We start from the raw sequence: 243,793 nt of genomic DNA, 5'->3' as shown, positions 1-243,793 counted from the left end.
GCTTAAAATTTAGATGGTTCTGGTGCAAAGGTGCTTTGGTCTCCATGCTTCGCTCAGCCTCTTCCCTCTGTGCTGCTTCACCATGTGCCCCAGTCTCCCTCACGTCAGGGACTGGTTGAGTCTCCAGGCTGTCCACACCCTCCATTTCTAACCCAAAGGAGGAAACTACCACACCCCCTGTCAATCTGGACCAACTTGTAAAAATGTTCTATTTTCTCTCTTGGCTTTTTTCTTCCAACTGAGATAGGTTGAAGTTCTTAAAACTAAAATTAACTAAGACATACTTGCAAAAAAGCCAAAATGGTCTGAATTTCAGTTTGCTTCATATTATTACTGCTGAAGCTGCTGCTGTTCTCTCTAGATAACATTTATGACTGCTCTTAAATGCCAGGAATTGTTCCTGATGCAACCATTCATTTAGTCCTCATAACAACTCCCAAGGATTTTACTTTTTAAATCTTTCATTCATTCATTTTGTTGGAAGTATGCCTTCCTTGTCAGGAATCCCAGTCAGCAGCCTGGGAGGAGGATCTGGCCCCCTCCTTCCCAACCCTCCAGCATAGAGTCCCCTCTTTGCTGCAATTCCACATTTGTGTCCCCCTGCTCGTAAGATCTGAGGAGAAGGCCCTTTAGGGGCCAGCAGAGAACAGCCACTCTAACGCCACACTTTTCTCTCTCAGGAGCACGTGCCCATTTGCTTTGTTTCTTTCCCCTTTCCAACGTTTCCATAATTAAAAGGCTGAACTGGTGTCCTTTTCCTACTCATCTGTTCTGCTTCCCATCTCTTGTAAACTGATTCCCAAACACAAAACACATGCTGATCAGGTAGCACAGTAGATGGCTCGCGATTCTTCTCCTCTGTCCCCTCCATGGAGTGGCCACGCTGCACTCACAACACACATTCTTCACAAATAAAACACCTGCCCACCCCCACATGTCACAAATGGAACACATTCTTCTCCTCTTCAAACCAGGCTCCTATGGGGGGTCAGTCACCTGGCCATCCTCTTGTGGAGTCTGAGCTGAGCTTGGATGACATAATCAACAGGAGGATGGCAGAGATGGGAAAGAGGATGAGTGTGTTTCAGGAAGAATGCATTAGTGTAACGTGGGGCAAGATGAAAATTTCAGACATTGTATCATGACAATTTTATTAACTTCATTACCTTGAGGTCAACACACTGAAATGCACTGATCGCAACTGTCCAGTTTTAACAGTATTCACCCACATGAGCCCCACCTTTCCCTCATCCCACTACCCCTCACCAGTTTGTCTCTACCACCCTCAGAAGAACCACAGCATTGATTTTTTTCCACTGTAGAATAATTTTGCCTGTTCTTCGTCTTCATGGATTTCATCCACGGAGAACTTCATCTCCCTGGATTTACTCAGAGCGCACTCTTTAGTGTCTGGCTTCTTTTGGTTAGTGTATCACTACCTCCTTTCTTCTTATTGCCCAGTAGTGTCTTCCCATTAAGCATTTAATTTCAAATTATTGTAAAATACAAACAGTATGCAATTATATTTGTCTTGCAAAATTTGGGAACATTATACATGAGAAGTCTAATATTTTCGGGGCGCCGGGGTGGCTCAGTCAGTTAAGCATCTGACTTTGGCTCAGGTCATGATCTCCAGCTGGAGGGTTCGAGCCCTGCTTCCAGCTCTGTGCTGACAGCTCAGAGCCTGGGGCCTGCTTTGCATTCTGTGTCTCCCTCCCTCTCTGCCCCTCCCCTGCTCACACTCTTTCTTTCTCTCAAAAAGTAAAAAAATTTAAAAACAAGGGCTAAGATTTTTTGGCCACTGTGCCACCCCTTTCTACCTCCAGCTGGAGATAATTCGTTGGAATCTGTTGTGGTTTTTAAACAGGTGTAACATTATATGTATTTATCTGCAACTTGCCTTTTTTACTCAATATGTCTTGTAGATACAACCATGTTCATGCACGGAGATCTACCTTATTTTTAAAAGAGCTTCCGGGGTGCCTGGGTGGCTCAGGCAGTTAAGTATTCAACTTCGTCTCAGGTCATGATCTTGTGGTCTGTGGGTTTGAGCCCCACATGGGGCTCTGTGCTGAGGGCTCAGAGCCTGGAGCCTGCTTCGAATACTGTGTCTCCCTCTCTCTCTGCCCCTTCCCTGCTTGCATTCTGTCTCTCTCTCTCTCTCTCAAAAATAAACATTAAAAAATTAAAAAAAAGAGCTGCATAGTATTTCATAATACACTTATTCCACACTTTATTTATTCATTCCTGAGATGCTTTCCAATTCTTTCCATTTTAACAAATGCTTCAGTAAATATATTTGTCATGTTTCTTTGTGCACACGTTTCTGTAGGATATATGTGGAGAAGTGAAGTCAGAATGTACATTTAAATTTCAATAGATTTACCAAAGTATCTATACCAATTTACATGCTCCCACCAATGCTTAGAGTGTTATACAACTTTGAAAGCTTTGCAATCTATGGATGAAAAAAACTTACCTCATTTTAATTTGTATTTTATTAATTCTAGAAACGTTGAACATTTCTTCATATGATTACTGGCTACTTGTACCTTCTTTTCACTGGAGAGGGTCTGGCTTAAGTTTGTACTGGATTAATTTCTTATTTCATAGGTTATTCATTATTATTATTAATACATGAATTTTAATACATATTATTGTCAAAACCTTTTGTTCTATTTTCTTTTTTTAAGATTTTAAGTAATCTCTATCCCCAACATGGGGCTTGAACTTACAACCCTGAGATCAAAAGTCACCTGCCACACCGACTGAGCCAGCCAGGCGCCCCACCTTTGTTCTATTTTTGCAGTTAAGTTTTTTTGGTTTTTTTTGTAGCATAGAGATTTTAAATTACATCAACCTTTGAGTTATGGCTTTTGCTTTTTTCAGCAGGTCCTATTTAAGAAAGTCTTCCCTATGGGGCGCCTGGGTGGTTCAGTCAGTTAAGCATCCGACTCCAGATTTCAGCTTGGGTCATGGTCTTGCGGTGGGTGGAATTGAGCTCTGTGTTGTCAACAGGGAGCCCGCTTGGGATTCTCTCTCTCCCTCTCTCTGTCCCTCCCCTGCTTGTGCTCTCTCAAAATAAATAAATAAACGTAAAAACATGAAAAATCAAGAGAAAGGCTTCCTTACTCCAAGGTCATAAGCACAAGGTTTTATTTCCTTCTGATATTTTTATAGTTGGCAGGTTGATTTTGATGTGCTTATTGGACATTTTGATAAGGCAATTCCAATCCCTTCCAATCGTTTAGCAAGTAAACTTATTCCTATAATTTTAGGCATCTTAAATTTTCAACTATTTTTTCACTCTATTTTCAGTTCAGGGGAGAGAAATAAAAAATATGAAATTACCCCATTTTACTATATTTTGTTCCTTTAAAAAAATTTTTTTTTTTAAGTTTATTTATTTTTGAGACAGAGAGATTCAGAGCATGAACGGGGGAGGGGCAGAGAGAGAGGGAGACACAGAACTGGAAGCAGGCTCCAGGCTCTGAGCCATCAGCCCAGAGCCCGACGTGGGGCTCGAACTCACAGACCCCGAGATCGTGACCTGAGCTGAAGTCAGATGCTTAACCGACTGAGCCACCCAGGCACCCCTATTTTTTTCCTTTCTTAATCCACCTCAAATTCTGGTCAGTACAAAGTTTATTCACTCAGCAAATATCTTTCGGTGCCTGCTTGAGAGAGGCACCAGGACACAGTGCACAGACAGATGGATGCCCCCCGACAGCACTGGGCTCAGTGTGGTGGGAAGGCAGACATAAATAACTAGGCGTGATGACAGCAAAGAAGGACACGTCTCACGTGGGGCAATGTGATAGACCCCCGTGCCGCTGAGGTCAAACTGTGCTGGGGAATTGAAATAAAAGTGGCTTGGAGCTTTCATCCCATGCCCTGTAGTAAATCCAGTGACCTTCCCAAGACTCCTGTGAATTCCTTGGGGCTTTTGTGGCCTCCGGCCCAGGCATCTGCGTCCCTGGCCTCTTACCCTGGCAACATTACAGTCCTCATCTCTCTGCTCTGTCCTGGCCCATCGCCCTTGGTTTACTCCCCTTGATTGCCTCTGAAGTCACTCACCCAGGGCATGTGTTTGTGAATCTTCAGTGAAGCTGGGGGAGGCATGGCTGCACATGTAGCAGCCAGACAAGTGGATATCTGACACTCCTCTAGCCTCCTTGCCACCTGATGCCTGGCACGTTCTCACTGGTCACCTTTCTCTGTGGGTCCAGGCCTTTACGTCTGGACTCTTCCATTTGCCCGGAGACTCCCCACACAAGTCCCCAGCTGCCTGCTTTCCAAGCCCCTTCAGAAGCGTCATCTACCCCTGTTTCTTATGCAGATCAGTTTCACAGGATGAAAAGTCTTATCCTTTCATAGCACAGAAAAACTGGCAGGGGATTCAGAGTCTCAGTCTACTTTTCCCTCTGTGAGTATAAGGACCAGTATAAAGATGGATTTTCCCATTAAGGATCATGCTACCTTCTCTGTTACCAGCCAGAAGCAGCTACAGCCAGTTTGGGGTGTAAATAACCCCGCAACAGTGGAAGCTAATGCCAGTGGGTGGTCTCCGAGGAAGTGGAGTTGAAGTTGAGATCTGATGGGGGGGGGGGGGGCAGTAGTTACCCAGGGGAGGGATGGGGGTGGGAGGGGCAGGCTTGGAGGAGAAGTGTTCCAGGCAGTGAGCAGAGAATGCAAAGCATATTCGAGAAATGAAGAGAAGACAGCAGCAATGAAGAGAGGGGGGTTAAAACGGAGTTAGGTTGACTTTATCCTAAGGGCAGAATGAGGGTGGGGCAATGGCAAAACATTAAAGCGTGTTAAGCAAGGAGCAGGTTTTAATTTTACATTAAAAAAAAAAAACTGCTCTGCTACCATGAGATATTACTTCATACCCATGGGGATGATTATACTTCTTTTTTGAAGGAAAATAAGTGTTGGAAGGAAATAGAGAAATTGGAACTCTTGCACGCAGCTGGTAGGAATGTAAAATGGTGCAGCCACTCCAGAAAACAGTCTGGTGGTTCTTCAACACGTTTAACAGAAATACCATGTGACCGAGCAATACAACCCCCAGGGATATATCCAGAAGAATTAAAAATTAGTATTCCAACAAGCACTTGTACACAAACACTCAAAACAGCACTATATGCAATTGTCAGAAGATGGAAACTACCTAAATGTCCATCAAACGATGAATGATAAACACAATGCAGGATATCCATATAATGGAACAGTACTCAGCCACACAAAGGGATCAATTACTCATTCCTGCTACAATACAGAAGAACCTCAAAAGCATTGTGCCAAGTGAAAGAAGCCACACACACAAGGTCATCTATTGTAGTCATATGAAATAGCCACATTAGGTAAATTCACAGAAATCCATAGAAAGTAGATTGGTGGTTGCTAAGGGAAAGGGGAAATGGGGAATAAGGTTTCTCCTCGGCTGGCCAAAATACTTCAGAACTAAAGGGAGGTGATGGATGGTTGCATAACATTCTGAACGCACAAAACGTCACCGAACTGTCTACTACAAAATGACTCATTTTACAGTAGGTGACATTTCCCTCAAAGTGAGGAGTAGGTGGTCTTCTGCCTAGAGGATGAATTGGGTGGGGCAGAAGGGAGATGGGACAAAAGCCCGGCAGCTGTCGCAGTAGCCCAGGGGAGAAAGGACAGGGAAGGGATGGTGGGTAACTGATGCTGGAATGGCCTGCGAAGCCCCCACGCAACTGGACAGGGGATCAAGATTTCAGGGAAAAGAGTGGGAGCGTGGAGGGTCGGTGCAGCCTGTGGGGAGGCGGGTGCCTTTGTAGCTTCTGGATGAAGTCACAGCAACAAATGAGTGCATGGTGTGGGGCGGGGTTGCAGCAGGGGCACAGCAGGAGAGGCCGCTGAGGGCTTGAGTGAACACTGCAGCTTTGTACAGTGGCCCAGAAAGACAGGGGGAATGTCTAAGAGTCATTGGAGGGGAGAGCCAGGGGAAGGTTTGCATTTGTAGGTGAGGGGGTAATGGAGTATGCTTCAGGCTCAGAGCGAAGGAGCACTCACTAGGGCAGTAGAGCTGAGGATATGCAGATGTGGTGCAGCTTGATTTCCCGCTGGCTCTGGGAAGGAGCTGGAACATTCCTTCCTCTGAGAACAGAGAGGGTGACGTCTGAGAGCCATTTTGACATGAAAGGTGTAAAAGTCGTGGGATTTCTACCCAAAATGCCAGGGCAGAATGCAGGCAGCTGCAGAGAGGCTGTGGCATGGGGGGAGAAGACTTTCTGGAACAGTTTTGAGGAGAATGTACTAGAGAACAAACTGGGTCTGGACAAAGGATTGCCAAGGAGCCCTGAAAGTCAGGGACATACTTTTGTACGAGAGCCAAGCTTCTTGTTACATAATTTTTTTTTTCCCCAAAAGCACTAGGCTGAAGTAGGAACTAAGGCAGTAATCCTGGTGGGTATATTGTTACATAAAACACTTTAATCAAGTAGCACCCCAAAATAGAATGGGAATAGTGTGAAGGAAACACGAGAAGTCTTACAAGAAGTAGGATTTGGAAAACTTCCATATTTACATGGCTCCTTCTTCAAAATAAATGCCATTTAAACCTATATTGGATATTGGATAACTATGCATTTATTTTTGAGGGAGCCATCATTGATCTGGATAACTATATATTTAAGTTACACAATAGTAATTTTTTTTCCATGTAGATGTATGTATATGTCACACGAATTAAAAGAGATAGTATTTTAAAGGCATATATATATATACATATATATATATACACACATATATATATACACACACGTATACAGAAACTGTTTCAGAAAATTGAGGATTTTTATATCAGAGCTAACATTAAAAAGCTGTTAAACATGTAACATTGTGCTAATTCTTAGTACAATGTACCAAAAAGCTGTTGCACAAAAAAAAGAGTTCACGGTTATAGAGAACAGATCGGTGGTTGTTTGAGGAAGGTGGCGGGGTGGGCAAAATGAAGGTGGTCAAAAGGTACAAATTTCCAGTCACGAGAATGTAATGTACAGTGTAACGACTATCGTTAACAATACTGTACTGTACATTTGAATGTAACTAGGAGAGCAGATCATTTAAGTTCTCATCATGAGAAAAAAACTTGCAACTGCGATGGTGATGAATATTCATGGGACTTACTGACGTGATCATTTTGCAACATATACAAATACTGAGTCATTACCTTATATACGTGAAATATAACGTTATGCCAATTATACCTCAATTTAAAAAAAGTACTAATTGATTAAGGAAGTATTTTGGAGAAATAAATTTGCTTCATCTACTACTTTAAGTCGTGTAATATTACCCGTTGTAACTAATCACAGTTGACCCTTGAACACCAGTTTGAACTGCATGGGTCGGTCCACTTATACAGATTTTTTAAAAATACAGTACTATAAATGTGTTTTCTCTTAAGGTTTTGAATATTTTTTCTCTAGCCTACTTTATTGTAATAACAGTAATACATACACAAAATGTGTTCATCAACAGCTTACATTATTGGTAAGACTTCTTGGCCAACAATAGGCTATTAGAAGTTTTGGGGGGAGTCAAAAGACTGTGGGGAGTCTGGGCCCTTTACCCCTGTGATTTTCAAGGGTCAGCTGTAATTATGACTGCAGCTGACACTCTAGACGTTCAATCTTTTCAACAAACATCGAAGGCCCTCCCTGCAAAGTACAGGGTATGGTACCATGAACACTACAAAGACAATAAGAAACAGTCCTTGCCTCAGGAAGGTAGGATCTAGTTAAGGCTATAAAAAAGCTCATATAGGGGCACCAGGGTGGCTCAGTCGGCTAAGCATCTGACTTCAGTTCAGGTCATGATCTCGAGGTTCGTGGGTTTGAGGCCCAGGTCGGGTTCTGTGCTAATGGCTGAGCCTGGAGCCTGCTTCGGATTCTGTGTCTCCCTCTCTCTCTGCCCCTCCCCCGCTCACACTCACTGTCTCTCTCTCAAAAATAAACATTAAAATTTTTTTTAAAAAACTCACACTCCTAGAAACAGAAAAGTGGCTGCCAGGGGCTACCAGGGAGGGAGAAAGGGAGACGTTAGTAAAAGGGGATAAACTTTCACTCTAAGATGAACAGGTCTGAGGATCCAAGGTTGACAGTACTATATTGTACAACTGAAATCTAAGAGAACTTAAATGTTCTTACCAAAGATAAGTCAGTGAAGTGTTAATGGGGGATATCTTTTCACAATGAATACATGTATCAAATCACCATGATGTAAGTTTTAAATATCTTACAATGTATATGGCACTTAAACCTCAATAAACCACACACACACATCCAAAGCATGAATAAAAAGATATAGAAGAAACTGATTTTTGTGTAGCCCTCCAAAGCTCCAACCCATCTAACAAAATCTGATCTGCTAATATCTAACTTGTTAGGGTGAATATAAATCAAAATTTTCTCCTTAGGAGGGTAGTAATGAATTTTAAAAAGACGAGGGAACACTGTAATAAGGGATGGAGAGGCCCTAATTAGCAGTACAGGACAATGAAGGAGGTTAGAGGGAAGCCTAAAAAATGTCAGATGTGTATCTATCTATCTATACAGTTATATACACCTTAGCTATTAGACTATCTATCTTATAATAGCCATAGAAACAGATCTTTCAACATAGTGTTCCTTACTGAAAAATCAGAAAAAAATTTGAATACAGCATTGTATTTCAGCCAGGAAAATCACTGCTTCTGTGTTCAGAAATAGACCAAAGACAACACAGATGAGAATGCGCTGACGCATTTTGATTTGATTATTCTACCAGAAATAGGTTTTTTGTTTGTTTTTTCCTGAAAGTGTAATCATTACAGCAGTCCATCCCCACAGGGAAATGAGCTCAAGTGATCTTCCACAATTTCTCTCCATGTACCAGTCACGCTGACGTGCAAAATAAACCTGAGTCAATTTGAAAACATTTTTCACATAAAAATATTAATAAGGCTTAGTTGAACATTCAAATTAAATCAAGAAGCAGAGGAAAAACAAACAAATAACAACAATGCTTTCTGAAGTATCTATGGGGTGCCTGGGTGGCTCAGTCCCTGGTTAAGCGTCTGCCTTTATCTCAGGTCACGATATCACAGTTTGTGAGTTCAGGCCCTGAATCAGGCTCTGTGCTGACAGCTCGGAGCCTGGGGCCTGCTTCGGATTCTGTGTCTCCTTCTCTCTCTATCCCTCCTGGGCTCACGCTCTGTCTCCTTCTCTCTCAAAAATGAATAAACACTAAAAAAAAAAATCAAAATATCTAAAATAAATATATTAGAAATGCAGATGAATGTACTCAGAGCTACGTGGGTCTGAACCAGTGCTGTTTAGGCCCCAAATAGCAAACTCCCTTTCCTAGAGGTATCAAGTGACCTGGGACACCCTTAGCTGTTGAAACTTGTCAACACTGATGTAAGTATTGGTTATAAGCATTAAGAGGTCTTAGTGAATGGAAAGGCATTGCTAGGACCCCCCCCCCACCCCCACCGCCCCCCCCCGCCTAGGATTTCAGGGAAGACTCGTGTTTAACAAGCAATGGTATCTGAGGGGCAAGAAGAACCAACATTGGTCACCAGGATAAAAAAGTTCCTAAGCACTTAATTTTCCTTTGAAACAAGAACACGAACAACAAATGTTCAAACAACACTACATGCAATGTCTAGGGAACAAAAGGGAGCTTAGAAGGGCAAAACCTCACAAACCTGTGTGCCACGTTCTACAGGGGGTGTAAAATAGTTCTGTGCTCTTATTCAGCTAGAAGGACTCAATCCCTGCCCCCCTCTCCACCTGTCCCCGTCCCCCCAAGTTCAGGACAGGGGAGATACTTAGCACAAAAGACACAAGGTGCATTTATGTTCTTACCTTTGAGTATGCTCTAACATGTTATTAAGCTCTTTGTTTTGTAATTCTTTCCCTGAAAATACCCAGGTTTTCTCCCATCTAGTAGGAATCCCACAAAGCTAGTGCCACCACACAAAGGTTCTCAACTTCGGCAAACAAAATGGAGAGGCTTAATTTTCTGGGAAGACAGGGAAGTCCCCATTCTCTCCAGCAGTTAGAGAATTATTTACTATTAATGGCATGAATGTAGATACTCAGGAAGAGGGACCTATGTTCCACACATTTTTTAATATTTGTTATGTTTTTTTTCAATTTTTTAAATTTTTGAGTGAGGGAGATGCAGAGCACGAGCAGGGGAGGGGCAGAGAGAGAGGGAGACACAGAATCAGAAGCAGGCTCCAGGCTGTGAGCTGTAAGCACAGAGCCCAATGAGGGGCTCGAACCCATGAGCTGTGAGATCATGACCTGAACCGAAGTTGGATGCTTAAGTGACTTGAGCCACCCAGGCGCCCCTTAACATTTGTTCTTAATGTTATCCCCTTATATTCTTCAATTTTTTTTGCATCTTCAAGATGTCAAGAACCCCCTGACGTTGACAGTAGCACTGAGAGGAGGCCCACTCAGTTTTGTAACTGATCTGCTGGGTTACAAAGTGAACGGAATCTCCACAAGGCACAAGCAGCAGCACGTGAACGCATCACTATAAACACTAAGACTGTCCGTTCATACAGTTTATTTCACTAGACTGCAAATTTATACACAGTACGAAGGGGTTTCCTGATAGCACGCATACAGTTTACTTTCTGTACTGCTGAAGAACCAATTGTTTTTGTTTTTTTTTTTTACATTATATCGTGATACCCTATCGTTAAAACGTTATTCAGTGAATTTTTTCCAACTACATATAAACGGAGATTTACCACACACACGGTGCAAGAATGTCTTTATAACATATTTGAATCACAAGATGTGAATCTAAAATACATCACTGTAATTAGAACACTACTTTAAAAATACAATGCCCCACGTTATATTAGCCAGATCGGATTAATCTCTGTATACGTCACAAAGCAGTTCAGTGGATAGCTTCTTGGATAACTGGCAGCAGCTTTGAACTAGGATATCAAAAGAAATCTTTAAGAATCAATTTTGAAGTTTAAAAACATCTTCCTTTATGTACTCAATATTTTCAGAATCAAAATGGGACACTTAAAAATTTATAGTCTCTAACACAAGAAGAAATCCATCCCTCCCTTAGCCGAAAGGCTGGGGTTGTAATACTAGGTTTTGTAAGACATCTGAGAAAAGCATCGTACGGGGAGTGGAAATGAGTGAAAAAGAGACATAACATTTCTTGAAAAGCATTTTGGATTCCTCTGTCTTCCCTGCCTCTGTCAAACATAAAGAATACTGCATTACAAAAAAAGATAGGTTTCCATAAGATGACGTTCTAAAGAAAATGTATGTAAACAAGTCAGAGAGAAGGATTTCTTCATTTTCCCATTTTGTAGAGTGGGGCAGTGGGAGGATATCAGTTAAATAATAGAACTCCTTAGTCAACCACTTCACACACAAAACAGCTAGGGATAATTGCTGACAATTTCTCATGTGTTTCCTTTTCTTTCCCCCAAAGTTTGAGAATGTTTGAAAGTTCAATAAATAGTAGAAAAATAATCCTTTACTTAGAAATTTTGAGATGCATCATTTAGAGCTTAACAGGAGTTCCATACAGCAACTGTGGTATCTAGGTACCGCCAGAAACAAAGCGAGATCTTCCGAAAGCACACATTTCTGTCTGGATGTGCCACGTTCCCAGTCTCCGGCTGGGCACACTTGTCTCTCTTCCAGTTAAGGAGAGCCGAATGTTTCTGGCTCCTTGGGACATTCCTCTGGCTCAGCTTAACGAAGGTTCCCAATGTTTCGTTTATGGGTCTCGCCTCTGTGTTTGGAGGTTTGCCTTCTGCTCCATCCCATTGGTATTATGGCAGGTTTGTTAATCAGGCTTACTTCCCCTCCATTTCAGAACCAGCTTCGCACTTTCACAAACGTGATTTTGTTGTTGTTCCTCATTCCGAAACACATTTGACAGGCAGCAAGTGAGTTAAACCGCTCTGGACAAAGCACGAACACAAGGGGTCTCTTGCTGTGGATTATCTGATGCTGGCTCTTCTTCCCTCCAGAACATTCTGTACCTCCCAGCTCCCATCTTCTCGTGGAGGTCAGGAGAGTGTTAGCACTCTGCATCGACGGTGTGTACTGTCACGGCCGCCTGCAAGTGGTGGCTGTGGTGCGGCGTGGGGTGGTGGGAGCGGTAGTGGTGGAATTTGTGACTTAGCAGGGCGGCCGTCTGGGGCGGGGCGTCCAGATCCAAGTCCTCGTCGTGGTTCCCCACATCCACCCCAGCTGACAAGGGGTCATTGTTGCACGGGGGGTTTTCACTATCTTCCTGTGGGCTCATGGTGCTGTAACCTAGAAAATGAACAGAACAAGCAGCTGAGAGCTTCCAGACACAGGGAGAAGTGACTGAAGATTTCTAGGGCACGGGGAGATGTTCCTATCTTTGTGTTACATGGGTGCAAACGTCTGCAGGCTGCCAGCGGACGTCAAAGTGGCTTATTTTTGAAGAGATCTTTTGTTAGCTGTTTCTCCTCTGTGCCACCGCCCCCCCCCCAACAATTACACAATAAAAAATTTTAGACACCTGAGAAAGTACAGATAAGAAAAAATATATATATATAGGAAGCTTTTTCCCAAATCCCCAAATCAACACAACAAAAACTAAAATCATCGCTCTTCCCACCTGATCCACAGATAACTACCATTGACATTTGGGACTATCCTCCTACACTTTTCCCTGAGATAAGATTAACTTTATTTGGATGAATGAATGAATGAATGAATGAATGAATGAAAGAAAAAAGAGAGAGAGAAAGAAAGAAGGGAGAAAGGGAGAAAAAGTAGGGAGAAAGAAAAATAAAAAAGGCAGCTTCAAAAAAAAAAAAAAAGAAAGAAAATAAAAAGAAAAGAAAAGAGAAGAGAAAAGGAAAACAAAGTCCTAATAGGATTCAAATCAAGTTGGGGGCTGGTGGAGAAAGCTGGGCTTCAACAGGCCTGCATGTGATCTCACAGCAAGGACAAAAACAAATGTCTCCATTGTGCGTATATCTGTTCTATGGCACACACCGGTGTCCTGGAATTCCTACACACAAATTATACAAGTGAGGGAAATGATGATCAGAGAGGTTAATGAACTTGCCCAAAGTTCCAGTACCTGATGAGATACGAACTCCACATATACCCATAGCAACTAGCAAAGGAATCAACTATTCTCTGTGTAAGCTGGCTCACTGTATTTAAAGATTAATTTCTTTTGGTATTCTAAGTAATACACGTTTCAAAAGAAAATGCCCTTGCTGATCAAAGGATTCCATTCCAAGAACTCTGGCATGTTTTTAAATATTGCAAAAATCCCCTTTAAAATTTTTGAGAAGTGACAGCTCATTAATATTTCCACTGCATCTACGGTTAGCATCAATCAGAGCTCACCCATGGGTAGTGCTAGTCACATTTGTGGTGCAAAATTGATGTGCTTGCATACAGCCAAGCAGGAATGGGATATGGTTGAAAATGTATGCTGGGTGCAAAAATGAGAAAGGCAATTCTCTGTCCTCAATGAACCATTTTGCAAATGACAGATTTAAGTCAGTCTAACTCCAGAAATATTTATTGTGCACCTACTATGTACAAGATACTGTGTTAGGCATTGCAGGAGACACCAAGGTGAAAATCTGCTCCCTGCACAAGGAGCTTAAAAGCTAGAGTTTGAGAAATAAAATGAATACAAGCATAGATCCGTTCAATTATTCATTCATTGAAGACCATTATGCAGCCAGAGAGGGAGGCTACAAAACATGAATAAGAGATGTCTCTTTTCCTTAAGGATTTCACAACCGAACAGGAGACATATTTGTGAAGCTGGGTTTATTCTAATGCAGATAATGATAAGTGCTATAGTTGAGGTATAACTGGTATCGAGAACATGGAATAACTAATTCTGGCTGGAAGAATGAGAAAGCTCCACAGAAAAACTCTTATTTCAGTTGGGCTTAAAAGGATATGTAGGAGTTTGGTAAGTGGATAGGAGCAAGGGAACAGGAGCACAGCCTAGAGGTGTGGAAAGCCAAGGCCACTGCTGTACCATGTGGCTAGGACGGGTGCAGGTAGGCAGTTGGAGAACGTGGCAGGAGACAGGTGGAAAGGTGAGTTACAGTCAGATTATAAAGGCCAAAGCAGAGAAAATGGAGGAACAGTACATTTTGAACAGACTGAAAAAAAAAATAGCATGACAGTTTCTGTGTTTCAGAGAGAGTTCTCGTGGCAGTTTGGAAGATGAATAAAAAGGAAATAGAGGGGACAGTTGGGAGGTTATTGCAACAGCCCAGATGACAGACTAAGAATTAAAACTAGGGGTATGGGATTAGGCAGATTTAAAAGTATCTCAGAGGTGGAAACAATAGAAGTTGGCAAGCAGTTAAAAGTTAGGGGGGTTTGGGAGTGATGACTTTGAGTCAGGATGAAAAGACTCGGAGATCCCAAGTGTCAGGGATGAAGGGGGCAGAAGAGGGTGAAGTTCATGTACATAGGCGTCTATCATCACTGAGTGTCTCCTTGGTGCCAGGTGGAGGGTTCAATCAAAAAAGGGGTAAGAGGGAAGCTCCAGCTCCCAAGAAGCCCACAGTCAAGAAGGGGAAACAAAGGTATTCAAACAGAGGCACATGGAGAGGGATACCAAAGCTGATTAACTTGGCTTAGGACACCTTACGAGGACACTTAAAGTGGCCCTCATGGGAGAGAAGGGCTTCATTAGGTAAAGAGTGGGGTGGAAAGGTACTGCAGGCTGGGAGATGAGCAAATGCCAAGACACAACAGCCCGAGAGCCTCTAGGGGCTTTGGGGATGGTAACAAGCTCGGTATGGGGGAGAAAGCAGCAGGAGAGGAGACTGAACATGCGGGCTCAGACCAGATCAGGAAGGCTGGCTGAGCTAGGAGCTGGGATTTAGCAACAGGCCAGAGGTAGGGGAGGGTGCAAGGACATAACATGTGCTTGAAGATGATCACTTGTGGCAGTGAAGCGGCTGGAAAGAAGGTGGGACTGAGGCTCAGAGGACAGGAGGCTGTGGTGCTGGCCCAAGGAGATGATGAGGACCTCAAGTGGGCCAGCGGCTGTGTTACGTAGGGCAAGCGGCCGGCTTCAAGACACTGTTCGAGCTCAGAGTAGGTTTCCTTTGGTGGCCCAACTGACTTCCCTGGGGGGAAGATCCAGGTTGACATCCTTGGATAAGGTTGAGGTTTCTAGGTTCAGGGCTGGGGAAACAGTGATGCCTTTCCTCAAGAATCAGGAGCCAGAATGGGATTCTCAGCTTCAGCAGGGCTCGGTCTGGAACGTGAGACTGGATGGTAGACGCTGGAGCCCCAGTTACAGAGTGCTGCGTGTGCTTAAGCTGCCATGTGCTTCACACGTAGGGGACTCAAGTAGAAGACACACTTTTAGCAAAATCTCAGCATCTATGTTGATGATTGTTGGCCAACCTTTAGTGCTAGGCTGTCTTTATCTTGCCTCCAAGTACCTCCTGAAGGGTTTCCCATCTCCACTCATTTACAAGCACCCACAGAAACTGTTAACTCATTTTCACATTCCTGGTGTAAAATTCATGACAGGCCTTCTGCCGGGCTCACCCTCCCACCTTCCATCATCCGGCTATTGTCCTTCATGCTTCAGTTTTTAAAGGTCTTCTCTGGGAAGCAACCCAAACCCCCAGCACCCCATCCTGCCAGCCCACGTGGGGTCTGTTGCCCCTTCTGTGAATTTAAATGGCATTCTGTGCACATCTCTAGCTTAGATTTTTACTATGCAATAAAACTTAGGGCCGTCGTGGCCATTAGTGAATTTCCATTTATTTTTGTACTGCTAATATTCAACGCAATGCTTCACACAGAGCAGGCACTTCATTTTTCAAAATCACATTACTATGCTCCCAAAGCAAAGGTATTAAGAGTTTTTTGGGTATCTGTGGTTTTATCTGGTGTGACATTCTCATCTAACAATGAAGACGTTCCAGGATTCACTGGGCCCTGCCCAGGGGTTCCGACTTAACACGCCAGGGGTGCTCTGGACCTGGCTGGTCATAGGCTCAAGGGTGGTTTTAATGATGGAGCTGTTCCCACAGCACCACAGGGGCACCCCCATTTTTCCTGCTCTTGCTTTCTGATGAGAACCCAAGCACAGGGTCTTCCAAAGTGAACCCCTTGCTCTGGGACATTCTGTTTAATTTTCTCAGTGTGGCAGTATTGCTCAGCCCCTCTGTAACTTACTCAAGCTTCCTCTTATCTCAATAATTAATGAAGATCTGGAGGGAGGGATAGCAAGCTGTGGAGAAGCGGGAGAAAGCCAAACACATGCTCTCACTTAACAAATTGAGTGTTTACTTAGCACCAGACAATTCTGTTGAGTGCTGGGAACAGTGATGAATAAGACAGACTCAGTATGACTCAAGGCAGAGGAAGCACTATTGAAAACACAAAGGATATCAGCCAATACTTTCAAAGGAAAAGTTTCTTACTATCCAAAGGTGTATGTAGTATAGTCTCTGAAAAGGCGACCCCAAGCAAAAAGTAGGCTCAGGAAGGAGACCAGGCGACCATTGAGAACAGGAGTCAAGATCAGGCTTTTTGGTATTGTGCTTACATATTTAGCTGATGGTTCCTGAAGAAACCTCTCTGGATGGGTGGGGAGGTTAGGTCACTCTGGGGACTCACTCTCCACCTTGTGGTCACAGAGAGTAACTGTGGGAGAATATCCACGCGCCTCCAAAAAAACAATGGCCCTAAGTTGCACTCTACAGTTTTTGACCAGGTTTTCAAGGTTCACCATTCACCTTTTAAGCTTTTTGGAATTTGCTTCACTAGGAGGAGTTCTCCCTTTTACAAAGAAAAAAATGTTGCTTAAATACATTTATATCCAGTTTCTAATGAGCTGGTAACTAACACGCAGATTCAAAAGGGACAAATACACATTGGTGGTTTTTAACCTAAAGATAAGCCAGTTGATGAATGGATAGAACATGAGATTTTCAGAAGAAAAAAATGGGCAGACATATAGAATTAAAGCATAAATAGGTAGTAATTGTTTTTAATTGCTACTTGCGAGTGTAACAGTAAATCGTCAAGGGCTGAAAAACAGTCATTCTAAGTGGTCTTAGAATATTGACGAAAATAATTCTACCTTTCAAAAACTATTCTTATTTTAGTATTTTTAAGGTACAAAAATTAAAATAAGATTCCTTTGAAATACAAAACTCTCTTGGCCACATGAAATACCACTGACCCCCGAGCAACTTTGAACTACATGGGTCTACTCGCAGGCTAGTTTTCCATAAATACAGGACAGGGCTGTAAATGTATTTTCTCTTATGATTTTAACATTTTCTTTTCTCTAGCTTCCTTTATGAAAACATTATATAATACATGTAACATACAAAATGTAGACTAATCCACTGTTCATGTTCTTGGTAAGGCTTCCAGTCAACAGATTATTAGTAGTAAAGTTTTTCTTTTGGCGGGGGTGAGAAGTTATATGTGGATTTAAAATACCTTTTTTTAATGTTTTATTTTTGAGAGTGAGAGAGAGTGGGAGAGGGGCAGTGAGAGAGGGAGACACAGAATCTGAAGCAGGCTCTAGGCTCTGAGCTGTCAGCACAGAGCCCCGTGCAGGGCTCAAACCCACGAACCGTGAGATCATGACCTGGGCCAAAGTCAGCCGCTTAACCAACTGAGCCAACCAGTCACCCCTAGATGTGGATTTTTGATTGCGCAAGGGTGGGGGTTGGTGTCCCTAATGCCCATGATGTTCAAAGGTCAACTGTATTTCTAAATAAAAATACAGCTTGAAGTCTACAAGTTTGGCCTGGTGACATTCAATTTTAATTCTAGGTATATCACAATTCTGAATCACATCCTGAAAATCTAGTCTGTTCAGTACTTATATATTTATGTGTTTTATTCCTTTGAGTTTCCTTTTGTGGATCAGACCCAAGGTAAAAATGCTCACCGGCTTGCAAAGAACCATGGTGCTACAATTTTACCCCGTCAAGGGCCAGCGCCAACAGCACCAAGGCCACCTTCCCCCCAGGGGACTTCCATGATTCTCATGCAGATAAAAGTGAACTAGCTCCCTATCTTCTTTGTTCTGGTCCTTTAAGGAAGCTGTCCTATTCAGTCTTTTATCAGTCTTATGAGTACATGCATTCATTTACAGTTTTCTGCTAGATTGTACATTCCTTGAGGGCAGAGTGGGTATGGAGGTGGGCAAGTCACCCTGACCTCCCACCTGCCATATGCTATTTCATTTGGTGCTCACAACTTCACCAGGGAGACATTTCTAATCTCATTTTAATTATTAGGAAACTAAGATCCAAAGTAGCTTCACTAAGATCTCATTACCTGTGGAGGGGGAGAGGTGGGTTCCAAGTGAGCTGTGCTTGGCCCTATAATATAAGCTCTTCCATAATCACTCGGCCTCACAGAAATGAGGCCGCCCCTTCACAAGGTCCCCCCACTGTGCCTAGCAAACAGAGCTGAGAAAGAAGGGTACTGACAAAACAACGAGATTAGATTTCCTTGTTTTCATGCGAACCTACCCATGGCCTATTCTTGGCATCACAGGGACATTAACCTGATGCCACCACTTTTAGTGACCCACCATTCAGGTTCAGGGATATGACAACACGCAGTTAAATGCTATTGATTTTTGTGGTACATTTGGAATTATGTGGAATGTCAATGTCTTCCATTTCTTTTGGTGTTGCATTCTATCTGCACGAGGAACTATTTTTCATTCCTCAGGGATAACAGGGATCCAATTATTGTGAAAAATGAAAGAAAGCAAGCCCTTAGCTAGATTCCTTAGCTTTCAGATACTGACACTGCATTACTGCTTTCATCTAAGCTGTTGCTTCATACACCATTTTACTAAGACAATGGGAGAGCTAATGGAACATTGGAAACGTCACTCAGAATTCCAATTTCGTATTGAAGCAATTTCTATCCGGGGAGAAGGAAAGAGAGAGAAAGGATTCAGTATTTCTGCTGAATAAGAAATTATTTCTGTTGAACTTTAGTAGCCTCAAACCTGTTTTATTATTCAAAGGAGAAGAGGCACAGAACTGCCTGGCAGAATGAATTTATGCAGGTTCAAAGGTTTTTAGGGGAAAAAAACCCCAGAAAGTCAAAGAAACTGAAAAATTTAAGTTGTGCTTTGACTCTGCATAGAAACCTGAAGTTTCTACTTAGTTGGTGGGAACAATGTCATTCAAATCTCAAATTAGGAACCTCCAATTTACAAATCAGAGTTTTGGCTTCTGTTTTCCAAAGGGAGTTTGAATACCTGGCTGTCATGTAAAAGGCAACACTGGTTGCCTTGACAAATATCCACTCCTGCATGTTTTAGCACAGGGCTGGGAGCTCACTGTTTGTAGACTTCCTTTTTTTTTTTTTTTTTTCCCCTAGGGTAGATGTGGAGAAAGAGTCAAAAAGGTATAAATGCATTATTTATGCATTAAAAAAAGATCTGATTCTGGGAAGAAAATAAAGTTTTCTAGAAAATTAAACAAGCACATGAAAAACAAAAAGATCTTACAATTACAAAAAGTTCTTACAAGGCCCCACACTCCTGTCATGTTGTTGCCGAACACTGGCAGTGATGGCTACAGGGCGGGACATGTCTGCTATTCCCTGTGACGACAAGCCATCCGGATGTTGGCAAGGTAAGAAGCTAGGTGGTGGCCAAGTCTTTGGTACAGCATGTGGACTTGATAATTCACAGCCCGCTCAGCCTTAGTGCCAACCCTTTCTGAGCATCTTAGAGGCATCTTCTATAACCTCCATGACTATATACACCAGTCCGCTTGCCTCTAAATCTCCTTTGCCCCAACTTTTCTTTCACCAGCCTTTAAGCCCAGTGCAAATGTTGTCTCTTTGGTGAAGGCTTCTCTGAACCTTCCAGGCAAGGCTGGAGGTCAGGATGGGGAATGCCAGAAGGAAGCATGAACTCTTGTCATGTCCAAAGTGTATACGTGGCTGAGAGAGCCCTTGAGGATGCTGGTGTTGGCCAGCTAACAACAGTGGGTAGCAGAACTGATGTGGATGCCAATTACCAAGGATCACATGGAATGGTAAGCAGGTTCCATTCAGACAACGTGAACCTTTATGCATGGAGAACACTTAGATGTAATCTGTGTGCCCAAGGGTCATCTCACTTATTCCTGCAAGTGCCGAGACAAAAATCAAAACTACCCTTGGGCTCCTAGAAATGTGCCATGTTGGAATATGTCCTTTGGAAAACTATGCCAAAGTAATGAATTTGAGCACAGAACAGGAGGGAGAAGAGGGGATGTGAGCACTGGCCCACAGGGAGCCCACCAGACTCTTCAGAAGGAGCTAGACCTTACCATGATCGCTTTCTGTTCCTGATCGACCCCAGTAGCGACGCCTCCTCTCTGGACTGTGTGCATGTCGTTCGATGACTGCAGCTATAAACCGAGTATTGCTGACTGTGGGGAGAAGACAGGTAATCACTCTTGTGCCAGTATCCTTATTGTATAGAGTACATTTGCTCTGGGCAGGTTCATTCACACACTTGGGGGAGCTATTCTTTGGAGAAATAGAAGAAGTAAATTATTATTATTATAATTTTTTTTAATTTTGAGGATTAAGGGCAGTGAGAAGTTCCTCATCACAGGTCTCCAACATGCATTAAGAAGACATGTTCTACACAGTTGTAGGCCAAGGAATGTATCTCACGCTAATTGAATTCTTTTTTGATAAAGAAATGCTCTTCCCCCCTGCAACTGAATAATATACATTTAATCCCTGGAGGGATTAAAACAATGTATATCACCTGATGATTCTCTTTCTGAAATACTATGCTGGAAAGCAATGAGGAGGAGAAAGGAAAGGTAGGGTGAGGTGTTAGGACAAAGCACTTAACGAGAAAAGGAACATCAAGACTCCTTTTAAGATTTTCTGAAACAAAGCAAACACCTACACTTATTTATTCCTAATGAAAATGGGGGAGGAAAAACCCTCGCCACATTAAGATTCTTAAATCGTAATATACGCCAAAAGGGTAGAAGACAGAACACTTATTCTGGTTTAGCCTCCTGCTGACACGTTCCGCAACGAGGCAGCTTGAATACTCACTGATGCCTCTGTCCTCATGGCTGTCATCGTCCCTTTCATCTCTGTCATTCTCCAGGTTGGACATCCGCACTGACATTTCTACCCATCATTAAAGAGAAAGAAACATGACTATTTAATCAAACAAAATCACCCACTTTAATACCCTGTGGAGGCCTCATTTTGACGGCTGGGTGACAGCATTCCATCAAGAACAAGTCCAAACTTGGAAAAGAATAAACTGATGTCCCATGTCCCATCCATTTTTTTTTAAAGGAGGAGGTAGCAGGAATCAAAACAGGGAGGACCAGAAATGAATAATCAAGAGAGGCACCTGAAATTAACTTCTGAAGAAAGGAGAGCAAATAAGTTGATAGAGGCTAATGGATCTTTAATCCTCTACCAATGTACCTCAAACAGAAGGAAGGGGTCTAAAGCCATGGCTGAGTGTGCCCAGAAAATGGTGTTACAAAACCCTATAAAAGGCCAGGTATAAGGTAACACTGGATGACTGTCACATACTTACCAAGGGGAAATCTCGGTATCCAAATCTTACCACAGGGAAGGAGCTTTGTGATTAGTCCTGTTACTAAATCAGGCAGCATTATCCCAAGATGCCCCCCACACCCACCCCACTGCCCCATCAGGATTGCGGCCACAGTGAACTATTCCAGCATCAATTTGTCCTTACTGCTGCAAGGATGAGCAAAGTGGCCCTGACCAAGTCCAGAACAATGAGTGAACCTTATCTCCATAAAGGTCAGGTTAATAAATCCCTGGGGCCTTTTACAAAACATGGGGAATCCCATTAAATGGTTTCGTCCTTGCAAACGAGCACAGATATCCCATTTAACTTTTGGTATGGAAGCCATGATTGCAGATTAATCATTTTGTATCTGGCTCCAATGAGTTCTCCTCTTCAAGAGCTGTGATTATTGCTTTGCACATGTTCCTTCACACCACGGGATAACAGCTGCAATAGAACAGACTCATGGTCTTGCCAACAGGGACCCAGGCTATCTTTGCCTCACCTGTCTGGAACAGCAAAGACAGCACATCTGAGTTGAGGGAAGAACGAAATTTCCCACTAAGCATCCCAGCTCCCCTGCCTGGCTTATTCAAGAGGCATGCTGTAGGAGGCTAATGTGTGTAAGACGAGAGAGTATTGGGGGATTTTCTGGGGAATCAAAATGAAGCTCACAGGGTTGAGATACTAAAGAATGAGCCACGGGCTAAAGGTGGCAAGTAGGCTTTGGGGACTTCCGAATCACACTCCATGAAAGCGGAAAAGGTAGTGCTGTTCTTAGAATTACTTAGGGGCTTACACGACTGTCCACTGTCTTTTCAGCTCTGGAAGGACGCAAGGGAGGCTGCTGCCTCCCAGAGGAGCTTTGGATTCATTTTGGGCTCACCTTGGGCAGCAAGAGGAGACATGTGCTGGTGACTCCGGCGATGAATCTGATGGCGGTAGGCATACACTGCAAGGACGAGGACCATGATGCATCCCATGATGCCTCCGGCCACGGGGCCCACGGGGGCACTTTTAATCATGTTCAACGTGACTACCTCGTCACCTTTATTAAAGCAAACAAATAGATGTCCTTTGTCAAGATCTCCCAAGTGTGGTAGGAAGTGGGGATGGGGGTAATAAGATGGAGGGACTAGAGTGGGGTGGGGTGTGTTGAAGAGAAGAGCAGGTGCTTTAAGTTTTGAAAACCTCAAAGAAGATCCACCAGAACGTGGGAGGAGTGGCTTCTTTTAATCCCTGGTTCTCAAATTAAATGTCGGCTGCTCGGCAGAGCAGGAGCACATTTGGCAAGGACTACTAAAACAAGTGAGTAGATGAGAATCACTTAAATATGTGCTGCCCAGTGCTAAGAGCCTAGCTCCCCGGGGTGTGGGCTACTCTTGGAAGAGAAGTCATGTAGCACAAAGGTGAGGGCAGCGTGGGCCTCTTGGCACAAATTTATTGTACCTGGTGTCCTTTATGGCAACGAGCCAGTTGCAGGACTCCTAAACAGGATCACACTACAAAGCTTATAGGTTCCCTTTAAAACACTATTAGCACAGTCACGTAGGAAACTGCAGGTGGGTATATAAAGTGATGTTTTAGAACAAGGTCACTTCAACTACATCCTAAACTGGTTCAGTAATAATATGTGAGCTCAGGATCCTTCCTCACATAGGAGGAGTTTTTCTTCTATAGACGGGCTAATGTGGGGAGGTGTTTAAAAAAATAAATAAGTAAGGGTTTAAATATCTCACCTCCCAGGGAAGCTTTGGGACCTTGTACTAGCTCCAGAAAGACACCGAGAAAATCTCAGAGGAGGTATGCAGGTAGTAAGCATATTTGAGGTCTTGGGGCCTGATCCCAGACACGTTCTTCCCTCCAGTGTCCCTGTCCCTGACCCTAAGCTACCCATTAGATAGCTCTGGCTTCTGCTGACTCCAGGACCTGAAGTACTGAATTGTAGCCACAGAACTTCTGCCTTGCAAATATCATGAGGCAACGTTGCAGCAGGAGAGACCAATGTGCAGTGGTCACTCCACCCATCGCTGGCCCTGTTCTCCCGACAGCTGGGACTCAAATTCAAACAAACTCCATGGTTCAGCCACGCAGAAACCAGGCCTGACATTTCTCAGAACTAGCTTTATGGGAATGAATTCCAGGCTTGTAAACTTTGGCAGGATACATGGCTGCTTACTCTGCATAGAATATCTAAGCCAGCTTTGAAGGTAATTATCTGCCTTGGATTTGTAACTAAAAAACTACTGGCAAAGGAAGGAAACGGGAAACTAGGGTAGAGGATCATTTTAAGATTTTTGTCCTTGCGTAGAGGCAAAAAAAATTCGTATTCAAGAATCCAAATATTCTGGGTTCCGAACAAACATACCTATTGCTCCCAGGTCATCCACATAAGGACTTTTGGCTCCCACGATCCCCCCGAAGCATTCTTTCTGGGGTGCACAGTAGGATTTGTCCAGGTGAGTCTTTCCATCGCTGTCTACCATGCACCATTCACAATCCAGCACACCGAAGCAGTCCCTGCCAGAGAGATGATGCTGAGTGCTCCGGGAAGCTGTGCTGGGCAGGGGACAGCATATGGACTTGGGCATCAGACAGCTCTCAGGAGCTCCATTACTTACTGGTGCCGTAAGTCCTTGAGCTCTAGTTTCCTTTCCTTATACAAAGAAGAATAGCAACCATCTGCCAAGGCATAGCTGTTTTATGTCTCTCAACAACATGGAAATGAGAGAAATAAAACAGTTCTGTGGATCACACCATAAAATCCACACATCACAGATTAGAAGAGGATTATTCCAAATCATCTCAAAAGACTAAGTGGCCCCAAGGTTCATTAGATTTTGGCCTGACATCCCACATGTGTAGGGTAATTTAAAAAAAAAGGGGGGGGGGGAAGGAAGGAAACCTGGTCAAATCAATTTGGGAAACATGAGGCAAGTTAAACAGCTTTCTTTCCTGCCAATTTCTCAGAACTTTTAATATGTTAAGTGCATTAAGACTCTCTAAGAGGATGTGTGCAGTGTTCCTCAAATTTAGTTTTGGGGCACCTGGGTGGCTCAGTTGGTTGAGCATCCAACTTCGGCTCAGGTCACGATTTTGCAGTTCGTGAGTTTGAGCCCTGCGTTGGGCTCTGTGCTGACAGCTCAGAGCCTGGAGCCTGCTTCAGATTCTCTGTCTCCTTCTCTCTCTCTGCCCCTTCCCTGCTCATACTCTGTCTGTCTCTCAAAAATGAATAAACGTTAAAAAAAATTTAGTTTTGAGTTAGTGCCTAATATCCCAAATTAATCTATCTGATGCCCTCTCATTCCTTTGCTAAAATATGCACTAAAAGCAGAACTGGCTGCCTGTTCTACCCGCTGACCGTACAACCAAATGGCAATCGGCAGCTGTAATACACAGATCACCCCCACTCCCACCCCTACAGCTTACCACAGCCACTGCTCCCATGATGGCTAAGCCCAAACATCCTAGAGAGGAGGGAGACGCAGCAGGGGACATGTAGTTGTTGGTTTTTTGGTTCTCAAAGCTACCATGAAACCTATCTGCTTTCTAAAAAAGCAGAACTGATCAGCTATAACGTGTCACCCATAGAACTGGGTTCTGTTTCAGGAACCCAAGAGCTCCTGCCCCTTGCCCTTGGCTTCTGTGTGCCATGTCCCCTCTCATTCCTTTTATCTAAAGAGTAACTTTCCCATCCACAGAGGAGGTGACTAATATATGGTACCAATGCCAAGCAGCTATAAAGAGTGAAAACTGGACAACATTACAACCAGTGGATAAAAGGCATACAGAAACCAATTTTGGGTCTGAAAAATTGGTACATATTTAGAAAACATCAAGAATGAGAGTAATAAATAACAGCTGGCAAAGCTCAATGAGGCTCCAGGTTGCCGTTCCTTACTAGACTCTACTCCTGCAGTGATCGTGTTGATACCAAGGCAAGCAATGGGCAATGCTTACCCACTTTCCATCCTCTGACTGCACCTGCTGTTGACACACTGGTGAAGGGCATCTTGTAGGCCAGGGTCAATAGCTGTGTATGTTACTGGTTCCTGGTGGACCTCGCAGCTTGGGTTTCTATGCAGGAACAAGTCTGGAGGTTAGGACCAATACCACTCATGTTCTAAACTCATCATGCCTCTGGTCCCCGACTGCCTCAGACAGACCTGGGTTTGAATTCTTGCCACCTATATGTAACTATATGTAACCTTGGGTCAGTCACTTAACCACTCTGGGCTTCAATTTGTTTGTCTTTATGTACAATAGAAACAATATATGTATAAAAAGAAAATCATAAATATTCAACAAAACGGAAATGTATACAAGAGAAGTGAATGTTACCTCCCCTGACTCACCACTCTAAATCTTACTTTTCAGAGGTAACCACTATTAACAGTTTAATGAAGGTCCCTTTTGACATTTTCTCTATGACTAAACGAACATTTACTAGTATATCAGTATACACAGGATTCTTTCATTTAAGTTCTAGAGAAGGGACTTACCCCAGTTTATTTAGCTGTCGTCTTAAAACTTGTCGCTGATATAAATAATGCCATATTATGTGTAAGCACATGTGTGTATAAAAGGTACCTATAGATTTATCACAAGGTTAATTTGAAAACCAAGTGACTCAATGGGCATAAAGTATCTGACACATGGCAGACACTTCGCGAATGCTTATTAACAGTCCCCTACTTTATGTGTACAGAGCACATATACTTTGAACATTTTCACAGCGTTTAAATTTAAACCTGAAAGAGGACTTCATTGGAAGGCTTGAAATCTGGCTCAGTGAACAGTTACATCATCAGAATGAATCACTTCTTATACCACAACCCAAAACAAATCTATAAATGAGGCTCCCAGGGTGCATGTATCTGTGTATGCCACATACATTTATGTAATATGTATATTTTACCGGTTCTCTGCATTGGTGAGGTTGCCAGTGCACTCATTGACCTCTAGAGGGCACTCACAGGGACATTCACATTCATTTTGTTCCATTCTGAAAGGCAGTAAGAAAATTACTATGCAGAGGGTCAATAACAAACTATATGCTGTACATGGACCAGAAGAAGTAAAATTAAAAAAAAAAATTCTGAGCTAGTTAAAAGGGAGAGTTAAAAGGAAGTTATGACCAAAGGTTTACACTATGATTGGCTTCCATCCATTACTTTTGGACAAGGATGCTGCGAACCACACAGCTGTCGATGCCTCTGCTACCCGGCCTTTCCTTTTCTGCATGACACGCCCCTGTGCTTTCTACTTTGCAGATACCACTTCAAAATGACTAGCACCAGTGAGGATATTTAACAATGTAGTAAACAGAGAATAGGACCCATGGCATTTTTACCTGTGACAGTTGAGACAGAGACGATCGACCATGCTACAAGCGCAGAAGGCAAGAGAGTCGCAGGTTTCGTTGACAATGCCAACAAACGCGTTGGTTCCTGGGATCCTCGCCAGTCTGTACTTAGAACAGTGACTGCCGTGCACAAGGTTCGTCAAATCTCCCTGGAGACGATGCAGGGGTCAGAAGTGACAGACAACAATGCAAAGAGTCAGCCCTATCGTGGTGAAAACAACCCTTCAACCACCTGCTGGAAACAGTGTACAATAAAACCTAATTTTTAAAAAAATTTATTTATTGTTTAATTTACATCTAAGTTAGCATATGGTGCAACAATGATTTCAGGAATATATTCCTTAATGCCCCTTACCCATTTAGCCCATCCCCCCTCCCACAACCCCTCCAGCAACCCTCTATTTGTTCTCTGTATTTAAGAGTCTCTTGTGTTTTGTCCCCCTCCCTGTTTTTATATTATTTTTGCTTCCCTTCCCTTATTAAAACTTTATCTGGCTACAAAATATATAGTTACTGTTGACAACTGGAAAAATAATTTTTTCCTTTTTTTTTTTTTTTTTAGTTTATTTATTTTGAGAGAGAGAGAGAGAGAGCAAGAGTGAGAGCCCAAGCAGTGGAGGGGCAGAGAGAGAGGGTGAGAGAGAATCCCGAGTAGGCTCCCCCGCATCAGCACAGAGCTTGACGCAGGGCTCCATCTCACGAACCATGGGATCATGACTGGAGCCGAAATCAAGAGTTGGGCACTTAACCTACTGAGCCACCCTGGCACCCCTAAACAGAATATTTAAATAACTAAAGCAAGCATCCTTTTCTTCATTCTTTACCAAGAAGATGTGATAGCCAGCTTCTTGAAATGCCAGATTTGTCTACCACATATAAAACCAAAGATTCAAAAGCAGCATTGTAAAGCATGCTCATTCTTTTTTGCATGTGTGTCCAATGTAGTAGGCCAACTATGAAATCCCTTGCTTGTTACTGTGCCAGTCGTCCCCCTCCATGTGCATGGTGAGGATAACCTACCTCTGAGACTTGTGGCACTGAATGGATTCTTAGGGGTCTGGATGGATTTTCCAGAGCCTGGAAGATGCCTGACTCTGCTCTATAAGCAATAATATAGGCTTATCATCCCGTTATAGCTCTAATACCCAGAAATGCTCCAGGTTCCATTTTGGAATAACTTGAGCTGTTAAGAAATTATCCTAATTCATATTCCACTAAAATTTGCGTTTCTGAAAAATTTCTCCCAGAGTATGCTGGCTTTGTCTGCCGAAGACTCAGGAAATCATCGTACAAGTGGTAGAAGACACAGAGTACATCAGATTTTCATAGAACAACCTTACCCAGAAGCTTCCTTTGGATTATACTCAAATGTGTCATTATCTGCTTTAAAGAGAGTATTCCTCAGAAGGGTGTGAAGTCTAAAGAGAGTAATAATGACTTCTTTTGCTTTGAATATACTGTCCTATTAATGTATTCAATTTTAAACTCTTCTATTACCCAATTTTTTTTGAGGGTAGGATTTTCTTTTTTTAAAACATATTTCAGAGTGAGAGGCAGAGAGAGAGAGAGAGAGAGAGAGAGAGAGAGAGAGAGAGAGAGAGAGAGAGAGAGAACGAACATGTGAGTGTAGGAGGGGCAGAGAGAGAGAATCCCAAGCAGGCTCCATGTTGTCAGTGAGGAGGCTGATGCAGGGCTCGAACTTGTGAACCATGAGATTGTGATCTGAGCCAAAATCAAGAGTCAGACAGATGCTTAACCACTGAGCAGCCCCAGGTGCCCCGAGTAGGATTTTCAACCAACCAATACATCTTGAAAATTTTTAACTATACATTTAATGATATACATAACTATTCTAAGTAAAAAGCTTACTTCTTGTGAATAACTTTTTCAACATTGGTTCTGTCATTACCCATTTGAGGTTTCCCAGCTAAGATTATTTACAATTTAATAAGAATATTAAGATCTTTGTTTTTTCTTAAGATCTTTAATCTTACCTAGGTAAGTTTGCAGTTAAATCAAATACTTAAGAGTATTCTAAGCTACAAAAAAAGAAATTATTTTTGAATGATCTACATGAAAGCTCCCATGTAACTGGGTGGATGACCAAGAAATGACCTAATTTGGCGTTAGGAATTTAAGGAGGCTGCATGATCTCTAGAAGACAGGAAGAGGGGAACACAGGGCACCACGCATATTTACATAAGACTGTGGGAAAGGACTTCAGCAGACATTTCAAAGGGTTTCGACTGGGTGAGTCTTTAAACAAACAAAACCAAAACAAAATACCAAGTGTGAGACCTTAAAACATTCACTGCTCCACTCTGGGCTTTATAGCCCACAATGGTCAGGCTGGTGAGCTGGACTAAAGTCCTGTCCTCTCATTCTATAATTCTCAGGCAATGAAAGAGCCAGGAACACTGGCTGACACTATAGTTAATAGTCAGATATTAACTATTATTTCATTTCATAGTCCACAGTGGGATGAGATGTGAGAACGTAAGCATCCACTTACCACAAGGCTAGTGTTGAATTTATAAAACCTTTGGACTGTTCGGTCACTGAAGCTGTTGCACAGGTTTTTCTTTACAAAGTTGGGGTGGTTCAGGATATCGTTTGCTACCAAGGGCTCCTAACAAGGCCAAGTGGACAGAAAACATAGGCCACATAATTAATGAGGCATAGGCTGTGGGTGCAGTGTGCTATTGGCTTTGCAACAAGTACCTTGTGGGTAATATGCTGTTGTTCCACAGGTGCATGTCCTTTGGGGTCAATGAGGGTTGGATGTGCCACCAGATAACCCCGGTCCTCCATTATGAAGCACCTGTGTCAAAACACGGGACATCCTTCAGTAATATGAGTGGTTTTTCTATACTGTCAGCATTTATCTTGCTAGCCTTGAAACAAATTGCATTTATCTCAGTGAATAGTCCCTGAGACAAATTCACTGAATCTCAGTAAACAGTCCCTGAGAAAATTCACTGAAGGCAGGCTGGCAAACAGGTAGATAGATCTGTTCTTCTTCTTCTTTTTTATTTATTAATTTGAGAGCGAGCGAGCGGGACAGGGGCAGAGAAAGACAGAGAGGGAGAATCTCAAGAGGCTCAGCACCATCAGCAGCGCAGAGCCTGATGTGGGGCTCGAACCCACGAACTGTGAGATCATGACCTGAACCGAAGTTGGGTACTTAACCAACTGAGCCACCCAGGCGCCCCAACAGATACATTATTCTTGAGGTGGTAGGTTATCTGGTACACAGTTTATGGTAAGAAAGTTACACCTGACTCTGAGGCCACCTACATAGTTCAGACGGAATGTGTCCACTTAGCCAAAGATGGAGTCAAAAATTTTTTGCAAGGATATGTAAGGGGCAAGTTTATTCTTTCTTCAGAGGAGGGAGACTCTGAAGGAAGTGGCTTGGCTATTTAGAGGCACAACATTTAAGCAAACCATACAATTTCTTCTTTTCATGTTAAATATACATAAAATACAACCTGCAGGGACATACAAAAAATATATTTGATGGAAACACTAAATAAGCAAAGCTGGAATTGCTCTAATCAAGGCTATGTGCTGCTCTATTTTACTCTGCATTTGTTGTAACAGTTTGCTATTACAACATTCCTCATTCCTCATTAAGGGCCAATGTGAAATTTAGCAGTGATGTGAAGCATGGACCATGAGAGTGAAATAAGAAAGCTATTTTTAAAAGTGGCCTGCATTAAATCAAGGGAATACCCTTGCTTTGATGAGACATGTTCTTTTGAAATTAGGAGGTGAAGGCTTTCTTTAGTTCCACGAGCCTCTTTCCGGGGAAATGTAAAAGGGAAAAGTCTAAGTGTCTGAAATCCCCACAAAGACTTTGGCTTAATAACTAAGTTAACATCAAAAGTACCCTCTGGTCTTTCTAGCACCCAAGATATGGCAAACCTTTAATTACGGACTCTGAGAGAAACAAGAGCTTTCAGGGAATTCTGTGCCACAGTCTTTCTCCTTGTTATGAGATGAATCTGTTTGTCTAAATCCTAAATGGCATGCATCTTAGAAAGCAAAAAGAACAAAAACCTTCTTAATAGAACACCCAGGCGACGGACTCCATTTCTGGTCTTGACCATGACAATGTGGTTGCCATTCAACTAGAGATATCTGACAGCACTGTCTTTGTATTTTGCGGCTAAACAGGAAATGGTGTTCCCGAAGAGCTTACCTTATTTTGTTGCCACCATCTTGGTTACAGACTGGCAGTAAATCCATCAGAACCTTGTAGAAGTATCTAAGTGTGAAGTCAATCCCCATCACAGCCACGGTGTGCCCGGAAGACAGCTGGGTACTTCACGTGAAGAAGATCAGTGAGAACAAGAGGCACACATCTTATTTAAAGGAAAGCTATGTTCCATCACAAGGACGTTGTATGATATTAGAAACATATGCCCACTGTCCTGCCACATTTTTCATCCCTATAAAAATGATCAACTAAATGGCTGATTTAGCATAATGGAGATTTGATAGCAGAAAACTTAAGGATAAAGGTATAACTTTCTAATAAGATGAGCCCCAAACCCAGGCAGCTGTGGAATATGGCTAGCCCTGGCTTTAGATGTTCAGACAGTGACTGGACTATTCTTTGGCAAGAATATGGGGCTGGCAGGAAGAGGCATCAGGTGGGAGGTTGGAAGCATGACTACCATAGTTCCTCCCAACAAGGAACCTGAGTGATCCCTTTAATTATTTCCCTCATTTCATAGATAAGGAAAGTGAGATCTCATGAAGTTAACTGACTAGTGTAAGGTCAGACAAAACTACGCCTCATTTTCTTTCTAGAACACTAAGTTTGGCTCTATTCCAAACATAGCTCGGATTCTAGAACAAAACTCACTTGGTTCACAGGCCCGCTCCTTCTCCAGTCTAAAATGCTACTCTCAGAAAGAGGAGCACCCAAGAGGATAAAGTTGTGTACTGTATGGTGCTTGCTAACTCTTTAGCTCTGGAATCAAGCAGATCTGGAGTCAAATCCTGGCCCTCTTGGTTCCCATCTCTGTGGTTCCTGGGAGGCTACTTAACCTTTCCAAGACCCAGTTTTCTTATGTGAAAATGGGGATAGTCTTACCTACTTTGCAAAGGCTTAAATGAGACAGTGTTTACAATGCTTAGCAAGCTGCCCAACCTATCCAAAATACCCAATAAAAAGAAGTTACTCAAAAGAAAATCCATCAGGGCTTAAAGCTCAGGCCTGGACAGAGAGTGAACTTGCTATTCTTCCAGACAAATGCTAGCTATAGAAGAAGCATGGACTTCTCACTTGAAGCCTAGGTTCTTTCTAATCTGTGATCATGGGCAGTTGGAGGGGTTTGGGTTACTTGGCCAATGAGCTCCGGGACCTTTGTGGCTGGGAATTGGGTTTACCCAACTTGGGACATTATAGGTTCCCATCATTACCATCATCCACCCCATCCACCCAAACACTGATGTGTTTATAAAAGAAAAATGGTGTTGTTATTGACAAAAATCTTAGAAATTTTAAATGGAAAGCTCAGAAGAAAATTCCCAAAGTAAGATCACCTTTTGGAAAATCAAAACCTGGGAGTGAAATCAGCTTTGCTATGTAGGCAACTGTCCCCGTTCTGGTTACTGTCAACATTGATACTAACTTATATAACCTCCAACTCTCCCCTGAAAAAACCACTAGCAAAAGGGACAGTGAAATTTGTCAGAGCTTTGCTGTCAACACTGTGTTTGGCATGAGATGGAGGAGGGCCATGCTGTGCAATTATTTGAGAGGCTACTGCCTCAGTAAGAGCCTGGAGTATTGTTACCGAAGTAACTTAAATTCTACCACGGGAGAATCCAAGACTCAGTTGCCTTACACAGGATTTATGTTTTGTAGCAAATCATGTTTTGAAGTATCAGTCAAAAGAAGTTTAAGCCTCTCTTACTTTTCCAGGAGAGAGTGAGGGATCCAAACCATAGGTACCATATGATAATATTTACTGAGTGGTCAGAACTGATAGGCACTCTGGTGGGTGTTTCAATACATCATTTCAATTATTTCTCACAAAAAATTTATGAGGCATTTCCAGAGAACTGAAGCTTGGAAACAAAGTATTTGGCCAAAGTCACACAGTGAATAACTAGTGGAAGCAAGAATGGAAGCTCAGTGTCCTCAACTTCAGAGCACACGCTCCTAACCGGTGTGTTAATACTGCCTCCTTAGAGATGCAGTACATTCAAGAGTTTCCAAGCAATTTCACATGACGTACTCCATTTCCTGTGACAACATCGGAAAGGAATTACAGCTCCCATTCTATAAATGAAAAATTAAGCTTAGAATGGCTGAAAGACTTAAAAAGATTGACCACCTTTTACTTATGACACAGAGACCAGTATGCGATTCTGGTTCGTTCTACAATACTATAGCTGACTCAGTGAAAAATACAACTCAGGTTTTTCGGGACAAGTTGATTTTGTTCCTAAACTTCCCCTATATGATTACCATCGGCTCCGATATGATCAACATGCTGAAGGACAAGCAAGCATGTTGCCCATGTAAGTCTGGTATTCATATTTTTACCTGCATTTCAAAACTGTACAGTTACCATAGCAACACATAAAGAATGCCATAGAAAAATCAAACCAAGCCTACATTTCAAGGTTCAAAGGACCATGCTGTTTGCAGCACTTCCAGGAGATTTTCACTGCCAAAGACTCACCTGACCAGTCCTTTAATCCCTGACTATACTTCATCATCTCTGCTAGCATTACCATTCTCCAAAGAATGCACGCGTAGATTCTCAGGCCGCTAATAATGCTCATGGAAGAATCCCCAGTGCAGTTACTGTGAGTAACCGATGAGTGAACGCTGAGTTAGAAAAACCCCTCCCCAAATTATCAGCCAAACCAGTTCTAAAAACCAAGGCTGAAGGAGATTGCTTCCTGGCTAGTTGAATACTAGCTTAAATTCTCTTTTCTGACCTATTAAAATGCCAGAAGTTTAAAGCTGGAATAGGACATTAAAAGTAACTGTCATTTATTTGGGACTGCCCATGGTCAAGTGCAGTGCTAGACAGTTCACAGTCATCATAACTGTAATTTCTCATTATCTCAGTTCAACCCTGGCATCATTCATTACCTGTTTCATAAATGAGGCTTTGAGAACTCATGGAACGTAGTAATATTACAAGTATTTAACATTTATTGAGGCCTTACCATGTGCCAGGCACCATTCTAAGGGCTTTACATATATTATTTCACGTAATCCCTAATCATCTGAGATAGGCCTTAATATCCTTTTTATTTTTGTTATTTTTAAATCTTTTTTTTTAAATTTATTTATTTTGAAAGAGAGAGATACAGTGTGAGTGGGAAAGGGGGCAGAGAGAGGGAGGGCAGAGAATCCCAAGCAGGCTCCACACTGTCAGTGCAGAGCCTGAGGCGGGGCTTGAACTCACGATCGTGAGATTGTGACCTGAGCAGAAACCAAGAGTCAGACACATAACCAACTGAGGCGCCCAGGCACCCCAACCTTAATAACCTTTTTAAAAATATATTTATCGAGGGGCGCCTGGGTGGCGCAGTCGGTTAAGCGTCCGACTTCAGCCAGGTCACGATCTTGCGGTCCGTGAGTTCGAGCCCCGCGTCAGGCTCTGGGCTGATGGCTCAGAGCCTGGAGCCTGCTTCCGATTCTGTGTCTCCCTCTCTCTCTGCCCCTCCCCCGTTCATGCTCTCTCTCTCTCTCTGTCCCAAAAATAAATAAACGTTGAAAAAAAAAAATTAAAAAAAAAATTTATGGAGAGTAAGCAAGAGACTATGCGTGTGCATGAACAGGGGACCGGCAGAGAGACAGGGAGAGAGAGAATCTCAAGCAGGTTCCAAAACGGGACTTGATTTACAACCACCAGATCATGGCCTGAGCCGAAATTAAGAGTCTGATGCTTAACCAACTGCGACACCCAGGCTACCCCATCCTTCTTTCAGAGATGAGGGAACCAAGGCAAAAAGGAACTCATTTATAGTCATAGAAGTAGTAAATGGCAAATACACGTTACCAGAGTGGAATCACATCTTAAGAGGAGGTTAGGTTCTCAAGTTGGCCCATGAGACCAAAATCACCAGTAATCGCCTGAACAAAGTACATCCATTAAAGCTACAGTTGCTTTAGTTGAGAACCAGAAGTGGTAGTTGCCCTGTGTTCTCAACTAGGCGGAGTGAAAAATACACAGCTTTAAGTCATAAAAGCATGCTCAGTTGGGGCGCCTGGGTGGCGCAGTCGGTTAAGCGTCCGACATCAGCCAGGTCACGATCTCGCGGTCCGTGAGTTCGAGCCCCGCGTCAGGCTCTGGGCTGATGGCTCGGAGCCTGGAGCCTGTTTCCGATTCTGTGTCTCCCTCTCTCTCTGCCCCTCCCCCGTTCATGCTCTGTCTCTCTCTGTCCCAAAAAAAATAAATAAAAAATGTTGAAAAGCATGCTCAGCTAAGGAAGATGTTCAAATGATCAAGTCCACGGGACTGCATATTGATCAAAGCAAGAGCAGATACTCATTCCTGGAATACACTCTCAGTGAATGACTGGTGGGCAGGACCCAGGATTTCAATGGCCACTTTTCACTCTTGTTAAAGTCGAAGAACTAACCTTGGATAGGTTAAGCACATTGTGAAAAGTAGCCAATTAAGGGAATTGAAGGTTTTTCTAACTTGAAATCCCATATTTCCATCATGCTTCATTTGGGCTGACATCATAAATATGTATACATTAGCTAAATGAAGCTTCTTTAACCCATTCAAATTTCAACAAAAACATGTACACAAATGTAAAAGAGCACTAAAATCTGCACCTCTCTGTGGCCAACCCCTCCCACCGACACACACGAGAATACTGTATAGAAGAGATAATGGCATAACGAGCAGCAGGTGGCGGAGTCCGATGGAACAGATACCAAGAAAGACACACAGAGGCAGTCATTCTCTTCCTGCCACCCCTACCCCCAACATCTGAAGCCCAGTGCTGGCCCACTGTCATTGTCATCAAAGACCAAGGTGATTGCTGTCTCCTCAAGCCACCTTGTTTACTTTTTCCCAACTGATTAGAATATATGGGAGATGTCAAGTCTCGTTATTCAGACAATAGTAAGGTATGCCTGACAGATGGTCTGTTAAGGAAAACATTGAAAAGTTCTGTTCTAAATAGGTGTTTACTTGTTCGTATGTGACAGAGCCAAAAAGATACCATGCCCTGCAAAACAATCACTGTTTGGCTGGCGGCAGGACCCTGCTTTCCATGGAGACACAGGTCATGATATTGAAATTCCAACACAGTACTGCTTCCCAATTCTTGCTCCCAATGAACTTGCGTTAGAAGAATTCTCCTGAATGTCAATCATTTGATACATAATGAGCACCAGCGAAAAGCATAAAGTTAAGCCAGAAAAATCCGTCTCCCATAAATTTTAAGGCATCATTATAGGTACCAGTCAAAATATGGGCTTTCTTGGTTGCTAGGGAAAAACATCTATTTGTATAATGAAGGGATTAAAACAACGTATGTGACCTGCCTTTCTACCCAATGTTTCACTGACATTTGTCGCTTAAATACTGAAACCTCAAAAGTCTGAAATACAAAGCACCCGGAATGTATTTACAGTCATGCTGACATTTAATAGCATTGTTGGAAAGTCAGTTTTCAAAATGCTTTTTCATTTTTCAAGAGACAGTATAAGGACAAAGTAACAATAACAAAAATAACAAACTCCTATATAATTCTAAGAAGTTAGACCAAAATAAAAGAGGTAATAAAATTGGGGTCTTGATACTTTTTTTTCCCTTCACTACACATGCTCCTTTGCTTGGGAAAGTGCTCTCTGGTAATAACGGTCAGGCTCTTGTTGGGATTTCTTCAATTGGTTAAGATTGGTATTTCTACAAACTGCCCTACGGATTCTATCTTTTTCTTCTTCTAAAAGATCTTCTTCATAATAGGACTAAGAGCTTTTCATTGACTCAATCACATGATGATCTTGTGAGGTAGGTATTATCCCCATTTTACAGATAACAGGAAGAAGCTCAGGAAATCCATGACACAGCTAGAGAAGATATTCAAACCCCAGACTGCTCACATCAAAGATCATGCTTTTGCCACTAATCCTTGGTTGTCTACTCTACTTCCAAATTTTCAAAATATTCTTGAGGTGTTTAAAAAAATGACTAAAATATTAATTAAAATATTACCTGGATGAATGTATCGTGTGACTGATGGTTACTACATAACCAGCTCCTCCAACATCCAAGTAAGGGCCAGTCAGAGAAATCAAGCCTGGATTAGCCACCGCATGGAGATACCTAACAGACAAGACAAAGTCGTGTTATTTTTAGGGTATGAAAAAACTCTCTAAATTTCAAAGAAAAGTGAACTTATAAAAAAAAGTTTCTGAATTTATATATGTTCATTTTTTCATAGGTCATATATGAGCTATAATTTGATGCCATGATCATGTGCAGTGACATTAAATATCCCCACTATGGGCATATTACATACAAGGTAAGACTGAAACAAAATACCCAAAGGAATAGAAATGGTCAAGTATAAAACATCTCAGTCTCAAAATTTCAATAAGAGATGAAAACACTGTAGACAGAGGAAACCCACAAATCTGTTAATACTGCATTAAAAAAAAAAGATTCAAAAACATGTTTTCACTGCCATAACAGTATCTTCTTTAATGTGACTGCCTGAAGTTGCTTTATTGTATGTACTTATCATGTCTCTCCAGGATTTGGGGGGAACCTTTGATAATGGAAGCTCCTAAAACTCACCATTGTCTCCTAGTGGGATCAAATGCTTTGTCCATGAGGGAACCAGGATAAATTCTGAGGACGCCATTGGGTGTTGCTATGTAACGGCGGACAATGTACGTGTTCAGGCTACTCATTTCCATTTGTGTCATCCATTCATCTGTGACGTGGCTGGTGGCCATTACTTCATTCCTGACAGAGAACTGAGAAACAAAGGAAGACATGGCAGGGATCCTTTAAGACTCACATGAAAAGAGAGTGGGCTGCTGGCAGGGCTTCCTAAAGCTCTCTTGCAGAGAAGCCAAGCCCAATTACTTCTTAAAAATCTTTCCACAGCAGATGGATACAGCCAAACTTGGTGAAAACAAAAGCTCCCTGAAACATAGTCAGTGGATGTGTGATTTACTCAATTGTTCATCCTAGTGAGGCTTTCTGCATTTAAGAAGAAAGATCCTATAGTGAAGCATCAAACACACACACACACACACACACATGCATGCACACGCACATCCCAGCTAAATCTCTCCTCTTTAAACTTCGTCATGTTTATCTCAACAGACCATAGGGGCACTTTACTTCTTTCCCCTGGGAAAAATGGGGCTGGGAAAGTTCCACTGATCTCTAAGTCACACCCCCCTACCTAGAAAACTCCTAGTGCATCTAAGGCCTGAAAGAGATTCTTCATCTGGCCCACAGGGCTTCTTAATCCCTCGGTAGGGTCATCGCCGACCAGCCTCCCGGGGGCCACACGCTGTCTTTCTGGCTCTCCAGCTGAGAGGCACAGATCCAGAGCTGGGCTTCCTGCTTCAAAGGTTCACTGACAGTGCCCCCTCCCAGGCCTGTGGAGGGGGTACGGCAGAAGTGGGGCCCCAGGCCAGCACTCACTTTGAGCCCTGGGTTAGCAATGAGGCGGGTGTTGTCACTGAGATAGGCCGTGTAGTGTTCCACCATTCGCTTTGTCTCTGGCTGGCTGAGGTGTTCGTATGGGGAGGAAAAGCTGCCAGCAGACAGCATGACAGTTGGACTTTCTGAAAGAGAAGCAAACAAAGCCAGGCCTGAGAACACGGAGACTTCATCTCAGGCCCAAACAAAAGCATCGCTAAGGCTCTGCCAATCTGTTAGCTATGGTGGCCTCAAGTCTTCCACAGGGAGAGCAAAGAACTCAACACTAGGAGCTTAGAAGGAAAAAGCCCTCATTCTCTCCCCTCAGGGAGTTTATAGTCATGAGTGAACCATAAGAGATACACGTACAAATAGATGCAAGTGCCTAAAATGCAAATGCTCAAAATCTTTTAAGTCTACACATAGTATCTCACACTTACTAGGATTAAGGAACAGCATAGCACATGGAGCCAGACTAGGTTGAGTCTCAGCTCGACCATTTCCTGGCCACGTGATGGTGGGTAAGTTGTAATGTATGTGATGCTTTTGTCATCTGCAAAGTAGGCAATTATAGCACCAATACATCAGTGAATTTATGTAAAGCAAATGAGTTGATAAATGTAAAGCTTGTAGAATGGTGCCAGAGCATGTCACAAATGCCTTGTGAGTGTTAACTACGACTGTCCATATTGGTACCAATATTTCAAAGGAAGGAAAAATGGAATTGTGGAGTCAATGCAAAAAATCAAATAAAAAAATTCTTCGCACAGACAGGGATAGCCAAACTTGGCATAAACAAAAGTTTATAGACTGGTTACTGTAGGTATGACTTAATTGTTGGTCCTAAGAGGAAAACCCAGTTTGATCTATTTAAGCCCCAAATCCTCACAGTGAATTACATTATGAAACAAAAACCGACGTTTCTGTGAAATTTCTTACTTCAATTTTACATTTTTAGACTCTTTAGGAAAGCACCAGTCATGTGTCCAATCTCAAATCTGTAGGTCATTTTCCATTCTTTTTGTTAGTTCTCACTCATGGTATCTTGTTTCCTTGTGGCCTGGCTACCTCTGACTGTGCAGGACATGGCATTTAAAAATAAATTTCTGGAAAGAGTTGAATCCTAACAGGATGAGGGAGTCCTTCCTACAGAGAGGACTGTTGTTTGATTCTGCCAGGTGCCACACCCCAAGATGAGGCAGGGTGGGTAGATGGAGACAGTTCTCAATAAGATGACAGGATACCAGTCTAAGAGCTGCACTATGGGGCTTTGATATTCAACATTCAACTAGTCCATGACTAGTTAATGTGTCAGTTTCCTTAGACCACTCAGATGGTAGGAATCAAGTCAAGGGCTTCTTTAGTTTCAATTCACACTTGCCCTAAAGATGGAGGGTAACAGAGGAGGGGCAGAGAGAGAGAGAGGGAGACACAGAATCTGAAGCAGGCTCCAGGCTCTGAGCTGTCAGCACAGAGCCTGATGCAGGGTTTGAACTCACAAACTGTGAGATCATGACCTGCACCGAAGTCAGATGCTTAACTAAGACACCCAGGCACCCCCCCTAAAGCACAGCTTAATTTCACAGTTGTTTCTCCTGGATTGGTAAATAGGTGCATTGCAAATGTGGCTTTAACAGTGGCCTCCTTCTCTGGGTTCTTCTTTTCTCCTAGACTTGGATCCAATTCCTAACTACCATGTTAGTTCTTTGATACTTTTCAGGAAGATTTTTTTTTTCCCCTCAAGTTGCTATCCATTTTCGGTTATCCTCAGTAGGACAGGTCAGAATTATGTAGTCTGCTAATATCAAAAGATACTGCTTCCAGTAATGCTAATTCTCATGATACCACCATGGCATAGCCTGGGAGATTAGTGTTATATTCCTATCGAGGAGAAGAAAACAAAAGCTTAAAAAGGTAAGTCTGCCTAGCAGTGTGCTGTGGATTCATGTGCATATGCTCATGAGGTCTTCCGGGCACAGATGCACCAGAGAGGGAGGACTGTCCTTGAACTTAAAGAACTTAGGAGCCGGTTGGAGAGACCAGAAATTTCTTTAAAAAAGAAAAACAACAAAATAAGAATTATACAATAATATTAAAAAAACACCAAAATGCTTCAGGGACAAAAGAGTAGGGCCAAAGGAGAGACACTGAAAGTGGGCCTTTCTTGTAGTGACAGAGACTGGGCATTTGCGCAAAGGCTGATGCACTTTGAGGGAGAAATGCAGATTGAGAGAGAAAACTTAAAAAAGTCCTCTTTGTGTACCGAGAAAGACAATGTCCCTCCTTCAGCCCTCTTGATGGGGGTTCTGACATATATTTAACACTTTGCCTCAAAATCCCTATCATCGATAGGGATTTGCCAGTTGTCTAAGGAGCCTTAGTCACCTTTCTGAATCCAAACAATTTCCAACAGTGAAGAAGAGAGTGCTTGTTTCGCAGTACTAGGAGTCCTGCACGAATGTCCAGTATATGCCTGGCACATGGTGGCATGCAATAAAAGGTGGCACCATGGCACAGAAGGAGCGGGAGTCACATTTCAGCCTTGCTACTTTCTGAGGGAGCTTGGGAAAATTTTGAATTCTGATAAATCCACATGTCCTCATCTATAGGAGCTAATCGCTTCCTTTGAATTATCTGCCTATTTCCTACGCTCTTTTGGAGACAGGGGCCCGCGATAGATACAGGTATGCTATGTAGATATATGGGCATGCTACCCTCGAATCCCATTTACTATTTCTCCACGTCTTACCCTGTAGCCCTATATCTCCTTGTCTCCATATCTTTGGGCTGGCCCCTAATGGGCCAGACTGGTGAATATCTGACGGACTGCCTTTGGGCTACGAAAACCTCTCTGCCTAGCATTAGCAGAAAGCTGAAAGATACAAAGGAATATGAAAGTCCAGCTCCCTCTCCTCAGTCTGGGCAAACTCTGCAGTGTAATTTACACTCCAAAGCCCCGCTACGGGATTAGGCTGAGGCAGGGACTTCACCGAAAATCCAACTCTTGTTTGCTTTCTCCTCCTTCGCTATCCTGTTTCCCTCACTTCTTCCCTAGTTTCTTCTTAGAGCCCATCCTTAATAAATCACCAACACACAAATCCTCATCTGCCGGAGAACCGGACCCAAGGCAAGGCCTCATACGGTTTTCACATTTGTATCCCCAAACTAGCACTGCTGCCTTTCAACCTCCAGGTGTTTTTTCGTTTTTGTTGTCTTAGTTTTTTTCCCTCTAAATTCAAGCAGGTATTTACCGTGAGCTGCTGAGTAAGCCCACAAAGGAAACTGCAAAGTGCAAAGGGCTCACCTAGAGTCGCCAGCTGTTTGAAGTGAAGGCAGGCGCTAGGCTGGCCCAGGAGGTCCAGCCGGTGGTAGAGCAGCTTGCTGCTGGGGACGGTGTTGAGGTTTTTCAGTTGTTTGACGGGTATTTCCGGTTGTATCACCACAATACAGAGAATAAAGGAAGTGTCTTGTACCTGGAAAAATCAGTAAAGAATTTCTAATCCAGAAAACACAGGTTCCTAGGGGTAGTGACTTCACCTACATTATTTTCTGCTATCTCGGTCTCTATCCCACACAGAAAAATATTTGATGAGTGAATGAAAGCTGCGAGGATAGGGTGAGAGAACATATCTCTGGCAAATGACTACATGTTCTATTTTCCTTTCTGATGGAGGGAAAAGAACGTATGTAACAGAAAATCATGCAGCTAATGAAGGGATTACAGAATAGTCCCTTTGGAACAGCAACCCTATGGCCTTTTTGCTTATTTAAGCTGACAAATACAAGTTGGAGCATGGCACGAAAATACAGCACTTACTTCTGTTTGGATTTGAAATGTATTTCAAAATATATAGTTGGTTTTGCAATGAGTATTCCAAGAATTGACTACTTCAAAAGCCAATCCTGAATTTATGTACGCAGCCCATATAGAATCTGGTTTATTCATTGTATTCCCGACTAATGCTTTCTCCTTTCCTGGTTGGAGATGCACAGGATCTCAGACTCGTGAAAAGTACAAATCCCATGGCTGCCTCACAAAGCCTGCCTGACTTATCATTTCAGACCAGAATAGGCAAATGTACCGTAGCTCAGCCTAATTTATCAAGCTCCTATGTACAAAGATACTTCCAAACCCATTTGGCTCTTAGAAACGGACACATAGGTAAAGTTCTTGGGAAAAACCGTCTACCAACGAATCAAAACCAAGGCAAGCTACTTAATTCTAGTTTCTTAAAGTTAAAAATACAAGACAGCCAAACTTCTGTAAGTCCGTTAAAGAAGGAGACAGGCCGAATCTATGTGAAAGATGGTTTGTCAACAAATGGAAAGGGTGATAACCAGAACTAAGTTAAAACCACAGGACAGTGAGAAGTAATGCAGCCCAAAGGATTAATTTCATGATCAAGGAGAAATTTAAGTAGGCAGGTTAAAGTATAATTTAGGGTTTATGAAGATGACTGCAGAATCTCTTTAAACATGGGAGAAATTTGCATCTTCCTGGAACTGCTGTCAAGGATATTCAGTTAGATTAGCAAATTTAATTCTCTTCCTCCACCCACAAATTAGAAAACAACAGTGTTCTCAAGTGGCATTTACTATTTCCCCTCTTCCCAACGCACGCAGTCACCTTTGTGTGCTGTGTTACATGTTCCAAGGAACCAAAAGACAGAACACTTTGCCAGAAGGACCAGAATTGTAGGATCGGGTCTGTTCTATAAGAGAACAATTGGAAGTTACCCTAAGCATCTACACCTGGGTGGCTCAGTTTGTTAAGTGCCCAACTTTGGCTCAGGTCATGATCTCACGGCTCATGAGTTTGAGCCCCATGTCGGGCTCTGTGCTGACAGCTCAGAGCCTGGAGCTTGCTTCAGATTCTGTGTCTCCCTCTCTCTCTCTCTCTGCCCCTCTCCCACTCACTCTCTCTTTCAAAAATAAATAAAAATGTTTAAAAAAAATTTAAAAAGTTACCCTAAGCATCTAAAAGAAACACTTCAATAGTTCTTAGTTGGAAAGGAAAACTGATTCCAGTACAGGTCTTCTTATTGTGTTCTTAGCTGAAATAGTCTTTGCATTAAGGAACCATAATGTATCTAGAAGGGCTCTCCAGCACCGGGGAGTGTTTTTTTTCACTGATTGCCCACAGGACTCACGTTTTAAAGTGAGCCATTCCTGTGTCACACAGGAACACTGTAATATCTTCTGAAGTCAGTACTTTCTTCTGTCTCAGCATGCAGTCTCCTCAAATGCTCAAAGATGGACTTGAGCTGCACAGTGACAGAGTAGTAATCTCTTAATACTGCTAACATAATCTCTCACATTCTATTTAAATTAAGTCAGTGAAACATAATCCATAAGTATCTGCTGTATCTATGGATGCTAAGCAGTTCAAATAATTATTCTCAATATAAGCTGAATCTATTTGAATTACATTTAGTAGAAGAATCCATTTTATTCCTGAAGACGGGGGGAGTATATGTCCCCCTCCCCAAAGATAACTTAAAATTATATGCTCTTTTGGCCGGGTAACCTGGCAAGCCTCTTTAACTTCAATCTCATTATTTATTATCTCTTTTTCACTTCATAGCGATGTTCTTGACAGTTTTAGAATTCTGAGAAAGCTAACACTTCTACCTGAAGTGATTACACGATTGTATCCATTTGGCTACAAAGAATGGCCAGAATTTCTTGATATCACTGAAGTAAAACTATCTTAAGATGATACTTCTTCCCAAAATGTTAACATTGGGTTTATTTACTGTGCAAAAAGGGTCTTAAAAATGCCTGTATCTCCTCCTTTCTCTCTTTCTAAAAAAAAATTCATTTTCTTAAAGATTTTGTTTGTAAGTAATACCCACACATGGGTCTTGAACTCATAATCCCAAGAGCAAGAGTCACACGCTCCACCGACTGAGACGGTCAGGTGCCCATCCTCCTTTCTCTTAACGCCAACAAAATAAGGTAGAGATTTTCTCAGGATGCAATGGAGCTGCTTTCAATTAGGATATATTAGTGGTACATAATCTCCGATTTCAAATATAAAAGTATTTTTCAGTGGAGTATTCTGGTGTATGGCTTACTCTTTCTTTTAAAAAATTTTTTTTTGATGTTTATTTATTTTTGAGAGAGACAGACACAGCATGAGCAGGGGAGGGACAGAGAGAGAGACACACACACAGAATCTGAAGCAAGCTCCAGGCTCTGAGCTGTCAGCACAGAGCCCAGCACGGGACTGGCACTCATGAACTGCGAGTTCATGACCTGAGCCAAAGTTGGATGCTTAACTGACTGAGCTATCCAGGTGCCCCATAACTTACCCTTTCTGATGTGAAAATTAAGCCATTCGTTCTCATTTACAAATGATGTAACAATAAGGGCATGTGACGCAATCATTCTCAAAAAAAATCCTGAAAATGAGCTAAGAGAATTTCAAAATACTTTTGACTATCCTGAACTCTGTATTATCAAACAGTAAAATACCAGAAGAGGGGCCTGGGTGGCTTAGTCAGTTAAGCATCTGACTTCGGCTCAGGTCATGATCTCACAGTTCAAGGGTTCGAGCCCCACATCGGGCTCTGTGCTGACAGCTCAGAGCTGGGAGCCTGCTTCATATTCTGTCTCCCTCTCTCTCTGTCCCCATCCCTGCTCACGCTCTGTCTCTCTCTCTCAAAAATAAACACTAAAACAAAAAACAAAAAACAAAAAAACCAAAAAACCAGTAGAATCAGGCTTGCAAACTGCGAGTTTCTCAAAAGATTTCATTTATTATTTTGTTTGCTTTTACTTCCGGCATAGAAATCAATGTTGCCACAATGATCCTTTAAGAACGGAACAAGAAGGTCAGAGGACAGTCCTGTCTAAAGGCATGTTGGCTACTTCCAATTCCTGTCATTCCTATACCAGACAGAGACACTGGGTCAAGCTGTCTGTCTGCATCCACCACTGGGCTGGATGCTCTATGAGGGCAGAGAGAGGAGCATTCCTCTATTTCCTTCTTAGCTCACAGTTAGATATTCAGTAAGTCATTCTTAAAAGAGATGAATATGTAGATCCATTTAGAGTCAATGGGTTAAACACCAGATATGGCCATGTAAGGGAATTAAAGGTGGTTAAAAAAAAGAAAGTCCACTCTACTTTTGGCCAACTGCAATGACAAGAACCCCATAATAGCATTGATTCTCTGCTGGGAAGAGGGAGTAAAGGGCAGTGACAAGAGTACTGTGGGCACTGTGTGCTTGAACCCCTGACTGAGGGCCTGCTATCTGAATGAAGCTAGTCAAAGGAAGCTGAAGTGGGGGCCACAGGCGATCACTTCACTGTCCATCTGCTGGTGGTGAACATGAATAATCCAGATTCTAATCCGAAAGTTTCTTTGCCTTGGAAAATGTCAGTAGAGGGCATTTATGCTTTCATATCTTTTCTTTTCTAAGTTTATTTACTTATTTTGAGGAGAGAGAGCATGCACAGGATGGGCAGAGGGAGAGAATCCCAAGCAGGATCCACAATGCCAGTGCGAGCCCCATATGGGGCTCGAACCCACAAACCCATGACATCATGACCTAAGCTGAAATCAAGAGTCAGATGTTTAACCGACTGAGTTGCCTATATGCCCCTCATATCTCTTTTTCAACTCCTAACTTCCACAACCTGAGTTTAAAATGATTAAACACACACACACACACCCCCCACAAAACAACCTCACTGGATATAATCTAAATGTATATTGATGGACTTATTTAAAGAAATTTGGTCCATCAATTCAACAGTACACTACACAGCCAATAAACGTGCATGCACATGCCCAGATATAGATGCCTGTATGTGAACATTTTCTGGAAGCTGATCAAAGTGGTGACTTCTGGGGGAATGGTAGGTCAAGGGCAGGAGAGAGGGAAGGGCAAAGTTTACTTTTTACTTTATATCCTTTTGTACGGTTTGACTCATTCAACATGAAAAATGATGGCTTTTACAAACAAAAAAGAGGACACCTGTGGAATCTCCTCTTTTTCCAACCCCTTTAAAATTGGTGAGTAACATTATGGGATCTAAGTTCCCTGGAGTTGCTGCATCAGTAGCAATGTAACCCCCAGTTCCCCTGCCAAGACGTCCTGTTAACTCACCATCTTCCAGGCGTAGCTGACATTGTAGGCCTCCTTTCCGGTGGCTCGCAGCTTGTTTATGTGCCAGGACAGGGATGAGTTCACAGGGACGGTGATTATCTGGCTGCCCAGAGGGAGGCTGTGTTGGCAACAGAATGAAATACTTCAGGCAAAAGATAAAATTAAGCTCTTAATTAAAGGCAGAGAAGAAGCTGTGAGTCAATGACCACCTCCTGATTTTGAAAAGCAATGAAGCTCATCACTTTGGAAAGAGATAATGTGAAATTTTCAATTTTGTAAAAGCATGATGTCAGCTCAGCACTAAAAATATTCCTTATGCTCTACCCCTGCCATCCCCCCCTCCCATTCTAATTCTTTCCAGAGACAAACTTGTCTCGAATCACTCAGTCATTAATTTACAGCCAATGAGCACAAAGACCCGTTTCTCTATAGGTTACCATCTGCCAAAATAATGTATCACGGTTGGAAAAAATCCAATCTGTTCTTTATTTCAAAAGAAAATGTTGTATATGATTGTGCTGTCAATGGAATGGATGCTGCTTTGCCAAGCTATTTTTTGGCATGCTCTAAAGCTGGTCCTCAACTTAACCTTCTATTTTACCGTTTTTTTTTTTTTTTTTCATTTTAGTACAATTGGGAGTTTTTTTTTTTAAATGAGATAACATATCTGATTTTATAAATTAATGGCAATGTGAACAAAGAATCTGATTTACAAGACATTTTCCCTAATAGTTTTAAGAGACTATCTGTTGTTCTACAAAGTTTTACCTACTATTCTTATGAAAAATTCATGGAGGATACTTTTAATAACATTAATTTTTATACTTGTTTTATATCCTATAACACACACTCGTATTGGACCTCAAAAGGTCCTATTTTTTTCAGGGAAAAAAACAAAAAACAAAAAAACAACTACTATAACTTTCACCTTTTCCTTACCTTAGGATATTCTGCCGAACCAGCTCAAATTTGGGGATATTTTCGTAATGAATGATGTCAGTATGAAGTGGAGGTTCTGAGAGTAAATATGGCCTGGTGAGAGACGGGTGCATAAGTGTATACCCTGAAATAAAAAAACAAAGACATGAGCTATGGGAAACATGCTGGAAGAAGTGCTGATTCTAATATAAGTGCCTATCACACATCTGAAATGTGGGATACCCCGGGATGACTGCCAATACTCAACATCTCAGTGTGTAACTGGCCAGTCCAATAGAAACGGAACTTGTTTTACGTGTTCTTGCGTAAAACTTGAAGTGTAGAAAGATGCCTTAAGTTATGGAACAAGAGTCTAATCGAGAATATCTTGGAGGTACTAGTCACTGGGTTTTTGTTTTTATAAAGATGTTCTATCAGGGCGCCTGGGTGGCTCAGTGGGTTGAGCGTCCGACTTCGGCCCAGGTCACGATCTCGCGGTCGGTGAGTTTGAGCCCCGCGTCGGGCTCTGGGCTGATGGCTCGGAGCCTGGAGCCTGCTTCTGATTCTGTGTCTCCCTCTCTCTCTGCCCCTCCCCCATTCATGCTCTGTCTCTCTCTGTTTCACAAATAAATAAACGTTTAAAAAAAAAAAAAAAAAAAAAAGATGTTCTATCACCTAAACCTTAACACCAGTGAATTTAAAGATAAGGATATAGAAAAAATCCAAAGGATCACATTCTATGTGTTACTCAGTCCTGGAGTCTAATTTCCTGATGTTTTAAATAACTGTTACCTACCCCTCAGTGCAATATAGAAACAAATGTGTGTCATTTTCAGGTTCATTCTGCCATGTTTATGGTGTTCCAGAAAGAATTTGTTCCACTGCAAATGAGCAGTTCTAGTCACACTAGTTTTCTGTAAATACTATGATTTTCCTACTTTGTTAGTGTCAGAATATCTACAGATTATTTTCTTCAGGTTACAAAAAACAAATCATTCTTCCCTCTGATTAATTTTTAGCAGATTACCTTTGTCATCTATGAGAAAAGTATAGGAAGCCAAAGAATCTTGGTAATACGTCACGTCTTCGAGGATGTAAGCCAAGTTCACATCCACACCTACAATTCCCAGAAGTAGGTTTCCAAAATAACAGGGTTTACTCACAGTCATTATCAAACCTATGGTTTAAAAACAAAACAAATCCAAGGGATAGCAGAGAATGTACCAAACAAAGACTGGAGTTGTGTGCTAGTGAATCCCAAAGGCTAATATCTGCCCTCTAGCATCTTCTCATCTTGAAGTGACCTGTGTGATCCAGTACCCAACCACTGCCTCCACAGATGGCATAAGTGAGCAAGACTTCAGGGGAAAGAGTCTTCTGTGGGGTTCAGACACCCCAAGTTAATTTCAGAGGCAATTTGTACATTTCCCATTATTTCCTCACCTGACCAGCCATTCCAGATCAGTGCAAATTATCAGCAGCACTTACTACATCATTCTATTTCCTCAAGTGGGGAAGATTCAACTGAATGTGAAAGACCACTAGCCAAGGAACTGAAAAATGTGGGTTCTAGCCTAGCTGTGCCCCTTCTGCATTTTCCATATGACATCGGACATAACTTCTCTGGGTCCCGCTTTCCACATCTGCTTAACTGACACAGTGGTAACTGCTTTACTGATTTTTAGGGACTGTTAGACGAAAAGAGGTTACAAAGGAATGCTTATAAGGTACTTTATTTCATTAATATAACCTATCAAAAGACAAGAAAATGAGGTGAAAAGCCTTAGAAAGATACAGAATCTAGTAAGATCTGACCACTGAGAACTCTGAGCAGCTAAAGAAGACAGTGGGTTTCCAAAGTAATGTATTTCTAGTCGTTTGGGTTAGGAGCTCCTCTACTGTTATGTAAAGGGCTAGACAGTCAGTATTTTAGGCTTTGTGGGCCATAAGTTCTCTGTTGCATATTCTGTATTTATTTTTTTAAAAAAGTTTTGAGGGCACCTGGGTGGCTCAATTAAGTATCTGACTCTTGATTTCAGCTCAGGTGATGATCTAACAGTTTGTGAGTTTGAGCCCCATGTCGGGCTCCAAAACAGCATTGGGATTCTCTTTCTCTCTGCCCTTCCCCCACTCTCTCACTCAAAATAACAAACTTAAAAAAAGCTTTAGGGGTGCTTGGGTGTCTCAGTAAGCTGAGTGTCTGGCTCTGGCTCAGGTCATGATCTCGCGGTTTGTGAGTTCAAGCCCCACATCAGCCTTGGAGCCTGGAGCCTACTTCAGATTCCATGTCTCTCTCTCTCTCTCTCTCTCTCTCTCTCTCTCTCTCTGCTCCTCCCCCACTCATGCTCTTTAATTATAAAAGCCATTCGCAGCTCCAGGCCATATAAAAGCAACAGGATAATCAGGAAAGGGAAAAGCAAAGGCAAAGACAACATACACGTGTTGGGGGTCAGCGCGTGGCCCTGAGCATCGGAACAGCCAGGAGAGCTCCTCCCAGCTCTCCTACTGAGCTGGGTTAAGTGGTGCCACCTCTGTTCATGTGTTGGAGACAAAATGATCTCTAGCACCCCTAGCAGTTCTACAATCCTATGGTTCCAAGTAAAACTCAAAACAAAAAGATGCATAGTTTCTCTCCATCTTACTCTTGTATTTTCCTGCACTTAATGGCAAGTTCATGCCTTAGCAGAACATCAAAAAACTATTCTTCTATAAACACCCAGGAAAGGGAATTGGATACTTCAAGTCTTCTACAAAGAATAGACTCCCACATATAGAAACCCGTGTGAGGCCCCTCAAAGTATTAGTGACTTACTTGTGGTCGCAAAGGCCAATTAAATGCATCACGTGGTAGGAGGAAGGGCACACAACACTGAAAAATGTGAGAAGTTGTGCCCAGACGTAAGATAAATAAGTTCTGGGGATGTAATATATAGCATGGTGACTCTAGTTAACAATGCTGTATTGTAGATTTGAAAGTTGCTAAGAGAATAGATCTTTGAAGTTCTCACTACAAGAAAAAAAAGTCTTAACTATGTGGGGTGATGAATGTTAACTAAGCTTATTACAGTGGTCATTTCACAATATATACACACACCAAATCATTTTGTTGTACACCTAAATGAATGCAATGTTATATGTCAATTATAAATCAATAAAACAGGAAAAAAGAAAAGTTATGCACTATTATAATTTCCAAAGCAGTCAACAGAAGGTTTTAGCAATGTATCTTAAGGAGATTTTTTGCTTAGGGATCCCTGGACAAAGGGGTTATAAATGATGGGAGCAGTGCATGAGGGCTAGCATGGAGACACAGGTCATAACCTGCACGCCAGGCTCCCCTGGGCTTGTGTCTAAGATTAAAGGCATCTTCATAGAGCAGCAAAGTGCAACAAATATTCTGAGACCATACGCTCACTTCAGAATTCTATCCTCCCCTGGCTATGTTGAGAGCAAGCCTGAAAAAAGAAACACCATCTTACTTTTCAATTATCATCTCGGACAGAAGACTCTTCATCCCATTGTGGCAAATAAAGTATGCTAAGCTCTCGCTATACTTAATGAAATCCCCAAATGCCCTCTCTACTTTACCCTAAAGTACATAGATTTACTTGTTAAAAGAAATATGCCCAGTAACCGATATTTTAATCTGTGGAGGTTTTGAATTAGAGCCAAGTAAACATGGGATTTCCTAGGCTCAGCATCCCCATGTTGTGGAGTTAGCAGAGATGTCACCCAATAATTCTAGGGACTGAAAATATAAACACGAAAGGCACGCTCTAGGAGGGGAATGCAACAGACCAGTAACCCAGTCACTGAAACCCACGGTAGAGGATTCAGAAAACAGGCCCTGAGGACTAAACTTTGGAAAGCATCAGCCAGCACGGAACCAAAGAACTGCCCACAATTTGATTTACAGCCTTTGCATAGCTCTCTGGGTTGTACAGGTGAATTTTAGGAAGGGTCTTACTCTGCCTGGTATCACTAACGGTCAAAGGATTTGACTGCATAAACCTCCGTGCTTGTACAGGACTCGGTTTCCACATCTGTCTTTGTTCCTCTGACACAGTATTAAGATGATTCATCGATCTGTCTTTCTCTTATCAGACTTACATGCTTGCTGAGGGTGGGATGTGTGCCTTACCCATCACTGCCTGACACAAGGCTTGGCTGGCACTCAATACTGTGGGTTAGATGCATCAAAAGTCATCTGCATTTAAAACTTGACATTTCCCTATAAAAGGAAATAACTTTATCTAAAGGTGGGAGTTTCTATAGTCTACATATCTGTGGGCCCTGCCAGAAAGAGGAAGGATTAAAAAAAAACACACACAAAAAAACCTGACGTATAGCAGACGCTACTACATTTCTTCCTTATAGAAAAAACATGTTTACCTAATTTCTAGAAAACATACTCTATTGGCCTGTTACTTTTTATACGTGGGTTTTCTCTAGATGTATTTGTGAGAGTTACTGGAACGTAAAAATAAGATCTCATGTGGTCATGGTGTCTGGCTAGTCATTAGATTCTTCTTCCATCCTCTCTGTCAGAGAAGAAAGGGGGACAGGTGGGGGAAAGGATAAACAATATGCAGAAGGAATGAAAAAGGTTGTACTTTTAATGAGCATATACTGTCGGCTAGGCGTTATTCTAAGTGCTTCACATATATTAGTGCATGTAATCCTCACAACAGCCTTGACGGAAATATTTTCCCCATTTTGTAGACCAAGAAAGTTAATCATGTGAAGGTTAAACACTTTACCTAATATCACACTGTGGGTAACTTGGGACATCAGGATGATGACAACGATAATGGTAATAATAACAAAAGTAAAATAATAAAGTGACAAGAGCAGTAATTATTACTGAGAGGTACGCCAGGCACCAATAAATCTTCTACTCCTAACAACCTGAAAGATTTATTATGTGGAAGACATTATTACATTTTTAACAGGTGACCAAATGGGAACTAATGAGATTAAATAAATTGTCAAGGACAACAACTTAAGGGGTGGAGTGGGCCTAAAATCCTCTAATGCCAAACTTGTCTTTGTTTGACTATACCATGTTGCTTTACCTCGCAGGCTAAGTCCTAAACACATCTGAGATTTACCACCTGCTATGCAAAGTTACTCTTTTGTTCCAACTCAACATACTGGGGAATCCTCAGTAATCCTCCCCAACAGATCCATTATGCTGACTGAGGCTAGGGCAATGTGGAAAAAGTAGGGCTGGGATTTCTGTTTAAAATACAGTGCTACCAGACTGATGGAAGAGACCTACACCACCCTCTGACCAGAGAAAGGGAGGACCACTCCCTTGCCTGTCCAGACCTTCTAATGCTCACAGATGGGTGTTGGGTGACATTTAACAGTGATTGTTTTGGTGAACCCATGTCTGTTTCTTTTCCCCTTCCTTTAGTAGGAAGTTGTCCCCAGACTCACCATCTCCCATCTCATCAGAGAAGGGAAGGCTAAAGACAGCTTCATCAATCATCCGGTTGGGAAGGTTGGTATAGAATCTGCCAACTGTGGTCTCTAGGTTACTCAGCTGGTTCAGCACCATCATGCTCCCTTTAATCACAGGCAACGCTGTCCGGTCCAGCACACCATACTTCCCGGAGTTCTGCTCAGCCAGATCTCTCAGAAAAGCTAGCTCTTTCAAACCAGTCACCCCATCTGAAACGGAAAGCCAAAGGTAGGCAGTGTAAACCAAAATGGTGTATAGCCATACAATAACCTTGCCATTTAGATTTAAGAAGGGCATGGATGAAATCTTGCCATGTCTAAGAGGTCTTGCAGAGACAACAGACCCAGGACACTGTTACCAACTCTTGCTGAGGAACAAAGCATGAGGCAGTGTCTTTCTTCAAACAGCCAAGAGGGCAAAGGGATTCTTCAAAAGGCAGCTATGAGAAGCACATGAGTAAATAAAGGAGCCCATTTGGCTTGATGTTTTCCCCTAAAAGTTTAAGCTTTATGCATTTGAAATATTTGAAAACAAAAGTAATGATTAACAAGTTGGCATTTAGTAGATAAAGCTTAAGAGTTTTAAAGGATAGTGATATACCATTTCATTTCTTACCTCTTTGCCTATTAAACACTTGCCAAAGTCTCATGCAACTCAATGGAAGCATTATGGACTGCATTTAGTGATGCCTCCAAACCCGGTGTCTTTAAGCTCATTTTAATTACAAATGTTTTCATGCTTGATACTGTTAGGACAGTACTGGATTTGATTTATTGAATGTATATTTTGTACATCGAGAGGGTTTTAAAAATTTTGTAAAAGATTTAGACATACTGGGATGTACTATTCTTTAACATCTGTAATCTATAGCATAAAAATAAATTTAATAAGCCTTTTAAAAAAATTTTTGGTTTGCTATTGTTGTTGGAACATAGTCAAAAGGATTAGTAACTGATCCCATATGGATGCCATTGTAAACAAATTCAAATGATTTCAGTCACTACTGAGATTCAATCAATGAGTCTTAAAAAGGCTTTGCCTCATGTTCAGCTCATGTTCATTTTATTTATTTTTTATTTATTTATTAAAAAAAATTTTTTTTTTTCAACGTTTATTTATTTTTGGGACAGAGAGAGACAGAGCATGAACGGGGGAGGGGCAGAGAGAGAGGGAGACACAGAATCGGAAACAGGCTCCAGGCTCTGAGCCATCAGCCCAGAGCCTGACGCGGGGCTCGAACTCCGGGACCGCGAGATCGTGACCTGGCTGAAGTCGGACGCTTAACCGACTGCGCCACCCAGGCGCCCCCAGCTATGTCATTTTAAACAACAACAACAGCTGAAAAGTTCATGGTTCATCTGTCTTCTGTGACTTTATCACTTCTAACTAAAGAGTATGTATACTTTTAGCCTTGAAGTCCATTTGTAAAATCACACAAGGATCTAACGGATATAATTTTTCTTAACACATTGTATTTAAATAACTTGGAGTTTGTTCTACTCGAGCAACAATACTAAAAAGGCAGAAGCAAATTATTGTTATCTTTCCTTGACATCAAGTTGAGATAGGGGAGATGAGAGGTACGCTCCAAAGAGAAAAAATAATACGAAAGGCATGAAAGGCATGATTAATCCCTGGCCTTACATCCTTGAGAAGCTCACAGAAATGAATGATAAAAGGAGACAAACGCAAAAAATACATTTCCTTTCTTTGTCATGTACTGTTTGACTCAAACATAAAAGCAAAGTAACAAACAGGAGCATCTACTAGGCAAAAAAGAACAGTGTGGGCTGGAAGGTGATCCAAGCTTGGGTATTATATGTACTACATCATGAAATGAGAAGCAAAGGTAGCAGTAGAGTGACAGACTGGTAGGTATGGTAGATGGTTCTATCACCAACAATGGCCATCCTGGAGACTATATTTCCCAGAATCCTTTTCCTGTATGTTTCTAGGTTAAAGGTGGCCCAAAAGTGAAGTGTTGCTGATTGGAGAGGTGGAACAGACACAGAGGGACCAGAATGTTGCAGTTTGTTGTAACCTTCCCTGATCTGCATTCAGTTCCCTTTCTCAGCTGCAGGCTAGCTTGCTCAACAAGGGCAACCCTAGGTTCAGTCCAGATGCTTCACTGAGAACTCACAGGGGTAGAGCAGCCACGGAGGGCCAACAACCTCTCATAGGCTTCTATGCAGACCTCCCAAGTGATCTTCGATGTTCCTAGCTTTCAGACATTCCTACAAGCTCCAACCTATTCACCCATGCCAGGGCTGGTTACTAAACGCTGAGTTGTCCATTTCTCTTTCTGGATCTTTACTTTTCCAGGTTTCCCCTTAATTGCATATACTTTAATTCTGATGATAAATTCATTTTACCAAAATTCTCATAGTGGCTCTGCTTCCCTATCTGAAGCCTGACTGGTAGAGGAAGGGCATGTGTCAATCTTAATGAACAAAGCTCAGAGATGGCATTTGGAGAGACGGAAACCTGGCAGTGATGATGTTGTGTCCAGTTAGATTACAGGGAGAAAAAAGAAGAGTTGAGGTTGATTAGAGAGAAGTAACCAGAGGTTTTTAAAGAGTGGGATTATCAGGGGTATAGCAGGTGCACAAAATACTCTAGTGGGAAGATTTAGCACCACTGAAGACAAGGGTGATAGCGAGGAAGCTTCTTTACTTAGTATCTGCCTGGGCAGACCTTCAAATCTAATGGAAAATAAGTGATCACTTCCTTGTAAGTTTCCTTACCATTGCATTTAATTCATCTGCCTTGTCTGTAGTCTTTCTCAAGAAGTCACAAGCTTCTTGAGGACAGGCACTTTGTACAATACATCTCCAAAACCTCAGTGCACTATGTTATACTTTGTAGGCTCAACCACCTTTATTCTCTTCCCTTCTTCTGTCTCTTCCTTCCTTGCACGAGTCAAAGAAGTTAAACCATAGGAAAAAAGAGTAAATGGCACCCAGAGATAACACTGAAAGATATGTGTCCCAGGCAAAAACAGGCCATCCTTGCCCACCTCAGCTGTGCCCAGCCCTGTGCCTGATGCTCAGGATACATAGAAAACTAAGACACGGCTCATGGCTGAGCAGCTCATTCTTCTGGAAAGTGGAAGGAGACGGGTGAGCACATCATTCAGCGTAATGGACAACACGTTTAACAGAAGCAAGCACAACACTCTGGCGACAAGGAATACTGAAATACTGAACAGAGAGCTGACCCTGAGCCAGAGTGAGACAGAGGCTCCTTGGCCTTTGAGCTATAACAAGCCAGAAAAAAAATTACACAAACTTTAATTCACTCCTACAACTGGCTTTGAGGACCTGTTATTTATCAGGTACCCGTGTTGGGAGCTTTTAACACATTGTATCCTGTTTATTTATTATCACAGCACCTCTAGGGAGATCTTATTATTTTCATTTTACAGATATAACTGAAGCCTAAAAAGATTAAGTAATTTGCCATACGCCACCAGCTAATAAATGGAGACCGGAACTCAGAACCTTTAGACCTCACACCCTGAGTTCTTCCATGTAGAGTCCACAAAATATCTGGGAAGGAATCATGCTCACCCACACAGATTCCTGCATTCTGCCTAGGAGGGTCTGAATAAAAATCTGAGGGCACTGCCTGGGAATCTGCATTTAAACAGTAACCTCCAAGTAATCCTTAGCATGTTAAAATGAGAACCACTGTCCCTAAAGCCACGTGGTTCTGCATGGAAATCTGGAAATGGATGGGAGGGATGAAAGACCATATGGATCAAGACATGGCTTTGCGAATATGGTCGCCATGAACACTGAGGTTAAGGGGTCTGGAGAAGATACTCTGGGGGAAGGGCAATATGCATTAACAGGTGAAGAGACAGGACAGAGCAGAAAAGTTAGAAAACTGGGCTGAACTCAGACTGGAGGACGCGTTGGAGAGAAGGAAAAATATTATCTCCTCAGATTGGCAGATTTATGAAACCCTTTCACATACTGATCTAATAGCAACAAAATCAACCTTCATGAGTACCTGGAAAGTGACACTCTCCAGTGTTTACTGTACATTAGAGCTAATCTTCCCAACAACCCTGTCACGTAGCTAACTCTTATCTCCATTATATAGTTAAGGAAGCTGAGGTGGAGAAAGTAGCAGAAGAGGTTGTAGGTGGGGATTCTGCAGGGAAACGTGATACTCACTGACTTGGTTATAGAGATGAATCTAGGTCAGTATTTTGGCTTCCTGAAGCTTAAATCAATGAGCTCAGTTAATAACCTCCACGCAGTATCAAAATCCAAGAATATGAAGGAGAACTGAAAAAAATGGAGCTATACAGAATCATTTGCAAGCCCACATAACTGGACAAGGTTCAGAAAGGAGCAGCTGGTTGGAGAGAGCGCTGGAGAGAGAGAGAGGGACATCCTAACATATGCCCTGAATACCAACGTTAGGGAGAGAAAGGCTTGTGCAGGAAGCTGCTTAGCTGTCTCTCCTCATACCCTTCATCAAAGTGCACGCTGTTAGGGCTCTTTTTTACTTTTTTTTTTTTTTTTTTTGAAAGCAGCATGCACTTAGAGAGAACTTTCATCTGAAAGAAAAATCTCGGAATACTACCTACCATTCATGAGGGCATAGGTGAGAATCATTACAGAGTTGTTTAGAAAGCTATTTTCTTCATTGATGACGCGGAGAGTTGCCTTTTTATCTTCTTCCGAAGAGTCCTTTGATGTGATGCCAGCTGACAGGTAAATTATGACCATGTCTGTATCTAAACAAAAACATACAAATTGAATGTTACGTTGGATTCTAGCTAAAGGCAGCAGTTCTGTTTCTTTTTCATTTCCTTTGGACTTTCCCACCTCAAGGACCTGCCTGGCCGGGTATTCAGCCTCCTTCCCTGCCTCTGCTTCCCTTCCATCCTGCCCTTTGTGGGCCATGAGGCCTCATTTACCCAGTGTTAGCTGAAGAGAAGTTCCTAATAAATTTACCAGATAAAAGGTGATTTCCTTCAGGCATTCATGGTGTGGTAATTTAGCCATCCCAGATGGAGATCTCTCTTGCCTTCTGAAACAGAGGATTCAGGACCCGATATATCCTTTCCTCAGTGACTCAGGGGCTTTACCAGGAACAAACAGTTTAAGGGTGACGAGGCTTTAAAATGGATGGTAGTTCTTCCACAGGCTCTTAAAATGTAAGGTTATTTGTCCCTACACTAAGTAGCTCCAGAAAACATTTTTGTTTTTATTTTTATTTTATTTTTTAAAGTTTATTTTATTTTTTTGAGACAGAGAAAGCGCAACTTGGGGAGGGGCAGAGAGACAGAGGTGGGGGGAGAGAGGGAATCCCAATCAGGCTCCACACTGTCTGCATAGAGCACAATCTGGGGCTTGAACCCACGTGATCAGAGCTGAAACCAAGAGTTGGACACTTAACTGACTGAGCCACCCAAGCGCCCCAAAACATTTTTGTTTTTTAAAACTTAGCGTAGAAGAGTAGTAAAAACATCAAGACGAGAGTCAGTAAAAACATTTCACCTGTGTTGAAATCCTAGCTCTGTAACTTATAAGTTGTGCCTGGGTAATTTTAGGCAGATTTTCTAACCTCTCTACACTCGCTCTCTTAACCTGTCTACAAAATGGGGATAATGACAGTACTTTCCTTGCAGGATTGTTGTGAGGACTAACTGGTTAATTCAAGAGACGAGCGAACCAAAGGCTGATGGCAAACAGAGTAAAAGAGAAAGAAACCTTAACACCCGCCTCCCCCAAACAAAACCCTCCTATCAGTCTGAAGCAGCACCTATCACTCAAGATTAAATTACTTCCCAACTAGGGCTTGTGGGTAGAGTGATTGAGGAGGTCATTTTAACTCAGTGTGAAGAATTTCCTTCAAGTGGATTTACTACAAAATAAAAGTAGTGAATTTCCTACCACTGGAGATAAGTAAACAGAGGCTGAATACTGAATGGAGGGAGGGAATTAAGTGAGCTGGACTTCTACACAGTTTTTCCAATCTGAGATTCTTTGGCTCACTATACATTTTTTTTTTAAACGTTTATTTATTTTTGAGACAGAGAGAGACAGAGCACGAACGGGGGAGGGTCAGAGAGAGAGGGAGACACAGAATCTGAAACAGGCTCCAGGCTCTGAGCGGTCAGCACAGAGCCCGACGCGGGGCTGGAACTCAGGAACCGCGATATCATAACCTGAGCCGAAGTCGGACGGGACGCTTAACCGACTGAGCCACCCAGGCGCCCCGGCTCACTATACATTTTTATTGAGATATCCTATGTGGGAGTTTACCTTTCTATTGAGAAATAAATATTTATATAGTATGTCATATGCTTATTTCTTCAGGTCCTTATTCTTGTCATTTAACTGAGGTTACTTTATAGGTACTGTGGTAGGCAACCTCCAAGTTGGTCTGCCAGTGATCCTATTTCCTGATAGCCATACCCTCGTGTAACTGTCTCCCTCTGAGTGTGGGCTGCATTTCAAGACTTGCTTCTCGGGAATAGAATGCAGGAGAGGTAATGGGGGTGGGGAGGTATTAAGAAATCGATTCGGTTACAAAAAGCCAGTGGCTTCCACTGTGCAGGCTCTCTCACTCTGAGTCAGACACTATGCTATGGGCCATAGCATATGGCTCATAGAAGCCTCGTTAGAAGCCAGGCACCGAGGCCCTCAGAAATGAGTCCCTCCAGCAACCACGTGAATGAACTTGGAAGCTGGCCCTTCCCAAGTTGAACTCTGAGATGATATCAACTCTGGCCAACAGTGTGACTAACCTCATGAGACATCTTAAGCCAGAGGCACCCAACTATGATGTATCTAGATTCCTGACCTACAAACACTGAGATAGTAAATGTTTAATGTTTTTTAAGTGACTGAGTGTTGGGGGAATTTGTTACCCAGCAATAGGTAATGAATACAGTTAGTTACCCTTTTAAAAAATTATCCTAACAATGATGAGGATACAAAGATTAGGTTTCCTTCAGTTTATAGATTTCCATTTTAAACTTGGAAGCATTCTTTTTTTTAAATATTTAAATCTTTTAAAGATTTAAAAATCTTTATTTTTGAGAGAGAGAGAGAGAGAGAGAGAGAGAGAGAGAGAGAGAGAGAGAGAGAAAGAACAAGCAGGGGAGGGGCAGAGAGAGAGGGAGACACAGAATCGGAAGCAGGCTTCAGGCTCTGAGATGTCAGCACAGAGCCCAATGCGGGGCTCAAACTCACAGACCGTGAGATCACGACCTGAGATGAAGTCAGATGCTTAACTGACAGAGCCACCCAAGCGCCCCACATTCTTTATTATACAGAATTGAATAATTAATGTTGTATCAATGTTGTACATTGAACTGAACGGAGTTAAATAAAATTGACTCAAAGAAGTAAATGCAATCTAAGTTGTTGTCTCTTATTTACTACCAAAACTTAATACACAAATAAGTGTATTATGATTGTTGAATAATTCTCTAATACTAACTGCAAGTTAAGAAAAAATTAATGTTTATTTATTTTTGAGAGACAGAGTGAGACAGAGCATGAGAGGGGAGGGGCAGAGAGAGAGAGGGAGACACAGAATCTAAAGCAGGCTACAGGCTCTGAGCTGTCAGCACAGAGCCCGATGTGGGGCTTGAACCCGCCCAGGCACCCCACTAACTGCAAATTTAACTGTACTGTTTATTCATCAGGAATTAAGAAGTGAAGGCTGACACACACACAAAAAATCTCTAAGCTTAGAAATATCCATCTTAAACTTGATGTCAATATTTTTCCAATGATGTAAATACTGTCCTATGAAATATTGTTAGTCCCCAAACTTCTCAAATTTCAGACTGGAAAAAAAAATACTACTTGATTCCCTAGTTGGGGGAGTATAGATACACCATGAGGCTGATCTGAAGTATGAGGCAAACAAACCATCACCCCACGGCAAAGGTACCATATGTGATAAATGCCTGGACACATGTAAGACGGACCTAAAAGAGAACTCTCTGAGTTTCCTTACTTAGTTAGCTTTATGACTCTAGATAAAATATGCTGTCACTGAGAGCTGGTGTTAAGGCACAGGCCCACATTTGGAAAGCCAGAAGGCCAGCAGCCTGCAGCCCCTCCTTTAGTAGTCCAGTATTTTTCCTTCCCATCCCAACAGTAAGACATCCACCCTATAAACATCCTCATTGTCTCTGCCCAGCCTCTCTCCTAGTCCTATCCTTTTTAGATATCGGATCTGCCAAATTTGATATATTATGTTTTTACTTATTTGGATATTCCTTCCCTAGGCACTCAGAGGAATTAAACCTTATAATTAGTAATGTCATGGATGAGTAATTATAAGGGCTTGGGGTGGAGCAAAGACATAGCATGTGCCTGGAAGAAAACACAACAGCTTCCATTTGACAAGTCCCTGTCCAAGCCTTGATACAAGCATGTGTTGAGGTCAATATCAAAGAGGAAAGAGCAACTCAAATTTGGACTTCGCCCAAGCCATTGGATTCCCCACTCCTACCTCACCATTGTATTCCTTCTGCTACAAAATGACCTACGAACCAATCCCACCCTCAACAGGCAACCCAAATATGTCGATGGTATCAGTTACAGATTTGCCATGGGACTGAAAAAGAGCCAGCAATGGGTAAAAGTTTTGGATGTTCTGATTAGTGCAGAACAAATTGGTACAAAGCCACCACGATTTATGGCAGATAGCCTGTGTTCATATAGCTACTCACCTGGGGCAGATACTTTATTATCATGCACAGACTAATCCTTACAACAATCTTACAGGGTAGGTCTTACTCATTAGAACTCCCCCCCACCCTGGGGCTTTAAAACAGTATTAGGCATTCAGCAGAAGCTAAATAATTATCTAGGAAACAGAAGAGAAGTAATGAGATAGAGTGCGAGCTCCTAAGATGAGTACATCCCTCCCTATGCTGTAGCCAAGTCTATAAAGTGTAGTCCTCAGCCATCTAGGCTTGAGGTCAACTTAGATGTTTGAGGTGTCTGCTCTAGTTTAGCCAGAGCTAGAAATCCTATGGGAAACTGAATATCATAATAACCACGGGTAATATTCATTTAATATTTATGATGGAATCCTCGATCTTATTATCACCCTCAGTTTGCAGAAGAGGAAATTAGGCCTGGAGAGATCAAATAATTTACACGAGTTCGCAAGTTTATAAAAATTTCAGAGTAGGAATTTGAACTCACATTGGTTAAAGTCCAAAACCCACATACTTAACCACTATGCTAAATTGCTTGAAAACACCTCAAATCTCTCCCTAATGAGCTGGACAATGCTAATTTCTGATGTGTTTCCTTATGCAATTCACTCTGAGTTCTTTTTCCTCTCAACTGCCAGTAGAAGCTGTCAAGTAAATGCCCATGAGCAAAAATTTAGGAACATCTTACTTGGCTTAAAAAGGACTCCAGTGAGTATTTAAGTAACAGTGCCATCAAAATTCCTCCAAGGCTGTGATGGTCACTCTTCTTGCCATGTTTTTGTTTGCCAACATTAAGAAAAACCAAAAAACCCAGAGGAGAAATGCCTCCCATTAAAGCAGCCTTCTGTGGGGGCGCCTGGGTGGCGCAGTCGGTTAAGCGTCCGACTTCAGCCAGGTCACGATCTCGCGGTCCGGGAGTTCGAGCCCCGCGTCAGGCTCTGGGCTGATGGTTCAGAGCCTGGAGCCTGTTTCCGATTCTGTGTCTCCCTCTCTCTCTGCCCCTCCCCCATTCATGCTCTGTCTCTCTCTGTCCCAAAAATAAATAAACGTTGAAAAAAAAAAATTAAAAAAAAAAAAAAGCAGCCTTCTGTTAATGTGTAGTGCAGGGAAGTTTGTAAGAAGAGGTTTAATGAGGTCTCAGTTTTAAAGCTGAAACAAATGTCAACATTTGAAAACCAAGGGGGTTCACATAAAAATCCAGATTTCTGGCTTCTCTTAAAATAGGAGATCTGGCAACCCTGGGCAGGCCCTCCTACGTGGCAATCACAGGCTGCATAGAAAAACAGCTGCCTTCTCCATGGGCCATGTGCCCTCTAGTTTACCATGCTCCCCAAAATGATCCTCATTAACTTACTTTGGGCTCCCTTGACTCACAATCACTGCCAGGCCACAGCCAAACATTTCTCTCCATTATATGAATACCGTAATAATAAAAAATGGACTTAAACTCTGAACATGGCTTAACGACTGAGAAATCAAGTAGAAAAGTCTGGTGAGGAGTGTGGATAGGTAAACAGCAGCTAATAAATGGCATTGACCAACTAGCCAATCTGTCTTGAATACTTGGGAGTCAACCTTGTTCCACTGGCCTTACTGAATTGTGGGGAACTTTATTCTCAGCCATCCTGTAATATTGGTCTGTGGCTAGTTGATGCTTGACAGGACTGGTAGGCAAAATTCTAAGATGATCCCAATGGCCCACACCCTCACTTCTGTGATTGTACTACATATAGTACATCCATCCAAAGATGGAGAGATTTTGCAGATGTAATTGGGATTTCTAATAAGTTAATCACAAGGGAGAGAAAACGGATTAATTCAAAAGGGGATGGGTCTGATTAGAACAAATGAGCCCTTTAAAAGAGGGTCCAAGCCGTCCCTGAAGTCAGGGGCTCAAAGAAGAGACACTCTCCAGCTGGCTTTGAAGAAACAAGTACATGGGAGTTTTACAGTTGCAAAGAAATGAATTCTGCCAACAGCTGAGCTTGGAAGAAGACTCCAAACTTCAGAGGAGACCACAGACCTAGGTGATGTCTAGACTGAGTCTTGTGCAACCCTAAATAAATCCTTTCAACTAGAACGCAGGTAAGCCATGTCTGAACTCCTGACCCACGGAATGATCTGTGTGATAATAAACATACATTGTTTTAAGCTGTTATTAAATTCGTGGTAATTTGTTATATACAAACATAAACCAAATATGGCATCCACCATCATTAGCTGTAATAATTCCAGTAGCCTCCACCTTTTAAGGGACCACCAGGTGCCAGTTACTATGCTTTGCATTTCTCAATACTATCTTAGTTTTAATGCAGACATACGGAACAACTTGAAAATATATTCTTTAAGTTTATCTCAATAGGATATATTCATTAAAAAAAATCCAACAAATAGATATTAGAATATAAAAGGGAAAATGACATAAGATTCCTTTCAGTAGTTTCAAAGCATGTGTCTTATTTCAAATATCTTTTCCTTCAGTTTAGCATGCATCCTAATTCCAGATTTTCTTTAATACATGAAAATTAAATTAGAGTGCCTTTGTACATTTGAAGGGCCGTGCTCATCTAAATGACAGCTGGTTACAAGAAGGAAGGATCAAGGCAAGAATCCTGCAGCCTGTTTACGTGCACATGCGCACAAGCAGACATCCACTCTTAAGTCCACGAGAGGCAAGGCTGACAATTAGCATTAAAAAGGACGTGGATATTCCCCTGGGAAATAAATGGGGCTGTGTTCTTAATAAAGGGGCAGGAAGAAGAGACTCTGTGAAGGAAGAAATCGTGCAGGCTGAGTACCTTTGATTGGAAAAGATAAGAAAACTGAATTAAGATCTTAGTCCTAGATGACGAATAGGACAACACATGAAAATTTTATCCCACGTCGGTTTTTTAAAAATCCCTCTCGACACATCTGTGTGATCAATTTACAATGTATTCCTATCGACATCCTTGATCTGTTAGTTTCGAAGTCCTCTGAGAGAGCACACTTACTCGCTTGGAACTTTGTGTTATTGTTTGTGCTTCGAATCAGCTGAAATGCCTTTTGAAATCCCACTGCATGCTGGGTAGGACTGTCCAAAGACTTGACGCTGCTGACGAAGGTGGACATTTTCCTTTTTGTCTCACTGGTGGCTGGAGACAGGAACGTCTTATAGCACTGGTCGAGTGAGCACGTCCTGACCGTGTCGGCCACAGTCAGCACAGAGATCTGGAGGACACAAAAAAGAAATCTTGTTATCTTATCATTTGAAAGTTTTTGTTTGTTTCTTTGTTTTTTTTCTTAATTCTGGAAAAGCCCAAGAACTGAGAAGGCCTACAGAACAGTTTCTGAGAGTTTAAAAAATAAATGTTTGGAGGCATAAATCTATCCAATTTAAAAGGATTAGTTAAATCCTAATTTAATAAATCCTAGATTACCAAACCTAAAGGACTGGTAACGGGGAGGGACTCTAGAGTTTGTTTTTTTGTTGATTTGTTTGTTTCAAGATGAAGTCAGCAGTATGGTGTTCTTCTATAACATTAAGAATAACTGTTGCATGCAGGGAAAAATCTTAGCAAGTACTAACCATCTTGGTTTTCCAATTGGAGGTGGGGGTGAGGGTAAAGCCACAGAGTGTTTTAAGCGACTAGATTAGTCAGTAAAACCTTAGGAGCTGAAAAAGTCAAAATGATGAAGCACAAAACGTCCACATGCAACAGATTATCATTAGCTATAAACACACCTGTCTCTGAGGTATCCTAGAGATTAGGACACCTCTAGAAGCCTTCCCTTATCCCACACTTCTCATAAATGTTGAGATAAAGTTCAGCCATCCACCAGCATCAAGCCCTTGTCCTTTTCCCCCCCTCAGCACACAACTTCCAGTGTGAAAGTCACAGCTTATTGGAAATCTTACCAGAAGCCATGAAGGAAGAAGCACAAGACTTGGCTTGGTGGGGGCAATTGTAAAAGAGATTTGGAAACCAGAGTTGGTAGCTGCTTGCTCAAACAAGAATAAAAACCAAACCAACTCTCTTTTCCCAAAGTCATTTTAAATATGGATTTAAAAATATAGATCATAAAACATAAAGTACTTTTTGAAAGGCATTGAAGGAAGATTCAGTTGCCACAGGGGTCACTGGGGTAATGGTCACCTTATCATGTTCATCGATGGCGCTGAGGATGACCCGGGCAGCATCCTTGGCGATCTGAAGCTGGGTGTCCGTGACAGAAGCCCCATGGTCCAGGATCACTACTATGTGCTTTGACTGTGGCCGGACCGTGGAGACGTAGATAGGTCTAGAAGGGGGAGAAGCTCTCTGGGGTCAGTCCTGGTTTAGGTAAAAAGACCTCAACCTACACAGCTGTGAACACTACAGATGTGCAGGCATTTGATGTCCATGTGTTTTTCCAGGGATGGCACAAGGATGGAGAGATCAGCTGGCAAGGAGAAATGGTATTGGTGCACTGAAACACTACCTTGAGACAATAGTAAACATAGAACAGGGACTGGTAACTTAGGTCTTCCAAAGATTAAAGCAACTGGGAGGAGATCTTAAGAAGCAAATTCAGTTGGTGGAGCATGTGACTCTTGATCTTGGGGTTGTGGGTTCAAAGCCCACAATTGGGTATAGAGATTACATAAAAAATAAACTTGAAAAAAAGGGGGGGCAGCAAATACTTTGGGGGGCTGGCCTTTTCAACATACTTGAAAGGCAATGCTCTCAGCTGTGTGTGGTGATACTGCTCAAGGTTACCCAATAGTCAGCTACAGAAAATGGAACTGGTGGCCCTTCGGGCTGCAGAGACCGCCCAAGAGGGAGAGGACGGTCCACTGGCCCGTGCCACGTCCTCCTCTGCAGACGTACAGAGTGGGGCTGTGCTAAAAGTGAGGCAGACTGGGATCCGTGAGCACACTGGGCAGCCTTCAATAGCAGGTTTGGTTTGTCTCTACCAGACAAAGCTAACAGCTTAAGAGAGCCCTTTCCTTTCTGTACTAAAGGAATTCACACAGGTCAGCCACCAAAAGGCCCCTTATCTGAGCATTTAAAACCATGCCATCAAATTTGTCCAAGCCTGTGATAGCAGCTCTCCTTGCCAGGTTTTTGTTTGCCAACATTAAGAAAAGGGGGTGGAGGGAGGGTGGGGAAGGTCCAAAGGAGAAATGCCTCCCATCAAAAGCAGGCTTCAGCTAATGTGCAGTACAGGAAGGCTTGTGAGAGAGGTTTAATGAGGTCTCTATTCACAGTTCTAAAGCTGGAACAAATTAGGGGGAGCTTAAGAAAGCAAGTCAGCCTCAAGAGAATTGTTTAGAGACACCCCTAAAACCTAGATTTTTCCATGAAATGTCAGATGCCAGTTGAGTCACAAAAGCCTGGGCACAAATTAAGAAATATAGGCAAAGTTCAAAAAAAAAAAAAAAAAAAGAATCTTTCAAAATCTGGCCAAGTTTACACTTTTGTTCTCAAGCCAAACGTCCTCCATTAACCCTGAAGTAGCACCGTACTTTCACTAGTCAGTAACATTAAGCCAGTAGGGAAACGGAATAAAAGAATCCAGGAGAGATGGCTACAGAAATGAAAGAGAAACCAGAAAGGAAGCAAATCTGACTATCCCAACACGGACAACCATGTCAAATACTGAACTCTGCATGTCTTCCAGGCAAGGTGAGTGAATTAAAAAAACAAGAAACAAAAACAAAAACAAAAACAAAAACAAAGCTAGCATATCTCCTTTCCAACTCAACCCATATGAAATGAAAAGCAGAATGTGTTCACACTGTCACAATAAGTTGTTAAAAAACTGTTTTAGAGGGATGTATAAATAGTAACATTAAATGTAAAATCAGGGAATCAGTTCCCACAGCATGATTTGTATCCACGGGTTCCTTTCTTGTGAGCTCTGAAAGCCCATTCCACATTTCAAAGGATGTAGAGAACTTGCAACAGTTAAGTCAAGTAAAGAGCTGGGAACAGCAATCTATGAGGGGAGGAACCTGGATTACTACTTGGCCAAGGGAAGACAGCCTTGAGGGTTGGTTTAATGCAGATTCAGAGTGGATATGCATGAAACCTTCCAAGTGGAGGTGAGTGCAGATGATTTGTGACAAGGCCCTGCTTGTCCTTCTGGACTTTCCCTCATGGGTGATTCATTAACAGCAGCATGCCAGTCAAACTATCTTCTTAGAAGTAAAGGCAAATTAGATGGTTCATGGGGTCTCTGGCCTCTCCTTAGATGAGCCAGACTAGACCCAAGGTCATGGCTTCTGGTCTAGTCTCTAAGACACTGAAGTCTTCAACCAGGATGTCTAGAGAGGGAACAGTAGAAACCATACCAACAACACAAAGATCTTTCTAGGAAAAGCACAGAAGAGGTATTTTCCCTGGGGAAAATTTTAGACACAATTTAAAGTAAAGATAAAGAGAGGCTAAAGGGGTGGCTAATTCAGACTCCAAAAAATGGCATGAAAAACGAACATCTTGCACTAGCTTCAGATTTTCTGGCATCAAACATCTGACACTGTGAAGGGAAGCTGTAGGGATTCAAAAGGGAAGTGCCTTTGCCTAAGGGGTTCTGTAAATTGATGAGTCTTGTCATACAAATGAGCTCACCATTACCACCCTTCTGGCTAAAGGGTACACACTCCACTCATTTCCGTGAGAAGAGCAAGGATGTTAACCATCTTCAATCCAATGTGTTCTGGACAACCTTAAAACTTCTAGTAGCTCAGATTGCATGTAAATTTCAAAAAGACGGCTAAGCGCATTGTCACAGAAAGGAAAGCTGGGAATCACAAAGTCCACTCTGAGACAGGCTATGAAGTCATGTAGGGTGGCACTTTAGAGAAAGGATTATCATTTCTGTCTCATCAAAGATGCCTGAAGCTCAAAACAACCTGGGCGCCTCCAACAATTTAATTTCTTTAGTGAATATTTTGTTTTCTTTGGCTTGTTAGACAGCTTATAGACAAACTCTGGGCTTTATCATTTGCCCTTCCTAGAGTTTCCATAGCCACATATGCTCAGTGGTGAAATCATTTCAGAACAAGTTCCTGAAATCACAGCTTCGAGGCAGAACCATGTATGTAAATGAGGAGTCTCTATTTCACACAGATGACTCTTAAGTAGTAATTAAAACCTTAGCATTTAGCAAGCAAGTCAACATACCTACTGCGATGCTCATAGCTGCCCTTACACCGGAACTTGTGTGCTGGGAAAACAGTGAAAATTCCTTCTTCCGAACTGAAATATTGCCACTTAATTCCAGGGTTGGATTTCAGGTTGTCTGCAAGAACTGGAGTGGGGAAAATGAAATATAACCACCAAATCCACAGGTGCAGGCAGGCACCACTCCTTAGGCATCTGTTTTGCATAAACTGCTTGTAGTATGAAGAAATCCCACTAGATCTAAGGCTGTAAATTTTCCACTAAACATTTTCTTTCTGCTCCTTAAAAAACACCCATGAATAGAGAAATGTAATGAATGCTTCAGTCAAGCGAAGCTATTATTCTTAACACTGCATGGTGACACTCTATGTCCTGGAATATTTTCCCAGCATGAATGATTCATTTGCACTAGCCTCTCCCCTCAGTAGGTTGGTCCCTGTTGGACCAGCATACACTTGCTGGCTTGGGGTACATTCTCTAATTGTGGAAAAGAGTGACATTAAAGGGCTAGTCTCCAGAGGGACTAGACCCATGACCTTGACCCCGTTCACTCCACAATGAGGAAAATAGCACAGATGGTACTTGAAAGGTCAGAACCACCATCATTTAGTAATAGCTTACAGAGTGATTCTAATGTGCCAGCCAGTACTGGGATCCAGGCTTTCCTTCATGTTATCTCATTTAACCCCTAAAACAGCTGTATGATGAAGGCAGTATTATTATTCCCTACTTTGGACTTTAGAACATATGCCTAGACGGGCGCCTGGGTGGCTCAGTTGGTTAAGCATCCAACTTTGGCTCAGGTCATGATCTCAAGGTTCATGTGTTTGAGCCCCGCATCGGGCTCTGCACTGGTGTTGAAGAGTCTGCTTGGGATTCTCCCTCTCTGCCCATTCCCCACTTGCACACTGTCTCTCCCTGTCTCAAAATAAATTAAAAAACTAAAAAGAAAAAAAAAGAAAATGCGCTTAGAGAGCTTAAGTGATTTGTCTAAAGTCTCATCAGTAAAGGATCATGTCGGGATTCAAGCCTGGGTGTCCTGGTTCCTATGTTCTTACCACGCGGTATGGCCTCCCTTCCTATGTACACTGTATCCCGCCGATGCCACTGACGTGCAGCAGGAATGACAGCTACCTTACCGCATGCAGTCCTGTCCCCAAACCTCCATGAAGCCTTGCTTATCCTCTCCCTTCTGATGCCCTTCTGACTCTCTTCCCCACTAAATCAGTTACAAATTATACACTCACTATGTGTACGTTACTGCTTTACGTGCTGCAGGATACACACAGTTGAGCAAAAACCAAGCCCTGTTGCAGTAACTGATCCACCAGAAGACTTACATAGCAGGTCATGGGGCGCAAAGCAAGGGGAGGAGGAGTCTGGGCAAAGGCAAAGAGAAAGTGCGACGCACATTTGACAAGAATGTATAGAAGCTCTGACCACCACGCGGCCACCCTGGAGTCTGGTTCAGAGGTCGGCAAACTCTTGCAAAGAGTCGCAGAGTCAAGAACTCTGGCTTTGCAGACCAAGCAGTCTCTGTGGCAATGCATCCGACTCAGCAGCTGTAGTGCCACAGCAGCCAGGACACGGACGGCCGTAAGTGTGAGGGTGTGCCAATTAGAGTTTATTTACAAACAATCAGCGGCGAGCTGGATTTGGTCAGTGGGCCTTCAGTTATAGTGCTGGTCCCCTGACTGCACTGTGTGTGATATGCACTCCACGGAGGGCCTAAAGCATGGTCAGTGCCTCACGCTTTCAGCGATTACCCCACCAAACATACACTGAGAAAGTGCAGCGTATTTTATCCTCACAAAAATTCTAGGAGTAACAAATTATTATCCTCAAGTTACAGACCAAGAAGCCCTCTCAGAGTTTCCTGGCCTCCCTGAGGGCTCCCCGCGGACAAGACCGCAGTCAAGCACGCATGACCACAATGCCGGTGCCCGTCCTACTCTGCCAGGCAGAGGTCAAGGTCAACACCTGGACTCAGGCGACCATGCTCTCCCTGGAGACCTATGGCTGAGGTGAGTGCATGTCAACATGGAGGCGGCTCTTTCTCTGGGGGTCTGAAGCCTTCGCCTTGATCTCATGTTAGCACTGGTCTTGAGGCAGCCCTGCCGAGCCGGCAATAAAAAGGCAAACACTGCCTTTGGAAGTAAAGCTCAATGACCTCATTTAAAAGTAACATCTGTAACAATAAACAGGCTACAGTGAGACTATTAAAAGGGGAGCCAAGGAGAGGGAGAATGTTTTAAAAATAAATCAGAATTCATACAGTGCATGATACATTTAGTCTCCCCACAAAAGATCATTTTGGTTCCTTATAATCATTCAGCCACTAGAGCGTAAGTATCAGGCAAGGTTCCTCAAACCCTCCTGCTGAGAACTCCTTTGGCATCTGATTAAATTTCATCCATTATTCGGTACTAGCAGAAGATGATGGATATGATGGTAATGAGGACCCCAGGGCCCAGCAGCAATCTATCACTGTGGTGTGAACCCCAACTGGGCCCCTCTCTGACCAAGATGTGGAGGTGAATAGAGGCCTATTTTCCACACAGGCAACCCAGAGGCAGCTTCCCCCATTCCTAGAAGTTAGTGAGGTGTTGGGGCCACTGGATAACTTGGGCCGGGGTGCTGCATGCTTGCTCTTTCCTCAGAAATGCTGGACACTGTCCAGGAAAAGGCTGGGCATACGTCCAACCTGCTGGCCCATGATGCACAGTGTCAGGTTTTAGGCTATCAACGGGTAGGACCTGTATTCGTCTCAACTGCTCTGCACACCTAACTCAGACAGACACATGTGAAGGTGGCAGTAAATGGTTTCTTCTTCCCTGGAGCTTCTGCCCAATTGGAAGCTACTACAGTCTCTGAAATCCTCCAGCATCTTACCTCTCCCACCTTCTGGTTAGAGTAATTACTTTTCCGGGTAACTTTTCGCTCCTCCATCCCCAGAGTCGGAGATCCTTGAGGACAAGTTCTGTATCAGAGTCACCTCTGTGCCTTGAGCAGAGATGCCCAGTTCTCTTCACATCAAGGTGCTCCCTCCGTGAGAGCTGCAGGGTTGAAGTGTGCAGCATACAGGCTGGGAGCCTCTGCTCAGAAGTACTCTTTCTCAGCCATCTGTGACACGTTTGTTTTAACCAACTCTCTTCTAATGCCAAATCCAATTAAAGATCGATATCATGACTCAATCGATATAGAGCAAGGATAATGATAACGGTTGACACTCTGTTCTCCCAACACCACTGCCAGCATGACAGGCACAGAAATAGGTAATTAGAGAGAGAAAAAGCCTGCTTGTCTGATGATTTCGGGAGATGATACATGTCAAAATATATCAACTGTATGTTCCACTTGTGAAGTTTATGGCCTGTCAATTATGTCTCAATAAGGCTGATTTGATAATAAGACAGTGAAAGTTTACTGAGCATCGTACAGACCAGTTTTACACACAGTGCGCCGATTTTCATAATTACTTTAGGAGTTTGTTATTATACCCGTTTTACAGATGCTGAATGAACTTGCTCAAGGGCAGAGTCATGATTTGATCTAGGTGTGTCTGCCTCCAAAGCCACATGCTCTTTCCAGAGCACGACAGTGCCTCTATGAGGTCAGTGAATAGAGGCTGAATGCATTGGCAATCAGCAGATTGAAAAGTCTCTTGAGAGGCAGAATATACAAATGTTGGTGTTTCTCAATCAAAATAACCAGCTGCATTAGTGTGTAAATATACAATGTGAATAAATTGCAATTAAGAAGGCACGTGACAGAAAGGATAGGACAATGGCAAGAAGACTTAAGCTAATGTGAGCATTTAATCTTGTGAGAAAAAAACAAATGGCTGAGCTGCTAAAACTGGCCCACACCAGCTGAGCAGTCCAATGTCACGGGGTTCACCACTGACCCCATAGGCTGGCTTAGCTGGAAAAGGGCACAGACACATACTGTAGCTCAGAAGGCAGAGTCAAGCTAATTATAACACTCAGGACTCTGAGTGACACTAAGCCATTAAAAGCATATTTTAGAGAATAGAGTTTTTATGCAGCTGAGAAACTATATCACTGAGACCTCTTAATTATTCTGTAGGTGTTCACCAGATTGGAGGGGTCTTTCACTGTCAATTTGAATAAACATAAGAAAGCCCGTTGGACACAGGCCCAATGCTATTTTGCACTATTTAATTTGGGTTGGCACTTAGGAACTAGAAGAAAGATGCTGATAAATCAGAATGGACTGGGAATAGGAAGCCATGGATTTTGGTCCCATCTCTAAGACTGGCAAGCTCTCTGACCTTACATCTACTCACTGTACAGCATCCAAAGGCATCTTTCTAAAATGCAAATCAAATCCCAACATTGCTTTGCTGAAAACCCTCCCAAGGTTTCCAACTGTGCTACAACTCGCATTGCATCCAAAACTGATAAGGCCCTGCACCATCTGGCCCCTTCCTACTCTCCATACTCACTTTATATATACACGTATACGTATATATATACATATATACGTATATATATACGTATACATATATATACGTGTATATATATACACGTATACGTATATATATGGACAGTACATATATATATAAAGAGAGAGAGAGGAGAGAGAGAGGAGAGAGAGAGAAAATGAATCTTAAGCAGACTCCAGGCTCAGCGTGGCCTCAGCCACATGACCCTGGGATCATGACCTTAGCCGAAATCAAGAGTCAGACACTCAACTGACCCCACTCCAGGCGCCCCGCTCTAACCTCACTTTTACCCTCTTCAACTCACTACACTGTACGTCAAGAGCTACATCTCTCAGTTCGGCAAATGTGCCAAACTCTCCACACAAGGTGATCCTTAGCCCGGAAGAACTCTTTTACCGTCTCAGAGAGACCTTCCCTGACCGCCCCTCGCCCCCACCCCCCACTGCAATTATTATCCTCTCTCATAGCTTCCTGTATTTTCCTTATAGCAAAAGTTAGTAATGGTCAGTGTACTGATTTTGTGGCTATGTTTCAGGTCTGTCAGGCAGACTTGCCATAAGCTCTGTGAGGGCAGGAGCAGAGTCTGGAGCCAAGTTCATCACAGAGCCTGGTGCCTGCCTCGTTTTAGGAAGCACTGAGTCGCTAACTGCTAGATGAACCAGTGAATGATGGCCTTGGCCAAGGCTCTTCACCTCTGCCCCCAATGAACTCTCACAATGTCCTCATCTCTAGTCTCTACGTGATGGATTTGGATGAGGTATTTCCATAGATCCTTTAGAAACCAAACAGAAGTAAGAAGGGTAACGAATGAGGGTCAATAGGAAGGAAGGAAGCGCAAAGATTTACAACTAGAAAGAGCAAATTTCTAACGGACTTTGATCAAGTTTATGCAAAAAAAAAAAAAGGGAGGAAAAAATTAGTATTCTTACTTCCTAGTAACTTAGAATAACTTGGTAGTCAGTACTAAGAGATGATTATTATTGACCCAAGAGTAAGGAAAATGTCCAAATAGGACCAAGAAACATTTAGACAGAATGAGAGAGAAAATTCATATTGGCCTTTAACAAACAAGGGGGTTCCCATGACAACTCCTTGTTCTTTAAAGGCAAGCTCTGTTCCCCAGGTCACTTTCTGTGTAGCTTTCAACAAATTTACTATTTTTCTCTCATAGTTCCTATGTTAATTCTAGCAAAGACAATTTCAAAATACCCAATGGCTTATTTTTCTTGAATCACAACACACAAATCGTTGTCGGAAAAGCAGCTAAAAAATGTTCCTTTCCTTGGGGCGCCTGGGTGGCTCAGTCGGTTAAGCGTCCGACTTTGGCTCAGGTCATGATCTCGCGGTTCGTGAGTTCAAGCCCCGCGTCGGGCTCTGTGCTGACAGCTCAGAGCCTGGAGCCTGTTTCTGATTCTGTGTCTCCCTCTCTCTCTCTGACCCTCTCCCGTTCATTCTCTGTCTCAAAAATAAACGTTTAAAGAAAAAAATGTTCCTTTCCGGGGTGTCTGGCAGGCTCAATCGCACAGCATGCGATTCTCGACGTCAGGGTCGTGAGTTTGAGCCTCACATTAGAGGTAGAGTTTACTTTAAGAAAAATGTGCCATTCCCCTTTATAGGCGTTCTTTATTTCCCATTTATTGAGTCTCAAGATTTGTCTGCATTCAGTGTAGTATGCTGTCTGTGGAGAATTCTAACATATGGGCTCCAGATCCCATGGCCCCCAAATATTTCCCTTCCAATTTCACCATCTACATCTGACCAATTCTTCCATCAGCTTCTCTAGTCAAAATGAAACCATGTCCCCAAACTCCTTGACTGCCCTTTTTAATGCTTAAACCACCAGGCTGATGAGAAATAGATGGATTACAAACTGCTTGTAGTTGGGCTGTGACTTTGGTTTTTCCTGATGGTATTATCCACCAAAGGTAGAAACACAAAGAAATTGCTCTGTAGTAGAAAGCTTGTTGCCTCCCACCTCAAGGAACTCTGGCCTTTCTGATGCCCAGCCCAACACTACTCAGCTAAATACACAAAGCTATCTACCTCCCACAGCTTGCCAAATATAAGATACAAGAGCTGTCCTAAATACACAGAATGGCAGGCAGGCAGGCAGGCACACACACACACACACTTCCCCAAAAGACCAGAAATACAAAGCACATTTCAATAATATTCTGTGCAACAGCAATCATTTTGGAGGGGAATAAAACAAACATTTTTAGGACTCCAAACCAAATTTGTGGCATTATACCCTGTATCACACCTTCCAGTTCCTACTCCTAGCTCCCTTCTAGAGCATCATTTTACCACATATTCTGGAGGGGCCATATTTCATGGACCCTCAGACACTGTTTATATGTTCAGGAGTGGTAGGCATATTGAGTATTTGGTCATGTACCAGGCACTTTGCTAAGTCTTTTATACAGATTATCCCAGTTAATTCTCATTACAACCTTTTGAGGTAGGTTTAATTTAACATTCAGGTAACCAAGGCATATAGAGGTTAACCTTTCAAGTGTCTGACAGCTAAGCAAGAGCCAAACAAGAGTTGAAGGCTTCCTGTGGAGCTTTACCAAAGAGATATTATTATTCCCATTTTAAGCTAAGCATATTCTGCCTCAGGAATGGAAGAGTGACCCTAAGCTCTGACCCCTGAATGGGCTCCAGGCCATGTATCCCAGTGATTCTTCCACCACAATGACCATGCTAGTAAAAGGCCACTGCCAAACTTAATGACAGCTGACCCAGCTAATCCCACTGTATTTACTTCAGTCTAATATGAAGGAGAGAACATCCTCAAATCTCTGGTTCTGCTCCAAACTCACAGTTCCTTGTATCCATTCTAGGTTATCTACATAATGCAAAACTAACCATTCCACTCTGTCCTTGATTCAGTTAAGACAGCCTGGTCATGGGCTCAGAGAATCCAGAATAAACTTCTGGGGCAATCTAGGATCAGTGTAGGACTTACTACTCTATCCCCTTCCTTTTAATAGACCATACCCAGAGGACCCAAAGGACCAGGTGATCTCCAAACATTCATGGAAAGGGTAGGAGAAACTTTGAACAGAGTTCTCAAAGCCTGGCTGATTGTCACAATCAGCTTTTGCAACCTACGGATTCCCAAACTTTACCAAGCCACCATTTTGAGTGGCCAGGTCTGGGCTGGGTTTTTTGACAAAGCACTCCAGGTGAGTCTGATGACTGGAACAACTGGACCAAGACATTTAACTCCACTGTCCCATCTGTTTCCTTAGTTCTACTTTCTTCCTAGACTGACTGTCCTCAGCATATAAACATTTTCAAGTTTCCCTAACTTAAAAAACAATGAACTTTCCCTAACTTAAATGATTAGCGATAGCAGAAACAATAGAACACTTCCTTCATGCTATCTCTTCCCTAAGTTATCAGAGACCTTTCCCCTTGTTCGCAGCCAAACAACTTGGAAGAGTGAGTGATCTACAAAGATTCTCTGCTTCTTGCCGTCTCATTTATCCCTCATCTAGCCATTTTGCTTATGCCATGGCCATCTCTCGACTGCCCCCTCCCACTTTTGGATAACATGTAATAGTCTAGTCCGGTTTTCTTTTTCTTCCAGGCTAACTACACTTCCGTCCACTCTCCACAAAGCTCTCTGGCTTATGCTGCTTAAGTCTGTCAGCTTGTTGACTCCAAGCTAAAAAGCAAATCAAAACCAAACCCAACCAAAACCCAACTCCTCAGAGTAATATACAAGTGGTTAAAAACTAGCTTAGTGTTACCTTCACTTCCTGTTACTTACTCCCTCTTATACAATGATACTGATTGTGCTGGCTGCACTTTTTATAGATTTCTAAATGGGAAATGTACTTACCACATGCATATCACCAGGATAATTCCCGTTGTCTTTTGAGACTCAGCTCAATCTTAGAATCTGGGCTCAAGTGCTCCAGGGTACCTTTATCATTATAGCACTTAGCTGTATAGTAACTGTATTGTCTGTTGATCTTCTCCTTCCCTTCACTCCCCTCAATAAATACATATATACAACTGTTTTTAAGCTTTGAGAGTAAAAATTCTGTCTTGATTATCTTGGTGTCTGCCACAGAAACTAGCATATATAGATGCTACCTGAGAGAAGCTCTTTAGGAGGAAGTACAAGGACTGAGTCATGGTTGGTTCTGGATCTCACGCTTCGGTGACATGTAAAATGAAGCTGCTGTTAACTGACACATGGAACATGGAGAGGGAAGAGGCTGGCTTGGAAGAGTCTAAGACATGGGTTTGATTTTAGACATAAAGAGTTTGAAATGTCAGTAGGCAGATTACAGGGATGGAAAAACCTCATCTTAAGCGGTCTGTGGTAGGAAGCCCATTGGATTAGGAGTCAGGACACATAATGTTTAGTCATCTCAATACCAACAATTTGTTTGATTTTAGGTAGATCAATTGGGCCTGTTTCTCATCTATAAAATGGACTGGATACTTGTCTTTGGTATGAATGGTAAGAATAAGATGAAAACATGAGATGGTTTATGAGGTACTAAGAAGCAGAGCAGATTGATTTTCTTGTGTACATTGTGTGTTTGGACTCACCATAGTTAGTATCATGCAAATGTAGGATGATATTATTCATGCGCATAGTCTGTGTCATTCTATATACCTGGGATATTTATGTCTGATTTGCTGTGAAGCTAAAGAAACCAGCGCTACCTTGCAAGCAAATTACAACCACATTCTTTTCTTCACTAAGTTCCTTCAAAAGGCTTGGCTCTTCCATTATAAAAACAAACACACAAAGAAAATCCTAGTCTCTCCCTCTCTCTTCCTTCCTTTCTTCCTTCCTTCCTTCCATTCATTCATCAAAAAGCATTTACTGTGTACCTGCTATGGGCAGGTCACTAGATCGGGAACTCAACGAATAAAAACTAAATGAAAAGGAGCAGAGGATCAGGTAAATATTCAAGATAAAAAATTCAATTTCTAAGAATGTACCGTAGAGTAAAATAATAAAGAAGAGTTGTAGCTGGGCCAACATGACTCTGAATGACACCTTCCCCCCCCCCCCCCCAGCCTGCAAGCTCCCCCTGAGGTGGCTGAGGACTCCACTGAGACTGTATCTCAGCCCAACTTCTCCCACCGCTCAATCCCACTTCTTTCCTTTTCCCGCAGGCTGCCAGTCTCCATGAAGCGTGCCCCTAGTGAACCCAACCTGCACAACCGACAAGGAATTCTACTTATAAGAGTCAGGAAAAATGACAGAAGTTGGGCCCCGAGGAATGAGCAATATTTTACAAGTCAGAGAAGGCAGGCACTGTATTTTAGGATAAAAACAATAACATAAGCTAAAGTATGGAAGAGTGAGAGAGACTGGGGATTTGAAGAAATGAAAGTGATTCCCTGAGGGTAGAGAGAAGAGGAGGAGGAGAAAATGGAGATGAAAGGCCTCTACTTTATCTTACAGGTGAGTCATCAGAGGTTTTTGAGAAATGGAGTTACAGCGCAGATGTTTGCAAAATATCTATAGTGTACAGAATATATTGAAAAAGAGAATAAAAGCAGAGAAACCTAATGGGAGGTTTTTTATATTAATTCTGTATTTAATTCTATATTCTATATTAATTTCTACATTAACAGAAAGGTCTATGAAGATCTAAGTTTATTGTCATCAGCAGTGGAGAAGACAAAGGGATTCAAGACTTATCTTTGAACTACGGATTCTGAGCCAGGTTGCCCCTTCAGTGCAAAGGGGACAATGAGAACTACATCACAAGTCAGCGTCATACCCAGGAAGAAGCACACATAGTAAATGCCTAGTGAGGGGTCTTGTACATAGTAAATGCTTAACAATATCCACTCACTCACACTCTCATTTGATCACCAACTCAAGAGAAATCTGTTAAAACCTGGAGAAGTACTAGGTGGAAAAAGGTGAGGAAGAATTCCCAGTGTGACCAGGATGGAGGTGGAACTAATTCTGACAGTGAGCCCAGACTGGGGAGAAGTTTAGAGAAAAGTGAGCTGTCTGTTTCATTTTTGAGGTAGCAGGGTGCCTGGGTGGCTCAGTCGCTTAAACATCTGACTCTGTTTTGGCTCAGGTCACAATCTCATGGTTTATGAGTTCGAGCCCCACGTCCGGCTCCAGGCTGACAGTGCAGAGCCTGCTTGAGGTTCTGTCTCTCCCTCTCCCTCTCTCTGCCCCTCCCCCTCTCACTCTGTCTCTCAAAAATAAATAAATAAACCTAAATTTAATTTTTGAGGTAGCTACAGAATAATCACAGAGACATGTGTGTCTTAAATTTGGTTACTCAGTAAAAAAAAAAAACTCAAATAAGCCACAGCTGGAATGAGAGATCTGGAATATTTCATAGCATGTGGTAGGAGCCAAGGTGCTGGCTAAATTGAGAACATTTGGGGAGATAACATTTCGAAGTGAGGAAGGTGAGTAAGAGAGGACATGTGGGGACATCTACCTGAGGAAAAAGGAGCTTAAGAAGAAAAATGAAAAGGACTCAGAAGTAAACAGGTAAATGGTACAGAGTAATTTTATAGAAACCAAAGGATGACAGAACTTCAAAAAAGAAGTTTACCTGTCAACTACTACACAGGGGTCAAGGAAAACTGAAGAGGGGTCACCTGAAATCCCTCCAGGGGAACAATGATACTGTTAAAAAAATTGGGACATTCTAAATGTTAAACTGGGGCAGACTAGTTAATTCAGGGATTTTTTTTTAAGTTTATTTATTTTATTTTGAGAGAGAGATAAAGAGGGGCATAGAGAGAGAGAGAAAATCCCAAGCAGGCCCTGCACTGTCAACGCAGATCCTAATGCGAAGCTTTATCTCACAAACCATGAGATCATGACTTGAGCCAAAATCAAGGGTTGGACACTTAACCGACTAAGCCACCCAGGTGTCCCTACTTCAAGGATGTTATACAATCATTACCACCATGATCTAGAAGTATATTTATTCACATATATACAAAGAAATGTTCAGGATATATTTGTTAACTAAAACAAAAACAAAACCAGGCTGTATCCATTATGATATGTATTATGAGAGAAGATGCATATGAGAATATATGCGACTAATAAAATCTTCTGCAATCAGTATAAAAGGGTTGTTGTGACAAACTATAAGAAAGACTAGTCTTTGCAGTAGCACCCATTATAGGGCTGGAACTTGAAGGGGAATCAGTGAAGAAAAGAGGCCTCTGTATACTTAATTTTGTATATACGTGTACACACACATGTAAACTGAATCGCATAGCCTCAACAATCTAGATTTCTAAGTGAATGAATAGTTTTTTAATAGTATTTTTTTAATGTTTGCTTACTTTTGAGAGAGAGACAGAGAGAGAGTGGGGTAGGGGCAGAGAGAGAGGGAGACAGATGATCCAAAGTGGGCTGTGCACTGACAGCAGTGAGCCCGATGCGGGGCTTGACCCCACGAACCATGAAATCAGGACCTGAGCTGAAACTGGATGCTCAACTGACTGAGCCACCCAGGCACCTCTAGATTTCTAAGTGACTGAACAGTTTTTAGATGTTATATAAATAATTATCACATCTCTTGTGACGCTAATGCAATCATGAAGCTCGGACAGTTAGGCATAAAAAGAAACGAGAAATTCCTAGTTTGATTTTTATTCTCTTATTTTAGGTTTTTAGATAGAACACAAGCTTTTCATTGCATTGGCATTAGCATACTGAACAGATAATTCCCATGGCATTTTATTTTATTTTATTTTATTTTTTTTTAATTTTTTTTTCAACGTTTATTTATTTTTGGGACAGAGAGAGACAGAGCGTGAACGGGCGAGGGGCACAGAGAGAGGGAGACACAGAATCGGAAACAGGCTCCAGGCTCTGAGCCATCAGCCCAGAGCCCGACGCGGGGCTCGAACTCACGGACCGCGAGATCGTGACCTGGCTGAAGTCGGACGCTTAACCGACTGCGCCACCCAGGCGCCCCTCCCATGGCATTTTAAAGAAGAGAGAGAGAAGCCTACAACACACAATCTTTGGCATTCACAGAAGGATGCAGTGAAGCCCCTGAAAGTGGCAACACAGGCCCTGGTGCCCACCTGTGCCTCCGGCAGCATGTACCGCTGTAACCTGACTTACAGATGCCCTTACGCCCCGTGAATCCCGTTTCTCGATGGAGACTGCGACGCTACCAAGATCGAAGTTTGCAACTTCAAATGAGGTCTTTAAATCAAACACAATATAAAAAAAGTCCAGGCACTTTTTCTTTTGGCAAGAAAGACTAACTCCCCCTCTGCTCACACCTCAATTGCATAACTCAAGGGAGCAAGAGGCAACTTTCCTTGGACTCTTCAAATAAACTCTCTTTAGGGATCAGGCTATGCACAAGAAAATAGCTCAGCAGGAATTTAAAAAAAGAGAGAGGGAGGGAGGGAGGGAGGGAGAGAAACTAGGGATAAAAGCAAGAAGGAATCTGAGCAAAACATTACGAGCACCATAATGTAACGCATGAACTGTCAAATGCTGGTTGCCTGAATGGAATCAGGGACAAGGAGTCAGTTTAGAAAGCAGAGATCTGGCAGGGGTAGGTTTAAGAAAAAGAATATACATGTGTGTCGGATGGATGGACACATGACCTAGTTTTGGCTAAATAAAGCTAAGAATGGTTTACAATTTTTGCGAGTCTGTTTCCAGCTAGTCTGAAAGGCAATCTGAAACTGTGTTATCAATTAGGGACCCATTGACGGATTATATACAGTCTGAAAGGGCCTGAGGCTGGACATCTTACAGATGTAAATATCAGACATGCGATAGCCTATGAAGTCCATTAATTCTGCTCTGAAAAGGGGCATGAGCTGTAGAGGAGGAAAGGGGGGGGGCTCTGAGGTCACCCTCCACCATCTACCACTCTTCTTAAATTACAAATGACTGCTCAAGAATGTGGACTTTGGGATGCAGCCACTGCTTGGTGGAATGTCACAAAACTTCAAATACAAGCAAGTCAGTTCTCAAATACCTGAATACTGCCAAAAACTGCTTGTAAATCTAGCTATGTCAACGGTGCCGAGAACAACTCTCCTTAGGGTAGTATGTTACACTTGAGTCATGCTTTTAGAAATATCAGAATTCAAGATCTGATCTTTAACCATACACCTCTGTCCTCACCATCTTCTTCCTCCCCTTCCTGATTTTTTTAAACTCCCTCTCCCCTCACTAATAACTACTGTAATGAAACAGAACTCTGTCAGGATTCCCAATTATGTGTTCAGAGTTCTACTCTAAAACCTCAGTTACAGAAGATAATCTCAACATAACGAAGAGGTCTTCAATACTGCTTCCTCTGGCCTTGCTCTTGGCCAATGATCTTGCTTCCTAAGTCTCTTGAGAAAAAAACATCACGAAGAATGGAATGTCCACTACCTTGATCATTATGAGCATCTCTGCACACTTGCTCTTCCTTCCCTCCTCTTATTAAAAATGAACACTGTGCTTTTGGACCCTCTCCTTGGAATCCCACTATCTCTTGCCTAATCAAGGAAAAGGCTCCAGCAATTGTCACTCCTCTTGCTTCTGGGTCTTTAGCTTTCCTCTACTGGATCCTCCTCTTTGGCACACAACCATGCTATAACTCCTTTCAATTTAACACTCTCTTGACTCCACATGGCACTCCAGCTTTCCCTCCTTTCAGCAAACCCTGGCAGTTCATGTACTTACTGTTTCCAGCTCCTCTCCATTTTTAAGAGCTCGAACTAACCAGGATCATCCTATCATTCTAGTCTACTGATCTACCAAACAGCCCTCATTCAAGTTCATTGATCACTCCCCCCCCCCCCCCCCCCCCTAAATCCAAGGTCAGGTTTCTTAGCCTTCATCTTACTGGGCCTACTTAACCCAGTTGACCTCTCCTTGCTTCTTGAAATACTTTGTTCACTTGGCTTCAAGGAGATGGCTCTCTTGGTCTTCTACCAGATTGACTTCCTTTTCAAATTCCTTTACCGCTTCCTCTTCATTTCAGTGACCTTTAAGCAGTAAAGTATCCCAAGACTCAGTCCTGGACTTCTTTTCCATTTTATCCACGGCTTCTTGCTAGATGACCTTTTTGGGTCTCATGATTTAAGTATTACCTATACACAATGAACCTCAAATTTCAGTCTCTAGTCTGACCCATTCCCCAGACTTGTATATCCAACTGCTCAGACAACATTTCTATGTGGATATTCTATTTTTTAATTAAAAAAAACATTTTTTTTAGGGATGCCTGGGTGGCTCAGTCAGTTAAGTGGCCGACTTTGGCTCAGGTCATGATTTTGCCATTTGTGGGTTCATGCCCTGCATCAGGCTCTGTGCTTACAGCTCAGAGCCTGGAACCTGCTTCAGATTCTGTGTCTCCCTCTCTCTGCTCCTCCTCTGCTTGCACTCTCTCTCTCTCAAAAAATAAACACTAAAAATTTTCGAAAAAATAAAACGAAAAAATTTTAAAAATATTCGTTTTTGAGAGAGAGAGAGAGAGAGAGAGAGAGAGAGAGAGAGAGAGAGAGAGAATGAATCTGAAGCGAGCAGGAGAGGTGCAGAAGAGAGAGGGAGACAAAGAATCTGAAGCAGGCTCCAAGTTCTGAGCTGTCAGCACAGAGCTCGATGCAAGGCTCAAACCCAGGAACTGTGAGATCATGACCTGAGCCGAAGTTGGACGCTTAACTGACTGAGCCACTCAGGCACCTCTCCATGTGGATATCTAATGCACATTTCAAACCCCACTTTTTTCAAACTGAAATGTTGATTCCTTGACTGTCACCAGTATTCTCTATCATAAAAAAATGGCAACTGTCATTCTCATTGATAAGGCCAAATACCTTGGAAGTCCTTGCCAGCTCTTCTCTTACTCTCTCACACACTCCCCACCCCATCTAATTAATCAGCAAATCCTAATGGTTCTATCTGCAAAACACATTCAGAATCCAACCACTTCTCACCACCTTCACTGTTACTGCACTATTAATGCTATGGCCACCTGCCACCTGGATTTTGGGATAACCTCTTAAATGGTCTCCCTGCTTCCACTTTTGCCTTGCTATTATGTATTCTTGCCACAGCAGTGATAAACCTTTTAACCTAAGCCAAGTCATGACTCTGCATAAATCCTTTGTTCCTTGCCCTCACCTCTCTCCACCAGGACCTCCTATCTTATTCGCAGCAAAATCTGAAGTCCTTATAAGGGCCAGTAAAGTAAGGTCCTTGGTGATCTGGCCCCCAATTGCCTCTTTGGTCTCATCTTCTACTGTCAATCCTCACCCACTGAATCACACTTATAGTGGCCTTCTTGCTGCTACTGAGCACACTAAACATTCTCCTAACTCACACCCTTTGCCTGGGATACGTTTCCTCCAGTTATTCTTACAGTTTTTCAAGCCCACTTATTCAGATCTCACTGATGAGCACTTTTATAAAATAAGAAGACTCCTCCCTCCTCCCCCCTCCCCTCCCCAGCCCAAAGTACCACTGTGTCTCATCCTTACATTGCTTTTCCTCCGTAACATTCATCATCAGACATGTATATTTCCTTGTCCTTTTAAGATTTATGTCCCCCAGCTCCCAGAATATAAGCTTTTTGCTTCGTTTATAGCTGACCTAATACAAAGGAAAAGTGTTTACCCATAGAAGGTGCTCAATAGGTACACACTAGGACTATTAATGATGGAGATAGATCTTAACAATACACTCATTATTAGAAACAATGAAAACATATAAAATAAGGCAATGAGGATGGAGCCCTGGCTGCAGCAGCTTCCAGATCCTCCAAGGTCTGGCCCACTGAGGTGAGAGATCCTGGCAGAAGAGTGTTGTTCTGGCTCCCAAGTGAGCATGCACCACCCTCAGGCTGGCCCCAGCCTGTACTTTCTCAAGTCCCAGTCACCTAGCCAGGAGGGTAATGGAGTTTTGTTTAGAACCTTAGCACCATACTGAGGATCTACTATCAGATATGTATTATGAAAGGTACTGTCTACCAGAAAGGACTGAAAATAACACCGGAAAATAGTGTGTAATTCCTTATTGCTTTATTTTTTCCCTTGTTATACAAAGCAACGCATGCTTAATTTAAAATTAAGAAAATTAATAAGGAAGTAAAACATATCCCACTATTCCAGCACTAAGAGGTAAGTATTAACATTTATGTGTGATCCCTTCTGTATCTTATGTATATAAAGAAGTAATGGACTATATTTTTTCCTTATTAATTCAAACAGCCCACAAGTTAACATATATTGTAAAAATTTTTAACAAGATGTGTATTTCTGGGACACATTTATATCCGATCCTATTCAAAAAGTGCTAATTCAAACTCAAGTCTTCAGACCCAGCAACATGTCTTGTGTTACTGAGCATATGGGAGGTAAAGAGGTAAGGAGTGAATCTGGAAACTAGAAAATTCAAGTTCCAGCTCTGTGCCCTGTGCCAGCTATGGAATCTTCCATAATTCATTTTCTCTGTCCACTCTATGCTCTTCCCTACTCTTTTTTTTTTTTATGGAAAATATTTTCAGTAAACTTTTTTAAGAATTAACCCCACTTGCTCCAAAAGGCCTCTGACCAAAAAAACCCAAAAACCCAAAAAACCAAAACAAAAAACCCAAAAACAAAACAAAAAACAAAAACAAACAACAACAAAAACCAAATCCATTATATACTGCTCTAGACAATATGTGCTTGGCATATTTAGGTTGATCATTTAATTTAGCCAGAAGCTGGAGTTTTAATATCCTTAAGCAACAGAAGGCTTACAGTTCTTCCTTTCCAGGCTTACTTAGATTACTTGGTTTGTGTATACAACAACTCCCAAAGACCACAACTCTCCCCACGGACCATGACTGGATGGGGTCCTAAAAGTAAATATTCTGTTCCTCTATCTTCTCTAGAGTTTTACATATCTGCAAGAGACCTGGAATTTGGGAAATACAGTTCTTCATGTTTAAGGATTAGATCCTTCATCTATCCAATAATAAGGGAAGCCTTGGGATCTCCTGAGCCTCAGATTTTTCTTTGGCAAAATCTGAGGATTGAAGCTGGTAGTTGATGTCTAAATTTTATTTCTAACTCTTAAAAGGGAAGCCTTTAGGTTCTGAAGCCCATCAACAAATGTACATAACAAGACAAATAGGGTGAGAAATATAGACTGGAATGCCAGGACAAGATAGCAGAGACACTATGTGCCTTTGGAACTATATATAACTATATGCGCACAGGTACCCTAATAGTTATTACCACTGCATTTGAACAAAGTGCAACTTCAATATATAACATCCTGGCACCATTTCTTAGAAATGCTTCCTCATCATCCTTTCCAAAACACCAAAACAAATTAAAAATTGTAAATAGGGAATATAAATTCAGCACATTCTAATGCAAAGATGGGTCTCTAAAATAACCTTTAAAATAACGAGTGTGAAACTCCTAATACATGAGACAATGGATTCAAGAGTCTAGCAAGGTATATGCCATATATATACTATACAGTAAACACTCAATACAGTTCAGCTGGATTTTCTTTTTCCTTTCCCTCTTCCAAGTGTCAACGTCCAGAAAGAAATATCCAATTTTAAGTATATGATATTTTCTGTTCAAATCTTAAGGGATAACATCTAAAGCAATACATTTATTCAGTGTGAATATGGTGAAATACAGTTCACCTTTATAAGCCAAGAGATTACTGACCTGAATTTAAATCTCGTCCTGGATTGAAGGCCCGGCTATTAACAGTAGTAGAAAGTCGATCACAACTAATTGTTCTAGATACATTGGTGTTAAAGTTCCCATCAAATCTGAAACAATAGAATTGGCAATATTTACTTAGCGGTTATTAAATTCAGAAAAACCAACGAGATAATTCATACTGCATATGAACAGTAATAAACAGTATATTGTTTATTGTATTATTGTATATATCCAGCTCATAAACAGTAAATTGTGATTTAGATTTTAAATATTAAAAAATATCATTTCAGAACAATATGGGAAAAAACAACATCTGCTTCTAGGAGGCTTTAGAAGTCAAGTTCAGGGGCGCCTGGGTGGCTCAGTCGGTTGGGCCTCCGACTTCAGCTCAGGTCACGATCTCACGGTCCGTGAGTTCGAGCCCCGCGTCGGGCTCTGGGCTCTGGGCTGATGGCTCAGAGCCTGGAGCCTGCTTCTGATTCTGTGTTTCCCTCTCTCTCTGCCCCTCCCCCGTTCATGCTCTGTCTCTCTCTGTCTCAAAAATAAATAAACGTTAAAAAAAAATTAAAAAAAAAAAAAAAGAAGTCAAGTTCAATTCTAAGGAGATTAAAAAATAACAATCCTTTGACCCAATTCTCTCCCTAATGAATTTGAGTGAGGCACTATTGATAAAATCATACAGAAAACAGATTTGACAAAATCAGACAATAATTTTAAAAATGCAGACTTAAGCTCTGATGTAATATATGAGACAATTCTTTAAATTATCAAGATCAAGAACAAAAATAGTGAGTAATGAAGGAGAAAGAACGTTTGGGGCTTAGGCAACATCTAGACCTGAATCCCTGCTCTGTTCAATTTTCCTGAACCTTGGTTTTCTTATCCAGGGAAGAAAATTAAAAGACAGAGAGAGAGAGAGAGAGAGAGAGAGAGAGAGAGAGAGAGAGAGAGAGAGAATAAAGTTCCTCTCCTGGTAGAGAACACATAGTTTGTACCTTCTGGACTATAATATAAATAAAGTCAAAGCCTTTTTGATTTCCAGTGGTAGTTCAATGTTAGGGTTAGGGCTAGAACAATGTAAGTACTCTGGCTAGCTGCTGATCAATAAACACTAGTGTAATCAATGACTCATTTGCTACAGCAAACAGCAATCTGCAAGAAAATAAGAGGAAAATGTACCATCTCATTCACATACACTCCCTACAAGTTTTTATTCCCCCCATGAGTATTTTTAAGTGAACTTAATCCAGAAGTAACAAAAGCAAAAAACTTTGAATTTCTAAATAACTCATTTAGGATTTCACATACTGATAAGACTCATGAAATTTCTAAGAGTCCCCCCTCCAAACTAACTTAATCTGAAATTAGAGTTTTTAAAATTAATGTTAAAATGTGTACATACATCAATTTATAAATGCCATTAATGAAATTCCATGAACACAGGTAGAGAAACTATATGACCCAGAAGAAACACTCCTAAAAATCAAGATCCACTCAATTATTCATGTGAACTTTGAGGATCTGTCGATCCCATTTCACAATATATAAGAATTATTACGTTAAACTGATTGTATAAGCAAGGGGACTAGGTCTTCACATGGTGTGTTGGGTTCTAAAACAAAAGTTAAACAGTTTTGTTTGGATACATATCATCTCAAAGGAGAAAGTAACTGGATTTTTTTTTTATAAATTTTTTTTTCATTTTTTATTTATTTTTGGGACAGAGAGAGACAGAGCATGAACGGGGGAGGGGCAGAGAGAGAGGGAGACACAGAATCGGAAACAGGCTCCAGGCTCTGAGCCATCAGCCCAGAGCCTGACGCGGGGCTCGAACTCACGGACCGCGAGATCGTGACCTGGCTGAAGTCGGACGCTTAACCGACTGCGCCACCCAGGCGCCCCGAAAGTAACTGGATTTTAAGAGACCTTTAGTTCAGCCTCCAACCCAGTACAGAATTATATCTTATATCAACATTGTCAACTGTGGCTCCAAGGACACAGTTGCTTCACCAACGTGGTTGCTCTTCCTTGGACCTGCTCCAATTTGTCTAGACAAGAGATTGCTGCCTCAAAAGCCACAGATGGAGAGGAAAGAAGAAATTAATACATCGGCAGCTGCCTGTGTGCATGCGGGCAAAGCAACATAATCTCACTAGCCCTCTCTCGTAGCATTTCAACATCTGTGCTGCAGGAGTGGCACTATACAAGGAACTCACCTGCTTGCCTTGCTCTAGATAGACACATAAAATCTATTCCCTCACAAACTTTTTAATAAAAGACACGATAACGTTTTGGGCTCATGGGCTGGCTATACAGTCTCCATCACAACTGCTAAAACTCTGTCACGGTAGTGTGAAAGCAGCCAAAGAGCATTCACAAAGAAGGAGTATGGCTGTGTTCCAAAATACCTTAATTTTCAAGAACAGGCAGGGTGCCAGACTTGTTTTACCCCTGGCCCAGATCAGGGCAGTCCAGGAGAATTCTCTGTAATGATGACAAAGTATTATTTTTGCAGTGTCCCTATGGTAGCTACATGTGGTTGCTGAGCATTTGAAATGTGTCTAATGTAACTTAAACACTAAATTTTTAAAGAGTTTTTTTTTTTAATTTTTTTTCCAACGTTTATTTATTTATTTTTGGGACAGAGAGAGACAGAGCATGAACGGGGGAGGGGCAGAGAGAGGGAGACACAGAATCGGAAACAGGCTCCAGGCTCTGAGCCATCAGCCCAGAGCCTGACGCGGGGCTCGAACTCACGGACCGTGAGATCGTGACCTGGCTGAAGTCGGATGCTTAACCGACTGCGCCACCCAGGCGCCCCAAGAGTTTTTTAATTCCAGTTAGCATATGAAATTTTCTATTGTATAATTTTAACTTAAATATAAATCATCACTGAGTAGTGGCTACCATTTTGGACAAGTGCAATTATCGAAGTTTCTCTTGATTATTTACCCAGTCTTCCTTCAAGTCTTTATTCACTTATTATTTTCCCAGAAAGTCCTGTCCTAACTGTGGATGGTTTCTCATTCTATGTCAAGTACCTCCATCTTATCTCAAAGCATGTGCCATAATTAAAAAAAAAAAATTCTATTTCAGAGAAAGAGAGAGGGCACAAGCTCATTATAACGAGCAAATTATCTTATTTTTAATTTTTATTTTTTTGCCTTTTCCATATATCAAATAAAGACAGGTCAAGTTAGAGGTGAGATGCCAAAGGTTTTGGTATGGAAGGCTTCTTGTGTAAATCCTACCACATGGCACTTGAACTCCCAATTCTTTCTAAAACCTTTTCACATATCTGAGAAGTCTTAGTTCCCCCAATGGGACTCTAAGTTACTTGAGGATTTGTATTTCTCTCTCAAGTCTAACACTCTGTTGGTAATGTGTGGTATTCCATAGATTCTTATTGGTGACAAATGAGGAAGGGCAGAGAGCTAGTCACTGGAAACCTCTGGGTATTTTACCCAGTCATATTCATGGAACATCTATGATGAACAAGGCACTGCCACTGTGGCAAAGCATGGTTATGTCATGGTCAGCAGCATGGACTTGAGCAGTAACCAGACCTGCACGGGACTTTGCATTTAAATTCCATCTTGCACATAACTTACGTTTTCTAAGCCTCTGTTTTTCTCATCTGTAAAATGGTGATAACAATAGCACCTATTTCATAAGGTTGTGTTAAGAATTAAATCAGAAAATGGCTCTTAAAAGCCTGTCACATGGTAAGCATTTAATAAGTAATAAGAACCACGAATGGATGGGCTAGTAATGGTAACAGCAGCTACTAAGTGTTCATCGTATGTCAGGCATATTCCAAGTACTTCACACGGATAAACTCAATGTGATCCTCACAAAGCCTAGGAAAAGTACTATTATCATCTCCATTTGAATGCCTGGAAACTGAGGCACGGAAATGTTAAATCAAGAAGCCCAAGGTCGCAGCTGGGAAGCAAACAGAACCAAGATGTAAACATACACTTGAGCTCTCCTTCATAATGGATACGTTACAACATATCTCAATAAATCAACAAATAAATCATCCTTGACATTATCTAAAATAGCTGAAGTAGAATTCAATTCTCTCAGAGGAAAAGGTTACTCTGAAAGATTGTAGGGCATAGGGGAAATCTTTGCTTTTTACTTAATAGAAAATGACAGTGGCTAAACATAAGGCTTCACAATGCATAGCTACAGAGAAAGAGTTCTCTACTCACAAAGATAAGGATTTAGAGGAAAAGGAAGAAAATATTAAAGGCAGGTGTTCTTTACTAATTGTTGATAAAGTGAATGCTCACTACTGGCATAGCTATGAAATTGGCCATTAGGGAGTTGTTTTTTATTATTTCATTCTAGAAAAGCCTCAAGTTCCCCTCCCAAATCCGAGGGGTTTCAAGAGAGTCAGTGGATAGGAGAGTCAGCATGTACATTCCTTGCACAGAGAAGAGATACAGCAGACCTGGTGCCAGCTCAAACCAGTTTTCTCCTTTTCCTGGTACTAAACTCCTCTGAAAGAAAGACCCTGGCATTCTGAGAACCTTGAACAAATGGCTTATGTACAACAAAGGTCATAGAATGAAGACAATACCAAGAAAAAAAACTGCACCAAATTCTGAAAATTCTCAGGGCAGTTAACATAGGATGCACAATGCCACAACTGTAGTTTTACTGTAAATGTGAACAAGACGTAACACTGAAACACAGCTCAGGAAAGCCCCAACTGATGTGTGCAAACACACAGGCTTCCAGAGACCAAACCTGATCCAGACCTGATCCAATAAAATGTAAAATACCTAAGAAGTTCTTTTCTCTGAAGGAATCCACAGAACAATCCTGATGTCTTAGCATTAAATAACCACCTTGCAGGAGAACCCCAGCCCCAGAGGGCAATCTGACTTGTGTCTTGTTTGCTCAAGGACAAGAGGGTTCTGAAAGTTTAGCAGGAAGGGATGAACAGCTTGTTACCTCATTTTGGAACGTGATTTAATTCTTGCTCCCTGGGTAACCTGAATGAAGTGAATGCTGGTGGTTTTAAGTTAATTTTCTCCTAGTAAGCCCCCACATTCTGATATTTAAAGAATTCAGAGACCTGTCAACCACTCTCTTTCCTCCTGCTTCCTGCTGGATGCTATTCTTTAAGTGGTAACAGTCTCTCAATAGTCTCAGTTGTCTTGAGTTCCTTCACATGTGCTGAACCTCAGCCATAGAGCATGCACTCCCCAGCTGGGTTAACACTGAAGTGCCCAGAAATAAACCTCACTCTGCTTCTGTCTCTGCCTAGACTGCTGACCTGCCAGTCAGGTAAGGAAGCAGGTGTCAACAGGGGGCTTAGAGATACAGGAGAACAGTGTGTCCCAAGCTGCTGAGCCAGCTAGGAGAAAAAGCAAGAGCAAAAACCCTGTGATTATCTCTTCACCTTCCACTCGCCCACACTCACTAGTATCTTCTCTTCTGGACTCCAGATTCCTCCTGGACTCTAAACACAGGAGTAAAACATGCTTGGCCGTTATATTAGCCACCTCCAGATCCCAGAGAAACAGTTGCCTTGACTACGATGGGAATGCATTTTATGCACCTGTGCCTCTTGTAAATACTATTTATAAAAAGAAACATACTACTCACTCTGATTTGGGGACTATGAGAAACATAAAGTTACTGCTTACAATACTTTATAGAAACATGTCAGTTATGCTTAAGGGTTACCTACAAGATTTTTCATTGAGAAGTATATTAGCTGCCAGTCACATTTATAGTATTCCAGCTTTATGGAAAAGGTCAAGTACTGGTAAAATCATAGATTTTCGTATAAAATGAGCAGGGCAATTCAACTTTATATCTGTACTTTAAAAAAGGAATTTATAACAAGAGAATGATCCTATCTAAATCTCCTATAGACCCTCACTTGAAAAAAAGGAGATATTGGATTATGACTGCTTTCTATACTTATTTTCATAAGATAAAACCAGCGCCTGAAATTTAGTTTCAAATAATTCTATCTTTCCTATGCCTGTAAGTTTGAAAAGGAAAGAAAAAAAAAAAACTTCCTTCTGGATTTACTTTCATGAACAACTGATCGAAACTGCATCCCGAGGGAGAAAACAGAACTGTGACTCCCACTTTGATCTCTTCCCCATGGAGAAATTCACTCCCTGCCTGGCTTGCAAGATGTTCATTTGATTGACGTTTGCTCTGATGTGCAAACTGCTTTGAACTTCAGACATTTAATTCCCATCAGGCTGCAGTCATTTTTATTCTCCTTCAACAGGATTTACAAGCAGGAGATCAGCAAATGTAGAAGATAAAATAAATTTGCAGAAGCTTTGAATCTTACATCAAAACAGTGTTCAAGTGAGTTCCAATTGGATTTCATTCAGCCACGATTCACAGTGTAAATCAACTTTTCAGTGGAGTCCCAGTTTAGAAAGAAAAAGATATAAAGGAGAGAGACACATACACCAGTTGGGATTTACTTCCTGAGTCTCTTTTTTGGTCTTTGTTTAAATTTCCTATGGAAGGTGATTTGCCAGGCAAATCACTCAGAACCCTGGGTTTTCCTCAACATTTCCAAGGAAGCCTGCCCAATTTATCACTTTGCACACAAAAACCACACCCACAGTGTGGATTCCCAGGGTGGTGGTGAAATGCGGTATTGCTCACGGACACATTTTTAAGGCAGTAATTGAAAAAGCAAATCCCCGAGGATCTCTCAGAAGAGCCAGGCTCAAACTGCCAGTTGAGTCCATTAACAAAGCAACTATGATGACAGCTAATGGGCTTGGGAATGTTTTTTACTTGTTTGCTTGTTTTTAATCACTGCTAAAATGCCGAGACAGGTGCAAAAGGTTAAAAACAAAAAATCCCACTATTTCTTCCTGAAGTAGAATCTGGTATTGGATCAGAAGCTGGTGGAACAGACACAGTGAGGCTGCCAATGAATTGACAACACAAGGCTGGCCCTTGCTGCTAGGGCTGTTCACCCACCAAGCTCCACTTTAGGAAGAGCACACATCTTTCTGGTAAGCACGGGAGGCAAAATCCCTTGACCGGTAAGCAGCTGTCAGAGTCTCTCAAAGACCGTCTGGACCCTGGGAAGTGACCATGTCTTCCAGACCCCTTGGTCCTAGTAACAACCTAACAGTGTCTGGTCTGCCATGATAGGGAGACATCATTTCGCCTCCATCCAAACAGGTTCCTGCTCATTCTTTCTGGGAAGTGTCTGCTCTCCAAATATTTGAGCAACACCAGTTGAAAAGAATTAAACAAGAACCCCCTTATCTTCCACTTAACCACCCATGAGAATAAAGTTAAACAAAGAGAGAGCTAAGATAAAAATCAAACATCTGCACTGGCAAATATTTAAACTCTATGAATGGTAGAAGAAAGGGGTAAGAGTAGGATCACTTCAAAAAGGAACTATCACATTTATAAAGTAAATGATACTTGAACGCCCCCAACCGAGTTTACTTATTCAAACACCTAAATTAATGGGCAAACTGAAAAGCTGTCAAATAACGTGTAATCATGGTCCGAGAAATGGTTTTTCCTTCCATCTCTGCAGAGATTGGGGAGATAAGTCACATTCTTTTTGTTCTTATCAGTATTAAGGATTAAACCTTCAGGTTTCAGCAACTCAGCCACAGCAGAAACATGGCCAGTGTCAAACACCCTTGCAAGGTAAGGCTTGCAGAGCAACAAAGTCTCTCTTTCTCTATGAAAGTCTAAGTATCATACAAACCAGGCCCATTTCTTTTTCACCATTTTCCCACCACAACAGATCGCTGAGAGAAGGCCCTGCTGTGATTGTATGTCTCCTGGCTAGATTCAAAATGGCAGTATTATTCATTTAATCCACTTTCTCACGCAAGCTTGAAAAATTGCACAGGTGACATCTAGGGGAATTGGAAGTGGATCCATGACCACATTAAACATTTATCATTATCTTCCTCATCACCAGGTTGTTGCAGGGGTGCATGAAGAAGAAAGAAGGGAACCTGGAGGAAAAAAGAAACAAACCCCACCCCCCCCCCCCAAAAAAAAAACCCAAAACACAAGCAGGTGGACACAGGCCTGGTGGGACCCAAAGGTTCCCTTCGTGCTATTCTGCAGCCCATGTCCATCCTGCCAACTTGACCTCCAAGAAGGGCTTAAGTTGCTGTACATTTATTTATACACTTCCCTCCCTTGCTAAGAAGACACAAAGAGAGACCCTTTCCTGTGTTTATCCCCAGAGCCTGTGGCCCAGAGTTGGCTGTGAAGAGCAAGATATTAGTTAATAAATGTCTGCTGGATGAATAAATGCAGGAAACCTAAGAGGTGGAGACTTCCTGGGACTAGAGATTGGAAATTTGTGTGCTTTCTTCCTTCGTAAATAGCAGACAACTGTGAGTGGTAGGACACAGACATCAAAGAGAAGCACTAAGAATCTCCAAGTTAGCAGATGACCTTGTAGATGAACTGGCCTAATCTCTCAGGCACATGGGCCCTGAAGAGGGAAGAGGCCTGTCCAAATCTCCCCGTAAAAGAAACAGGAAATGTAAGATGTGGAATACTTAGGACTGTGTCCTCAAAAAGAATTACTGACATGATATCAGTAAGTTAATAAAGCTATGTGTGTGCATCACCTTATTAGGAAAGTAGGGTCCCCCCAAACAGATTTTAGCATGGTTTTTAAATCTTGGCGTTCTTTGAAGACACGGTGATATTTTTACACTATAAACATATAAAAAGCCCAAGGAAAACTTCTAGTCCTTTGTTATCACAGGGTTGATTTCTTTTTTTTTTTTTTTAATTTTTTTTCAACGTTTTTTATTTATTTTTGGGACAGAGAGAGACAGAGCATGAACGGGGGAGGGGCAGAGAGAGAGGGAGACACAGAATCGGAAACAGGCTCCAGGCTCTGAGCCATCAGCCCAGAGCCTGACGCGGGGCTCGAACTCACGGACCGCGAGGTCGTGACCTGGCTGAAGTCGGACGCTTAACCGACTGCGCCACCCAGGCGCCCCAGGGTTGATTTCTTAAAGCTGGTAGAGTCCACTAGCTAGTTTCTTTTAGAGACAAGATTTTCTAAAAAGGAAGGAGAGAAGGAAGAAAAGAAAATCACAGGATCAACTCTCTCCCTAAAATCCGCAAAAAGGCCACTGGTGAAGGTCAGTATTCTAAGCAGAGTGGCAAGTCTCCCTTCTTTTAGTAAAGGTCACAAGGAAAACTCCAGAAAGCAGGACTTTCAGGAGACCCAGATGCAGGTGTGCTTTCTGCTGGGAGGATGTTCATCAATAGTCCTAAATGTACAGGTACCTATCCCCCTGCGACCACCACCACCACACACATGGACGGAAAGGACATAAATTACTGCAGGAACACGGTTTTAACACTGAGAAACAAACTAACCAGACTATGGGAGATTTACATTCAGCCAATTTAGAAACTTCAGAGGGTCATACAACAGCCTCTAGTGAAATTCTAAGAAGGAAAACATAGTTTAGCATTTCAATTGGCAGCTAAGCCATTCCAATTTTACCACAGGTCAAAATATTGTCATTTAAAAAAATGATGTCAGGGGCGCCTGGGTGGCTCAGTCAGTTAAGCATCTGACTTTGGTTCAGGTCATGATTTCACGGTTCCTGAGTTCGAGCCCTGCATTGGAGACTCTGCTGTCAGTGCAGAGCCCACTTTGGATCCTTGGTCTCTCTGTCTCTCTGTCTGTCTGTCTGTCTGTCTCTCTCTCTCTCAAAAATAAACATTTAAAAAAAATGATTTGAAATCAGGCAACCCAGATTCTAAATCCTGCTCCCTGAGCCTGGATACAACCTCTGAGCCTGCTTCTTCATGGGCACAATGGGGGTGGGGAGGAGCAGATAGCTGTTAAGATCATTTGAATAATCTAAGTAAAATAACATTCATTTTTTAATGTTTATTTTTGAGAGAGAAAGAGACAGAATGCAAGTGGGGGAGGGGCGGAGAGAGACCAAGAGAGAGACACAGAATCTGAATCAGGCTCCAGGCTCTGAGCTGTCAGCATAGAGCCCGACTGACACAGGGTTCAAACCCATGAACTATAAGATCATGACCTGTGAAGTCGGAAGCCCCACCTACTGAGCCACCCAGGCTCCCCAGTAGAACAACACTTATAAGAGTAAAATCCAAGAAAGTATTTTACTGAAGTATAAGCATATGTAACTCTTACATAAGTTAAATAATGTCACTTAGTTGGCCTTCTGAAATGTAAAACATTCTGTAAAATCTTTGTTGAATTCTGAGCTCAAGTGAAGTCCTTCTGATGCTAATATTCATAAAGACAGTATCTGTAACATTTCACCTGCCTGCAGGTAGTAATCATTTTTAAAAGGACTGGAGATGAAAGTTTGAGATAAGGGAGAACAACTTGAAAGGCTAAGATGGGTCATATAGCACTTTAAGGGCAAAAACACAAACACACCTTGGGGGAAAGAACAAGATCTGCAATAAAAATTAAACTCAGTTTGTTAAGGACCATGCTTGTCATGTTATTTGACCTTGTGACATGGAAAGAACAAAACAGCAAGAGTCATAAATGGAAAAGCACCTGGCTAAGTCACAATGTTTTATTTTTCTTAAGAACATAATAATTCTTATTATAAGAAAATGTGTACAGGGTTAGATACTTTACATCATTTTTTTTCATGTGTACTACCTTAAAACAAGTGGGGAAAAATAGGAGTTGCACACATGTGGTCAGCTACTATGCCTAGAAATCTTATTTTAAACAAAACTATGTATCAGCATGACATTAAAACTATACAATTTGGGGCACCTGGGTGGCTCAGTCGCTTAAGCATCTGACTTCAGCTCAGGTCATGAAGCATCAGCTTCAGCTCATGAGTTTCAGTCCAGTGTCAGGCTCTGTGCCGACAGCTCAGAGCCTGGAGCCCGCTTCGGATTCTGTGTCTACCCCTCCTCGGGCCGGCTCTCTCCCCTTCCCCCATTCACGCTCTCTCTTTCCTTCAAAAATAAACATTAAAAAAAAATCACATACAACTACACATTTCAACCTGGCCCTCTCTCCTGAACTGCCATGGCATATAACATAGTTGTGGGTGGAGGGGGATATTTGTGGGATGAAAATATAATGATGCTACAGGAGAATCTCAACTCCTCACCAAACACCTCCCCAGAATGATCTGTGTGCAACTCAAAAATCAAAATCAGCATGTTCCAACTGAATTCATCTTCCTCTTGAAAATCTTTTGCTGGGGCACCTGGCTGGCTCAGTCAGTAAAGCATGCTACACTTGATCTCAGGGTCTGGAGTTCAAGCCCCACATTAGGCATAGAGCCTACCTATTAAAAAAAAATCTTTTGCTCTTATTTTCACTTTCTAATTAGTAGATTTCTATCTGCTGAGATGCTCGATTTAAAATTTAAAACCGTCTTTTCAAATCTTTCTCTGCACCTAAATCTCCAATGAAATCTAGCTGACATCTTGAAGTGTCATTACTTTTCTCCTGGATTAGGATGGCTCAACTTGACCAGCAACTTGCCTCTCCACCTCAACTTATCCTTCCTTTGCCAACTAATTAACCTGCCCAAGTCTCAGACTGACAATAGCCTTTCTTTTCTTTAAAATCTACTGTTTACAGAGAAAAAATTTGTCCAGTCGGCCAAGGATTTTGAGCCCAGCCCAGCACAGCTCTTATCCTCCACTTCTGCATGCTCCACTCTGTCCTCCACTTCTGCATGCTTGGTTCTTTATGATGCTGGCGCTCTTTTTCATCTGCAGCATTCTTTCCTAGATCTGTAGGAGTTCCACTCTTCAGGGCCTCAACTACCACCTCTCTACTGAGACTGAGTGCTCACAGGCCTCTGTTCGTAATCTCTTTTTCTTCTAAAGGAGACTTTAGATTTTTCATGGCACTTGACACAGTCTGCTTAGCTTACTCTAATGGCCTGTGAGTTCCTGAAAGTATGGACTGTTTTTATTCATCTTTGTCTTTCGGACAGTTTCTAGTACAATGTCTTGCACATTAGCTGCCTCGAACAGGATCCAGATGAGGTGAAAATGATATATATGGGTATTTGGAAAATTCACGTTTTTAAATTTACCTTACATATAACCAGTTATTTTTATATAGTAATTATTCATATCTATTATTACTATATTAATGATTAAATCTAACTGGCCAACATCAACTTAAGTTTTCTAACAGAGCTTCTAACAATCAAGTAACACTCAGATGAAAACAACTATTATAAATGGGCATAAAGATACTTGAATTTCCTGTCTAGAGGTAAAGTAGCTCAATAATTCTGTTATCATCGTTACTACCAGTACTCAAAAACTAAAGACGAAATCAGGCTTGCTGCCATGCACTAACTCCTTCAGCAGATATTTAATGGAGACTTGTTCAAGCAAGGTGTTGAATCTGACTGGGTCCCTGAACTCAAATGTAACTAAAAAGAAAGACGAGAGAGCATACGATGTACAAATATAACTTAGAATCTGGAATCAACCACTCTCACAGATACTAGAATCAACTTCAGTTGATCGCCTTTAGTTCCTCCCTCTTTCAACACCCAAGAGAGTGGGTGCCCATAGCCATATTCATGCCCCCACTTGTTCCTTGCCTATATAAATGCAATCAAACTAGGTCTTCTACTTGCTACATGGTCGACAGGTAAAATCCCCTTAAAGGGGATCTTCATTTCGTTCCCTTTCTCAAAAATACTTAATTCTCTCATTCAACTGTTATTTACTGAGCATCTACCCTGTGTCAGACAGTAAAGATAAACACAAGAAGAATTGTCCTTGACTTCATTTACAGTGCCTATGGTCTCCTGAATAAAGTTTAATTCTTCAGTCTAGCCTTTGAGAATCTCTATTATCTGATAGTAACCAACTTCTCAGATGGCCCTTTCATCACTTTCCAGACACTATGTACTCTTCAGTGCTCTTGGCCATTTTCAGATGGTCCTTTCTTTCCTGGAAAGCTCTTCTTCCATATTCCTATATGTTCAAATCCCCTTCTTACTTCAATACTAGGCTGAAATGCTTCTTCCATAAATCATTCCATAAATTTTTTTTTTTAATGATTTAATGAATGAATAATTTAACCTCTATAAGCCTGGCTACATAATACCACCTTATTTCCCCTAAGTAGTTCTCAAAAAGATGAAAACAAATTCTCTCATCAAATCTAGAATTTACAAATTTGGGCAGTAGGAAAAGTTGGCTATAATGTCAAATGGCTCCAGTTAAAAACAAACCTTCTAAGAAGGCTGAGGGAAATTAATCAATCTTGAGAGCTAGGCCTCTGGAGTATAGTCTGAACTGCTCCTTTTACAGCTGAGGAAAACTGTAAACTAAAAAAGTTACGTGAACTTTGTAAGATGATACAGCAGAGAAGAGCAAAAGTCCATCCAGTCTTAGTACTGTACTACAGTGATATAACTGCCTCACAACTTAACTTAAAGGAAAACTGTCTTCACTGTTTAAGGTGTTTCAAGGCAAATTATTTTAAAAGTTAACAATTTAAAAAGAGGCTTGCCTCCTTTTAAAAATTAAAAAGGCTCATGTCTGAGTTCAGCTTAAAAAAAAAAAAAAAAGGCAGGGGCACCTGGTGGCTCAGTTGGTTAAGCAGCCAACTTCGGCTCAGGTCATGATCTCACGGTCCATGAGTTTGAGCCCCGCGTTGGGCTCTGTGCTGACAGCTCAGAGCCTGGAGCCTGTTTTGGATTCTGTGTCTCCCTCTCTCTGACCCTCCGCCGTCCATGTTCTGTCTCTCTCTGTCTCAAAAATAAATAAACGTTTAAAAAAAAAAATTAAAAAAGGCAAACACAAACCTTGACCTGAAACTAGTAAGTCCCTAAAGAATCCAAAGGATCCTAGCTTAGGAGTCTGAACATTATGGGTCAGCATGTTAACCATCAAAATTAAAAACAACTCTCTAAGTAGCTTATTTCTGGTTGCTATAGTGTCAACAATATTTGAACTTAACATAGGAACATAGAAATTTGCACATCTAATCATACCACAAGATATACAACCAATTTACATGAAAAAAGACTTACTCAGCTGCCTGCACTCCTTTCCAGGCAGCTATTAACATGAGCATTATTAACTTTTTAAAAGAAGCAGTCTAGTAGGACACAATATAACGTTTGAAGAGAGTAATAATCTGGCATCCTCCAATCTAAATGTGAGTGTTAACAAAAAACTTAACTTCAGTAGTAGGCTTTGCCATTCAATTTTCTATCCTTTCTCTAAAAGTGTGTGATAGTTAATTTTATGTGTCAATTTGGCTGGGCCAGGGTCCTCAGATATTTGGTCAAACATTATTCTGGATTTTTCTGTGAAGGGAGTTTTGGGATGAGATCAACATTGAAGTCAGTGGGCTGTTGGGTCCAATTAGGTGAAGGTCCTAATAAAGACTGACCTCCCAAGCAAGAAGGAATTCTGCCAGCAGACTGGAACTGCAACTGTTCCTGGGTCTCCAGACTGCTGGGCTACCCTGCAGATTTTAGACTTGTATCTGCAAAATCATGCCAGCCAATTCCTTAAAAGAAATCTCGCCCCCTCTGCCTCTCTTTCACATATCTTCTCCTATCAGTTCTGTTTCTCTGGAGAACTCTAACAGGCTTACAGCAATGGCTATTCATGAGAAATGCAATCATGAGCTTGTACTTCTTGCATCAGAACCTATGCTGGTTCCTTTACCTATAGCACAATATCCCCAACAGATTTGTGGTAAGGCCTGACTCTTGAAATCCTACTGCTCTAGTGGGTGGCAGCCAGAGATGCATTAAATTTGGGTTCTCAGAAAATGAGAGGAGTCTTACCCTGTCTTCCCCAGTGACTACATTAATCCCAGTGGATGCTCCAACTCAAAGAGCTCCTTGAAAAATAGCAGAAATCTAATTTGACAATATTTCCCAGAGTTTCTTCACTTTTTGGAATCAGTGAAGTTTTAAGTCTGCCCTGATAGGTAGGAGAGAATTCTCTATAGAGCTTAAGTCTAGCTGTAGGTGGCTGGCTTCCAAGAGGCTTAGAAACAATTGCTTGCTTATTCTAGCTCATTCTAGTATTGCTTTGCTCATCTCAAACCTGGCTTAGAGGCCTTAACAAGTCCCACCACAATTAACCAATTCACAAGCATTAATTCAGTGAGGTCAAAAGCACTGAACCCCACTTGGAGACACAGAAATAAAAATCTAAGTTCATCTTCCTAGCATTTACTTCCTAGTTTACCCTCACCATTGTTCCCTTCTTTTAAAAATAAGAGAAAAGAAAAGAAGAGAAAAGAAAAGAAACTGGGAGAGGGAGGAGAGAAATGGATTAAAAGACATGGAAGAGGGGCGCCTGGGTGGCGCAGTCGGTTAAGCGTCCGACTTCAGCCAGGTCACAATCTCGCGGTCCGTGAGTTTGAGCCCCGCGTCGGGCTCTGTCTGGGCTGATGGTTCAGAGCCTGGAGCCTGTTTCCGATTCTGTGTCTCCCTCTCTCTCTGCCCCTCCCCGGTTCATGCTCTGTCTCTCTCTGTCCCAAAAATAAATAAATGTTGAAAAAAAAAAAAAGACATGGAAGATAAAATTATTGATTGGTTTGTATAATAAAAGCCAAGGGTTGGTCGGTCCTGCTGAGTAAACAACAGGTTCAGATGTGCTCAAGAGAACCCCATCTCTGTGGCAAGCCAGATTTCAGGGACAGATATTCTAAATGTTATGCATAAAGGAGCTATATTCTTTAAATTTGACAGAATGAGTATGGACAGGATATTTTCTTAAGTCAAATTAATTAATATTATATGTTCGTTTTAGAGCAGGAGTTACAAACTCACATATTAGTGTGGGCCAAGCAGGTGATCAAAGTCAGGGGACTGGGTTGGGTGTAACCTACAGGGACCAGCGGGAACAGTATGTCAGGGAGATTGTGGGCCTTGTCCTCAAAAGGGAGCCATTCTTCATGCAAACGGATTGCTGCCCAGTGGGAATGTGGACCCCACTATTGCCAGATCTTCTGATTTTAGAGAAGACAGCAATTTGGAGTTTTTAAATGTGTAATCTCCCCAAATTTAAGTGTTGGCAACAGATTTAAAAAATTACAAATTTAAAAACCTTTAAAACATCTTGTGGGGCTAAGGTAAACACATTTGTAGACAGATATTGTCCCTGAGGATAATTACGTGTTTGTGTGTCTGTGCACTCCTTGGGGGAGGGCCCAGTCTCTCCTGTGCCCTCATCAGCAACCCAACACAACACAAGGGGAGCTGTTAACTAAATTACATGAGTAACTGAACTCATTCTCAAAATTATTTTAAGTGATACCACTGAAAATGAGTTTGTCTTACATTAAGACATAATTTAACTTTTCTCCATTTTAGAGGAGGTTAATTCTTCAGATCATTCCTTCAGCAAACACTTGACAAAGTACCTAATCTCTATGCAAGGCCTTGTACAAAATAATTAACTTGTAGAACTCCTGAGTAGGAGGAGTTCAGTAGTCTGAGAAGCAAAGTATCAAAATTATCTGAAAAATCAATTTTCTGCTGCTTTGTAGATTCTCTCTGTTGTCAACATAGTATAAACCTTCAGAATCTATGATAGGACACTTTAAAGACCTTCTCTCTTCACAACTGGGCATTTTGTTAAAATATGCATTATCAAGCCTTTATGAGAAAAATAAATGGATTATAAGTCAGCAAAACTGAAATTCTAGGCTTGAAACAAAAAGTGAATATTAGGCATTCGTTAAAATCAGTTATAAAAAATATTGTCCTAATACTACCTTATTTTTGATGCCTTTAGAGAAGAAGCAAAGTCCATAGGCACAGGTCTTTAAAATGTTAGTAGCAAATACCTTGAGCACCACTGGCCAGTGCTACGTGTCAAAAAATGTTTACAGAGCCCAGATGTTTAAGAATGGACAAGATCCAGGGGTGCCTGATGGCTCAGTTAGGTAAGCCTCCGACTTCTGCTCAGGTCATGATCTCACAGTTTAGGAGTTTGAGCCCCACGTCAGGCTCTATGCTGACTGCTCAGAGCCTGGAGGCCTGCTTTAGATTCTGTGATTCCCCCTCTCTCTGCCCCTCCCCCGCTTGCACTCTGCCTCTCTCTCAAAAATAAACAAACATTTTAAAAAATTAAAAAAAAAAAAAAACAAACAAACAACGGACAAAATCCAGATCTAAGACTGGAGGTCCTTTATCGCAAGTCAATTACTTAAACTTATAATAGCAGTATTAATACATTTGCACGTGGCCAGATATACATCAGGGGCATAAAAAGTCTACTTTATAGAACTGTAAAATCTCACAATTTGGAAGGACTTTGGAAATGATCTTGAATCCATTTTTCAGGAACTTCAGTCATTATCATATCTATCAGCTTCAAGATTTTGGTCACATTCACTTAATATTTTCATTTAGGTTAATTCAGTTTTTAAGTATATTATCTTAAAAAAGACTCTTTTGTTATTGCCATAAGGGAAAAAAGAGTATGTCCTGACATAGAGAATAATACCCATACTTATAAAATAAGGAAATTACAACCTAAAAACATTTCCCTAAGTGACCCTGTGAGGTATGGACTATCCTTACTGTCAGCTCACTGATGAGGAAATTGAGGCTCAGAATTAAGTGACTCCCCAAAGTCAACTTATGAGTGAAAGAGGTAGGATTCAAAACCAAATCTGCCTACCATTAAAAAAAAAATTGTTTAGTCATGTCCTCAAATGGCTTCTAAAGACTGGGAGTTCTTCCTGTCCGCACTTTACTCCAACATGAACTCCCTGAGATTCAAAATGGAGACATTTTTGGAGGGATTAAAATACACACTGAAAATGTGCTCAATAAGATACCAAAACAAAGTGGTGCAGCGAAGTGTTTTATGAGGGACCGAAACAAAGGCAGCAAAGGATTCCTATCATGGCTCACCCCAACAACTTACTAGTAACTCTTTCCCATTCTTGAATCATTAAAAAGTTAAGTTTCATAACTTTATTTTTTATTTATTTTTGAGAGACAGAGACACAGTGCTAGCAGGGGAAAGGCAGAGAGAGAGGAAGTCAGAATCTGAAGCGGGCTCTAGGCTCTAAGCTGTCAGCACAGAGCCTGACATGTGGCTCAAACTCACGAATCATGAGATCATGGCCTGAGGTGAAGTTGGCTGCTTAAGTGACTGAGCCACCCAGGCACCTTGAGTCTCATAATTTTAGTAAGTGTTTGTGTTCACCCAATTGCTAGAAAAGCATCAGCTCAGAGTTACTTCAAAAACTCCTAAACACAGATCCCTGGTAAGTGAGCTCTATTCAGAGCCAGGAAGATTCTACCAGGGGTAGTCATCCTCTGCCACTCCTGGCTGTGAAGAGTTTTGATCAGATATCTCTTTAATATGCCTCTTTACTCATCTGTAAATCTTCTGATTACCCAGCTTTGTTGTCAGAACTGCCCTGGTTTTGCAAGATTCACCCCATACAGAGGTTGGTCCTGTCAACTACCCCTAGTGAGGAGGTAAGATTGCACCATGGCTCTTCAGAGTGCCCATGCAACATTCAACGCACAAATCCAACCTCGGAAGGAGGGAAAAGCCTCTCATTCTACCTAACCTGCTTACTCAGCACGTACCCCGCCACGACTACAACTGAAGTCCCTGACAGTAAACTGAACTAGATGAGAAATTCCAGGAGGGCAGAGACTACACTTTATGTGTTGTTATATTCACCAAAAGGCAGACCACTGAATTTTGGCAAATATCTGCCTAGTCTGCATCTCAGACTTCAATCCTTATCTCTGCGTATTCAAAATGGAAACTGCTATCTTTATTCTTATACATTTTGATGTGAGTCCTCCCAAACGTTTATTTATTTTTTAGGTGTATTTTAATTAATTAATTAATTAATTAATTTAAATGAGTGAGCAGGGGGAGGGGCAGAGACCGAGGGAGAGAGAGAGAATCCCAAGCAGGCTCTGCACTGACAGCACAGAGCCCGACACAGGGCTTGATCCCACAAACTGTAAGATCATGACCTGAGCCTAAATCAAGAGCCAGACACTTAACCAACTCAGCCACCGAGGTGCCCCCCCTCCCAAACTTTTAATGTGTGTATGTATGTATGGCCATTTTCACAAGTCACCAAATACTCTTCTTGTACAGTGTGGCTGTGTCTTACCAACTCACTTCTTTTTTTTTTAATTTTTTTTAACATTTATTTATTATTGAGAGACAGACACAGAGTGTGAGCAGGGGAGGGGTAGAGAGAGGGGGGAGACACAGAATCTGAAGTAGGCTCCAGGCTCTGAGCCGTCAGCACAGAGCCTGACATGGGGCTTGGACTCACCATCTGTGAGATCATGACCTGAGCCAAAGTCAGTTGCCTAACCAACTGAGCCACCCAGGCACCCACCATCTCACTTTTATGGATGGGATACAATTCTCTTGACTAATCAATCCCCTATTAGAAATTTAGGATATTGACAATATTCTCTATTCTAACTGGCAGTACAATGACTTTCTTTACAAGCTTCTCTTTATGAACACGTCTTATTGGGGCACCTGGGTGGGTCAGTTGGTTAAGCATCCGACTTCGGCTGAGGTCATGATCTTATTATGGTCTGTGGGTTTGAGTCCTGCGTCAGGCTCTGTGCTGACAGCTCAGAGCCTGGAGCCTGCTTCAGATTCTGTGTCTCCCTCTCTCTCTTACCCTCCCCTGCTCATGCTCTGTCTCTCTCTCTCTCAAAAATAAACATTAAAATAATTTTTAAAAAATGTCTTATTTTCTTGTGATATTCCCTCAAATGATATCAAATAACATGCATGCTTCTAACGTACATAAATTTTTTGTGATGCCATCCACCTGGTACATTTCTCTGCTTTGAGGAACCACAGGATCTCTCTGTGTCACATTTTGAGCTATTAATTATGTTCAGTATTCGCCCCCTCACCCCCAGAGTTTTAACACGTGGAGAGTGGACAGCCCCTTACTCAATTCAGATGTTGACAAGTAGTAATTAAATACAATTGCCAGGTGCTGGGGTAAAAAGGGATGAAGTGTAATCCCTGCCCAGAACAGCAGGGGAGGCAGAGTCTCCACCAACAACCTGCCATAACATCAAGTTCTACACTGTAATAGAGGCATTTCAAACTTACTATGGGAACAGAGATGAGGGAGAAGTGAATCCCTCCAGGGGCAAAGAGAAATAAAAAGGGGGGGGGGGGGAAGGAGGTATTTGAAAGCTATGGAAAGAGGCAAACTGTGGAGTTACTTCTTGAAACATTAATAGAAATTCACAAGGTGGGCCAGTAATGGGAAGAAGACACAGGGGACAGATTTCCAGGTAGAGGGCAATCAATTCCAGCTCGTTTCAACCAGAGCAACAGTTCCACTTAGGAATTTATAAAAACCTCCTATAGCCAGATAATTCTTTGTTCTGGAGGGTCTGTCCTGTGCATTATAGGCCGTATAGACGCATCCCTGACCTCTACACACTAGATGCTGGTAACTGTTCCCCACCTTCCAAGGGTGACAACTGAAAATGTTTCCAGACATTGTCAAACATTCAAGGGGAAAGGGGGAGAAAAAAGGAGGATGGAAATCACCCCCCGGTTGACAACCACGGTTTTAAGCATAATTCTAGCTTCAAGGATTTCTCCCTTACTATACCAGCTTTTCTCCCTGTTCTGAAAATGATGTTTTCTTTGGTTCAAAACCCAAGTGAGCCCTCCTTTTCTTTTAGGTAAGAGAGAAGTTGTCAAAAACACTAAGTTACTGATGTCCCAACTACAAAAAAGGACATCTTCTTTGATTACACCTAATAAAAAAAGAAATGTTCATGTGATATGGAAGCATATAATAGGGCTAATATTTGTTCAGAACTACAGAGAATTTTTCACAATTGATCACACTGAATACTCAAAACACTGTATGAAGTATTCATTATTGTTCCCTTTCTAGAGAGGAAGACAGGGTGGGCTGAGACATCAAATACCCAAGACCATCTGAGTATTAGGTAAGATTCATAACCAGACAGTCCCATTCTACACTGTATACATTTTTCCATTTAGTTGGGTAAACGACTAGGAGCCTCTTTAGGCTGCAGAGAGAAAGGCTCATCTTAGTATCACAAAGAAGGAGAATAAAATGACTTAAGGATGTCCTGCTACCTCCATACCCCACCAAGAAACTGTAAGTAAAAAACTGCTGATGGAAGCAAAACATTTAACCACCAAAAACTGCTGTATCTATCCCTTGCGCAGCTCCAAGAGCACTCACTGTACAAAGAGGGGAATAATACATACCAATTATGGTAACATTTATACTCATAATCTTTAAAGTATGTTAACAGCTTTTAGCCATTCGAAATAGCCCTAGAAAATAAAGATTATTATCCACTGACAGAAAAGGCACATAATTAATTAATTAAGGTCACATGGCTAGAGACCAAGTAAAAATTAAGTTCTCTTACCTTTAGTTAAGTGTTCTTTCCACTACAAACAATTTCCAGCATCACATGATTCTACACACCCCTCCAAATATAAATATCACTAGGCCAATAAATAAAAATATCCCTAACCATACGGACACTAATTCTGTTTCATTATTATCTGAGGCCACATTTCCCGTTAGTGTAGACGTTATTTTTAAAAGAAAAAAGTGGCAATTTTTGTTACTCTTAAAGACAAAAAGTACTCTCTTAAATTAGGCGAATTACTAGAAGCAATGAGACTAGCTTATTCATGACCCATTAGTTGACACATGACAAAATGTAATTTTCTAGACTTCATCAACTTTGTACTCAAGTAATATTTGATACTTCTGAAACTGAATTCCAACATGACAAAAAGGTGAGCAGGGAAGGTCTGGGAATTTCTTGGATACAGTATGTTGAGCCCCACTTCTTTAAAAATTACTCGTCTATTTAAAGACAAAAGGCTTATTTAAGATAGAAATACTATTCACTTTGCAATAAACAAGCACAGGCATTTTGAATGTGAATGGAAAGCAATTCAATTCCTGGTTTAAACAAGAAAAAAATATTTTTAAAGTCTTACTCCATCATGGAAGGTGGGATCGTACAGCAGTCTTGAATTGCAGTTAGAGGAGAGGTTAGGTGAGCCGTATAAGAAGCTTCTACGACTTGCTTGTTCCGGTTGACCACATCCAAGTAACGATTGAACTTCTCTCGGATTTTTTTGGCTAGCTGGGGGACAAAGGGTAAGCAAAATAAATCGAAAGCCTAACGCAATAACCAACTGTGTTTTTTCTAATAAGCTCGTTAATTTGTGTCACAAGCTGCATGTATGAAACTTCAGGTAAAACTAACCACACATACGCACATCTCATTCCACTGTGTAAACTGAGGTAAAAATTGCAAAATGCCCAGAAGTCACAGGAGGATACTCAGACAACAAAACAATACCTGCCATCTTGTGATAGCTAATGACACATTATGGACTTCTCATGTGTTTGAATTCAACAGAAAAATACTGATCCATAAAATGTCTTATTAGACAAAGGAAAACAAAGTCTATTGATATTATTGTCAGCATGACAGTGGGCATTAGGTCTTACAAAGCAACAACAGTGACTATAAGAAAACAATCCACTATTCATGGTTCTGGATTCACACAGATTTTCAAAGGGGAAAATACGTGAAAAAGGGAAAGGACATTCAGTATCTTCTGCTACAAAACTCCAGGGGGCACCATTCACAGTCTTCCATGCGAATGGCAAATCCCTGGAGTTGTACAATGTAGACATCCCTATGAAACAAAATATATAGTTAGAAATATACTCCTGTTTGGTCTGTTACACCATTAAGATGGACAAATGTCTTTCTTAACTGCTGTGAACAGAACACTTCATCATCATTTACTTTCATGTGGGAAAAACAAAAGCAAATTGATAAGCATACTGCTTTTTCCTCCATTGTTCCCATCAAATATCACAGCTTAATTATAGATCTCCAAGGAAAACAGTGTTGTTTTTCTTCCCCTTCAACAAAATGTTACCCAAATGAAATGACTGATAGAATTATAGCTAATTGGTTTTGTAGAGCTATTCATTATCAGCACACTAGAGGAGAACTAATCATCTCCTTTGGGTCATCAACTCACACAATCCAATAGCTTACAGGCTGAGAACATGAAGCCAAATCAGGATATCTTCATTTGTTATTTTCAAGCCAATTCCTCAATTCGATCTTGTCCCATCGATATTTGGGAGTTTTCAGAGTGTCAAATAACGTTCTCAGCCTTGCTATATATTGTACAAACTATAAGGTACAAACATCTCTACACGTAACAAGAGTATGAGTGTAACATTTAATTTGATAAAGGGCTGTCCCATTTTGTCTCACCGTTTTCAGAGGAGGTATTGTATGCCCCCCTAAATTGACAAATCCACCTGCAATTGTAATCCCTGAGCTAGAATTTATTTTAAAAAATTATGTTTTTCTTGCTGAGGTCTTTGAAACAAAATGTATAGATGCAGTTTAACTTCCCATCTTAATTTAGACCACTGGTGATTCTGCCTCCGAGGGGATTTGGCAAAGCTTAGAGATGATTTTGATTGCTAAAACGTGGTACAAAGTGCTACCGACATGTGGTAGGTGGAGGCCAGGATGCTAAGTAACAATGTGCTTAGCAAATGTGCTATTTTTTTCATGTTTATTTATTCGAGAGAGTGAGAGTGTGTGCACAAGCAGAGGAGGGGCAAAGAGAAAGGGAGAGAGAGAATCCCAAGCAGGCCTGTGCTGTCAGTGTGGACTGGACCAGGGGCTCAAACTCGTGAACCATGAGATCATGACCCTAGCTGAAATCAAGAGTCTGACGCTCAACCGAGGCACCCAGCGCCCCTGTGCTGGTTTTGAAACCACAGTGTGCTCTAATGGAATAATCCTTTTACCTGGACTCTTACAGTCAATGGATAGTTGAGGGTGAGAGATAGGGTAACAGATCCAGCTTGAAAACCTCAAGTATATTCTCACAGTGCCCTGCATTCCCCCCTCATAACATACTCTACACTTTTATGCTGTCATCTGTTTAATGTCTGGTTCCCACACTAGACTGTATGCTCTGTAAGAGCGGGTACTACTTGTGTTTTTTGTTCATCTCATTATCTTTAGCGCCTGCCTGGCATTGCAGGCAGACAATAAATATTTAACGAATTAATAAAAATTAAAGGAAAAAAAAACAACCAGTCACCAACCTTATCTTTTGGTCTAACGACCAACAACCTCTTTAAAAACTTAGACAACTTATTTAAAAACAACAGTAGCCACAATATGTATTTCTGGGAACTCCATCAAGAAGAGCACGTTTTATCTTTTCTCTTTAGGTTCTGAAATAAATATCATTCATTTTCCACCTACAATATCAAGAATATAGCCCTTCCTTGTCCTTGGCAACAAATGTTCTGTAACAAGATAAAGTGTGCTTGAAAAAATGTAAATTCTAGGGGCACCTGGGTGGCTTAGTTGGTTGAGCATCTGACTTCAGCTCAGGTCATGATCTCACAGTTCATGAGTTCAAGCCCCACATCAGGCTCACTGCTCTGTTAGCTCGGAGCCTGCTTTGGATCCCCTGTGTCCCTCTCTCTTCACCCTTCCCCAGCTCACATTCTCTCAAAAATAAAAAATAAAGAGGAAATTTTAAATAAGATCTGCACAAACTCACTTCTAAAATGCAATTTGTGATCATTTTTGTCTTTCTGTCAAACACACACACACACACACACACACACACACACACACACACACATCTGAGAAATACCTGGTATTTCTTCTACATATTGGGAGAATTCTATCTTTGAACAAAGACAGATCTAATTAAACCTGATATTTTATTTAAAAAAATTTTTTTAACGTTTACTTATTTTTGAGAGGCTGGGGTAGAGAAAGAGAGTGAGCAGGAGAGGGGCAGAGAGAGAGAGAAAGAGAGAGAGAGAGAGATGTAGAACCCGAAGTAGGTTCCAGGCTTTGAGCTAGCAGCACAGAGCCTGACACGGGGCTCAAATTCATGAACCGTGAGATCATGATCTGAGCCGAAGTTGGATGCTTAACTAACTGAACGACCCAGGCTCCCCAATCAGGATATTTTAATTTGTCTCACTGTCTACTTTTATATGAGCTAAAAATGATTTTTATTTTTAAATGTCTTTTTTTTAAAAAAGGTATTTTGTTATAGTTAATAATAACTATAGGAAATTCAAATTTCGATGTTCGTAAAGTTTTACTGAAATAGTCATTTGTTTACCTGTTTATGGCTGCTTTCATTCTACAGTGGCAAAGTCGTTGCAATAGAGACTATGCAGCTTGCTTCCCTATAAGAAGTCAGAAGCTCTAACACATCCCAAGATAGAACCATAATCTTAGTAGTTTTACAAAAATTTGCAGCAATTTTTTTTTTAACATTCTACTAAGAGGTGGGGGTCCATGCTCTCTCTCCACCCACTCCTTGAATCTGGGTAGAGTTATGATGGCTTCTACCAGTCAAGTATAGAGAAACTGACACCATGCAACTTCTGAGGCTAGGTCATAAGGGCCATGCAGCTTCCGCAGGTCTCCCTTGGAATGTTCTCAAGCTGCCCTGCTGTACCAAGACACATGAAGAGGCCACAGTTAAGTGCTTGGTTGGCAGCTCCAGTTGCTCAAGCCTTCAAGTCACCTCAGCCCAGGTTCCAAAGAGGAGTCAAGAAGCCTCCAGAATATTCCAGCCCCCAGTCTCCTCTGATGAAGCTCCACACATCATGGAGCAGAGATAAGCCACCCTTGCCATGCCTGGCCCGAGCTCCTGACCCACAGAATACACAAGCATAAAGAGATTGTTTATGCCACTAAGTTTGGGGTATTTTTTTATGTAGCAACACGTAACTTGAACACCCAAGATAGGCTGAATTCCGTTCCAAGATAAACATATTGAGGCTGAGCTATACAAAGCCATTCAGATCCAACTGTTCCATCTATACCATCAGAATGATCAAGACTGTAGTATCTGTTGCAAAGAGATCTTGGGGTTGTTCACAAAAGTCTAAGAGCTACTGCATAGTGGCAGTTACCACATATTATGCATAAGGATCCTACAATTTAGGGATCATTATTTTCCATCAATGAGGTGGTTTTGTGAAAGCCAGTCACCTAAACTCAGAACCATCCTGTCTATAAAGCCTGTGTGTATTCACTATCTGCTCCACACAAACCAAACTTAAAAGAAGCTTCAGTAGTGACTTGACATTTAAAAATATGACAAATCACACCGATGTGAGGAATGAAACTCTCATTAACATAACCAGCCAAGGCACAGAGCCAGGGTGCAGAGTCCCCCACTACTGGGCTGTCTGTGGAACTAAACAGTTAGTTCCCTGCAGTGGGGTGTGTGGTGAGGGAAGGAAAGAAGGAAAGGGACAGAGGGAGGCACTGCAAGAAGGAGCAGGGCAGGGGCAAGTTGGGAATGTCTGCCTTCGGCCTCCTCGTTAGCATGGGCTGCATTTTAAATATATATATTTATGGGGGGCGGGGGGTGAGGAAGGGAGAGAGGGAGAGAGAGAGGCAGGCAGAGAGAAGCCCAAGCAGGCTCTGTGCCACCAGCACGGAGCCCGATGCAGGGCTCAAACTCACGAGCTGTAAGATCATGACCTGACCCGAAGTCGGACAGACACTCAACCAAACTGAGCCACCCAAACGCCCCTCAAGCTGCATTTTTCCTCAGTGGATGCAGCAACTTGCACACAGAGCCCAGACACACATGACCCTTAACAAAAGGTCTCAAATGCAAGCCCCCCCCCCCCACTTTGGTCAGAAGTTCCTGCCTTTCACGTGGTGAAACCCCATCTTGCCTTGTTAAAAAAAAATCATAATTGCAACGTTTGTTGAGTGCTAACTATGTGGGGGCACTGTTCTCAGCATTTCACAAGCATGTCTCCATTTAGTCTTTCAAAGAACCATGGGAGATACACACATCTGCATTTTTTCCAGAAGCAGAACCTGAATGTTCAGTAACTTGCTCAAGTTTACAAAGCTAGTAAGCAGTAGAGCTGGGATCCAAACACAGTCCTATTCTAACTTCAGGGCCAAAGGTGCAACCTGTGTGCAACACGGTTTCTCTCTGGAATACCCACAGACTAACAGCCCCCTCTTCCCACTTCTTTTCAAATCCATTTTAACAAATGCTATAAAATCTTGACAGATTACTAAAAGCCATGCACAGTCTCATTACTTTATAATAAAAATTAGATTTCTGAAAATACTTACCTAGAATTCTACATAATTCCTACAGAAGTCAAGACTTTGTGGAGGTTTAGAATTGAATTCTACCACCAGTATAAAAAAAAAGAGGGCCAGGGCACCTGGGTGGCTCAGTCGGTTAAGCGTCCGACTTCGGCTCAGGTCATGATCTGATGGTTCCTGAGTTTGAGCCCTGCGTCGGGCTCTGTGCTGACAGCTCAGAGCCTGGAGCCTATTTCGGATTCTGTGTCTCCTCTCTCTCTGTTCCTCCCCTGCTCATGCTCTGTCTCTCAAAAATAAATAAATTAAAAAAAAAAAAAAGAGGGCCAAGTTTGAAATAATGTATTCTCCGAAAACAAAACCTGTTATTACCTGTCACTATGAGGTCAGATACATCAAATGGTCTTAACTTGTTTCCAATTACTTAAAAAAAAAAAAAATTGTTCCAATTACTTCACGGTGTTTAACTTTGTTCATAACCCGGAAAGAGAACAGAGTGGATGCCCTGCTCTTTTCCTTTCAGAAGCAAGTTTCATAATTCAATCTAATCTTCCACGCTGGATTTTCATTCAATTTATCTGCCATCATGAGGCAGTACCATGCAGTTGTTAATTCCCATTTTACAACGGAAGAAACTGAGGCATATGGAACTTAAGGGCCCCTTGACTCCCATGTCGTGCTCCGGCCTCCCTTAACCCCACTGCCTGAGATGACCTCCCTGTGCCCTTCTGACAAGGAAAGGGGATAGTGGCTCACTGTGGAAACTTCAACTCATGCTCCACTGTGGGGCAGTTTTCTCTTTCTCACTCTAAAAGCAAGCTCTTTCAGCATACCAACCAAATCCAGGTTGCTCGGTGAGCACAACAATATCCATTTGAGTAAAGATAGCCCACAGAGAGATTAAATCCTGAATGTCTCTGTTAAACTAAAGAGGACCAGCTACCAACACAGACCCTTCCAAGAGGCCAGACAGATTCTGGGTCTGTAGCCTGCCATGATCCCTGCAGACAGAAGAAAACAAAGGACTTCTTAACAAAAAGCTACAGGTGGACCCACAATCCTCCTCAGTGTAATTAAAAACATTTTTCTTTCCACAGCCCAGCTTTCATCTTTTATCCTTCTTTATCCTCTCCCCCTTCATCCCTAAGGGGTTCCTGAATGCTGATGAGGCAACGGGACTAAAACCATCTTGTCATCTTTTGGGTCAATTCTTTGGCTAGCCAACATTCAGCCATGGGTCAAATGATCAGTAGGTAGCACGCCGGTCCCCATGGGAACGGATTCTAATTTGTCATCATCTCCAGTGACAACGTTTCATCACAACATCAATGAATTTCTTTCTTGCTGAATTTCACTTCCCTTAATTTTCCCATAGACATTTCTGTCATTTGCATACTTCCCCAGAGCCCCCCGTTTTTAAAGGTCTTTTTTTTTTTTACCTTAGCTTTAAACTTCTAAAGATTGGGGGTGGGGTAGGCACACAGTTCGAAAAAAGGTAAAAGAAAACAAAAATGCAAAGGCACAGTACACACTTTATTTATGTCTTTTCCCTAAAACTCAGAAGGAGTTTTGAATGTTAGGGAAAGCTTTATTTAAAATGCATAACAATGAAGCTGACAGGCACAGACAGGAAAGGTACCCTAGGGGACTGAAGATTCATAGCAAAATTCCTATTGAATGTAGAAGAGTTTAACATTTGACATTCAAAAACCTTTGTGCCGTGATAAGAATTTAATAGCTGATCCCCTTTTCTTTCAATTCCAGCCTTATTACTCAAGAATTATTATTTTTCCCAGCAGTTTCAGGATTTGGTTCTTTAAGCGTATGTGACATAGAAATAATTTTATGTATATGCAAGCACAAATATTTAACATCTCTGAACATCACACTGCCACATTCCAAAGTTCAAGTGGAAAGCATCCTCATTGCTGCATGTTGCACACCGTATGCAGGATATAAAAAAACGCTCTGCCCTTGCTAGCTATGAGTAATTAGCCATTACTACCAGTAATTATTAGTGAGAGTTGTAAGAGCTCTCTCAATTTTCTGCTGGGAATTTGGGCGAGTTGACTTCCCCTAGACTCAGTTTCCTCATGAGTAAAATGGGAACTCGCCCTTTTCAAGGGTTTACTGTGATGTTCAAATGAAACAGTGAACATAGAAAGCCCATGATAAGCACAAAGGATTTTTATTGTTATAGCTCCGTCTCGACAGCAGCAAATGCACGTGATAGTGATACAGAAATAATGTGGGGTCTAAATTTTCCAATAATCAAGCTCTAAGTGAAGGGAGAAGGGCTACCTGAACATTAACCATTTTATTCACTTAACTCATCCGCATGCTTGATCCTCCACAGGAAACCTGGCACAGGGTCAGCAGGGGAAGGAGGGAACATTTCCCCCCCCTTTAGATTAACAGCAAAATGGCACAAAGGGCTTAAGCTTTGGAGTCAAATAAATTGGAGTTAAATCCGGCTCTGTCGCTAACTAGCTAAAGGGAACAGGCACCTTATTTCTCTAAGCTTCAACTTAATTACCTCTGAACTGGGAATAATAACAGGTGCTTCATGATATTGTTTGAGAACTAAAAGGGCTCAGGTCTGTGAAGCAGTCAGCAGAGTAACGACCGTAAGAGCCAAATACTGACTGTTGCTATTGTTACTTAACCATTATTGTAGTTGTTATTGTTTGGGGGACTTGATGTACTGACTCAGGTACTTTGGAGAATCTTGAACAAAGAGTCAGGCTGGATGTGTTAACACTGGGCTATGACCTTGCTAGGGTTGTCAGTGCCTCGTTAAAAGCACTGTGTCCTGCAGGTTACATAATTACAGTCTGAAGTAACTCGGGATCCTTCTAGGATCTTCTTTCTAAACTTAAGGATCTAATGAGGACTTTTATTCTGGTCTTCTGCCTTTTTTACGTGACTCGTCTTACATGTGCCTTCCCACAACCCTAGGAGCTGGGCAGAGCAAGTATTCCCTGTCCTGTTTCTACAGTCAAGAAATCTAGTCTCAGTGGTGTGCCTGGGCTCACACTGAGTGAGTGGAGAAACCAGAGACCATTTCTTCTAATCTCTAGCTCTGTTCTCTCTGTGCTACAAACTCCCCAAATTGCAGAAAACTCAACTTTCCCAGATCAAATTCAATTCAATTCATTCTTTCAGTCCCAGCCTGATTTTTCTGTCTTTGAATCCTCCTCAGACCCTTCTTTTCCAAAATCGCCTTGAATTAACTGAGCTGGACCCCTCATATCCTGCTTCACATTGTTCATTTTTCCTAGGTAAGGATCCCGCTTTCGCCAACAAACCAGGAGCATCACAACTAGCATTTATTGATTGCTGACCATGTGTTAGGCATTTTGAAAGTGCAACATTATGTGAAGTCTTTTAATTCTTGTAACAGCTCTTAGTAATTGCTATATACTATTTTTAGGAGATGGTGCTGATAATTTGTCCAAGGTCACTCAGCTAATACTCAAATCCATGTTCATGAACACTACACTGCATTTTTATCTAACGTAGTACCTAGCATCTAGAAGAGACTTAAAAGAGTTCACTCACTACTGTAATCATTTGCCCTCATATAATACACCATTATTTGCCATATTGGAAAAATCTGCTTCCAGTTCTAGGAAAGGGCAGATAAACTAGGAATACTGTTCATATCTGGTTCAAGGCAATTAGAAACTCTGGGCCTGTCTAGTTCCCGATCCTGGGTAATATCAGCTGCTCTGGAGTAAGTCTTAATGAGAACAAGAACACCAGTTCATAGAAGGGATTCTGACGGCCAATAGCCATGGTTGTGATGTGGCTGCCCATTGACCACTAGGTTTGGGCTTCCTGTAATCACTCAGTAGAGCAAAGCCTGGGCATGGCAGACAACGATACAAGACAAGATAGATAAAGACCTATAGATGGAATAGGGCCAGTCTGACTCTCCAATGGCCCAAAGGGGCTTCAGGGTTGTCTGACGGATGTGTGGGAATAGCACATCCAGCGGAGAAGCAGGGCAGCCGCTGACAGACGAGCTGCAGGTGGACTAGGAAGATTTATTGCAAGGCTGTCTGGGCTCCAGGGTCACATACCCTGATCCTGTGAGAGGTGGGGCCCCTGTGGCTGAGCTGGGGAGGAGTGCAATGGAAAAAAACAGAAGGCAAGTGCTGACATGCCAGAGAACCAGAGGCTGAGCTCTGGGAAACAGTTGAGAGTGGCAGCTTCTGTCTAAGCAAAATGCAGGTTTGCTTTAAAGGTTATAATGGGGTTTGCTTTGGGCAGCAGTTTGTGTTAGGTATTTCAGGAGAGTCATGGAAACACACACCCAAGACTCCTGAAAGCCAAGGTTATCAACTCAAGGGCTCAATGGGCTCTTGCCCTGTTTTTCACCCCACTCTGCCCTTAACAACCATATCATAAAAAAAAGAAACAATGGGAAGGGTAGGCTTCAACCCACTTCTCACTTCATTCTGTAACAGGAGCCTCTGAGCTGAGGTTCCTTAAAACCAAAATAAGCACGTCCTCAGGCCTTCAAAGTTTACAGCCCATTCCTTTACAAAGGAACAAGAAGTTCAGCCTACTCTTGACCTTAGAAAAAATTGAGAGGCTGAGAAATGGGGAGCAGGAGGGAGAAGCAGGAGCCACAGCAGAGACTAACCTCTAATATTTAATTCATAACTTTTGAGATAAGTTTGCACAGGAAGTTAATTAGGGAAGAAAGGGGGAGAAAGATCTTGGGTTTGTGAACTCAGGAATTCTCTGGTGGCCTATGAAGGACACGCTCAATCGTGAAAATAAAAGAAAACCAGTCCCTTTACTCTTACTTTGTAAAGCCTGTATTTAGAGTACAAATATCTGTGTGTAACTTATCAACAGCTTAGAAGCATTTCAGCTAATAGGAGGCCACCACTACTAGAGCCACTGGGGATCATCTGGGAGGGCTCTGGGACCGTGCAATTCTGCCCACACCCAATACAAACAGCACCTCCTCTCCAACCAACTCTGCAACCTGGGCCAGAGCCTGGCACGCTGCAGGGACTCAGGAAGTCTTTCCCATATAAATGAAAGTCAAAACGTGAGCTAACTCCAGTAACAGGCCAACTGACCACAGTGTTTTAGGGTTTCTTCACGGCCCGTTGAGAGCAGATCGATCAAACACTTGCCAGCAAGTGTCAATTAGCTCAGCAACAAAGTGGAAAGAGGACACTGGCAGGGGAACAAAAATCTACCACTAAACACATTCTTACCCTTGACCTGCCAAGAACTTAGTAAATCCAAACCTTGGGAAGACAATCTTGAGACATAATGGCAGTGGGGGGGAGGAGATGTTTCTATTTCCTCCTTTATTAATATTAACTTGACTTCTCTTTCCAGTGGACTATGTAACATGCCATTTTAGGACTTAATACCTATTTCTTCTAATGACAGTAGAGCTTAATAAAGTAGGAGGTCTCTCCTAGTCCCCCATTACAAGGTAAGTCAGTGCAAGACCAAGCGAATGCACAGCATACTCCGTATATGGAGTAACCAACTCCCACAACACAGATTCTGTTCAAAATCGAGGGGGGGAAAGCAGTACAGGAAAAACCATCTTATAAACATTCGATTTCTTCAGCTGTTGAAGACTAGCCTTGAATATTCAAAATCATCGGAGTTTTGACTGCGGTATGATAACTTTAGGAAGGAGAGCACACTCTCCGGGTCCTACCTTCCAACAGTGAAGCCAGTTTGTAACATACTTATCTCAATAGAGAAAAGGTACTTTCAGCTTCAGTTTCCAGATACGAGAGTAGTGGCAAAATAGCTTCTGAGATCTAGCGGCCTTTACAATGCAGGCATATAGCTGTAATTATTGATACAGAGGCACAGGTTTTTTGCTGTTGCTGTTTTAATTAAGAAACAACCACGACACTCACACAGACCACTTAAATGAGGTGTAAATCCTGGATGCTAGCGGGAAATGCTATTAGGACTTGCTAGAAACAACAAAAAGTAATGTTTCCCATGTGGGTTCCAAACCAGAGGAATGAGGATATTTGCCTCAACCACAACAATTTTATTAGATCCTTCTCTGAACTATTCTGTCTGTTCCCTTGCCAACCTGCATCTGATATCATTCTCCAACTCACAGTTGGATTTGGGAAGGTCTTCTCATCCCCTATCTGATGACAGGGAGGATTGCAAACAGAAGACTTGGGCCATGACTTGCTCTCCACTGGCTGTTTATTTGCGTAGGATTCACTGCTAACACCTTCCCCCATGTGCCTGATCGCGGTGTCAGACGATGTGACAGTGACCCTTCTCCATGACTTTGCAGAAGAACCAGCATGTACTTTGCAGCATATAAAAGGACAAAAGACTGCTTAAGCAACAACCAGTAAGAATGCCCATGAACAGCTATTTTAGTACGATCCTGACCTGACTGGTCTTCTAATATTAAAACAAAATTGTAGCTCTTGGTAAGATTCCATTTTCATCAATGTGTTATTTTATCAGTCCAGATTTTCAAAATGCTTAGCTAATTCAGAAGCTCTTGATATGAGCAGCAGTTAATTCCTTCACATCATTACCACAAGTATTTCCTATTGCACCAAGGAACAGATTAGGGATGAGGTGGTCCCTGCTCTTACGAGTCTCACCAGGTTTTCAAATATACTCTGGGTTGAGTTTCTGTGTGTGCATTCTGCCGGTGGAGATGATTTGAGGTTATTTTTCTAGTAGGAGCAGCAGTTTTGGGTGGATTCGGAGAAATCTTGGCTGCTACTTTTCTCCCCAGCATTTCTGAGTACTCTCCAACCTACAGATACTGGAAATGTGTGTATAAGGGGCTTAATTGTTTCCATTTTTAGTGCAATGTTCATTTCTCATGGTGAAGTCTTCCTGGCTTCTAGAATGAAGACTTTCACTCAGTCTATTCCCTTCTAATTAAAGGAAGTCTGAGTAAAAAGCCCAGGCTTATACTTTTCAAGGTTCTGCTTTACTGAAAGAAGGCATTTGCACACATACGGATTGCAGGGTTATGTGAAAACCTGGGGCAGGGAGAGGTGCAGACATGGTGGGAGCTTCGATGTCTTTTCCTGCCCTGCCCCAAAGGCTTCACCCTCGTGCTCCTGGCGACAAAGTACCCTCTCCAGTGATGCCTGCCTGCAACACCTCCTCCCTGCCTTTGCTGCAGGAGAGAGGGTATCCACCCCTTCATTTGCTCTCTCTTCAACAGGGGGAACACAATGTGTGGGAATTAAGGGAACTGGGAAATGGATTATTCTGGGTTTTGCCAGAACTGCAACAAAAAACCTAGAATTAGAATTTTTAAATCTTAAATATTAGTGTATGGTGGTGGTGGGGGGGGAGAGATTTCCGTTTTCTATCACTGAGATACAAGTGTATGTACAAATGTAAACATGAACTATAAATATGTGCACAGAATATAATTCACATGTATAAACTACATAGCATTTTTAGGTGTTCAAAGAAAGCACATTATATAAGATGTGTGTGTACCCGTGAGGTGTGTATGTGTGCAAGCGGGATTATCTCAGCTTATCTCAACACCAGGCACATACATTGGCTAAGGTACAGTACGTATGCCTGAAGCCAGCTGGTCTATATTTGGTGCAGGAATTAAATCTTTCATGCATGCATACGGCCATATTTTAACTTCCAAGTATGTACAAGCATACGGAACATATGCTGCATATTTTCCTTAAAATGTAAACAAGATAAATAGTTCAAATTCCAAAATGTTGTTTATTAAGTACTGAGTTATGCAGCCATCAAGCTGCTTTCTCTCTCCGGGGCCATCTTGTTTTACCCTAATAAGCTGAGCAGTTCCCCAAGTATCCCTGATTATTGTCAGAACTTCACACCGGGGGAAAAGCCAGGAGTTCTGAGAGGTAGTGAAGGGCTTGCTACATTCTCCAGGGAAGCTATACTGACAAAAGCTTTACCAACCAAGCTCTACATTGGGAAAGCCATAGAGGTAACCAAGTCCTACTTGTGCATAACAGAAGAGAAGCTCACTCTGTTAGACTTTAATCCTGAGTGCTAACCTGACAGCTGCAGTTTTTCCACTTACTCCATTAGCTAAAAGGTCTTATTTAGGGGGTACTCATTTACAAAAAACACCACCAACAAAATAAAACAAAAAAAGCCAAAAGCCGAACAGAAATTCCATCATGACACAAATTATAACCAACGGTCTTAGGGTTATGTTCATAACAGAATAATGATGAATTGTGAACATGAAGAGTCAAAGACTTCATTTATTTTTATATCTTGTTTATGTTCCTGCAGGATGATCCATTAGTAATATAATGCTCTTCCTCATGAGGCTCAAGTTACATCCTTATGATTTATTAGAGTTAAAGGAACTGTCACTAACCATCCAGAAGGCACCCTGTTCATGGTTTTACTCGCATCAACTGAGCATTTAAACTTCATCTTTTCTTCGTTCAGCAGCTAAGTATTCATCATAGTCCTTACAATGTTTAGACATACTCCTTCCTTACTTTGCTTGGTATGTAATACTTTCGGGAAAGTATTCCTTTTAAAATATTGAAGACCTACAGAAAACCAGCAGTGGAATTAGTATGAAAAGCAACATCAGAACACATTGATTAAGATCCTGGTCATATCACCTAATTCAAGATCGGTTTGGGGAAATTACTTAATAGCTAAGTCTCAGTTTCCTCAACTCTACAACAGGAAGAGGAATTGTATTTGTATCACCAAGTTTTAGTAAAAATTTAATGAGATAACGCACATTAAGCAGTATTTGTTCAAGGAACACAAATTGTCGTGTCAAATAACCTTTTCCCGAAGGCAACAAAATCTAGGTACATACCGGTTCTTGCACCCACCCCTATTTATTAGAATTCTAGAAAAAATACATAATTTGAACGGAAAGTACTGCCACATTAGATGCGATCCATAATCTATTCAGACCACCGCTCAGTCTCTTATAAATACAATCAGAAAGATATTTCCCAAAGAGGGCATTTCTGTCCTTGGGGCCATCACCTGCAAGAGATTATCAAGATACACCAAATATATGAACACATGTCTCCTGTGATTTAACTGTGTCCTTGAGATAAGCTCTTTGTTTCTCTTCCTACAATGCCAAGGATATAGTAAGTCCTCAACAAATGTTTGCTGAATTCATTAACTGCCTACCACTTACCAGAGGTATGCTCAGAATCTCCCCTTCAAGAGATCATACTCTAGTTTATCCATTCATTTGCAGTATCTATAAAGCACTACACAATTATTCTAACAAGGTCCCTGCACTCAGTTTATTTTTAGAGGAGGTACAAATACCACAAAATTTTCTCTCTGCTATACGAACATTTATTTAATATTTTCTTACCTTTTCCAAAGTTTAGGGAGTATCTCCTAATCACAGTATTTTTGCATTTCTTTTAAAACAAATCCAGACTCAACCTTGCACGATTATTTTTGGAAAGCAGAATGAAGTAGTTGAATCGTTTGTAGAGCTTTCCTTTTTTAAAAGGATAGACCAGTTTTAAAAATACAACTGTATACTAAACTCCAATATATCAAACAAGGAGGGTGAATTGCTAGAGAAAGAAATGGAGAGAAAAAAGAACTTCATCCCTTACATTCTACAACAGCCTCTCCAGTACTTTTCCCATATCTTAGGAAAACAAAATTTGGAAAATACGTGGTGAAGCACTGGATCTAAATTTACGTGAATTCAAAATCAAGTTCTCTAACCTCTTAAGTGATGTTGGGCAAGGTATTTACCTGTGCATAATTTTCCTTGTCAGTAAACCCTATAGAGCTTGTTTTGAGGATTATTATTTCCCTGCAGCAATTATTACCGAGTACCTACCATACATTACATGTAGATACTTTTTCCTGGTACTGAGGGCGCATCAAGGAATGAACTAGCTCTGCCCTCATAGGGTTTATATTCTATTAGGAAATATATACAATAAGGAAAAATAAACATATATAGAAGTCCTAGGTGATAAATTATAAGGAGATAAAACAGAGGTAAGAAGAGGTATGCAATTAAAAAATTTATAAATGGGGCTCCTGGGTGGCTCAGTTGGTTAAGCGTCCAACCTCAGTTCAGGTCATGATCTCACGGTTTGTGAGTTTAAACCCCACGTTGAGCTCTGTGCTGACAGCTCAGAGCTTGGAGCCTGCTTCAGATTCTGTACCCACCCCCCCAGCCCCTCCCCCACTCATGCTCTGTCTCTCTCAAAAAATAATCAGACATTACAATGTTTTTAAATAAAGATATAAATTCATAAGTGAATGGCCAAGGAGGGCCTCACTGAGAAGGAACACTGAGCCAAGACTGAAGGTCGTAAGGGGGGAAAAACCATGTGGCTATACAAAATTTAAGGTAGTGCTGGGGCGCCTGGGTGGCGCAGTCGGTTAAGCGTCCGACTTCAGCCAGGTCACGATCTCGCGGTCCGTGAGTTCCAGCCCCGCGTCATGCTCTGGGCTGATGGCTCGGAGCCTGGAGCCTGCTTCCGATTCTGTGTCTCCCTCTCTCTCTGCCCCTCCCCCGTTCATGCTCTGTCTCTCTCTGTCCCAAAAATAAATAAATGTTGAAAAAAAAAATTAAAAAAAAAAACCAAAAAAAAAAAACCAAAAAAAAAATTTAAGGTAGTGCTTAATAATACATATTCAGTAAGTGATGTCAATTATCATAACCAATATAAAGAAAACACTAAACTAGAAAAATTCTGTCACTGCCACTTTAACAAACCTCTCTGACACAGTTGTCTCATATGGGAAATGGGATAATGATACCTGTACTGTTTACGATGTCATTAAGACAATAAAATGAGAAAATATACACGGATATACTAAAAAATACACATATAAATATTACAACTATCACATCCTCTCTTATACCATTTTTCCAAAATGACAGACCGCCATCCCATCTTATTAACAAGGCATAAGTAGCCCAGGAAGAGGGTTTCTAAGATAAAAATGAATTTGTCTTTTGGAAAGTCAGCCTAAGAACAGTAAGAGCTGAAACAGACCTAGATTAGTTTCCAATCAAGGAAACCTAAACAACCAGCTCAATTTGCTACAACTCTAGTTTGAGAGAGTATCATCTGTTTGCTCTGGGCTTTGGCTGATTCATTATAAATTCCCCATCTGTGTGGCTTCACTAGCTCTCCGCCTTTATTTTACCTTCCTACAAATTTAGTGCCTTCTGTTCACTCATTCAACAAAAATTTAGTGAACACTTACAGTAAACACAGAGCCAAGTGTAGATTTGGGTAAGTGGGTGAACTAAACCAGGGCTCAGCCTAAATAAATCTCCCGGGGACAGATGGGGGAAAGGTGAGGGGCAAAGAAAGGGTGGAATCCATCTACACCACCTCCAGGATTCCTCTACTTTAGACAAGTCTGAGCCTTGAACATACTTCACTAGGTAATGACAAACAAAATGAGAGCCTGCAGGCTACTACCACACTAGGTTATACTTGGCAGGGCAACCCCAAAACAAATCCAGATTCTGGGAATATGAATAATGAGGTGCAAGAGGATCTCTGGACACTTCCTTCAACAAATATTCATGAAACGCCTACCCAGTACCAGGCCCGGGAAGTCAGAATTCAAAGACAAGATTCCCAAGTGCTCAGCTCTTCTTACCTCCTCTTCTTGTCTACCATTGTCCCCTTTCTCCCTGTGTGGTTCAGTGCACAGTTCAACAACATAATCAGATTCTCCTACAGTGGAGAGTTTTTGGCAAGAGAAATATAGAAGTAATACAAATGCAAAGCTGATAGAAACCCATTGTCCAGTCTCTCATTTCTCAACTAGCATGGCTTCTATTTAAGGCTCCCACTAGTCCCTTCCAGGGTCTTTCTGTGGTCATTCTCTCCTAGAAATTGACTTTCTAAAATTTACAGATCTTTTCTTACAGACCTTACCTAAGAGGATTAAGTAACACACCAAGAATAACAATCTTCCATTAGAGTACTCTTATATTCACACTCTACTTCCTTTTAGTATTCTGAAAAGAGAACACAAAATACTGAAATGGCTAGTCTGTGCCAGATGTGTAACTTTTTCAACAATTGTGCAGGACAGACTGCTACCCCCATTTAATAAATAAAGCTGATGTAGACACAGGAAAGGTTAAGTATCATGCCAAAAATCAAACAGATCGTAAATAACAGAACCTGCTTGGAACTCAAGTTTTCCATATCAAAAGGCAAGACTCTTTAGCTTTCCATCCCAAGCAGCCCCATCCAAAAAAAAGTGGAAGAAAGTTTCCTAACCTTTCTGGCCTTGTACCCACGGTCTCTGAGGTCCCTTTCTACTCTAAAATTTGAAAACAGTACAGTAGTTAGAACTATTTACATTTTAGCACCTGGAGTGCCATCTAAGATTGACTACTTCTATTCATAATGACTTCGAAGAGCCACTGTGTGTTTGTCCTGCTACAAAGTATTTTTCTTCTCTAATGAATAAAGGATATAATTTTGTGAAAGATCTAGATCTTGCTAATCAATTGCTTTCACCTAGTCCAAATTCTTCATGACTGGTGCCCTGAGTTTACACTTAGATAAAAGAATAATTTGGAGCAATAGCACCTGCTAAGTATCAATTTCTTATAGAACAAATGTGTTTCTCGTTTACTCCAATAAATTGTATCTGGTGAAATAAAACATCACATTTTAAGTCTTTCAGGTAAGGGATGCCTGGGTGGTACAGTCAGTGGAGCGTCTGACTCTTGGTCTGAGCTAGGGTCATGATCTCACGGTTCATGAGTTCGGGCCCCACATCAGGCTCTGTGCTGATGGTGTGGAGCCTGCTTGTGATTCTGTCTCCCCTTCTCTCTGACCCTTACCCACTTGTACACTTCCTTTCTCTCTCAAAATAAATGAATAAAAACTGAAAAAAATTTTTTAAATCTTTCAGGTAAAATTTTCAGTATCAAATAACAATTCATAAAAATAACTAAGAACTATAGACTTCTACCAGAATGTATGTTAAATGCTAAAATGTTTTGAAACACAAATAACAGACTAGTAGTGTGAGTCCAATCCACCCACTTGCCTGCTAAAACCAATACAAAGAAATCAACTATCCTAACAGGAATATATCAGAATCCAAAGCTTTCCAGTTTCCAGGATACAATCCAAATTTTTTGACATCAGAAGGAAAACAAAACAAAAAGTGTGACCAATATTCAAGAGAAAAGCATCAACAAAAATCAAGTTCAAGTATTTGCAGATGTTAGAACCAGCAGACAGGATTCTAAAGCAGCTTTTTAAAATATGCTCAAAGACAGAAAGGAGAATATGCTTGCAATGAGTGAAAAGAAAATCTCAGAAAAAAATAGACTTTCTTAAAAAAGAAACAAATGGAGGGGTGCCTGCGTGGCTCAGTCAGTTAAGCATCTGACTTCAGCGCAGGTCATGATCTCACAGTTTGTGGGAGTCAAGTCCTGTCTTGGGCTCTGTGCTGAGGGCTCAGAACCTGGAGGCTGCTTCCAGTTCTCTCTTCCTCTCTCTTTGCCCCTTTCCCTCAAAAATAAACAAACCTTTAAAAAAAAAAAAAGGAAAATGTAGAGTTTAAAAATCTGATATCTGAAGTTTTAAAAATCTATCTGTGGGGGTGCCTGGGTGGCTGAGTAAGCAGAGCATTTGACTTTGGCTCAGGTCATGATCTCATTGTTCATGAGTTTGAGCCCCACATCAGGCTCTGTGCTGTCAGTGCAGGGCCCGCTCGGGATCCTCTGTGCCCCCAACCCCCGTCTCTCCCCTACTCACACTCTCTCAAAAATAAACCATTAAAAAAAAAAATCTGTGGTGGTCAATAGCAAATTGGGGATAATTGGAGTAAACGTAAAGATAGATTAATAAAAGTTATCTAAAAATCAGAGGAGAAAAAAATTTAAAAAGGATGAGGAGGAGGCATTATCTGAGGAACTCGTGTAGTAAAATATCAAAAGATATAGCATACATGTAATCAGAGTCCCAGCAGGAGAAAAGAGAATGAGGTAGAAAAAATATGTGAAGAGACAATGATCAAAAAGTCTCCAAAAGTGATGAAAACCATACATTTACAAGTTCAGAAAGCTCAAACATCACAGAGGATAAATAAATATAAAGACTACTATGTCCAGACAGCCATAGTAAAATTGCTGAAAACCAAAGACAGAGGGAAAAATCGTCAAAGCAGCTAGGGGATGTGAGTGGGGCAATATTACATACAAAAACAACTTTAACTGACTTCTCATCAGAAGTGCAGCCCAGTACACAGTGGAACATCATTAGTACACTAAAAGAAAAAAAACAACACTACCAAAAAACCCTGTCTGTCTAGAATCCAGTCTCAAGCAAAAACGTCTTTTAAGTAACAGGCAAATAGATACACTTTCTGAGAACAAGAATAATAAGAAACAAAGAATGTCACCAGAAAATCTTCATTACGAGGCAATACTAAAAAAAAGTTCTCAGACTTAGTATCAGTTGATGATCTTTAGAGAGAAATGAAAACTTACTGGAAATGGTAAGTATACAAGATTTATTTTTCTCTTAATTATTAAACACATTGGACAGTTTAAAGCAAAAGATACAACATTCTCTTGTGAAGTTTGCAATAGATATAACTCTAGCATGAAGGATAGCAGGGGGGAAATGGACCTATAAAGTTGTGAGAGTTCTAGATGTTACACGAAGTGACAGAATATTAACTCCAAATAGACTGTAGTAAGTATGTATATGGTAATTTATGGAGTATAAACTTAAAAATACCTAAAGAAATATAAATATAGCTTAAAAAACCTAAAATAGATTAATATGAAATTGAAAAAAAATTTAAAAGAGTGGAAAATGAAAAATCAAACAGTTGACCAAATTCAACAATCAAATTAAATGTTAATTGACTAAACACTCCCAATTAAAAGACAAGTTGTCAGATAAAAAAGAAATTTTCTGGGAGCCTGGGTTGCTCAGTTGGTTAAGCCTCTGACTCCTGGTTTCAGCTCAGGTCGTGATCTCATGGTTTGTGAAATTGAGCCCTCCATGGGGTTCTATGCAGACAGCATGGAGCCTGCTTGGATATTCATTCATTCATTCATTCATTCATTCTCTCCCTCTCTTTCTCTTTCTTTCTCTCTCTCCCCCCCCCACCTCAAAATAAACAAACATTTTTTAAGAAGCCTCAACTATATTCTGTTTAAGAAACACACTGTTAGCAACAGAGGCACTGAAAGTAGATGGTTGTGAAAAGACACGGTGCAAATCGTAAGCCAAGAAAGGCTGGAGTGGCGATATTAATATCAGGTTAAAGAGACAACAAGAAGAAGCATTGTAACCAGAGATAAAGAACAACATTTCATAATGTCAAAACAACAACTCATCAGGAAGACCAAACAATTTTAAATGCATGTGCCCAATAATGAAGCCTCAAACTATAGAAGGCAAAAACGGGCAGAATTAAAGGAGAAAATATACAACTCCACCAAAACAGATATTAACAATCCTCTTGGCAATGACAGAATTAGAGAAAATAAAAATCAGCCCCAAAGTAAATGATCTGAAATATCAACCTGTTTATAAAGAATGTAACAGCAACTGCAGAACACACATTCTTTTCCAGTTTATGCGGTATATTTACCAAAACAAATCATATGCTGAGCCATAAAACCCAACCTTCAATAAATTAAGGAACATACAGAATATGTTCTCTGGCCACATTGAAATCAAATTAGAAATTAGTAACAGTTAAGATAGGTAAGAAAACCTTAAATGTTTTGGAACTTGAACAACACACTGTAAAGTAATCCATGGGTCCAAGAAGACATTAGAAAATATTTAAAAACTGAACGATAATGAAACCATGATATCAAACTTTGTGGGATGTAACAAAAGCAGTGCTCAGAGGAAAGTCTATAGTGTAAAATGGTTCTATTTGAAAAAAAGAAAGGTATAAAAACCAATGACCTGAAATTCCAATTTAAGAAGAGAAAGACCAAAATTAACTCACAACACAAGGAAGGAAATAATAAAGAGCTCAAATCTGTGAAACAGAAAATGAAGAAGATTAATGAGGCCAAGTTCAAGTTTAAAAAACTTGGTCATCACCAATTTGCTTTGCTATTTGTCCTCTCTCTCATTCTCTGTTGGTCTAATTTATCCCACTTAATGGAGTTTTTTTTTTTTTTCAAAGAACAAGCATTTTGTTTTACTGATTTTTCTTTATGTTCTTTTAGCCTACAGGTATTAAAAGGACAACACAATATTATACTTTTATGCCAACAAATTTGACAACCTAGATGAAAAAGATAAATTTCTTGAAAAAATCCAGTTGCTAAAATTGACACAAAAGGGAACAGAAAATCTGAAAAGGAAAAAAAAAAATCAAATCTCCTCACTAAATCCCGGCTGCAAAACCCAAAGACCTATGGCTATTAAAGAAACTGATGATCAAAACCCTGCCCACAAAGAGTGCTCCAAGCCCAGATGGTATTCTGGGTGTGTTGTACCAAACATCAAAGGAAGGAATACTACCAATGCTATATTCTTTTCAAAAGTAAAGGAGGAGGGAATGTTTCCAAACTAGTTTTATAAAGCCAATACCCTAAAACCACAGTGATAAGTAATAAGGGGCTGCTGGGACAGGGGGAGTAGAATCCAGGTAAAGGAAAATCAGGAGTTTGGCAGGCAGGGTGGGCTGCATTTTTAAATATGGTGGTCCTCTCTTTCAGCAAGTGACGTCTGAGGAAGAAATACTTGAAGCAGGCCAAGGCCCTTGAGGAAGTATGTCTGCACAGCAAAGCCCTAAGGCAGAAATATGCCAAACAACATCAAGGAGGTAAGAGTGGGATCCTGTAGGCAAATGTGTAAGTTATCAACACAATGCAAAGGATGACCTCTTAGTATTAATGTTCATCAAATACAATGAGGACCCTGGATTTAGCAAAGTGGGCATCACCGGTGACCTTAAAGAGAGAGGTTTTGTGGGACTGGTTGGGCTGGAGAAGGTTTCAGAGAGAATGGGAAAACTGGATTTATGGAGTATATAGACACCTCTGGTGATGCTTTGTGCTTCAGAGCGAAAGAAAAAATGGGGCAGTACGTGGAGAGGGAAGTGGGGTCAAGGGTTTTTTGTTTGTGTTTAAGACAGGAAAACAGCAGGTTTCTATGCTGAAGAAGAAGATCCTAAAGAGTTAAACAGATACCCTGTAAGAAAAGAGTACTGCTAGAGGCAAGCTCTTGGCCCCAGGTCAGGTTCGTCTCACACAGAAGTGTTGCGCTTACCGTGATCTTGCCTGTCCCGTAAGAATTCTGAGGTCTTCTAAAATCAGCCAGTGACATCAATACTTTATGACATATGGCATTATGAAAATATGTTTGCTATTTCACTGAATGATTAACAAATAATTACTAGAGCATTGGAGAAAGTTAGACCAAACTCTTGAAACCTGTCCAAGGTGCCTGTGATTTCTTTAGTGATCCAAAGGAATGCTCCAAGAGACTCTTTCTCTTTTGTTTCTTCTTCACTGCTTTGTGTTTCATGGATCGTTTTTGCTCTCTTTGGGGCACTTGATCAAAAATTTCTTTTTCTTGATTCAGGTTCAATTTCATATAATGCCTTTATGGGCTCATACAACTTCATTTCTCAAGTTTTAAAAAATGGAGTCTATGGCAAATGCTCCCTTTAAGAATGTGTGCATGGGATTTTTATTTTCCTGAGGCTGTTGCCACAGATTTTTGGCACTGATACTACAGATACTGAACTAATTAAAGATTTAAAACACATTGTTAGGCATTTAGAGCCACACTCTGAAGGTTAATTTAAAAGAAATAATTAGAAAACTCAAAGCAAATTCTGTACCGTAGAGAGAGTTTTGTGGTAAGAGTCAAGAATCACAAAATGTTTTTATTAGTTTTAATTACTTTGCTCTCCTAACCAGGAAGATATTAACAACACACGAGATTTACTGCCAACTTATATAGTACGCACAAGTCAGATCCAACACTCAATAAGAATTGATTAGTAAGGTAGGAGGGTAAGAACCCATGAGGCTCTAGTTTTCATTACCCCAATGGAGGAATGATGGATAGCAAACTCAAGTCAGGATTCAAGAGCCTACAAAATATACCAAAACATGCACTAAGAAGTGGTTCGCTAAAGACTGAGCTAAAATGGAGTGCAGAAGTTAATAATCTACTTTGAATTAACTAGCCTGTTTTTTGGCTTATCAAACAAATCTTATAAGAAGTTATGATTCTTCTAACAATAATAATGACATGATAATTCTCTCCAAATACTGGATGCAAAAGAGGCATAAGATCTATATGTTCAGGGTTCTTCCAGAGGGCAGACTGGAGAGACTGGAGAAAAGTTAAAAGTACATTGTGGGTCAACATAAAAAAGAACTTTCTGAGAATCAGAGGAGACAAAGGACGAGGTGTTAATTCTTCATTTGAATTACTCAGAAACAAAGAAAAATTTAGCAGAGACTCCTATTTTGAACTGGAACTACAAATTTTAAATTTATTAAAGTTTTATTTAGTTTTTTTTGAGAGGCAGCAAGCAAGCGAGCAGGTGAAGGGCAGAGAGAGTGAGAAAGAATCCCAAGCAGGCTCCACACTGTCAGCATGGAGCTCGATGCGGGACTTCAACCCACAAATGGCAAGATCATGACCTGAGCCGAATCAAGAGTCAGATGCTTAACTAACTGAGCCACCAAGGTGCCCCTGAAAATACAGATCTTAAAAATAAACCCTTAAAATAAAAATAAAAATAAAAATAAAAAACCCTTAAAATTAAAATAAAACCCTTAAAATTAAAATAAAAAATTTTTAATAAAAAATTAAAAAAATATATAACTTTGTGTCAAACTTATTTTGAAAACTAGCTGACTTAATAGTCTAATGACTACAAATAACTTATCTCCTAGAGCTTCACTCTGCTCATCTGTAATAAGGATAGCTTTCCTTCAAGGTTATTTAGGGAAAAAAAAATCAATGTGGTAAGCGTCAGTGTTCCATAAGTGTTCAATCAATTGCTATAATTCTAAAAGGTTATTAAAGGCTTCCAAATTTGTTCTACAGTTAGGTAAATAAAGCAATGACATCAGTCAAGGAAAACAAAACAAGTCTCGTGTTTGAAAAGAGCTGACGGAAGGACATGTATCTGTTACTTCAAGGAAAGCACCAAAGCTGAGATCCCTGGTTCAGTTTCTTTAAAATGTTATCAAGTGGCCTTTGGTCTCCCAAAAAGTTCCCTCAGACATGCTTTGTGTAGAAATCTTTCCCCCCTAAAAACCCTTTTCAATGTCATGACCCTAAAAAGCACTTTTCAGTTTGCTGGAATAAAAACAAGACCGGAATGATAAAGATAAGACTTGACAGAGCAAACCACATTATATTCACTATAACGCAGGGTCATTAGTTTTTAAAAATATCTAATGCTAAGAAAAAGAATACGTACAGAAGTGCTTATATCCTCTAAATTTAACCTGCAGTAACCAATAAAACATTTTAATGTCTAAACACAGGAAATGCTGAACTTCAAGATTAAACCACAGTAATTTATTATAAATAAATAACTATCCCATAAATAAGTTTACTCTAATGACACAAGGCTTTTTCCTCTTGCCTGGTGCTTCTAAAGTGATCAAGTCAAGCTGTTTTCCATGAAGAAAATAAAGGCAGCATCTCAGAGTTTGAATTATTATGTGTTTTACTATAGTTGTCTTTTTAGTCTATGGAAGCACTCTGCTACACTTTGGTTTTAAGCTTGGTCGTGTTTTTTACTTAAGTTTCCAACCTCGCTTCAAATTACCAGTTGACCGTCGCATAGTGTAATGAAGTTGGTGGATTAGTTGAAATTAAAACCCAGAATCCTCTTTACCACCCTTCTTTTCAAGCACAGATCAATTATTTATGACCAAGTTCACCAACACTATGTTTTAATTTACGAAGCAGTCCATTTGAAGGCAGCTATAAATAAAGTAAATAGAATCTGGCCTCAGAACTTTTTGACCCCACACAGCATTGAAAGGAGATGGAAGGAAAGAAGCAAAGGAAGAAATACAAGAGGAGGAAAGAAAAATAAAAGAACAAAAGAGACCAATATACACTGAGCTGCATCTATGCCAGAATCTTCCACAGAAAAGATTTCATTTATTCTCCACTAACCTGACATTATTTCACTTAATTCTCACTAGCTCATAAAGCAGAAACTGTATTCCCCTTATGTAAGACCAAGAAACTATAGATCAAAAAGGCTAAATTGCTTACTGGGGGTCACGGAATCAGTAAGAAACCAGAATTTGACCTGGGTTATCAGTGTGATTCCAGCACCTGGGCACTTCTATCAGATGAAACAATTTCTACTATTTCTAAATATGAGTAGTTCAGGAATTTTCAAAATAATGAAAATATATTTTAAAAAATTATTTTATTTTATTTTATTTTATTTAAAAAAATTTTTTTTCAACGTTTATTTATTTTTGGGACAGAGAGAGACACAGCATGAACAGCGGAGGGGCAGAGAGAGAGGGAGACACAGAATCAGAAACAGGCTCCAGGCTCTGAGCCATCAGCCCAGAGCCCGACGTGGGGCTCGAACCCACGGACCGCGAGATCGTGACCTGGCTGAAGTCGGACGCTTAACTGACTGCGCCACCCAGGCGCCCCTTAAAAAAAATTTTTAATGTTTATTTTTGAGAGAGAAACAGAGCGTGAGCAGAGGATGGCGGGGAGGGAGGGAGGGAGGGAGGGAGGGAGAGAGGGAGAGAGAGAAAGGAGAGAGAGAATTCGAAGCAGGCACCAGGCCCTGAGCTGTCAGCACAGAACCCGACACGGGGCTCCAACTCACAAACCACAAGATCATGACCTGAGCCAAAGTCGGACGCCCAACCGTTGGAGCCACACAGGTGCCCCATGATTTTTTTTTTTTTAACGTTTATTTTTGAAAGAGAGAGAGGAGAGAGCAACCGAACATGGGGGAAGGGCAGAGACAGAGGGAAACACAGAAACTGAAGCAGGCTCCGGGGCTCTGAGCTGTCAGCACAGAGCCCGATGCAGGGCTCGAACCCACAAACCGTGAGATATGACCTGAGCCGAGGTCAGATGCTTAACCAACTGAGTCACCCAGGTGCTCCGAAACAATGAAAATGAATTAAATAATATTTCCAAAGTTTAACCCAAATAGCAAAACACCATCCATAGAACCATTTTTTCAACTACCTGTAAGAACTGCGAGTGTAAGTTTGGCACCGTTATGCTTTAAGACGTATATGAAATCACATGGAAAACAGCTGGAACCTCACAAGGAAATGGCCTGCAGAGAATACTGAAGCCGTAACCAGAAGCAAGACAAAGAGAATGTCCAGTCCTAATAATCTCTTACCTGCTGTACTTCACTTTCTCCATTTGAGATTTTCTCAGTGTAAACAAAGGAGTTGAATATCCGCTGCAACAGAAAGAAAATAAACAAACATTAGTTCTTCTAAAGACAGCCATTTTCTTTTTCTTTTTAATTTTATTTATATCCAAGTTAGTTAACATATAGCGTAATAATGGTTTCAGGAGTAGAACTTAGTGATACAACACTTACATACAACACCCGGTGGTCATCCCAGCAAGTGCCCTCCTTAATGTCCATTCCCCCTGCCCCCATCTCCCTCCATCAACTCTCGATTTGTTCTTGTTATTTAAGAGTCTGTAATTGTTTGCCTCCCTATCATCTTTTTCCTTCCTTTCCCCTATGTTCATCTGTTTTGTTTCTTAAATTCCACATTAAAGACAGCCATTTTCTAATGACAGTGTGTGTGCACATGAATAATTTGTTTACAAAACAGAATCAAGCAGAAAAAAATTTAATTAAAATAGTTATTTTACACAAAGAAATCCAAATATCAGTCAAAGTCAATCACACTTACATGAGCAATACCCAGGCACTTCCGTAGTGAAATAAACCAGATGTTACACTATACTTTTCATTTTCAAAAATACATTTAATTATAGATTTCCGGAGCCCATGCCATTTTATCCAAGTGGTATAATCTGACAAAGTTGTGTTTCTCATTTGAATTCTGCACTCCCTGAATGCTGTAATTGTTTACAGACACTAAACTCTAACGCAATAAAGCTCTTTAAAAGGGATTCTTTCCATAACTTCTCATGTCCCTGGGTCCCACCAGTACCTACCCAATATTATCTATCACCTTCGTTACCCAAGCACCCCCTTGGGAGGGTAACATAATAGGGCTTGCCAAATATGTGCAGCCTTAAGATCCAGTTCTTACATGCCAGGAAATGGGACAGCCGTGCCAGGACACTAGTCCAAACTATGACATACAAGCACAAACGCTCTTCCACTGCTCTCTGCCTAGCTAGTACCCACCCCCTCCATACATGGCCTGTGTTTAAAACCTCTCTGCAGACTTAGGACTTTACCAGACCCTACCCATTACTGAGCAATCACTAGAGATTAATATATAACAAACTGAAGAAATTAGAATCCAAGATACGTATCTGTTAGAGGCGCAAAAAAAAAAAAAAAAAAAAAAAAAAAAAAGCAGCGGGCTCCTCATTTATCCTAAAACTTTAAAGATACCATTGAACTCTCCAGGTGAGTAAGGAGTCAGACCTGGAGATATTAGCCAAAATTTCTTTTTCCTTTCTATCCTACGGCCAAGGGTTTGTCAGCATCTGGGACAGCTTCCCAGACAGCCTAACACACCTGCATGGTTGTGGTGAGGAAGACAAGTGCCAAGTTTACCAAGTGCTGTGCAAAAGAGGAAAGATAAGGTGCTGGGGAAGGGGGGGGCGGGGAAGGATTGTGACCGAATGGGATGGAATTACAGTCTGCAAATGTCTAATTATGAATTATCATAATTTTACCAGGCACTACTCATTCATTCAACAGATGTCTCTTTTCTCTTTCTTCCCTAAAAACGTCTCTATTGATAGGAAAGTTCTATTAGGTAATGAATGCTTACTATAGGCAGACACTATTCTAAGCATGTTATATCTATTTACTTATTTGAATCTCATAAAACACCTTTGTGATGAGCACTATTATTATCTCTATTACACAGAGAAAAGAAGCAGGTTTGTTGCGTGTCTAATGCAATGCACATATTGTACCTTATATGTGCATCCTATTTAATCTTTATAAGAAAATTCCTGCAGCTTTAAAGATGAAAAACTAACACGCTGGGAGGTTAAATAGCTTACCCAGAGTCCCTTGGCAAGGCTGGAATTTGAACCCAGGCAGAGTGACTCGAGATCTGGTGCTCCTAACTCTATGATCTCTTGAGAATTTGCCACATGGTTGCCTGACATATATTAAAAAACACTTCTGTCAGGAGCTGGTACCCAAATATATGTACCTTACATGCAATTCCATAACTCAAAAGGCTCTACAAATCAGAAGTTTCACATAACACCTTTGTTAGCAAAATATGACATGACCGGATTTTACTTGGGAGTAAATACTAACCCCAACCAATGGGTACTTATAGTCTTTATTAAGCCTCTTAGTGTGAATGTTCGTTCATTAATTTTGATGCAGATATCTTAATGCATCTGATTACAGGGTTCTGTTAGAGACCTCACTGGCGGTGTTTTATCATGAAGGGGCATTAGTATTCTGAACCCTAAGACCCCGTTTTGGGAAAGGGATTAGAAACTTGTTAACCTCATTCCTACAACCTGAAGTTCTGTTTTCTGATTGATTGCAACAGAAATTATTAGTTTAATAGATTATAACATTTTTAGAAGCTGAGTCTGTGTCACTGCCATCTAATTTCCCAGACCATCTTCTGTATTTTTATGCAATTTGATTTTCAAAACCTACCCAGCACCATGAGAACATTGACTAAAAATGAACACAATTCATGTTGTGTCTCCAGATCTCGATGAGTGTCGCCAGTTGTCTTATTTCTGTGATCTTCCAGTTGAGACCTTATGTGGCCTGTCCGGGAAGGTGCCCCCCGTCCAAAAGGTGACTGATGGAAGAACACACGAGACAGCCCTGGGAAGCACACCACATCCGCCCACCAACGGCCAAACCTAATGAAGTATAAGATCATATCCTTCTCTTTTTCTTTTTTTTTTTTTTTGGTTAAAATAAAAATTCCTCAGTTGTAAAAAGGCATATATGTTGGGAAGTGTTCACAAGGCTGTGTTTCCGTCCCTGCTTCACTCATTTAGCATTTTAACAATTATCGATAATGATTGCCAATGCTTTCATACAGATCTTTTTATGCCATAGAAGCGTTTTTATATTCTCTGCACTTAACTGCTGGATAGATAAAAGAAAATTTAAAAAGAAAGATGATTTAGATATGAACAGCACTAATTCTGTAGACTACCTACTTTATACAACCCTCTAACCTGCAGAAAGTGAAATCACCTGCAAGGGTAATAGTTTGGGGCTATCACCAAAGCCAACAATTTTTGCCCCTCTTTTCCCCCAAGCAGGGGAGGGGTGGTAGAGGCCAAAAGGACCTGGACAAGGAACTTACGACTCAACAGGTCAGCCAGCCATGTCTGGTGCAAGGTTAAAAGTTTGGACTTGTGTGTGTGCACAAGATCTCAAGTACAGAGTAAGTTTTCACTACTCTGTAGGTCAAGTTCTAGCTTAAAATGCAGGGCCTGCTAAGCCAAGCTCTCAAAGGCTTAGGCTTAGGTCTTTTATAGTTTACCATTTCACATAAAGGATCACATTTGATCTCCACAGTAACCCTATGTGGCAGACAGGGCAAGGATGTGAATCCAAATTTTACAGACTGAAAGCTACAGCTCAAACATTAGAAAATGTTATCACAGGTTAAAAAAGAAAAAAAAAATCTAGTGCTGAGGTCTGAACCCAGGGCTTGCGTTAAAAACAAGCACTGATTTTAGTGAAGCTATGAAATTTGTTCCCATCACCTTTTCTTCAGAATAATCTAGGAATCCTATACTTGCATGTAGAAAAAATGAGTATTGGGGATTTTTTCCTACCATTTTAAGCAGGATATAATGCGCTGGAATAACAATACATGTATCTAATTATCTGATGTCTGTCTACATACACACACACACACACACACACACACACACACACACAAACCAGTGAGTGGAGTAACTAAGAGTCCCAGCCAAAGGTTTGTTTGGTTACATGAAGTTGTGGAAGGAAGAGAATACAAAGTTGAGTTTCTTGATTGTTACAGGCACTTGAAAAATGAAAATGAAGTTGTCTTAAACCATGAAAATGGTGAGCAACCCTAACAGGTCAGATTGCCTGGTGCTCTTGGATGATTTGCTCACTGTAACAGGGTTAGGGTACGGCTGGGCGGGGTGGACATTCTGTCCTCCGTTTCCAAGGTATCTCCCAATTCCCTGGAGAACAATTCCAGAAATCTGAACTCTTAATTTGAGCACAACCTGGAGGGAGTCTGAAGAAACTCTCCCCAGTGTACAAATCTCTGGAAGGAAAGGCAAAGATGCTGCCTGCCTCTGCCCATTACGCTTTCTCATTCTCAGATATTGTAAGTAAAAACGGGTTTTACTGTAAGGTGAAAAGATCATTAAAAACGGGTGAGGAGTTTTAAAAAGTTATTTTAAGTAAAAATATTTCACTGAATCCTCTTTATCAATTTACTTCCACAATCAAAAGAAAACAAGATACCTCATTTTTATGCTCATGAGAACAGAATACTCTGGACAAAAATGACCTTTCCCTCATTAATACACACTTTGGCAAGCTAGCAGTATCTTCTAGACTTAATTAGATGCATATCCCATGACCCAGCATTTCCCATCTTTGGCATACACTGAGGAGAAATGTGTTCATATATTTATCAAAAGAGAAGCAGAAGAATGCTCATTGCAGTACTACTCATGAGAGCTCCAACCTGGAAAATATCCAAATGCCTATCAGCACCAGAACAAACTGTGGTGTGTTCACACTATGAAATGTTCAGCGATAGCAACGAACACACAACTGCAAACATGCATCGACATGGTGATACTCACAAACATAATATTAAGTGAAAGCAGCCAAACACTACAATGCGAAGTGTACAATTCTATTTACGGCAAATTCAAAACCAAGCAAAGCTCATCTATCTTGTCAGAAGTCAGGATAGTGGTTATCCTTTGTGGGAGAATGAACAGAACAGGGCACGAAGATGGCTTCTCGGATGCTGCAATATTCCATTTCTTGATCCGGGTGCCTGTTTTAAGGATGTATTCACTTTTATGAGAATTCATCAGGCACCCCTGTGTACTTTTCTGTATGTATGTTATACTAAAATAAATTCAAACATACATTTCTAGGCAGTCTCTTTAAAATAACCCTAGTCAAATGTTTTCCTACGTTTTCAAAATTATTTATGCATAGAAAAGGGAAAAGAATCTATTAACTGGATAGAATACTATAAATACTCAAAAATCTATACCCAATCAGTAATCTAGATGAAATTGGGACTGTACCAAGTAGAATCACCTAGTAATTCACAGATAAGGTCTCCGATGAGCCTTCCCTGAGGCTACATATTAATTGCTCCCTCATATTCTAAGTATGTAACATTACTCAGTTCTTGAGCTTCCCATCCAGTGCCACTGTACTAACTTGAATTTTTAGCAAGAAAAAAAAAAAGGTGTCTTTATGGGAGTTTCATCCAGCCTGCATATTCTAAACTTACAACACAATTTAATCAAATCTCCTCTTTGCATATTCTGTTCTTTTATTTCCTAAAGCACTGCCTTCCTCCTCTTCCCCCAGAGAGGAAGTTCAACTCATGAAGTTAGAAATGAAAGAGTCATGTAACAATTGAATACAACTCCCCCTACCTCTACTGTAAGAGAAGGAAAAATATCCCGGGATGGGCACGTGTGTGCGTCTATGTCCCCCCCTACCTCCTATGGGTTGCACCTCAGTCATTCTCTGTCCCCACTCCACCTACTCCTATCTGCCATCTCTTTCGGTCCCAAATGTATTTATTTAATTGAGCCTGCTTAACAGATGGCAAGAGAACCTGCTTTGCTGGAACAGGAACAATTACATGAGTGTTTAATAAGATGGTCAGTCCAGACAGTTGGTTCCACCTTCACGCCTCCAACAGTTCTGCCAAATCTTAACTAGATATTTAAATGAATGGTATAGCACAACAGCACAGTGAAGAAATGAATACCTCTACAAGCCTAATGAAATTCTGTTGTCTCCCCTCCCTGATCTTTGCTAAGAAAACGCAGAACTGAGTTTTTATTCACAGGCTTATTCTCTTGATGTTTACAGGTCTCTGTTGCAAGCCAATTTGGCTGACAGTTAACTAATAACTTCATTCAGCTCTGGATCTCTTCCTAGGATTCTAGGAATTGTGGCCAAAGGGGAGGAAAATATAGATTACCACCATTATGTCAAGAAGCTGACCAACATTAGTCATTAAAAGACAAAGTGCTGTCGTTACAACAAACTCCAACAATCTCTGGGCAGGGAGTTAACAGCAACCAAATTTAAGTGTTGCAGGAAAAAAAAAACCCAAAAAACAAAAAACATACAATGACTTTATTTTCCCCTACGCACACCTCATGCATAATCTTTCAGTAGGCTTTTAAGGGATCCCTCCTGCCCAGATTAGACATTGTCTGATTTTTACCAGATTGTTTAGCCTCACATTGTTAAACATATGGCAGGTCCAGAAAAATGACCTTATCTGTGGAAGCTCATCATTCTTCATTTTGAAATCATGGATCGGGTGCTACAAATCTTGGTCATTTTCTCAAATCTCTAAACTTGTTCATTCTGGATATAAGTGGCTCAAGAAAATAGTTTTCCAAGAGTACTGAAAAGATTTCCGCTAAAAAGCACAATAAAAAATAACCTAGAGGCACTTGGCTGGCTTAGTAGGTTGAGCATCTGACTTCGGTTCAGGTCATGATCTCATGGGTTGTGAGTTCAAACCCCGCATTGGGCTCTGTGTGGCCAGCTGGGAGCCTGGAGCCTACTTTAGATTCTGTGTCTCCCTCTTTCTCTACCCCTCCCCCACTTGCACTTTGTCTCTCTCTCTCTCTCTCAAAAATAAACATTAAATTTTTTTTTCAAATATACAAGTATTGTTCTAATTACATGTGTTGGGGGTGGGGGTATATTACATATAATTATGTTGTCATATTATCAAGGGCCCAGAATGGATTCAGGTGCTTTACAACATATTTCATTTAATACTTACAACAACCCTTCATATAAGTTACTATGTACTCATTTTACAGAGGAGCTTCTGACACTCTAACTTGTCCACAATTGAACATTACTAAGAAAGTGGACGAGTCTAGATGTTAAATTTGCCTTACCCTAAAGTTTATATATTGTCTTCTAAGTAAATACCATTTTTTTTTAATGGTTATTTGTGAAAGAGAGAACGCAAGCAGGGGAATGGCAGAGAGGGAAGGGGATAGAGAATCTGAAGCAGGCTCTGTACTGAAAGCAGCGATCCCGATGCGGGGCTCAAACTCATGAACCATGAGACCGTGACCAGCACCTAAGTCGGACCCTCAACCAACTGAACCACCCAGGTGCCCCTACGTAAATACCATCTTAATAGAGAAAAGTTATTCAAAATCTAGAAAGTGCCCAAAATAGGAATAGGGCTTCCCTGTGAATATTGAATCTAGAATAGATCTTCTTTCCTCCCCACCCCACTCCCATCTCAAAATGGAGCATGTTTCCTTTATAATGGATAAGGATGAACATTCTTCAGAGTAACCACACTCATGAAAAGGGGCATACATTCAGTTACAACTAACTAAACTCCACAAAAAACTAGATCACTACCCTGAGAGCTTTCACTGAAAAAAATAAATACAAGGGCTTATGCTTGATCCTCACCATACAAATCAGATCCTGAACACCACGGTGACTTGGAAGAAACAGGGCTATTCCCATTTCATGACAAAGGGCAGTGCGTAGGAAATGAAAAGCATGGCAGAGGAAGAGGCGGGGACTGGGAATTTAAAACTAATCAGCACACAACAGACAACCCTGTGCAAATGGTACACTGGGTACACATTTCCGAGCCCAACAGATTTCCTTATTTTAAGGTTGTATATATAAAAAATGATAACAGCTACCGCTTACTATCTGTCTGGCACTAGGTACTTTTCACATATATTAACTCACTTAACCTCATGAACGTGAAAAGGCATTTCAATAGACTGCACTAGGGGCGCCTGGGTGGCTCAGTCAGTTGAGCATCTGGCCCTCGATTTTGGCTTAGGTGGTGATCTCAGAGTCATAGGATTGAGCCCTGCATCTGGCTCTATGCTGAGCATGAGGCCTACTTGGGATCCCTGACCCCACCTACCGCCACTTCTCTCTCTGCCCCTCATCCACTCTCACTCAAAAAAAAAAAAAAAAAAAAAAAAAAAAAAAAGGCACTAAAAACATTATGAATTTATTTCACATGCTATCTTGATATTCTATCATTACTTTATTGTTAATATGTTAAGAATATTTTCTGAATGATAGTAATTCCATGACAGTTGGAGGTACAGGGGGAGCAAAATTACCTGTATCAAACTGAAGTCCTAGCTCATTCTTAACAGCTTCCCACTGATGGTAATCTCTCCCTTCTCTGACCTTCTGCAGCAAAGACTCTATGCAACAATTTAAAGAATACGTTCACTGTCGAAAATTTGCAAAGGAAGAAGAAGGGAAAAAAATCCATTGTCTGACTACTCAGTAAAAACTACTATTTACATTTTACTTTATTCTCTTCTACTCTTTTGGATTTCTAGGTTCTAACTTTGTCGTAAATTTTTGATAATTGGTCCATGCCATGATTTCTTAGCACAGGGCATTTTACCTAGTGAGCACGAATAAGCATTTGCTTATCCATTAATCTAGGCCTTAAATCATTCAGATGATTTTGGTTGCTTACTCAACCAGCTAGAATGAATGAATGAATGAATGAATGAATGAATGTTTAAAAATTTAAACAAGGAGGAAGGTATCCTTCCAAGATAAAATATGTTCCTCTTCTTTCAACAATCTATTAACAAAGTCTCCCTCCCCCCATCTCTGTTTTTCCTTCTTTGTCTTCTTTGGGCTCTAAATACATACACACACAGCCGTTTGCATACTTCAGGTTCAGGGTTGCAAAAGAACTCAAATTATGAATTTCTTAGCCTGATGCCATTTAACTTAACACCCTTCAAGCCAACATGAGCTCTGAATAGTAAAAAGCATGTGGGAAAGTCACAAGTCAGTGACAAGTGTCACCTTTACAAAGAGCTGCCTGTTTTGGTCAACTATCCCTCAAAAGAAATTACAGGGGAAAAGGAACAGCCTGTAGTCTGATTTAGCAGGGAAAATCTAAAGCAATAATGTTAGCAAGCAAAATTCCTGGTCTTGATCACTTGATTTCCTGTTGGAGCATTCAAAACCAAAAGAGTGGCTAAGTAAATATGAACCCAGAGAACAAAGACAGGCAAAAGAAGCCGGAAACACTTCCCCCTAAATACAATAAAACTTCTGAAGGGTTACTGGAGTTTTGTTGTTATTTGTTGTTGTTTTGGCTTTCAAAGAGACTAAGAGAGAAAAAGGCAAGCAAATGAGTTCCACATGTTGGAAAGACTCAGCCTTTAGCCAATGTAACTTGATTATAAGTAATATTCATGACAATGCATGGCAACCTCTCAGAAGCAGAAAGTTGAGTTGCCCAAACGCTTTGTAGATGGTGCCAAATTTCCACTCCCCTGCTTCTACTCTTCGAACTCCTAATTCCTCCACTCTCCACCTCCTAGATCTCCATTAAGCCTTTTACTTTTTTGTTTCACCTTGAAAGAAAAAAGAGGGGTTATGTAGTGGCCGTGCATTTATTCTTGGGAGCTGGTGGCACTTTAAGGGTATAGCTTCAATATTCAAGCGTTCTGCGTGTGCACAAACCCATTCAAATGCGCAGGTCTTTAGGAATCCAGCCCTCAAGGACAAAGGGAACTGGAAACACTGAAATGCTTAACCTTCCAGACCTAAGCAAAGATGTTTAATTAATAACACAATCAGTCATGTCCTTTCTGAAGGTGTCAGACACCATGTAAGATGTGGCCCCATACTCTCGAGGAGCTCACTCTCTAATCAGAAGGAGAAATTAAAAATAAAGAGTGGTCAACAATGCAACACAGACTTGGTGTGAATTTCGTGTTTGCCATAGGCCCAAGGTGCTGGAGTGGGGGGTTTACGGGAGACAGACTCCAAAGAAATGGGGCTTGAGGTTGAGAGCTTGGGTGAAGAGCATTTCAGAGCATTCACAGAGAAGGCCTGGCACATAGTACGAAGTACGTGGGGCCAGGCACAAGTGTTCTACAAGCTGGGGATGCAAGAATGAGTATAACAGACAAAATCCCTGCCCACGTAGACCCTACATTCTAGGTCCCTTGGCTTCAAGATAATCTTTCTGAAGAGCTTACTATCCATTGGCCCCATATACTTGGAAATGCAGTGTCCAAAGATAAAGACATTGCTTCTTTCCCAGAAAAGCTCATATTCTAAAGAGGGACTCTGAAATCAGTAATTATGATACAAAGACAGTTTCACAAGGGGAGCTTTGGGAAATAAAACTGAACTAAATGGAACAGGAATGATAGGGCTAGACTATGGAGGTTTTTCAAGCCAGAAAGAGAAGTTGGATTTTATGCATACGGTAGGCACTTAGTAAATAGTTTTTGAGTGAGTAAATGAATAAATGTATGTTGGCCAAGAAATAAAGAGCTGCTAAAAGGATTTTTAGCTGGGAAGTGACAATGATGAAATAGGTGATTTAAGAATGTTTATATTCCACGTGCTCAGAGCCATGCACCCACTTTCCTAACTTCTCACAAAGGCAAAAAATCTAGGCCATTTAGAAACCAGTTATTATCCCAAGGGCCTGTGACAATCCTAAGAGCCAAATGAACTGGATCATCTAGCATGACACTTGAGGGACCGTGACCTGAAGTTTCCCGTGTGTCTTATCTCCTCCGTAAAGTTATAAAAATCCTCCGAGGGACAGTTTTATTCAATTGTGCAATCCCAATAGCACTTACAACAGAGCAATATTAAGGAAGGAGACTGAAAAATACTTGTTTAAAAAAATAATTTAAAAATGACTTAGTGCAAAACAACTGCTGGGGTTTAAAGCACAGTTGCAGTGTTACATCCTGAGATGAAGACGAGTTTTTGACATTTCAAACTACGCCACCATGGAGGCCATTTGGGCTGTCTCTCGCATAAGATGTTCACTGCTATCCTATCCAAATAAAGAGAATTTTCATAAATGCAATTCTGGCACAGTCTTATTTAAAAGTGATACTTTTTCAGTACAATCATTAAGCACGGGAACTGTAAATTGAAATATCACAAAACCCGAGTAATTAATAACATCAAACTGCAGCTCTGTACAAACTAGTTCATTGGCAGGGGTGGGGGGGGGGGGTGGGTCAGTCATTTAGCATCCCTAGGTCTAGTGTCCCTCACCTAGAAAATGGAAAACTGAGTTGGATTATAGAAAACTCACTGATCCTAAAATTTCTATTCTACTATTGTGCTAGAATTTTACTGAAATACCAATTTGAGAAGCAACTAATGCTAGGTATTTCTGCCATATGGATGGATATTTCAAGAAAATTACATTTGCTGAGATCTGAATTGCTATATATATATATATATATATATATATATATATATATATGGACAAACCTATCTCTCAAACTTGCTACAGGAGGAGTAGCCAAGTAGTCAAAGGATTTTTTTTTTAAGATGAAAATTTCAATAGACAAAACCAATCTTGAGAATGGTGAGTTTAAATGTGGATGTTTAAGACATGAATCAAAGCAGTTGGCCTTTTCAGAATAAATGTGATGCTAATATGATTACATAAATGTCTCCCAGGTCCAACTGCCTGTATCGTTTTTCAGGCTCTCCCAGCAAGGGTGCCTGTCACGCATATCGAATACCATGGTAACAACCCTAGCCTGTGAAGGCTCCCGCACCACATGCCAGGATTCTCAATAATTATTAACTAACATTTTGATGAATGATGGCTCTCTGGGCTCAGATTCACAATGTAATTTTAATGAATAAATAAATGCTGGTTAGAAATGTTCTTCAAATTTTAGGGCTACAAAAATAGTGAGAGGGGAATTAAAAAAAAAAAAAAACACCAAAAATCCTGTTACCAAATGGGTGGTGTCTCAGAGTTTAGATTTGTCCCCATTTTCTAAGCTGTGAGAAGGAGGTAATAGTCATAGCTACCTCACAGGGGGTTTTGTGAGGTTCAATGCAGATATAGCACTTATTCCATGCATACAATAACAGCTCAATAAATGGTAACTTTTTAAAATCCTCCAAAAGGAACAATGATTCCCAGGAATAATGAGTCATTTGAGGGGCGCCCGGGTCGCTCAGTTGGTTAAGTGTCCGATTCTTGATTTTGGCTCAAGTCATGATCTCACGGTTCACGAGTTCAAGCCCCCATCAGGCTCCATGCTGACAGCGCGGAGGCTGGGTGGGATTCTCTCCTTCTCTCTCTCTGCCCCTCTCCTACTTGTTCTTGCTCTCAAAAAAAATAAACAAAAAAAAAAAGTCATTTGAGATTACCCACATCCCTATCCCAACGTCAGAAACTCTCCTACATCAGTTTTTTTGAAGCCTTATATTAAGACAAATTTAAAAGTCCCTATTTCCAGGAAATGTCTTTCACATTAGCTTGCAGTGCCTTTACAAGGTTGGCTCCCAGGCTCAACCTACTGGTTTCCTCAGATTGCTTTACGAATCCACATGCAAGAAGGGTCCTTGGGAAAATGACTTTTCCCCTTGATTACTGATGGTACCACCTAATGGGGTACACACCCGAGGGGCTGCAGGAGAGGAAGAAATGTACGAATTTGCTCTACCTTCAACAGAATCCAAGGGCTCACCTGAGACACCTTCCCAGGCCTACCCCAGAGGCAAAAACGATTAAATCCCTTTTAGTGCTATCACTGAACTTTTGTATTATATTGCAGGTAATTGTTTATAGGCACTGGTAGTGACCTCACAGGAGGCCCATGCTCACCTGGAGAGGAATGTGGGGGTGAAGGTCTGGGCTGTGGAATCATCCAGACCTCAACTCTCTCAGCTGCATGACCAGCACAAGTTATTTAAACTTTCTGGGCCTTTTCCTCATGGAAATTTAAGCGACCTACCTCCAATCCTGCAGGGACAGGACAGATTGATAATCAGCACCTCCTAGGTGTGCTGATAGAATTAAATGGGACAGTGTCTGGCATAGTGTTTTTGCCCAATTAAGCATAAGCTGGTAGGAAAATTGTTATCATTTTCCCTAAATATCCAGCATAATCACCAATCGATGTCCAATAAATGCTTACTGAGTAAATAAAAAAAAAAATGAATACAACTCACTCATTTGACAGAAGAGGAAACTAAGTCTCAAGGAAGTCATGTGATAGGTCGCCAAAGAGGGACAGGACACTGTGTGGACACTGGCTTCTCCTAGCTTGCAGTGTGCCGCTATTACATTTTTAATATGCTGATTTCTCACGTAATTTTAAAAATCTGGCTGTACTGCATATGTAACTAAAACACTAAACCCGACTTATTTACCCCAAAATGCCAGTTGGAACAGGAAGGAAAAATATGTTACCGAAAACTACTGAACAAGGACAAAACCAGAACATCACATTATTCTCCCCAAGTAAATATTTAATTTGGATTCAGTTCCTGGAAGGGAGCATGGTATAGTGGAAAGAGTATGGGATCTGGAAGCAAGCAGGTCAGACTCTGCTCCACTACTTACTGTGGGGTTGGAGGCAGGCTGCTTGAAGTGTCCAGAGCCTCAATTTCCCCCTACCTAAAAAAGGGTGTTAGAATATCTACCTTGGGCAGAGACTGCTAATAGTTAATAAGATTTCTTTGGGGCGCCTGGGTGGCGCAGTCGGTTAAGCGTCCGACTTCAGCCAGGTCACGATCTCGCGGTCCGGGAGTTCGAGCCCCGCGTCAGGCTCTGGGCTGATGGCTCGGAGCCTGGAGCCTGTTTCCGATTCTGTGTCTCCCTCTCTCTCTGCCCCTCCCCCGTTCATGCTCTGTCTCTCTCTGTCCCAAAAATAAATAAAAAACGTTGAAAAAAAAAAAAAGATTTCTTTTATGGGAGGGTGAAAATGTTCCAAAATTCGATTATGCTGATGGATGCACAACTCTGGAAATATTCTAAAAACCACGTAATTGTACACTTTAAATGGGTGACATTACGGAACGCAAACTTATCTCACTAGTATCTGCCTCATCGTCAGAGCTACAAAGACTTACTATCTATGTGAGGGATGCGACAGCACATAGCAGGTGCTCCATATTACATAAATTGAATTCCCATCACTGGAGTAGCGGTTATCCAATTTGAGAGGCACAACACAAATCCTGGTTTGCTTGTTATGAAATGCAGGTTCCTCGGCCCCACCTCCATAGATAAGGAGTCCACAGACCCAAGGGAGGCAAGTGTGAGGATCCTTGAGGTAGTTCTCATGGAGACGGCCTACTAATCACTGGGAAGTTCTACACCAGGGAAGCTTTCAGAACACAATACCTCTACTCTCTCTCTCTCTCTGAAATGTCAGCATGGTCTCTCTATACTGAATTTCTGTATAAACCCAAATTTCTGTGGAGTGTACTTTAAAGTATGATCTAGCTAAAAGAAATGTCTGTAAAAGAAGGAAAAACAGGGAGGGAGATGGAGAGAGAAATACCCACTACTGCTGGCCTCTTAAATGGGGACCGGGAGGGCATATTCCAAATCTTCAGACTATACAGCTGCTCTCCACCTGCAGTCACCACGTTCAGGATTAGAGATGAAGCAGCTTTGGATGGGGCTTCCCGAGGGGACAGGAGGAAGAAAAGCAGGAAAGCACTTTGATTTGTACCACCTCTGCCTTACCCCCACTCTGACAGGTATGTGAGTATCCTTGTTTTATAAAAGAGGAACTAAGGTTTGCCGGGACCAAGCAGTTTCCTCCAAAGTCACACATCCAACCCACAGCACAATGGAGCTGATCTTCCTACAACTCTGGACTTCCCTAGAGGCTAGGATTCAAATCTGGGACCGAGGTCTCTCAGTCCCCCAAACTTCTGCAGCAGTGAACAAGCTTCCTTTGTCCTAGCTTTAGCCTCCTTCAGCTAAATGTTCTGGAAATGCTCACCCTCCCCTCGTGGCCCAACTTCGTTTTCTGTTTAGTGAACACAGACTCTGGCTGGATTGACTCTGAGGCAGGCTCTAGAAGCCTTAGTATTAAGACTGTCCCATCCTAAAAGCTCCCAATGCCAGGGAGAAAAAGGGAAGAATAAGCAGAAGTTGTGGGTAGTGGCCAGCAGGAAGAAGGGACATCTGACCCAATGTGAGACAAAGTTACCTGGAGCCTCGGTCCCAGCAGGAGTTATTAAAGCCTCATATGCAGAGCAGGGGAGATAGCAGGAAGGTTGGTAGGTTTGCTTGCTTTTGATCCGGGATTCACATTTGCCAATAGCCCCTCACCTGCACTTTTGATTTTCTCTACTAGAGACTTTGTACAAAGTCACAGAGACGAAATGAAAGAGGGGAAAAACGTATCCTATAACTCTCAACTATATTTCATGAATAGATCATACTATGCATGGGTAGTATTCTCTAAAGTAATGCTTTAAAAAACAAATATGGTGACTGGCTTACAAATGGCATGGTTAGACTGCATTCTTGAGCCAAGAGTTAATTTGCTAAATAAAACTATTTAAAATAGAACAGTGCAGGTAACTATTTGCCAATTCTTCATTTATTAATACACAGCTTCAAACCTAGAGGCAGGGTAGATGGTGCTGTATCAAGGGTCCAAGAGTTAGTTTGTGGAGCCTGGCTAACTAAGTATTTGCATTATTTTTCAATGGCTGCAAAGCCTCAGAACTCCGACTTCGCAGACTCAAGTAATTGCCTCCCCCCCTCCACCCCGCCATATTCACCTCTTATTGACACCCCGCCTCTCTCTACAAGACACTGATAATAGAAACAAATCCTCTTCCTGTTACCCTCTGAAGTTGCTGTCTTAACCCTCCTCCTTCTGACACAGCCTTTCAAAGTAAAAATAATAAGCCTCCTTTATAGAGGAGGAATCAGAGCTAGTGAGTGGCAGGGCAAGATCTGAACTCAGACACATTTGACTTCAAGTCCAAGGCTCTTACCACTTGCAGGTCCAAACTCTCCAGCTGATTACCGATCAACTCAGAGTAAAAGCCCACCTCCATACCCTATGTCATGCATGCCCTTGACTGCTCTCCTGCCCTCTTCCTGCCTCAATCTGCTCCAGATGCACTGGCCTCCAGGCTGCTACTCAGACTGGCTGAGCACTTTTCAGCCATAGGTCCTTTGCATTTCCTGTTCCCTGTGCCTCGGCATGGACTTGCTCCCTCCTTGCTCAAATGCCATTTGACTCAATAGCAACCCAGTGTCCCTTCTCATATCTGACATGTCCTAGACTTTATTTAGGCCTTCCTGTCTGTCCCTCCATTTTGGTATGTATGACACATGAGCAAGACTGTTTTGTTCCAAAGGTGCCCCCAGTACCTAGCACCACCCAATTAATGAACACATGAAAGAGGCACTAACTCATGGTATATATGCCATGCAAGAAACACCCTACTGGGAATTCTTAGAATCCTTCAAAAAGGCTTTTTCCGGGCGCCTGGGTGGCTCAGTCGGTTAAGTGGCCGACTTCGGCTCAGGCCATGATCTCTCGGTCCATGAGTTCGAGCCCCGCGTCAGGGTCTGTGCTGACAGCTCAGAGCCTGGAGCCTGTTTTGGATTCTGTGTCTCCCTCTCTCCGACCCTCCCCTGTTCATGCTCTGTCTCTCCCTGTCTCAAAAATCAATAAATTAAAAAAAAAAAAAGGCTTCTTCCCCTGCCTAGAACATACTTTGCCTCTAGTTTTCCTGCTAAGTGCACCATTAAGGCTCTTTGGAAAGTCTTTTCTGATTTTTCTGCAGTGCGGATATCACACTACTGTAACAGAATGCACTGCAATTTGTTTACACATCTACCTCCTACGTCCGCTACCTTGTGAGTTTCTAGAAGACAAAGACCGATTCTTATCTTTGAATTCTCAGTACGTAATAGGCACATCCTTGTTGACTACATGGTATAAAAGCTACCTTCTAATATGCTCTGCAGAAGTGGTCAGTATTTAGGTTGGCAGAAGAGTCTGGTATTAACCAGAACCATGACATGAAAGATTTTCCAGCCACAGAAATAGTATCATCAACCAAATCAGTCCATGTACAAACATACTAAGCCTGTACTGGTGTAGCAAACATTTTTTCTACGTTTGAGCAACAAAGAGACATCAGTGGGTAATAAGCAAATTAATAAGCGGAAATGCATTCTAAACACATTTCTAGAGATAGGAGTTCTGCCAGAGTTTAATGTGCATGTTGGCCTTGTTTACCTTCCCCAAATAAGTTTCGGGCAGCCTTCTTTGTAACTGTTCTAGTCTGTCCCTCTCTCATGCCTGCATGTGCACACATACCTATGTGACTTTTTGTAACCTGTATATACACTCACATTTACCCTAGTCACTAATGAAAGCAAATGGACAGTAGAAGGCAGAGATAGTCACTAGGCATCTCAAGTCCTGGGACTCTGTTCATGACAAATTAAATGTCTGCCTGAATTCCTCCCTTCCCAATTTCTTTAACCCTAATTAAGAATTGGAAGAATCCATAAACACTATGAAAATGCAGGCAGGTGAACATTTTGCTTAATGTCAGCAGAACTGCATCAGACTGCAGTGAACTAGAGTCCCCACAGCTGTCTGATTTTTGGAGCTTGGGAGGATTTCCTTTTAAAGGGTTTTGGGGTGGCATTAAATAAGGGTGCTTTTCGCTTTGTCCACAATGTATTAATACCAAGTTTAAGGAATGAAGCCAGTGGAGAAACATTCCATGTGATGAACAGACTTGCTCTACATTACAGAAATAGTTCAATGTGATATACAATTAACTGCCAATAAGATTTCCTCAGACCATTTTTTTTAACGAAATTCCTCCTAGAGAATAAGGCTCAAGGAAAAAATGTTTTATTTCATTCTTCCTCCTTTAAAAAAAAGGATGTAATATTGACACACATCTGAGCTCATTCTTGCCAATTAACTGTTCAAGGAAAGAGATGACCCATTAACAGTATTGGGGAAAAACCTAGTACTACTCTTTGACTTAACCAGCTAAATAAAACTAAAAGGTATGTCTCAATATTTTCACTCTTTAAACGTGGTCTTTCCCTAATTAACTCTTCCCCCTACATGTATACATATGGACTTTTAAGATCTTGTCAATGACTTTGATTGTTCAAATGTCCTTTCTTAAAGCTAAGTTTTCCCATATCATTTCAAAGTTGCTAGCCTTTGGGGTGCCTGAGTGGCTCAGTTGGTTAAGCATCCCACTTTGGCTCAGGTCATGATCTTGCGGTTCATGAGTTCAAGCCCCATGTCGGGCTCTGTGCTGACAGCTCAGAGCCTGGAACCTGTTTCAGATTCTGTGTCTCCCTCTCTCTCTCTGCCCCTCCCCCCCCCTTCACGCTCTCTCAAAAATGAGTAGATTTTTTAAAAATTAAACACACACACACACACACACACACACACACACACACACACACACACTGCTAGTCTTCAACCTCTAGGAAGGAAGGTTGAGATTCATTGTGGAGGTGAGATGGGGAAAAAATCGAATGGCCCCAGGAAATGCTAAATTGTTCAGCTGCCAGAAACCCGCACAGAAGCACCCCCAGTTCTTCCAATTAAACTACAGGGTAAAATGCTGAGTGCAATTTTAAGTTCAAAAGTAAGATTCTGTGCTATCAGATCCTGACTACAAAGGATACCTGAATCTTTTCCTGCCAGGCACTGTGCTACTTCAGGGGACACCAAATGACCCTAATTATAGAATCATATCAATGTTAGTCTCAAAGGCATCTTTTTCTCTTTCTGTTTTTACTCTAGCCCATCTCCATCAATCATAGACAACAAGATGAAAAAGATGATTGGGGTAAAATCATGGAGGATATAGAAGCAAGGCTGGGAAGAGTTACAAGTATGAGGGACCCTTTGAAGCAATGTTCTAGAGCAGAGAAATAAACTGATCTGATACAGACCTGAAGTAGGATAATTTGGCAGTGACAGAAGACCCATTATTAGCCAAGTAACACATAAGATACTGTTGAACATGAAGATTAGGGTCAAAGGCTGTTGTGGATTCAAATCCCAGCTCTGCCAATTAGTAGCTGAGTAGCCCAGAGCACATTACTTAACTCCAAGACTCCCCTCTGCCCACAACTTCTACCTTATAGGACTATTGTTAGTATTAATAAGATATTCCTTTATCTCAGTACTACAGTAGCCAATGTATGTAACTACTCAATAAACGACTTCTGTTGTTGCTATTGTAATAAACCCAAAAAAGGTGGGGGGGGGGGCGGGGAAGATGGAAGGTCTACAGCTGAAAGGGACGGTTACAGGGGCATTTCTGATCTCTCAGTTGTTAATTGGTTGTGAGGGTATTGATAGATGTATCAAAAATGCCTAAGAAGTTTGAAAGCCGGGTAATTACAATTCTAGCAATGATAGATTCCATTTTCACGGCATTAGTTTTACCTAGTCAAAACGAAAAAAAAAATAGGTAAGAGAGGGGCAATGTTCCCTACAGTTACTACAAAGGCAGAAAAAGATAAAAGCAAAGTTCTGAAAGTACCCCCATTCTTCTCAAGCAGATGGGGTACAGGCATTAATAAGCCATTTCTGTTACAAAAGGGGTTTCTTAAAAAAATTCATGGAATTAAAAACATTTTTTGGAAATACATGAAACTTATACTCTTATGAAAACAAGCACCAACACTATAGACTCATGAATTCAAATCCCATTTTCCCAATTCAAAACTGATACCTGGGACAGCATGCAACCAGAATAGGATATAACCCAATGAACGGGAGGAATATGGTGAGAAAATATAAGTAAAATTTCCATTTTTAAATGTCAGATGTCAGCACTGTAGAACCATTTCCTTTCCATACCATTAAATTAGGGGCATCCATCACTTCTTTTAGAATTTTTTTTAAGCAAAAATACAGATTAGATTAGAAATACCAAGGGCAACAAAATTATTTTTGAATACCAGTAATGATAACGCTTCTTTAGAAATCCCACAAAAATTGTTTAAAGTACTCTAAATCTCATGACTCTACAAAAGTAAAGCACTAGTGTTACCAAAGCAATAAACCTAGGAAAATTTTTTTCCAACAAAGGCATTTTCTCTGGTCAGTTTACGTTACTCTTAGCTTTAAACAAAAAATTACAAGGGAATAGAGTGATCAGCCTCCAGAGACAAAACTAGTAATTTATCCAAAGTAAATCTCTGCTATGCTATTATTCAGAAGGATCCCATTTATATTAACTTCATTATGTGGGATGTCCCCATGCTGATCAAACATATAATGTCATCTTCATTAAACATAATTAAGATTCCCTAGGCAGAGACACTTGAAATGGGGGGAAATCTCAATTTTTTATACCACTGCAAGGTTTTCTAAAACTCATTCATATTTAATTTTTAAGGATGCTTTGCAGCACATTAAATATTTAACAGTCAGAGGAATTTCAAACCAGAATGCTAAATGTCAACCTATTCCTCCAAAATACTTCTTATTTCATTTGCAGTAAATTAGCTGGACCTCCCTTCAGAAACAGGAAAGGAATAAAAAAAAAAAAAAAGGTCTTCAAACTTAACTCACATTAGACAATTGAGATGATAAAATCTACCTACATAATTAGACCATGTAAGAGATTTAGTATCAGGCTTACTGTAAGTATGGTAGAATTCTAAAGTAGTGTGGCTCACATTATAAATGGAGATAATCTTTCAGAAACTCATCCCCCTCTCCTTTCCAGAATTCATCCTGCATCGTGCAACACACATTAACATACAGAATGGATGTGATAAGTCAGCACTAGCAGAAGCATAGACAGTGAGATTCCACAGCACCGGGCCAATTAGTAGTACAAAATGACAACTGAGGGACGTGGCTCACTGTTGGACCCTAATTAAGGGAACTTAGAAAACCCATTTTGATTTTTGTAAGGAGTTAGTATTGTAGAGTCACAGACCATGTGGTAATCAGTAGTCACTGACACCTCCCCTAACAAAAAAACATGCAGTCTTTTTTAGGTGTGTATACTCAATTCCAATACTGTAAAAGTGATAATAAAATCTGATTTTTGAATAGAGAAAGGAAATTGGTTTTAAGACATGATGACTAGGGGAACAGAAAATGTATTTAAAAAAAAACAACAACAACACTGAAGGACAGGGTGGCTCAGTCGTTTAAGGGTCAACTCTTGGTTTCAGCTCAGGTCATGATCTCATGGTTCCTGAGTTCAAGCCCTGAAGTAGGCTCCACACTGCCATCGGGGTGCCTGCTTGGGATTCATTCATTCATTCTCTCTCTCCCCCTTTCCCGCTCATGCCCTCTCCCTACATAAATAAACCTAAAAAAAAAACGTAAAAATTAAATTTAAAAAAAAAGGGAAGAACTAAAAATCTCCAAGCCCCAGAGAATTCAGGAGACTGGACCACTTCAGGTCAAAATTCAGTTCTTCCAGACCTTAAAAACTCGGCAAATGCCATGACACAAAATGATTTCAGAGCAGCACTGTGTGAAAGTGTGTTCCTACAGCGACTACGCAAAACCTGTGATCACAAGACCTCTGGAGGAAAGGCCTACTCTCTCATCTAAAGTCAGAATGAAGGGCTGTGCACTTGCTGTGATGGCTCAAATCAGGAGGAATCTCTTGGCTTCACAAGTTTCAGTGTTAAAAAGCCAATAGCACACTTTAGAAATGCCAACAAGAGTACTGTCTAGCTGGCACATGGGTTGCACTCAAAGACTGCAACTTTTGGATAACCTTGATTTACAACAGTTTCTACAGAGTTAGAAGGATACAAAGGGAAACTACTCCATGCCTTGCATGGAAGGAGATCTGCATCTGTTTCCCACCACCCCCACCCCACATCTCACCAATGCATTTTTTGCCATTTAATAAAAGAATCACACTGTGTTTCTAACTAATTTTGCCAAAGATGTCCTTTAAAAAAAAAAAAAAAGGCCATCTCTAACTTCTTATATTGTTCTTCCCCTCTAACCAACAAGAAAAATCAGGCAGGATCTACAGATTCCAAATTGCTTGCTACACACCAAAGATGTACTAAGTACATAGAAACGTTCCAGTAGGGGCACCTGGGTGGCTCCATCAGCCAATCATCAAACTCTTGATTTCAGCTTAGGTCATGATCTCACCATCATGAGATCAAGCCCCACGTCGGGCTCTGCACAAGCATGCTTGGTATTCTCTCTTCCTCTCTCTCTCTCTCTCTCTCTCTCTCTCTCTCTCTCACCCCTTCCCCACTTGTGCTCCCTTTCTCTTAAATAAACTAAAAAAAAAAAAAGTTCACTAATTAATCCACTCACAGCCTTCTAGCTAAATGACTCACATGGCTGTCCTTTTCCTAGAGGTTTTATGAAAGAATTGTAGTCATAACACTAAGGCCTAGATTTTACCACTCTGAGATGTAAACTCAAACCAGAGGTTGTCAGATAAAGAAGGGTTCTGGAAGAAATGGTCTCTGCACCAAGGCTCCTGCCATCTACAGGGGAAAGAACAGGTTTCTGACTTACATGGAAAAATTAAATCTGCTGACCTTCTTGCATTAACAGGAATGGCAGATTGCTTCACTTCATCAATTTTGAAACTTTAACTTAATTGCTCCTTTCCCTAATGCTCTCCTCCCACCCCCAGTCTCTTTCAATTTCAGAAGGGTAACAGAATCCCTGTTACAGAGCAGTCAGCCCTCTCAGAACTATTCAAATTCCAAAACAAGTCATAGCAGGCTGGAACTTTCTTCTGGGAATAACCTTGTTAATGTTATTAACTACTTTTGTTTGTCTCTCCTCAAACAGCTTAAAAACCAAAAAAAAAAAAAAAGTCACTGGAGGACCTCATGGTCCCTCCCATGCACATGGGTAGCCATGAATCATTTCTTATAGTTTTTCACCACTGAAAGATGAATGAAAAAGAAAGGGGCAGCTGAGAGGACAGACCACTCATAACTTAGAATCCTGCATGTGTTCAAGTCTGGCTCAAGACCCTATGCCACGCAGAGAGTCTTAAACACAAAGAACAGCTCACACCATGAGAGATGGACACTATTCCAATTACACCCATTTTCACTAACCAACACTTGTGGGTTCTAAGGGGCTGTGGGCTTGTCCAAAGTGAGATGAGCTGGAACTTCAGATTCTAAATCCCAGGGAGATACACAGTTCATTAACCCAATAAAGCAGTGCTGGGCAGGTTTTTATTTGGCCCTAGTTATAGTACTTCACACTGATTCAATTCTTGCCAGTTCCTAGATCATCTGTCCATTTAAAAGCAATACTAATTTTAAAAGCAAGCACACACCCAGAACAAAAAACAAAAACAAACTGGTTGCTTACATTCCCTTAAGATTTTTGTAACTACATGAACACGGAGGAGGCAGTGTCCTTGTCCTCACCTACAGTCATCTGGGAGAGCGACAGAATTAACATTGGTCAGTGGGCTTCTTAGAGAAGCTCTCCTTCCTCCACTTCCCTCCTGCATAGGGGATCTCTCCACATAACCTCACAGGCAGGCTGAAGCAAGCAGTGTTGCCATTACCCAGTGAAAACCCAGAGTGTCCAGAGTGATCTCACAAGGTAAAGCACACTGCACATGTGAGATCAATTAAGTAGGAATGACCTTTCTATTTAGGAAAATACTGAAATGCCAGCCAGCCCCCTTAATGTCTGACCTACATCTGAAACTAAAGAACAGCAATAATTCTAAAGATTTAAACACTTCAGACTACTGTATTTGGTCATCGGTAATACAGAAAAACCGCCAGGATAAGGAATTAATGGAGCTGCGTTGAGAACCAGCGCGTCAAAACTGGGCAAGATTTTTCAGAGCATCTAATTTGACACACTCACCTTAAAGAGGATGTAAAGAATTCCCCACCAGGTTACTAGTTTTCAATTCTTAGATAAACATCTAGATGACATTCTTTGATTGTGTATTAATCACTGAGAGATTCTTCACAATCTCTTTCACTTAAATTCCTTGGAGGATCACATTTTTACTGTCTCTGGTCGTGAATACTAATTTCTCAATGCCATTCTTGACAGAAGACTGAATACCAAAATTTGTCTAGATTTACAGGACTTTTAAGAGTTATAAAGCAGAATACCAACTAATGCTATCATTTGATAATACGATATTTGTTTCTGCAAGAGAAATCAGTGGAGAGACGCTGAGACAGTCCACTTGTGATGGTATTATGGATGCACTGGGTATAAACACATCGAGGTATAGTTAATGCTCTTCATTCACATAAAATTCTAATTATGACTTTCCACGTGCTAGCAATGCAAACTTGGTCTAGTTACTTGGCCATTCTTGCTCAATTTCCTCAGTTAAAAAATAGGAATAATATTCTCTAGCTCATGGGATTGCTGTATTAAAGAAGACGACAGAAATAAGATATGGAAAGCGGTAAGTAGCCAGGGGATATAGTAAGCACAATAAATAAAGCTATAATCACCACTACCACAAGTGTCTTTGTTTCCAGAATTTTCCTGCATTGAACATACAATATTTTTGTACTTTAAAAATATTTTGTACTCTATTTCAAGGAGAATCCCCCACCCCCACCCCAATGCCCAAATAGCCCCAATTCAATTGTTCTTACAATATAGAAAGTCATCTCTGGAACCAGCCTTATTTTTAGAACTCCTCTTTGGATTTTGGTAATTAACTACTAGCTGTCACTACTCTCAAAATTAGGTAGGCAAGCAAATATAGTGTACTTAAAAGTACTTTTTACACAGTGAGATTCTAAATAGTATATTATTCCTCTTCCCCTCCCATGAACTAGGAAACAGGCAAATAACTCGGGGAATTATCACACAGTCAAAGGTTAAAAACCCAACATATGATGCTATATGAGATCTTGAACCATGAAGCATAAAAGCAGACAAGGTACCAAATATGACAAAAACCTACAATGGGCTATTTTTGGAAAAAGATGAGAATCTTCCTGTATACCAATTATTAACGCAGTGGTCAATATTTGTTCTTATACTTATCATTATTCAAAAATAGGAAAATAGAGCTGCTCAAAGCTGCTTCTCCTTTCTGCTACAAGGGCACAGAGTTTCATTGCAAGTATGTAAAAACAAAAGCAAAAAAGTCAGCAAAACCTTTATAAGCCTTTTCAAAGCCTGGCACCATTTACATCACAAAGTTTAACAATTACGAGAAGTTGGAATGCTCATATTTCATTATGCTAGGAAAACCAAGAATAAAGCATAGAATAATTTCCAGATGGTGTCCCCTTTTTGTACACATTATTCAATTCAACATTGTTCTGAAAGCGTTAGTTATCTGAATCACAGAGCTGTAACAATTCTACGCAAGAATCTTGTTTTTGGTTAAATAAAGACTCATATACTCTGTTTATAAAGGTTTCTAGCCATTAGAAACAGAGAACAAAAGCGAGAGTAAAGCACATAAAGTCTCTTGTACAAACAGCAGGATCGATAATTGGATAAGGATACAGTTCGACCCCCAAGTGACCAAAATTCTCTATGGACTATTTCAGTTTTTTCTAGTTATCAAACCTGTGTGTGCATGTGTATAAGCGTACATTGTATATACAAACTTCCATTTTAACAAGTGCAAAGATTTATAGAATCAGAAGTTTAAAAAGCTTCAGAAAAATAAACTTACATAACTATGAAACTAAGGGAATTACAGATTAGCATCTATCACCTACAGGGCAAAAAGGGCATTGTAAAAAAACAGATGAATTCTGCCAGGGCTGTACCAGACCTCAGATGGGTCCAGAAAGCCTCTGTAAACCAAGGTTTGCCTCAGAGAAGTGTGTTCCAGTAATTAATTGTGTCTAAGTGCTCTTCCATACCAGTGCGGGCAGGGCATCCAAACATAGAAGACCCACATCTATGTAACACAAACACAGATCCAAATGGAAATGCTGTATTAAAATGTTGTATTAAGGGGCGCCTGGGTGGCTCAGTCGGTTGGGCGTCCGACTTCGGCTCAGGTCACGATCTCGCGGTCCGTGAGTTCAAGCCCCGCATCGGGCTCTGGGCTGATGGCTCAGAGCCTGGGGCCTGTTTCTGATTCTGTGTCTCCCTCTCTCTTTGATCCTCCCCCCGTTCATGCTCTGTCTCTGTCTCAAAAATAAATAAAAGTTAAAAAAAAAAAAAATTTAAAAAAATGTTGTAGTAAAAATAAACTCATCCAAAGCTGTTTTTATTATGGAGAAACCTATAAAAGACAAAACATTATAACAAATCTCCACATATGCATTACCAAGTTTCAACCATTACCAACTCCCAGTCAGTCTTGTTCATCCTATGCCCACTTTTGCCAGCCTGAGTTATTTCTGAAGCCAATTAAAGATACCCTATAATGTCATCCACAAATAGTTTATATAAAACTCTAAAAGATAAAGATGCTTTTTGTTTAAAAAACAACAACAACAACAAAAAACAACCCACGAGGGGCGCCTGGGTGGCTCAGTTGGCTAAGCCTCACTCTTGATTTTTGGCCTCAGTCATGATCTCAGGGTTTGTGAGATGGAGCCCCACATTGGGCTCTGTGCTGACAGCGTGGGGCCTGTTTGGGATTCTCTCTGTTCCTCTCTGCCCCTCCACTTGTGCTCTCTCTCAAACTTTAATAAGTTTTTGAAAACCCACGATACTATTTTCACAGTAATAATGATTCATGAATATCATGAAGTATCCAGTCAGGTTCAAATTCAATGGTAGGACTTCACAGATGCTCTGCTGGGAAGAAGGGAAGGAATACTGAGGGGCAGGACATCAGAGTAACTTATGCTTTTCACACTGTGCCGGCACTTAGTGCATAGCATGGTCTAGTGCCTTGGACTCAAATCATTCCAAAGTTTGCTAAGGTTCCTCTCTTGCTCTTGCAGCCAAGAGGCAATGTTCGTTCACTTAAAAAGGAGGCCACCCCAGAATAAAACACAGGAAGCCATTTTCCTCACTAGTATTTTCATAATTAAGAGGAAACTATCCAATAAGCTTAAGTCTCTTGAATGTTAACTATGCCTCATTTAAAAAAAATGTTTTCTTTTGAAAAAATTTCAGACTTACAAGCTTCAAATGTAGTATAAAGAGCTCCCATGTACCATTCACCCCCACAATGACATCACCTTTCATAACTTTTAAGAAGCTGCACCCATCCATAGATTTTCATGAACCTGTATTTAACAAAAGATTCTTAGATATGAAACTAAAAACCTGGGCAAGGAAACAAGCAATATACTGGACTTCATCAAAATTAAAAGCTTTTGTGCTTCAAAGGACACCATCAAAGTGAAAAGACAGCCTACAGAATGGGAGAAAATATTTGCAGATCATACGTAATAAGGGACTTGTATCTAAAATATATAAAGGATTCTTACAACTCAAAAAGAGAAATAATTTTAAAATAGGCAAAGGATCTTAATAGACATTTCTCCAAGGAAGATATACAAATCCTAAGAGCACATGAAAAGATGTTCAACATGGTTACTCAAGGAGGACATGAAAATCAAAACCACTGTGAGATACCACTTACCAACGACTAGGATAGCTAGACAGAAGTCAGGTAACCAGAAGTGTTGATGAGAATATGGAGAAATCAGAACCTTCATATACTGCTGGGCAGCATGTCAAATGGTAAAGTTACTGTGGAAAACAGGCTGATAGTTTCTCAAATGCTTACAGAGTTACCATAAGCCTAGCAATTCCCCTCACACGTATATAACAAAGAAAAATGAAAGCATATGTCCACACACAAAAAAAACCAACAACTTGTACACAGATCTTTACAGCCAAGATTACTCATGGAAGCCCAAAGGCAGAAACAACTCAACTGCTCATCCACTGAAGAATGCACAAACAAAATGAGGTGGTATATCCATGCAATGGCGTATTATTCAATCACAAAAAGGAATCAAGTACTGATACATGACATAGCATGAATCAATCTTGAAACTATTAGGCTAAGTGAAAAAGTCCAGCCACAAAAGCTCACGTATGATTCTATTCACATGAAATGTTCAGAAGAGGGAAATCTATAGAGAAAGTAGAGTACTGGTTGCTTAGGGCTGGAGGAGGGGGCCAGAGGAGGCAGGATGGAGAACAGCAAGGTGATAGTTAAACGGTACAGAGTTTCTTTGTGTGGGGACAAAAAAGTTCCAACATTAACTAGGATAATGGTTGCCAATATTAGTGCATGTACTAAAAGCGACTGAATTGCACACTTTAAATGGGTGAATTATATGGTATGTGAATTATATATCTCAATAAAGCAGTTTTAAAAAATAAAACCCATGGATACTTTTTTTTAATAATAAGATGCCACACTATTGGCTTTTTTAATACTTAATTCTGTTGTTTTAAGTGGTCTTTCTTGGCTGTGGTCAGGCACATGTCACTTCCTTAAAAAAAAGAAGGACAAGGGAAGTACAGATGCTCTGGAGAGGTCAGTGCTTTTCGCAATTTCTAAGGAGACAGCCAAAGGGCAACATCAAAACTCCTCATTCACTACATCTGAAGTAAAGCGTCTGGAGCACAAAACACTTTATTCTTTAAATCCTGACCATCAGATATGACGAAAATGCTCTGCAGGGGGAAGAGACCATGCTTTCCCCACTTGCATCAAAATCTGTTTACAAATTATATATATTTGGGGGAAAACAGTTACATGTATTTGTATGTTAACCGGAATTTAAATGCTTTTTTTTTAAGTTACATATATGATGGTACTCGATATGGACTCAATGTGTTAGATTTGCTTGATTTAGGAACAAAAAGGACTTGGGAGAGAAAATCACCAATGGGTGCTTCAGAGACTGGCACAAGAAGGCATTCTTGTACCTAGTCTTTAAGAAATGGTCTACTAGGAAGGTCTGGTCCAAGGGTACAGATCTTCTGGAAGCAAGAACACACAATCAGAAATCAGCAATCTGGGTTCTCTTGTCTGCACAGATTAGAAGTTACAAGATCTCCTTCCTCTCCATCTCCTTGTCTTTCTGTGAACAGTGGTACCTCTGGGAAGAGGGATTCACTGGGAAGGAGCACAAAGGAGCCCTCAGAGGTGTTGGAAATGTCCTTTATTCTACCTAGGGTGGCTTACACAAGGATAAACATATATAAAATTTCTTCAGGCTATAGGTTTCAGATTCATGCATCTGACTGTATCTTGTACCTCAAAAATAAAATCAGAAAAAAATATGGGTTCTGTGAAAACATCTGTCTGGTATTATGTAACAGAAAAATATTATCATTTTAAAAGATTGCTAAAGGGACATCTGGGTGGCTCAGTCACTTGGGCATCCACCTCTTTTTTTTTTTTAATTTTTTTTTCAACGTTTATTTATTTTTGGGACAGAGAGAGACAGAGCATGAACGGGGGAGGGGCAGAGAGAGAGGGAGACACGGAATCAGAAACAGGCTCCAGGCTCTGAGCCATCAGCCCAGAGCCTGACGCGGGGCTCGAACTCGCAGACCGCGAGATCGTGACCTGGCTGAAGTCGGACGCTTAACCGACTGCGCCACCCAGGCGCCCCTGGGCATCCACCTCTTGATCTCTGGTTAGGTCACTGAGTTCGAGCCCCACATCGGGGTCTGACAGTGTGGAGCCTGCTTGGGATCCTCTCTCCCCTTCTCTCTCTGCCCATTTCCCTGCTCCCACATGTTCTCTTTCTTGCTCAAAAATACACTTTTTTTTTTTTAAAAAGAGGTTGTTAAAAAAAAAAAGTAGTTAAGGTTTCTAAGGTAGAACACATTGAATAAGGAATAAGTAGTCATGCATTCTCCAACAGTCCTCAATTCAATGGTATTTACTGTGAAAAACTGTGTTAAGGGTACAGGAAGAGCACTAGAAATACAAAGCTACCATTCACTGTTCTTAGGCAGATACCCTCTTCATAGTATTAATGTTATGGAACAAAATCCATCTCATCTAACTAGGAAATTAAGCCCACTTCCCCAGTTAAGTCTCATTTGGTTCTTGTCTAGACCATATTCTAAGAGCTGTTACTGTATGGTAATTTTTAGAATCAGCTCTAAACAAAAATGATAAAGCACAAAGAACTACCTTTGGGTCCCCATATCTAGGTACCCACAACCTCAGGTTGGTTCCTTCCATTCCTCATAATTAGAGCTCTCATGTAACTGTAACCCTGGGAATAGCATCAGCCCTTTCCCTCCTTCCTTCCTTCCTTCCTTCCAGATCAAATTTCTGAGCAGGGTTTGAGAGGCAAAAACATCTAAGATGGTCCCCAAATTTCTGGCCCTTGTTTGTACATGCCCTGCATACTTTCTGAGACTGAGATTTTATTGCCATCATTAGGTTATATCATATGGTACAATGACTTTCATAAAGGGAGATTAGCCAGTGGGCCTAACCTAATCACACAGACCCTTTCAGAGCACAGCTTTTCGCTGGCTAGTGCCACAAGGGGAATCAGAGACACTCCAGTTGGTGTAGAAGGCAACAACACCCATGTTGTGACTTGCACACGGAAACCATGTAGCAAGGTACTGAGCAACCTCTAGGAACTAAAAAGTCCCCAGCCAGCGGTTAGAAGGAAAATGCGGATCTTGGACCTACAACCACAAGAAATTAATTTTACTTGTAACCAGTGATGTGGGAGGTAACTCCCAAACCCACATGATAATCACAGTCCCAGCTATTACCTTAATTTTAGTCCAGTGAGAACCCAGCCATGCCAAGCTCAGAGTTCCACCCTCAACAAACTACTATACAATAAACTGACGGTATTATGGGGTGCCTGGGTGGCTCAGTCGGTGAAGCGTCCGACTTCAGCTCAGGTCATGGTCTCACAGCTTGTGAGTTCAAGCCCCATATCAGGCTCTGTGCTGACAGCTCAGAGCCTGGAGCCTGCTTCAGATTCTGTGTCTTCCTCTCTCTGTGCCCACGTCCAGCTTGCTCCCTCTGTCTCAAAAATAAATAAACATTTAAAAAAATAATTAAATTTAATAAAATGGTATTGTATTAAGCCACAAAATTTGTGGTAATTTGTTATGCAGCATTAAGAAACCAACGCAGGGGCTATAGGACAGCCCCACCCATAGAGACTGACCTAGATTTCTATAAGGACTCTATTCCATCTCCTTTTTAAAAATTTTTTTTTAATCTTTATTTTTGAGAGAGAGAGACAAAGCATGAGCAGGGGAGGGGCAGAGAGACAGGGAGACACAGAATCTGAAGCAGGCTCCAGGCTCTGAGCTGTAAACACAGAGCCCGACATGGGGCTTGAACTCATGAACCACGAGATCATGACCTGAGCTGAAGTCGGACGCTCAACCGACTCAGCCACCCAGGTGCCCCTACTCCAGTGCCCCTACTCTATCTCCTCCTATGAAATGGAGCCCAGTCTCTACTACACAGGTTGGATGGTAAGTAGAGACAATCTACAGAAATTACTTGACACATAGTAAGCACACAGTAAATGGTTAATATCATTTTCTACCCAGTGACAAGATATGAATATGCAGATGTTAAACACTTTTCGAACACAGAAATCCTGACAAATCATTTCCAAGTCTTAACTCCCACACAGTGCCACTAATAACAGTTGTTCCCACCATGGGGCTCCACAAAGGCAGTGTTAAGTAATGACTAATTAGGTTAGCAATAATTCAGTATAGGTAATGTGATATTGTGTGTGATTTAATTACGTTAAACTACAACTCAGTTGGCATTACATTCGGGAAGGGTCTCTCCAAGGATAGGCAGTTTGATTTCTAATCATGTAGACGTACTCCAAAAAGAGGCACTGCAAATGTTTCAGTTACCCATTTTAAATCAACACCAGATCCCCGGCCAATTAGCAAAGTGAATAATGTCACAGGTATGTGTGTGTGTGTGTGTGTGTGTGTGTGTGAGAGAGAGAGAGAGAGAGACAGACAGACAGACAGACAGACACAGAGAGACAGAGACAAAAGGGAAGGGATGGCTTATAAACAGCCATTATAAATGTTAGAAATGGGACTTCACTGGTGAAATTAAAGATAGACTTAAGTTATAAAAACTGATCAAAATATTTAGAGACACCCCTACTCTTGCATGAACAAGAATGTAACCTTCCAAAGTTTGTTCCCTAAATGGCCCCAAGACCAGCCATGATTGGAAGACTGCCAGTTGCTTGATGTCGATTATTAAGGATACCAGAACGCTCCTCTGGAATGCTGTCATGTCTAGGAGTGCAGTTTTCATGCAAGGCAGTGATCAGAGCAACAGAAGAGAGCTGGGACTTCCTCAAATATGCAGGGCAATCTTGCGTGAACTACTTTGTACCTGCTGGCTGATAATCAATGTCTGCACATGCAGCAACATCGCGTCTCAGACTTGCTTTAGCTATAACCCGGTGGCATAGTTGTGGGATAGTAGTTAAACATTACTGACCTCAAATAATTTGGCTGCTACCAAACCCCCAAGCCCCCCTAGGAGTTGTGCATAACCAAACTGGGTTAGGTCAATTTGCAACAGGTGGCAATGACTGAGAACTGTTTGCAGTACAGAAAGTCAGAATTATGCTGGTCGTAAGACTAACCAAAATATCAAGTTTTGGAGTCTGCCCTGAAAAAACACCAACTTATAGCTCTGGTTAACTCGAGTTACTCGGAGCATCTGATAGTTAATGCGATGTCACTGATAACTATTTTGCTAGGAGGAAAAAACAAGTTAATTCAGACTTAAATAGTTTGGTAGGTATTTTTAAAATTTTAGAAATAATGATGCACACCCTATTACTGAGTTAGTCGATCCTTTCATTTTAGAGATAAGGAAACAGAGGCCTGGAACAGGCCTATGTTTCCCTTTCTGAAATCAGCCCTCTTTAGAGTATCTGATGTGACTATCTCTTGTAGCAATTCCTGGCTGTGCCTCAAACAAAAAGCTCCATTGCCTCAACCTGCTGGCCCCAGATTACTTAGCATCAGGAACTTTCCCACATTTCCACTGCCGAAGGCAAAAAGTTTATCAGGCCCAAGAAGCTCTTAGTGGCTCTTTGAGACTTTTGAGCAAATTCTTCCATTAAGTCTATTATCAAATGGGTCACAAGGGGTTAATGAGATCCAAAAAAAAAAAATTGTTCCTGCTAATGAGTAACCCTTCAATTGTAAAGCTTTAACTCAATTAAGTGATGCCTATCTCCAAGATTACCTCAAACAATTAACAGAATGAGGGAAAAAAAACTGGGTCTTGTGAGGGGTGAAAAGATATTAGTAGGACCATTAGGTAGAGGACAAGTCTTGTTAGGATGTGAGTCTGAAGGCATAGGCTGATGGTCCTGGCAAGGCCCTTATCTATGGGGTTTTCAAACACAATAGGTTGTAGATAAGCGGAAAGGAAGACAAAAGCTTTACCTCCCAGAGAATGAGGCAGTGGAGAAATTAAAACCCTTGCTTGGCATGCTGGTGTTCTCTATAAAAGATTACACAAAAACCATCACACAGTCTGTTCACAAACATTAGCTTCACTAGAAAAGTGGTTGCCCCTATTTGGGTCACAATACTAGTACATGGGGCTACCCGTATACCTTATTTTGTTCCTATCCTATAAGGCAGAAAAGGTGGGTGTGACTTAACCCATTTCAGAGAGGAGAAAACCTGGGCTCAGAGGTCACAGCTACTTTGACAAAGGCAGACACGCAGCCTAGGTCCCCTGACTTCAATCTCCTCTGATCCTGTGTTAAATTTTTGCATCATGACCTGCTTCCGTCCCATTCATCATTCCCTCATATCACCATGCTCCCGAACATGAATTTAAAAACAAAGTATTTCAAATTAACATGGTTGAGAGGACCTGGACACAAATGCAACAGTGGAAAGACTACCCTGGATGCTGAAAGCCAGGTTTACAGGTCCTTCTTTCTTATTGGAGATATAGCACAGAAACATTTTCCATCCCTATGTGTGATGAGGCTGTTATCTGCTGCTGCTACCTTGGCAGAAAGGTCATACGTTGACAAATTACCACACTTAAGCTCTTCCTCTTCCCCCATAATGGATCCTCCTCACTGTAAGGAGATACAAACATTTAAAAACCACTACACCAACCAACACCTACGAGGATCCTCTACTAAAGGTTTCCTGGTTCAGTACGGGGAGCCTGGAAGACATCAAGTCACGTTCAAAGAGGATCACAAGCTGTGCTACCACAGGATTCTACTTTCCTTCCCTCTTAAGATCTAATCATTTCCTTTGTTTCCCAAGGAATACAGCCATTACAGCCACAGGACTACCAGGTTCAATCAATGACAGAGTAGGCAGGGCAGCTACCCTGGGGTGGTTGATTACACTTTCTTCCCCATTTAAAGTAAGCTGATAGGAGAGGGAGAGGAGCAAGGAGCTATACTATCCAACTCCGTTCTCCTGATGAGAAGCAGCATGGTGGTGATGATCGAGTCACTCCTATGCTCAAGACCTGGCCCCCGTGGCTCTTCGTTCCTCTCACAATGGCCACTGATCCCTCCTAGTCCTCTTGCTAACCCTGGCCTCTTTGCTGTTCATACCCAGGCTCTTCCCAGAGATCCTTACCTCCTTCAAGTCTTCTCTCAAGTATCATTTTCTCAATTAAGGCCCAGAGTGAATACTCTATTTAATGGCCATCTCAAGGGCCACCCAGGTCCCCTGCACATACTCTCTTGATCTTCTTTATCCCTCTCCCTTTACTCCTCTTTAATAACACTGGCCACTCTCCAACATGCAATTATTTCCTGATATTCATTATGTCTACTGTCTCTCTCCTCTGCTGGAATGCAACTAGGATGCAAATTCCATACAGAAAGCCATTTTTGTTGGATTAGTAGGACCTAAGAGTGCCTAGCATATATCATGCACTCAGAAAATATTTCCTGAGTGGGTGAAATGTACCTATGTACTAATAGCAACAACAGCAGGTACCATTTACTGAGCACTTATTATATCTCAGACATATAGCAGGTGCTTTACCTGCATTATCTCATGTAATCTGCATCAGCCTATGGTCAGAATAGTATCCCCAATTTACACATGACAAAACTGAGGCTTAGATGAGTTATCCAAGGTCACAATGCTAATAAACAGAGAACCCAGAATGAAAAGCCGTATCTTTGGGTTTACTCCAGTTAACTCCAATGCTGCGTTTTCCATTCCAGCAATGCTAGACACATTTTTGTGTTTTTGTTTTTGGTGGAACTCCACCAGCATTTGTTAGGGAGAAGGGTTTGAAATATGAAAAACAACTGCCCTGGCAAATTCAGAGAGACAGGTCTCTAGAAAAAAAGTTTCCCTAGAAATATTTCTATACCATTAAAAAAAATAAAAAAAACAAAAAAGAACTATTTCTATATTATTTTAAAAAATAAGGGGCGCCTGGGTGGCGCAGTCGGTTAAGCGTCCGACTTCAGCCAGGTCACGATCTCGCCGTCCGTGAGTTCGAGCCCCGCGTCAGGCTCTGGGCTGATGGCTCGGAGCCTGGAGCCTGTTTCCGATTCTGTGTCTCCCTCTCTCTCTGCCCCTCCTCCGTTCATGCTCTGTCTCTCTCTGTCCCAAAAATAAATAAAAACGTTGAAAAAAAAAATTAAAATAAATAAATAAATAAATAAATAACAAAAATAAAAACAACAAGAAAAAATTATCTCTATATTGCAGAAGGTCCTCCTGTGGCATTGTGGTAAGAACAATTAACCGGAAGATAAAAACCTGGGTTCAAATCCAGACTCATTTTCCTAATCAGCTCTGAGATCCATGTGGGGGTAATAATCTATAAAACAGAGATAAGATCGATTGTGCAACATTGTTTTAAGGATTAAATGAGATATATTCATGAAAGCATAAAAAATATATATGGCTTATTATTTGGTCCTTTTTTTTGTTTTCAGTGTTGACAATTGCACTGACAGAACGTTGGTTTGTTGATGAATGTGCAAACTTACAAAGCACCCACAGTGTGCCAGGTGCCATGCTGGATATTGTGGTTACAAACCCAGTAAGATGGTATATTACACAGTGAGGCTCCCAGTGTGGAGGTGAAGCAAGTCAGCATGAGAACTGCATGAGAAAGGATACAGCAGAGTTAGACACTGGACAACGAGACAATGCTGAAATGAACTCCTTTGGCTAAAATAAAAATGGAGACATACTGATAATTGACTGCAGAATTACCAGGAAAAAAAAAAAGAACTGAAAGGACAGGCATATTACAGTAATTGGGACTACCTTGCTGAAGGAAGGATCCATGTTAGTTTAGAATTAATCTGAAAATGTTCAATATCGATGTCATGTACAAGCCACTGATCAAGCAAAAGACTACTTGAAAAACAATCATTTTCTCAGATATCTGTGGCCTGTCTGTGAGAATCTCATTAACTATCTCTGCCACTTCCTCTCCAATCCTATGAAGCACACCCTCAAATCCAAAACCTTAAAGATCTCAAAATCTCAAGCTTTATACATGCTTTAAGTTCATGAAGTAAAGCAAAGTAATGGAAGGCGTGGGGTAGGGGATTCAATACCCTCCTTAATTTTTTAAATTAAAACCAACAGAGTTGGAACCATGAATCCCAGCCATTTTTCGATAAACACAGATTGCCAGGTTAGTTTAATTTCTGTACACCATTTCAGACCACCTGCATCCCCAAATAGTGTCAGATAACAGGCCTTTCTTCATACATTAATTTTACATTACCCTCTCTCCCAGGCAGCGAGGGAGCTAACAAGAAGTCCCTGCGGCTCAATCTGAACAGAATTGGCGTGCATTCAGGCAATGCAACTACAGCTGTTGCATAATAGCATTTTTCATATGAGGAAGCCATATCACCACAAATACTAATCGTCAAAATGATTTAAGAAGGGAAAAAAATGCTTCGAGATACTTTGAATTTGCAAGGATAGAAACATTTTAGTTTTTAATTGCATAAGCTTATATTCCAAAGGTCCTGGACGAATGTCAAACCAATCAGACTGGAAATGCATCTGGTTTGAGGAGACTGGTAGGGTAATTTAAATTCAGCCTCTTGCACAAATCGGGGAGATCTGTATTACTTCCTATCTGTTTTCATTATTACCTGAAAGTCTAACTTCCATAGCATAGTATTTTCCAAAATACATACCAAAGAATTTGTTTTTCAAAAGTAAACTGTTCGACCTAGGTAGACAGAAACTATAATTGGTAAGTAATCTGTATGAATGAGTTCAGGGTTCACTAGGAAAAACAAAAAAATTTAAGATTCCTACCATTCAGATATACAACTAGATCCCTAATTTTTATCCCTCTGGGTCATGTGTGTAGGTGTGTGTTCTTCCCAAATCATCCAGTACTGTGGCAAAAATCACATGGATACCAACACGTCAATGAAGAGATCTGCAGAGCCTGAACACGGGAAATTTCTCCATTATGGCCAAAGGGGAACACAGGACCTCTGGAGCCTATGCACTAGTGCACTTCACCCTCTTTCTCAGCATAATTATAGAATAGATTAGTTAATTATCACTACTCAGAGTAAAGATTCTATAAAAACCAGTCAGACCAACTTAAGCCATTTCCTTTACAAGGCAAAATTGTACAAACTTATATGTACGATGCCTTGAGAAAAATCAAAAAAGTGTTTTATGCTTCATCCTTGACAACAAGATGGCACACTGAGCTAGACTGTCAGACATGGAACTTGGACACACCATAAAAAGGTTAACCATCACCAGAAACTTAAAAGAATATAAATCAGGGTCATCACATGGCTTTGCTGGTGAGGTAAATACCAATAATCCTATGGTCAACGATGAGGTCTGCTGCCTATGAACACATTCCTGCCTCACCCCAGAGTTCAGTTTTTTAAAACCTAGAATTCCTTCCTTACAATGTTAAAGCTAAAAGGCTTTTATGTAAAACTACAAAAAAAGAAAATTCACAGTCAAGCTGGCAAGAGTCATTTTTAGCTAGATAGCCATATGGACATCTCTTGAAAAAAGCCATATGGTTATACTTGTTATTTTTGGCCCCTTTACCTTTAACTTCTTTCTTGTATATAGAGGCCTCCAGTTATTACCACCAAGTGATAAATCACTTTGAATTTCCAAGGCTACAAAAGGCATTTACTGGCAACCATTTCAGGTTTCACTTTTAGCGGAGGACCCTGGAGAATTCTTAAGTGAAAGATGTTCACGTTTTCCAAAAATGTTATTTTTATTTAAGCTAGGTCAAAACTTTAGATCTACACTTTATCTTGATAGCTAAAGTTTAAATGGAGAAAGTAAAACATGGGAGGAAGTGAATAGTATACAGTGAGAAGGAACATACCGGTTTAGCTTTTCCTCTAATAGTTTCTAAGAGAAAGGATAGGACAAGGGCCTCCCTAAAAAGATTACCTGGAAGAGGCTGCCAATTGGCAACCTAACTTGACCAGCACAAGGTTACTGCTGTTGTTGTTTAAATAAGAATACACACTGTTTTTAAATTTGAGAGAGAGAAAGAGAGAACGAAAGCAAGCAGGTGGGGGAGAGGGGAACGGGGGGGGGGGGGGAGAGAGAGAGAGAGAGAGAGAGAGAGAGAGAGAATCTAAAGCAAGCTCCATGCTTAGCATGGAGCCTGACATGCGGCTCGACATCATGACCTTGGGATCACGACCTGAGCCGAAATCAAGAGTTGGATGCTCAACCGACTGAGCCACCGAGGCACACCAAGGTTACTCCTGTTTTATTTTTTTATTTTTTTTAATTTTTTTTTTCAACGTTTATTTATTTTTGGGACAGAGAGAGACAGAGCATGAACGGGGGAGGGACAGAGAGAGAGGGAGACACAGAGTCGGAAACAGGCTCCAGGCTCTGAGCCATCAGCCCAGAGCCCGACGCGGGGCTCGAACTCACGGACCGCGAGATCGTGACCTGGCTGAAGTCGGATGCTTAACCGACTGCGCCACCCAGGCGCCCCGGTTACTCCTGTTTTAAATTGAGCCAAGGTTTAAAACATGGGAAATTTCACATTTTACAAAAATCTAGATTTTCTACATCTTTCAAAGAACTGAAGGTCTAGCAACACCAGGTAACATTCCCACTGTCAACAATTGGCTTCCAATGGTCTCCTTTAGGCGGGTGATACAATCTCCAGTTTGCCACATGCACTTAAGACCTACTTCACAAATTTTTTTCGAATGGCAACCTATCCAAAAGACTAGAAATGAAGTACTGGTTTCTTCTTGAATTTCTTTGCACCTCTATGGTTTCCTTTAAGGTGGGCCTCAAATGCCACCCTGCCTTTGAACCTTGCAGATTTATCGAATTCTCCCTGTGTCATCTCCCTCCCTCCCCCGCAACCGCAGCTGCTCGGAAGCAGGAAGAGTAACTTACTTGTGGTTATTGCCCCTTCTCTCCACTGCACTTAGCACAGTGCTATGCTTGAAGTAGACATTCAATGAAATGTCTGGTAGTGATCTTACAGCTATTCAGCTTACAGACAGGCTTTTGCATACACAAGTGTTCTAACCTTAGGACAACAGTTCTCAATGGGGCAATTATGTTCCACACTCCCCACAGGCCATCTTTGGTTATCACACTGCTGTGGAGAGTAGAGAGGGCGGAGGAGGTGATGCTGGCATCTACTGGGTAGAAGCCAGAGATGTTAAATATTCCAAACTGCCAGGACAGACTCCCCTCCCCCAATAAATGTCATTAGTTTCAAGGTTAAGAACACCTTGCCTCAGGGGCACCTGGGTGGCTCAGTCAGTTGAGTGTCCGACTTCAGCTCAGAGCATGATCTCACAGTTCATGGATTCAAGGCCCGCATGGAGCTCTGTGCTGACAGCTCAGAGCCCGGAGCCTATTTCGGATTCTGTCTCCCTCTCTCCGCCCCTCCCCCGCTCGCACTCTGTCTCTCAAAAATAAACATTAAAAACCAAAGAAAACCTACCTTAGAACATCCCTGATAAGAAATACTCCAACAAAATTGCAGGTAGAGAATCTCAGACTAGAAGTCAAGTGGCTTACTCAAGGTAAACCAGCCTGCAGTAGAATCAAGAATGGAAAACTAGTGGGGCACGTGCGTGGCTCAGTTGGTGAAGCATAAGACTTCGGCTCATGACCTCACAGCTCATGAGTTCGAGCCCCATGTAGGGCTCTGTGCCAACAGCTCAGAACCTGGAGCCTGCTTTGGATTCTGTGTCTCCCTCTCTTTCTCTGCCCCTCTCCTGCCTGTGCTTGGTCTCTCTCCCAAAAATAAATTAAAACATTAAAAAAAATTAAAACAACAACAAAAAAGAATGGAAAACTAGTGCCAGGAACTCAGAATCTGAGAATAGCAACTGATAACAGAAACACAGAAATGTCTTCATGATGCAAATTGGTGCCTGTTTGGCATAGACTGGTTACAAAATGTTCACAGGCTAGAGAAGAACATTCAATGAACAAAGTAGATCTTCACATTCATAAAAAGATGGCCTGATTATGATGGAGTCCAGGAGACGCTTGGTGGAAGAACACAACTTAACCAAATCTCCCGTCAAGTTTACACATACATAAGCTGGAAAACAAAGTTCCACTCTCCAAAGAGACGTTTTATATAAGCTGTTCCTAACAAATACATGAAGCAACACCTAATCCATGGGCTGACGGGTAGAGTACAAACAACTGAAACAAGTTTCAAAAGGAAATCCTTCTTTAGGAGGAAGAAAAGAGCAAAGTACAGCAATCTGAAGCGTCCAAGTGTTAAATTCAGCCCAAGATGGTCGCATCTGCACCCTCGTGAATTTTGTCTCAGCTACTGCAGTTTGGCCTACAGCAGCCTCCCTCCATTCAGAGCAGGGGAGTGGCAGGACAAGCAAAGATGGAAGGACCACAAATTGAATCATTTGCCTTTGAACCTCAGGGCTTCCATTGCCTTCTCAGGCAGACTCCTTCAGGTCCAAGATCTGGAAAATAGGGGTAGTAACTTCTACCTCAAAGAGTTACAGAAAAAAATAATCACCAGTAACTCTATAAAACCTTACAAAAAGTCTATGTACCAGTGACTGCCAAATTGCTATATTCCATTTGGTCCTCTTCAAACTATGAGGCAGTCACCATTTACGGATGGGGAGCCAGGGCTTAGAAAGGGTGACTTGTCCAAGGCCACAGGTAGTAAACAGAGGAGCTGGGATTCAAACCAAAGGAATTTCTAGAGCTGTGGTTCATAACCATTTTAAAGCTGGCTAGTGGACACAAAAATGTGAAGCCAAAGAAGTCCTGAGGTTTGTAGAAAATAATTTCCTAATGCCCAGAGCTGTCCATAGATGAAACAGGCCACCAGTGAAAGAAGAGGGTTCCCATCGCTGTTGCAGGAAGAGGCTGGGCGACCAAACCGATGGAGATTCCTTGTCCTTGGATTTCTCAATAATCTATCTCTGGAACCTGACAGTTGTTTATTTTCCTAGGGTACCTCTATTCCTTTCTCTGTTCTTTCTCTCTTCCACTTCTTTCCTTTTTCTCCTCTGGTCCTACCACGAATAGCACGTAAAGAGCCTGGGCTTTGAAGTCTAAGAGTTCTAGATGTGAAAGCTCAGTCTCCCATATAATAGCTAATCTAGCAAGGGCAAGTTACTAGAACTTCCTCTCAAGGAGGATTTCCTCATCTATAAAATAAGGGAAGGAACATCAAATAGAAAGATTGAAATATAGCGCCTGCTCTATAGAAGCTCAGTAAATAATAGTCTTCATTTGCAACATCCTCTCAGCCATACCTACCATACTGTCATACTCTATTCTGCTTTTGTGTGCTATAGAGATCTAAGTTACACTAAAAATAAGTACAGTCCCAAAATATCTGTACATTTTATCTACCACATAAGCAAAAGAAAAATGTCCTGCATCCTTTGGCTCAATATGGATTCTCCACTGCAAGGACAAGAACCATTACCAAACCCTGTGCCCTTCTTTGACATTCTAAATCCCAACTGTACCCACAACCATACTAATCTCGTAGATTTTCCCCTCATCAGAACCTCTACAAATAACAAGTTATGAATGGATTGAACTTCCAAGGTCCCACAGCAGTATCTCATCTACATCATACAACAATCCTGCAAGAAGACTCACAAGGACACTTAGCATTATCTGAATTCATCTGTATCTTAGACCCAGTGGGCCAATGTGTCTGCCAACTGCTGGTTTTTATAGTTTTAAACATATGTAGAGTTGAATGAGGACTACCACAAGAAAAACAGTATATCAAGATAGAAATGAACATAATTGGAAAAGGAATTTGTTAGAAAGACATGAGAAACACGAGAGACAGAATCTTAGCAAAGATAGATAGCTCCCCAAGAGATCAAGTCACTAAAATAGCCTCACTAGAAGGCCACAGTGGACAACTAGCTGTCCCTGTCACTGGAATCTCTTTTCTAGAATTTCAACATCATGAACTGTCCCTTGTCTATTGCTACCTAAATGTTTAAGATCTCCGGCAGGAGTCTGATCACCTAGTGTAAGTAACACACCCATCACTCTAGCTGCTATAGAGCAAGGAGACAGATCATCTGCCCTTCTTCAAAAAGGGTGCCTATGACACAGAGCAACCAAAACAGCAATAAACGTCCCAAGATCCACTGAAACTTCGTCGCAAGCCTGTGGGAGCAACTGTACCGTACCCCCTACTCCTTTGTGATAAGGTATTGACTTGTTCAGGTTCATGCAGTTGGCCAAGTGCCAGCACTAAGAATCCAACCAAGACTCCCGGTTTCTGACTCCCAGCAAAAATTTGTTTAGCAAGTAGATTTAAACAATATCCTAAATCATCCTAAATATAGGGGTTTTTTTGTTTTTTTAAGGAATGTGCTAATCCCTCTTCACTATTCTGTAATAAACAGGACTTTATGTATGTGCAACATGTACTATCCGAGTTGTCAGTTTTTCAACAACTTTTTTTTTTGGGGGGGGAGTCTAGTTGACAGTGTTGCTTTCCGATCTAAGACTTATGATTTGACAAGTCAGCAACTTTTTAAAGATTGTATTTCTCTGAAACCTCTCTTTATGATCCTGAACTTAAAAATCTTCAACAATAGTTATATAAGACTAAATACATCCAGGAGTTTTTGAGAATCACAGTCTCTGACTTCATCTTTCCTATTATTAATAAACTGAGAAAGGATGTAAATGTCATTTATATTAAAACAGGTATATGTATATGCTGAGCTTTGAAAAGAAGATGACTTCATAAAATTCACCCGATAGCCTTAACTTCAGATTTATACATAATGTTGTAGTGTTTTTCTTCTATCCTTGTAGATTTAACCAAACTCCTCTACTTTAAGAAGTCCCCTAGGGCCAATTTCATGGTCAAAGAAAAATAAAGCCTTATAAAATAACTGAATAACTCCATGTTTTACCCTAAGACCCTTTTCCTTCCTCTTTTTTAAGCCAAGAAAGATAAATGAACTAAACCTGTTCATCTTTAGTTGATTCAAATCTACCTTTTTAATAGCAAGTGGCTGATGCCAAAGAAATAATTAGAGATGCTATTCTTTCAACAATTCCTTATTATGACCTGGGATTTGCTTTGCAATTACTGTCTCTCCTGGACACAGCTGAGGCCCAGTGAATTTATGTTACCCAGTCTGGGAGATACCTAAAAAATGAAAACTGCATTTGCCACAAAGGGCAGGTACCACAGTCATGAAAGGCGCCATGGCAGAGGAAGTTATAAGGCCTTTGCTAATGACAGTTCAAAGAGGTGATGAGCCCCAACCCTCAGGAATAAAAGCAAAGAGTATTTACCATCCATACATAGAGTTAGGAATGAGGTAACAGAGAATGATGTATGAACTTCATTAAATTTTGAGTCCTCTCGAAGTTTCAAAGTAATCTCTGTAATGCCCTATTGCTTTCTCTTAAAATTAGCAAGAAAAAAAAGATCTTTTCCTTAGAACTTGTCTTCTGAGCAAAGATGGGGGAGGAGCTGCCAATCATGGAGGGAGAAGAACCTTGTAAGAGAGACCGAGGGAGGGGATCACAGGGGACACCAAAAGAAAGGCAAGTGGTTGGGAGTCCAGGGCTTTGTTCACAGAAAAAAGGAGAACCAGGGAGACAACCAGGTTGAAGAAGTGGTCTTGGGTTTAAGAGTTTAAAAACAAAAAGAGAAGGGGCACCTGGGTGACTCAGTCAGGTAAGTATCAGTCTCTTGACTTTGGCTCAGGTCATGGTCTCAAGGTCCGTGGTTTTGAGCCCCACGTTGGACTCTGAGCTGGCAGTGCAGAGCCTGCTTGGGGTCCTCTCTCTCCCTACCCGCCCCTGCCCCTCCCCCACTGCTGTGCTCTCTCTCTCAAAATAAATAAATAAAATTCTAATGAAAACAAAAAAAGAAATCTGCAGAGGTAAACCAGTGTCAGACCCGAGTGTCAGAACACCGATTATGGTTCTCTATGAGTCACATCTATCTTACCCAGCACAGTATTTTGATTAGTGAGAGAGGCAACCTAGTGGGACCACATCTGCATAAGAGTAACAGCTGTTGGATGTCAATCACTGAAACAGGTTCTCTAGGACAGTCCCAATGCGAGTATGTTCCTTGCCTGGCAGATCCATTACCTGGAAGGCAGGCATCATCGCGCCCCTTTTCCACATGAGGAAACTGAGGCTTGGCGAGATTAATTTGCTAATGTGAGGTCACAATTCTAAAAAGTCTCTTGCTCACCCACCTCCACACCAGTATGTGTGCTGTGCTTCACACAGGAGACAAGAAAGCTTTTACAAGCATCCTTCTGTAATTCTTATCAAACATGTTAAGAAGGCGAGATGATAGATCACTCTGCCCATTGTAAACAGAGGCCCCTACTTTAAGTGACTTGGCCAGTCATATACTAGCAAGAACTCAAGTCTTCTGACTCTTGAAGCATGGTGTGCTCTTTCCTGTAAATAGCACTTTTTTTTTTTTGACATATCAAACAAGTTATTTTTTCTGTGCTATTTCCCATAGAGTTCAAGTTCCATTCTCACTCCCAGCTCCTGAAAGCTCACTCTTGTCTTATTTCTGGCTCATCTTCCTAATTCAACCTGAGTTTCCACATTCCCTATCTCGTGGCTGTCAGCAGATTCCTGCCCAGTTCCCCCATACTCCTGCCCCGCCTCTCCCTCCACCACCGCACCCCCCCACCCCCCGCCCCAGGCCTGTGCTCTCCAAGTCTATGCAATGTGTTCCTTTACTCTCCACAGTGGAAAAAGAACAGCAACAAACACTGAAAACACCACCTTTCATCTCAACATTACCCAGGCAGCCCGTTAGCTTAATTCAATCGGCATGTGCCATGTGCAGTCTCAAACTCACAAGCAAAGATGAGCCAGGCAGTGCCCAGCCTGAGGAGCACCTCACCTGGGGGGCAGGCAGAAGCAGAGAAAGCAGACTGTAGTGCAAGAAGCTGGTAAGTGATATACAGAGGCATACAGAGTAGGCTGCAAAGGAATAGTTTCTGGCCAGGGACATTTAGAGAAGGCTCGGACACGAGAAGTCTGTCCCTGTCTGATCCTTGCGCATTGGTAACAACCTTCAAAACAGGATTCATGAAATACATACCAACTTATAAGTAAGGAGCTTCCAACACTTTACTGCCTAGGACCTCAAAATACTCACAGCTCACAAGAAGAGATAGTAGAGTTACTGTGAACCCCATTTTACAGAGGAGTAAATTGAAATCCCTGCCTAACCACGGTCATACAAAGAACTGAAAAGCAAATTCAGTTCCTATCCACGGTTTTCAACCACTTTGGAACTAGAACTTTCCTAGCTGCTCCAACAAAACATGCTGCGATAGGAGAAGCTATTTCCACAAAGAGCAGACAATTCAAGAAAACTCAAACGAAACTCCTGACCAGCTTTGAAATGTTTTCCGGGTGCCCTCTGAGCTTCGTCGATAAATAAGCACAGTGTGTACTGGGCAGGAACACAACCCTGATAAAGTTACACCAGACCCTCAGCATAATGGTCACCTCCTCTTCTTGACACATCACCCTCCACCAAGTAAAAAGAAAACAAAAACATTTCTTCCCACTACACCCATTCACACCCTGCCTGCCTTTGACTTCCGGCTCTGCAGGTGGCCCTGAAGAAAGTAGTACCATCCTCACCCCACCACATCCTCCTCCGTTTGAGTAACAGTACTATCTCACTGGTGGATGAGAAGAAAATTAATACACATAAACCTTTTGGAACACTGCCCATCATAAGCACTGAGAACACTGTACCACTTTATTAGTTTCATTTGGTGTGGTGGTTTGGAGTACCTGGGTTTAAATGCTGGCTCTTGCATTCATTAACTGTAATTAGAGGATCAATCATAGCATCTACCCAGTAGCAAAGTTTTCAGGATTATAGGAGATAAGGCAGATAAGAAGATTTAGCACTCAGGAAGCACTCAATAAATGATAATTACATGACCTATCTGCATCCACAAAGAGCTCTGGCTGCCTTTGTTTTGTTTTGAATTCCTAGAACCCAGGAGAAGGCACCGAGGACAGCCCCAAGTGCTTATTCTACGCTGAATGAGTGGCAGGCTGCACTTTAGTTCGGACAGGTGAAGCGGGATCACTGGTTCCTCCTACGGCTTTGTTTGCCCACCAGGGAATCACCGCCACCCAGCACTTAATGCAGGCGAATGAAATAATGACACACCAGTGAGGCACTGCAATTAGTTGCTGCTGCCTCAATCCACTGTCGCGTTTGGGGTGGAAAAACCCTCCCCACTTAAAAGAACGACGATTCAAAAAAAAAAATTTTTTTTTCCAGTAACTTTGATTAAAAAAAAATAATAATGCATCCCAAAGCAGGCAGGAGTGAAAGGGGCTGGAGGTGCGCCCCAGGCCACGGCCCTCCAGAGGAGCAGTCCCGGGTTGGCCAGGTAAGGCTCGGCAGGCCCCTCTGGAGGAGCAGGCGAGGCCTCAGAGTGGAAGACAAAGATCAGAGCGTGGAAGGAAGGAGCAGGATGGCCCAGAGCACAGGGGGGATCCGACCAAGGAGGGGCACAACGCCCAAGGGAGGGGACAAAGAGCCAGAACGCGACAAGGCAGAATCCACGTGGCAGACGGGGAGCGGGAGGGGAGAACCGACGGGGGGGGGGGGGGGGGGGGGGGGGGGGGGCGGGGGGCCCCCAGAAGGAGACCACCAGTACCCGGGGAAAGGGTGCGGTTAGGAGAAGGCAGGGAAGAGGTAGCATGGCCAGGAGTGGGTGAGCTGCGGCTTGGGGGAGGGGCGCGGGCAGGAGGGGGAGGGGCGCGGGCAGGAGGGGGAGGGGCGCGGACAGGAGCGCGGTTAAGGAGCAAGGCGGGGTGCTTGCTCCCCTGGAGCAGGGAATTCCCATCTCGCAGACCCAACCTGGGGCACCTGGTGAGACTTCTGAGATAAGGGACAGCCTTCCCCAGAGCTCCCCGCGGCCCAGGGCAGCTGAGTTTCTAGGGCAGCCACAAAGGAGGCAAGAGGAAGAATCTCCTATACCCTCCCCTCCAGACTCTGCGAACTGTTCGTCGTTGAGAAATAAAAGCTGTAGTAGTGTTGCCTAACTGGACTTTACCACCAGCCCACAAGAGAAAGAGGCAGCCTTCTGCTCTTCCAAAGAGGGGACGGACAGAAGCCCTTTTGAGTGGATTTAGGAAACGGTGTCAGAACCGTGCTTGGTCAAGGTTTAGTCTCACATCTCATGGACACGGGGCAGCATGTGATGTCTGCCTGTGGCTCCCCCAGCTGAGCAGATACCTCCCTATGTTCCCAGTGGCTTTTGAATCTCTTCCTGTATCTTATCCTTTCCCTCTGCAGAGGGATGATGACCCTGAGAAGACAATGGCAATTCTTGCATGGAGACCCAGAGCTTAAAACCGAGTGGCATTGTAATAAAAAGCTCTAGTTTTGCATCAGTGCAGGTCTAGAAGAAATCGGACCTACAATCAGAAAAGAAACCTTCTTCTGGGTGAACCAAAAACCCTTTCCCCCCACCCCCTGAAAATAACTTGATGGTTACTGTCTCAATACAAAGCACTAAGTTACTTTTTGAGACCAAAAAGACTCCTGAAATACCAAATTATGGAAATGACCCTATAAATAAGAGCTCCTACCATTTACTGAACAACTGCCTTGTGCTCCTGATGCACATCTTACTTTGCCTTCACAATCCTTCCATTCAAATACTTAATGACGGTGTCTTTCATGAGACAGGCACTGTGTTAGGTGGCTGGGATTATAAAGGCATCCCAGGCCCCACAGAACTTGCAGTCCACTCAAAGGTGGGTACCATTTGCAAAAGAGAAAAATTACAATAGGGAACTTGCCCTTGGTTATGCCCAGATCAGTCAGTCTTTCCACTTACCACATCCAGCCTGCCTCCTAAACATAGGATTTCAGTGTTAACATCTGTTTTTACCCTTCTACTTAGGGAAAGCAAAATGAAACCAAGGGCGAGGTACCTATGCACAAAATGAAAGAATTAGGCCCAACAGGGAAATCCAACAGCTATACAACTGGCAGAGATGGGAATCTGGTACACCCAGACAAGAGAGGTTGAGAATTAGTAGAAAATTCGTTGACTCAACGACTGCATTCCTCAATATTCAAATGTAAGGAAAACAGTTCTAACATATACATTAGTTTCCTGTGATAAGATGCAGAGTATCTAAGTAAAATACATGTTTTCTCCATCCTTTTTTAAAAAAATTTTTTTAACATCTTTTTGAGACAGAAGGCGCATGTACCTGCACAGGAGCAGGGAGGTGCAGAGAGAGAGAGAGAGGGAGACAAAGAATCTGAAGCAGGCTCTAGGCACTGACCTGTCAAGCACAGAGCCCAGCAAGGGGCTCGAATCCACGAACTGTGAGATCATGACCTGAGCTGAAGTCGGACCCTTAACCGACTGAGCCACCCAGGCACCCCTCTCTATCTTTTAATTTTAACCTTTTAACATACATTTCTATTACGCTCATCACTGTTACCTCTAGGTTTAGTTGTCGCAACTTGACCTACATTTCAAAAATACACAGACTGACAGAGCTGTAAGGAAAGGAGAGAGTCCCAGAGAAAAACTCAGGTCACTGGGGGATGACTGGCAAGGCCAGCAATTAGAGCCCAAGTGTCCCAGCCAAGGATCTTTATGATAGTATACAAGAAATTCTACCTATGAGACTAACAAACCCCTGGCTTATTCACATTCTCCAGAGAAGCGCTTCAGCTGCAAATATAACTGAAGGATGTTGTGGGGACTGGTCAATAACAACATTTCTAACTGAAGGTCTCAATCTGTTTAACAGAAGTGTATTTTTGATCCCCCCAACAAAACTCATCAGCTTTACCCACTTCACTACACAAAAGCAGATTTAGAAAATGCGGACTGAAAAAGTAATCTAGCGGGCAGTCTCTTTCTTCATATGCAAGAGTGCATGAAGACATCTCTTAACTATAAAATCGTTCCTTGAACGAACAAAGAGGATTCCTAAAAGGCATCACTTAGTATCTTGGCTCTGTAAAAACTGTTTTCGTTTTGTTTTTTGGGGTTTTTTTTTGCTTTTCCACATAAATATATGCTGTATTTTCTCTAAAGTAAACCAGTGCTTTGACAGATTTTAGATTTTCCCCCTTAACTAAAGGCACTATTTAATTTCAATGTCCTTGGAGTGTTTTATCTGGGGATTAGACAACTGTACCAAAACACAGCTGTTCCAGTTTTTTTCTCCTTTATTTTTCACATTAAAAAACTCCCACTATCAGCCAGTCCAATTAGTTACTCACTATCAAAAGCCGGCTTTGGGCTTTCATCTTCTGGAAAACTGGATCCAAGTGACAGGGTGTCATGGAAACTGTATCTCGGGTCATTTCCTGTTTCAATTGTTTAGCCACAAAAAAAGTTCAGCTCTATCAGATGGAAATTAATGAATACTTGCTGTTGCCTTTTGAAGAGCATGCAACTAAATAAAAAAAGTAATTATCCTTTTTGACCAAGTTTTCCCAACACGAAGGAATACGGGGAGATCAGTGAACCCAAAATGAGACAAGAAAAGTACTTGGACTGATATAATGAACCAAAGCCTTTTCCAGTTCAGTTTCCTTAAGTCAGTGGTCAGGTTGAAGGCTGTCACTTGGGTTTGGGAAGACTAACTGTAAGTTAAGTGGTTCTAATTGTAGTTAACTTTGTTCTTTTTCCCTTCCACTTCCGACACATTTTCACCTCTCCTCGTTTGGTGTACTTCACTCTAATTTTGACATTAACTGTACGGAGCAGGTATTCTCCTCTTTCCCCCCAAATCTCTTCAACATAAGGGAATGTGTAATAGAAATAAAAACTGTAATATAACCAAGATTTCTTACTGTACCTGTTCTCTGCAAACAAAACACACACACACACACACACACACACACACACACACACACACACACACCAGGGAAAAGTAGAGCTTAAGGCCTACAAGCAATACCAGGCAAGCACATGTGTTTAGGAAATGAAGTCCTGGCTGGAATTCAGTAATAATGAGCCCCTTAGTGATCTAATGTACACCAGGGCACACTGTGGATGGAAACAAGAGTGCCAGAGAGGACAATGGGGAACTCAACCCGTGTTTAATATGTTTCAGCTCTGTCTAAATAACTGTTGGCAAAAAAACGTGGAAGCAATACAACAAATCAATTTTAGGGCTCAGGAGGATTTGCCCAAGTAAGACAGCTATGAAGTATACATTACAGGCTAAGTTCACAGCTCCATTGTGAGAAAGGCACCTCCTTGCGATGCTTTCTATCCTGTTTAGGTTGTTATAGGTTTTCTCTATTCAAAATGAGGAAGTATCTGTGCTGCTTTCTCATAGATTTAAAACAGAAAAGCAACTGGGAAAACATCCAAAGACAAATTAACTTTATTATTCACGTAAGCTAAGCCTTTACTTACATTCAACATGCTATTTGGACAATTTCTATAGAAAAAGAACGTGACGGGGGAAAAAGCACTGTTTACCAAGGACACCTGAGTTCCAGACCTTTAATCTGTCATTAAATCACTATTTATTCAGTCAGTGCCAGCAAAGAGGCAGCTAGGCCAAACTTGTGCATGACTTCTCCCCTAAGTTGTTTCATACATGCTGCCCCATTTGTCTCTCAAAAACCTATACTTATGCCTCTAAGAAACTGGCTCCGTTTTATTAACACTAAGATGGAGCTGGGGTGCCTAGATGGCTTAGTTGGTAGAGCATGTGATTCTTCATCTCGGGGTTCTAAGTTTGAGCCCCATGTTGCGTGCAGAGATTACTTAGAAAAATCTTGAAAACAAGTAAGATGGAGCTGATGATTTCTAAATGGAAATCACTTCTATTTCTTTTATGTCAGCCTTTGAAGAAGGTAGAATATCCTTCCTTCTGTACCTTATAGGGAGAAACTTTTTAATTTAGGAGAAAGGTAGGCAATCGTTCAAAGTGTTTATTTATATGATACTTATCATCATTTGATGATTACTTCTACTTCTGGTGTCTTGAGCACATAATATTACCAGAGGCAATTTTTGCCAGAAGTAGAAGTAATTTCTAGAAGCCACTCAGATAGTATTTTCTTACCAAAAAACTATTTAAAATATGGAATTAACTGCTGAAGGCATCAACACAAAAAGGCATAAGTCAGTTCAAAGAGGTACTGAACCTAAACGAAAATAAATTCAAGAATATAGCTACCAACCAGACTTGAAGGCCTCTGGTCATGATGAGTGAAGTTGGTTTTATCCCAAGAGAAACAACACATAAAATAAAGATGGAGCTGGGAGAAGGGGTTGTGAACTGTAAGAAAGGCAAGAAATATAATCGGTACATCACGAAAAATCATTTTTATATTCTGGTCATAACTCACCATTTTTCTTTTAATTTCTTTGTCCTAGAAAATGAAACGGTAGTGAGCTTGTTGCACTTTCTACCTGATTAAAAGGGAGGGGGAGGAAATAGAGAATCTTGATTTGGAAGTAGCAACTCAATTACAGAAAAATTCTAATAAACTCTATCTACATAGGGATAGGTTAATTCTCATAATTAGTGTATAGAATCATATTGGATTTTACAACATTTCAATTATGGGTTTTGTTTGGTTTGTTTGTATGCCCAATCAAGGACACTCTTTAGAAGTAGGTATTTATTAGGCATCTTCAGTGTTGAAGATACAATACTTAACGCTTGTAGCCAATGAAAAGCACAACACTGTGAAACAGACACATATGCCCCTCGCGGTACATCCGAAGTGCTTGCCCACATACCCCAGCTCCCTTGAAGTTAGGTGGGGTCTTCTCACCAAGTATGTTCACTGGGTTGTGATCAGAAGTGACCTGTGACAGCAGACAGACACCCATGACTTCAAGATGGCATGAGTCATACCAGTAAAGGAACAAAAACTCATGGATGTCAAGGAAGCAGTCAAGCCAGATACTCATGTGGGATTTCACCCCTAAAGGCATTGTTGGAGCATTTCCAAACTGCTCTGATATTACAAGTATGCCAATGTGAAGAAAGGGAGCATCCTGAGTTTCTAGCATGCTGGCAGCTTCCATGTTTTAACTGCTGCCTTTCTTACAAGAAACTCCAGTGTGAATGGTCACAAAAGTACCACCCAAGAGGAAACCAGCTAAGAGGACTACTCTGGATTCCTGACCATGACCTTCTTTGCCTTGGCATCCCCTCCTTGAGGAACAATCATCACTGAATCCTTTCCTATCCCGAGAATTACTGCCTCCTAAATAAAACTGAAATGTGTGAAACAAAGTCAGCTAAAGCCTACAAGAAGGGGAGTTCTCCCTGCCTGTCTTGCTTTGTTGAGGGCAACCTGGAAGTCACAAGTTGAGATGCTAACATCTCAAGAAAGGAGAGCCACATCAACATCTAGAAGACATTAACAAGAAGTACCTTTACACAGAGATGAAGGGATGTGTTCATTACCACAGCCTATCCAGAGATTTTTAGCTTTTTTGCGTCATAGAGCCTAAGACCAATGCAGTGAAGTATGGGACTCTCGGCTGAGAATCAAGTGCTTAAATGCATAAAATAAAATGTACAGGATTTTAAAGACCAACAATAAGCATTTTTTAAAGTTACAGGAGAATAGGTACTTGTTTATTAATACATTAATCAATAAGATCCAGCAGTGTTCAAAACACTTATTTCAAAGGAGTACAGATCATATTATTTCAAGTTATTGGTGACACCTACAATAAGTTATGGAGTAACTTTGATTTGTTTTGGCAACAAAGTCCCAGGTACTGCTAATACTCAGGATTTATTGTCAATATCATGATGAAAAAATGCTAGATTTCCCTTAGAGGTGTTATAATTTCTTTGCTTCAAGTTCATGAATTCCCTAAATTCTGTGGGGCCCAGAATAAGAAACCCTGAGATCTACAATCTTCCAGTGCAACCATACTACAAAATTCTCAGCCAGCGTTCTACTGGACTCTCTAGAATTATGTGTGCTGTAGTGTGCATGGCATAGTCTTCTATGGCTTCTCTTCTGATTATTTTTTTGGCATTTTTTGTTCACACCAATTATTTGAGTATGATGGCAACCAACTAAGGAAAAGTATCATTCGGGTTGCTAAAATGCAGTTTATTGGAGGCTTGGGTGCCTTGAAGGCAATGATCAAGAAAATAGGATAAAAATCAGCCCATAAGGGTCTACTCAAAGCTTTTGACATCATAACACCCAGTCTGGAAAAATTGACTAACAATTGTACAAAAGGCAGCTGCTCAAACACACTCTCTAGAGGTTTGTTATGACTTCCAGAAATATGAAGGTACCTAGGGTTGCTGGGTCACCGGGTCAGGATGTGGTCCAGTCCTGAACAGGACAGGACTGCCTCTGGCAGTGGGTGCCCCAAACTAATTGGGAAGTCAAGTCTATTTAAGAAGCCTATGAAGGCTGGGTTAAGACAAGAAACAGAAATAATTCTTATTTTATAAGGTATGCCTCCATTCTATAAGTACAAAAAAACATAAATGATCAATGTACATTAACATAAACCCTTACTGCCCTTTCTTTAATCAGCCTAGCACAGTCGTTGACACCTTAACTCAGGAATATGTGACAGAGTAGATAACCCAGCTGTAGCTCTCAGTTCAGTCAGGGAGACATGGGATCAGAGGATCAAAAAAGTGTTTGAAAGCAAGGAGTAAGTCTGCAGGCAAGACTTGAGAACCAAGAAGTTGAGTCTTGGGAATCCATCTTGTTTCACATTTCAAATACTAAGAGGCAGTGTAAGGTGGTAGAAATGCCACTGGATGGAAAGGCAACACAGGGCTTTTAATCTAGATCCTATCACCAATTACCTGAGCAAATGTGGGCAAGAAGTCACAGCTCTCCGAGGTTTAGATTCCCCATTCTATTTATTATTTCTATTTTATTTTTTTTAGAGAGAAAGGGCATATGCAAGAGTGGGGGAGATGGGTTGTGGGGGGGGGAGAGAGAATCTGAAGCAGGCTCCAAGCTCAGTGCAGAGCCTGATGCGAGGCTCAACCTCACAACCCTGGGATCATGACCTGAGCTAAAATCAAGAGTAAGATGCTCAACTGAGTCACCCAGGCACCTCTTCTTTAAAGGGGAACCCTAAGAAGGTTCCCCTACTCTAAAAGGAGGAAATTATCCTCAAAAGTCACCTTCCCACACAAAAATAAAGATTTGGTAACTTTTGAAATCTCAAGAATGATTTAAAAAAAAAAAGTATTGGTAAAAAAATAAAATACAGATTTAAATTGAATGTTTTGCACAACAAAGGACATTTCAGTTTCAAATGGAAAGAAAATAAAGAGGAGAAATGAAAAGTTCCCAATATACTGAACCACCATGCTGGGCCAGGTACCATATTTGGTCCTGTACACACAGGAGTTCAAAGTTGCACTAGTTGGGGGGTAGGGGGTGGGGAGGGAGAATTGGAGGAAGGTGGTTAAAAAGGTACAAACTTCTGGTTATAAGATAATTAAGTCCTAGCTATGTAATGGACAACATGATGAATACTGCTGTATAGTATATTTGAAAGTTGTTATGAGAGTAAATCCCAAGAGTTCTCATCACAACGGAAAAAAAATTTTTTTTGTAACTCTATGAGAGGATAGATGTTAACTGAATTTGCAGTCATTAAACTTCCATAGCATCATATGTCAATTACAGCTCAATAAGACCCAAAAAAGGTTGCAACTCATCAATGCTAGATGCTGTTGTGAGTCCCCCATGCATTATTTCTGGTAGCCCTCTCTGTGCTGCACCGAGCCACTGGTTTAATTGCCCATTATCTCCTTGAGGGTGTACTACTGTCTCCTTCAGAGCCATATTCCCCCAGCGTTAGAAGAATCAGACAAGGTTTTCTGGAGAAAAGAATGCCTGAAGACCTGTCAAAGAGTTTTGGATTTCTTCCATGCTCACTCTTGGCCCCTGTAATTTCCCCATGCCCCTTTTTGCTGCCCCTGTGCATCCTCTGTTATTTTTATTATTTTCTCCCAAGGGGCTGACCCATTGACCAGGGGCAGAGGACTCTTCAGACTAGCAGGAGAGTAAGCCAGCATTTAATGTCTGTTGATTCCAGGATCTTTCCCAGGTATTTTTCTTCCTGAACCACCTGACTCTAAATAACTTCAGTTCTCATAACCATCACATTAATTTTACAACAGACTTTGAAACCTCTTTATTCTTCCTAGCTAAGGGTCTCCTTTCCCACCCTTCCCTAACCTCCTTGCCAAGCTGCTGACCAGAATTGTGGAAATGAAATTTCACAGCTGGGAAGGAGTCTAACCCACTGACTCGGTAACCAGATACAGGGCCTGGGTCCTTTTCTCGGTCTATCCCAGGGCCTCAAGGTACTATGGAGCACATAGTAGGGGCTAAAACATGTTGGCTGAATAAATGTACGATCAAAGGACCACTGCCAGCCCAAGCCCTTGCAGCACTGCAGGCTGACAGAAAAGAAAAAAAAGCTCTGCCTTTGTATTGAGAGCAGAGGCGCTATAAAACCAGATCATTTTTCCTTCCCACTCTCTCTTTACTGCAGAGTTAATAACTAATCAGTAGCCAATGGGCTGATTGCTCCTTGACTCTCAGCATTTTGGGAGAAAGTAAACCTGCCCCGCCCCCACCCACCCCCCCCAACGACTAGGAAAGGCTAAATTTCCACCCTGCTTTGAAACATAAATCTTAAGACCCCTCAGATTAAAAATGACAGCTAGAGTCCTTTAATCTTGAAAATTCGCTCTCCATGGAAACCTTAAGGACAGGAAACCACTTAGGCAAAGCTTTTTTTTTTTTTTTCCTTTTTTTTTTGAGGCAACTTCTAAGGAAAAGCTAGGTTTTAAAGAAATTGGACTTCCACGCACAACTATCCTGTAGGAAGGTAGTCCATGTCATGTGACTTCATTGATCCATAAATAAAGCCTTCACAGTTTGGTTCAGCTGGAAGAGATAGACTCACTACACTTTTCTAACAGATTCTCGTTCTCAGTTCCCAGTGTACCATCTCCACCATTCAGATTCTTGTTAGGCAGAACAAGGATTCTGTATGATGGTCCACTCCATTTTTACCCAAATCAGTGAATTTTGCAAGCTGTAATTTTCCATTATGAGAAGCACCTAAATGTGATGTTTCTGGCTACAAAAGACTGGGAAAATTCAGGTTAGCACATAATTCTAGGAAATTAGACCTGGAAGGGTATCTAGTAAGTAGATTACAGGAGGAAACTATAGTGTAGAGAGCTTAAGCAATTAGCTCAAAGCCCTACCAAATGTAGAATATGGTTTCCTACCTCAAAGACTACTACATTTCTCCTGACTCCCTAGCACACCACCTCTTAGATATTCCATGCGGGCTAAACTTCAAAATAATAATAATTGGCTAAAAAGCAATAAAAATATTCTCAATAAAAATAGGGTGAAGCAACCAACCATGCAAATTCTCACATCACTTCTAGAATCTTGAGCCTATTAGCAGGAGTGAAATACTCCACATATTTCAAAGGATGGGTTTAAATTAGTTCAAACAAGCACCAAACATCAAGTCACTTTCCCAACCACTCAAGCTCTAGGATGCACTGCCTGGGACATCAGCCAGGTTGGCAAACAAATCATTACAAAATGCAAAGGTATTAAGTGCCCTCATGCCTTTGGCAGTACACTCAAAGCTATTCAAATGTATCCTAGTGCAACTAAAATATAGCTACCAAGGTCTCAGCCAACAAAGAGGGAGAGAAGTACATACATGTTTTTTTTGAATTTCTTTTTCAATTTGTTTAGACATTCCAACTTTTGTTCTATTTCCTTGTGAAAGACAAATCTAGGGAAAAGTGGAGAAAGAGGAGATGCAACCCTAAGCTTGTAGAAAAAAGAAGAAAAAAAAAAGTAGATTGAGATGATGAATTTGAGGACTTCAGTGCGAGGGGCCCGTTGAAAATTCATTATAGCAACTCAGGTTCAAAATTAAAAAAAAAAAAAAAAAAAAAAAGGTGGGGGGGCGGAGGTGCTAATTCTCTTAGGTCTGAGTCAAATTAAAAAGAAATTGTATTGCCTCTCTTTCTGCCCATGTGTAGTTTTCCATTGCTCTCCCAATCAAAAGATGAAGGATAAAGTCCTTCCACTAACTTCAATCCAGGCAGACAGATCGCGTACATTGGGAACACACTCTTTAGAAGGGGAAGTCACTTAGAAGACAATGGCGAAGTCTTTTAAGCATATGAAGAGAATGTGTGAACAATGACAGCAGCCACTTTGTCTATTTTAACAAAAGACCAAAAAGTACATTTAAGATTTTATAAGGGAGCTTCCCCTAACAATTAGGAAGGAATTCTAGAATATAGGATATTCATTGTATTGCATACATTCGGTTCTCAGGTTTCTTTTCCTCCCCTCTCCTGCACCCCTCTCCTCACCCGTGATGAGGACTTTACGTTCACATCCATTTCCACTCTTCATTTTTTTTTTAATACTTTAAGTTTACTTATTTTGAGAGAAAGAACGAGCAGGGGGAGGGGCAGAGAGAGGGGGACAGAGGATCTGAACAGGCTCTATGCTGACAGCAGAGAGCCTGATGTGGTGGGGCTTGAACTCACGAACCAGGAGATCATGACCTGAGCTGAAATCAAGAGTTGGATGCTTAACCGACTGAGGCACCCAGACACCCCTGGTCTTCATTACTTCTATACACATTCCATTCTCTCTAGACAGGGTAGGAAGGATTCCCATACAAGCCTATTAGGGACAGAGTAATAAGCAAATATGTCTTCCACTGCTGGATCTATTAACTATTTCCTGTTGGTTGAGGTACAGTAATGCCAGCTTCTCCCTAATCCCGCTCTCTCATACACTCTAGAGCCCCCTACACAAAGGCACACAATTTATGCAGACAGCAAGTATTAAGGAGCTCATTAAATGCTGAATCAATTAATGTAATTAACCTAAGTCTCAGGCAGAAGCTGACATGGATTTGAATTCAACCTCTTTCACTTTTGACTTTGAACTCTTAAGTTGTTGACTCTCTAGTAACTGTCTGCATTAGAAATACAACTCTACCCCCTTGGCATATATCTGGACATAAAAGCGCCCCTCCAAAAGTATGCTATTTTAAGCCCTATTTACCATTTTTAAGTGGTTTTTTAATGTTTTATTTCTGAAAGAGAGAACACAAGCTGAGGAGGGGCAGAGAGAGAGAGTGGGGGGACAGAGGATCCAAAGCCAGATCTGTGCTGACAGCAGCGAGCCCAATGCAGGGTTTGAACCCATGAACTGATCATGACCTGAGCTGAGCCAAAGTCGGACACTCAACCAACTGAGCCACCCAGGCACTCTGGTCCTTTTTTGTTTTTTGGGTTGTTTTTTTTTTTTTTTTTTGAGACTTTTTCTGCCCCCCTTTCCCAGCAATTTAAGGAACCTTATCAGGCATAATCCTGGTAGTTTCACTGGTACATAACAGGTAGTGAATAAAAGCAGCTTCCACCTGGTTAAATTCTAGATTGGAGCTTACACAATAAATTCAAATAAAAAGTATAAATCCTTTAACAAGGCTTTGGGAGGTTGTTGTTTGGGAACTCAAGAATTGCTGCCCTTTATAAGTAAATCCTCTCTGTGACAACTGCTTATGATAGGTTGTTAGTATAGCTTGACTTGTCCACAGATGTGAATGTAAAAAATCCCTTCAGAAATTGAAGAAGATACAAAGAAATGGAAAAACATTCCATGCTCATGGGTTGGAAGAATAAATATTGTTAAAATATCAATGCTACCCAAAGCAATCTACACATTCAATGCAATCCCAATCAAAATTGCACCAGCATTCTTCTCGAAGCTAGAACAAGCAATCCTCAAATTTGTACGGAACCACAAAAGACCCTGAATAGCCAAAGTAATATTGAAGAAGAAAACCAAAGCGGGAGGCATCACAATCCCAGACTTTAGCATCTACTACAAAGCTGTAGTCATCAAACAGCATGGTATTGGCACAAAAACAGACACATAGACCAATGGAATAGAATAGAAACTCCAGAATTGGACCCACAAAAGTATGGCCAACTAATCTTTAACAAAGCAGGAAAGAATATCCAATGGAAAAAAGACAGTCTCTTTAACAAATGGTGCTGGGAGAACTGGACAGCAACATGCAGAAGAATGAAACTAGACCACTTTCTTACACCATTCACAAAAATAAACTCAAAATGGATGAAGGATCTGAATGTGAGACAGGAAACCATCACAACTGTAGAGGAGAAAGCAGGAAAAAACCTCTTTGACCTCAGCTGCAGCAGTTTCTTACTTGACACATCCCCAAAGGCAAGGGAATTAAAAGCAGAAATGAACTACTGGGACCTCATCAAGATAAAAAGCTTCTGCACTGCAAAGGAAACAATCCACAAAAGTAAAAGGCAACCGATGGAATGGGAAAACATATTTGCAAATGACATATCAGATAAAGGGCTAGTATCCAAAATCTATAATGAACTCAGCAAACTCCACGCCCGAAAAACAAATAATCCAGTGAAGAAATGGGTAGAAGACATGAATAGAGACTTTTATAAAGACGACATCCAGATGGCCAACAGGCACATGAAAAGATGCTCAATGTCACTCCTCATCAGGGAAATACAAATCAAAACCACACTGAGATACCACCTCACGCCAGTCAGAGTGGCTAAAATGAACAAATCAGGAGATTATGGATGCTGGAGAGGATGTGGAGAAACGGGAACCCTCTTGCACTGTTGTTGGGAATGCAAACTGGTGTAGCCGCTCTGGAAAATAGTGTGGAGGTTCTTCAAAAAGTTAAAAATAGATCTACCCTATGACCCAGCAACAACACTGCTAGGAATCTACCCAAGGGATACAGGAGTGCTGATGCACAGGGGCACTTGTACCCCAATGTTTATAGCAGCACTTTCAACAATAGCCAAATTATGGAAAGAGCCTAAAATGTCCATCAACTGACGAATGGATAAAGAAGATGTGGTTTGTATATACAATGGACTACTACTTGGCAATGAGAAAGAATGAAATCTGGCCATTTGTAGCAACGTGGATGGAACCGGAGAGTGTTATGCTAAGTGAAATAAGTCAGGCAGAGAAAGACAGATACCATATGTTTTCACTCTTATGTGGATCCTGAGAAACTTAACAGAAGACCAAGGGGGAGCGGAAGGGGGGAAAAAAGTTACAGAGAGGGAAGGAGGCAAACCATAAATACTGAGAACAAACTGAGGGTTGATGGGGGTGGGGAGAGGGGAAAATGGGTGATGGGCATTGAGGAGGGCACCTGTTAGGATGAGCACTGGGTGTTGTATGGAAACCAATCTGACAATAAATTACATATAAATATAAATAAAAATTAAAAATCCCTTCAAGTTAAGAGACATAAGGGGAAAAAGTTAAGGAGAAAAAGAGATCATTAGACAAGATGAGAAGGTGTCCTGTGTCTTACCAGGCAAAGCCATAGCCACAGCACCACTTTAGAAACCCCCACCTGATCTAAAAGAAAAGTTATCTAAAAGCGTTAACTAAGAGGATAAGAAGCCACCATTGTTGCCGGCTTAAAGTGATCTACTTTCACTAGAGCTTAGAGTAGTGGGGCCCTCATTGAAAATGCAAAATCCCCAGCTGGGGGTAAGAAGAGGAGAAAATGTTAAGATGCTCAGCTCTGGAGTGCCAAGACCAAGGGTCTCCACATTCCAAAGCTCAGCCTCCTCCTTCCCCTGCTCCAGCTCTCCCTTCCTTTTATTCTGGAGCAGGTCCTTCCCAGCTCGGCCCTTTGGTGTCAGGGAGACTTGGGAAGAGCCTCAGGAACTGCTGAGAGATGGAGAAACACACACAGGCGCTCTGCCACAAAGCCTTCTTTCACAGAGGCAGTCGTGTCTATTAAATACACCCCCTTACATGCATATACTTGTGGAAGGAGAGGAGGAGAATCACGAGCTCACTGAAATGGGTTGGCCCCACAAAATGTTTAAACGTACTGCAGGGAGGAGAATAGGTGAGGGTGGCACGGGGAGGGAAGACTTAAAATTAGTGACAAGGGGGCCTCCCTCTCCTTAATAATTGGGGGTGGGGGTGGGAGAAGAACAAAGCTATCTAATAGGGCTGCTGCAGCCCCTGGATGGAGCTAGTTCACATCCTCACAATCCCCTTCCCTCACTTACATATTCTCCTATTGCCTAGCTACAGGCCATAACACATTGGAAGTATGCCTTCCCATACACAAGCCACAAGACAACAAGCCTAAGAATTCCCTGCTTGGGAATATGCACTTTTCAAACTGCTCCTCAACTCTTTGGAAATAGGAAGTACAATGTAGAAAGAATTTTCCAATAAAACTTATACGGTTTAAGATTTTGAGAAAATGCATCATATGTGAGGTGCCCAACTATATATTTAAGTCATTAAACCACTCTTAGGCCATCACTGCCTTAACGAATGACTAAGCTTTCATTTCATTATTTCTTCATGATTACTTTTTCCTGGAGGAGAATGGAACAGTCACACAAAGAACAAGTCCACCCACAGGAATAAATGGCATCTTCTATTATTTACCTGGATATATAAAAGATGAAACAAGAAATCTTTCACTCGAAGGGTATTTTTGAACTCTTCTAAGATGTAAATTATTTTATAATTCACAAAGGGATTTTGGAGACAGCTCACATGATAGAACAACGGTTCTGTGAAGTATTATTCCCAGCCCTTCCCTTGCCATGTTATAAGGGAGGAGAGATTAAGGTGGAGCCTCGAATATTTGATTCCAAATCATTCATTCATTCAGAACTTACTGAGGGTCTATGCTTGTCCTGAGCACTATGCAAGGTATTGAGGACTCAGGGAAGGCAGACTTAATTTCTACCTAGAAGTAGCACACAAGGGCAAATACAGAGTCCTAAGGGGTCACAAAGGAGCAATACTCAACCCAAATTTAGGTGTTTAAAAAAAAAAAAGACAACTTTCTAGGCAATTCTAGGCAATACCAGAGTTGAGCCCTCAAAGATAAGCCCAATGTTCTCCTCACACCAGGATTCATCTAGGTAACAGAAAAGTGGTCCTGAGGATAGCATTTGTTCCAGAAGACAGATAACTGCACCATACGCCTAGGAAGTCCCAGTGGCAGTGAAGTCTTCTATACTTATGTTAACTCTAAAGATAAGGTACCGCAGGGCTGTGTACTCCATAAAAGGTAGCTTGTTGCTCCCGTGTGGCTTATGATGGAGGATGTCAGAACAGAGGAAGGTACCTCCAAAAAGGGATGTAGTGAGCAGGAAACACTTATTTCTGCAAGATGAGCTTGGTGAGATCTGGAGCCAGGATCCACTTGGTGTTGTCCAAAGGCATTGGATATATGGAGAAAGGCTGGAAAAGGGGACACAGGCCAGAGATGCTGGTCAAAAGCCCGTTCCAACAAAACTATGGGAGGACCCAACTCAATGTCATCAGGATAGAGGGCTACCTTTCCCTACATCTTTCTAAAGTTATAAAAATGCTTTCTTCCTCAAGCAACAAAGAATTTTAGTGGCCTTTCACTAAGGATAGAATACCCCCCACATATAGGCTATTTATACTGTAGCTATAGAATATCTTCAACCCTTCTCCCTCTCCCAAATGAATAATGTTACCCAGATGAAAAACTTTTCTTTTTTTTTTTTAATTCCAGATTTCTAAAAAAAGAGTCCCAGTCTTTTTAAATCATGGAGAAATAATTTGAGAGTTTCAGAGTTTCAAACCATTTTCAGTCACGAAAAGAAAACTAAGGGGGCACCTGAGTGGCTCAGTACATTAAGTGTCCGACTTCGGCTCAGGCCATGATCTCAGAGATCATGGGTCCCAGCTCCAAGTCAGGCTCTGCGCTGACAGCTCAGAGCCTGGAGCCTGCTTCAGATTCTGTCTCCCCTTCTCTCTCTGCCCCTCCCTCTCTCATGCTCGCTCTCAAAAATAAACATTAAAAAAAATTTTTTTAGGGCGCCTGGGTGGCGCAGTCAGTTAAGCGTCCGACTTCAGCCAGGTCACGATCTCGCGGTCCGTGAGTTCGAGCCCCGCGTTGGGCTCTGGGCTGATGGCTCAGAGCCTGGAGCCTGTTTCTGATTCTGTGTCTCCCTCTCTCTGTGCCCCTCCCCCGTTCATGCTCTCTCTCTGTCCCAAAAATAAAATAAAACGTTGAAAAAAAAATAAAAAAAATTTTTTTTAAAGAAAACTAAGGAAAAATCTTTTAAGGAAATTGAACAGGTGATTTCAACACAACAAAGCTAATGTCTCACTATTAATGTTCATTAATAATAACACAAACAAAAGAGGGTACAGTCCTTGGGGACCTCATTTCCCACTGCCTTTGGTTACTATATACAGGACCTTCTCCTCCATGAACTGAACATTTACATTTTGGACATTTATTTGGAAGCCCTACCCAAGCCCTAGGGCAGAGTAACAAGGCAGTATTAGTATTATATAGTCATTTCCTACTGGTATCTAGACAATGACTTAAAAAGTAAGAAAACCTATCTTATTTAAGTAAAGTTTCTTCTGGATTCCATATTTATGCTTCTACATGAGGACCCCAGAGGGTTGAAGGTTCACTGAAAATTAACGGGCACAAGCTTTCCGTCCTACATTTGAAAGAGAAAACGTTGCTCTGCACCTCTTTTCCCACTGCTGTTTTGCTGACCTCCCCTATGAATAAGGGGTCATGATGGAAAAGCAGAATACAAAGCACTTTTATATACGTGCTTCACGTGGTCTTCACAATAGTCCTTTGAGGTAGCTAGTATTCCCACTTTACAGATAAAGAAATTGAGGCTCGGGAGTCAAGTCACTCAGCCTTAGTACAGTTACTTTGTAATTGTTCTCAAAAAGCAAACTCTGAGACTCACTGAATGAGGCACACGATGTAAGGAAAGCACTGTTCCTCCCACCAAGTGCATTCCCTTCCCTCAGATGTCTGAAGGGCACACACATCTTCTGAGGAGATGGAAACTCATCAGCTTGAGGAGAAAATGCCAAGTTTAAAGTGAGCTTGTTAGAGAGGGAGCTATCACAGATTATTAATTTAGCCTGCTCTCCCAGCAAGTGTTTGATGTAAATGGCAAGGGTTCGAAGGTCAAAGAGGAAGAAGTATGTGCTTTAATTTTTCCCCCCTAGAGGTGCAGGAGTGTTTTCTATTAACAAAAACCCTGTAGCCAACAAATCCTGGGCTTGGATCAAACGGTCCTCCATCTTTTAAGTTATAACATCACAGGGAGACATTTCAAGAGGAAACCAGGCCCAGTCAGACCTGCGGTACCAGAGAGAGGGCCGTTGTGCCCTTTGGGAATTTGAAAAGCATCTTGCCTTTTGCAGAAACCGCTTAGCCACAGACAAAAATGTGCCTAAATAGTTATTCCTGATATATAGACAGGGGCTAAACTGGACGAAAGAAAGAAAGAAAGAAAGAAAGAAAGAAAGAAAGAAAGAAAGAAAGAAAGAAAGAAAGAAAGAAAGAAAGAAAGAAAGAAAAAGAAAAAGAAAGAAAGAGAAAGAAAAAGAAAGAAAAAAAGAAAAAAGAAAGAAAGAGAAAGAAAGAAAAGAAAGAGAAAGAAAGAGAAAGAAAGAGAAAGAAAGAGAAAGAAAGAGAAAGAAAGAGAGAAAGAAAGAGAGAAAGAAAGAAAGAAAGAAAGAAAGAAAGAAAGAAAGAAAGAAAGAAAGAAAGAAAGAAAGAAAGAAAGAAAAAGAAAAGCAGCAGCACGCTGGGGCTGAGCTAGAGCCATGTGTACCTAGAAGACCAACTCCTCTGGCCAAAGTTCTTAGGAACAGACATTTTGGCAATAAGCTTGATCTACTGGGCTATGTCTGAGTTAAATGATAACAGCCAATATTTAACATGTGCTTGGCACAGTATGCAGTACATAGTAAGTGCTCAATAATGACACATTTCCTTTCTCCCTGCCCTTAATAACAGAAAAGGTTCATCCTATTCAGTTCCTACCCCCACATAAACCCAGGACCCTCTCTGCTGCTCAAACCTACAAAGTGAGGGGTGGAGCATTAAATTCTGAGGACCCAGCAAAAATTCCCTTCATAAAGAACAGACTAACACTTTGTAAGACCTCTGGCATTAAACATTACACCAGACATTCTTCCCAGACCTTCTCTTAGAACACTACAACCACCATAAGTACATCTCCAACTTTCACAGTAAGGAACTGGAGGCTCAGAAGGATAGGGAGGAAGCTTGGATTAAAACCCTAGTTCCTCTACACAGGCTTTTGTGAGTTGGCCTGGGAACCTGGTCTGCTTTTATAATCCTTCTGGGTAAATGTTGTTCCAAACAACAGACTTCGAAATGAGCTTTGGAAACCAGAGTGTTTGTAAACTGAGGATGGCTGGAACCACTCACATCTCTTGCCACCTTCAGGGACTGTCTCTGCACTGCTTAAAAATGTCTTTTTCTTTGAAGCACATCCACAAAGCATGCAAGAAAATAGGCATCCCTTTCCTGACAGGACAGTCCTAGGGGACTGGAGAATGGAGTTAAGTGTCAGGCAGCTCAGTGATAAAAAAGAAATAAAAATCCAAGTTAAGGGTTTACAGGAAATACAGAGGAAGAGTAAAGCACAGTAATTGTTTATGGCCACTTGTGAATCTTCTAAAAATGTTGTAAGAAAGAACTGTGACTTGTAAGACACTAGCCTGTAAAGAGTTAATCCGTTAGACAATCCCCTGCAGGCCATGTGACCCGTCCACATCCATCAAGGGAAAGTCTTGACCATTGCATTGGCATTAATTTCCCTGAACTAACGCTCATCCCCCTGCTGTTCCCAGGCTGCTTTTTAATCTACCCGGGAGAATGTCTGCTCCAGGAAAGCAGGATTGCATTTTGTTGACTATTGTCAGCATCTACGAGGACGTCTGGCAAGTAGTAGAAATTATATAGACATGAAATCATCTCCCTGATTTTCCTGGTTATATTGTTTAGACACCTAAGAACCCTCCCTCAAAGTTTTAAAGGTGCTATATAGTGATATGAATGTTTTGAGGAAAAAGGCATTTAGAGAATTCTAATGTGGGTGACAAACTATGAAGAATTAGTCCAATGTCTGTCTATACCATCTTGATCTTAGGCTCATAACTAAGAGAACTCGTGTTTAAAAATCAATTTCTAATCAATGGGAGATACTTCAAATGAAGGTGTAACACCACACTGCTTGGGATTCAAAGCACGTTCAAAGAACGGATGGAAGGACACTGGCAGTTACATTAGCAGGCTTCTGCTCTCTTCATTCAATGTCAGAGGGAGAAATGGCATCACATACCTTTACTTCCATAGTTTAGGAACTGCTCAAAGGAAATTCAACAAGAATTTCACTGTATTACTCCTGTAACTCTTGAATTAGATCAGACAGAAGACAAATTCTTGGAAGGTAAATTAAAAAAGGATACTGATGATACTTTACCTCCTCGATATTTAATGGTGTTGTAAGGAGATTCCCTAAACCATGAATTTGGTAACTCTGTCCAAAATAGATGGCAGTTGTCCTTATAACCATACATCTCTCAAAAATCTTGTATTGAGGGATACCTGGGTGGCTCAGTCAGTTAAGCATCAGACTCTCGGTTTCGGCGCAGGTCATGATCCCCCGGGGTTTATGAGTTTGAGCACTGTCATTGCTGAGCCTGTTTAGGATTCTCTCTCTCCGCCCCTCCCCTGCTCGTTCTCGCTCTCTCTCTCAAAATGAATAAACTTAAGATTTTTTTAATCCTGTATTGAAATCCAATAAAATCTGTATTTATTTATTGAGATAGGTAATATTTTCAAATAAATGAATAAACTAAATGCAAGCTGTTTAATAACCACATGCTAAAGTAGCAATTTTCTTTTTGACTTATATCATCATGCAACAGACAAGAAGTTCGGGATGGGCAAAGAGAGACTGGTCAAAAACCTGAGATGTGCAAAACACAGGTTATAAATTATCTGCCCCCAGGTACTTAGAAACAGGGTCTGTTCATAAAAGATGGGTTAATATGTATCTATAATACTAGGTTTACAAAATGTAAACCCCACCAGCATGGATAATTCCCAACCATCATCACCTCACACAAAACTAAAATTATATTCTAATATATAAAGTATTCTAACGCATAAAGTATTGCCTTCTAAACTAATGGATTTGGATTCTTTTGCTAACCAAATCGATTAAGCAGTCCCAGGCTATAACGCTGGCATGAATCAAGTACATCCTATGTTTCACACAGATGCTCAGTGAAGAACTTTAAAGAGAGAGAGGAGAGTCCAGCATTAGGACTCTCAGCATTTGGCTAGTGAGCCAAAACGATCAAAATCACTCCCACATTCTACTGCCATTGGCATGATCACAGTGAATACAGTAGACATTTGTGTGATCTCTCTGCTACCCAAATCACTAGATTGAGCAGGAGTCATGAGATTCAGGTGGAATCAACCAAAACCAGCTCCAGGAGTAGGTCCTGATTAGCACAAACTAATGGAATCCCATTCTCTTGCATTCTATTAACCACAGGAAAGTCCCATCGGGGAAGTCCAAGGCACTCTACAACACAGCCGAGGAGGGAAGTGCTGGAAGCCGAGCTATCCCAGCCTGATGGCAAGGCCCGGGCTGTGGACGGATTGGTGACTGCAAGGCGGCCCACCGACAGTGAAGCTTCTTGGACTCCCGCTTTTAGGTAATTTGGCCTTAAAACTACCTGGGGTCTGGTCTGTTGGGGAATTGCCCTCAGCAGGGCCCTTGGGAAAAGAACCATTAGGGAAGAAAATAAGGTTCCGAAAGAAATTGTGTGGCCTTACATTTAGCCCTTGCCATCCCCTATGGAGACTCCTCTACTTACAGGAAGGATAGCCCCATGCATTTGCCAGCAAAGAGGGCCTGTAAAGGAGAGACGTATGGATTTGAAAGCCTCACTCCGGCAACTAAGGAGTGTATTTATGGACACAGGTGACTTCAACCCCTAGGCGCACCTGGCCCCCCGGAGGCATTCCAGATGATGACTGAACCTAGTCGATTCATTGGTTCCTAGGTACATGGTCTCTGAGAATGTATGAGGCATGGGTTTCTAAGGCTTTTTCAGCCCCTTTCTGGCACCTCAGACCGAGGCAAACACATTGTTCTTCTGGCCTCATGTGGTTAGGAGGTCATGTCCCTGTAACTGTTCCACTTGAGGTGTTGAGAAATGGAGGGCCTTTCACGAGAACAGCAAAGCAAATTCTCTGTAGATTATAGATAAACGCAGATGCATAATGGAATAATGTAAGAAATTAATCAATAATCAAAGTGTATGCGGGAAACGGGAAAAATCACCATGTTATTTCTTAAAGGTTGTTTACACATAGGAACATTTTCAAAATTAGGTAATGTTAGAAAAACACAGATGACGTATGCTACAAGGAATTCACTAGCATATATAATGTCACGTTTGCGACAATAAATCGGCCAGTTCAACACACTGCTGTTGTCTGTGTCCATTTTTATTTTAGTTTTACTTTTTTATTTTTCAGTTTTTTATTTTAGTTTTGTTTTATTTTCACCGATGCCGTTCTTCCTTCGGGAACCCCTGGTTGCTGGAGCTGGTCTCCGGCAGGGAGGGGTCTTCTTCTGAAGAGAAGGACGTGTGCCTGAGAACCTGGAATCCAGGTACTCATTTTCCTACACAGGTGAAACCACCCTGAGGATAAGCTAACACGAGGAGGATGACAGAGCCTGGAAAGAAAGGGGGTAGGCAAGATGCAGCCAGGGTTCTGATCAAACGGTGCCTGAAGTTCACTCTATAGAATCCACAGCAGGTTCCACACTTTCAGCGCAGAACCTGACACGGGGCTCAAACTCATGAACCATGAGATTGTGGTGGGAGCTGAAATCAAGGGTCTGATGGTCAACTGACTGAGCCACCCAGGCACCTGTTTTTTTCCCCCAGCTATTTAAGCTGACAAGCTTGCTTTATCTTTAAAGACGGTTTCAGTTAGGATGGGTCATTACTTGCAATTGAAAACATCCTAACAGAATCAGAGATGTTGAATCTATTACGTATGTACATTGCCACCTTTACAACAATCCAGACTTAAGGCAGGTATTTTTCTCCTAATGAAGGGAGAAAATGGAGGCTGTGGAGAAAAAAGTTACATACTTGGGGCCCCTGGCTGGCTCAATCAGTAGAACAGGAGACTCTTGATCTTGGGGTTTTGAATTCGAGCCCTATGTTGGGTGGAGAGAGTACTTAAAAATAAAATGTTGGGGCGCCTGGGTGGCTCAGTTGGTTAAGCCTCCAACTTCGGCTCAGGTCATGATCTCATGGTCTGGTAGTTTGAGCCCCGTGTCAGGCTGTTTGCTGGCAGCTCAGAGCCTGGAGCCTGCTTCGGATTCTGTCTCCCTCTCCTGTGCCCCTCCCCCACTTGCACTCTGTGTTGGTCTCTCTCACTTTCTCTCTCAAAAATAAAGATTAAAAATTTTTATTAAAATAAAATCTTTAAAAAATTGTTTTTTAAAACCACCCAGCTGGTAAGCTAAGGCCTCATGGCCTTTAATGATTAATCATTTGGCAGAGAGTATCTGTAAATATGAACGAGATTACTATGTTGTCTCATATTTTCTACATGATAAGTCTGATCTGCTTTTATATTCTCTTGCAGCTGTCCTACTTCCTTTTAAATCATAGTGTTGACCCAGTGGGCCTTTGTTGATACATACATCATTAACTACTACAATTTCATCATATTTAAGTGAAATCACAAAAGCAAACAGTACGATGTATTTCCAGGAAGAATAAATATGCTCACTTCTCCCACCTGCACCACATACACATAACCAGAGACCCAGCAGCCAGAGGGAGATTTCTAAAGCAAAAGTCAGCCATGTCACTGTCATGCCTAAAATCCTCCACACATTTCTGGCTTCCCATTTCAGCCAGAATAAAATGAAAACTCTCTGGTCTCCACAATGATCCTACCCTCGGTCATCTTCCAACACTATCTTCCTTCTAAGCCTTCTGTTAGCCTCTCAAGTTCGTTCTCCCCTCTATCCCTGAGCCTTCTCTTTCCCCCAGCTTCTGCCAGGCAGCCCCCAATACATCCATGCCGCAGCTCAAATACCAGCTCCTCCAAGAGGCTGCCTTTGAACCCCATATTAACCAACCTTATCTTCACAGAACTAATCAGAGTCCAAGGTCACCTTTATTTGACTATTGCGTATTTAAATATCTATCTTCCTCTTCTAGAACATAAGGCTCTCAAAAGAAAGGGACTCTGTTCTGTTCATCACTGTACCCCATAACTTAAGCAGTGCTGGAACACTACAGGAGTGCAATCAACAGTTACTAACCAATTGACTAAATCTAAGAATCTACATAGGCCACATTAATCAAAACTTTTCAGTAAGGCTTTGTTTCTAGCTGAGAACAAGAACTGCAGAATCCACAATTCTCTTTTAAAGATTTTTATCTATCCTGGATTATGGTTTATTCTTTCTAACCCTGGTCATCATTCTTTAATAAAAGCAAATACCTTGTGAGAACAATGTCACTTTAAAAAAAAGAGAGAGAGAGAGAGAAGACTGGGGCACCTGAGTGGCTCAAGTCAGTTAAATGTCTGACTTCGGCTCAGGTCATGATCTCGCAATTGGGAGTTCAAGCCCCGCATCAGGCTCTGCTGACAGCTCAGAGCCTGGAGCCTGCTTCAGATGCTGGGTCTCCCTCTCTCTCTGCCCCTCCCCTGCTCATGCTCTCTCAATAATAAAAACATTAAAAAAATTTTTTTAAAAAGAGAAGATTTACAGAATTTGGCACTCATGAGGAAAATAAGAAGTATGCCTGAATAAAACACAACCTCAAAAGTCAATAACAAACAGGTACATAGGAACTTTTGTGAGTAATAGAAATGTTCTAAAACTAGACAGCAGTAATCACTTACAAATCTACCAAATTGATAAAACCAGTAAATTGTTTTTAAAATCAACAATAAGGAAACAATCCCATTTAAAAAGTCAAATTTTTGGTATTTCAAATATATATTACACACACACGTATACACACATACATGTATACACACAGGTACACGCACATACATGTATACACGCACATATGTATACACACATATATATACACACACACACTAATGGCAAATAGGCATATTGAAAAATGCTCAGCACCATTATTCATTAGGGAAATGTTCATTAAAACCACATGATTCATTACTTCACACATTTTAACCACGGCTAACATTAAAATGACTGAGCCAATCAGGTTCTGGTGAAGATTTGGAGTAACCAGGATGTTCACGAATTTCTAAGGAGACAACGAAATGATACAGACCCTCTGGAAAACAGACTGGCAGTTTCTTACAAAGTTTAATACAGGACACAGTAATCCTCAGAATTGTGAGGATTACTCACCTCAGAATGTGAATACTTATGTTCAAACATGAACTTGTACACAAATGTCTATAGCAGGAATGTTTATGGATTTATGACCTTAAGAAATCCAAATCTTGTCAGTTGGTAAACAGATAAACTGTGGTGTGTTGGTACACACAATGGAATTCTACTCAACAATAAAAAGGAAGGAGTTATTCATGTACACAACATGGATGAATTTCAAATTATGCTGAATTTAAAAACTAAGACTCGGGGCGCCTGGGTGGCGCAGTCGGTTGGGCGTCCGACTTCAGCCAGGTCACGATCTCGCGGTCCGGGAGTTCGAGCCCTGCATCGGGCTCTGGGCTGATGGCTCGGAGCCTGGAGCCTGTTTCCAATTCTGTGTCTCCCTCTCTCTCTGCCCCTCCCCCGTTCATGCTCTGTCTCTCTCTGTCCCAGAAATGAATGAACATTGGAAAAAAAAAAAAACAAAACAAAAACAAAAACTAAGACTCAAAATGCGTATCATAGTGCATTTATAGGACATACCAGAGAAGACAAATCTACAGAGATGAAGAACACGCCAGTGGTTTGCAGGGGTTCCAGGTGGGGTGAAGAGAGGACTGACTGCAAAGGGAAAGGCATCAGAGAGTTGTAGGGGGTGATGAAAGTGTTCTGTGTTTGGACTGTGGTGATAGTTGCAGGGCTGTTTATCAAAATTCATAGAACTCTACACCAAAAAGATTATATTTTCACACCCATTAGGATGACTATTTTACAAAAAAAATAAGTCTTGGCAAGGATATAGAGAAATCAGAATTCTTGTGCATTGCTGGTAAGAATATAAAAACGTCAGCTACTATGGAAACTAATAGGACCATAAATAAACAGAGGGGGCGCCTGGGGGGGGGGTCACTCGGTTAGGCATCAGACTCTTGATTTCAGTTCTGGTCATGGTCTCACCATTCATGAGATCGAGCCCTGCATCAGTTTCCATGCTGACAGCAGGAAGCCTGCTTGGGATTCTCACTCTCTCTGCTCTTCCCCTAGTCATGCACACACATGCTCACTCTCTATCAAAATAAATAAATAAAACTTAAAATATTAAACAGAAGTATCCTATGATCCAGCCATTCCACTTCTAGGTATATACTCAAAAGAACTGAAAGCAGGGACTCATTTGTACACCCATGTTTACAGAAGCATGATTTACAGCAGCCAAAAGGTAGAAATAACCCAAGGGTCCACTGGTGGATTAATGGACAAAATGTAGCATATACATACAATGGATAACCATTCAACCTTAAAAAGGATGCAAATTGTGATTTATGCTATAACATGAGTGAACCTGGAAGACATTATAGTAAATAAAGCCACTCACAAAAGGACAAATATTGTATGATTCCACCACTTACATGAGGTATCTAGAGCAGTCAAATTCATAGAGAAAGAAATTAATAGTGGTAGTGAGGGGCCAGGGGAGAGAGGAAAGGAGTTGTTAAATGGGTTACAGAGTTTCAGCCAGGGTAGATGGAAAAAGTTCTGGAGACTGATGACAGTAATAGTCACACAACAATAAAAGTACTTAATGCCCAGAACCAAACAATTAAAAATGGTTCAAATAGGAAATTTAATGTTATGTATGCTTTACCACATTTTTAACAACAACATGAGAAAATACTTGATGTATCTGAAAGATCTGGTTGTAAAATGTCAAAGCCACACATTAAAAAACGATTATTACTAGGGTGCCTGGGTGGCTCAGTTGGTTAAGTGTCCGACTCTAGATTTCAGCTCAGGTCATGATCTCCTAGTTTGTGAGTTCAAAGCCCCACAATGGGCTCTGCACCAGCAGTGTGGAGCCTGCTTGGGATTCTTTCTCTCTCTCTCTCTCTCTCTCTCTCTCTCTCTCTGTCCCTTTCCAGCTTACTTTTTCCTCTGAGTAAATACACTTTTTATTTTTTTTAATGTTTATTTCTGGGCAAGAGAGAGAGAGAAAGAGAGCACAAGCAGGGCAGGGGTGGACAGAGAGGGGTACAGAGAATCCGAAGCAGTTTCCAGGCTCTGAGCTGTCAGCACAGAGCCTGACACAGAGCTTGAACTCCTGAACCACGAGATAACAACCTAAGCTGAAGCTGACACTTCAACTGAGCCACCCAGGTGCCCCTAAATACACTTTCTGAAAGAAATGATCATTACTATTTGCAGGGAAAAAAGAAAACGATTACATTTTCCATATGTAACTAAACGGTAATGCAATTGGGGATTAAAGTACATCTGCATCATTAATACGGTATTTCATTACTGTATTCAGAGTGGACTCTAAAGTTGTTTGTTTTGGCCAAAAATATAGGAAGCATGTGTATTTTTTTAAATTATAAAGGACAACGAATTGACATTTACATTTTTCTCCATGATGTATCTGGATGAAGCTGCCTTCTCCCTTCTCTCTCCTCTCCCTCAGTTGGAAAAAACAGATGGCCAACCACAGATTTTCCCCATTTGCAGACCTCTACATATCCAGGGTCTTTTACCCTGCAACCCCACCCTTCCAATGGGTCCTTATCAGGAAAGCCATGACCAAAGAGTCAGTGGGAAACAACTACACTTGCGTTAATGAGGAATAAGAACCCAAATTCTTCACTTGTATCACCCTTCTGCAAGCATGCTAAGTAGGCCCCTGGCTTGATTTCTTTCTTCAAGTAAGCCAAAGTCCTGCCTCTCAAGACCTAGATGTAGGCTCCTCCCTCTGTTGGGATGCAAGTCTCCTCTACCCCCCTACGTTCCCACAACTGCATCAACTTCTCCCTTGATTCTCATTCTCCCTTCTGCAGCTCCCAACTCTTCCCCTGATTGGCTCCTTTTGCAAGCCTCCGATTGGCTCTCCCTCCTTTCTACTTGCCCTCCTCAGATTCTTTCCCATGCCACCCAGCCCAGTTGTCATTCCCACTCACCCTTGTCCAGTAAGTATTTATTGAGTGATTCTAAGTACCAAGCACCGTTCCACATGAAAACAGAAGTGAACGATACAAAAAGCTACGTGTGGGAGGTTAGGTTACAATAAAGTAAACAAAGTTAGGAGACAGAGTGAGACGCAAGGCAGGGTACTGTTAAAGGTGACCAGGGAGAGCTTCCTGCTATTCCCAGGCAGAGGGAACAGGAACAGCAAGCTTAAATGCTCTGGGGCAGGTGTGTGCTTGGAGGGCTGGAGGAACCTTGTTATGTGTGTGGGGGGAGGGTGGGAGCTCAGTGGGGTGAGGGAAGACCACAAAGATACCAGGGACTAAGTCACATCTGGCTGTGAAGGCCACTATAATTGGGGTTTTAGGCTGAGTCAGACAGGAACCTTTAGAGAGTCTAAAGCAGAGGAGGAATATTCTAACTTTTTCCCCCCAAAAGATTTTCAGAAGACCTCCCTGGTAATTTTTGGAATAGCCCCTGTTTTGTTCTAATGCTATTCAAAATTTTATAGTTTGTATTTACTTACATGATCATTTCCTTAATGTCTATTTCCCCTAGTAGGTGGTATACTCCATGAGAGTAGGGCTTGTGTGTCTTTTTTAGATCACAAACTGAAATCCAAGCATAGTACCTGGCATATAATACATGCTCAATAAAAAGTTGTTAAGCAAATTAATAAACTCTAGCCTCTAGGATAAAGTAGCTCTAAGTACATAATCCACAAGTACACATATTTTTCTATGTATTCCTATATTCAACATATTCTCCACTTTCTCTCACATGAAGAAATTACACATCAGAACCAATCCATACTTAGAGTCCTAAGGTGCTTGATACTCTCTAGACACTTTCACTAATCTCAAACATTTTGAATCTTTAGTAAGTAAAGGCTCAAGACATTTCACTGTAAGCCTTAAGTAATGAAATTGACACATGAAACATAGTAGCTAAACATGAGAATGTTATGAAGTGTGTTTAAAGCTGGCTACTGAATTTCTGTAGTCCAGACATTTTTTGAGTCCTCACCATGTGCCAGAGACAGTGCTAACTCATACAAGGACTATACAGATGAATAGATCTGGGTGCTTTTTATGGGAGTTCATGCTCTAATAACTCACACCTGTACAAAGCTTTACTGTTTGCAATTCTTACCCACATTTATTATCTCAATATACATGTATGCAAAAAAAAAATGTCCAGGCTTCCTTGATGGTCACAAATTTACACGATCTCCAGGGATCTTAACCCATAACAAATATGACTGACTGGTTCACAATCAGCACAAAGTCTGGTCGCCTGTCACATGTCCCCTACCTCCTGCCCCAAGACTACAGAGGGGCAAATATCCCCATTTCACCGGGGGGGGGGGGGGCGGTCAATGAAATCAACTCTGGATCCAAGAGCCAAGATTGCCAAAAACTTCAATTCTCCAGGCTTTCTTCAAAACCACCCAGGGCAGCAACAATCCAGTGACACTCCCCTAGTGATAAAAGAGGATAAGAAGCAAAGAGCAAAAAATGGTCTGTCTCTCACAGTGGCCAGGGGTATAACTCATTCAGGGGGGACACTATCCAAGCAGAACACAGCACATACCCCCATCTCAGCACCTCCTACTTCTGGGCTGCCAAGAGAGGCCTTGGCTTTGGAGAAAGCCAATCCAATAAAAGTGGGTGAAATGAGGACAAAAGGAGTTCGGTATCCTGGCAGGAGTGTAGGGAGCAATCCAAATGGACAAAAACATCCCATACAGTTTCACTCAAGTTAGCAAATAACTGAAGACAGACAAGAAAGCCAACAAAACTTTCTCTAGCTCTTATTTCCTAGGGAAGAATGTGATGATCACAGAAAAACTTTTATGAATATTTAAATACACTCACATATTCTACCAGTAAGGCAATATATCCTCAAATCACTTACAAATATTATAACCTTTTTAGTAGAGAGGTGATGGACTTCAAAATTTCTTCTCCAAATTATCTTTTCAGGGTTAGACACAGCACAGTTATCGTCAAGGCTTTACGGCATCCCTGTGATTTTTTTTTTCCTGTATAGAATCCTCACTTTATTTTCAAGATACGTGAAAATACGGAGACTATTTTAAGTTGGTTAACTATTTCATACATGGAGTCAGGACAGACTGAAGAATCTGTACTTCACTGTATTTATGGATCATTCATTTCCAGCCATTCCTCTTTTGAATTGAAGAGAAAGAAAAGAAAAAAAGTTGGCCACATACTAGACTCAGTTTGTCTTGTTTCCTTAACATACGCCTTATCAGCTCTGCCACAGCTGAAGTGATTCCAAATTGCTTTATGACACACTTGGATTTTCTCCCACTAATAATTCCTTCTTCCTGCCCATGACTGGCAGGCTTCTTCCACACTGCAGTAATGTGGGACAGCTAATTATCTACCAATCCACCTTGCTATTCCGCACTTGGCAACTTTTATCTGCACAGGACAGCTGCACTCGCCACGTTTGAAGTAAAATGTCAGTCTCTGCTAACGCAACAAGACTTACATCACTAATGATGTCTCTACACTTTGAAGACACAACTCAAAGCCTAATTAAAAATTCAGATTCATTCTCACTGGCTTGCCGATTTTCACTGCCCTTCCACCAGGGCCTCAAAGTATTTTCTTTTTTAGTACTCCACGCAAAAATAAAACTTAAAAAATATCCAAGGGGGAATGGGGGGCGGGGGGGGGAAGTGCTATAGTCTTGGGCTTGCACAGAGTCTTTAAAATAACTGTTATGGTTGGAAGAGAATCAAGATGTTATCACACACAACAGATAACAATTTACCCACTGGCTTCTCCTCTACAATTACAATAAAACACACTATTTCCAGAGAAATATGGACCATACGTTGCTTTACAGTGGATCCACTATGGTATTTAGGGATTGGAATTTTTCTAACTGTAAATTAACTCAGAAATCATTTGACTATAAATCTGGAGAGGAAAACTCCTTTTGAACTCAGAACAAAGTGGGGGACGTGGGGCGGGGGGAACTTCATACTCCTAATGACTAGGGAGATACAAGTTCTGGAGGTCCAAAATAGAATTCTGCCTGAAAATTACAGGTGGAATTTCCTTCTGTAGCCTTTACATAAACAAAACCCAAAAAACCAAGGGTTCCTCCCTTAAAGTTTGGTTTTCTTTTTATGCTTTATTTTTCTAATAAAAGGATTGGTGGTGGTACAGTTCACAATTATAAATAACTGACCATTTAAATTTGCTTTTAAAAAAAAGCTAACAATATTATAGTAAGTCTCAGAATCTTTAGGTTTCATCTGTGGCTCACTGACTTCTAGATATTTTAATAACAGCTTAACAACAAACAAAAAAAAAAACAAAAACCCAGTCAGCTGTCAAAGCAGACTATCAACTTTACCTTCTCATCTATAAAGGAAAAAAAAAAAAAAAAAAAAAAAAAAAACTAAGCCAAACCTTCTTTTCCCCACAGAATATAAATATCTTTAAATTTCTTTTATATTTTAAGGCAAAATCTCTTGGAAAAATGGAGCCCCCACAGGACAGTATTGTGCAAAGTGTCAAAAAACAAGAGTCCTAAGACCAGCACTTGAGTTTTTTGTTTGGTTTTTATTTATTTTTGAGAGACAGAGAGAGAGAGAGAGAGAGAGCAAGAGAGAGAGAGAGCACGCGCACACAAGCAGGGGAGGGGCAGAGAGAGTAGGAGACACAGAATCCGAAGCAGGCTCCAGGCTCTGAGCTGTCAGCACAGAGCCCAATGCGGGGCTCGAACCCACAAACCATGGGATCATGACCTGAGCTGAAGTTGGACACTTAACCAACTGAGCCACCCAGGCGCCCCCAGCACTTGAGTTTTAAGTTTTTTTTTTTCAACGTTTATTTATTTTTGGAACAGAGAGAGACACAGCATGAACAGGGGAGGGGCAGAGAGAGAGGGAGACACAGAATCGGAAACAGGCTCCAGGCTCTGAGCCATCAGCCCAGAGCATGACACGGGGCTCGAACCCACGGACCGTGAGATAGTGACCTGGCTGAAGTCGGACGCTTAACCGACTGCACCACCCAGGCGCCCCAAGCACTTGAGTTTTAAGTCTACCACTTACTCCTGGGTCTGATCTCCAGAGAGCCACTTCTCCCACTGGGCCTCAGTTTCTCATCTGTAAAAGAAGGGATGCAGATGTGATGCTCTCTCTGGTCCTTCCCAGTCCTCTTGGCGCCCAGTGATCTGAGGAGTTGAAAGGTCAGGGAGAAAAGGTATGCCAAGGGCAGGCCTTCTGAGCCTGGATTTGTACAACCCCTGAGGGCAGACCACAAGACCACAGTGGAAAGCCAGACAGCCTGCCTTCCAGCCAGAAGTAGGGAGACCACAAAGCAGGCCGTCCTTGAACCGGACTCAGGGAGGCAGAACCTAGCTATGGAGCAGGCCTCGGCAGCTGGTGTCTAAATCCTAAGTCACTTCAGCGGAGTTTTCTAGATGGCAAGCTTTCTCCAGGTTCCTAGTTCTTTTCCCCTAGAGCACATCTCCAAATATAGGAGACTCAGGCACAAGCAGCAAGTTTCCAACTGCCCACCATGTTGAAACAAAGGGGAGAACTTATTTAAGAAAGTAAGCATGCATGGTATATATATACACAGTGGAGTATTACTCGGCAATCAAAAAGAATGAAACGTTGCCATTTGCAACTACGTGGATGGAACTGGAGGGTATTATGCTAAGTGAAATCAGCCAGTCAGAGAAAGACAAATATCATGACTTCACTCATATGAGGACTTTAAGAGACAAAACAGATGAACATAAGGGAAGGGAAACAAAAATAATATAAAAACAGGAAGGGGGACAAAACAGACTCATAAATATGGAGAACAAACTGAGGGTTACTGGAGGGGTTGTGGGAGGGGGGATGGGCTAAACAGGTAAAGGGCACTAAGGAATCTACTCCTGAAATCATTGTTGCACTATATGCTAACTAATTTGGATGTAAATTAAAACAAAACAAAACAAAACATAAGCATGCAGACAGAGAAACTCTACTGGCCACATGGTTTGAGCCTTAATCTAGCACTGCCCAAAGACTGCCCAGGCTGTTCAACTGCTTAAGGCAGTAGCACCTTTCTTGTTCAGCCAATGTAACTGGGTGTTATCTGCCATATAAAAAGTCTTGACTGACATGAAGGATCCAAGGATCCCACAACCCGGCCTCTACTTCTCTGACCTCTTCCTGCACCCTTCCTTCCCTCTGGCTTTCCTAACTCCAAACCTTAGTGCCAGCTTTCCATTCCTCAAAGGTGCCATCACAAAAGAGCCTTCTGAAAACTCCACTCTTTGACTAACCAACTCATTCATTCCACCTTTTCTGGGAAGCCTTCCAGAATCCCTCTCCACCCCCAAATACATTAACATCCCTGACATCCTTTCCCCAAGCATCTGGAAACCCCTTTCTCACTCACTGGATCAGAAATTAACTGATGGAGACCTCAGACATAACCCAGTACCTGACACCAAACATTCAATAACTACTTAATTATAACAGAGTTCACATCCCAAAGCAATCCAATTTAGAACTTTTCTATCAGAAAGTTTTCCTTCCTTTTATATGGAAAGTGGTTTCCCTATAACCTTTATATAAAGCACTGATTTTTACCTCCTGGAGCCCACTGAGTAATTTTAATCCAGGACTGCAAATCGGTGGCCTCTGGCCTAATCCAGCCCACAGACATGGTTGGTTTGGCCCACACAGTTTTTGTGTTTGTTTTGCTTACATCTGAATTAGTTGCCCACACTTTTAAGAATCTTGAGTTTCATCTGAAAACCAGACATCCACCCTCTCCTGAAAAGCAGTCATGTGGCAACACTGGACCCACACTACTACTGCCACTCGGGCAACAACTGGAGGACAGTACTACCCTTCAGTTGACAAGGGCCAACACAATTCTCCATTCTCTACCCCAGGTGTGATGTAGATCCCATACTCCAACGTTTCTTTCTATCCTGTCTTGACCCATAGAAACCAGTTTAGTCTCAGATGAACATAAGGGAAGGGAAGCAAAACTAATATAAAAACAGGGAGGGGGACAAAACAGAAGAGACTCATAAATATGGAGAACAAACTGAGGGTTACTGGAGGGGCTGTGGGAGGGGGGATGGGCTAAATGGGTAAGGGGCATTAAGGAATCTACTCCTGAAATCATTGTTGCACTATATGCTAACTAATTTGGATGTAAATTAAAAAAGAAGGGAGAAGAGAAAAGAGAAAAGAGAAGAGAGAAAAAAAAGAGAAAAGAGAGAAAAGAGAGAAAAGAGAGAAAAGAGAGAAAAGAGAGAAAAGAGAGAAAAGAGAGAAAAGAGAGAAAAGAGAGAAAAGAGAGAAAAGAGAGAAAAGAGAGAAAAGAGAGAAAAGAGAGAAAAGAGAGAAAAGAGAGAAAAGAGAGAAAAGAGAGAAAAGAGAGAAAAGAGAGAGAAGAGAAGACAGAAAAGAGAGAAAAGAGAAAAAAGAGAGAAAAGAGAAAAGAGAAGAGAGAAAAGAGAAGAGAGAAAAGAGAAGAGAGAAAAGAGAAGAGAGAAAAGAGAAGAGAGAAAAGAGAAGAGAGAAAAGAGAAGAGAGAAAAGAGAAGAGAGAAAAGAGAAGACAGAAAAGAGAAGACAGAAAAGAGAAGACAGAAAAGAGAAGACAGAAAAGAGAAGACAGAAAAGAGAAGACAGAAAAGAGAAGACAGAAAAGAGAAGACAGAAAAGAGAAGACAGAAAAGAGAAGACAGAAAAGAGAAGACAGAAAAGAGAAGACAGAAAAGAGAAGACAGAAAAGAGAAGACAGAAAAGAGAAGACAGAAAAGAGAGAAAAGAGAAGAGAAGAGAAGAGAAGAGACAGAAAAGAGAAAAGAGAAAAGAGAAGAGAGAGAAAAGAGAAGAGAGAGAAGACAGAAAAGAGAGAAAAGAGAAGACAGAAAAGAGAAAAGAGAAGACAGAAAAGACAGAAAAGAGAGAAAAGAGAGAAAAGAGAAGACAGAAAAGAGAGAAGAGAAGAGAGAAAAGAGAAGACAGAAAAGAGAAGAGAGAAAAGACAGAAAAGAGAAGAGAGAAAAAAGACAGAAAAGACAGAAAAGAGAAGACAGAAAAGAGAGAAAAAGAGAAGAGAGAAAAAGAGAAGAGAGAGAAGAGAAGAGAAACAAACTGGTTTAGTCTCCCTGAAAATACAGGAGCTCTCAGACAGAAAGCACTGGGTGTTCTTTGCCTCTCCTACACTCTCCCAGTCTCCAATTCTTCACCGAGACACCCAGTGAATATTTACGGACAGGCTGATCTTCAGAAGACAAATATGTATAGAGTCTACCTTTTCCTCTTCAACTTTCCCCTCTCGTCCACTTACAGCTTATCTTGCCTGTCCCTTTCTCACTCTGGCCTCCTCTGGAAGGGGGAGAGAACAGGAGTAAGGAGAAGATGTGGTCCATAATCCATCAGTCAAATACATATGCATAGACAATATACAGAGGCCACAAAGAAAGCAAGGATCCTCACAGCCTTGTGCAGAAAGCCAGACAGGAAAAACGGGGGCCAAACAGCTTGTGTAAGAAAGGGGGGGAAAGGTCCCAGAGGAGTCCCCTCACCCCAAAAGAAGCTTGCACAGGACTTCCAGAAGACTATAGAGGTTGCCAGGGAAAGATACAGGTTATTTATAAAGAGCTAGGGGGACACAGCAATGGTTTTGGTCAAAAACTCAGGCATGTCACCATAAAATAAGTTTATACCCTCCAAATAGTTGTCTTTATTTGTAGATTATAAGCTCAACATACTAGTATACCATTATGTATATTACAAAACATTTTAAAATATAGAAATTAAGGATGCAATTTAAAATATTATGGATGAAATTAGGGGATATTTGGACTTTGCTTCAAAATATTCTCCAGTTATTTTGGCACAGGCAGAGATAAAAGTGGCCTGACCAGGAGCTGCTGTTTAAGCTGGTGTAAGCCAGTGAAGGGTACATGAGTATTGTTATACTATTTTTCCCCCCTCCAAATCTTTGTAATGAAAAATTTTAAAGTCAATATTGATGGGACATCTGGGTGGCTCATTTGGTTAAGCGTTCGACTTCGGCTTGGGTCATGATCTCACGGTTCAGGAGTTCAAGCTCTGTGTGGGGCTCCTCACTGACCGTGCAGAGCCTGCTTGGGATTCTGTGTCTGCCGTTCTCTGCCCATCCCTGCTTGCTCTCTCTAAAAATAAATAAACGTTAAAAAGAAAAGTAAACATTGACTATTAACGACGGGGTTAATATTTTCTCCATAAACCCCAAAGGATGGTTTTGCACCATATCCCTAGGTCTGTGCACCTCACTTCAGTAAACCCCGGAACAAAGGACTGACCACACTGAAATCTGCAGGTTCTAAAGATTTGATTTTTATTTCATTCAGGATTCAGGAGCTGTTCACTGCCTTCTAGGTTCCGTGCCCTGGCACTAAAAAGATCGTCCCATACTTCTGCTTACTGACTACTGCTACATTGGACCTTGTGCTAGACACTTATCTTTTAAAATCTATTCCCCTTCATTAACACAGTCAAGCCCGAAAGACCCTAACATTCAGAGCAATTTTAACAATATGCTGGAAGTTAACAGTTAATAACTTAGCTGTGTCAAAATTGTTGCCTCTGTTGTCCCTTCCTATTTTGAATTTCAGTATTCTTACACCCGGTCCAAGGAGTTCCAAAGTAAATCCCACTGCACATAATACCCAACTTCCAGAGTTCTTCCAGGTTCCTGTCTGCTCATCCACTTAAGCTCAAGGAAGGAACTCCTCAAGCAGCAACCAGAAATAGCACCAAGTTACAAAGTGTGAAACCATCTCCTTCCCCTCCCCCAGACACCTCCAGACTCCAGCAGGACTGGCAGAAAAAACAGAAGCACAGGCGCCAATGCCAACTAAGACAGGTATTAGTGGAGAGGAAGTGGAGGGAGTATGAAGCACAACAGGGAGAGTCCACCAGAAGTCATTCAACATGCTTCTCTTTGGCTCACTCTTACCAAGTTCAACTCAGAGTTATCCATCAATGGGCAATTTTCTTCTGCTCCAAATACTTTATTTCAGAAGAGAGCAAGGCAGCAATTTTTCCCACTAGGACTTACATTGTATACAGGGTACAGAATAAAATCACATTTTTTGCAAATATGGGGGAGGGGGAATCACCCCTAACACATTCGGTATTGCTTCAGTACACAAATTATCCTAAAACATGCCATTCCTAGTATGCTAGATCTGATTTAGGAGAAAATACAAACCTTACCTAAACCTAACTGCAAATCAGCATGCACTTACGACAGAGCTACCAAGATGTTGGTGTGCATAACCACAAAAGCCCCAGAGTGATGGCCATGGAGAGAAGACTTGAGGCCATGTGAAGAAGTACAAGAGTCACAGCCACATCCCTACCAAGGGCTTGAAGATATACTATTTTGTCCAGTGCCACCAAAGGGGATTAGAAATGTTCAATGAACTACTGATTTGGTCAGACTTTGGGTTTGAGGCTGCTGCTGCTTCCAGGATTGACCTGTGTTCACAGTACACTGAAAAAACGGAGGAAGGAGTAACCAACTTCCAGGACAGACCTCCCCACATGGGCTTGGGCAGCCCTCCTTATCCTCCCATAATGCCCTGCTCCGGGTTCCACCACCACACCACCCACTGCATTCTACTGCTGCTTGCCAGCCCCCTGGGTTATACCTCTTTTTGTACCTGTTTCCATCAAAAGTTCAGAGCTTAAGGCCACAGACTGGATTTATTCACCTTGTATTCAGGCCACCTCTAACCAAAGCCCTTGGCCACATAGAAGCACCCCCCTGCCCAACCCTTGCTGAATGTATGCAAAATGAACAATGAACTTCCAAGGCTGTTCTGGTGCATACAAAAGAGGCCTCCCCTCTCACTTTCAGCAGCAGCCACTCATTTACAACTTTGCTCTAGATTTTCAGCCAGCACCTCATCCCAGTTGAGCCCTTCAGTTCCTCAAGTCACATCTTTCCTGGCTGCTGCTCCTGCCTGAACTGGAGCTGAAGCTCTCGCTTGGGCTTCTGGTACTTCTTCTGCCTCTACTGGAAGGACCCTCCCCAGCCCCCTTCCAGGCCCCAAACAGCAGCTGTCTGACCAACCTGCTGGTGTGTCTGCCAAGTTCACAGTGACTATGCCCAGCCCGGCAGAGCTGTGTTAGAGCTAACTTCAAGGCGGGCACACTGGCCACGTGCCAGGCCCTTGCTGTTAAAGAGCCTGTATTGTCATATAATGTTAAATGGGCCTTATAAGTGCTTGGTGAAATGGCTGCCAGACCCAGATATGCCTTCTAACAGGCAGACATGGTTATTTAAGCCATTTTACCTGTGCAATCTCCCCTCCTCTTCCAGATTATAAACTTGAGGGGTTATGCTGGAATACCTCCTTGTAAATCCCCTCAACACCTAGCAAAGGGTTCTGTGCACAGTAAGCTTTTCAATTACTATTTTTCCATTTAAGAACCACCATATCGGGGCGCCTGGGTGGCTCAGTCGGTTAAGCGTCCAACTTCAGCTCAGGTCACGATCTCGCGGTCCTTGAGTTCGAGCCCCGTGTCGGGCTCTGGGCTGATGGCTCAGAGCCTGGAGCCTGCTTCCGATTCTGTGTGTCTCTCTCTCTCTGCCCCTCCCCCGTTCATGCTGTGTCTCTCTCTGTCTCAAAAATAAATAAACGTTAAAAAATTAAAAAAAAAAAAAAAAAAAAAAAAAAGAACCACCATATCCACCAACATTTCCCCAGCCATAGCTTCACATTAACAAGTGCCTTCACATATACTATTTCCATCAAGTCCACAGAGCGAACCTCCAGGAAGAACCAGCACCCTCCAACTTGCAAATAAAGATCACTCAACCTGTAAGTGGCAGGGCTGGAACCCAGGTCTCCAAACACTCAATGTCAAAGTTCTTTCCACTCCACAAGGCTGCTTGATATTATATAAATAAACAAACAAACCAACACCAAAACAAACCAAAAAATAAATTTCTTGCACGAATTAAACAGGCAGAAACAAGTCTTCTGGCCACAGCTACCCTCTGCTCCCCACCTCTCAATGTTGTTGAAGGTTTCACTCTACCAGACCCCTGAGGAGACCATGATTAGGTTTTTGACTTTTACCCATGAAGTAGGAGGTCGGCTGCCAGGTGGGGGAGGGGATGGGATGGAGGAGGGGGGCAGTATTCAGTGGCAGCTTTCCCAGGGCACTGGCAAAATTCATTGGTGCAAATCATTTAAAGATTTTTTTTTTTAATTTTGTTACTAAAAACAAAGGACAAAAAAAGGGGGAAAAAAAGCTACGAGGAGGCAGCCTCCATGAGAAAACCTTTGCAAGAAAATCTTTAGGAGAGCTTTTCAAACCGTCTTGATTTCCAAGCACAGAAAACAAAACCTGTGCATGGGAAACGACAGTGCTGCAGGAAGGCCTGGTTTTTGTTTTTGTGAAATTAGCCCTTGCAACCTTCTGTGTGCCGCATGTGCTGCCATTTGAAATGCTGCAACAGGCAAATTGTCTTTGGAGAATTTCTGCAGCAGAAAGGATTTAGAAGTCTGAAAATGGGCTTTTTACGTATAAACTGACGTACAGAAACTTTCTCATCAATAAGGTGCTCTCCTGAAAGCAGTGCTCTGCACAGAGCTCAAAATGCCAAGGTCAAATGAAGAGTCCATCCTTAACAGAGGGGGAATCTTTTTTTTCTCTCAAAGAGACAGAACCTTTCCCCCAACCCCCTCACATCTGCATATGGAAGTCTGACCTTGCTCACCCTAACACCCACAAGGATACCTACATCTGAATGGCAGGATAACTCTACAGCTATAAAATCCAATATTCCATAAGGGAGGACTATATAATCTGCACTTTAACTAAACCCCCATCATTTCAGACCCACTGAACAAATCCCAGAGGTTTGCAGAGGAAAATATGAGGCTCGAAAGCTTTGTACTAAGGGCCAAAAATCTAGCCTGCCTTAGATTTTATTTTACAAGTATCCCCCCCCCAAAAAAAAGCTGGCAGTGTAACAAAATTAAGAGACTCTTTCCCCAATTTTCCCAGATGGAGGCAAGTGGCAGATCAATGTACAGCTCAAGGAGAGGAATTTAAATACAGTATGTGCTTCTCCTTTCAAAAAAGGAGAGAAGCCACTTCACATTTTGCCAGACAAAACCCTGTCCCCAGGAGGCCAGTTTCCACAATGAGATTGCAAAGGTGCTAGAAAGAGGCCAGTTGGGAGGAGATACAGGGCCATTTGGGCACAAACCCCCCACAGATCAGAGCTTTTTTTCCAAAGTGTCTCCTTTTCAACAGGGAAGCCTTTTAAAAACTACATTTGCTTTGGATCCCTACCTGAATGACAATGTGTTGGGATCCGATTTCACCTTTTGTCAAGGATCGGGTGAGAAACAGTAAAACTGCTGTCAGCATCTTAGAAAAAGCCAAGTCCTTAGCTTATATGGGGAAGGGGGTGGGGAAGAAACTTAAGATCTCTAGCCCAGCCCTTGGAAGGTGATAAATGCCTACTAATCTTACCAGCACAGCCCAAAACTGCAACATCTTAAATGTCTCTATGCAAAAACACAATTGTTTGTGCTCTGAACTGAAACATTCACCACGGGGGGGGGGGGGGGGGGATCCTAGTTCCTTCCTAACATTTTAGTTCCATTTCCTCTAAAAGTCACTTCACTTCTAAGAACTCTGTCAACAACCATCAGAAATAAGAAAACGCATGCGGAAAAAGTATAACGGAATCTGAACCTGAAAGATCTGCACAGAAAAGAACAACTAAATGGTGTATCTTAAAAAGCTTGTCTATTGTTAAGCAAATGAGGAAATATCCGACTCTATTGCATTTCACGGCCGGGTGTCTGCAAATAAATACAGAATTACCTTTCAAGCAAACCACCCACTCCTCAATCTCATCTAAAAAACCAAACCAAAACAACAAAACCCCAGCGTCTTTCCACTACTGTGTTAAAGGTCTGCGGGAGTGGCTGTAGGAAAACTATCATCCAGGGTGAAGACTTGGGGTTGGAAGGAGGCGTGGTAGGGCAGAAGATTTTCGGGAGGGGGGGGGTGGGGGAGACGTCGGTAACCTGAATCCCAAAGTGACTCAAAACACCTCCCCACGGTGGGAGGTGGAAGGGTGGTCACAGAATAGAAATCAGAAACCTATTCGAAGATCACATTCCTGGAAACTTCGCTCTTTCGAAAACCGCATTTATCACCATTATTGCTAGAATGCATAAGGGAATGAGGTTATTTTACGGAAGAATGTTATAGCAAAGGTTTCAGACTCTTAATGTCACCTCAACCTCTCCTAATTGACTGGGCCTTTCTGACCAAGAAGATAAAATAATGGCAGGGTAGAATCTCCAGGTGGTTGCTGTTTAGCAATTTTTACTACTGTTATCAGGAACACCTTCGGGATTCCTTATACGCCGCCGGCAATCCTTTCATAAGCCCCTTCCTCCACTGAGGAGGACCAACACGGTAAACAATCTAGAGAAATGGGAACCTTATTCACGGTTTCCCCGTTTTTCTCCCCTAAAAAGGCATACACAAAACAAAAATACAGTGGACGGTGCGCTAAAGGACAACAGCAACAGCAGAAAGCAATAAAAAAGTGCCCCACGCCGGACCAGAGTCGGGAATCTACAAGGCCAGCCCCTCCCCCAATGCACCCTGGCGGGGAAAGGGAGCGCAGAGTCCACTCCTCCCGCCCCTCTCCGCCGGGACCCAGGTGGCCCAGGAGCAGCTGGGCACGCTGTGGTGGTGCCTTCCTTTCCGGCGCCCATCCGTGCGCCTCGGTCTGGGGGACACAGGGAGGTGGTCAAGGGGGTGGGGTAGGGGAGGAAAATCGTCCGAGCCAGGCGGGGCCGTCTGCCCCGGGATGGGTACACAAAGAGCAAAGGGGAGTTTGCAGGGGTGGCGGGGTGAAAACAAGACTGCGGGGGAAACTACGTGCAAATTAGGAAAGGAGATTCGAGGGAACGGCAGATTCCTTGCTAAGATAAAGGAGCTGCGGGGGGGGGGGGGGGTAAAGGGGGGGGTAAAGAGGGTTCCGCGCAAGGGGCAGGAGCCTCTGCGGAAGAGAAAGGGAGAGTACCTGTGTGCATGGAAGAGTTGGTGTGTAGTCGGAGAGGGAGGGGATCTGTGCAGAGGGCAGAGCTGTCTCGCGGAAAAGGGGGCTCCGTATATGCCAGAGAGGTCTGCCTAGCCAGTGGGACCTGTACTGGGGAACGGGACCGGGCTCTGCGCATAGGAGAGGGGCAGGATGCCTGGCAAGTTCGGGGCGGCGCAAAAGGGGCCACTTACCTGCATGGTGACGACCCCCAGTTCCTCGGCCGCCAGCCTCCGCATCTGGCTCGCCAGCACTTGCGCTTCGTCCAGGATGGAGAAGTCGGCGTCGGCCACGGCGCCCAGCAGCCAGCACGCGCCCAGGCAGAGCAGCCAGAGGGGCGGCCGCCGCGCCCCGGCCCCGGCCGGGCCGGACGAGCCCCGGCAGCGGCGGGCCAGGGCGGCCGCCCCCGCCGTCTCCTCCTCCTCCGGCTCCCGGGCCATGCTGCCTCCCCCCACTCCCCGCCGACGGGCTCAAGGCGCCGAGAAGCGGGGAGGGAGCAACGGGAGGTGCGCCCAGGGCCCGCTCGGCGCACCCCGCAAAACTTTCTTGCCCTTCTTCAGGCGCCTCTGCGCGCCGCGGCGGCGGCGGCGACTCCCAAACTTAGGGGGCGCCCGGCTACAGCGCGGGAGCGCGGGCGGCCACCATCGCCGGGCTCCGGCGGCGGGCGGGAGAGGAAGCGGCCGCCCGTTCGCTCCCAGGGACCCCGGCGCCGGCGCGGCCCCCGCGGCGCGGCGGGCGTCTCGGAGGGTGGCGGCGCTCGCACCGGGTGCGCGGGCCGCGGGGCTGACAGTCGGAGCCGCGGAGCTTTCGCTTCTCCCAAGTCGCGGCGAGGCGGAGGCGGCGAGGGCGGGCGGGCGGCGGCACCGGCAGAGGAGGAGCGGCGCTCGGCTGCGAGGCTGCAGCAGCCACCCGAGCGAGGAGGGAGAGAGGAAGGTTTAAAAAAAAAAAAAAAAAAAACAACGGAGGGGGGACTGAGTGAGAGAAAGAAAGAAAGCGGCGGGGGGAAAGGGAGGTGTCTGGTGCCACCACGCTGCACTCCGGCTCCGTGCACTTCCCGGCGCGGCCGCCGCCGCGGCTGCGGTGATTTATGGAAGGAGGGAGAGAGGCGGGGAAATTCCCCCAGTCGCCCCTCCTCTTTTCCCCTCGCTCCCGCCTCGGAGTCGGCCCCCCCCAGGCGCTGGGGGCTGGAGAGCAGGCTCTCTTTTCGGGTTCTAGCCCTGCCGGGATTGGGGTCACTAGGCCCTTCTTGTGGCCGGCGACAGCGACCCACCCCAGCTCTCCCCGCCTCCGCCAACGCGACGGACCCCGGGATCCCACCCTTTCTAGGTTCCACCCATCCAATGTCCCTTTAAGTTCTGGGAGGCAGGCTTTCTGCCTGGCAGAGTTTGGGGGAGGAGGGGACCGCCGTTTGTGCGTCCACTGCTTCTCTTCGGTGTTATTAATAACAATAGCACTCGTAGGATCAACAGGTTTCTTTCATTAACCAGCTACTGTGTGCCCAGCACTGTGCTCTGGGACTCGTGGACATTATTATCCTTTAATCCCACCACATCCCTATGAGGTACGTATCTTTATCCTAAAATTTTAGGTAACAGACTGAGGCCTAGGTAGAATAAATTGTCGAAGGTCACCCAGGGGACAAGAGGCAGATCCGGAATTTAAGGCCCTTGCTCTTAAATGTGACATAGTTCTGTCTCTGTTTGGAAATGAACCATCTGATCCCATCAAAAGCAAAACAAAACCCACAAAACTACTGAACGGGAGTTCTCTCCACACATCTGCCAAGCATGGGGAGGCAAGGTTAACCTTCCTCTTTATTCCTGGCTTAGGGTCTCTGAGAAATCACCTGCTGGAAGCACCTGGAACAAGTGGATGGCTGGGGTGGGGGAGGGGTATGGTAAGGCCGCCCTTCGTCCTGCCAAGTGTTGTGAGGTTGCTACTCTAGGTTCCTAGAGAACAGAGCCATGCCCCAGAAGGTGAAGGGCCTTGCCTAGGGGTACCTAGCAGGGGTGGTAGTAGGACTGTGACCTGTACTTAGTGCTCTCTGGACTTTATAGTAAAACCTTCTGTTGTACTTCTTTGACTACACTGTGTTAAACACCCACTCTTATAAGCTTTCCTTGGCCCAATTCCTCCTTGTGATTATTTCTCTGTTCGGAATTTCCCGATCAGTATTGTCTCCTATACTATATGTTTTCATTTTGTGACATTCTGCACTCTATGTCCCCTTGAGACAGGCACATCAGACTCTTGCTGCTTCATCATACCTGTGATGTTTGTTGTATGTAACTCGCACAGGCTACAATGAAGGGAAGTTTGTTGAGGGCAGAGGCCAGTCCACCTCCCCATCATCCACATGTAGCTCAGTACCAAGCCCAAAGTAGGTGCTGTAAAAATGAGGCTTTAATTAACGATGGGATAAAAAAAAAAAATCTACCTGTTGTCTTCCATCCCCAGAGTTGGACTGACATTTGGCAGAGAGATGATCCTACAACTTCTTTTTAATTATATATTATTTCACATGACAGTGAAACAAAACATTTTAGCCCACTTGGTAAACAGAAGAGAAAAAAACAAAAATAATGGCAGCTAGCATTATTAATGTTTTGTACTGGATTCTTCAAGATTACTGTCATCAAAGTTGTCACACATCTTTAAGCCATCCTTCTGAAACTCCTTCAAAATTGCTTTTCTTTCCTTGCCCATCCCTTGTATATTGGTATTTCCTGGGTCCTGTTTCTTGAAATTCTAATCGTATGTCCCCCCCTTTTTACTCTAAGGTTCTTCTTGAGGAGTCTCATGTATGCTCATGCCTTCAATTATCTCCAAGACATCAGAATTTTGCAAACTTCTAAACAAAGCTTAATCTCTTTTTTGAGCTGGATTTCCATTTTCCCAACTGTTCACTAACTTTTCTAACAACTATACCTAACTAAAACTCATTACTGATTTCTGTCATTCTCCATCTAAATCTGCATCTGATTGCATACTTGGGTGGATGTCACCTGCTCTGTGAGTTAGGCCTCTTACTCCCTGCCTCTGCTGTAGCTCCCTGCACATGTCTGCTGCCCGCCCCCCCAATCCCTCTTTCCACCTGTATTACTGCATTATGACTACAGTCTCCTCCCCAGTCTCCGTGCAGTCCTTCTTACATCCCATCATTCTGTTCTCCAGGCTGAAACCAAAGTCATCTTTCTAAAAGTCAAATCTGAACTTGTCACTATAACCTAATCATTTCTGTTGCCCCATCACAGAGAAAGTTAACGCAATAAGCACAGCTCTTTGTGCTCTGGTATGTGTTTCTATGCTTATTGAAGCCACTCTGTTCCCTTCCCCCAACATATGCCTCACCTCTTCTAGAAAACACCTTTGCTAGCAGTCTTGAAAGCCTTCCCCTTCTTTCCACCTGGCAAGCCCTTATTCAACTGAGATGTCACCTCTGTGAAGCCTTCTCTCACCCCCTAACAGAATTTATTGCTCCTTCTGTCCTGCTCCAAAGCTCTCTCCTGAAATGTCCTCCCACATTTAACAAGCAGCATTATCCATTTGAAAGTCTTGTTTTCTCCATCCTAATGTTTCTCATTAGGTCCATGGCCACCTGTAGCCTTGGGGCACTCTTAAACTGTGAATCCTGTGCTCCACCCCAGGTCTACCGATACTGAAGCAGAATTAGTGGAGGGGGCTGTGTCCCGCAGTAAGCATTTTACAGACCCCCCCCCACCACCACCACCAAATGAGTCTTAGGAACTGTTTGCTGTTAGACTGCAAACAGAGCTCCCCAGGATGGTAAGTTATTCATCCTGGAGCTCTAGCATTTAGCCCAGTGTCTACACCCAAGGGATTTTTTTTAAGTTTATTTATTTATTTATTTATTTTGAGACAGCAGGGGAGATGCAGAGAGAGGGAGAGAGAGAGAATCCCAAGCAGGCTATGCATTGTCAGTGAGGAGCCCAATGCAGGGCTCGAACTCACAAACCTTAAGATCATGACCTGATCTGAAATCAAGAATCAGAAATTTAACTGACTGAGCCACCCAGGACCCCCCAAGAGATTCTTAATACTCAGAAAGTGTCACGTGATATATTCTACGTTGCCAATGGGGAAAAGTCTCAGAGAAATAAAGTCATTTGCCTAGGGTACTACAACTTTTAAATAGTGGTACCAGTATGCAAACCTGGGTCTTTAAACACCGAATAGCAAGCTCTGAGGTACTAGTCTGGTGTCAGAGAGAATTTCACACATGTACACTTGTACGTGATAAACCAGTGAAAGGTTTTTTCCTGATAAACTACTAATCCTTAATGTCCCCAGCCCATATAAGTGAAGTTGCCCCACCATTGACCCCTGCACAGCATTAGTTGACTGTCTTAGGGGGGGAGGGGGGAGTAGGGGAGGGCGACTGATTGGACCAGGGTAGGTATGTGACATGAAGATAGCCAATGTATCACATGGCAAGGCATGACAAAAAGATTAGCTGGGTCAAACAAAGTTTTACTCTCAAAAATTTTAGGAAATACTAAGAGGAAAAAGCAGTTAGAAAAAGCAGTTAAAACTAAAAGGACATAGGAGTCATAGAAGCCTTGAGTTCCATAATACATATTGCAGGAAATATATAGCCATATATACATACAGAACCATCTGTGTGTGTGTGTGTGTGTGTGTGTGTGTGTGTGTGTGTGTGTGTGTAAGCGCACAACCATCTAGCATGATAGCTAACAGCATGGGTCTTGGAATCAGAAAACCTGGGTTCAGATCCCAACAATAATACTTGCTAGTTTAGCTGTGTCATATCTGTAAAGCTTAACTTCTTTAAGCCTCAGTTTCTTCATTTGTACGATACAAACAATAATACCCCGAGTTTTCGTGAAAAGACACTTACCTAGCACCTAGTACTACCTACTAGTACTACCTTAGTACTATCACCCAATAAATAGTGGGTACGATTTTGCATACTGAAGCTAGGAAGGAGCAAACATCACAAATGAGTTAATAAAGCCAACCAGAGAGAAAAGAGAGTGGAGTACATAGAACACATGCCTTGTGAGAGACATCACCAAGAGCTAGAACTTTCTGGTTCCAATTCCAGTCCACATGTTCTATTAATAAGAGACTCCTTTTTCCTCCCCTTTGTCTTCTTTTTTAAATTTTATTTATTTACTTTTGAGAGAGAGACTGAGAGAGAGTGAGCATGCCCACTCGTGCAAGCAGGGGAGGCGCAGACAGGGGGGGAATCCCAAGCAGGGTCTGCACTGTCGCTTTCTCCCTCTCTCTGTTCCTCCCCCACTCATGTGTGCATGTGCTCTCTTGCTCTCTCAAAATAAATAAACTTAAAGGATACACTTAAAAAAAATCGGATGCTTAACGAGCTGAGTCACCCAGGCACTCCACCTCCCCTTTGTCTTGATGTAACTCTGAAGATCAAGTTCAATCATCTATATAGTGAAGACACTACTGACTGTGTAGCTATTTGAACTAAAAATGTGATGAAAAGAGTGGCCAGTGGGCCACAGCTGTCCCTAGAAGACCGTAGACCACCATGAAACTTGCCTGACGGCTTTACCTTCTCCCCAGAGCCCCCCTGTACTCTTTGCTTGTCACCAAGTTGGATACCTGTTCATTACCTGTTTCCTTCCCGGAAGTTCCAGCATTTAACATGTGACCTTCCAATCGCTCCTTTGTAAGTCTGTATTCTTCATCTTAATGTTTCTCAAAGTGTGGTCTACAACCACCTAAAGCAGAATCATGCTAAAGCAGAGTCTAGCATGAGTCCAGACCCAGAGTAGAAAACCAAATGATGTTGAAACAAAGAATTGGGGAAAGATTTTAAAGAAAATCCATGAATCATTAACTCTCTTCAAAGAGGGGCACAAACCATTTTGTTCTTTGCTGAAAAAGAACAGACCAAGACTCCTCATCGAACTTGCTGCTCTTCCACACTTGGGGAGGTACAAAGCCACTTCAGTGATAGACCAGCTCATGGTACTCATCGGCCAAGATTCTCACCACAGAAAAACTCCAGGTCAAACTGCTTTGAGGAACTCTTGGTCACATTTCCAAAACTGTGGCATGGAGTTTCTAAGCCACCACAATTCCCCTTTGCATGCTCTAAAGTGGAAACAAAACCCAACATAGCAATAAATTCTCAACCTAATGCTGCTGGCACTCCTCCCACTCAAAACAATAATTGGCTGCAAACAGCATGGAACCTGTGAACTCAGGGGGCTCAGGAGAATAGGATAGGTAACTCCAAGCGCAGATTCTAGCACTTGCTCATTAACTTCTACAGGACTTCAGATCTCGGCAAGTGTACTTTACTGTTAAATGAATGGGAATGGCTAATGGTCTAGGCAGAATCCTGGAATACAGAGCCTCCCTGTTTTTTTCATATTCTTCCACTAATTTTAAAAATTGTCAGATTACCCATTCCTCTTCAAAGGAGGAGCTAGCTGGCAAAGGTAGAATCACAGTAATAGATTTAAGTTTCCGAAACCCTACCCTGGGTGGGGGACTATATATGGCACAACGTATTTCTTGAACTCTTAGAATGTTTATGTTTTTTCAACTTCAGCATCAAAACAGAGAAGACAAGATTATTATTATGATTTCATACACAGGGAAACTGAGACTCAGAAAGGTTGAGTTGCCCAAGGTTATAGGCTAGTAAGCAGCAGAGCTGGGATAGAAACCCAGCTTGACACCAAATTCAATTCTTTTGCCTCTCTATCATGTGCCTTTCTCTGAATGAGAAAATAAAATAAAATAAGAAAGGAAATAATACCTGGCATTCAAAGATCCCTGCCAAGGAAACATTCTTATTTCCAAAGGACAGCTATTTTTTCCTATTAATTTCAGCAAACGTTTATTTGCTAGGTACTAGTAGTTTTACTAGGGATACAAAGATGAGTAAGATTGGCTGTCCTTTCCCCAAGTTACTGGGGAAGTCAGAGAATTTTAAGACAGATAATATCACATCCAGCAAGTGACTCAGGACCTTTCCACTTGCTGTTCCCTGTGTCTTACATGCCTTTCTTCCACATATCTGCATTTCACTGTCAAGAACTGTGAAGAGGCTGAGACTTTAACCTATTTGCAGGCCAACACATTGGCCAACCGTAATTGCAAGGATGCTGGGGGAAGACAAAAGACTTTATTACTCAGCAATAGCCAGTAGCTGGAGGGTCAACATTTGTGCCAGTTCTCCAAGCCTCAGTTCCCTGGAGACATAGAGAGGGCCAGGTGGCACCTGCACACTTCAGGTGGCATTGAAGAGGAGGGATCCCAAGCTTAGATAACCCAAATCTTATTTATAAGGAAATGCAAACAGAGCTGCCCTTTGCCCCAGAGGGAGATATCTCTTAATGTATTGGACAGAAGGAAAACTTTCCCTTTGCTTCAAAGAGAGACATGATCTCTACCTGACAAAGCTGTTCACTAAACAAACATCATTGAAAATACAACAGAATAATAGGGCACTTAGTATCTTGCTTACAAAGCAGGCAAAAGGCAAGAAACCCATGAAGAATTGTCTCCTCAAATCACCTTTATCTAGTCTAGATTCAAATATGAAGGGAGGCCTACCCTCACCCTTCCATTTAGGACTGTAACCCCTATATCCCTCCTTCCAGGAACTCCCTATATCTTACCTCTCTATTGCATTTACGCCCTCTAACATCATGTATGTTTGCTTACTTTCTGTGTCTACTGTCAGCTCCATGAAGGTGATGATCTTTTTTTTTTTTTTTGTCAACATATCCTCGGTATCTGAAATAATAACTGGCACATAATAAGTACTCAAGAAATAGCTACTGAATTAATGAATGGAATATGGAATACTCTAGAGAAGGAGGTTATATATCAGGTACAATGGAAAAGGCACTTAATCTAACCTGGAAGGAATTCAGAGAAGGCTCCCTACAGGAGATGTTGCCTAAGGAGTATCACCAAGGATAGGTACAGGTTACTCAGGACAAAAGAAAGCATCCTTGGAAGAGAGATAACCATTTAAAAATGTACCAAGACCAGGGCGCCTGGGTGGCCAGTTGGTTAAGTGTACAACTTCGGCTCAGGTCATGATCGCACAGTTCATGGGTTTGAGCCCTACATCAGGCTCTGTGTTGACAGCTCAGAGCCTGGAGCCTGCTTTGGATTCTGTGTCTCCCTCTCTCTCTGCCCCTCCCCTGCTTGTGCTCTGTCTTTCTGTGTCTCTCAAAAATAAACAAATGTTAAAAAGAATTTTTAAAAAATGTACAAAGACCAGGGGTGCCTGGGTGGCTCAGTAGGTTGAGCATCTGACCTTGGCTCAGGTCATCACCTGACAGTTTGTGAGTTCGAGCCCCACATCGGGCTCTGTGCTAAGAACTCAGAGCCTGGAGCCTGCTTCAGATTCTGTTTCCTTCTCTTTGCCCCTCCCCCACTCACACTCTGTCTCTCTCTCTCTCTCTAAAAAATAAACATTAAAAAATAAATAAAATAAAAATGTACAACACCAAAACAAAATATAAGAAAAAAAGGAACATAGAAGTTGGGGGTTTCTTTTCTTTTCTTTTCTTTTCTTTTCTTTTCTTTTCTTTTCTTTTCTTTTTTTTTAAGTAGGCTTCATGCCCAATGAGGAGCTGAATGCTGAGCTTAAACTCAGGATCCTGATATCAAGACCTGAGCTTAGATAAGACTCAGAGGCTTAAATGACTGAGCAACCCAGGCACCCCTAGAAGTTAGGGATTTCTATAGCATAGCAGCTAGTGGGAAGGGGCAGCAGACAATGCTGTTGGCAAAGACACAGGCCTTGATCCTTGGCCAAGGATTTGGACTTTCTCCCGTGAAGAATGAGGAATCACAAAAAATTTTTAAGTAGAGGAATCACATTTTAGGAAGATTACACTGGAGTCGTGTGGAGGATGGATTTAAAGCAGAGACACTTTACTCAGATTCATTGAACTAAGTAGCAACTGAAAAGTACCTAATATTTCTAATGAGGATGTTGAAATGTCTTAAGGAAAAGTGTGATCAAGGTTTTTAGTTTAAAAAACGAGAAGGGGTACCTGGGTGACTCAGTTGGTTAAGCATCCAACTCTTGGTTTTGGCTCAGGTCATGAGCTCACGGTTTGTGAGATTAAGCCCCTCAGGCATGGAGCCTGCTTGGGATTCTCGATCCCTCTCTCTGCCCCTCTCCTGCCTGTGCGCTGTCTCTCAAAATAAATAAATAGTTTTTAATTTAAAAAAATTTTAAAAAGACAAAAAATAAAGAATATCCAGAGCTTTGGAGCACCTAGGTGGCTCAGTCAGTTAAGCGTCTGACTCTTGGTTTCAGCTCAGGCCAAGATCTTGAGGTTCATGAGATTGAGCCCCACATCAGGCTCTGCACTGTCAGTGCAGATCCTGCTTAGGATTCCCTCTCCCTCTCTCTCTGCCCCTCCATCACTCATGCTCTCTTTCTCTCAAAAAAAATAAATAATTGAAAAAAAAGAATATCTAGAGCTTTAACAAGATCCCTCATGGCTTTTTATAAGCATAAAAGTAATAATATAAACTTAGGGAGTCTTAGAAAACGAGTAAGATTTGATTCTTAGCCAGTCATTTCTGTGTGCTGAAATTGGATGACTCCATGGGCATGGTGACGCTTTGATTGGACATAATAAGCAATATAGTTCTTTCCATCTTACCAAAAGTCTAACATTTTTCTAAAGCCTATTTAAGAGTAATAGAATTATGTATAAACCAAATCAAATAACTATAAGGCAAGCATCTTCTATATGCAAGGGACTGTGCTGCTGCTGAGTTTATACTCTGGCTAGGCAGCCAAGACTTGGAAATATACAAAGTGAAATAACAACGAGAGATTTAAACTCCAGATCAAGGCTACAGTAGAAGAAATGAATTGCACAAACAATAGTTTGCTTAGTGAAGCAATGACTATATATGGAGATGATATTAATAGCTGAAACTCTTTGTGTGCTTACAAGGTTCTAAGCATGGTGCTGTGTTTTAAATGGAATTATCTCATTTAATCCCGAAAGCTATAAGACAAAATAATAAGAACTAACATTTGAGCTCTCACTAGGTTCCAGGCACTGTCGCCTTTTCAATGGTTTATTTTATTTCATTCTTATACCCTATTTAGTAGGTATAATCATCCCTGTATTACAGATTAGGAAACTGAGGTTTACCAAGATTGAGTTTCTTGCCAAAGGTTTCACAAGTATTACATGATGTCGTCATTAATTAAATCCAGGCCATCAGTCCTCATTACAGTGCTCACCTGCTTTGTAATAACAGGTGAGTATTATTATCAAATCCGTTTCACAGTGGAGGAAACTAATGCTCAGAAAAGTACAGCCATGAACACATGTCTTCATGAAAGCCAAAACACAGGAACTTAACCATAAAACATCTTGAATGATCAGAAGTGTGAATGGCAGAGATTTCATATTTTATCAACGTCATCCAGCTGACTTGCACGTGAACGACTCTATAAGCAACCTAGTGGTAAATGGGGCAAACCGGATTCTGATTTTTAAAATCTTATCGTTCACTCACACCAGGCACTTCAGTATCTTTCAGAGAGCAGGGATGTGACGGGTATGCTTCATACCCTTATGAGTTTTTACAGCTTGGTGGCAAACACAGATACTGAACTAGCAACTGCAAGAACAAGTAACTGCAAGTGAGGAATTTTACAAAAGGCAGACACTTTCAGATCGGTGCTCCTTTTGTACTGATGTTCTCACAAATTCTCCAGAATTTTAGGATTCCTACTGCAGTGGATGTGTGTACTAAGCATTGTAACTTCACCCTCTAGCCCCAGGAGTCAGGAATAGGGGAAGGAAAGGAACGTGCCTATTTGTACGTTATCTCCCCCTCAAATGCCCAAAAGGGCCCTTGCTAGCACTGTACTCAAAACTTGTAATGGAAACCTCTAAGAAAAGCTTGAAGACCTCTCTTTCACCTGCCACTGGTCACTCCAGTGTCTCCTGGTCCATGTGAGTCCACTCTTGATCCCAGGTTCTCACCTTCAGTGTCTCAGGGTTTGATAAGTTGTGTTGGACCCACTACTTCTGTATGCCACCTCAGTCACATTTGGATCATTCACTCTCTGGCACTAGGGCATCTTAAAGTTGGGTATCCTTGCCCTCAGCTCACAGCACTGACCACGCAGACCTGCTTCCTGCCTGACCTTAAGGGAGAGGATCACACATGTACACCTGTGGGTGTCAAGGTTGTAATGAGAAAGTCATCCTTGAAGCCTTCTTTTAATCTAGTTAAATCATTTCCTTCCCCCAATATGTGTTTATCAATGATCCCACATGAACTTCATTCAGGATGACGTGGAAATTCTTAGCACACAAGGACTTGCATGATCAGGATCTAGACATAGCTTCCTGCTCCCCCACTCCCAATGTACACCTATACACCCACCAAAACAAGCCACTTGTATCTCTGACTATAGTTCCTCACTGTTCTCCTCTTCTTGGCCTTTGCTCGTTTGATTTCATCTGCTTGGAATATCTTTCTTCACCAGTCCAACTGGCTAAGGGATTCTTATTTTTAGAAATTCAGTTGGAATCCCCTCCCCATAGGAAACCTTTCTTGATCATTCTGCCCTCTACCCTAGGTGGAGGGAGATGTCTCTTTCCCTTGTTCCCCACCCAGCCTGTTGTAGAGATCGCCTTTGCATCACAACTGTTAGCTCTTGAAGGTCTTTCTCAGAGGGTGGTCACTTACTTGAGGGTGAAAGCAACTTGCCTTTAGCCTTTTAATTTCTTAGTTCTGAGCAGCAAATGGCATATAGTGGGGACTTACTAAACATTTATTGAATTAATGAATACTTGGATTAACCACTTTCTACTTTGCCTTCTTACTGATTTGGAGAATATGAAGTGTTTGCAGAAATATCACATGCTTATAGTGACCAGGCAGGTAACATAAATGCATTAACTGGCCACGTGGGACACATGTCCTATCTATAGGGACCTCTGGTGTAGGCACATGATGTTTCTTGGAGATGAAGAAGAAACCTTGGCAAGTTATCTACTTTCTCCTTCTGACAATACATGAAGGTTTATCTTTTTCCATATTTCTAAATAAATGGGTTTCACAACTTTCTCTGAAACTACTGTGTCAATAAAATTAATATTACACATCAAATTTACCTTCATCCTTCCTATTGGGTTGTCTGCCAAGTTTCTCTGCCCATCACCATGAGAGCAGAAACACTATTGCTCACGTGTTCTCTCTACCATTTAGCACATGGTGGGTGTTTAATTAGTGTTAGAAGAGTAATCATTGTGTGCAGAAGGTGAAAGAAAAAGTTCTGTATATTTAGTGAAAGAGTGTGACAATTATTTTCCTTTTGAAAATACGTTCAACCTAAATGTGATTTGTTATTTATATAATCTTGTCTTTTCTATGCCACATCAGCAACAGGAAAAAAAAAAGTTTATGTGATAGTCAAAAAATTACTTAGCTCACATCTTCTCTATTTTGGTCATTCACTCATTCATTCATCCAACAATAATCTAGGCCCATTATGTGCCAGGCCCTGTGCCTATTACTCCAATTCCACTTGAATCCAGAGAATTATTTTTAGTTCACTCCAATTTTCTTCTGGGACATCCAAACGATAGCTGTTTGCCAGAATGTGGCTCTGAGTATGGAGAACAAGCTTGTTACATAACAGTGGCTTTGGAAACATAAGATCTTGACGAAGGTCTTCCCTTACCAGGTCCCGAAGCCCTTCTTGGAGGATTCTAAGTACTAAAACCTACTTCTTTTTGTGGGTGACAGCCTGCTGCTGGTCAGGGAGGAGCCCAAAGTCAAGTTCCAGATAGTTCTGCTGTTCTCTACTGTTTCTCATTGCTGGCTAATATCCCATTCCTGGGCCAGGTCCCATCCGCTGCTATGAACTAGAGGTGATTTACCATGAATTTAGCACCTGCTTCAACAGCAGAATGGATGTTGGCTGGAAACAGCTCACCACCACACCAATGCCCTCCCACATACTCTGCTTACGGGCTCCAGTGCTGGTATCTACACCCAACAGCCCTGAGCTCTCTACAGGTACCACACACTCTGCCAAGCTGTTGATGCTCGTCCTTATTCAGTCTTTCCAAAAACTTAATGAGAGATACACATTATCATCCTCATTTTATAGATGAGAAACCTAATGACAAAGCAGGACTCACACACAAACTGTGAGGGTCCAGGCATTAAAACACGTCATCACTAAACTTCCAATAATCACCCTCTGAGCAAGATGGCTCTTCCAGTCAATAATAAGTCAATATGGGGCACCCGGGTGACTCAGTCGGTTAAGCGTCTGACTTTGGCTCACGTCATGATCTTGCAGTCCGTGAGTTCGAGCCCAGCATCGGGCTCTGTGTTGACAGCTCAGAGCCTGGAGCCTGCTTCAGATTCTGTGTCTCCCTCTCTCTCTGCCCTCCATCCCCACCCCTGCTCGTGCTTTATCTCTCTCTCTCTCTCTCTCTCTCTCTCTCTCAAAAATAAATAAACATTAAAAAAATTTAAAAAAACAGTAAGTCAATAGTAACAGTAATAGCAGACAGTAATAATAATGATTCTGTATGTGGTAGATTCCTAGCTGTCTCTATTCAAGCTCCCTTTCTTTTATAATAATAAAATCCTTAACTTTAGCTAGTACATTTTTGTACTAGCTAATAAGAAAGCATATATTTTTGGGGTGCCTGGGTGGCTTAGTTGGTTAAGCATCTGACTCTTGATCTCAGCTCTGGTCTTGATCTCAGGGTTATGAGTTCAAGCCCCATGTTGGGCTCCATGCTAGGCGTGAAGCCTACTAGAAAGAAAGAAGAAAGAAAGAAAGAAAGAAAGAAAGAAAGAAAGAAAGAAAGAAAGAAAGAAAGAAAGAAAGAAAGAAAGAAAGAAAGAAAGAAAGAAAGAAAGAAAGAAAGAAAGAAAGAAAGAAAGAAAGAAAGAAAGAAAGAAAGAAAGAAAGAAAGAAAGAAAGAAAGAAAGAAAGAAAGAAAGAAAGAAAGAAAGAAAGAAAGAAAGAAAGAAAGAAAGAAAGAAAGAAAGAAAGAAAGAAAGAAAGAAAATTTTTCCAGTGCTTCTTGTGAGTCTCTACAGCCATGTGACTAAGTTCTGGCCAATGAGATGAAACCAAAGTGGAGCAGGAACTTTATAAAAATGCTTTGAACTTTTTTGGCAGTATCCTACATAAGAAATACACTTTATATTTTATTATGTTATGTTTTGCTAGGTTATATGTATATAAACATATACACTCACATATATATTTCTGAAACAAAGTTTTATGCGAGAAATACTTTTACCGTGTAGTAAACATGATACCATTTATTCGATTTCGTCTTTAAAGTTATCCATTGTACTGATTCTATGACCCACTAGTGAGTCATGACCCACAGTTCAAAATACATTGCTCTACCAGACAATGTGTATGGGTTCCTCTTTCTCTTTTTGTTTGTCCATTCTACCACCTTGATGCCTGAAACACAGATGCCTCCACTTTGGACCATGAGATCAAGGCCACACACAAAGGAGTATCAAGATGAAAGATGCAGAATACTGGGTCTCTGATGTTATAAAATTTCATAACAGCCCTAAATTACCTACCTGCGCTTTTACATGAGAGAGACGCAAGCTTCTATCCTATTTAAGCCATCATTATTTTAAATCTTTTGTCCCTCATGGCCAAAACGGATCCTAACTGATTGTGGTAATGAATTGAGTGTTTGCTTTCAGACTCCTCTGTGTTTCCCTGCTTTGCTTTTTATTACAAAGGGGCTGGGTTCAGACAGTGGGGCGTGCTGGTGAGAGACAGGAGGGCAGAGAGAAAACAGGCCGGTATTTCTGCTCGGGCTCTCTGCCTTAGATGTGTCTTCTCCAGCAACAGCTGTGTCTCCTCCGTATTTCTGGTTCCTGTTGGACATGGTTTCATCTTCTGTTGGGTGACCTCAGCTCTTGGTCTCTGGTAACACTATCTTCTCCCTTTATCTCTGTGGCAGCTCCCTGCTGTGGTTGATCTCTGGATTTCCTCACCTTCCCTCTTTGGCTTTCAGCTCTTTCATTCCCCATTTAACTAAGTCTCTGCACTAAATTTCCTCTATTCTAAGTACTTGAAATAGTTGCAGTTTTCCTGGCCAGCCCTTGACTCGCACACTAATATATCACACAAAATACTTCAGGTAAAATTCCCTCACCCTGTAAGATAGGTGCTGTTCAGGCCCCCACCCCCTGCTGTCTCCTTACAAATGATGAAACTAAGGGGGCTCCTGGGTGGCTCAGTCTGTTGAGTGTCCAACTTCAGCTCGGGTCATGATCTCACAGCTCGTGGGTTCGAGCCCTGCATCGGGCTCTGTGCTGACAGCTCGGAGCCTGGAGCCTGCTTTGGATTCTGTGTCTTCCTCTCTCTCTGCCCCTAAGCCACTCGCATTCTGTCTCTGTCTCTCTCAAAAATAAATAAACATTAAAAAATAAAAATAAAAAATTTTTAACAAATGATGAAACTAAGGCCCAGAAACATTATATGACCTGCTAAAGTCAGTCACATGGTAAATGGGGGGGTGTCGAAGTCCAAAGCCACTACCTACATGTCCTACATTGATGAACTTGATATTCTTTTGGATTTTTCTGACTTGCAAGAAGTAATCACATTTTATCATGTTAGTTTTCAAAGGTCTAGACACAAACCTATTTGTATGACATCACTCCATGTTACCCAAGTAGGTGGTCTCCATTCTCCAAGCACCTCCCCAAAGCAGGCCAATGTCCTTTAACTTCTGTCTTAGAAAAAGGTTCCAGCCTTCCTCAAAGTTGTTTCCCAACCTGGGTTAGGGGAGGGCTCTCTGTCCCTTCACATCAAAGTCTTAATTATTATTCAGGAGTTGCATTTACTCATTCATAAAATGTTTATTGAGTGCTTAGTATGTGCCTAAGGGCTAGGGTCTGGGGCAGAGCAAACATGAATGAGACTCTGAATGGGACTCAGTTCCTGACTTAAAGAACTCATTGTCTCAGAGGAGAGACAGGTATGTAACATAATGAAAGCAGACATATAAGAAAGTTTTTAGTGAAATCCAGCACAATAGCAGCATAGTGGACATGTGGATCTCGAGCTGGTTCTTAAAGAATAAGTAGGAGTTTGAGAGGTGAAGGGCATTGAAGAAGCATTTCAAGCTGAAGGAACCAATGCAGGCAGAGGTTCAAGGGCATGAACATTTCATATGCGTCAAATTTGTGTATGTAGCTTATACTTCAATATGAACCTTGGTATTTTATATTTACCCAAATGTATGTATGTATATATATGTTTGTGTATGTGTGTGTAATTTATATTTATATTTCTATATGTCCTTTGTACACACACTATATACCTATATTTTATATAGACATTAAATATGCTACGTGTTTGCACATAAATATACAGAGACATGTATATAATATATATATTCATATATTGTACTATATATGTAAATATAGACCTATATATCTGTTTTGTTTTTTTTCTTTTCCTTTCTGCCACTGTATTAACCTAACACTGTATAAAAGAATAGAGACAAACAGATGAGTTAATGTATTACTAAAATAAGGAAACCTTATTGCCTGGATTATATCTGTAACTGTATTCACCATGCTAACAAATACCCAAGGAAAAATGATTGAAATATAAGCCACAGACACAGAGCTTTGTACAAGGACATTCCTTCATAGGGAAAAGCTTAAATGGATCTTGTAGGCTCAAGTTCCTTTCTGGAATACTATTAAAGAACGTGTCCTATACTTGTTATGTTTCAAGTGAAAGTAAGATGTGAGTAATAAGGGATATTTTTGACTGGGCTAGAGTTAGTTCACATTTATCAGTTTGCAAAATGACAGTCTGTCCAAAACTCTTCTTTGCTCAGGGCAGTATGCCTCAGGGAGAAAAAAGAAAAAAAAAAAGGAATTAACTTAATACAGTGCTGCCCAGAATTCTCTAAGAACCTTTTGCTAACCTACTGAATTCCCACCTAACACTTACCTGGCCCTCCATTATGACAATGTTTAGGGAGGGGGCTTCCCACGCTGCCCTCCCATCAGCCAAGCAGACCTCTGGAGAGACTATGGCCTCTGCAATGCTGGGGTAGATTTGGCATTACATTATTTTTTACATATTGTCTTACCTTTCCAATGAGCTTGTAAGTTCCCTGAAGACAAGCAACCTCTCATAAACTCAGCTCTTTAGGAATAATTACATTGCTATTTAAAGAAATATCTCCCAATGGGTTTCCCCTCTTGGTTTTTCAGTTTTCTTTTGCCATTTTGGTCTCAGAAAACGGTACATATAATCACGTTGGGGAGGAGGAGAAAATGATGTATGTGACAGCCCTTTTAGAGAGGAGGAAGAGAAAAATAGTCCTTTTGACACCAAGAGGAGAGTAGATAACAGTAAGGATGGGAAATGAGATACATGTGGCTGCCATCTCTGTCCTAAAACCCCAGTGCAGGAGGGTGGAGAAGTAACTAGAGAATAAACAGATAGCTTTGATCCAAGTAGCCCTGCATTGATCTGAGTACCAGCAAGCCACATGCGAGAGATAACATTGCAAGGTGGAAGAAGACAGATCTCCCTAGTTTCATAAGGATCCCATGTCGCAAAGGAGAGAATTCCTAGATTTGCTGTACATACAGAGAAGGCTGTAGAAGACAGTAGGGGCATGAGCCATGTTTACCAGCTCCCTAAAAGAGGTTGCAGGATGCACCTGCCACTAGGAATCAGAAGGCCCATGGTTCTGCCTGTGTAGAATTCTTAATGCCTAGAAGTTGGGGAGGAGGGTCCCAAGAAGTGAAAATGGGCCACCTGATAGAGCTGGCAGCAAGATGGCACCAGCACCAGAGACATGACCATATGAGGAAAATAGCAGCTGGGGATACCATAGATGTTTCTTTTTTTTTTTTTTAATTTTTTAAATGTTTATTTATTTCTGAGACAGAGAGAGACACAGCGTGAGTGGGGGAGGAGCAGAGAGAGAGGGAGACACAGAATCGGAAGCAGGCTCCAGGCTCTGAGCTGTCAGCACAGAGCCTGACGCGGGGCTCGAGCTCACGGATGGCGAGATCATGACCTGAGCTGAAGCCGGTCGCTCAACTGACTAAGCCATCCAGGAGCCCCGCATAGATGTTTCTTTAGCTGAAAACCATAGCAGTAGGTGCGAGCCAGGTGACGGGGATGACACCAGAGCAATCACACTGTATCAGAGGATGACAAAGACCCAGAGGACAGGATAGGTACAAGAGCCCCCATCACCAGAACAGGCAAGTCCTCCAACTAGACTAAGCTTGAGCAAAGGGGGAATGGGGAACACCTCTGACAGGTGAGCAGTTACCCTGAAGAGCAGGTTAAAACTGAAGAAACACACTGAACTGAAAGGTATGTTGTTGATTGATACATTTAAGCATATTTTTCCTTTTACCCAATGGGATAAAGTCTACTGAGGAATTTCATTTTATTTTACTTTTAATTTTTTTAATTTTTATTTATTTTTGAGAGAGAGAGAGTGAGAGAGAGCACTATCAGGGGACAGGGACAGACAATCCAAAGCAGGCTGTGAGCTGACAGCTTTATTTTTTGAGAGACAGAGAGAGACAAAGAGACAGAGTGTGAGCGGGGGAGGCGTAAAGAGAGAGGGAGACACAGAATCCGAAGCAGGTTCCAGGCTCTGAGCTGTCAGCACAGAGCCCAATGCGGGGCTTGAACTCACGGACTGTGAGATCATGACCTGAGCTGATGTCACGTGCTTGTCCCAGGTGCCCCAGTGTAGCTTCTTTTATTTTTATGTTTATTTATTTTTGAGAGAGAGAGAGAGAGAGGGAGAGAGAGAGAGCGCGCACAAGTGAGGGAGGTGCAACGAGAGACGGGGACAGAGGATCCAAAGCAGCAACAGCACTGACAGCAGAGAGCCTGATACAGGGCTTGAACTGGTGAACAGTGAGATCATGACCTGAGTCAAGTTGGACGCTCAACCGACTGAGCCACTCAGGCGCCCCCCTATAACTTCTTAATTCACCACATTTTAATGTCTGAAGATAATGAATTATTGCTTATGTCTGTACTCGAGCCTACAAATGTGCAAATTCTGCATTTTCTTATCCATTTCAAAGATCTGCTTTACTTATGTTCACTGCACTTGTCAAAACTACCAGCCACTTCCTAATAAGGTACACAGACTTGGGCCAGAAGGGGAAAAAACAATTTGTTTTTGCAACCTTAATGTATCCTTAAGGTATGACTCTGTCATGATCTGCCTGTCATCAAAAGACCATCTTCATCTACTGACCATTACTTATCCACACCAACAAGCCTGAAGTATTCAGGTTAAGTACCTTTTACCATAATGGTCAGTTGTGACAAAATTATCGTATGTAAGCCACT

At 41.7% G+C, this 243,793-nt stretch overlaps 1 protein-coding gene across 2 annotated transcripts; it reads right to left on the bottom strand.

The window, feature by feature from the left end:
* Positions 1-10,585: 10,585 nt before the first annotated feature.
* Positions 10,586-224,950, bottom strand: CACHD1 (cache domain containing 1). 2 transcript variants are annotated; one of them, XM_043575177.1, is made up of 27 exons: positions 224,589-224,950; positions 135,703-135,765; positions 109,166-109,314; positions 87,152-87,258; positions 69,010-69,136; positions 65,998-66,142; positions 64,855-65,071; positions 57,755-57,904; positions 53,130-53,363; positions 48,715-48,864; positions 47,709-47,832; positions 46,770-46,887; positions 41,957-42,125; positions 38,656-38,798; positions 37,792-37,973; positions 37,207-37,317; positions 31,197-31,319; positions 29,714-29,813; positions 29,505-29,621; positions 26,981-27,141; positions 26,546-26,632; positions 25,588-25,704; positions 23,996-24,147; positions 22,514-22,675; positions 21,126-21,203; positions 20,375-20,476; positions 10,586-12,338 (listed from the first exon to the last, which is right to left on the bottom strand). In XM_043575177.1, the coding sequence occupies exons 1-27, from the start codon at positions 224,832-224,834 to the stop codon at positions 12,100-12,102; spliced, it is 3,873 nt and encodes a 1,290-aa protein (XP_043431112.1). In that variant the 5' UTR covers positions 224,835-224,950; the 3' UTR covers positions 10,586-12,099. The 2 variants fall into 2 exon arrangements, with proteins under 2 accessions (XP_043431112.1, XP_043431113.1); XM_043575178.1 differs by lacking the exon at positions 109,166-109,314 and having other exon boundaries at positions 224,589-224,688.
* Positions 224,951-243,793: the final 18,843 nt, after the last annotated feature.

This window comes from Prionailurus bengalensis, chromosome C1 (genome assembly GCF_016509475.1).
Source record: "Prionailurus bengalensis isolate Pbe53 chromosome C1, Fcat_Pben_1.1_paternal_pri, whole genome shotgun sequence".
Taxonomy (NCBI): domain Eukaryota; kingdom Metazoa; phylum Chordata; class Mammalia; order Carnivora; family Felidae; genus Prionailurus; species Prionailurus bengalensis.
This window is presented reverse-complemented; position numbering and strand designations above follow the sequence as displayed.

Bases quoted from the DNA above. Each gene is read 5' to 3' on its own strand.
- CACHD1 (XM_043575177.1), bottom strand. From the start codon at position 224,834: ATGGCCCGGGAGCCGGAGGAGGAGGAGACGGCGGGGGCGGCCGCCCTG. The intron at 66,143-69,009 runs GTATGTTGACTT...TCCCCCTTCTAG, and splicing joins AGCTATGAGCATCGCAGTAG to ACCTATCTACGTCTCCACGG. The intron at 37,318-37,791 runs GTGAGTTTTAGG...CTTGTCTGTTAG, and splicing joins GATCCCACTAGGAGACAATG to GTATCTCCATGCGGTGGCTA.